At 35.1% G+C, this 247888-nt stretch overlaps 2 protein-coding genes and 2 long non-coding RNA genes across 5 annotated transcripts; 2 read left to right on the top strand and 2 right to left on the bottom strand.

The window, feature by feature from the left end:
* Positions 1-31376: 31376 nt before the first annotated feature.
* On the top strand, positions 31377-31844 carry LOC136040688 (low molecular weight phosphotyrosine protein phosphatase 1-like). The gene has a single exon (XM_065724987.1). The coding sequence runs from the start codon at positions 31377-31379 to the stop codon at positions 31842-31844; it is 468 nt and encodes a 155-aa protein (XP_065581059.1).
* Positions 31842-96156, top strand: LOC136040999 (uncharacterized). 2 transcript variants are annotated; one of them, XR_010620931.1, is made up of 3 exons: positions 31842-33836; positions 34725-34892; positions 95734-96156. It is a non-coding gene; the product is annotated as an uncharacterized LOC136040999 (long non-coding RNA). The 2 variants fall into 2 exon arrangements; XR_010620932.1 differs by lacking the exons at positions 31842-33836; positions 34725-34892 and adding an exon at positions 35089-35261.
* LOC136041000 (uncharacterized) lies at positions 95555-101759 on the bottom strand. The gene is made up of 3 exons (XR_010620933.1): positions 101695-101759; positions 98518-98642; positions 95555-95832 (listed from the first exon to the last, which is right to left on the bottom strand). It is a non-coding gene; the product is annotated as an uncharacterized LOC136041000 (long non-coding RNA).
* A 2885-nt stretch (positions 101760-104644) lies between these two features.
* LOC136040801 (early growth response protein 1-B-like) lies at positions 104645-196410 on the bottom strand. Its single transcript, XM_065725130.1, has 3 exons — positions 196141-196410; positions 145721-146831; positions 104645-112886 (listed from the first exon to the last, which is right to left on the bottom strand). Exons 1-3 carry the CDS (start codon positions 196168-196170, stop codon positions 112705-112707), a joined length of 1323 nt encoding a protein of 440 aa, XP_065581202.1. The 5' UTR covers positions 196171-196410; the 3' UTR covers positions 104645-112704.
* Between the last annotated feature and the right edge of the window lie 51478 nt (positions 196411-247888).

The following is a 247888-nucleotide window of genomic DNA, read 5'->3' as shown; positions in this document are numbered from 1 at the left end:
ATTAGCAGGCCTAAGTACTCACAGTCGCAATTAGCCATAGTCAAAAGTAATCATGGCTGCAAGTTACGACGGTTGCATATAATCTTAGGCGCAAGCAGTCACAGTTGCAATCGCAAATAGTCTTAGTCACAAGTTATCTCATTTGCAAGCGTTTGCAGTCAAAAGCAGTTGCAGTCACACATTCAGTAGACAGAGTCATTTCAGACTTACAAGCAGCCAAAGGTAGTGATAGTCGCAGTAGCAGTAGCGGTCCTGGAAATTTAAAGTTATTACCCTTAGCCTCGAAACACATAGTGCCTTTTATTTAGTATAACACCTTCCTCAGCATTCACAGAAAGTAGTGACAAGTAGTCGATCCTTCTAAGGCTCTTAAGCTGAAATACGGCGACAACCTTTATGGTTCTGGCTGATGCACGCCATTTCTCAGCTCCGTAAAGCATCACGGAACTGATGAGGGCACTGAAAATTCACAGTTTAGTTGAACGACTGATATTCAGTTTTCGCCAGTTCAACCTATTCAATCTGAGGTTGCATTAACCCTGAGAAGAGTGTTTAGCTAGGGGGGGCATATACAGAGGCATGCATTCAGCAGACAGAGTCAGTCTAGACTCTGTCTGTCGACAGTGGAAAATTCTTAATATTATTAAGCAATCTAAAAAAGGTAAAAAAGGATGCTGTGATAGTCCCAAGAATTTGTTAATGTAGATAAGTTAACAACCTCAACGTTGTGAGACAAATATATCGTTATTTTAAGATGTTCTAAGCAGTGTTTGTATGTCACATGGCAAGAGTTTATCAACTCAGGTTTTTATTTTTTGCAGAGGTCCTCATTGGTTGACATGACTGATGAGATTTTTACTATCTGCCCATCTTGCGGTGCTTGCTTTGTCGATAGTTCAAATTACAATTGATTCACATTCTTCTTACGAAATCTGGAAACGTCCGGTTGTCAAAAATATTCATAATAAACTCAAAAGTAGAACTTAATGTAGTGTATATTAAGTTATGAGTTTAGGACTTTTTTTTCGACAAATGTACAACATTCGTTTGCAACTTTGTCTGAGTTATAAAAATATAAATTGATTAAACCATATACTATTTTAATGTAAATAATAATGTAAATAAATAATATTATTACATAAATAAATAATAAATAATAATATATTACATAAATAAATAATGTAAATAATAATGTAACTAAATGTAAATAGTCATATGTAAATAAATTTAAAACTATTTTTTACCTCCCACTTAATGGTGTTTCTTGAAACTTGATTCTTCTCAAAAAAAATTATAGCGATATTTGTTGAAAGTATGCTGAAAGTATGCATAAATTATGATTAGAATATCGATAGTGCATCTGGTACGTAGATCACGAATATACACTTTGTTTTCGTTTTGAACGCTTAAGTTTAGTTCCCCCCCCCCCCATCCCGCCTTAAAATCAAGCGTCGATGTAGGTCTGAGGACAACATTACGCAAAGTTGAATCCATAAAGAAAAAATTTGGACAGCTAGTACACCGAAAAAGTCGTGCACGTCAATTTATCCCCCTCCCCCACACTCAACCCTAAACGTGATCACCATAAATTCTTAGAATCCAAAAAGGAACTTCTCACAACTAGGTAAATCATTGATTTTAATTTGATCAAAATATCAAAGGTAATTTGAAATTGTATAGGGGAAGCAGCTTCTTCCTTTGCAAGATTTACAAACAATGATGCATTCGATGCTATTTCAATTACAGCTGCACCGGTCACTATCACAGGATCCCTTACAACCATACTTCATGACCGTAAGCATTTTCTTTGGTGCCACTGGAAGATCCGTAAGAATTGGGCACAACATGCCATTCTGGGGTTTACATCCCCAATTCTGAGGATCAAGGGCAGTGCTCTGAAGCCCGGTCCAATCTTGTACTCGAAAATAGGTTTAGAAACAGTGAAATTTAGCTGTTGCTGAAGCAGGAGGTAGATCTTGGGGATGAACGAGAGTTGTAGACGTTGCTACTTTCTTCTGAAAGACTTGGTCCCGGTAACTGTCAAGATGGTCAGTATATTTTCTACCGTACAATATAGAATATGGAACCTCTCCCGCTGCTTTAATCTCTTCTTTCGATGCACCAATTCTAGAAAACTTTGAAGCATTTACCCTAAGCTATTCGTTGTCTCTCAGCCGTTTAAGCTCAATACCTTTGCCTAGTCCATGTAGACGACAAGTACTGTTGCAGCCAGGAATTGGGTGAGCAAAAGGAAGTAGTTTAGTCATTTCCCTAGCATTCTGTCAAGAATCTTCTTCCTGACGTCCATTGCTTTGTTGGGGTTCCCGTTTTCTGAAGCTGTCATGCCAGTAGCAAGGCTTCGAAGCGATAGTAGATCGCCCTCGAAAGAAGACGACTGTTTAGCCAAGTGAAAATCTCAGTCTTTGCAGTCCCTCTGCTGCCTTGAAAGACCAGACTTTGTGCTGGTCGCTTGTGTAATACGAAATATCCGTCAGTTCTTGCATCAGAAGATTAACTTCAGCAGATGCTGTACGTTCCTTTACCGAGTGAAGTCTCTGTACTTACGTTGTTCCTCTAACTCTTGTCAATCCGGTTGCTGTTTTCAGACTTCTCATCGATTCTTGTTCTATGACCAAATTTGTAGATAAATCGGCCCAAAATTTGTCAAATCTTCTCACAACATGAAAGCTTTTTTCGAAAGACTGGAAAAGTGTTGGAATTGTATAATCAAGTCAGTTCATTTGCTGCAGGTGCAGCCTCACCGACTTCGTGTAGTTGTTGTGACCAGCTGCTGCGAGGTAAGCGAGCATGTCGGAAATTGTTTGCAAATGAAGTTTCCATTAACCTTTCTGTTCATCTTTGAGGAAATTTAAAAGAATGGCAACCATGTCCATGTATTGGATCCATCGAGTCTTGTGACTTCGCTCTGATTTAAGAGCCAAGAGAAAAGCTTTGACCTTCATGAGAATTGAATACTAAAAGAAATGATCAAGAGAAGCTTGTTCATCCAATATTTTCTCATATAGGTCTTCGATTTCACTAAGCTAAACCATGTTTAATACAAGTTCTGTATTCAATTCAAGTTCAAAATCTGAATCCTCTAAAATGGCGTTTCTAGTGGTAAAAAAAAATAAATCAAATTTCTAGGTGATATAATAAAGTTTTTACAGGGATTTAAGTGTCAACATCGTGAGAAGATGGCAAAGTACTTAACATACCCATCGTGTCCTTTTATTATTTGGCTATGCTCTGATTTCAGCGTAGCAAAACCTCCCTTGGATCTTGAATGTAAATAAAAAGTTAACTAGAAGGCGACATTAATCACCAGGCGTACTACTTACTCGTTCTTTCGAACTTGAATGTCGACAAAATGAGTCAGCTTGCTCTTGCGCATCACTGCATCTATTGAATAATTTCTCATCAAGAGCGTTGAAAGTCATTGTAGATCTTGAATGTAAATAAAAAGTTAAATAGAAGCCAACATTGATCACTAAGCGTACTGCTTACACATTCTTTCAAACTCGAATGTCAACAAAATGAGTCAGCTTGTTCTTGCGCATCACCACATCTTTTGTATAATTTCGCACCAAGAGCGTTGAAGGTCATTGTAAATTCCGGTGAATTTTGAAATGTGTGCAAAACCATTTATTTGATTGGGTGTAGTACGTTAAGGGGGGGGGGAGGGAGCAAAATATGCAAGATACTAGGACACGACTTTTTCTTGGCATTTCGGCATAGGAAGTATAAATTTTTTCTACGTGGATCGGACTTCGTGTAATATCCAACGCATATTAATTCAAACTTTATGTTACGCGTGTGTGTTTGTGTGTGTGTGTGGGGGGGGGGGACGGCTCAAAGAAGATCAAAACACAGAACTAAGTCCATGTTCGTGATCTATGTACCAGAAATTCCTATCACTTACTTTTTAAAAGAGCATAATTCTATTCGTTTTGAGTTTTAAGGTAGCTCCTAACCTGTAGTTGAAAAAATTTGTATTTTCATATTTAATTTGCTAAGATGCAGCCATTCCACATTGTGTAAACATTACACCAGTGGAGATAAAATGACATCAGTTTTGAAAAAAGACATCATAGCAGTACAAATATTGTGACGACATTTTCACTATATAAGAGAACTGCCCAAGCAATATTAATTAGTTAAAAAATTAATCTTACGAATAAAATGTCCAATAAAAACGTTGTTATCACTTTGACTGAATCAATCAGTCAGCTTGGGAGGCAAATAGAAGAGGTCCACGAAGAAGTAGAAAAGAATCAGAAGAAGCTTGAGGCTTCAAAGAACAGACAAATTAATTTTTTGGGTTCAAATTTGTCATGTAGTATTTGTCTTGAGGTATTTGTTAAGCCGATTAAACTGCCATGCCTACATACTTTCTGCAAAACCTGCATCCTTAAACAGGACCAGAAACAACTGGATTGTCCCCAGTGCAAGGCTGAAAGATTGCGTAAAGACACTCTTCTAGAAAGGTGCATTGATAATTTTACTAAATGTATCCTAAATACCCTTTGCAAGGCAAGGGGGTGGCGGGAAGATAATCTTCTAGAAAGCTGTATTGACATTCTTGTAGAATCTACTTATACCCAAGATGAAAAAACAAAAAGGGCTGAACTTTTAGCAGAACGTACATATTTGGAAAATCAGATTCTTCCTCCAAGGAGAAAGAGAAGAAGGCACTAAAAAAAAAGACAATGGAGGTGAGGCGCAGGTGGTTGCAAAATTTGATGCAAACCTCACAGACGTCGGTTTTGAAACGTCTAGCGTTTGAATTTATATTGACACTGTAAACAAGCATTCGAAAAAGGGTGGGGTGGGGGCTAAGTGCTTTCAAGTCCACACTTCAAGCACACGATTTTAAACATAGTGTTATTACTATCTCTCTGGATTTGTTCGTCAAAATTTTAATGAGAAATTTGCAGCTTCGTTTGAAGCTTCAGTTATCATTTGTTATTTGATCTATGAGCATCGATTTAATTTTTAAGCAGGATTCACATCAGAATAAATTACATTTGGAATACAGTGACTGTCAGTGATTAAAGAAGTTTCACAATAAGTAAAATATCGGATTGTTAGTTATATATTATGCTATTAAGACGAATATAGAGAGAGGAGGGCTTAGAAATCGCGGAGTGACTTTTTCTGTTTGCAAATGATTGTGAAATTCTAGACCAGATTTGTTGGATGTCAGAGTACAGTGAGAAATAAGCCAGGCAGGTCCCATCAAGCCACTGACAACAAAGCGATTACCACTGCTTGTGTTGGCCTGACCCTATTTTAGATAAGTAAATTTCAATTAATGTCAAATATCGAATTTTTCTGATGAACAAGAAAAAAATCTGGATATTCTACAGGGTTTGTAAAATATAAGAAAAAACAGCTTGGGGGCCTTTCTAAGCTCGCGTCGATAGCAGAAGAACTGCAGACTATATCCTCCGAAATGAAGCAAAATGAAGCGTCGCAATTGAAAACCATGGAGAACATACAGAAAAAAAGGATAGACGAATCGCAGTGGTTAGAAAAAGAAGTAAAACAGTTGACCCTGACTTTTTAAAACTTAAAATCCCCAAACAAACTTAGAGGATCACTTGTGGAGGAAATCGATGAGGTTATATCCGGCTGTTTGCCACAGATTGAGATCAGGAGCTGGCATATAAATGATGCATTCCGCTTGAACACTAAAAAACAGGGAGAAATCCGTCCAGTTTTAGTGAAGTTCACAACAAATATTTGCAAGCTTTGACTTTGGGAAACTTGTTTCACTTTCAGAGTTGGGGAATCTCTCTAGTTCCTATATTAAATAGAATATTTTTGATCATATTTAGGGCATGACTAGCAGTATTTTTATTTAGAGATTTTATTTTTTATGTTGTTTGAACATTTGAGGCTGATTAATCCAAGCTCCTTTTGTACGTATCTTACCTTATCTTTCTTTCATTTGCATTGTTTCAAGATAATGTATCTCTACTGCCAAGCTAAATTTTTTTCCATGTTCTACATAGCCTAGCAACTACATCTTAACTTTGACAGTGAAAAACATGAGCTTTACAGCATATTAGTTCAGATTAGTTTCATATTAGTTCTTTCAAATCGTAGTTTTGGTCAATTTGTGATGCATGTTTTTGTGAAATAATAACGTCATAGGTCCTAGTTCAGTGGTTGACTACCCCCCACACACACAAACCCCGAAAAAATATTATAAAATAGGGAAAATTACTTTAGAAATTCTAAGATACTTACTTTTATCAATCTTAAAAGCTCTTCATTTTCCTTTATTCGTCTCTCCCCCCCCCCCCCCATTGTACAAATATACAACCCAAGATCGCGGTAAGTATGAAATTTTCTGAAACAAGCTACGAGTAGCACTAGGTAGTACCATATGATTCCTCATTAAATTTAGTTTTCTTCCACTGCTGTCCAGTTTTTCAGATCATTCCAAATAATATGAATATTAAATTTTTTATTCTCACTCAAAAAAGCTAATTTATTTTGCAATCAAATCGGCAAAATTCTGTTAGACCGAGATATGGTGAGGTATTACAAGATTAAATGAGGAGATAAATATTAAAAGAGCCACATCTAAGATCTTCATCAAGGAGGATGGGGTTCTTTGTTAGAACAACAACTATAATGTTTGGAAATAGCATAAAATAAGAAATCTATTAATACTATTTCCATTTTGTTAGCGTGCTCTAGAAAATTCTTGGAGAATATATAATTTGGGCAACATATTTCCACATTAGGAGCGGGAGGGTTAAGTAAGGTTAAATGCTTCCATGAATGATAGAATAATTATTTTAATTTTTTTAAGTAGCTTTCATAATTTTACAGTGTTTTCTTCAGAGGAGGCCACCCAAAATAATAGAACCCCATTTTGTCCTCCATTCAGCAATTTCTAAGGATAATGGTCACTACCAAAACTATCATGTCCTAGCCCCCTTCCTTGCTGAGACTGATATAGCCTTAGGCTATGTAGATATTTTGCAGATTCTATTTTAATTGTCATTAGAAACAAACTTCTTTTCCGGCAAAGCCGTTACACATAGTAATAAAAATCACCAGAATAAAGAAATGTGTGTATATTACTTAGGATCATATCAGGTCACAGTATGGGTAAAGACGGGATAGGGATGCATTCATCACAGAAAAAATCATCATATTTACAAAGTGTTGAACATGGAATCAAACAGTACTGCTCCTGTGTAATTAGAGAGTTAAGTTCAGAAGAGACAAAATAAAATAATGTTATTTTGATTTGCTTAGTAATTACCATTTTTTGCGGCATTCAAGATGAAGGGCTTTTTGCTATACATTAAAACAGTTTTAGAAGCAAAATGAACTTCCCTATTCTGAATGCTCAGAAAACTGTAAAGAACACATATTTTTTCATAGCTATCTTTACGTTAGAAATTATTTTTCTGTAATTAGCTTTGTGCCCTAGGATTTGAAAACATAATTTCAATGATTTGAGAAGGATTTTCAGCCATATTAGGTTTTTTTTAATTTAAGATAAATATTTTCTAAATTCTGTAAAAACTTGCAAATGAAGATTTAGCAAGGCTTCAAAGCTGAAAATACTCTCTTTGTGCCTCAAATCTACATCCGATAGAAAATGATATAACCATTGTGAAGTATTTGGAATCAGACTTTTCCAATAAATCTCAGCTAAACAACCTGTCACGTGGATATTTCTTTGGCCGAATCTGATAACGTATGTTTTGAGTTTCAGGACTAGAGTCGGGATAGAAAACATTTTTCGGGTCAATCAGAGTCTCCCGACTATATTGTTGAATATTTTGCATGTTATGAACCCTCTAACAGTCTGAAACAATAGTAGTTCCGGGATGGATCCAATCACATGTCATACTTAAAAGTGATTCCGGTGACCGTTCTGGCGCAGGAACAATAAAAAACGCCTTGATTCTCTTTCTAGACCCCCGAAAACCCCTCTGTTCATCAGTAATTTTTCCTCTATAATACATCATTTTACCAACTTTTGTCTCATTAATTTCAAACCCTTTTCCCAGTCCTCCTAGTGGCTGACTATTTCTCTTGACAGTGTTCAGATAGACCTCTCTGCAATAATTAAACCAGTTTTTAGCAATATGTGTAGCTATTCTTAGCTCATCCATCAAAAACTGGATTCAATCATGAAATATAATTATTTCCACAATTTCTTTGATTGGAAGAATACACCAACTCCATTTCCGAACAGATTGGAAAAAACACTTGTTTTCTATTACTTTTTATACTCTTGTGTTATTTTGTTTCTTGGACATTGAAAACAATTTCCTGGTTCATCAAAATAGCCCTCATTATTTACAAGTTGGACAGTAAACTAAATCTTCATCTTTTTTAACCAAAAGGTAATATCTTGCTAGGTTCTTTCATGTCTTAAATTTTATCATTTTTATTATATACTATATATCTTATTTCTTATTCATTCTTATTATATATCATTTTATCAATAAATTTAATATTAAATATACCTTTATCTGAACTATACTGTCAGAACTTTTCTTGACTGTGAATAGGCGAATCAACTTGGCTACTTAAGGGGATGAACAGTGGCGTAATTTCGTCAAGATCCAGAGGGGGAGGGGGAGCAAGTTGGAGCCTGTTTTCCCAAATCAAATAAAAACGAAAAATGAGCCATATAATAAAATAAAGGCAAAGATATACTAAACAAAACTAGTTTGCCTCTCTGAATGTTTGAATTATGCAGGGTTATCTTAGTTTTGACTAGATTTTTGAAGAAAATAAATGGCATCTGGGAGGCGAACTGGGGTTTGGATGGGACCAGGGGCGTCACTATGGGGGGAGAGAGGGGATATACGGATTTTTCAGCACATACCGCCACTAACAAACACAGAATGAACCTAATTCTGTCAAGTTTCATCGGGGAAGCATATAACAAAACATAAATAGTGCCACATTATAAGTACCAACAAACACATAATTAAAGTTAGGTGAATCTCGGTAGCTATCTCTGTTTATAAGTAAAAAAGCAGCTGACCAGATATTGCAGCCATTCGGAATGTCATAAATACATCATCGGGGATGAAACCGATGCAGCCGAAGATCTCGAGGTAAATAACACGTTAAGTATATCCGTTCTTATTCTAAATTCGGAAGAGAATATTTTCCGATCCATACATAGCCTTTAGCAAATTCTCGATGTTGATTCGAAATACAGAAAATACTATTTCGCTAGGAAATCAAACCGGTTTATTGTGAACGAGGGAAGCTCAAATTAGGCCGCCAGCTGTATCAAGTTCCAAAATGTCAAAGTAAGTGTGATTTTGAATTAGTGTGACATTGGATCTAGAACCAGAAGATACGAAAGTTTGGTGTATTGTATTGTGTCGCGCTTCGATAAGGGAACATGTTCGGAGGACAAGGAAAAAGAGCCAGAGCTAGGACGAAGCTTGTTTGTAAAGTGTGCAAGGAAAAAAAAAAGGATGAAAGATATTTTGAATTCGACTCAGATTATCGAGCTACCCACTTGCAAATGCATCATTCCGAAAAACGGAACTGAAGTGAAGATTAAGCCAAAGAAAGTGGAAAAGACGACCCTGTTTGAAATTTTGAAGTGGCTTCGGCCAGGTGGCTCGCAGAAAACCCCAGAAGAATCTGTGGTTGGCGAAAGTGATCTTGAACACCAAGATGCAAGCTCAAGTCAATTTAGCGCAGCAAAAAGTATTGAATCAGTCTTTAGCAGTTTCTCTTGTTTTAGTACTTCAGAGCCACAGCCTCTTCGTGTCCTCGTTGTAAGTGCGATTATACACGTAATATTTAGGGAGGTAAACCTCCCGAAATTGAAACACTAAACGCCTAAACTAGCTGTCACATACTTTCCGATTAAATAATTGTGGGTAAATTTTATCGTCAAACAGAGCTGTGAAATATATTGATCCCCAAAGATGTAGCTATCGTCTTCCGAGACACTTTTAGTTGTACGTAATTTAGGCGAATTAAACACTAAAATTAAGGTTTATTCAGATTTCCAGGTAGGGAGAATGAATAATAATTTGATGTAGAACTGGAATTCCTAGTGAAAGGGAAAACGGACAAAATTAGTATACATTTACTTTTAATTTGCAATTAAGAAATAATGAGCGATTCATTTAGCTAAGAGTTGCCGGTTGTTCGGTTACAAAAGATAGTCCTGAGTACGAGGCAGCGATCGTTCTGTTCCAAATATTGAGCGTGCTTGTATAGAATAATTTTTTTGTACAAGAAGCTAGATATGGAATATGTACAAGCTATACTAATATTTCTTGTAGCCCCTTTTTAGAATTAACTTGGGAAGTTGGAATAGGAATTTACTGCAGAAACAGGCGATGCTAGAGACAGGCTATACAGAAGCACACGCAAATTTATTTTAAATCGTGTAGCAGTTTTCTTAGACTATTTTCACGTGAAAGCTTCTGCTTAACGTGGATGAAGCATTTCAAATAAGCTGCATAGAGGGATTACGGTATGGTGCTTTTAATGTGGTTCTTTAGCGCAATTTTCAGATGTGTATGGAAAAGACACATATTTTAGGCATTATTTATTTTGGACAATAAGCTGCTGCCAATAGAAGATGTCTTTTTCTGTTTACATATGGCTTCTATTCACACAATGTGTTCGTTGATATCGGTCTGAACTGTTTCGCGGTTATTTCTTTCTTGTTTTTAACGTACGAAACAGCGTTTATAAAATTGTCTACAGCCTTTGAAAGAAACGTCTAATAAAAGTGATGTCGTTTATTGCCAGATTCCGGAAGTCTCGGTGCTTTGGTCCATGATCGTGAAACGATTATGTTGATCGTGGCACTATTTATGTTTTGTTATATGCTTTCCCGATGAAAATTGACAAAATTAGGTTCATTCTGTGTTTGCTAGTAGCGGTATGTGCTGAAAAATCCGTATATCCCCTCTCTCCCCCCATAGTGACGCCCCTGGTCCCATCCAAACCCCAGTTCGCCTCCCAGATGCCATTTATTTTCTTCAAAATTCTAGTCAAAACCAAGATAACCCTGCATAATTCAAACATTCAGAGAGGCAAACTAGTTTTGTTTAGTATATCTTTGCCTTTATTTTATTATATGGCTCATTTTTCATTTTTATTTGATTTGGGAAAACAGGCTCCAACTTGCTCCCCCTCCCCCTCCCCCTCTGGATCTTGACGAAATTACGCCACTGTTCATCCCCTTAAGTAGCCAAGTTGATTCACCTATTCACAGTCAAGAAAAGTTCTGACAGTATAGTTCAGATAAAGGTATATTTAATATTAAATTTATTGATAAAATGATATATAATAAGAATGAATAAGAAATAAGATATATAGTATATAATAAGAATGATAAAATTTAAGACATGAAAGCACCTAGCAAGATATTACCTTTTGGTTAAAAAAGATGAAGATTTAGTTTACTGTCCAACTTGTAAATAATGAGGGCTATTTTGATGAACCAGGAAATTGTTTTCAATGTCCAAGAAACAAAATAACACAAGAGTATAAAGTAATAGAAAACAAGTGTTTTTTCCAATCTGTTCGGAAATGGAGTTGGTGTATTCTTCCAATCAAAGAAATTGCGGAAATAATTATATTTCATGATTGAATCCAGTTTTTGATGGACGAGCAAAGAATAGCAACACATATTGCTAAAAACTGGTTTAATTATTGCAGAGAGGTCTATCTGAACACTGTCAAGAGAAATAGTCAGCCACTAGGAGGACTGGGAAAAGGGTTTGAAATTAATGAGACAAAAGTTGGTAAAATGATGTATTATAGAGGAAAAATTACTGATGAACAGAGGGGTTTTCGGGGGTCTAGAAAGAGAATCAAGGCGTTTTTTATTGTTCCTGCGCCAGAACGGTCACCGGAATCACTTTTAAGTATGACATGTGATTGGATCCATCCCGGAACTACTATTGTTTCAGACTGTTAGAGGGTTCATAACATGCAAAATATTCAACAATATAGTCGGGAGACTCTGATTGACCCGAAAAATTTTTCTATCCCGACTCTAGTCCTGAAACTCAAAACATACGTTATCAGATTCGGCCAAAGAAATATCCACGTGACAGGTTGTTTAGCTGAGATTTATTGGAAAAGTCTGATTCCAAATACTTCACAATGGTTATATCATTTTCTATCGGATGTAGATTTGAGGCACAAAGAGAGTATTTTCAGCTTTGAAGCCTTGCTAAATCTTCATTTGCAAGTTTTTACAGAATTTAGAAAATATTTATCTTAAATTAAAAAAAACCTAATATGGCTGAAAATCCTTCTCAAATCATTGAAATTATGTTTTCAAATCCTAGGGCACAAAAAGTAGACTCGGATGCTAATTACAGAAAAATAATTTCTAACGTAAAGATAGCTATGAAAAAATATGTGTTCTTTACAGTTTTCTGAGCATTCAGAATAGGGAAGAAAAGAAAGCACAAGACACCTTCCTTAAACACAAATTGGACTCACAAACACAAACATTGAAAGTTTCATTTTGCTTCTAAAACTGTTTTAATGTATAGCAAAAAGCCCTTCATCTTGAATGCCGCAAAAAATGGTAATTACTAAGCAAATCAAAATAACATTATTTTATTTTGTCTCTTCTGAACTTAACTCTCTAATTACACAGGAGCAGTACTGTTTGATTCCATGTTCAACACTTTGTAAATATGATGATTTTTTCTGTGATGAATGCATCCCTATCCCGTCTTTACCCATACTGTGACCTGATATGATCCTAAGTAATATACACACATTTCTTTATTCTGGTGATTTTTATTACTATGTGTAACGGCTTTGCCGGAAAAGAAGTTTTTTTCTAATGACAATTAAAATAGAATCAGCAAAATATCTACATAGCCTAAGGCTATATCAGTCTCAGCAAGGAAGGGGGCTAGGACATGATAGTTTTGGTAGTGACCATTATCCTTAGAAATTGCTGAATGGAGGACAAAATGGGGTTCTATTATTTTGGGTGGCCTCCTCTGAAGAAAACACTGTAAAATTATGAAAGCTACTTAAAAAAATTAAAATAATTATTCTATCATTCATGGAAGCATTTAACCTTACTTAACCCTCCCGCTCCTAATGTGGAAATATGTTGCCCAAATTATATATTCTCCAAGAATTTTCTAGAGCACGCTAACAAAATGGAAATAGTATTAATAGATTCCTTATTTTATGCTATTTCCAAACATTATAGGTTTTGTTCTAACAAAGAACCCCATCCTCCTTGATGAAGATTTCAGATGTGGCTCTTTTAATATTTATCTCCTCATTTAATTTTGTAATACCTCACCATATCTCGGTCTAACAGAATTTTGCCGATTTGATTGCAAAATAAATATAGCTTTTTTGAGTGAGAATAAAAAATTTAATATTCATATTATTTGGAATGATCTGAAAAACTGGACAGCAGTGGAAGAAAACTAAATTTAATGAGGAATCATATGGTACTACCTAGTGCTACTCGTAGCTTGTTTCAGAAAATTTCATACTTACCGCGATCTTGGGTTGTATATTTGTACAATGGGGGGGGGGGGGGAGAGAAGAATAAAGGAAAATGAAGAGCTTTTAAGATTGATAAAAGTAAGTATCTTAGAATTTCTAAAGTAATTTTCCCTATTTTATAATATTTTTTCGGGGTTTGTGTGTGTGGGGGGTAGTCAACCACTGAACTAGGACCTATGACGTTATTATTTCACAAAAACATGCATCACAAATTGACCAAAACTACGATTTGAAAGAACTAATATGAAACTAATCTGAACTAATATGCTGTAAAGCTCATGTTTTTCACTGTCAAAGTTAAGATGTAGTTGCTAGGCTATGTAGAACATGGAAAAAAATTTAGCTTGGCAGTAGAGATACATTATCTTGAAACAATGCAAATGAAAGAAAGATAAGGTAAGATATGTACAAAAGGAGCTTGGATTAATCAGCCTCAAATGTTCAAACAACATAAAAAATAAAATCTCTAAATAAAAATACTGCTAGTCATCCCCTAAATATGATCAAAAATATTCTATTTAATATAGGAACTAGAGAGATTCCCCAACTCTGAAAGTGAAACAAGTTTCCCAAAGTCAAAGCTTGCAAATATTTGTTGTGAACTTCACTAAAACTGGACGGATTTCTCCCTGTTTTTTAGTGTTCAAGCGGAATGCATCATTTATATGCCAGCTCCTGATCTCAATCTGTGGCAAACAGCCGGATATAACCTCATCGATTTCCTCCACAAGTGATCCTCTAAGTTTGTTTGGGGATTTGAAGTTTTAAAAAGTCAGGGTCAACTGTTTTACTTCTTTTTCTAACCACTGCGATTCATCTATCCTTTTTTTCTGTATGTTCTCCATGGTTTTCAATTGCGACGCTTCATTTTGCTTCATTTCGGAGGATATAGTCTGCAGTTCTTCTGCTATCGACGCGAGCTTAGAAAGGCCCCCAAGCTGTTTTTTTTATATTTTACAAACCCTGTAGAATATCCAGATTTTCTTCTTGTTCATCAGAAAAATTCGATATTTGACATTAATTGAAATTTACTTACCTAAAATAGGGTCAGGCCAACACAAGCAGTGGCAATCGCTTTGTTGTCAGTGGCTTGATGGGACCTGCCTGGCTTATTTCTCACTGTACTCTGACATCCAACAAATCTGGTCTAGAATTTCACAATCATTTGCAAATAGAAAAAGTCACTCCGCGATTTCTAAGCCCTCCTCTCTCTATATTCGTCTTAATAGCATAATATATAACTAACAATCCGATATTTTACTTATTGTGAAACTTCTTTAATCACTGACAGTCACTGTATTCCAAATGTAATTTATTCTGATGTGAATCCTGCTTAAAAATTAAATCGATGCTCATAGATCAAATAACAAATGATAACTGAAGCTTCAAACGAAGCTGCAAATTTCTCATTAAAATTTTGACGAACAAATCCAGAGAGATAGTAATAACACTATGTTTAAAATCGTGTGCTTGAAGTGTGGACTTGAAAGCACTTACCCCCACCCCACCCTTTTTCGAATGCTTGTTTACAGTGTCAATATAAATTCAAACGCTAGACGTTTCAAAACCGACGTCTGTGAGGTTTGCATCAAATTTCGCAACCACCTGCGCCTCACCTCCATTGTCTTTTTTTTTAAGTGCCTTCTTGCCTTCTTCTCTTTCTCCTTGGAGGAAGAATCTGATTTTCCAAATATGTACGTTCTGCTAAAAGTTCAGCCCTTTTTGTTTTTTCATCTTGGGTATAAGTAGATTCTACAAGAATGTCAATACAGCTTTCTAGAAGATTATCTTCCCGCCACCCCCTTGCCTTGCAAAGGGTATTTAGGATACATTTAGTAAAATTATCAATGCACCTTTCTAGAAGAGTGTCTTTACGCAATCTTTCAGCCTTGCACTGGGGACAATCCAGTTGTTTCTGGTCCTGTTTAAGGATGCAGGTTTTGCAGAAAGTATGTAGGCATGGCAGTTTAATCGGCTTAACAAATACCTCAAGACAAATACTACATGACAAATTTGAACCCAAAAAATCAATTTGTCTGTTCTTTGAAGCCTCAAGCTTCTTCTGATTCTTTTCTACTTCTTCGTGGACCTCTTCTATTTGCCTCCCAAGCTGACTGATTGATTCAGTCAAAGTGATAACAACGTTTTTATTGGACATTTTATTCGTAAGATTAATTTTTTAACTAATTAATATTGCTTGGGCAGTTCTCTTATATAGTGAAAATGTCGTCACAATATTTGTACTGCTATGATGTCTTTTTTTAAAACTGATGTCATTTTATCTCCACTGGTGTAATGTTTACACAATGTGGAATGGCTGCATCTTAGCAAATTAAATATGAAAATACAAATTTTTTCAACTACAGGTTAGGAGCTACCTTAAAACTCAAAACGAATAGAATTATGCTCTTTTAAAAAGTAAGTGATAGGAATTTCTGGTACATAGATCACGAACATGGACTTAGTTCTGTGTTTTGATCTTCCTTGAGCCGTCCCCCCCCCCACACACACACAAAAACACACGCGTAACATAAAGTTTGAATTAATATGCGTTGGATATTACACGAAGTCCGATCCACGCAGAAAAAATTTATACTTCCTATGCCGAAATGCCAAGAAAAAGTTGTGTCCTGGTATCTTGCATATTTTGCTCCCTCCCCCCCCTTAACGTACTACACCCAATCAAATAAATGGTTTTGCAGATATCTCAAAATTGTCCGGCATCTACAATGACATTAAACGCTCTTGGTGCGAAATTATACAAAAGATGTGGTGATTCGCAAAAACAAGCTGACTCATTTTGTTGACATTCGAGTATGAAAGAATGTGTAAGCAGTACACTTACTCATCAATTTTGGCTTCTATTTAACTTTTTATTTACATTCAAGATCTACAATGACTTTCAACGCTCTTGATGAGAAATTATTCAATAGATGCAGTGATGCGCAAGAGCAAGCTGACTCATTTTGTCGACATTCAAGTTCGAAAGAACGAGTAAGTAGTACGCCTAGTGATTAATGTCGCCTTCTAGTTAACTTTTTATTTACATTCAAGATCCAAGGGAGGTTTTGCTACGCTGAAATCAGAGCATAGCCAAATAATAAAAGGACACGATGGGTATGTTAAGTACTTTGCCATCTTCTCACGATGTCGACACTTAAATCCCTGTAAAAACTTTATTATATCACCTAGAAATTTGATTTATTTTTTTTTACCACTAGAAACGCCATTTTAGAGGATTCAGATTTTGAACTTGAATTGAATACAGAACTTGTATTAAACATGGTTTAGCTTAGTGAAATCGAAGACCTATATGAGAAAATATTGGATGAACAAGCTTCTCTTGATCATTTCTTTTAGTATTCAATTCTCATGAAGGTCAAAACTTTTCTCTTGGCTCTTAAATCAGAGCGAAGTCACAAGACTCGATGGATCCAATACATGGACATGGTTGCCATTCTTTTAAATTTCCTCTAAGATGAACAGAAAGGTTAATGGAAACTTCATTTGCAAACAATTTCCGACATGTTCGCTTACCTCGCAGCAGCTGGTCACAACAACTACACGAAGTCGGTGAGGCTGCACCTGCAGCAAATGAACTGACTTGATTATACAATTCCAACACTTTTCCAGTCTTTCGAAAAAAGCTTTCATGTTGTGAGAAGATTTGACAGATTTTGGGCCGATTTATCTACAAATTTGGTCATAGAACAAGAATCGATGAGAAGTCTGAAAACAGCAACCGGATTGACAAGAGTTAGAGGAACAACGTAAGTACAGAGACTTCACTCGGTAAAGGAACATACAGCATCTGCTGAAGTTAATCTTCTGATGCAAGAACTGACGGATATTTCGTATTACACAAGCGACCAGCACAAAGTCTGGTCTTTCAAGGCAGCAGAGGGACTGCAAAGACTGAAATTTTCACTTGGTTAAGCAGTCATCTTCTTTCGAGGGCGATCTACTATCGCTTCGAAGCCTTGCTACTGGCATGACAGCTTCAGAAAACGGGAACCCCAACAAAGCAATGGACGTCAGGAAGAAGATTCTTGACAGAATGCTAGGGAAATGACTAAACTACTTCCTTTTGCTCACCCAATTCCTGGCTGCAACAGTACTTGTCGTCTACATGGACTAGGCAAAGGTATTGCGCTTAAACGGCTGAGAGACAACGAATAGCTTAGGGTAAATGCTTCAAAGTTTTCTAGAATTGGTGCATCGAAAGAAGAGATTAAAGCAGCGGGAGAGGTTCCATATTCTATATTGTACGGTAGAAAATATACTGACCATCTTGACAGTTACCGGGACCAAGTCTTTCAGAAGAAAGTAGCAACGTCTACAACTCTCGTTCAACCCCAAGATCTACCTCCTGCTTCAGCAGTAGCTAAATGTCACTGTTTCTAACCCTATTTTCGAGTACAAGATTGGACCGGGCTTCAGAGCACTGCCCTTGATCCTCAGAATTGGGGATGTAAACCCCAGAATGGCATGTTGTGCCCAATTCTTACGGATCTTCCAGTGGCACCAAAGAAAATGCTTACGGTCATGAAGTGTGGTTGTAAGGGATCCTGTGATAGTGACCGGTGCAGCTGTAATTGAAATGGCATCGAATGCATCATTGTTTGTAAATCTTGCAAAGGAAGAAGCTGCTTTAATGCTCAGGTCTAAATCGAAGATGATTTTTGATTAATCTAACAAATGCGATGAATCTCTAACCCCTATTCAAATTACCTTTGATATTTTGATCAAATTAAAATCAATGATTTACCTAGTTGTGAGAAGTTCCTTTTTGGATTCTAAGAATTTATGGTGATCACGTTTAGGGTTGAGTGTGGGGGAGGGGGATAAATTGACGTGCACGACTTTTTCGGTGTACTAGCTGTCCAAATTTTTTCTTTATGGATTCAACTTTGCGTAATGTTGTCCTCAGACCTACATCGACGCTTGATTTTAAGGCGGGATGGGGGGGGGGGAACTAAACTTAAGCGTTCAAAACGAAAACAAAGTGTATATTCGTGATCTACGTACCAGATGCACTATCGATATTCTAATCATAATTTATGCATACTTTCAGCATACTTTCAACAAATATCGCTATAATTTTTTTTGAGAAGAATCAAGTTTCAAGAAACACCATTAAGTGGGTGATAAAAAATACTTTTAAATTTATTTACATATGACTCTTGCATTAAAATAGTATATGGTTTAATCAATTTATATTTTTATAACTCAGACAAAGTTGCAAACGAATGTTGTACATTTGTCGAAAAAAAAGTCCTAAACTCATAACTTAATATACACTACATTAAGTTCTACTTTTGAGTTTATTATGAATATTTTTGACAACCGGACGTTTCCAGATTTCGTAAGAAGAATGTGAATCAATTGTAATTTGAACTATCGACAAAGCAAGCACCGCAAGATGGGCAGATAGTAAAAATCTCATCAGTCATGTCAACCAATGAGGACCTCTGCAAAAAATACAAACCTGAGTTGATAAACTCTTGCCATGTGGCATACAAACACTGCTTAGAACATCTTAAAATAACGATATATTTGTCTCACAACGTTGAGGTTGTTAACTTATCTACATTAAAAAATTCTTGGGACTATCACAGCATCCTTTTTTACCTTTTTTAGATTGCTTAATAATATTAAGAATTTTCCACTGTCGACAGACAGAGTCTAGACTGACTCTGTCTGCTGAATGCATGCCTCTGTATATGCCCCCCCTAGCTAAACACTCTTCTCAGGGTTAATGCAACCTCAGATTGAATAGGTTGAACTGGCGAAAACTGAATATCAGTCGTTCAACTAAACTGTGAATTTTCAATGCCCTCATCAGTTCCGTGATGCTTTACGGAGCTGAGAAATGGCGTGCATCAGCCAGAACCATAAAGGTTGTCGCCGTATTTCAGTTTAAGAGCCTTAGAAGGATCGACTACTTGTCACTACTTTCTGTGAATGCTGAGGAAGGTGTTATACTAAATAAAAGGCACTATGTGTTTCGAGGCTAAGGGTAATAACTTTAAATTTCCAGGACCACTACTGCTACTGCGACTATCACTACCTTTGGCTGCTTGTAAGTCTGAAATGACTCTGTCTACTGAATGTGTGACTGCAACTACTTTTGACTGCAAACGCTTGCAAATGAGATAACTTGTGACTAAGACTATTTGCGATTGCAACTGTGACTGCTTGCGCCTAAGATTATATGCAACCGTCGTAACTTGCAGCCATGATTACTTTTGACTATGGCTAATTGCGACTGTGAGTACTTAGGCCTACTAATACTTGTAACTGAGACTTTTTGTGATCCTGACAACTTGAAACTATATGCAAATACAACTCGGCTGTTCCAGCAGCCACATTTCACTCGGCTGTGATTACCTGCAACTGCGAATGTAACTACTTAAAAATTCTGCGAATGTAAAATTTTGTCAACCTGCTTGAGACTCTTGGCGGTCATGCATCTCCAAAAGCTAACACAATAGTATTTGTCGAATTTGAGAGTCACAGCTACTCCCGCCGTTTGCCCATGTCGTTTTCCCAAAAACTTCGAAAACTATAAGTCTCACAATTCACCTGCGAGTCTACGAGACTTGTCAGTCATGTGTCGGTCTTAAAACTCATTAGTCTGCCTGAGATTCTAAGCAGGCAATCCTAATAGGCTCAAGTCACTTGTTTACATGTGAGTTCAAGCAAATTCACTCCCTTCACCCCTTTTTAGTATAAAGTCCAGTCGACATTGTTCATCATCCTGAAACTCAAAACGTGCGTTCTCGGATTTGACCAAAGGAATCCCCAAGGTGTAAGCTGTTTAGCTGAGGTTAATTGGAAAAGTCGGTATCCAAATGTCGTGGTTATTCGTTTTCTTTTGAACGTAGCAGAGGCACAAAGAGTGTTTTTAGCCTTTTAGCCTTCCTAAATCCTCATTTGTAAGGCTTTTAAAGAATTTAGAAAACATTTCTCTTAAATTAAAAAAAAATTCTAATATGGCTTAAAATCCGTCTCAAATCATTGGAATTATATTTTCAAAACCTAGGGCAAAGAGCTTGGGAAATTACAAGAGTGGAAACTTCGGCGCATTAACTTTGAAAGATAGGAGTTGAAAACTACCAGTGCAAGACGCAGCGTAGTGGCTCATAAAATCATTAAAATGTTTTTAAACAAATAGAAAAAATTCAAGTTAAACTGTATAATTGGTAAAGGCTTAACCAAATAGTATTGAAAACTCATAGTTTCCCATGCTCTTTGGGCCTGCTCTGTATATTTATATCACTTAAAGGTGAAGGCTCTGTGTAAGTCTTAAAAATCAAATAGGCCCTATTTGGCTGTTTAGGGTAGGCTAGCCTACTGTTTAAAAGACATATATAAGGCCTAGCCTATTTGTCTATGATGACAAAGGGTTATGCCTAATTGCCTTGTTAACATAATTAGGCGTAGTACTTATTAATAGGCCTAATTATTAGTAGACCTAAGTTTGATGAGAGCAAATCATGGCTAATTAACTAGGCTTAAGAAAATGCCAAATTCCTTCAGATGCTAGATTGCGTTGGTGATTTGGTAAAATTCTAGTTAATTTGATTTCTTACTATCTCAGAAAGGGTTTAAGTTAGGAAAATGAAATTTTCAGGGATGAATCTGCAGACTAAAGTATATCATGGGAAGGTATTTTGAAGCCACTACCTCTGCTCCCTCTCCCTCTAGAGGGCCCTGACCTTCGATGGCCTTTAAAGATATGTGTGTTATAAAAGTGAAACCTTGCAAAATAGATCTTCTGCTTAATTGAAGTACAACAAAATTGTTTTCAGCTTCATAACTTTGCTTAATTCCATTTTATAAATTTATAAAGATATGCAAATACATTTCCTAAATTTTGATAAAAAAAACTTGATATGGCTCAAAATTCTACTCAAATAACAAGAATTATATTTTCAGAACTAAAGGCAGAGAAAAAGCAACTGGTAACAAAAAATTAAGGTAAAATGTTGTTTTGTCAAAATTTCAATAGGTATAGACCTGTCATGTAGGCAAATTTCAGGGCCCTCTAGAGGGAAAAGGAGTGGAGGTGGGTACTTTAAATTACCTTTCCGGGACATACTTTAGTCTTTAGACCCATCCCTGAAAGTTTCATTTTCCTAACTTGAACCCTTTCCAAGATAGCAAGAAGTCAATTAACTAGAATTTTACCAGTGATTTTTTTACACTAGTGCCAGTTTCCACTCTTATGAGTTACCAATACTCTTTGCCCTAGGGTACAAAATAAGTAGATTCAGACAATAACCGCAGAAAACATTTTTTCTAGCAAGGATAGGCATAGAAAAATATGTATTCTTTATAGTTTTCTGAGTCTTCAGCATAGGGAAGGAAAGAAAGCACAAAACACCTTCCTTGAACACAAATTGAATGCTACATAAGCCCTGAAAGTTCTATTCTGGTAATGAATCTATTTTAATATAGAGCAAAAAGCTCCTCATCTTAAATGCTGGAAAAAATGGTAAATACCAAGAAAATAAAAATAACATTATTTTGCTTTGTCTCTCTTGAACTTAACTCTCTAATTACACTGGAGCAGAACTGTTTGATTCCATATTCAACACTTTGCAAATATGACATTTTTTTTGTGAAGACTGCACCCCTATCCTATCCTTTCCCATAATATGACCTCATATATTCCTAAGGTATATACACAAATTTCTTTATTCTGGTGGTTTGTATTATTATGTGTAACAACTTTTCTGGAAAAGTAGTTTGTTTTTAATCACAATTAGAATCAGCAAAATTTTGTACATAGCCTAGGGCTATATCTGGATCCACTAGGAGAGGAGGTTGAACATGATTGTCTTGACAGTGACAATTATCTTTAGAATTTGCTGAATAGAGAACAAAATGTGGTTCTATTATTGTGGCTAGCCCCCTCTGAAGGAAGCACTTTAAAGTAATGAAAGCTACTTTTAAAAATTCTAAAATAACTACTCACATCATTCATAGAAGCACATAACCTTACTTCATCCTCCCCCTCCCAATGTGGAGATATGTAGCCCAAATTACGTATTCTCCATGAAGTTTATAGAGCATGCTAACAAATAAATTGATTGCAAAATAAGTTTGCTTTTCTGAGTGAGAATAAAAATTTAATATACATATTATTTGGAAGGATTTTAATAACTGGACAGCAGTGGAAGAAAATAACATTTAATTAGAAACCTTATGGTACTACTTGGTACAACCTGTAGCTTGTTTCAGAAAATCCACATTTAACACAATTTTAGGCTGAATATTTACACAATGGGGGAGAGGAGTAAAGTAAGATGAAGCACTTTTAGGATTGATATAAGTAAGTGTCTTAAAATTTCTAAAGTAATCTTCACAATTTTATAATATTTTTTTTTGGGTGTGTGTGTGAGAAGGGGGGGGTCAACCACTAAACTAGGACCTAAAAGGGTACTACTCTTTTTAATAGACTCTAGTGATATTATTTCACAAAAACATACACCACAAAAGTACCTAGGGATTGACCAAAACTGAAATCTCTTCATAAAAATACTGCATAAACTATATTCATAAACTATATTTTGTATTTAATATAGGACTATATCTAGACACCAGAGGGAGGGAGAGGGGTTGACATGATGTCAACAATTAACCTTACTTCATCCTCCCCCTCCCAATGTGGAAATATGTTGCTCAAATTACATATTCTCCATGAAGTTTCTGGAGCATGCTAACAAAATAAAAATAGTATTATTAGATTCCTTATTTTATGTTATTTTCAAACATCTTAGTTGTTGTTCTGACAATGCACCCCATTCTCCTTAATGATGGTCTCTGATTTGGCTCTTATAATATGTTTCTCCTTACTAAATCTTGTAATGCTCCATCATATCTTGATATGATGCACAAAAGGAGTGTGGATTGATCAGCCTCAAATGTTCAATCAACATAAAAAATGAAGTCTCTTCATAAACATACTGCTAGTCAACCCTAAATATGATCAGAAATCTTGTATTTAATATAGGACTATATCTAGACACCAGACGGAGGGAGAGGGGCAGACATGATTGCAACAGGAAACATCATATTTAGAAAAAGCAATTTTATACTAATAGTATATATGTTAATCAATAGCAATAGTATGTCAATCTTTCTGCTAGGTCATTCATTGAAAATCTGTCAAATTTACTGATTTGTTTACTGCTAACATAAAGTCTAATTCATATGTAAAATGCATCTTTGTCAAATAAATTAAAATGGGTAACAAATTGTATTTTGAACACAGCCACATTTTGGATAGAAGTGCAATCACTTACTAAAAATGATCCAATATTCCTTAAAGTTTTGCTATGTCTGAAACTGGAACTTTCTTTCACTTTGAAGCATATAGGTAAATTGGAATTGAAAGACATTATACCTTCCCAGTCTAGCTAAATAGTAGGGTATATCTGTTATGTCTTAGGAATAGCTTAGGGGACAAGTTGAAATATTTAGAGAGTTTTTGGGGAGGACGTTGGCCAAGAGTACCTGAAGTCTTGTATTTCAGGGAGGAGTCAGAAGGGGAAAAGCATTCTTTTCTCTTAAATAAACTAAAATTTGGCCCAGAAAATGTTCGAAATTTTTGCCGGACAGCCTGAATGTTATTTCTGCTAGTTCTAGAGTCAAAAGTACCATTCTGTACAGTAAAAACATGGAAAACACTTTTTTCACCCAAAGCTGGACTTTGAAAGTTTTTTTTATCTCTCAGACCAAAAGATTAATGAAGCACAAAAGCAGGATTTTTAATGTTGTTTCTTCAATGGATTTACTATTACATTGGTAAGTTCTTGGGTCAGGTGGACCCCTTTGCAGAAAATAACAAATTGAAGCTGTTTTTGTCATGCCACAAAAACAAAAGGAATATAAAGAAAGTAGAGGAAGCATTAAAATATGAACTAAGGAGTTGCAAAGTGGAGGACATGGATAAAATGACACTTTCTAGACTGAGAGGTGATATGGATAGAGTTTTAAGAGAAGAACAGTGTGATTTTAGAAAAGGTAGAGGATGTTTTGACCAAATTTTCACTCTTAGGTTAATAATTCAGAAGTGACTGAGTTGTCAAACACCCTTGGCTTTCAGTTTTGTAGATTTTGAGCAAGCTTCCGATTTTGTTGATAGAATAGCTTTAGAAAGGTCTTATCCTTGTATGGTATACCAGACAAATACATCAAAGTTATTACTTCTATAGGCCCTACACAAGAATAACACTGATGCAGTTAAAATAGGAAATGAGGTTTGCAGCTTGTTTTGTATTAAATCAGGAATTAAGAAGGGCTGTGCTCTCTTCTCTCCCTCTTTACATGAATCATTTTCATGGACTTCGTCTAAAGGAGCACAGAAAAGGCAAAGGGAGACCACAGAATCAAATGAGGAGGACTCTCCTAGACTTAGATTATGCTGATGACTTAAGCTTCCTAGATGAAAGTGTGAGCAAAATCCCTTCGTTTTTTTTTTGTTTCACAGTTAAAAAAAAGTTTGGAAGAATTGGAAGATGAGTTTGTAAACCAAGATTAGAATATTGGAAGTTGCAGTAATAACAGTGGTCAAATGTGGCTCTGAAGCATGGGCGCTCCAAAAAGTGGATGAAGATTTGCTAGATGTTTTTCAGAGAAATTTCCTACTGATTGTTCTGGGTACCTGGCTGACTGACCGTATTTCAAACAGTATGTGGTAAGAAAAATGTGATTCAGTCCCACTCTCTAGGGCTATAATGAAAGAAAGGTTAAGATGACTAGGGCACGTTCTGAAGATGAAGGATGACAGATTGCCAAAGATGGTCCTTTTCGGCCAACCGTCTAGGGCTAAATGGAAAGCATGTCGTTCTCGTCTGGGGTGGGAGGATGTTATGAAGAAAGATTTAAAGGAATTGGGAACTTCTTGGAAGGATATCAAATTCACTTCGTTTAAAAAACATGCAATGGACAGAGCGGATTATTAGTTTTTATTGTCATGCACACACAAAAATCATTGACAAGTTCATGGTCTTATGGATTACAAAGACTACAATCTGCATAATTTTTGCTGTGGTGAGTTTTTAGTAGTAGTACATGTGTACAATATGGCTTTGGCCAAATGGAAGACCAAAAATTATGCAGATTTTAGTCTTAAAAATCCATAAGACCTATCCCCATCCACCTTAAATTTCAAAACGAAGTTATTATCCAAAAATTGTTGCCAAAACTGATGATCAAACATTTTGACTGGCTGTTCAAATGTTACCTAAAATTTAATCTAGGCTTTAACAATTTAGTTTTTGAGCAGAAAAACTTAAGAAAAAGCTTTACAAATATTCTTACAAATAGCAAATAATAAAGCAATAATAAATACTACCATAGATGAAACCTGAAACAATGCGGAATTTAAATGAATAATCAAGTCAAACTGAAAACGAACAGAAACTACCACTTACAGGGGTAGGGGAGCCTTCTCAGAAACTCTCTAAAGGTCAGTTTGTCATTTGTGTTTTACTTAAAATGAAATATATTTAAAACAGTGAGGTTTATGTGTCCTAATATCAAACAACCACACAACAAATAAAGTAACTTCTAAAGGCTGATCAAGTTTAAAAAAAAGAATGGTGCTGGTTCCCTCCTTATCAAACCCTGTAAACTGTCCTGCTCCACGTAAATTAACGGTCCTCTGTCAATTCTAAATTCTTGGTTCAACCTGCCTAAGACCGTAGGTAGGCGTGCCTTGTTTACCTCTAATTCCAGTGATCTAATGGTCCTATATCACATTTTAAATTCTTGGTACAAACTGCCTGAGACCATAGGTAGGCCTGCCTTGTTTACCTTTAATCCCAGGTGATCTAATGGTCCTATATCACATTTTAAATTCTTGGTACAACCTGCCTGAGACTCTAGGCAGGCGTGACTTGCTAAAAGATAACAAACAAGTATTGGTCCAATAAGAGAGGCACACTTACTCCCACCGTTTAACCGTGTCATTTTAAGTTCTTAACTATAAGTTCTATGACTATCTATCTTAGTTCTACTGCCCTAGGAATGACGCATGGACGAATAAACATGGACAATCTAGGTGTTGGGCTCTGTTTTATTTTCCCCTCCCCCATGGAAAATTCCCCTCCACCTGTGGAATATTCCTTCCAGGCAATTCCTTTCGAGGAAAATTCTCTGCTAACGGAAAATTTAGTAGCCAAAGAGAAAATATCATAAATAAAAAGAGTGAAGAAAAGAAATAACTCTGGAATGTTCTACCTATATTCCAGGTATATATAGAATATATAGAGTAGAATCAAAGAGTTTGTGGTAATGAACTGTCGGTAAGGTTTAACCCGGGCTGGTATCAAGCAAAACCCTAAAACTATTAATTTTGATTACAATTAACACTTCAAAGAAATTGGCTTTTTATGCCAAAGATATGAAGCTCATCAAGTTTAATGTTGCACATCAAACGTTACGAACCTGAAAAACTTTGCCTGATTTTGTAAAAAAGAGGGGGGGGGGAAATCCAAAAAAAACAAAACAAATGATCTTAATAAAAATCACACTATCGAATTCAACATATTAGACAACCCTATTGTGGAGGTGTCAAGCCATTTTGCGTTTTCCCCAAAAGAAAGATTGTTTGTATATATTTGTTTTTACCCCAAGGGGTACTATATCAAACCCATAGTCCTAAGAGATCGGGAGAGGGATCGCTCAAACAGAAATTAAAAGTTCGATTGCCTTTTTAAATTGACCAATAAAACAGCGCCACAGTAAAGTGGTGTTTTGCAGTTTTTTGGCACCAAACTACGATTAATATCTCATCTCCCTTCATTTAGAGTAAGCCTGAAAATTGCTGCTGTGAGTGATACCTCCCTTCTCATTACCAAAAATGTTTTTGACATTTACTTTTTAGCTTCATTTAAATAAACCGATTTGCTTCACATATTATGCAATTATGTGCAAGAGCGTATCAGCTATTATGAAGAAGTAGCGACGATGAAGGGGGGGGGACAGATGCCTCAAAGAGTACATTTTATGCCCAAATATCCAAACTCTCATTGTTCCTTTAGATGAATATAGAAAGAGTTTTGGGTGAAGGTGGGTGGAGGTAGACATTAATGTTCAATTGCCCTTCATTACTGGGATTATTTTGGGTCTACATCTTTTTATTCTTGACGGGAGGGGGGATTAATAGTGCTCCTCCCATTGTAATAATCTTTCTTTCATGAAATATTACATTCGCATGCCTATTGGTGTAGATGTGGAAAATGCAAGGCAGGGCGCTATTAGCCACTAGATTCAGCTGGAAATTTATTGGGAGTGGGGGGGGGGCTGGCATGTTATTCCTTGAGCTTTTTGAGCTATTTTTGTAGGTCCTTAAAGGTACCTCCGGCTGAGAAATTTCTGATGCATGCCTAGTGACACTACCAAATGTTTTTTTTTTTTTTTTTTGTGAACACGGTATAATGATTTTTTTTTAAATTTTCTTTACTTAAACTATTGATTGCTTATTTGGAACGAGGAGTTCTGTCAATTTTTCATTTGCTTGGTTCTAACATTGAGTTTGACTCCATGCTATTTAAATTAAATTACAAAAAATATATCCCTTGAATAGGGCCATATCCAGGATTTTGTTCTGAGGGGATATTTTTGTTCAAGGGAGCTGCAAAAAATGAATTCTAAAACGCAGCACAGAATTTTCTTGGATGTGTTTTGTGACTTTTGTCCGAGTCGGACATTTTTGGGGGGAGAGGTGGGGCCCAACCATGTTACTCCCTGTATACGGCCCTGCCTTAAAAGCTACTTCAAAATAGGAAATCTTCTTATGTACGCCTAGTGGACGATGCCTTATACTTTTTTGTAAACAGGGTTTAATGACTTTTAGTCATTAACTTTTCTTTGCTTAAAATATTGCTTGTTTTTTTTTCAAATAAGTAGTAATATTTCAAATAAGGAGTAGTAATCAAATAAGGAGTAATTTTATATCTGGAATAAGGATCAATTTTAAATTGGCTTAGTTGTGGCTTGCAGTTTGACTGCAAGGGAAAACCTGCTTTACTACTAGTAGGCACATATCCGATTGCAAGGGGTGAACTGGTATTATATACTGTGATTGTTGGTACCAGACTGCAATTCCATCACTGGATAGCCCTTCTATAGTTGTCGCTAATTTTACGTTTTGAAATAATTTTCTTTAACATTTATTTCACCGTGATAAGATAACCCAACTCCCCAAAACAAAAATAAAATAAAAGAAAAAAAATGTATGAACAAATACTATGGGTACTCTTTATAATATATTCTGCCTATGTTATTGGAATATAGGTTGAAAATTCAAAAATTGTGACTGCTCAATCTTAAATGTGCGGAGAGTTTTCTGGTGTGGAATTGTCTTCAGGGGTATGGCCGGGGGGAATGCTCTGAGGGAGGGGGAATACGCATAGCAAGAAGTCATCTGTGTTGTTTGAAAACAGTTTGTGTTTTGGGCAGAGTGGTTTTGTTTGTCGAAACAACAACAACCTCAAAAAAAATCGTCATAATAATCAAAATTACTAGAGAGAACTGATAGACTTAGAATATATTTTAGTATGAATTCCTGGGAGTATCACGATTTTTCATTTTTGAATGTTGTAAGTATTAAAGAGGATATGCTTAAAACGTATTTTGTTTTCAGTAAAGCGCAAATGGCGATCTGGCCTTTATATGGTTTAGTAGGCGTTAGCCCAATTCATTTTGCGTTAATCTCTGTTCGTTTTAGGGTGGACTTGCTCATTCATTTGAATTCCTGTGTGGTTTCGAATTCGTTTTTTCATCTATAAAATCTGTCTAATCTCAAAATGCATTTTAGGTTTGAGGCGAATATTCATTTTAATTACTGCTTGTTTTAGGTTTTGTGTATTCATTGATAATGATCTCTGTTTGTTTTGACTTTGAATTACTGTTTGACTTCCTCTCTGCTCATCTCAGGTTTTAGCATGGCTGTTTACTTTTATTTGAAAAATTATGTTTTTGAAAATGTTTTCTAAATCAATTTCTTCTCGTTTTTAACTTACATAGTTTTATTTTTGGTTAATATTGGAAATATGTGTAATGTTTTTGTTGTGCTTCTACTTAAGAATTCTTAAGTACTGTTTCTTAAGAATTTCTTAAAGAATTCTTAAGTGGTTGGAAAATTCAGTCAACATTTTTTTATCAGCAGCAGTTTATACCATTAGCTTTTGAATAATTTTACATTAGAATCTCGAGTGAATGCTGGTTATTTTAATACGAATTTAAAATCTTTGTGATGTTCCGTTGTCCAAAGGATCTTCCATCCTAATATCCTGGAATGTACAGGTGTCTTAATCCATCATTGTATTAAAATAATCTCTCTCTTTATGTTATATTTTTTGGAATTGTTTGTTCCCCTGCCCTCCCCAAATACTCTCTAAAAGTTTAGCTCGACCCTCGGCTGTTTCCGGGGTATTAAAAATACTCTCTTTTGATAGTCTGGGTATGCTGTCTTTTGGTTTACCTAACTAATTCATAGTGATATAGATATAAAGTTTCAATGGGGCTAATAGTGCCAACGTTTTTAGGCGGATCGTATTCATACATTGGCTACCCAACTCAATCCTTCCTCTAAACATAAAATATGAAGTTCCTTGTCTCTTCCCTCAACACTCTAGCTAGATCCTCTATCTCCACATGTCATTCATGTAATGTTTCAAATGTGTCATTTTGATAACCTGGATGCACGCGATTTACCTTTACCTATCCTTTCATGTCAAATTGGGGTCAAGTTGGCCCCCAGACTCTCCTGGAAATTTAAACTGAATCTCCAAAGCTGTTCCTGAGATAATGTAGGCATGCCATTTTGATAACATGGGTAGACATTATTTCTTCCTATCTAAGTCATTACTTAATGAGGAATAGGTTCTTGTCAGATGGAGGCTCAATGTACCGAGAAAGCCAAATAGATCAGATAGGAGACCAAAAGCTTTAGACCTTTTCCCTCTCCCCCTTGCCCAGGGCAAAACTCGAAGTTCAATTGCCCCAGTCCTCCCTTAAACAATTCCTGAAAGCTTCAAACTGCTCTCCCGAGCTGTTCACAGGATATTGCAGGTGAACTGTCTTGGTTACCTGGCACCACAAAGTGTCATGTGATTTACCTTGAAATTCAAGCGTGAGTAGATTGGAGATCTCACAGGGGCTCTTTACGCAAAAATGTTTCAAGTAATTGGAGGAAAGATATTTTCAAGGGGAAAAAGGCCTTCTTGGGTTTTGAATTTTGTATATCTGTACGTAAGAATTGAAAAGAGAAAAAAAAAAGATGCCCATCCACCCTCTATAATTAAAAATTTGTTTTCTGGAACCTTCATTAAAAATTGAAAGAAGTCTTTTCTCCTCTCCCTAAATTGTCGTAAATTGGTGCCCCAGGTAGTTTGAAAAAGTACAGAGTTGTTCTTGGGTCTGTCTTTATTGTGTATCCTGGAAAATTGGCGCCAAGAAGCTTTCACACGTCTAACAACCACTGAGGTTGAGTAAGGAAGTACAATGGGTTTTTTTTTCTGTGCTTTATACAACTTTAGTTTTCAAAGAATTTTGGTATTTTCATAGAATATATGTGAGTCTGCTCTTGTAGGGATTTAGAATATCCTCCTTCCTCCCAATATTTTTGCGAAGAATTTACTCTTGAGAACTTGTGGAGAAATCCATTTAAGCACATAAAACCACCAATGCTTGGGCCTAAAAGAGTACTTTTTAAAACATTAAACTTACCACAAAAAATATCAAGATTTCCTCAAGGATGAGGTGTTTCCATATTTATTTATTTATACAAGTCGTAGAAGTATATTATACTGATTTATTCTTTTTAGGAAATGGTCGATAAAAAGAAGGTATTGTTCATCTGTCTTGGAAATATATGCCGATCGCCTATTGCTGAAGCCGTATTTGGTCACCTGGTGAAGGAAAAAGGACTGGATCAGAAATGGGAGGTAGACAGTGCTGCAATTGGTGACTGGCATGTTGGAAACAGACCTGATAAACGAGCGCTAAAAGCACTAGGAAGTTACAATCTTTCAACAAATCACAGAGCAAGACAAATCAAAACAGAAGATTTTAATAATTTTGATTATATATTTGGAATGGATGAAGAAAATATAGAAGACTTAGAAACCTTGGCTCCTCAAAGTCCAAAAGCAAAACTGTTATTGTTAGGGGAGTTTGATCCTGAAGGAGATAGGATTATACGAGATCCATATTACGATCGTGATGATAAAGGTTTTGAAAAATGTTATCAACAATGTATTAGGTGCTGTAGTGCTTTTATAGATAAATCCCTGTGATTTGCTAGATTTTAGAATTTTGACAATAGTGGATTGTTACTATTTTAAATTGAATCGAAGTTTATATTCTGCCAGTTGTCACTGCTCTTCATTATTGTATTAACATATACCCTGACATAAAAGATTTTGGAGCTTTATGTTGTCGAATAAATAGATAGATGCTTGTCTAATTTAAGAAGGAGTTTTTTCGGGGGGGGGGGGATTATCTTTCGAAGTTGCAAAGTTTTTATGAAACTACCAGGGTACCTCCCTTTTTCAAGGGACAGATTGTTACTATTAGGAATCCAATTAGGTCAAATTTTATGTATTTGGCCATCACTAAATTTTCTTTGTGTATATCTTGGGAACTTCTAATGGTATTAAGGTGGAACTTTCAGGTAATGGCAATGATGATGATGACTGAATTTAAAGACACCGTGTGCATCAAGGTCGGCAAAAACCTGCATTTGCCATATCTCAGGAACGGCTAAGGGTATTAAATTGAAATTTTCAGGTAATGCTAAGGGGAATATTGGACCAAGTCAATAAACAGTAAGTACACCATGGTCGTCAAAATGTCACATATTGTCACATATTGCTCTTTAGAAGTCTTATGGGACGGTAGCCCTACAACTGTTTGTGGTAATATCTGCTAGTTTTAGGTTTGACCTGATAGATAGTTTTAATGTCTATTCCTTTTGGGCTTATTTATTCATCTATGGTAGTATCTGCTATTTTTGTATTTGATATGATTATTCATTTTAGTTTTTGTTAGTTTTGAGTTTCATTTCTTCATTTATAATACTTCTGGTCTTTTTAAGCATGAATTGTTATATGACTTTATTTCTGCTCTTCTTAGGTTTGAATATGACTAATAATTTTTCTTCTTAAAAAGTTTTTTTCACATTAATCTGAATAAAAGAATAGTTGAGATTACCACTAACTTTAAGCCAACGATGACAAATTAAAACATATCTATATATAGTATATAAATGTATTTTGGAGGCTCTTATCTATTTAAATTCTCTTTTCCCTTTTTCATTAATTAATTAATTTTTTTCATTAATTAATTAATTAATTTTTCATTAATTCACTAATCAAAATTACAACAGTTGATATGATCAATCTTTCATTAAAATTTGAAAGAGATACTTGGTTTGAGTAGTGGCAAATTGTGAAATACTTTAAATGAAAAGGGGATTTTCCCTTGTAGAAAACCCACCTAGTGTTCTTACTACAGTTTTAATAACTCAAATGAATAGGGTCTAAGAAATGATGAAAGTTTTGTATACGTTGTATACAGTTTATAAATAAATAACGGATAATCTTATACGAGAAGATTTTTTCATCAGACTATTACCAACAAGATTGTTTTCTGTTGCTCAATCAGTGCTGGAAGTTATTTCATATAGGTAAATATGTAATACATAGGTAAAATGTATTAATAATACATAGGTAAATATACATGCGAAATCATTTTCAGTTTTTTTATACTTTCAGCTGGAATTATTAGAATGATCGTTTAATGCTTCCTAGATTTTCCACTTAAGAAATTAGAGCTTAGTGCATAGAAGAAAATTAAATATTTCTCGATTTTGACGAATTATGAGTTAATGCGAGTGTGCATTGAACATGGGGCGTCTGTGTGGGATCTCTTTGGAAGATGAGATTTTATTAATAATTATAGAAGATGAAGAAAAACCATGGTGCGGGACAAAAGAGTGAAGAAAGCAAAATAGTTGTATAATCCTGGATAATCTAGGATAATCTTGTATGAGAAGATTTTTTCATCAGACTATTACCAGCAAATTTGTTTTCTGTTGCTCAATCAGTGCTGGAAGTTATTTCATATAGGTAAATATACATTGAGATGCGAATCCATTTTCGGTTTTCTTATACTTTCAGCTGGGCAAATTGAAGTAAAAGTGAACAAAAAAGGGTGATACATCGATAGTTAGATGTAAAGATCAAGAAGGTGCGCCATTCAATATATCCGTTCTTTATCTCTAGCGGGTGAGTCCAAAATCTTTTATTTCATTCACATAATCAAAAAAGCGTCTTCAAAGCAATTGAATAAGGAAAAGTCGACAATATGGACTTAAAAGGAACAGAAATAATAGGGAAGGTAAAAGAGCAACATAAAGGTATGCAAAGACAAGTAAAAAAACTGATTAAAAAAAAAATGTAGTAGAATCACTTCTGTCTAATCGAGGAGGCAGCCAAAATAACGCAAAGATCAGTGTATAATTGAGTTACTGCTATCAAACCTAGAAATATAAAAACGCCATCTAAGCTCTAGATTTAACCAAAGTAACTCGATTTCACATGTTATGCTCCATTTTAATGTTTCTAGTAGTTAGTGGTAGAGTAGAACCGACAAGCATTAAAAAAATTGTGCCGCACAAAAATAGATGATAAAGTAACTTCCCAAGCAACGGGGGCTCTTTTTCTGACACATCAGGGAAACCTACTCATGAGAGCCGGCAGGGGGGAGGGAGGATGGCCCCCCCGGAAATTTGGGACTGTAAAGTAATTATAAGGAAACCAAAGGAAAAATAGCAGAATAGGGAAAAAGCATGGAAAAAATGTGTGTAGCCTCATTGTTGGCTGCCTGCCAATAGGTTTTGACCACTAATAAGGAAAATAAATGTTCTAATTTGTGACTGAGTATCCCTTTTCGAGTTTCCCACAAAATTTTTCGATATGATTTGCTTGGAGCAATAAAAAATTTTAATTTTTCATATTAGTGAATGAGAAGTAAATAGCGATCCTTGACAATAACGAGAGTATAAGAACCTAACTGTTGATAACATTTCATCAAAGAATCAGCTTTTTATGGTGATCCTAAATATGTGTTTGTTTATTAGTAATTAGTGCAAAAGAAAGCTCTTATAATTGCAGAAACACAAGGAAAACAACATAATAAGGGACAATTTAGGTAAAAATATGCCGTCAGCGTTTGCTTGCATTGCAACAGTACCCATGAGCTGATACATGAAGATACTATAATCAGAAATGTTTCCCTGAACGGAATGCTGGGAATTTCTGTATTTCTCCCTGATCGGACAGGTAATTGCTGTTTTATTATCATTTTTTTTTCAGGAGTGACTCTATTTATCTAGTTGTCACTTTGAAAAAGATAAAATTTCTTGTAGTTTTGAAGTATAAAGGCGTCAAATATATTGGTTTTTGGTATTCGAAATTAAATTAAAAACATTGACGTACAAATTCTTATTTGATTTTCTTATCTTAGTTTTAATGCTTTACTTTGAACAAACTAATTTAATAATATGCAATTTTTTATAAACACTGAGTCTAAAGGCATTATATATTTTCTGGTGTTTGATAACCATGTTCAAAACTGTCGATATTGTTCAAAAATTATGCTTCAGTATTGCTCAACAGAACTGAATGCTAGGAGTTTATATCTAATTTTTTGTAAGTAGGCCATTGTTTTGTGTATTTTTTGTAATTACTTACTTTTTTCGCTTTTGTGTACTTTTACTTTAATTAGCATACTTTTTCCATTGCCTTTAGAAAAATGTTGGTCTCTAAGCTTCATGAAATAAAGAAAAAAAAATTCTACTGAAAATAAGGAGCAACATTAAAACTTAAAACGAACAGAAAAAATTAAGTACACGATGGGTGGTTGTCCCCTCCTTACCACTCTTCGCGCTACAGTTTTCGGCACATTAAAAAAATGTACTTATTATTCTAATTAAACGACCCTTCTGTTTCAGGAGTAATTTTTAAAGAATTCGGAGAAAATTTAAACTTTAGTGTAAAGAACAAGGTGTTGAGGAGGGGGCAACCCCCCTCATATACGTAATAATTTCTGTTCGTTTTAAGTTTAATGTTACTCCTTACTTTCTGTTGAAAAAACTCGTTTTTTGTTTAATTTCGTTTTTAAATAGCACCAGGATACCTGGTTCCACCTCCACGGAAAACCCCCTCCCTATAGAAATATCCTCTGGACAATTCAATTCTGGTGAAAATTTACTCCGGGCAAGTACCTTTAACATTTCCACACGTAAAATTGAATCAGTATAGAGAAAGCAAGGCACATAAAAAAAAAATTCTTATAGGAATTCGGGCAAATTCACCCAGTGTAAAATTTCCCCTGAAAAATTCACCCCCTGGAAACTTCCCTCTCCATTAAAAATTCTCCCCTCCCACCCAAAAAATATATGTATACTTTCCAAAAAATAAAATAATGGGCGCATTTTATAACTTGAAAACCTTTCTCAAGTGGCTTTAGAGGGGCTATTTTATGTCCAAAGACATAGTTATTGTGCCTTTCAACTATGCTGAAAAAAGCTTTCTTAAAACTCTGATCGAACGATTTTGAAAAAAAAGCGGCGTGTGAGGGGCTATAGTTTCCCTCCAATTTTTGTGGTCACTTAAAAAGGGCACTAGATCTAGAATGAACCATTTTTGACGTTCTAGGTCACTGGATCGATACGATCACTCCCGAAAAAAGACATAAAAATGAATACGCATCTTTAATCTTTCTTGCGGCAAAAATTGCAAAATTCCACACTTTTGCAGATATGAGCTTGAAACTTCTACAGTAGGGTTCTTTGATACGCTGAATCTGACGATGTGTTTTTTATTAAAATTATATGACTCCTAGGAGGTCTCTCTCACTCTTTTCCAAAATCAGACACATTTTCTCAGGCTCGTAGCTTTTGATGGGTAAAATTAAACTTAATGAAACTTATATATTGGGAATCATCATAATAAGCCGATTCTGTTCCACGACTTTTGCTTTAGTAGTTTAGATTTATGCACCACCTCATTTAATTTCTTTATACGTTATAGATAACAAATACATCTTTTCTAGTTTCTACCCACAAATCACTGATCAAAATTTTGTCTACAATTCAATGTGATTCTCATTGTCGTTTGTTCCATGTCTTTTTCTTTAGCTGTTGTGATTGTCACTTTGACTAGTTTTCTAATCACATTTATCCGTGCTTCATTTTCATCAGTCAGCCCCTTGCACATTTTAAATGATTTTAAATTAGAATTAGTGCTTTTGTAAAAAACAATTTGTTATTGGACCTTTAACTTTTGCCTTGGCTTGTCTTTATGAAAAACAAAACGCCTAACCTTCGTTTTTTAACAGAGGGTGATACAGAATTAAGTTCTTGGCTAACGTCCTTATAAACTCTGATGTCGTGATTCATAGCTGTTTCATTGCTTGGAGCTTTTATAAAATTTTGAACGTTGACTTTTGCCCCTCCTTGTCCTTTGTCACTATGAAATACATATCGCCAAAACTTAATTTTTTTAATAAAGGCATGGTAAGCATTAATGACCTTATCCATGTCAAAATCCCAAACCCAATTATCATAACTATTATTTTCAATTTTGGCATGTTTTGACTCCGCTTATCTTCTAATTCCATTTCTTTCTTCTTCATTTTGGATTTTCATTACTTCAGACAATTTGTCAATGCCCTTTACTTTACCTGCCCTTATTGGTCTAGTTTTACATGACGGTTCAGACTATAGAAAATTGTTAATTGTTCAGGTCGCGGGACAATAACTTCTTTTGCTTCCAATAGAATTACCATTTATGATACTTGTAAATTTTCGTTTTTTGGTTCTTGTCTCTTTCGATAGTCCAGTTTGTTGATTTTCACTTGTTGTGAATTTAATTTGTTCGGAGAGTTCCCTTGGTCTTATCACGTTTGATATTTGAGGTAGTTCCAAAGAATTATCATTTTTGTTCTCATCGCAATCATATTTCAATTTTGACACGTTTTGATTCTTGCTGTCACTCATCATCTAACCCCATTTTTCTGTCTACTTCATTTTGGATTTTCATTACTTCGGACAATTTGTCAATCCCTTCGCTTTAGCTGCCCTTATTGGTCTTGTCTGACATGATGGTCCAGGTTGTCCAGGTTGGCTTATTTTTACTTTAATACTTGGATCTACTGATTTACGGGGCAAGGGCTGTAAGTCATGCAAGTTCCTTATTGTTACTTTGGTACTTCGTTTACTTTGGTGCTTTCTTTACTTTGAATCTTTGCTACTTTTATACTAATTTTAATGCTTCGATGAGGTTTTGATTTTGAAAAAAAAAAATTAATTTTCAAATAGGGAATTTTGAAAAATTTGAATCTTTGATAACCCAAAAGCTGAAAGAAATTAATTTAAAAAACTTTCCAAAAAATAAGTTTTCAGACAAAAGTAAAGGCTATATTAAGCTTAAGATCAGCAGAAATAAAAATCTATAATAATTCAATCTCAAAGCGATCAGAAATTACTATTTTAAAATAAATGAAACCCAAAACAAACAGAGATGAAATAAACAATCATAGCAAACAAACATACAACAGGTACTAATATGATGAATAAATAAATCTTAAAACGAGTAATTCCTTAATTTTGTATGTAGATCAAATACTACCAACAAGAGTTTGGCTACTGCCCTTTCCCTAACTCTAAAAGTATTTAGCCTAATGCTTCATTGTCGCTTTACTGAAAACTACAAACTACACGAAAACCTTGGAAAGAACTAATAAAATTGAATAACTGAATAGTTGATATATAAGGATATAAATTGCTGAAATCTTATCAGTTCAAGATTATTATTTCACTCCAATTTTCATTTGATTTGAAGTGTTGTAACAAAAACTAAAGAAAATATTTGTAATACAATTCGTTTTCAGTAAAGCACCAGTTATGCAACAGGCTCTATACTATTACAGTTAGGGAAGGGGCAGTAGCCCAAACTCTTGTTTGTAGTAATTTTTCTTCGTTTTAAGCTTGATTTTCATATTCAATCGAGTTTTACTCGTTTAAGGCATAGATATTTTTCTTTTGGATAATTTTGGCTATCTCAAAGCTTTGATCGGATCTTTTCGGGAAAAACAGAGTGCAGTGAGGGTGGGGCTGGTTGCCCAACTATCACTTTTGAATTTTAAAAAGGGCACTAGAACTTCTGATTTTCAATCGAATGACCACCTCTTCTATAAAAACCGTATATGCTAACAACAAGAAGCTTGCATAACTTATAGCCCTCGCCCTGGGGCTGAGGGATTGTCAAATCCATAATCTTAGTTATTTCTCCTTTGCACTATTTAAAAAAAAATAGCGATCTCAAAGTATTCATTGAATCATTAGGTGAAAAAGGACGTTGGGCGCTGGTCGCCCTCTGAGATCATTTTTGATATTCAAAAAAGGCACTAGAAATTCTTATTCCTAATTGAATTAGCCTCTTCCGAAGTTAACAGGACCATCCTTCCATAAAGACCTTTTATGTTAAAAGTGAGCAACTTACATAACTTATAACCTTTGCTCGGGGGCTGGGGAGGGGTTCAAACTTGGAAGCTCAGTTATTTGATTTTCAGACTATTTTTTGAACAAAATGTATGTCTCAAAATTTCGTCGGAAGCATTTTGGAAAAAAGGGCATGAAGGGTGGGCTGCCCTCCGATTACTTTTGCTGTTGAAAAGGGAGTTAAACTTTCAATTTCCAATGGAGTGAGCCTCCTCCAAAGTTTTTGTGACCACCCCTTAAATAAAAACAATGAATGTTAACAATGGACAGTTTGTATGACTTCAAAAACGAAATGTGTAAGTAAGGGTTTTCTTTCCACAAAAAGGTCTTCGTTTTTGGACACATCCACAAAAAAGGATTGTAATAGACTCGGTTTGTTTGAGAGAAGCAATGATCACAGAAAAATAAGACCTATTATAATCACTCTCTATCCTTATTACCATTCTTGAATCAGCTATAAATGGTAACCTTTTCTCACCACACAGTTTCTTCTGCAAACTCATTTTTAAATATTTGATTACTATGGGGAGAAGGTCGCTCTTTACTATTTGCAGCTTTCGCTGCAGCCATGTTTATCAATCAAACGACATTGTTTTCTTTTCTTGCTTACTCCTTTCTTTTCTTTTCAAAGAGCTTCTTTGCTTCTTGGAGGTATTACGATCGTGAGAATATACAGGCCCTTCCCTCCTCACTACAAATATATTTAGACTCAGGCTCGCAAATGGGATAGTTGGAACATTATTTCATAAATATCCCATTTGAATACTATTTATTTCTCATTAAACTTGCCTTGAGCTACAAACGAAGCCTTCTGACAGATGTCAAAAGAACAAGGAGATTAGAGTGCTCCTTCTTACTTTCCCTACCTTCTGAAATGAAAATTAGGGTTTTAAGTCCACAAAAGTGTGTTCTTAACAATAGACTTGACTTAGGTCTCCTGCTGAGTCTGCCTCCTCCATCCGCTTCGGTCCAATGCGAGCGTTTGCACTACGCTCGGTCTGATGTTTGCATTGCCAGGAACTCGGAAAGGCTGTTGGACCATCTGTTCTTTGGTTGGCCACAAGTTTCCTTCCAACTGGCTCTCATAGGGTCAAAGTCAAAAATCGTCTTTGCGGGTAATTTTAGGGGCATTCAAAGCAGGTGTCCAAACCATCGGAAGGTATGCTCGGCTGCTTGGATAGAAAACTGAGACTGCTCGGTGAGCTGCATGAGCTTCTAATTACTGATGAAATCAAAACACCTTAGACCTTCGATCCTTCTCACGCTCTTCATCTGGATACATCGGTGGCCTTTAGTGCTACGGTTGATTCGTGCCATATCTCAGCTCCATGAAGTAATACAGAACCGACAAAGGCGTCAAAAATCCGCAGTTAAGTTGAATGACTAATGTTTCTTTCGCAAAAGGTGGCGATTTAGCCTGACCGTGGCAGAATACTCTTTGGATATCCTTGCTTGCAGCTCGGAGAAAGCAAGCCATTTGAAGAAATTACGGAGCCCAGGCAGGTGAACCTTTGGACAACTTCAATGCTAGTTGTTGTATATAGGAAAACTGGAAAATTAACAGCAGGTAGAGACGGATCTATGGCCATAATTTTCATCTTATCTCAGTTTACCGGCAGCTCCATATTTGTGGCCTCTTCACATAAGATTTGAAGCGCTTCCAGCAACTGATCCTTGGACTTTGCTAGGATGGCCAAGTTGTCAGCAAAATTAGTATCTGAGATGACAGATCTCCAAACTTGAGCCCAAAACTGAGTCGTCATGTTGTCTTTGTCATAGCGCGGTCTATGATGGCATTGAAGAGCTCTGGGGCCACTGCACATCTTTGACAAGTCCATTTCCTGGTTTGGAAGAACGGACTGCCCCGGCCTTTGACTTGATCACGGCTTTGAAGAGTCCGTAGTATTTCTAAGCGAGACCGGTCGATTCTAGAATCTGCCAATGAGCTTTTTGGTCCACGAGTCCGTGTAACACGAAGTCAACGAAGGCAAAAAAGCTTTCGGTCAGAACTCCATGACTTTTTCTATTATTTGTTGAATTGTAAAAATCTATTTGATGGTTGAACAGTCTGACATAAGAGTATCTTGCTCTGGTAGCCGAATCCTGTAAATAATATTCCGACATCTAGCAGGACCATTAAGAAATGTTTTCTGGAGACTAACAGAAGAGTTGTTCCACGGTAATTCGAACAATCGCTTCTAGAGCCTTTTCTCTTCCATAAGTGGATTATTGATACTCTTTCGCCAATCTTTGGGGATTATCTCAGTTTGCCAGATTATGAAGAAGAGAGTGCGGAGGAACAAAAGCATTGTAGGGCCTGTATGTTTCAGCAGTTCCAAGCTTAAGTCACAGATATCAGGAGCTTTATTATTCTTGAGCCTTTTAACTGCATTTTTGATTTCTGCAGGGCTGAAGGGCTCCTTTGGAGGAACATGTGCTTCGACGTTTTTACTGTTAGACTGACAGAGACTATCATTTGGAGGGACAGACTGGCTGGTATTGTTTAGGAGCGACTAGAAGTGGTCATTCCTCTGTTCAAGGCAAGAGTCTTCATGAAAAAGAAGTGTTCCATCCCTGGATAGAACAGGTCCCAAAGTGGGAATTTTACTTTCTGCGAGATCTCAGAGATTCTTGAACAGGCTACCCTACTTCAATTTCATCGGCTTTCCTTGCTACGAACTGATTTTTGTCCCGGTGAATGATTCAGCTCCGCACTCCATTGTGCCTTTGTGAAGTGGTCATGTCCCAAAGGTGTCTTACCCTCCGTCTTTGCTCTATGACCTACATCATTTCATTAGTTAGCCTCAATTTCTTTGCATAACGTTTCTTGCCAAGCACCAGTCGTGCCCCTTCACTCATCTGCGATTTAAAATACTTCCAGGTGCCTTCACTGCTGCTAAGTGTGCTAAGGAGCTCAAATCAATTTGATACCTCAATACTATGTTTCAGGCAAGTATCTGGCTCATCAAGTTTCCCAATATCTGGAGCGACTGGTCTTCTTTCTGATGATTGTGCTTGGAGGCAAAGCTGGACTTCAGCACACACAAACCTGTGATCTGCATTTCCGGGCTCTGCTGATCTGTAAGTTCTGCAGTTCTTCAGTGATGATATCCAGCATGTAGAAATAACAGTACTTAGGGTTTCAAGACCAATTGTGGCCCGCCAAACACCCATATCATTACGCACTATGGCGTTAGAGGTTCCTGGGTGGGTTTCACCAGCCGTAAAGGTTGAAGTCACCCTGATTGGCGTGTTTGGTTACAAGGGACCCCATATCCAGAGACACATGGTCAGCAGACAAAGTCTGCATCATTCCAGTCGAACTCCATTCCCTTAACAAGAGCTCAAATAAAGAAAGTCGGAAAATGTTTGTTTTGATATAAGTTTTTCAAATGAAGTTTTGAAAATTCCATCCTCTATCCTTCGCTTCGTTTTGTATCTACGAGCATAATCAATTTATAAAATGAAATCATTTTTGTTTATTTTTCGTTTTTTCTAGGATTATTGATTTCATTCAGGAGTTTATCTTTAGCTACAAACCAAACATTCTGTGCGGAGAATTTCTCTTGGCGTATCATGATATTTTGTCAATAAATCTTGCTTATCCATCTATAAATCCTTAAATAAATTCTAATTAGTAATAAATAAGTAAATATCAATGATGAGAATTAAAAAAATAAATCACAAAAATGTACGATTATTTTCGATAAATAGCACTTAGCAAAAGTACTTGAAAAAGTAACTAAGTTACTTAAAACTAAATATTTTTTTAATTTTTTAAAAACTAAATAATTATATTATAATTTAATTTTAATTTAATTAAAATTAAATTAGTCATAAAACTAAATGTAGCGTTGTTTCAAGTGAGTGATTCAGTTTACATTAGTATCATTAAGGGTACACTAAGCAATGGAACAGGAACAAGGCGGAAAGATGGAATGTGGTTCGTCGAAGGAAGGAACAAGGGCCACTGTGCAGACTTGGTTAGATAGGAGGCTGGTGATGGAAATATACCCTTCTTCATTTGTGTGCTTCGTAAAATAATCAATTTTGGAATTTAGTATATATCCTAATTAAGAGGATAATCAGGTCTAGCTTAAGGGGGAATTGAAAACTTGCCACCGTTTGGGTCAGTTTTTTGATGAGAGTGACAAAAAGATAAAAATAGATACACATTTTTTTCTTCTTCTTTTAGGAACCAGCTGTTGGTACAAAGAAGATTTTTATAGACATCCAATATATTGGTCAGATTAGGTTCATTATCATAATCTTCAATTGTTAATCATTTTTGTCAGTAAGAAAATGGATTTTGCAAACTTGGAAAATTACAGCAACTTCTAAATATCCTGAGAAACAAATAAGATTGGTCTGATGAAATTGGATGGGTTGTATTGATTGAAACTTGCTAAGTTTAAGGTGTAGGGCTGTAAATGTGGATTATAAATGTCACATGCCAGGTTTCAACTAATCCCAGCCAAATGTTCTCTGGTTACCTTGTAATTCTATGGCGATGACGACTATTGCAGAGCAGCGTTCACATGTGTGTCTAGTTATACTTACGTGTCATGGCACATTTCTGTCAAGCTACCAATATCCAGGCCGTTCAGACTGACTTGTATTATTCAGTTGTAAAGTCTTGCTCTGGGATATCAATTTCTTTCAGTCTGTTACAGGGGCGTAATTTGTTATGGGGCAGGGGGACAACGGCCCCTTCCAAGCCGTAGTTCCCCCTAGACCACAGCTTGCCCCCCATCTGAAATTTAGTTTCTTCAAAAATCTTGCCAAAACTAAGATTAGCCAGTATAATTCAAGCATCCAGAGACACACGTCAATTTTCTTTGGTATATATTTGTCTTTAGTGTACTATTTGGCCCATTTTTTACTGTTATTTTCATTTGATTTGGGAAAATTGACTCCAACTTTGTGCCCCCCCTGGGTTTTGACAGAACTACGCCACACTGTCAGGAAGCTCTGTGTCAATATATGCATCATCTTCGCTTGAGTGTTGCCTTCTCAACACCCGTTCGCCATTTTCCTTGTAATTTGTGGGGTTGTTTTATCGTTTCAAACTTCAAGGACAAGTTTGAAAATACCTTGCAACAAAATGAATGCCGGAATTTAAATACAGGAAATACATGGGTCAAATAATAAGCCCTCTGTTTTATCCTTTGTAAAGCCGAGCCTAATAGTGTCAAGAAGTGGTATTAAATATTATTATTAATGCCACTTTCTTAGTAATGAGATGCGTCGTCGGTAAAGTGTAAAAATGAGTGGCTAATAACTTAATTATTTAATTCGTGACAGAGATTTAAAATATTTGGAGATAAAATTGATGTGTGACAGCTTTTGTGTGGGAAATATATGTACGTCGGTTTTACTGGGTTTGTTAATACTAAATGACTAATATATAATTTCGTGGGCGGTGAGTTGGAATTCTCCCTTGGTAACACTGGCAGCGATGTGGTAAGCTACAGTTTTTGCGCTCAAGGCCCATCGCGTTGGCTGTGATTTTGACTATTTCCAAGTTTTGAAATGTAACATCAACAGCATTTTTTCCTCTGAAAATGTTTTTGTGCAATCCATATTAATACAGTCGTTTTCAAATAATCCAATCCTCCTTCTCAATATACAAAAAAAAATAAATTAATTGAAAGCCAGGATGCCGACAGCCATTTAGGAATTTGTTTGAGGCGACGGGCAATTTTTTGAAAAAGATGAAGGCAGGGAATTTAAAGGAAAATAAAAGGAGATATTCGTGAAAACCATAAAATTTACAGGCGTCTGGAAAGGATGGATACAACCCCCTAACCCCTTTTTGGGTACAATGAAGCTTGACACTTGGCTCCTATAAAAATTCTGCTTTCTGTTATTATTGTAAAGATTACCACCAGTCCATATTCAGATCAGCAACAGTGGTACCACTTTAACCACACGCTATTCAAAACTTCATCCCATACTGCTTATAGTTTCTAGTTTGACTGCCTCGCAAACAATCCAACTTAATTTAGGGTGACCACATGGGTATCCGTAATGTGTTAACGTAGCGGGAATGTGCAATAAACAGGAAGACACTGATCCAAATGTGCGTAAATGATGGAGGGGGAAAAGTTTTTTTTTTGCTTAAACATTGCAAAATTTGTTTTCAATTCTACAACTGTATTTTGGTTCTTAAGGTAAAAAAAATGTCCAGTTTTCCAATTTAAAGTTCCCCCGAGGGTGGCCGGTCGTTCAATTAGAATGTTGTAAACTGTTGTGAAAATAATTCTAAGATTATTCCAAGACTTATCATCCCGAAAGATGTTATCCATCCTGATTCTAGGACTGAATCCTGATTTTAGAGGAGCAATTTCTGTTGAATTTTAGATCCTAGAGTCTTTCTTCACTCTTGTTTTGAAGAAAAAGTCCTCCGAGATTAATTTTGCCTTGTTCTCAATTTATGTTCGGTTGGAAAGTTGGAATAGACGAATTAAAAGGAAAACAAGAGCTTAGAGCTCATATGGCACTTGTGGCGAGGTCGGAAGAGCCAAGAGCTAATATGGTATGAGCTCTAGCAAAATTCTAAGAATCAATAGATTGCCTTAAAAAGAAAATCAGAGGCTTAATGCTGGTCGGGATTTCGGGATTTAAAATATGAGCTCCGAGTCACGAGATCCTTGTAAATATGAAAATTCATTAAGATCCGCTCACCCCCTCGTAATTTAAAAGTACCTCAATTTTTTACTTTTTCCTCTCCCTTCAGCCCCCCAGATGGTCGAATCGGGGAAACGACTTTATCAAGTCAGTTTGTACAGCTCCCTGAGTTGCCTACCAATTTTCATCGTCCTAGCACGTCCAGAAGCACCGAACTCACCAAAGCGCTGGACCTCACTACCCAACTCCCCCAAAGAGAGCGGATCCAGTCCGGTTACGTCAATCACGTATCTACGACATTTGTAAGCGTTTTTCAAGATTTCTGGTTTCCCCCTCCAACTCCCCCCAATGTCAACAGATCTGGTCGAGATTTGAAATAAGAGCTCTGAGACATGAGTTTCTTTTAAATATTAAATTTCATTAAGATCCAGTCACCAGATCTTAAGTTAAAAATACCTCAATTTTTCTAATTTTTCCAAATAAACAGCCCCCAGCTCCCCCAAACAAAACGGACCCTACCAATTATGTCAATCTCGTATCTATAACTTGTGCTTATTCTTCCCATCAAGTTTCGTCCCGATCTCTCCAATCTAAGCGTTTCCAAGATTTCCAGTTTCCAAGATTTCTGTTTCCCCCCTCCAACCCTCTGTAAACCCAGATCCGATTCGAATTGAAAATGGACATCTGAAACATAAGATTCTTCTATATATCAAGTTTCATTAAGATCCGATCACCCATTCGTATGATACCTCGATTTTCATGTTTTCCAAGAATTCCGGTTTCCCCCTCCAACTCCCTTCAACGTCACTGGATGTGGTCGGGATTTAAAATGAGAGTTCTAAAGCACAAGATCCTTCTAAATCACCCGATCCTAAGTTACAAATACCTCATTTTTTCTAATTTTTCCAAATTACTCCCCCCCCCCAAACTCCACCAAAGAGAGTGGATCCGGTCCGGATATGTCATTCACTTATCTTGGACTTGTGCTTATTCTTTCACCAAGTTTTATCCTGATCTCTCCGCTTTAAGCGTTTTCCAAGATTCCCCCACCCCCCCCTACTGACACTGGATCCGGTCGGGATTTAAAATAAGAGATCTGAGTCTCGAGGTCCTTCTAAATATGAAATTTCATTAAGATACGATCACTGTTTCGTAAGTTAAAAATACCTCATTTTTCTAATTTTTCAGAATTAACCCTCTTCCCCCCAACTCCCCCAAAGAGAGCGGATCCGTTCCGGTTATGTCAATCACGTATCTAGACCTCCCCTAACGGGGTAGGGGAAGTAAAACCCCCACCCCGAGATGTCCTTGTTAGTACTATTGGAGTATATGTCCTTGTGCTTCAATAGTGCTGAAAAAGCCGAAAGCAAAATTATACATATCAGGATTTCAAGTCTTTTTTAAAATTCCTGAACATGACTTTCCCTATTTGCTTTTAGGATAAATATAAAATGTCTTTATCATTATTTCTAAAGGTACTAGGCATTTACCAAAATACAACAGTTCAAAATTGGGATGAAACCTTTTAATTGACAGTGAAACAAAAATAAAAAATTTTAACTGTCCATTAAAAGGTTTCATCCCTATTTAGAACTGATATATTTTAGTCATGGAAAGGCAGAGTGGTCTTAAAAGTTATCTTTATTTTTCCTCCCGGAAAATGACTCCACGGAAAATAACCCTCTCCCCATGGAAAACAGGATCTTTCAAATTTGAGAATTTTATTTATTTATTTTTTTAGTTTAGTTGAGAAATCTCATTTTCCCTCCCGGAAAATGACTCCACGGAAAATAACCCTCTCCCCATGGAAAACAGGATCTTTCAAATTTGAGAATTTTATTTATTTATTTTTTTAGTTTAGTTGAGAAGTGCTAAGGAAAGTGAAAAAAAAGGAACTTATACCATAAGTATCTTAAAATTTAGAAAAAAACGCAATTAAAACTTTTTACACAATTTCATCAATCATAACCTGAATCAAATTGGTCACTACTAGGACACTACTACTCCTTCCCACCTCAGCACCATGAATAAAGGTGTTCACTAAAAATATATGTGGGAGGGAAGAAGAATTAGACAACAAGTGCCAAACAATCATTTAGTTTCATCTGAAGGCTCAGTGAGGCTTAGAAATTAGGCCATTGAAACATACCGCCTTGGGTATCTTAACCCCCATCCCTACACAAAATTTACCACCTCTCCTTAATAATTGACCACTTTATTATAAGGCTAATCATTTCAGTTGAATAAATGATTAAAATAAATCTAGAAACATTTTTGTGCAATAAGAAGGGAAGTGTCACCTTGTAGCATCCTTGTGGACATAATCCACATTTTCCATGGGAAATACTTGCCGGGCAATTTGATCCCTTCTGAAAGGACATTATTCCAAAAAATTTTCTCCCCGCTTAAAATTCACCTGGACTCTCACTCCCCCCTTGCTGAAAACTCCCGCTAAAATGCCCGTATGTTTCCCAATGATAAATACTATTCATAAGCAACGGACAAATTACAAAACTTAAAAAGGTACATAAACTTCTACAATGGGGATCTATGGCTGTTTTGTAGTTGGAGAGGGAGGGAGATGCCTCAAAGTGTGCATTTTAATGCCGAAACATCCCAGCTCGCATTGAGCCATCGGGTAAATACATAATTAGTTCTAAAGGAGAGACGAGGGGAGGGTGAGGTAAAAATTAATGAATAATCCCTAGGGCCGTAATCAGGATTTTAGTTGGGGAGATTTTTTTTTTGGGGGGGGGGGGAAAGAAACTTTAAGAAACGCATTAAAATTGTGAAACTGTTTCTGCTCCCTTGTGATTTCTGGGAATATTTCTGGTCTCCGCTGTTATTATGAAACTAAAAAGTAAAATTAAACCCCAAAATGAGTAGAATGTATTCCGTATAGGAGGGGAATGTCCTTTCCTCGTCCACATCTCCACCTCACGGTCACGGAAACTTTGGAGTGTGCTCATTAGATCAGAAGTTGAGAGTTCTAGTTTTTTTTTGTTTTAAGTCCAAGGTGAGTGAAGACCAACCAGACGCGTGAGAGTGGTATTTTCTGGAGGGGCTCCCGAGGGGGTATTTTCCGTGGAGGGGGTATTTTAGGGTGATGTTTTCCGCAGGGAGTATTTTCTGGGTGGGGGGCATTTTTCATGGGGGTTATTTCTCGGGACTATCTTCAATGGGGGTATTTTCCGGGGAGTAAACACCGGCTAACATTCCTGAACGAGCGCTGTTCAATTCGATGGAAAACGATTTTCAGAGGGAAAAGCAGCTTTTTTCAAAATAGTATTTTTCTTGCACTAAGCTGACTGGGAACAGACCATTCAAGAGGGGATTTTAAATATCTGTTTAGGAGTTTCTGGCCACGGAGATTTTGAGGGTACACTGTATATGCTTCCAAGCCAATTCACACAAGAAATAACACAAAAGTAATATATTTGGTGCCATGTGCCAACTTCCGATGGCGTTGTCAAGGCAAATTTATACTAAGCATAGAGATGTAAGCACTATCTATCAAATAAACTCTTGGAAAATTTTTTAGAATGTTTTGGTGCCCCTCTAGTGCCAGAGAAATAAAAAAGTAAAAAAGAGACACATAAGCGCTTCAAATCGAAATTTCCGGAAAATTTGATTTCGTAATTAGCTTTCGCAGTTAAAATAAACGCGAATAACAACTATTATTCCAAAATAAAATTAAAAATATTTTTTTATATATATTTTTTTCAAAACGTGTTTGTTTGAGTTTTCACTAACTAAGTGGGCTGGTGGGGGGAGATTTTTCAAAAGGGAAGCTGTAAACTCCTCAGTAAGGATTTTCTACCATTGAAATTACAGTAGTAGTCTTCTGTACTTCCCGGACTATGAATTCCAGAAATGGCAACAGAAAGTGCCATTTTTGGTACCATATGGAATTTTACAACGGTGTTATCAAGTCGAATTTGCAAAGCCATGTAGGTATAGTCAAGAGCTTTGAAATGGACAATTAACCATCTCTCTAAGATGCTGCAATAGATGGCAGGCCCTGATAGTCAGCACATGATTTATGAATAAACACAGAACTCACTGCAGCATTCGTGCCAACCTTATTTTTTGCCTCATATCCACGTTTTCAAGATGAGTTGTTAGTTGTTTGGAGAAACCTCCACACAACGTTTTTCGAGCATGGAGATTTTAATGCCACTCTTTTTGTGCTTCCCTGTCTTTCAAATCCAAAAATGCCATTAAAAAGCGTCATTTATGGTGCCATGAGGTAATTTACGAAGGCGTCTTCAAGACGAATTAAAAAAAGGATGTAGTATGATTACCAGTTTTTAACATCTCTCCAGTGACTTTCTTGTTTTCTTGTCAACTGAAGATGCATGAAACTTACTAAAGGGGCTGGAAGGGGAGTATACAAAGGACAAGAAGGTAAACATTATTTATAGAATTCTAGGCAGTGGAGAATATAATGGTACCCTTTTTATTCTTTCAAGTCTTTTCACTGGAGAAGTGGCATCTAAAAGTGCTATTTTAGGTGCCAGTTTTGGTGACTATGGCCCGTGATTCGCTCTTTGCTAGGATGCAAGCTGAACAACCTTAAGTTAAAAAAAAAAAACTTAAAATTGTATAGATCCCTAAACAATAGCTAGCTCCTATGAGCCTCGGATAAATTCAGTTTATATGTTATATATTGTAACATATATGTTATTTTGTTGCATACCATGCTACCATGGTTGCATACCATGCATCCAAAATTTGTCATATCTTCTTTTACCAACAACTTTTGACGGGTAACTTTAAACTTAGTTGAATACATATATTTAGAATAAACACAAAAATTTATTTGAATTATTAGCTGCTTTTAAAATTCTAAGTGTATTTTTTCTATGCTTTCAATTTTATAGTTGTTGTTACTATTGAAAAGGTTGCTCTTCATTTACCATTCAATGCCCTGAACGGTTTGAAGGTTTTATCTTTTGTGTTACTCGGGGTGTAACGAACTGTCAGTAATGAGCGACACAGCTCAATAGTAACCAAAACTCTAAAAAAACGAAACTGTTATATCAATAGATCTATTAAAACAAATTGGTTTATTATGCTGGTTCCCAATATATAAGATTCATTAAGCTTAGCGTTACCCATAAAAGGCTACGACCCTGAGAAAATTTGTCTGATTTTCGAAAAAGGGGAGAAACATCCCCTAAAAGTCAAGAAGCTAATGAAAATCGTACCATTAGATTTAGCGTAACGGAGTACTCTACTGTAGAGGTTTCAAGCTCTTTTCTGCAAAATCGTGGAATTTTATATTTTTTGTCAGAAGAAAGATCACGGATGTGTGTTAATTCATTTTTTTTCTTTCTTGTCCCCAGGTGAGATCTTAACGAAACAATGGTCCTAGGACATCGGGAGAGGGTCATTTGAACGAAAATTAAAAATTCTAGTGCCCCTCTTAAGTGACCAAAAAGATGGAGGACAACTTTCCCCCCTCCCACGACTCTTTTCCTTTGAAAGTTTCTTATTGTGCTAACCACCTTCATTGAAATCCATGCCAACACAGAATGCATAGTCTCTATGCTGCATGTACATTGAATAGACTGTGTTTGCTTAACAATTAGTACCAGATTATACTTATTTTTTTAATGAGCCTCTTGTTAGCTTTTCAAACTGTTGACACATTTAAGATCCTCCATCAATTTTACCGAAATTCTTTTGGATCTTAACTATGGTATTGGAAAATTTTGCTAATGCGTCCTTTGTCTTTGAAACTGTCAACTGACTCTGAAGCTCGCATGATGTTTATGGTACCGAATCCCCTTAATGTGTTTAGTTAGAAATAACTCAGGTTATTTGCTCCGCACAGTAAAACTTTACGTTGAAACGGGTTGAAAGGCAGTTGGTAATAAACACTGGTTGTTCCCGATGAACTATGTTCGTTGCATCTGATATGTTTTCTTATATAATAAATACATGAACAATAATATAATATTAATAATAATACTATAACTACATATAATAATATAATAGAATAATAATATAGTATATAATAAAGTTATATATAATAATATATAAATAATATAATAAAAAATAATATAGTAAATATAAAAAAAAATACAAAAATAAAAAATAATTTAAGTACCCAGTTTCAATGAACATTCTCTCTAATTTTTGTATAATCCCTATTGAAGTCAATATTTGTCAATATCCCTATTGAAGAAATAGATATAGTTTTTTTTTATGAAAATTAATTTTTAATTCTCTAAGTAATTTCTTAGTACCTCTTAGTACTTCTTAGTCTCTTAGTACCTTCCTGTGTACTAAGGAAAATACACAGGAAGGTTTTTGAACCCGTCCTTTTTGCGAAATTAAAAAATTTTTACCTTTTATGCAGTTTCCTGTATTTATCAAATATTTCCCTGTTATTTGCGAATCGTGGAATATTAGACAAACAGCTAAAAAGTCCCCAATAATGTCTATTGTAATGTTTCATTTTATTTAAGAATTGAGTGACAGCATTTTGGCCTTCATCCGGATGGATTGTTCACTTTTGTTTTCCTAACTATGACGCGAAAAATTGCAATTTAAAATTGCTGCGGTTTAAGTAATTTAAGACAATTGGCATAGTATAAATTCCAAACGTTTCCGTTTAAGATAGCCTTGCTTCGTGATTCTGAAGGAAGCCAAATCAATTCAAATAAAGATTTGGTGTTTACTAAAATTTGCTTATGGCGTCAGTTTTTTCACGCCAGAACTTCTGTACTTCTTGTGATTAAAGGTACATGAAACAAGTGTCACGTAAGCATAATAAAAGGCACACGCAGGAAAAAGTGGTCTTCAAGCCCATACCCTCACAGAATTCTAAGATTTTCCCTTCTATTTCTCATGCTTTCCATACAAAACGCTTGTTCCTAGCATTTCTTGTTGCAATTATACCCCTCCAGCTCCTCACGAATCAATATGGTCAGCATGGCAACTCCATATTAGCATGGACCTTGCATTTATGGAAGGTTATATTTCATTCGTAATTTTTTTTTTCAGTATGAAACAACTGGTTTGAATTTGAAAGGTTAAACTTGATGTAACGAACGTTACCCCCTTAGTATTGAAATTATACCCTTACCTTTACATAACCGTTATACCGATAACCGAAGATAACCGTTAGCCTTAGTATTGAAAATTACGTACGTAGTATGAAAGCTGTTTGAGAGGTCAGCAAGATATTTTTGTTGAGCGGTATTCCCAAAAATTTCACGCATCACGAAAAATTTGAGCAGTTTCCCTAAAGGGGGTTTCATTTTCTAGGGGATGTTTCCATGGGGCTAAGTGAATGAGATGGCACCAAACATTTCTTTTTGCTGATACATTGGTAAAGGTGCAGATTAGTTACTCAACGGAAACATTTCACTGGACAACGAAGATCTTACCTTATACACTCATTAGCCAAACTCTATTTAATGATACTAGGGAAGCGCTTTGAATTTGATTTAAGATTTCATTGCTTTTGGTCAAATTGCTCTGAATTCTCATATTTTTTCATCTACTTTTCCACGTCCTCTGCCGTTTTCAAGTAAAAAAAAAAATGCTTTACATGGTAGCCTAAATTTTTAAAAAGTTGGAATGAATTTAAATTAAATTTTGCACAAATAAAAGAAATAAAACAATTAAATTAAATATGCACAAAATTAAATTTGTGCAATGAACATTTAGTGAATATTCTCCCAAGTCAGACTTATGATTAATAGTAATATTTCCTTAAATGGGAACTTGGGAGAATATTCTCTAAATGCTCTGTCCACAAATTTAATTAAAAATGACCTTATGAAATATCATAAAAAAATAAATATTAACACAGATCCTGTCACAAATAGACCTATGAGATCAGCAGCCAAATTTGCAAGGTTGGCATTAAAAAAGTGTTTTTAAATCATTGTCTTTCATTTCAAGGAATTGCCTCGTTTCATCACTATTTATTTATCAGTCCTGGTTGAACTTCGTTGAGGTAAGGATGCTCGGACTATTTTGAAATTTTTTTCATTTTAGTTTTATTGATTTTATCCTGTTGTAAGTTTTTTCTTCTTATATATTTATGTGTTGGCCGATAGGCTCTTGGACATAGAGCGGAAATATTCATTCTAATTTGTTTCCCATTGTCTTGAGAAATTCCTTATTGTTCTTCTTGTTTTTGGTGTTTGAGATTCCTTCAAAATAGAGCTTTAGTCACTTATTATAGTTCTAAGACATTCAAGGGTATACTATGGTAAAAAAAGTTTATGAATCAGCTATAAGGTGGAAATAAGTAGCCTCATATAAATTACAGAACGCTTTTTAGATAATTTGATTATTTTATTTTTGTTTAAAAAATCCGGTAGCAATCTAAAAAATTTATTTTTGAATCGGTTTTTTAAGAAGAGACTCTTTATTTGGTATTTATTTTTGTTTTAACCCCTATGTAACGGGCTATGGAGCCTTGTAGGGGTAGAGAGTTATTGTTGTCTATTTATTTTGATGTTAATAAACTGAACTGAACTGAATGAAAATAATAGTACTATTTTGCTACTATAAAGACACAATTAATTTTTTTTTGTATTTACTTAGTCAAAAGTACAAATTGAATTGCTTTGCTAAGCATGAATAACAAAAGCGAAGAGACTGGGCTATTGCACCGATATTAATAGGTCTACCTTTAAAAAGAAACCTGTTCTAGGTATAAATTTTTTTATTAAATAAGTAGTTTATTAGAACTTATACTCTGAAAAAAGTACATTTTAATTATTTAAGTTAGTTACTAGCACAACAAAAAATAGATGAAAAAATCACCAAATGTATATATATATATATATATATATATATATATATATATATATATATATATATATATATATATATATATATATATATATATATATATATATATATATATATTTGGATTCCTTTGACTCGCAGTAGTTTTATTTTTACGTTTGCACTGAATGTTCCAATTTCAAATGACGTTCCAAAATTCTTTTTTCTCCTAAGTCAACATTTTGGCTCCATGCTAACATTGTAAATACCTTTCTTAGCCCTATTAGTGACTGTGCAAAAGAAAAATAAAAGCTTAATTTGAATAAAAGAGTTGTAAAGCTCATCATTCTGATTAGATGGAGATGGTTGACCCGCATCTATGTTTTACACGATACGACGTAAATACCGCAAAGAAGAAACTCAGGAACGTGCAATGTCATTACGTGAAAAGTAGTGTTAGGCATCTAATGATAAGGCTTATTTGATGTAATTTGTAATTGATTTTTATGTTACAATGAGATGAAAGCTGCTTCTTTAGTTGACTAAACAAAACCCTCGTAGTGGTGTTTAAGCTTTCGGAAGAATGCATAGTCATGAAGTGGTCGTAGAATGAAACGCAGGTTTTACATTTAGTTTCTGTATTCAACTGGGATACCACTCACATCGGAGGTGTAATTTGCTATGGGACGGGGGTGCAACTGTCCCTCAAAGACCTTAGTCCCCCCCCTCATACGCCAGTTTGCGCCCTAGCTGAAATTTAGTTTCTTCAAAATTCTGGTCAAAACTGAGATAAGCCTGCATAATTCAAGCATCCATAGAGAGGGTTCTGTTTTCTTAGTATATGTTTGCCTTTATGGGATTATATGGCTCATCTTTCAGTTTTCACTGTCATTTTCACCTGGTTTGGGAAGTCTGGCTCCAACTTTGCCACACACCCCCCCCCCCGACACATAGGATTTTGAAGAAATTATGCCCCTAAATCACATTCTTTACTTTGCTGAGATTGCATCGTGAATTGTCGGAGCATTTTTTGGCAGTATCATTACAGCTCTTAACCTAAATTCACTTGAGCATTATATATAAGCCAATGTGCTAATTTAGGGCTCCTTTCTTTGGATATTCCAAATCAATGGCTTAAATTAGGGGGGATTGGGGAAATATTCCCCCTAATTTTCTTGGTCAATGTTTGTACTACCGGAACAATTTTTTGGGATCATGAAACTATTGTTAATAGATGCATTTTGACTTTTTGAACATCTTTTCTCTCTTGCAAAACTACCGCAAAGTCACCGTTATGGAGTTATTCTGCCCCAAATATTCTTGTATTTATACATATAGAATTGCAATCATTTCCGTTTTCGTTGATCGAAATTTGAAATCGGACATTTGCGGCCAGCCAAGAGAATACACAAGGACTGCTTTATGGTAAGCAAGTTATTTTTATTCAAAGTTAGCCCTTTTTTCTTGTTCGTGCATTATTTGATGATAATATGCACAATAGAAAATAGACATTAGATAGAGGTTAGGTTAAGTACGTTCCAAAGGCGAATTATTTTAGGCCGATTCTTTCATAAATAATCATCTCTAAAAACATCCAAAATTTACGCAAATTGTCTCTAAAAGCCACAGGGCCATTTTCGATCTTAAAACGTTAGTGATTTTAAATTTCCGATCAACGAAAACGAAAATGATTGCAATTCTATATGTATAAAAACAAGAATATTTGGGCCGGAATAACTCCATAACGGTGAGTTTGCGGTACTTTTGCAAGAGAGAAAAGATGTTCAAAAAGTCAAAATGCATTTATTAACAATAGTTTTATGACCCAAAAAATTGTTCCGGTAATACTAACATTTACCGTTTTCTTTCCTCGCTTTAGATTCGGAAAAATATTTTTATTTGATATATTCATTGAAAAATGCCTTTTTTGCATTTTCGTTTTTTAGATGGAAAAAAGACTGGATAAAATCTGGTTTGATTATAAAATAGTAAAAGCAGCCTTTGTAACATTAGTGCTATTAGTAACATAATTCGTGGTAGTAATAGTTGAGGTAGTAGTAGTAGCAGTATTAATGTTACTAGCTCTGTTAACTTTTGTCGAAAGTTATTATAATATAGTAACTACTGACAACAGTAAAACTAGAAATAATACTTTTTTTTCTAATGTGGTTACAGAAAAAAAACGCATTGCTAAATTTTAACAGGTTATAATGTCAATGAAACATTCGACAATTAGCATTTCTTCGATTATGGTCTCATAAAAATTTCAGGTATTCAACAGAAGTAATTCAAGGTTAATGCTTCGAGGAAACATTCTAGCAGTCGCGGTAGTATAGTGCCATTAAGTAAAATCCGTGGTTACGCCGATTTTTGCAGTAAAACCTGAAGCCTAAAGGATAAAACATTAAATGCGACGCTTCAATACAAAGATGCACTTCTGCTTGTCAAAATATGATGAAATGTGAAATAAAATAACAAAATTTGATGTTAAGAACTGCAATTTTGTGGTAGCGACAAACAAAATATCAAAAATCATGTAAAGATACTATTTGGAATTTATCCTTGAATTAGATTCAGTTCTATTTTAGTATTTAATAGCTTGATTAGTTCCGCGCTATGTTCCAGTATAGGATCTCTATGGCTGAAATAGCATCTCTATATTTATTTTTTATTGGTTTCTGCAAGCCAAATTTCTTTTGGCATGTCATTAACCGAAGGTAATCGTTAAGATTGTTGTAAAAAGAGAAAATGCAACAAACAGTGAATTTATCCCATCAATGAAGCTATGCAAAGAAACGATATTTGGGGAGAGCCTGATGAAAACTCAAAATGATTCGAACTATCTTATTTCATTATTGTCATAAGAGGAGATACTTTTTTTTTTTATCAAAAAGGAATGTCTGCTTAAATTTGGGTAAATTACGGAACTAAGAAACGCCAGAATTAAGAACTTACATTACTAAAAATTACTGTTCATATTAACTTGAATATAAAATTATCCTTTAAGAATTAGTTTTTTGGTGAAAAATACTCCCTAACAGAGAGTTTTTTTCAAAATTATATTCTAAAATAATAATCTCCTCTCAAATTTGTGGTAACTATGGAACTAAGAAACGCCAGAATTAAGAACTTACATTACTAAAAATTACTGTTCATATTAACTTGAATATAAAATTATCCTTTAAGAATTAGTTTTTTGGTGAAAAATACTCCCTAACAGAGAGTTTTTTTCAAAATTATATTCTAAAATAATAATCTCCTCTCAAATTTGTGGTAACTATGGAACTAAGAAACGCCAGAATTAAGAACTTACATTACTAAAAATTACTGTTCATATTAACTTGAATATAAAATTATCCTTTAAGAATTAGTTTTTTGGTGAAAAATACTCCCTAACAGAGAGTTTTTTTCAAAATTATATTCTAAAATAATAATCTCCTCTCAAATTTGTGGTAACTATGGAACTAAGAAATGACAGAATAAAGAATTTCCCTAGTTACAAATTGCTTTTCAGTAGAATATAAACTATCATTTCAGGTTATTTTGTGTTACGAATTTTTATTTTGTATTTTATATTTTGAAGTTTCTTTATGTTTCTTTTTTCCTAATACTCCACTTGTCGTTTGTTGCTTTTAGCGGGTTAAAAATAAATTATTATTATTATTTCTCACGAGACAGTTCGTTTAAAAGCTTATAGTCTACCAGCCAGTGTTTACTGGATTATTACCAAGTTACTGTACTTCCTCATTGTTCTTGACGGAACTGACCCTCCTAAAAAAAGACAAAAATTTTTTCGTCTTGGATATATTTGTTTAGGTTATATATGCTTACAAATTAATGTCATTTAGGAAAATTAACCAAACTGGGTTCTTATCGCCTCATACGGTTATCTAACGAATGGTAACACATGGTATTTAAAAAACAGTGGATCTTATATCCTATTACATAAAAAAACTAGTTTTCTTAACTGAAAGTAAGGAGCGACATTAAAACTTAAAACGAACAGAAATTACTCCGTGTATGAAATGGGTTGCCCCTCCGCAATCCCTTGCTCTTTACGCTAAAGCTTTTAATTGTTTTAAAAAGCAGAATTGTGGCAAAGAGTCACACTTTAGCGTAAAGAGTGAGGGATTGCGGAGGGGCAACCCATTTCATATACGGAGTAATTTCTGTTCGTTTTAAGTTTTAATGTCACTCCTTACTTTCAGTTAAAAAAACTAGTTTTTTTATGTAATTTCTGAACGTTTTTGAATTAATGCATGTTTGATTTTGGCTCTCCACACATAAATTATTAAAATGAAATGTGTATATTAATTCCCTTTTTGGCTAAATGGCTTTCTCTTAGTTTTGATCAGACGATTTTGAGAAATATGGGATGGGGAAGGAGGCCTAGTTGCCATGCAATTTTTTTCGGTTACATAAAAAGGCAACTATAAATCTTAATTTTTAACGAATTTTCTTATTAGTAAAAAATATACGTAACTTAAGAATTAACATACGTAACAAACTTTTATATTCTTTAATTTTTATTATGTATATGAGGTTTGTACCCTCGTTAATACCTCGTTCTTTACACTAAATCGTAAGTTTTGTCCCAATTCTTTAAGAATGACCCCTGAATCAGAAAGGCCGTAGAATAAATAGTTGAAATTACTAAAAATACTATAGCATAAAGAGTGAGGTATTTATCTCCTCCTAAATAGCTCACTCTTTATGCTAAAGTATTTTTAGAACCCCTCATATGCGTAATAATCTCTGTTCGTTTTAAGTTTCAATGCTACTCTTTACTTTCAATTGAAAAAACTTTTCCATGTTTATTTTTTCATTGTTTTTTTTTATAGTAATTTTAGAAAATTCTGCGCCCTTTTCATTGAATTTCTGTTCCCTCATGACATATTTCTCCAAGGAAAGGTCCTCCCACAACCCCACCCCCAAAACCCCCCAAAAATCCCCTGAAAACGACTGTACACTTGCCAATAACCATTATTATATGTAAACACTGGTCGAAGTTTGTAACTTGCAGCCCCTCCCCCAGGGACTGTGGGAGATTAAGTCATTCCCAAAGACATAGTTATTATGGTTTTTGACTATGCGGAACAAAATGGCTATCTCAAAATTTTGATCTGTTGACTTTGGAGAAAAAATGAGCGATGGAGGGGGCGTAGGTGCCCTCCAATTTTTTCGGTCACTTAAAAAGGGCACTAGAACTTTTCATTTTCGTTAGAATGAGCCCTCTCGCGACATTCTAGGACAACTTGGTCGATACGATGACCCCTGGGAAAAAAACAAAACAAACAAATAAACACGCACCCGTGATTTGTCTTCTGGCAAAAAATATGAAATTCCACATTTTTGTAGATAGGAGCTTGAAAATTTTGCTTTAGGGTTCTCTGATACGCCGAATGCGATGGTGTGGTTTTTGTTAAGATTCTGTGACTTTTAGAGGGTGTTTTCCGCTATTTTCTAAAATAAGGCAAATTTTTCCGAACTTTTGATGACAAAGACTGAATTTGATGAAACTTATATGTTTAAAATCAGCATGAAAATCTGATTCTTTTGATGTATATTTTAGCATCAAAATTCCGTTTTTTAGAGTTTCGTTTACTATTGAGCCGGGTCGCTCCTTACTACAGTTCGTTACCACGAACTGTTTGATTACATTAAAAAACATAAGTTTATTCAACTGAAAGTAAGGAGCAACATTGAAATTTAAACGAACAGAAATTGTTACGTATTTGAGGGGGCTGCCGTCTCCTCAATACGTCCCTCTCTAAAGTTTGATCTTTTGCTTCAGTTAATTAAGAATGACTCCTGAATCACAAAGACTGTTTGATTAGAACATAAGCTCCTTTAAAAGTTAAAATAAAATAGGAAAAAAGCGAAGTATTTAGGAGAGGGCAACCCCCCTCACAGACGCAATAATTTCTGTCCGCTCTAAGTTTTACTGTTGCTCCTTACTTTCAGTTGAAAAAAATTGTTTTTTTATTTTATTTTTGATCATTTTTTAAACAATGCTGAGAAATACAGCTCCCGTCCATGGAAAAGTCTCTTCCCACACGAAAAATCCTCCATTGAAAGATCCTTCAACATAATCCCCCTCCACCAGACCATTCCCCCTTAAAAGCGTCTGTATACTTCCCGATAACCAATACCATATGTAAACCATGGGCAAAGTTCATAGCTTGCATTGCAGCCCTTCCTCTGGGACTGTGGGGGGGGGTCAAGTTATCCTCAAAGACATAGTTATTAGATTATTCAACTATGCTGAAAAATGGCTATCTAAAAATTTTGATTGGGCGACTTCGGGGAAGAAATGAGTGTGGGAAGGGACTAGCTGCCCTCCAGTATTTTTGGTCACTGAAAAAGGGCACTAGAACTTTTGATATCCGATCCAATGAGCCCTCTCCCGATCTTCTACGATCACTGATTCGGTACAGTCACCCCTGAAAAACAAAACAAAAGACATGTAAACACGCATGCGTGATCTTTCTTCCGGCAAAAAATGCAAAATTCCACATTTTGTACATAGGAGCTTGAAACCTCTATAGTAGGGCTCTCTGGTATGCTGAATCTAATAATCATTTTCATTAAGATCAACTAATGTTTTGGGGGTGTTTCCCCCATTTTCAAAAATAGTGCAATTTTTTCAGGCTCATAACCTTTGATAGGTAACATTAAATTTGATGAATTTTACATATTTTGAATAAGCATCAAAATTCGATTCTTTTGATGTATATAATGTGCTTGCTATTGAGCCGCATCGCTCCTTACTTACAGTTCGTTACAGCGAACTATTTGATTTAGATCGTTATTTGGACAGATATGTCAACATACCAGTTTTAATAAAAAAAAAACAACAACTATGTAACCGTAGCTAGTTGCAAGTTGCAATGCAGGCCCGGCACTCGGCAGGCTTACTGGACTTTTCAAAGCTTTTTTGACGTGATCATTAAGAAAAAATAGTCACTTTACAAGGGATAGTCAAAAATAAAAAGAAAACAGAAAACCAAATCAAAGACGAGACTATAGAACAAAAAAATACGCGGCTAGAAGAAATGCGACAAAAACAATCACAAGGGATAAAAAACGAAAGTAACACCACGTGACTTAAAAGTAAAGAATAATCTGATGATTAGACTAATACGTAACTAGAGAATCAAATATATACAACCCTGCCGTGAAAGTGAAGAACAAAGAAATATACGGTTACAAGACATTTTACAACGAGGATCAGAACAAATCGAAACAAAATTGAAGAACAATGAAATATATGGTTAGATCAGAACCTTAACGATGTGACCTTAATGAAAATCATACCATCAAATTTAGAATTTCAGAGAACCCAACTGTAAAGGTTTCAAGCTTCTATATACAAAAATGTTTAATTTTGCATCTTTTACAAGGAGAAAGAACACAGATGCGTGTTTATTAGTTTTTATGGCACTTGGTATTTACCAAGTGACATATAGCGATTGGAAATTCTGTCGGTCTGTCTGTCTGTCTGTCCAGGTCTTGCTAGATTAGGCACTTCAAGATAAGCTAGGACAATGAAATTTGGCAAGCGTATCAGTGACCAGACCAGATTAAATTTGAAATAGTCGTTTCCCCGATTCGATCATCTGGGGGGGGGGACGGTTAATTTAGAAAAATTAGAAAAAAACGAGATATTTTTAACTTACGAACGGGTGATCAGATCTTAATGAACTTTGCTATTTAGAAGGGCCTCGTGTCTCAGAGCTCTTATTGTAAATCTTTGGGGAGTTAGGGGGGATCCAGTGCTTTGGCGAGCTCGGTGCTTCTGGACGTGCTAGGACGATGAAAATTGGTAGGCGTGTCAGGGATCTGCACAAACTGACTTGATAAAGTCGCTTTCCCAAATTTGACCATCTGGGGGGCTGAAGAGAGAGGAAAAATTAAAAAAATGAGGTTTTATTAACTTACGAGTGGGTAATCGGATCTTAATGAATTTTGATATTTAGAATGACCTGGTGTCTTAGAGCTCTTATTTTAAATCCCGACCGGCATTAAGCCTCTGATTTTTCTTTTAAATCAATTGATTCTTAGAATTTTGCTAGAGCTCATACCATATGAGCATAATTTTGCAATATAAGCTCTTATGGGACTTTTAATCGAAATCTTTGTGGCAACGGTTTTGCATGGTTTTGTGGCAACGTAAATAAAACGACAATATGTGTTGCCAGTCATATGGCGTATCCGCAATAGCTCGAGAACCGCTTGGGTTATCGCGTTGAAACTTTCAATAAGTTTTGAGAGGGGGCTGTCACAGTTTACAATAATGAATTGTGCCTGCGATAAGGGGCCAGGGAGAGTTCTAGAAGAGTTTTTAATGCCTATGGAACCTAAAATCTATTCACAGCTATGTAGCCGAAATACATGATGTGTTGCCAGGCGATCAAAACAGCGTATCTGCTATACCTGGGGAACATCTTTGAGGTTAAACCTGAAACTTTTATAAAGTATTTGGGGAGAGCAGCCCTAAAGTCTTGACTTGTGGGTAGGGGACAGAAAGGAGGTTTCTAGGCATTTTCGTCTCTAATCTGTTTAAAATTATTGGTACTTTAAGCCTCTATTAGGATAAAGCCTTTTCCCAGTGAAATAGTGACGTATATCTAAAAAAAACCATGTGTATGTAGGTTATAAAAATATCATATCTACATTATATCAGGAAAAGCTTGGGAATGGAGTTGAAATGTTCAAGGGGTGCTGGGAGGGGTGCAAGTGGATCTTGAATTTTGGCTCGGGAAGAGAAACAGAGGTGAAAAGAAAGAAACCATGTATCCAGGTTATCAAAATGGCATATCTACAATGTCTCGGGAACAAATTGTAGGGATTGAATGGAAACATTTTGAACGCTGGGGGGGGGGCAATATAACTTTTTTTTTGTAATAAGAGAAAGGGGACATGGGGCAAACAATTGTTCGTCTCCGACCCACCTTAAAGTTTTGTCACTGTTAGCCCCAGTAGATCTTTGAATCCGTTTCCGGTTAAGTAGTGGGGTGAATAAGAATCAGAGTCGGCCTTACTGGTGCACAGGATATGATGCAGCCGCCACTTTGCGGGACTTGACGTCGTAGTCATAGTTTAGCCGGAGCAATAAAAATAGGAAGGTTGACAGTTTTGTGATTTTTGATAGTTTTAAAAACCGCTGGCCCAGCTCCACGTAAAGGGGGCCTCATATTTGGAAACTCCAACCGTAAATGCCATGGCTTTCACTGTGAGGCTCTTCGTGAAGTCCCAAAATCACTCAAGTAATTGAAATTCGTAACATATTTGGCCCCTGTTAGCGCGGAGTCCTGGTAGGCACGGGGCCCAGGGTGGTCACCCCACTTGCCACATCCAAAGACCGGTCCTGATAAGAGTGCCAAACATTTTGTCTCTTAAATATTTGTTCTTCTGAAAAAGTAAGGACATTTTTTTTTATTAAAAGTCTATCTTAAATTTTTTGCTAGGTTTGGATATGGCATTTCTTTGAAAAACTTCTTTGTTGGAATGGTTTTTTAAATAATGATGGAAAAGGCAATACTACCGTAAACCAGACGGAGCAAATCAACATTACTCCTTGTCCAAATATTGCGATGACGAATGCTAATGCCCTTGCAAAATAAACTTATTAAACAATTAAAAAAAAAATTCAGCTGAAAGTAAAGCAGAACATTGAAACTTAAAACGAATAGAGATTATTCCGTAAATGAGGTGACCTGTCCCTTCCTCAACTCTAGCTCTTTACGTTAAAGTCTTAAAGTTCTTTAAAGAAAAGTTATGTCATTCGAATTCAATGGGCCTTGTGTTCTAACACTCTTTTTTAAAGGATTGTGACATAAAGTCAAACTTTAGGATAAAGATTGAAGGTTGAGGATGGGGAGACCCCTCACCCCGTCATATACGGAATAGTTTCTGTTCGTTTCAATTTTAATGTCGCGCCTTACTTTCAGTTGAAAAACCCATTTTTTGTATTTAATTTCTGGCCATTTTTATATCATTTTTCAGCAAGAAACCCCCCTTCCCATAAAAAATTTCCTCTTGGAAATTCCCACCGGAAACTCTCCTGTCCATGGTAAATTCTAACCGTATACAGAATTTAACAAATGAAAATGTAATGAAAACGGGTATAATATTTTAAACAAAGCCATAGACAAAATATTATTCGAAATCTTGTACCCATTTTCACTATATTTTCATTTGTTAAATTTTGTGAATGGAAAGGCAGTATTTTAATAAATTACTCAAAGGTAGGCACAAAGGGACTGAGTGCCTGACCTATGAGCCATGTACAACTTTTTTTTACAATACCTGCCCTTCAATATGACTTTATTGGATTTATTTATTCTGATTGAGATCCGAAAACCAATTATTTCAATAATAAAAATTTTTATATGTTTTGGTTGCACAACTCTTATCAAAATGCAATTCGATGAGCATATCTCATAATTCAATTTAATAAGAAATACTAAAAGGAAGAATTAAAATAGAATAGAAATCGAAAATTATAGAGGAGCATCTACATTTTCATCGAAAAACAAGTTTTAAAGTATGTTACTTTTATCGATAAAAGAAGTACATGGAAACAAAGCAATCAGATTTCGTAAAAAAAAATATATCCCCCATATATTTAATATAAATTTGACAATCATCAATACATACATAGATTCACCAGATAACGATTTCAACTGGAGTTTCAATCACATTCAAATTTATTTACCCAAAAAAGAGCGAAAATAATATATTGTAAGTCCATTCCCACAACTACATATCAATTTGAACCATACAAAGATGATAACGAGGATTACTTCAACTTTAGATGAGTCAGTTACAGATTGATGTTCATGTTAAACTGCATCTCATCAATTTAAGGACAAAAACGTCTTGTCTGTGATTTCTCAAATTCAAGAGTGAAAACACTACGAAACTTGTGGAAAGTTTTCCCACCCCGTGGAGAGTTCTTCCAAGTGGAAAATCCACCCCAGAAATATCCCCTCACCGAAAATTATCACAGTGAAAAAATCCAAACAACGGAAACCCATACCCCCAGGCAATTCATTCCCTCCGTGAAATTCATCCCACGAAGAATTCCCCCGCAGACAATAACCATCCGGAAGTTTTCTCCCAGATTTAAAATTGAACAACCAAAGCTATGACAAATAAAAGAATGAAGAAAAGAATTTATTTTGGAAAATTCTACCTATATTCCAAAATATAGGCAGAATGTATTGTATTTTCTTGTTGTTTTTTGGGGGGAGAAGGGTCGAGTTACTTCAGACGAGATAAAGGTTAAAGAAAATAATTTGGAAATCTGAAATCAGTGACAACTGTAAAAAGGTTATCCTACTTTGAAAGTGCTTGTTGGCTAATAACTTCTAGTTGCGTTGAAAATCACGCTTTTTTGTATTAAAAAATTTGAAATGTTAAATGTGCCTGTTAACGCTTAAAACACTAATTGAACATTCAATGAGAATTGATTATTTCGTTTGGTTTAATTTTCAGCAAATATCCGGCTATTATTTTTTGAGTATATAAGGGAATTTGATTTAAGGTGGAGATCTCGCATTACTGAGATTAAGTATTTAAATACCACAAAAACCAGTAAATTGAAGGATATATTTAGGATATTATGGTGAAAATCATAACAATTCTAGATATTTAAGGGAACGGCGCTTACCCTGATCCCTCACCCTTTAACACGGGCCTAATATTCTCACATGGTAGTCTGGATGTACGAACTAGCTAAAAAGAAAAAAACACAAATAAAACATAATTTTTCAATCAAATACAGTGTATAGTTTTCATCCGCCACATTCTCCCTTCCCTTTAAGTCTATCTACATGCCTAATTGTCCGTGATTCTTTTAATAATCAATTTGGCCTTGACTGACCCATAGGAAATAAAATCAAAATTTCATGGAATATAGAAAGTTTCGACAAAGACGATTTTTCAAAGGAATGATTCATTCGGTTAATATATTCGCAATTTTTGGGGTGACAGGCTTATTATTAGATGCGGAAGACAAAAAATAGATTTATTTTAACTGGCCCGCCTGTAGCGCTTGTACATTGCAAAATAAATTAAGTTTCATGACTAGGATATTTTTTGGCGGACATGAAAACTCGCTAATACACCTATAATCCTTTTGATTCAACAACAAGTTTGTACGCTGTTATTTTTGAAAATTTTCGCTACTTCCATTGTACATTAGAATATTCTATATATTGAGACTTTTCCAGAAATCAAAATCAGCTGTTAATTTGTCTAGAAGGCAACTGCAGAGGATAAGTTTATTGTAACAGGTATCTAAACACAGAGGGAGGAATAATCAAATAGTTCGTGGTAATTAACTCTAAGTAAGGACTAAGAAACACTAAGAAACAGAGTCTTGATAGTAATAGATACATCAAAAAGGATGCAATTTTGATGCTTATTCAAAATATATAAAATTCATATATTTATTGTTATCCATAAAGAGTTACGAGCCTGATATAATTTGCCCAATTTTTGAAAAAATGGGGGAAACACCTCCAAAACATCAACTGATCTTAATGAAAATCACACTGTCCGATTCAACATATAAGAGAACCCCACTGTAGAGATTCCAAGCTCCTATAAAAAAATGTAGAATTTTGTATTTTTTTTTCGGAGGTGATCGTATCAAACATATGACCCTAGATGATCTGGAAAAATCATATATGATCGGAAATCCGATTTCTAGTGTTCTGTTTAAGTGACCGAAAATATTGGAGGGCAGCTAGCGCTCGTCCCACGCCCCTTTTTCCCCCAGAGTCGTCGTGATCCTTTTTCCCAAAAAATTTGAGATAGCCGTTTTGTTCAGCAGAGTCGAAATGCCTAATAAATGTGTCTTTGAGGGTAGCTTGACCACTCACTGGGAAGGAAGGACCACTCCAATCACTGGAGGAAGGGCTGCAAGCAATGAACTTTGCCCATCTTTACATATATTATTAGTTATTGGGAAGTAGATGCACCAATAGATTAAATAAAAAAAAATTCAACTGAAAGTAATGAGCAACATTAAAGCTTGAAATGAACAGTAATTATTACGTATATGAATGGGGTTGCCCCCCTCTGCAACAACTTGCTCTTTACGCTAAAGTCTCATAGTACTTTTAAACAAGCTTCTTATTGTTCTAATTAACCGAACCTTGTGTTCCGGGAGTCTTTATTTAAGAATTGGGACAAGATTCAAACTTAAGCTTAAAGACCGAGGTTTTAGGAGGGGGCAACCCCCTTCATATACTTTAACTCCGTTCGTTTTAAGTTTTAACGTTGCTCTTGCATTCATTTGAAAAAACTTGTTTGTTTATTTAATTTCTGATCGTTTTTAAAATAGTTGCCCCAAAATATGGCCCCACCTCCACAGATAAATCCCCCTCCCCGTGGATGTATCTTCTAGACAATTGAATACCGGTAAAATTTACCCAGGTCAATTACCCTTCTCCATGCGTAAAACTGAGACGGAAAAGAGAAAGTGCGACATATAAAAAGAATTATGTATGGGAATTCTGGCAAATTTACCCAGCGTAGAATTTCCTATGGCAATTTCATCCCCTGGAAACTTCCCTCCCCATAGAAAACATGGAAAATTCCTCCTTAGAAAAACCCACCAGCAGAAAATTTATCCCCCACCCACCCAAAAATCTATGCATACTTCCCAATAACAAATACTATGCGTAAAAAGTGGAGAAATTTTATAAATTAAAGACCTTTCCCCTGGGGATGTGGAGAATCAAGTTATATTCAAATGCATAGTTATTGGGCCTTCCAACTATGATGAACAAAATGGCTACCTAAAAATTTTGATCGGACGATTTTAGGAAAAAGGTCCCTTCCAATCTTTTTGGTCACTTTAAAAGGGCACTAGAACTTTTATTTTTCGTTCGAATGAGCCATCTCCTGATATTCTAGGACCACTGGTTTGATACGATCCCCCCCCCCAAAAAAAAACGAACAAGCATCCATGATCTTACTTCCTGCAAAATATAGAAAATTGCACAGTTTTGCAGATAAGAGGCTGAATGCTCTAGAACACTGGAACAAGGTTCCCTGATACGCAGACTCTGATGATGCGGTTTTCATTAAGATTCTTCGACTTTTAGGGGGTGTTTTCTCCTTTTTTGAAAAATTAGGCCAATATTGTCAGGCTCATAGCATTTGACGTGTACCACCAAATTTAATAAGACTCAAATATTCGGAATCAGCACAATAAGCCAAATCTTTTGATATATCTATCAGTGTCGAAATTGTATTTGATAGAGTTTCGATTGCAATTGAGCCTCTTACTTACAGCTTGTTTCCATAAACTTTTTGATACATCAAAAGAATTGGTTTTTTATGCTGATTCCAAATACATAAGATTCATTAAGTTTAGCATTGCCTATCAAAAGCTACGAGCCAAAGAAAAATTGAATGATTTTTGGAAAAGGGTAGAAACACCCACTAATAGTCAAGGAACCTTGATGAGAATTGCACCATCATATTGAGCGTATCAGCAAGCCCTAGGCTACTGTAAAGGTTTCAAGCTCCTATCGGTAAAAATGTGGAATTTTGTATTTTTTTGCCAGAAAGAAGACCACAGATGTATGTTTATTTGTTGTTTTTTTTGTCATAGGGGGTCGTATCGAACCATTGTCCTAGATTGGAAAAAGATTGGGGTGCAACCAGTCCCCCTCCCATACCCATTTTCCCCCAAAGTCGTCCGATCCAAATTTTGAGTTAGTCCTTTGTTCAGAATAGTTAAGCGATCCAATAACCATGTCTTTTGGGGTACTTACTATTTGGAAGAACACAGACATTTTTGCGGACAGGGGGGATTTCTGTTTAGATTGGGTTTCTGTAGGGAAAATTTTCTGTGGGAAAAGGAAGTTAGGTTCCAGGAGTGAACCTTCGATGGGAAATTTTATATCGGGGAATTTCCACAGATTTTTTATAGAAAATTCTTTTATTTGTCTTGCTTTATCTTTGCCGACTCAAATTTGCATGTAAAGATATTCCAGGGGAATTATCCATGGATTGTCCGGAGGATTTTTCCATAGTTGGAGGGATTTTCAGCGGGAACAATTCTCCATGGGGGATTTCCTGCGCGAGGAATTCTCTATAGGGAATATTCCCCGGGAGCAACTCCCCACCGGGGGGAGGGGGATTATCGGGGAAAACGGAAGGTGTAATTTCCGGCAGTCTTTCAAACAGTTCGTGGTAACGAACTGTAGTAAGGAGCGACCCGGCTCAGAAGTAACCAAAACTGTAAAAAACGGAATTTTTTCTGATATTATGAGAAATAGAAACGTTCAGATCGAAATAAAGATTTTTAATTTTATGAATCGCTTAAGAATATCAACTGGAAACTTTCAGGACATGATGAGGGGGATGTACAACTGACGAATTTATATGAAATTACTCCATATATGAAAGGGGCTTTTCCTCTTCAACGCCCCACTCTTTACGCTGAAGTTTGACTCTTTCTCTTAACTCTACCTCTTAAAAAAGTAAAAACCTTTAGCGTAAAGGAAGTATATAAGGAAGTATGCGCATATTGCCTTTTCGTCAGTTGTACATCCCCCTCATCATGCCCTGAAAGTTTCCACTTAATACTCTTAAGCCATTCATAAAATTAAAAGTCTTTATTTCGATGTGAATGTTTCTATTTCTCATAATATCAGAACAAAAACGTTATAACCGAGATTACCGAAAAAAAAATGAATTTAATTCAAAGAAGATGCCTGCAGCATACTGATATGCTGCAGTATTGAACTAGCTCTCAAAGGGATTACACCTGTTTGAACTTCTGAATTGTTTGAACTTGATTCCTTAGCCATGAATTGATTCAGTGACTACAGAAATTGTGCAATCTGATACTTGAATTTATCAAACAATCAGATTTTTGGCGTTTTGAATTGAGAAAATTAGATACGATAGCCAAGTGTGGTGTGTAGAGAAAATTGGATATAATGTGCCTGCCCGTTAATTACACTTTTTAGTGTTGAGAAGGATTAGCAGTTGGGCCGACCTCACACAGTTTGGACTGATCGTTCACTTGGATACATTAGTGAGGCTCGGCCCTCACGGAAAGATAAGTTTCTTTCACTTTATAATCTTTCATTTACTAGGCATGAATCCTGCGAACATTAAAATCGGTGATTTATTAATAGCCAAATTTGCGGGATATCCCCTCTGGCCAATTCGAATCCTAGAGGTAATGACGACGAATACCGGAGACTGCCAATTTGCTGTTTTTTGCTACGGCAAAAAAGGGGCTGTTCCCTCTTCAACACCCTGCTCTTTGCGCTAAAGTTTGACTCTTTCTCACAACTCTAATTTTTAAAACAGTAAAAACTGTAGCGTAAAGAGCAGGGCGTTGAAGAGGGAACCGCCCCATTTCATATACGGGGTAATTTCTGTTCGTTTTAAGTTTTAATGTTGCTCCTTACTTTCAGTTAAAAAAAAACTTGTTTTTTTATTTAATTTCTAAAGAAAGTATGCTAAGGAGAATATTTTGGGTGGAATAATTCGCAAGAAATTCTATGGGTGGGATTTTCAGTAAGGATGGAATTGTCCGGAGGGAATTTCCCTTGGGAGGGGGGTGTTTTAAGTGGGAGAAACTTTCCACGGAGAAGTTTCCCGTGACATGAGGGAACACAATTTTTCTTGGAGAGGGAGCCAGATCTCCCGGCATTATTTGAAAAATGATCAGATATTAGATTAAAAAAAAAATCTTTTTCAATTGAAATTAAGGAACAACATTAAAACTTAAAACGAACAGAAATTATTCTGCTTCAGGAATCGTCTTAAAGATTTGGGACGAAGAGTAAAACTTTAGCGCAAAGAGCTAATTTAGAAAAAAGTGACAAAGTATTGAGGAGTGGGGACACCTCCCCGTATACTGAATACTTCCTGCTCGTTTTTAAATTTTAGTGGTGCTCCTTAAGAAAACTTGGTTTTTGTATTTAATAATTTTAAAGAGATATATGGCTTGCGACAGTTTTCCAAATTACTGTATTTTTCTCTCTCTTATAAATGTCTGTTTTAAAATGTCATTTTACCTGTCAGAGCAGCTCCTAGATTTCTGAATTGCCGTAAATGATTTTTGAAAGTGGGTGAACATTCTCACTCTGTATTGCCCGTTTGGGCTATTTTCTGCCGATTGGGCTATTAAATTTTCAGTGCGAGAGAAGTGACTAACAACCCTTGTGGCAAGTTTCTGGGCTACGATGCTTCAGATTCTGCTACTTTAGACTTGAATTTTCTTGAAACAAAAAAAAATCTGATCTTTAGATTTGTCTGGTCATTTACCTTCTTTGGTGTCTTGGGCTATAATGGTATAATGTGTCTTGGACTGTGGGTACCCCCTTCTTTTTTGCGAACCTGGCTGATAGATACCGAAACGAGCCTGAACTTTAAACAAAATTAGAATAATAGTTGATCAATCACAAAAAACACACAACCTAAATTTCGCTACCGGGGCCCTGTGCAATGTTGCAGCAGCTGTGACCCAGGGTCACAGTTGAAAAGCAACACATGCAACTATATCACACGAGTAATAAATCTCTGTAACTCACGTCTCACATGTGCAGATGCATTATGACCGTAAGTTATTATTCGTAAGGTCAAAACATAATTAGAGAACATGCCCAATTGACAACTTTAGAACTTACTTTTTACTGTATAATTCATTAGTAGAGTGCATGTCTCCTTGCTTACTTTTCACGACATTAAACATCTAGAATATAATAAATATCACAATCGAAATTTTTGGTAAAAATCAAGAAAATTGGAGTTTCTATTACAAAATCTAGGATTTCAGATATTTTAAGGGAATGTTCAATCTAGATTTGTCTAAGTTTGACGTAAATTTTGTGGTCAAAACCATAAATTGTATGCGTTATTGAGCTTGGAATCCTTGACATTAAAAGCCCTGGGATGCATCTTGTTTTTATTATTTTGGGATGGTTATTGCTTCATTTTATGAAATCATGGCTGTAGAGATGTCTCAAAGATTTGGTTAAATCAGCTAAATTGGATTATTATCGAAAATGGAATTTATGCTTTGCCAACAAATCCTACATTGTATAAATTATTTTAACTTGGGATAATTATATTTATTACTTTGGGATGATTATTGCGCTATTTTATGAAATCATGGCTGTAAAGATTTTACACAGATTTGGATTAATCATGCGAAAATGTTATCGGAAATGGTATTTATGTCTTGCAAACAAATTATACTTGGTATAAATTATTATAGGTTGGCATGGTCCTAGGATGTATTTTCTTCTTGTTACTTTGGGATGGTTATCACACTATTTTATGAAATCATGGCTGTAGAGATGTTTCAAAGATTTGCTGGATCCGCTAAATTGGGATCAGCTAATTATTAAAAATTGCTTTAATGTTTTGCAGGGAAGTGATACTTTGTATAAATCATTATAGATTGGTATGTTCGTACAAAAAGCCCTGGGATTGTTGCAATCGACGAATCCATAAACAAGAGAATGTCACTGTGCTATCGTTTTTTAGCCTTATTGGTCCAAGGATCTAGGCCTACTGTCTAATTTTGCCAATGTGTTTCTATATTTAAAGCTATCATATGAATATTTTGTAATTTAAAATTCAAAATTATTTTTATCCGTCCCTCTTCCATTTATCAACTGCGTCTATCCGCAGGGCTTATTCCCCGTTCTCGCTTCTAGGTATGTGTAAAAGAATCAACTGAAATAATGAACTCAGGGCTAAGCGCATAGAAACGTGTTCTTCAGCTAAATTTTTTTCAGGCCTCAAAGAAGAATTATACTACATTCAAATATGTCGATTTACTTTCACTACCGCATAGTTAATTTTCCGAGCCATTTTGCAACGCACGTCAAAACGGATTATCTCCCCCCCTTCCTCAATTACCATCGCTGAATACAACCAAAAAACAACATAGTGTTGGATTATTCACGAGATCATTTATGACCCCCAACCCTGCTTTATTTTAGAAAATATCTTCTTTTGTATTTCATTGAAAATGGTGTTTTTTGGTATTTTCGTTGAAAAACAATAAAAAATTGCCCCCCTAAATTTTGTAAAACACAATCGCCCCTCCCTATATCTGCGTGGACTGAAGCCACTTGGTATAACCAGAAAGTATTTTTTGGTTTTGAGGCACCTCTTTCAAATGGAAAAAAAAACTTATAAAAGTAAAGTATTCTGTCGATGTATAACAGAAGCATGGCTGCTGTCCAACTTTACCAGAACACTGTTACTACGAGGAATGCTTGACCTCCAGCCACGAAGAGGCTGACCAACACCTTATGACACATGTCAAGTACACTAGCCGCTACGCTTGTAGCATCGTAGCATCGTTGTGCATGCCAACGACACAGACGTGGCAGTAGCATGTGTTCATTTTTTTGAAGAGCTTCAAGCCGAAGGACTGAGCGAACTTTTCTTGAAGTTCCCGACTAACATTATCCCAGTACACGAGCCGGTGGATGGAGTCCACTTGTCCAAAGAGGAGCAGATTATGTTACCGTTTGTGCACTGTCTTCCAGGTTGTGACACAACGATTTTTTTCTTCGGTGCCGAGAAAGTTTCTTTCTTAAACACCGCGGTGTCCCCAACTTTTGCCTCAAAAATTATGTCTGTGACGGAGCAGATCAAGGATGCAGAAGGGAAGCTTTCAGTCGACGCGTTTAGAGAATTTTATGACCTATCAAAATTCCTGGTCGTAAACAATGCGGTAAACAGGCCGGATTCAATTCACTGGCCAGTGTAAGGGCTTACATTCGGTGCCAGAAACAAGATGTGAAAAGACTTCCACCTTCTGATAACACCTTCGAGCCATGCATAAGAAGAGCCATATTCGCTACATGGATAATCTTGTCGTCAGTACAGGCTCGGCCGAGCATTCCAGATCCACTTCTCCTTGGATGGAAGATGGCTGAAGAGGGAGTAGATGCGGTCGTCTCAAACTGTAAAGAAGCATCAAGCCTGGAATCTTACTGCAGATGCAAAAGTGGAAGATGCAGGAAAGACTGCAGCTGCTCAAAAATGAAAAGATGCTGCAGCTTATGCTCCTGCCGCGGAACGAGGAGGCCATGCAGGCCGTGTGACCTTGCCCCATCTGAATTCTCGGAAGAAGAAAATGAGGAAAATTTGTGAAAATTCAGTCAGTTACTATTACCCAATTTTACGGGCAGGCCGAGTAAGACAACTCCAATGCGCCGACTGAATCCATCTGTGAAGCAGAATTCTTTTATGTAGTAAATAGCTCAGTCGTATTACTGGCAAATTACAGGTCCCAAAAAGATAATTGCAGGCGCCTTAGTACACCAGAAAACATATTCGTCCATTCTAAAAAAAAAAAAAAAAAAAAAAAAAAAAAAAAAAAAAAAAACTTTTTTAGTCAACATTTTTTTAAACCTTTTTTTATTTTTAAGTAAAAGTTAAAAACTTTAAACAGTTAGGAAGTTTGAAGAAAGAAAAAATATTAGCCTATGTCCCTTTTCACAATACGGCTAGTGATCATTTCAGTGACACTACAAAAAAAAATCGCAGACCTTTTAAAAATAAAAATAGTTCATATGTTTTTGGCTCAAATTGTACAAAATTGAATGCACTTTTTTTCGAATATGCAAAAAAAATTTGTTACCTTGAAGAAATTTCGAGTTTTTAGCTTTTCTTTGAGATATTTGTTGAATTTTACAGCACTTATTTGAAACTGCAGTAAATAGAGAAAATAATAGTGTTTTTTTTTCAATTTAAAAATCATATTCTTGTAGATCTAGATCTCTTCTTTCGATTGATATAATATTACGCCAGATTCCTCATCCCAATAAGTCACAAAAAAATCCTGAATCGTCACACTTAGTTATAGGCTAAATTTGGCGTTTTTGGCCTATATCTCAGAAACACCCCAACGATGAACATGCGCCCTACGATATTCGTTTTCGGCATGGTCTACTGTCCTAGGATACGTCTTCAGTATTTTTGTACCTTCCAGCATGGGTGGGTGCACGATACAGAATCTGGCGCTCAGACTATTATCAAGACTCTGTTTCTTACAGTTTTGGTTACCATTGAGCTGCATTGCTCCGTGCTTACATCCGTGCTCCGTGTTATCACGAATCGTTTGATTGCTTCGAGGAATCTCCTACAACCAACTCTCATATAGAACTCGTCGACGATGTCTTTGTAGCACATTACTAAAAACGCGTCTAAGCCCAGGGCTGATTGACGTCCATGCTGAACTTCGTTAAAGTAATGATTCTAGGATTGTTTTGATTTTAAGGACCGGCTGTTTTATTTTAAGGCATATTGTATATTTTTGCTTGTTCTTTGCCGAGTATGGCCCTTGAATACAGAGCCGAAACATTCCTTTAAAGATGAAAATTATCACTGTCTTTGATTAATTCCTCACTATTTTACCTGTTATTGTTTGTATAATGGAAAGGCAATGTGGTGTTCGTCGTTATTCAAGTAAAGTAAACTCCTTTTAGTAGGTGTTTCTTTTATATTAATAATACTACTAGTAGCAACCCATTGCAGTATCAAGCCACATAAGGTCATCACTGCTGCTCATCTCCTTCTGTACCTAAATTTACTCAAACATCACTCTTCACCTTCTCCCATGAAGTTCAAATCTTATTAATGTTTTTTTTTCTATGGCCTCTTCCTGTTCCACACTTACTTTTATACCGTTCTTATAAAGGGGTTTTTCCAGCTTCCAAAATTCACTGGGTACTTCCCCTGTTTTAAAATCATCCATAATCTTCAGCAGCTTAATTTTGCTACCACCAAGCTCCAATGACTCATTTATGACGTTACCTGCAGCTTGTTATTTTATGGCTATTTATATTGTAAATTAGATTTCGAAAAAAAAAGGTTTTTTTCAACTGAAAGTTACGAGGAACAAAAAACTTAAAAAAATGAAAATTATTCCGTAAATGAGGGGGTTGTACCCTCCTCAATACCTCGTTCTTCGCGCTGAAGTTTCTTAAAACATTTAAAAACGCTTCCTAGTTTAATTAAATGGTCCTTATGTTTCAGAAGCCGGGGATAAATAATTCGGGGAAAAAGTCAGACTAAAATTTAACCATAGTCAAAGTAGAAAATTCATTTCCTCCACGGAAAATTTCTCCGAGTAAAATTTCTCCAACATAAAATACCCTCAGACAATCCCATCCTCGCTGATTATCCCTCAAAAAATTTCTCACGGACGATTCTGCTTGAAAAATCCTCCTTAGTATACTTTCATTTGAAAAGACTTTAATTTTTGATTGATTTTCAAGTTATGCTGAAACTCTCCCCCCTCCTGAGGAAAACTTTTCCTGGAAATCCCACCACCCCCAGTAAAAAGTTGCTTCCATGTAAAATTCTCCCGTGGAGAATTTTTTTCAGGGAATTCCACCAAGAAGAATTCTTCCCACGGAAAATATCCCCCCGTAGAATTTTTCTTCCATTCTAACCACGCTAAAATTTCTCCGGGACATCCCCACATGTAAAATTAAGTCGGCAAAGTAAAAGTAAGAAAAAATTAAAAAAAATCGTAGAGCAATTCTGGCGAATTCCCTCAGCATAAAATTTGCTCTAGAAAATTCATCCCACGGAAACTTCCTTCCCCCTTTAAAATCTCACCATGGAAAATCACTCCAAGCAGACAATCCCCCCCCCCAAAAAAAAAAATCTACATCCTTCCTAATAACAAATATTACATGTAAACAATAGGCGAATTTTGTAACTCACAGCCCTTTCCTCAAGGACTGTAGGGGTCTTGTTATCCATAATGACACAGTTATTGGACCTTTCAACTATGTTGAACGTCATGTGGTTATCACAAAGATCAAACGACTTTTGTAAAAATAAGACATTTTATCAAACGACTTTTGTAGAAATAAGACATGAGAGTCCTCCAATCTTTTGGTTAAAAGGGAAATTGTCAAAAATTTGACAATTTTTTTCAGGCTCATAACTTTTGATGGGTAACATTAAACTTAATAAACATTACATATTTGAAATCAGTATAAGAATTAAATTCTTTTGATGTTTCTATTGTTATCAAAGCTCTGTTTTTAGAGTTTTGGTTACTATTAAGCTGCATCGCTCCTTACTTGCAGTTTGTTACTATGAAATGTTTGATGACCTATGTATTACAAATATTGCAGTATTAACTACCCGGCTTATTAACAGGCACAAACACAGGAGAGGAGGGGGGTCTGCGGCATCCCTTGGTATATCATTACTTTTACAATTCGCCATCTTAGCTCCTATTATATCCATAAAACTTCTTTTTTTTATTACTTTTCCCCTTTTTTGGCTGATTTGACTATATTAGGTGTCCATAAATTTGTCCCTCTTCAAAGTTAGACCTACATGTTAGACCCATATACCATCAAGGTAGCCTGAGGCAAGAAACGTTGAAGGCGTTCTACTGTTTTTTCTTCTTAGCGATTCGCAAAGTTTGACAAACGAAATAATTAGGCTATAACGGATAATGAGTTAGACAAGTCATAAAGTTAAAAAAAAATCACGAATTTACAGAAAAAGATCGTTACTTCCTAAATTCTCCTCCTGATTTACAAGTGCTCATTTTTGTTCAAGTGAAAAAATTACTTGCAGTTAACCATTGAGGTGTTTTAAACTCAACCTTCACGTTTAGTTCCAGGCAAGAGCAGGAACACAAAGAATAAGAACAGACAATGAGATAAGACAATGAAAAAGTACATACCGGAAAAAATGTTTAACACCAAGACAGTATTTGAAGGCCAAAATATTCTACAATTAATGTTCTTAATATTTATTCATGATTGAACTCAGGAATTTTTATTTATTTTTTGCTGTTTCTTTTTTTACAAGATATGGTAAATATACATAGAATTGCTTGGACTAACTCTTAGACTCTTAGTATCAAACAGTTCGTGGTAACGAACTGTAGTAAGGAGCAACCCGGCTCAATAGTAACCAAAACTCTAAAAAAGGGAATTTTGATACCAATAGCTACATCAAAAGAATCAATTTTAATGCTTATTTTAAATATATAAGTTTCATCAAGTTTAGTCTTACCCATCAAAAGTTACCAGCCTGAGGAAATTTGCCTTATTTTAGAAAATAGGGGGAATATTCCCTAAAAGTCATAGAATCTTAACGAAAATCACACCATCAGCTTCAGCGTATCAGAGAACCCTATTGTAGGAGTTTCAAGCTCCTATCTACAAAAATGTGGAATTTTGTATTTTTTGCGAGAAGGCAGATCACGGATGCGTGTTTATTTGTTGGGGTTGTTTTTTGTTTTTTTCCCAGGGATGATCGTATCGACCCAGTGGCCCTAGAATGTTGCGAGAGGGCTCATTCTAACGGAAATGAAAGGCTATAGTGCCCTTTCTAAGTGACCGAAAATTAGAGGGCACCTAGGCCCTCTCCCACGCTAATTATTTTCCCAAAGTCAACGGATCAAAATTCTGAGATAGCCATTTTATTCAGCGTAGTCGAGAAACCTTATAACTATGTCTTTGGGGATGACTTACTCCCCCACAGTCCCCGTGGGAGGGGCTTCAAGTTACAAACTTTGACCAGTGCTTACATATAGTAATGGTTATTGGGAAGTGTACAGACGTTTTCAGGGGGATTTTTCGGTTGGGGGGAGGGGTTGAGAAGAGGGGGATATGTTAGGGGAACTTTCCATCGAGGAATTTGTCATGGGGGAAGAAAATTTCCATGAAGGGAGCGCAGGATTTTCTAGCATTATTTAAAAAAAAACAATAAAAAAATAAATATGAAATAGTTTTTTTCAGCTGGAAGTAAGGAGCAGCATTAAAACTTAAAACGAACAGAAATTATTACGCATATGAGGGGCTCATCTCCTCCTAATAACTCTCTCTTTACGCTAAAGTATTTTTAGTAATTTCAACTATTTAATCTATGGTTTTTGTGATTCAGGGGTCATTCTTAATGAATTGGGACAAAATTTAAGCTTTAGTATAAAGAGCGAGGTACTAACGAGGGGGCAGCCCCTTTCATATACGAAGTAATTTCTGTTCGTTTCAAGTTTTAATGTCGCTCCTTACTTTCAGTTAAAAAACCTTGTTTTTTTATTTAATTCCTATAAAGAATCGATTGACACAATTAAGTTTATGAATTATTTAGCAAGGTGATCACTGTCAATAAGTGTCAACAAGCTTGAAACTAACAGAATTACCACAAACAGGAGAAATAATGACGTCTTCTAAGCATTCTAAAACCAGAATGTCATTTGCACTTTATGCTAATTTGTTTTGAGGTTGAGATTGTGCAACATTTGTTGTCATTTATAGCCGGTGGATGCTGCCTCTTGTTAAGAGTATGTGTTGCTCCAAATATGATCCGAGCTTAAAGATCATGCTGAGGAGATGGCACACTGGACTTACAATCATGTGTCCATCGGGACACAGGTTCGAGCTCTGGTGGCGCCAATTTCAAGTCCTGGCTTGGATGGGTGTGACTCTGGAACCGCAGTAATCTGGGGTTTGGAGGCAACGGTATTTTATGCCTTGATCGGGCTGGGCCCTGCCTGCCACAAATTGGATACATATGATAGCCAAAGCGTGAGCGAAAACTAGATCTGTCGTCCGATTTCAATTGGATTAGTTGTTTCTGTCACATCAATCGCCACATCTTTCAAGCAAAACACATTCTCCCTAAGGCATAAGTCAGACCAGGAAGACAAATAGCCTCTATTCTTGTCTGTTGTTGTGTTTATCTGTTGTTGCCAGTGACAGATCCAAGTAGGGGGCGTGGGGGTACTCCCCTAACGTAGTGGAGGATTTGGGGTTGGGGCTGCTTGCTCTTGTTGGTGTTGGGACGAAAGTTTTTTTTTGTAATTGGTTTTTAATAGTTCAGTTATTAATAAGTTTTTAATTGTTAAGGTCTTTTGGCAAACAAGTTCGAAATAAAGGTTCTGTTACTTTGTGTGGTCTCTGTTAGATTTTACAGATGACGCATACTGCCTAAAAGTATTTAATTCAATTTAGGTTTATCAAGGGAGTCTGTCCGTATTACCACAAAGGCCAACTGGGACACAAAAATCTTCATTTCCTAATAACAAGGAGGGGAAATTTAAAATCCTAACTTCTTTAAGCTATCAACATGATATTACAAGATTGTCCTGTCATCACGAGGCTGAAAAAACTCAATGTTGAAATTCCTTTTATCTGTCAAAAATTTGTTTTCGAGTCTTTCTATGGCACAGAGGCGAAAAAATCGATATCATTACTTGTTCGGCTGTCATGGAATTTGGGTTTGCTTTTTTTGTGAAGCTGGGTGGTTTTTACAACATTTGTGTCTTTTAGGGGATTTTTCTAATAGAAAGTAATTGTATGAGCAGTGCAAAGATATTATTAATTTACATTTTGGATTTCGGTGAGCAAATGGTGGCCACTTTACTGCCTATTTTCATCTAATTAAAGCTCTGCGTTATATGACATATAACCTCCTCTGTTCATCCTAAAACATTAAAATAAAGGCACAATTTCTTAAAAATATTTGAACATTAATGAAGGTTCGCATAAGTATATTCTTAAAACTCAGTATATGAGCCGAAATACTAATTCAAACGTCAGAAAAATCATTTACGATAAATAAATTTTCGAAAAATTTTTAATAAAAGAAGGCCAACAATTATGTTTTTTTTTTTTTTTTTTTTCATCTAGACAGCATAGATGGGTCTCTGAATTCTCAGTTTGAATGAGTAGAATAGCTTCAATTTCTTTTTTAAACATTTACTAATGAAACGTTGAAAAAAGTGGAAATTCACACCACTTGAGTTAACCACGGAAACGGGGTGCAACTATAATATTACTTTAGAATTTCTCACCTTGTCACAACCAGTCACAAAATATAGTTATGTTTTATATACGGATTGCATATGTTTATCCATAAAATTGTATAAGCTGCTATATATACCGCTCAGTATTTTTTTACATATTTTTGCACATGTCATCCAATCGTGTTTCCATGATTAGTTATCTATAAATCAAAATTTTTACAGGACAATTCTCTCACTTAATGTTAAATGCTAAATGAATTTCTAATGAAAGAATATCTTTCTAAAAGAATTTATGGTACTTGTCTATTATATAAAACACTCGAGAAGTGAAGTTTGTTTAATGCTTATGAAAAAAGCAAAATATGATGAAGATAGAATACTTTATTAACAAAATTGTGGGAACTACAAATTGTAGCCTATATATATATATATATATATATATATATATATATATATATATATATATATATATATATATATATATATATATATATATATATATATATATATATATATATATATGTATATGCTCCCATAACGCAGTGTTACACATCCAAAAATGTTGCTTTTCGTATGAGTAAAAAGTCATGGTGTGTCCATCGATGCAGTGTTTTTTTTGGGCAACAGCCCCTTATCCTGGAAAAATATAATTGCCTGTTCTTCGATCTTTGGCAAACCCCAAATGTTCAAATTAATTTGAACATCCATGGCAAGACACTATATTCTATGACTATATTAGTCAAAGCAAACAAACCGGTGTCCTCAAGAATCGCGTTAATAATGAACTAAAATAAACTAGGTCAAGAATCGTGTTAAGAATGAACTTTTCTTTGTCTTTGAGACGGTCAGCTGACGCCAAAGCTCCCAATTTAATAATTCACAAATGACCTTCACAATTTTGCTAATAAAGTATTCTATTTTCATCATATTATATTGTCACCAAACTTCACTTCTCGAGTGTGTTTTATGTAATAGACAAGTACCAAATTTCTTAATGCTTAATGCTAAAAGAATTTCGAATTTTTATTTTTGTGCTCAACAGACATATCGAGATTTAAACGTTTAAATTGAATACATGAAAATCTCAAGATTAAAAAAAAAAGAAATCTACCACAGCTTGAAACCCTGAGAATTTAAATCACCAATCTATACCTATCAAATACAAAAATAACAAACACATAATTATTTGTTTTTAAGGAGAATTCTGACCCATATACTTAATTTGTAGCACATACCTACATGCATCTTTATTAGAGTTCAAATTTTTCTGACGATTTTGCTCTTTATTCGAATATTTTAGGACGAATAGAAGAGGAAATACTAACGAAGAACTCTAAACTGACAGGAATAGCCATTATAAACCGTTCACCAAAATATTGAAGTAAATACCTACCGTGTAACAAATAGATATGGCGGGAGTAAAAATGAAGATATAGACTTTTTCTTATAAAATTTTCTTATAAAATCTTATAAAAATTTAGATTAGTAAATTTGTCTTTGTTCTATGATCCTTATTGCACCCCTAAACGAACTAGTATTTAATGTTTAAGACATCTTTTACGAATATACAAGTTGTATCTTAATCCTCATTTCCTACTCTTCATTACTATCATAATTACTAAGTGATGCCATAAACTTAGACGACATGCTAAATAGTTTAACCAATAAAAATAGTCACAATGAATACATGACCCCAAAAGATGGTTCAAGACCATTTTTTTCATTTTTTGGCAATACAAAGCTTAAGTCATTTTTTATAGTGGTCAGAAGTGTTAAGGCGAAAAATTATGCAGAAAATATCAAATGTCTTTTTTCTTATAGATGATGAACAACGGGGTTGATTATATAACTTTTTTTGTATCAATATTTGTACATCATTTTAATTTCATCCGAGGTATTAGAACTTTAACCCTCACAAGATTTTAGATTAAATTTATGACCATTTCCACCACCTACCTACGACGCATAACTTCAAGGTTCTTTAAATTGCTGGTATTTCTTTGTTTGCGAGTTTATCGAGGCACCCTGTTATGTGCCCCCGCTAAGAAAAATCTTGGACCCGCCCCCGGTTGTTGGTGGGTCAAATTTCGAGCCACATAAAAGTCACAAAAAGTAGTTAAAGCCATGGTCTGGTCTTTAAGGTGCAAGAAAAAAGAACGAACAGTTTTTTAGTCTGGTCACAATATTTTTTGCGTGTAAACTATCTGATTCTCTTTGATTAAATGGTCATATTTTGAGACAGAAAAACTGGAATGCAGCCAGTAGCTCTCTCTTTGGTGGGGGAATCAACAATGAGGCTACTAGGGGGACCACAGCTACTGTTATCTCAAAACTCAGATATTTTGTAAATGTTTTTTACTAAGTTCTGGAGAAGTCTTGGCCTCCAGACTGGAATGCAGTCAGTAATTCTTTTCTGTGGTGGGGGAATCAGCGATGAGGCTATTAAGGAGACAATCTTAATATAGCTACTGTTATCTCAAAAAGCAGATATTTTTTTATACATTTTTTGGACCTATGGAGAAGCTTGAGCCTTCCAGATTCCTCTATCTACGTAACTGCAGTAAATTGAAAAAAAATACGTATATATATTCTAGGACAGGCACTTACGAAGAAAGCTTTCTGAACCCCCGCCTCTTCATTTTCCAATTATCTAAGTTTTCATAAATCTATACAATCAAACATTTTTCCATACAATTTGGGTAATTTTGGTATTTGTTTAGATTTACCCCCGCCCTCTGAACGGAAACAAGTTCCTGTGTGGCAATGAGGCTTCAAGATTGGAAATCAGAATGTAAATTAAACTCAAAAGGTGCATTCACATACCTGAATTTTACTTTATAAGGTATTCAAATAATAGACTATAAGAAAAAACGAATTGGATTGTTGTTGAAAATCTGGAATGCCATCGGTAATATTCTATAGAGGTGTGTCGTCAATTTTGATCAATTATACCATTGGATGCAAAAAGGAATATAATATAATAAGTAATCTTTTTTATAATTAAGGGGTTTGGTACCATGTCTTTTGTACACCCTCAGATTCAAATTTCGGATTTCAGACGTGAAAAAGCTTGAGTTAGTGTGCAGTGTATTATTTATTTTCCAAGGGCAAAACAACAGTTTCTGACAGTTCATGGTAACGAACTGTAAGTAAGGAGCGACTCGGCCGAACAGTAATTGAAACTCTAAAAAAAGACAGAATCTTTAAAACAATTAACATATCAAGAGAATTGTCTTTCTATGCGGATTTCAAATACATCAAACTTATTTAGTTCAATATTACCCCTCAAAAGCCACGAACCGGAGAAAGTTTGCCTGATTTTAGAAAAACGAGGGAAACATCCCCAAAAAGTCAAGGGATCTTAATAAAAATCTTACCGTGCGATTCAGTATATCAGAAGACGCTGCTTTCAGTATTTATGCTCCTATCTACAAAAATGAGGAATTTTATGTTTTTTGCAAGAGGAAAGATCCTGAATATTTGTTGTTTTTTCCCAGGGATGATTTTATTGAACCAATGGTCCTTGAACAGGGCTCATTGAAACGGAAATTGAAAGTTCCTTTGGCCTTTCAGGTGACCATAAAGATTGGATGGCAACTAGCCCCCCCTCCCACGCCCCTTTTTTCATAGACAATCAATCAAAGTTCTGAGGTTAAGTTTGATTTGTCATAGCTGAAAAGTCCAATAGCTATCAAACAGTTCGTGGTAACGAACTGTAGTAAGGAGCAACCAGGCTCAATAGTAAACGAAACTCTAAAAAACGGAATTTTGATGCTAAAAGATACATCAAAAGAATTAAATTTTCATGCTGATTTTAAATATATAAGTTTCATCAAATTTTTTCTTTGTCATCAAAAGTTACGAGCCTGAGAAAATTTGCCTTGTTTCGGAAAATAGGGAGAAACACCCCCTAAAAGTCACAGACTCTTAACTAAAATCAGACCATCGCATTCAGCGTATCAGAGAACCCTATAGCAAAAATTTCAAGCTCCTATCTACAAAAATGTGGAATATCGTATTTTTTGCCAGAAGACAGATCACGGGTGCGTGTTTATTTGTTGTTGTTTTTTGTGTTTTTTTCAAGGGGTCATTTTATCGACCAAGTGGTCCTAGAATGTCGCAAGAGGACTCATTCTAACGGAAATGAAAAGTTCTAGTGCCCTTTTTAAGTGACCAAAAAAATTGGAGGGCACCTAGGCCCCCTCCCACGCTCATTTTTTCCCAAAGTCAACGGATCAAAATTTTGAGATAGCCATTTTGTTCCACATAGTCGAAAACCATAATAACTATGTCTTTGGGGATGACTTACTCCCCCACAGTCCCTGCGGGAGGGGCTACAAGCTACAAACCTTGACCAGTGTTTGCATACAGCAATGGTTATTGGGAAGTGTACAGACGTTTTCAGGGGATTTTTTTTTGGTTTGGGGAGGGGTTGAGGGGAGGGGGCTATATGAGAGGATCTTTCCTTGGAAGAATATGTCATGGGGGATGAGAAATTCAATGAAAAGGGCACGGGATTTTCTAGCATTGCTATAAAAAAAAACAATGAAAAAATAAACATGAAAAAGTTTTTTCAATTGAAAGTAAGGAGTAGCATTGAAACTTAAAACGAACAGAGATTATTACTTATATGAAGGGTTCTAAAATACTATAGCATAAAGAGCGAGGTATTTAGGAGGAGATAAATACCTCGCTCTTTATGCTAAAGTATGTTTAGTAATTTCAACTATTTATTCTACGGCCTTTCTGATTCAGGGGTCATTCTTAAAGAATTGGGACAAAACTTTAGATTAACGAGGGGATAAACCCCCTCATATACATAATAAAAAAATAAGAATATAAAAGTTTGTTACGTAAGTTAATTCTTAAGTTACGTATATTTTTTACTAATAAAAACGTTCGTTAAAAATTAAAAGCTCTAGTTGCCTTTTTAAGTAACCGAAAAATTGGAGGGCAACTAGGCCTCCTTCCCCACCCCTTATTTCTCAAAATCGTCTGATCAAAACTAAGAGAAAGCCATTTAGCCAAAAAAAGAATTAATGCACAAATTTCATTTTAATAATTTATGTGCGGAGAGCCAAAATCAAACATGCATTAATTCAAAAACGCTCAGAAGTTAAGTAAAAAAACTAGTTTTTTTTTAACCGAAAGTAAGGAGCGACATTAAAAATTAAAACGAACAGAAATTACTCCGTATATGAAATGGGTTGTCCCCTCCGCAATCCCTCGCTCTTTACGCTAAAATTTGACTCTTTGCCACAATTCTACTTTTTAAAACAATTAAAAACTTTAGCGTAAAGAGCGAGGTGTTGAGGAGGGGACAACCCCTTTCATATGCGGAATAAATTATGTTCGTTTTAAGTTTTAATGTGGCTCCTTACTTGCAGTTAAAAACTTGTTTTTTATTTAATTTCTGAACGTTTTTTAATTAAGGCAAGTTTTGATTTTGGCTCACCGCACATGAACAATTAAAACAAAACATTAAAATTAAAACATTTGCATATTATTTTTTTTGGCTAAATGGCTTTCTCCTAGTTTTTATCGGACGATTTTGATAAGAAAAGGGATGGGATAGGAGGCCTAGTTGTACTCCAATTTTTGGTTACTTAAAAAGGCAACTAGAACTTTTTATTTTTTTACGAATGTTTTTATTAGTAATTAATATACGTAACTTATGAACTAACTTACGTAACGAAAATTTATATTTGTATACTCTTATTACGTATATGAGAGGGTCCTCCCCCTCGTCAATGCATCGCTCTTTACAGTAAAGCTTCACTTTGGTCCCAATTCTTTGAGAATGACCCCTGAATCACAAAGGCCGTACAACAAATAGTTGAAACTACTAAAAATACTTTAGCATAAAGAGTGAGGTATTATGGAGGAGGCAAACCCCCTTATATACGTAATCATTTCTGTTCGTTTTAGGTTCTAATGTTGCTCCTTACTTCCACTTGAAAAATGTTTTTGTTTTTTTTTAGTTATTTTCTCATTGTTTTTTTTTTAATGATGCTAGAAAATCCCACGGCTACTTCATGGAAATTTTCTTCCGTCATGATAAATTCCTCCATGGAAAGATCCTCCCACGTAACCCCCTCCTTCCGACCCCCCTTTAACGTGAAAAAGTCCCCCTGACAACGTTTGTACACATCCCAATAACCATTGCTATATGTAAACAATGGTCAAAGTTTGAAACTTGCAGTCCCTCCCCCAAGGACTATAGAGGATTATGTCGTCCTGAAAGACATTATTATTAAGCTTTTCGACTACGTTGAACAAAATGGCTATATCAAAATTTTGATCCAGTGACTTTGGGGAAAAATGAGCGTGGGTGGGGGCCTAGGTGCCCTCCAATGTGTTTGGTGACTTAAAGAGGGTACTAGAACTTTTAATTTCCGTTAGAATGAGCCCTCTTGCGACATTGTAGGACCACTGGGTCGATACGAATACCCTAGGGAAAACAAAACAAAAACAAATAAACACGCACCCGTAATCTTTCTTCTGGCAAAAAAAAATACAAAATTTCACATTTTTACAGATAGGAGCTTGAAGCTTCTACAGTAGGATTTTCTGATACGCTAAATCTGATGGTGTGACTTTCATTAAGATTCTTTGACTTTTAGGGGGTGTTCCCCCCTAATTTCTAAAATAAGATTTCTTTTGAAAGATTTCCTAATTTCTAAAATTTCTTTTGATGGGTAAAACTCAACTTGATGAAATTTATATATTTAGAATCAGCGTAAAAGTGCGATTCTTTTGATGTAACTATTGGTATAAAAATTCCATTTTTTAGAGTTTCGGTTACTATTGAGCCTTTCGCTCCTATTACAGTTCGTTACCACGAACTGCTTGATATAACTCATTTTTTCCATTTTCACTGTCATTTTACTTAATTTTAGGAAATTGGCTACAAATTTGACCCCCCTCCTTAGGATTTTGATGAAATTACGCCACTGAAGTCAGCAAGCTGATTTTTTATGTTCTTTTTTTGTGAATAAGTTATTGGAAAACAATAAAAATTACTGTGGGTGTTTCTTAAGTTTTGTCCTCCAAAAATGAAAAAAAAATAAAGGTAAAATGTTTAAATTTTGTAAATGGGTCTCAAGTATAAGATTGGACAATGCTATAAAATTAAGACAACTTTTATAATTTACTGGTTGATTCAAAGACTCTATATTTTTCAAATTTAATCCTTCGTGGAGATTTTTTTTTACTTTTATGTATCTTGTTGTGCTCGGATGAACGCTACAGAGTCAAATTTTAACTTATATATCTTTTTCTTATGTTGGTGCATTGCGAACTTTAAAACTCTTTAATTTGATATGGCAACATGAATTCTGCTGTATTGGATTCCCGAAGTAGTTTGGAAATAGTAGGAAATAGGATACAGTTTGTAAATTTCACTATCGTGTGAAAATCTTGAAATCTGGCTACCTAGTTTTCTTTAATTCTGTACAATGATTGAAACTCCTTTGCAAGAATTCAAGAAAATTGCGCCATAATCCTCACTATTTTTTTGACAACGCTTTTTTTTTATTGTTGAACCTCATTTGGACAAAAACATAAAGAATTTATATACGTATTTTCATTAAACAGTTCGTGGTAACGAATTGTAAGTAAAGAGTGACTCGGCCAAATAGTAACTGGATAAAAAACGAAACTTCGATGTATTTTCATTTTAAACTAAAATATTGCCTGACAAATTCAGACGGTTTGAACTGGATTTATTAGGAGTTTCAGAAACTCATATCCCAGGGGCAGGAAGCATGAAATTAGGTGACATAGAATTTGTTCACTCAGACAGGAAGGATGGGGTACATACACAGGGAGTAGGGCACATGATGAATAAGGAAGCTGCTAAGTCTTGTTTAGGCTGGGAAGGTATTAATAATAGAATACTAATTGCTCATTTTATGACTAAAAAGTTCAGGGTATCAGTTATAGTAGTATATGCCCCTGTTGAACCAACTGATGGAGATACTAGTGACTCGGATGAATTTTAATTACAGTTACAGGAGCAAATAGACAGGGTACCAGGTAGAAATATGGTGTTTTTACTTGGAGATTTTAATACCCAGGTTGGTAGAACTAGGGATAGATGGTATCCTAGTCTAGGTAAATTTGATGTAGGAAAAGAAAACAGTAATGGCTATAGACTTCTGCAATTTTGTAGGTATAACAACCTAGTTATAACCAATACGGTGTTTGGTCAAAAAATGGTCCATAATTAGACATGGTATTCACGTGATGATAAGACAGAAAACCTTATTGATTATGTTATTGTAAACAGAAGACTAGCAGGATCAATACAAGATACTAGGATGTATAGGAGTGCTGTTATTGATGTTAAAAGTAAAGATCACCATCTAGTAGTGTCTAAGGTTAATTTAAAGCTGAAATTTCGGAAGTGTAACTACCTCCCGGAAAGTTATGATGTTGGTAGACTCCAGGATGAAAATTTGAGAAAAAATTCCAGGAACAGTTGAATACTAAACTTGAGAATTTAAAATTTGACAATGTGGAAGATGGATGGAATAATATCAGAAAAACAATTTCTGAAGTTGCTGATGGTGTCTTAGGGAAAGGTGCTAAGACTGCAACTAGGAATGTTAGTGGAAACGCTTTAGGTTTAATAGAGAGTAGAAGGGGTTTGTACAAGAATTATCCGAGTGTTAGGTCGTTTGAAAACAAAAGTAATGTAAAGTAAGTGGAGAAAGCATTAAAATATGAACTAAGGAGATGTGAAGTGGAGGCCATGGATCTGGAATTGCTGAGGATCTGGAAGATGCGACTAGACGGCATAATAGTAAAATATTATTCTGGCATGTTAATAAATTGAAAGGGAGTAGCCAATCCGGACTAGTCCCAGTTAAAGATAGAAATGGGGCCACAAATAGTGATAAGGAAAAAGTTAAAGAAAGATGGGTGGAACATTTTGAGAATGTGCTAAACTGAGATACAGTTGCAGGAAAAGATATAGATTAAAATGAAAAAGGTTGTGATACCTTGGATGTGAAGGAAGATTCGTTTAGTGAGGAAGAATTAGCGAGAGTTCTAAAAGGATTAAAAAATAATAAGGCTCCTGGTTCTGATAGTGTGACTAATGAGTTTCTTAAATACGGTGGCTCTGAGGTTAGGAATAAGCTACTGAAGATTATGGACATGATTTTTGAAAAAGGGGAAGTGCCCAATGATTTTAGGAAAGCCTTAATTAAACCACTGTATAAGAAAGGTGACAAGAGTGAGTGTTGTAATTATCGAGGCATTAGTCTGGTCTCTGTAGGTATCAAATTACTGAGTAATATGATAATTTTTAGACTGAGAGATGCTGTAGACAATGTTTTAAGGGAAGAACAATGCGGTTTTAGAAAAGGTAGAGGATGTTTCGACCAAGTTTTCACTCTTAGGTTAATAATTGAGAAGTCCCTTCATTGTCAAACACCTTTGGTCCTCAGTTTTATCGATTATGAGCAAGCTTTCGATTCTGTTGATAGAAGAGCGTTAGCAAAGGTCTTATCCATATATGGTATACTAGAAAAATACATTAAAGTTATTTGTGCTATGTATGAGAATAATACTGCTGCGGTTAAGGTAGGAAATGAGGTTAGCAACTAGTTTTGTATTAAATAAGAAGTTAAGCAGGGTTGTGTTCTATCCCCCCTTTAAATGGATCATTTTGATGGACTTCGTCTTAAGGAGCACAGAAAAGGCAATTGGAGACCACGGAATCAAATGGGGAGGAAAAACGCTCCTGGACTTAGATTATGCTGATGATTTAAGCATATTAGATGAAAGTGTGAGCAAAATGAATGAATCTTTAGAGGTTTTGCGAGTTCAGGGTGCTAAAATAGGCTTGAAAATTAATGTGAAGAAGACTAAGTCACTAAGGCTAGGAATAAGTGAAGATGAAAAGGCGACATTGGGTAAGCGAAAAGATTGATCAGGTTGGGAGCTTCACTTACCTTGGTAGTATTATTAGTAAAGATGGTGGGAGCAGTGAAGACGTTAAAAGCAGAATAGCTAAGGCTCAGGGTGTTTTTTCACAGTTAAAAAAAAGTTTGGAAGAATAGAAAGATAAGTCTGAAAACTAAAATTAGAATATTGGAAGCTACAGTGATGACCGTCGTCAAATATGGCTCTGAAGCATGGGCGCTCCGAAAAGCAGATGAAAATTTACTAGATGTTCTCCAGAGAAATTGCCTACGGATTGTTCTGGGTACCTGGCTGACAGACCGTATTTCAAACAGTAGATTGTACGAAAAATGTGGTTCAATCCCGCTTTCTAGGGCTATAATGAAAGAAAGGTTGAGATGGCTAGGCCACGTTCTGCGGATGAAGGATGATAGATTACCGAAGATTGTCCTTTTTGGCCAACCGTCTGGGGCTACACGGAAAGCAGGTCGTCCTTGTCTGGGGTGGGAGGATGTCATAAATAAAAATTTAAAGGAAATGGGAACTTCCTGGGAGGGTGTAGAGAGGGAGACTTTGAATAGATTAGGTTGGAGGAGGAGTGTGTGTAGCTGTGTTGGCCTCAGGCGGCTTAGTGCAGTGAGTTATTAGTAGTAGTAGTAGTAGTAGTAGTAGTATTTTTAGTAGAAAAATGCAGCTTTCGGTGCATTTTCAATTTTAGGCGGCACAACTTTAGATCAAGGAGCTGGCAACACTGCTTTGTGTTTAAATTATTATGTGGAATCTTTTGGTTTCAGTTCTTGAAGTCTATACCACAAAATTTTAAATCTTTTCCAACTTGAAACAGATTTTGAAATCCCGAAGAATGTAAATCCCATATTGCCCCGAATAGAAAAACATTTTCTTTTGGAATAACATTTTTTTTTAATATGAACTATAAATCCTAGAATGTGAAACACTTTATTTAAATCATGTAAGCTGAATAATTATTCGCTCTAGCGAATGCATTTCGAATTGTCTATAACAAGGTTTTAACATTAGTTGAGGTACTTGTAAAATTCATTATATAAATGGTTTTTGCGAATGGAAATTATAAATCATACTAAGCAATCCAAATTGTTGGCAGTTATTTAGCAAAAAACTTCTTATGAATTCAAATGGCATGCTAAATTGATCCCAACTGAACCAATGAAACAATTATCACATAAATAAATCATATAAAATCAACAAAAAATATCGTAAGTTATAGATTATATATTTTAGCTTTCTCAAGACTATTATTTATTGATATTCTATTATCAAGAATTGTATTGCATTGTTTACCATATTGCTTACCATTTTCTACATCTAGGATCACTAGAATTATCATATTAAAAAGAAGAACCTAAATTATTTGTTTTATCTACAGAGTTTTCACCTCACCTATTAAAAATAAATTGGGTCTAAAATAAGCGTCAGGTATATTTTTGTTATTCCCTGAAAAAAATAATTTCAGCAAAGGATAATGCCGGACTCAAAAAATAAAATTCACGCATCTTCTCGGTCCACAAAACTAACATGAACCAAAAATCTCAAGGCATCTGAACTTAGTCTAAGTTTTGTTTCGTGACCTCGTTTGTCGCAAAAGCTGGAACCTATTAAAAGTTTACCATGGCCCAGAATGACTGAAAACTGACAAAGTGGTGTAAAAAAAGCTGTCTAATAATACCGTGCACTAATATGCGGCGAAAACTTGAAGGCATTTGAACCTTGAATCTAAGTTTTTTTTCATGATCACGATTTCCACAATAGATACACAGTAACACAGCAACCGAGTTGGAGTGATAAATAATCCCTAATTGTTACTGATTTGAAAACTGTCTGTTTTGGTTATATTCGGGAGAAAAGTAGCTTTTTATGATGAAAACAACATTTCAAAAATTTATGAAAAGGATCCAAAACTCATCAACCCTCATATCAAATCAAAATAAATAAAGCATGATTAAAATCACCATTCGCAAAAACCTTGAACGGGAGGCTTACAGTCACCTTGTATATAACTGTAGAGGCTACAGTTGTACTTATTTTACTTGTATTTGTTGTTTTTTTTCCCCAGGGGTGATTGTATTAAACTAGTAATCCTACAAGATTGAGAGAGGGCTCATTTTATCGGAAATCAGAAGTTCTAGTGCCCTGTTTCAGGGGCCAAAAATATCGGATAGTAATTAGTCCCTAATCCCACGCTTTTTTCACCAAAGACATCTGATAGAAATTTTGAGAGAGTCATTTGATTCAGCATATTTGAAATGTCCAGTAACTGTGCCTTTGTGGATGACATGACCCTTCATAGTCCCCAGGGAAAGAGCTGTAAGTTATGCAATTTGCCCATTTTGCACACATATAATATTTGTTATTGGGACGTGTAAGTTGATTAGGAAGTATTGGAAAGAAGTTTTTTGGTTTTTTCGGGGGCGGGAGGGGAGTGATTTTGAACACATACCTATCTCAAAACATTTAGAGAATGTCTTTGATGCGAAAGATACTTTTGAAATTTGACTTTTGAATTACTTTTGACTCTTAGAAAGAATTCTAGAACTTTCCATTTCACATTCCAACTGCCCATTCAGCTTTAATATATTGTAGTATGACATTTTGATAGCCTGGATGCTCATAGTGCGGTTTGATTTAGCTCTACCCCTTCCAAAAGTCTTACTTCAACGTCCCATTGTCCCCCCCTCTACTATACTTGAAAGTTTCGACTTAATAGCCATAGCTTTTCCTGAAATATCGCAGATGCTTCATTTGACAACGTGACTGCCCACGATGTATTTTGATTTTTTTTTTTCTCTCTTAACCATGCGTAAATTATAAGTTCTTCAGGGGTCGTATTGTGATAAAACGCTACTTTTGTCAAAAATGGGATTAGAGACAAGAATTATTTAGCCCCTTCCTCCCCCTCCTAATTCTGAACATTAGTTTCCCATGCCCAACTCTTCTTCCTTTTCTTTACCCAAGACTGGACACAGTTTCAACTACGTCCCCAATGCCATCCTAAGATATTGTAGACATGATATTTTGACAAAGTGGATAAATCATGTCTATCAAGTCACCTTTGGCCCTCTCCCTAAGTAGGAAATTTAAGGTCCCCTGAACCCTTAATGCCTCTTCTCAAATAATCCTTCAAAATCTAAACCCATTCACTTAAGCCTTTCCCGAGATATTGCAATTAAATTGAAAAATCATTTAACACAGCATCATTTGATTTACTCAGGTACGTGATCAGCGTTAACTCTTAGGAGACACTAAGAATCCTGGCATAGCGAACGATCCATAATTGTTCGCTTGAAATACAACTAATCATGTCCAAAACATATTCGACCCATTTCCAGCCTCCCCCTCCTCTATCACCAACAACGAAGTGTTTGATCCTTCTGACCCAGGGAAAGATCTCTAGAATTTTGAGTTAATCAGACACCCAGAATCGCCTTAATGCCCTTTTCCATTAAAAAACCTATGTTGAAAAAATGGGCATCTTGCATATTTCTACGACCGGCCTTATCCAGGAGGGGTGAGGTTTTTGAACCCCCCCTCCAAGATGTGTGTACTTACCGTAAAACGTAAAAAAATGCATATAAACAAATTTTTGATGCGTTTAAAAAATTGTGTAAACCCCTCCCCAAACAAAATCCTGGGTACAACCCTTACCCAAGGGGTGCTGGGGCTATGTTATCCCTGGAGATATATTTATTGCACCTGTTGACCATTCTGGACAAAATAGCTATCTCAAAATTTTGGTCCGATGTCTTTGGGTTCTAAACAGGACCAGCCAGCATAAAAGGACGCGGAAGGGGGCTGGTTGTCTTCCCATCACCCCCAATTCTTAAAAAGGGAACTGGAACTTTCAATTTCCAATCCAATGAGCCCCTTCTTTTCTAAAACAACTTCTTCCATACAAAACGGCACCTATAAAGATAGTGCGTGGGTGCCACTTCGATCTCTACTTAGGCAGTGCTAACATGCTGCCTATAGAAGGTTTATTGGCAAGCCCAAAGATGAGGAAAAATACCCGTTTGTAAAAACACGAACGGACACGCCGAAACCGCAAATTACAAAGGATTTTAAATTGGAAAAGACAAAATACAAAGCAAAATTAGTGTGTCTGAATCTGTTTCAACATTTTGAAATGGTTTATAGATCCTAATCAAATACGATTTCATTTTCTAAGTCACTTTAATAAAATTTGTCTAAATAACGACAATGCCTATGTAACCTTTTGCTGTCTAAAGGCCTATATATATGAAATCATATGTGTGTTTATCTGTCTATCATTCTAGTGAAATTACCACTAAACTGTTCCAGTTGGAAGCTTAAAATTGATGCAAAATGGCTTTGGAACCATGAGAATCCAAATTCGACTATGATTTTAGATAGAACCCACTATACTGTACTATACTTCTATTCAAAACTCGCATCTGAATAAACCAAAAGAATCAAAAACACTAAGTTCATTCAAACTTGACAATTGATTTGCTTTTTTTTTCAGAAGTCGGTAGTTTTTGACAATGTTACTTCACATCATCAACTGGGACATCGCTAAGGAAAAGACCAGGGTCTATAGTGCTTTGGGATTCAAGTGGACCTCCTGAAACAAAATAGAATAGTTTTACCAAGTTGTCCCTTCTATGGAAAGATTTTTGACTCCCTTTGATCCCTGGTGGAAAATCGAATTTGTAGCTCTGTTCATGAAAATCAAGAAGTGTTGGATTGTTTGGCCAGCGTTTATGTACTATCTACCTTGACCAAGAAGGGATTTTTTTTCTGAGATATCTTTGTGGTTGTTTAACTTGGCATTATTAATTAAATACAGTGTCAAGGCTCACTAAACATTAAGAAAGTGATCAAGGTCGTATTATAATATTTTAAATATTTTATCATGATTTACTTTTCAATATATCTTGCTTTGGAGCATGGTTGGTTACTATACTTTTGCTCTTTCTTTTACTGCAAATAAGGGTTGAACGCAGACAACTATGGTTAGTGCCGTGTATATCATGAATGATATTATTTTTTATGAAATAGGGATTATCCACCCCCCACCCCCCTCATTTTTTATACCCCAAAATAGTTTTTTCTATCGGCATAAATATTTTATTATACAGTCTTCTGGAGCTGTTTGTAATACAGCCCTGTAGAGATTTAAATACCCCTTAGTCTATTACTCCTCCCAATGACACATTTCGATAGTGAAAAAAAGTACTAATATATGCAATATATTATATTATAATATATAATAAAAATATTATATTATAATATATAATATAATATAAATATATGCAAAAACGCCATCAGAAAATATAAAGAGAATAAAACACATAAAGGAATAAAAATATAAAGGAGAATAAAACAGGATGAAGAACCGAAACTCTATTTAAAAACTTCTGATTCAAAGTTTGAAACGAGAAAGACATAACAAAAATATTAAAAAGTATTCAGGCTTATATCAAAACGTGCTTGCTTTTTCTAATCTAGGCCCTAAATTAATTCTTTCTAACTTATCTATGAGTTTTAATTAATTGCTAGAAATTTCAAAAGTCTTCAATCAAAGATCAAAATGTTATAACAAAGAGGAAAAAGAAAAAAAGAAACATTAGTAAATTCACATTTCAGCCACGGAAGAAAATATTCACACTTTCTGAACCTAAACGGCTTATTTCCAATGGTTTTCTGTTTAATTTTCGAAATATGTCAAAAGACGCTCGGCTACAGAGTGTTATCTCTCAAATCGGGAAGCCAAAGTAACTAAACAATTACATGCTTCTCAGGGGGGGGGGAATTTCCAGTGAGGAATGTTCTTCAAAACTAAATGCAGCTTAATTATAAAAAGTTTACATGGTTGAAAACTTTAATCTTATTCCACGAAATATGCATGTATTAAGATCAGTGTCCCAAAACTGCTTCCTTACTTGTACTTGTGGCGGGAACCAGGTGTCTCCATCTTGTTCAACATCAAGATCAGTGTTCAAAACTACTTCCTTACTTGTACTTGTGGCGGGAATCAGGTGTCTCCTTATCGTCCAACATCAAGATCAGTGTTCCAAAACGCCTTTCTTACGTATACTTGTGGAAGGAACCAGGTGTCTCCATTTCATCCAACATCAAGATCAGTGTTCTAAAACTGCTTCCTTACTTGTACTTGTGGCAGGAACCAGGTGTCTCTATCTGGTCCGAAATCGAGGCCAGTGTTCCAAAAGCGCTTCCTTACTTGTACTTGTAAAGTGAATCAGGTGTCTCTGTCTCGTCCAACATCGCCGATCCCCAAGACATGTTTTGATCAGGCTCAGTGATTTGCTGTTAGTTGCTCCGCAAATACGATCCATTGGGCTGAAGATCAATAGCAAAACTTTCTGGATGCACCACTCGCCTTAAAATCTGATTTTACTGGGTTTCTTTTAATTTTTGCTTTTTTCCTCTGATTTTTTTTTTTTTTTAGTTGAGAGTCTTAGCTAAAAGAAATCGGGGAGAAATCGGCGCTTGAATGGCTTTCAACACGGACCAGACACTTTATCAAACGTCTACGATTGTGAGAACGACAACTCTTTTCCATATTTGTGGCATTTCCATTTGGGATAAGCAGCTGATCAAATGTGTTACGAGAATCTTTTATAGATAATTATGTTCTAAAACATCTGTAAGTTTTCGTGGTTTGGTGTCCGTGAGAGAGATTGGTTCGCACCAATACACAGAAATCTGAATTTTTGCAGCAATGCTAATTTAGCGGTGGTAACGGAGTTATTTACTAAGAAACAAAAAGGTGCGGGTACTTTCTTTATCTTCTACCAGAAATTAGCACCTAAAAATTAATAACTAAAGTAGTGGAAATGAAGTTAGTAAAACTGTCAATCTACTCCAGTTTTGCTAGATTACAGCTAGCAAAAAAGGAGTTGGGTGGTTAATTGCCGTAGGACTTTGGCTGGTTTTGGGTTGGATAGGGCGCCAAAATCACCAGCATAGTCAAGGTCGGTGAGCAGAAGATTTTGTCTAAATTTATACTCCTGGATGGGAAGTCTTAAGCACCCAACATGCACAGTAGTTGAACAGCGTCAAATAAAAATGCAGCCTGCTTTCCCTCTAGCGCAAACAATCATTCTATCTTTCCGCCACAAAATAATTCTATCTCTTCGCTATAAACTCCCACTTGACTCACTAAGTGATCATAGTATGCCTTAGTAAAATAAAAAAAACTTGCGTGGTATTCCATCATTATATAGAATTTTCTATATTTTCTGGTGAAGGGTGGAGTTGAAGATTGGATCAAAGTAAGTTATACCTTTCAAATTGTGGATGGTTCCTTCCTAAGATCCACATGTTTTGTATATATGAGTTGCTATCTTTTCCGGCTACATGAACTATCTGACTACGTTTGCATTGTGAATTTTATGTTTGAATAGCAATCTGAAAAGAGAAGAACTAGACTTCTTCATTATTCTCGTTTCTAGTTTCCTGTAAAGTCTCTTGTATGTAACGTAGTCTCTTATAGCGTATTGTTTTAAGAAGGTATAAAGGGACTTCTGACTTATATCCTATCACTCAAAATAAAGAATATATCTTCTAAATTATAACAAGAGCAAGTTATGGTTTTATAGCAAGCTTCTCTGAGCTTTAAGAAGCGTAGATCATACCCCAATTTCAGCATAGCAATAAATCAAACAAAGTACAAAAATATGTGTGGAAAGTATTTTAATTTCAAAGATACAAAGAGAAAGTAAATTATGATTATTATGTGATTCTCTAAATCAGACACATCATAGCCAATAGAAAAAAGTCTCTGTTTGATAATAGGTGTCTTATTATGTGAATTTAGTGGTTTTTAATATGTGATTTTCAAGTTCAGTTGATTACGTTTTCGTTACATGATATTTTTGCCACCTGAGTCGTTATTAAACAGTATGAGGTTTTTATTCATTCTTTTCAGTTACATTAGATGCGTAACCGTTGCCTGCCAAGGAGGGAAGTCGTTTTAAATGTATTCAAAGAGTTTCAAGGGTTTTATTTGGTAATTTAAATGGAGAGACTAATCAGGTTTAAAAATCATCTGAAATATACAAATTAAGTCAAGATAGGTGCTTTTTGAAATTGTTTAATGACTACATAAACATCTATTGATTAGCAAAATTGCACTCCCCGAAAAGTTTTTATTAAGCTTGTCCTTTATTTCAGGGAAGAATCAAAATAAAAGGATGATATTTTAAATTAAAACTAATGTGGCTGGCTCTGGTCTGTTACATGAGGAATGGCAACCCTCATGCACAGATTGAGGGTCATTGATTCCATCTAGTAGTTACTATTCAATTTGCTAAGATTAGCCAGGTAAATCATGGCATGTTAAATGTTGCAAAGTAAAAAGCAGGAGAGGCTTATAGCAGTATTTTCCGAAATAGTATTTTCCAAGGCAGTCTCATCATTTCTGTAAGTATTGGATTTTATCTTGGCTTCATTTACTTTAAGACTCCTAGTTCTGCACATTTGGCCGATATTACAACAGGCAAAACTCTACTTTTAGCAGCAGATACGCCAATCTGAAGAAGCAGTGTTTCCAAACGCTTTATGCTGTCGACAAACGTTCAGGACCCATAAGTCAGGTTGGTTAAATTCCAAATATGCCAATATTTGTCCAGCAGTAGATAGACACATTGCAGCTTTAGACTTAGACACATAATATGTTTTCTTTTTGTTTTACAGTAGCGTGGCTTGTAGCGGATGAAATTCTTCAAAAGGTCTTCAAAAGTTATTTATCAAAATCTATCCTACATCCGTTTCAGAGACAAGTATGGATGGCTCATGTAATATTAATTTACTATATAAGGAATGCCAAAATTAATAAAAAAAAGGACACCTGTGAGGAAGCGAGGTTGAATTTTGACGTCCGGATTCTAAATGTTGGACTGTTTATGTCTCCATTTGTAATATCATTTTTTTTCAAAAAACTTCATAAGAAATTAAAGTAATATTAAGACCTAAAACAGGTAGATAAGAAATTACAATGAAATTAAACTTAAAAAAAGAAATACCATAAGTGGATAAACAAAACTTAAAGTGAAAAAAGATAAAAATGTAGTCCTGTTGAAAAGAAACCAAAATAGCTATGAATGAATAAATGCTAAAGCTTATGTTAAATAAAGTCTCATCAACTGATCAGGTCAAGTTCAAAATGAATAAGAATTAACATGTTATTAAGTCAAACTTCAGACGAGTAGAAATTAAAATGAATAAGAGTGTGGAAAACACCCTTGTAACTCTCTAACGCTAGAGTTTCGTTTGCACATTACTGAAAACAATTTGCTATACACGTTAGATCAATGAAGGTGACTTAATTATTTTGATTAATCAATTAATTACTGATGAATTATTAATATTAATTGAAATGGTTAATCAATAAGACTAATTGATACTAATTAATGTTTATCATCCCTGTTTCGATTCCCCATGTAAAATTTCTGGAAGCTTGTATTTCTTTGTACTTCACCGCAAGATTAAGATAGAGATGCCATTCGATAGCGAAGACTGTGTTCTTGAAAATGTCTATTTTTTTCATCATTTCTTATAACCTTGCGAAAACCCTGTAAGTACTTTGAAAAAGTAGGGTCTCATTAAAAATCTTGCATTTCTTTATTTTCAATCAAAATATATAAAAAATATATACACCGTTGCATTCATCACTTTCTGATCTATTTACTTACGAGGTTAAAATTACACTATTGCTTAAATTTGTCTTTAAAAAAGCAGTTTCAAGTTCTATAAAAAACAAAAAATCAAGAATATTGATCGTTAACATTAATGATTAATGCTATTAATATTGATTAGTGAATTAGCTAATTAAGTTTTGAATTAATTATTTCAAATATTCTGAAGTATACAAAAATTCTCAGATATCTGAGCAGTATTTAATTATTGGTGTTTTAATGAAAATTAAAATTGTCAAAAAAAAAAAATCAGTAAAGCACAGATGACACTCCCAAACTGGCCTTTCCACTATTTTTTGTTGAAATTTCTGTTATCTTTTTGTTTGACTTGGTTATTCATTTGGATTCACTTTTATATATTGTCATCCCATCTCCTTTCTTGTATCTGATTTGGTTTTTGGACGTTTTTCGTTTTGTCTTTTACCAGGATTTGTTGTATCTCCTTTTTTAATACCCAATAATTAAAAACTGGAGGTTTTGATATCATAATCATTTGTTTTGTCTTAGAGGATAAATAAAAACCTTCCTAATACAAAGACCTGTTGATTATTAATAAACCAGTTTTTTTTTGTCTTTTTTCTACTCTTGTGGTGTTACCTCTAAGTTAAGTCTTAAAATAATAAAATTAACTTTGTTACATTTATTCAATCCTTCTTATTATTATTTTTTGTTGTCATCGTTTCGTAACTGCCCTCAAAAGCTTAGCTTTTGGTTGCTGATTATTTTGTGTTTTTATTTATAATTAATTACTGTAAAACTACTACCGTAAATGTGGAAACTATAGACTGGAAAAGCTCCAGATACTAACTACTAGACTAGACAGAGACACTGGGTACACCACTGTTTATCTACTTCGGAAAAATATTTGTTTGTTAGTAATGCTATCTAGCGGGAGTAATTGCTAGGCGACAGATTCGTTTTTACTAAATTGGTCATTTTCTAAATTCCAGTTTTTCAAAAAAATTGGCGGGAAATCCAAGAAGAAATAGGAAGCTATGAAATTATACAAATAAAGTGTGTATTAGTCGGTCTTTCTATTTGGTAAGCACTGAAGAATGTTTTTTTTCTTTTTAATAATCTTAGACACTATGCAGATACTAAAAAAATCATTGGAAAAAATAAACTTGGAATTATTTTAAATGACGTCATGATTGCATCATACCAGAGTTCGAGGTCCAAGCTGCTGATCGTAATAAGCAGAGGAAAGCGAGAGGTATAAGTCCAGCTGCTCATCTAAGAGGATGAATGAGCAAAAGGAAGCAACAGAAAGCTTGCTAAAAGGTCAAGGGACTTTTTGCTAGAAAAAGGATGAGCGAAGTTTTTTGCTCATCTAATGTGAAATTATGGAAAATTTTGGCCTGGGGGAATCTTTATATTCAATGAAAATTGTTAGGGAAAGCAATCTTACAAAAAATATATGATCCACCAATAAGTAATTTTGTTGCACTTCACTAATAAGTAATTTTGTCGGACTTCACTAATAAATAATTTTGTTGGAATTCACTAGGATCTTTTATTTTTTCCGTCTAAAATGGTAATCAGTGAATTGAACTGTTATTAGGCTAACGCCTGGAAGAACCATGGAAATTTGCTATTGTATTCCATGTGACCCAAAGCACAATTGTTATTGTAATTGTATGTCAAAGCACAATTGCTCACAAGTTGTCTGAACAGATAACTTGTTTGGTTTTGCCCGGCCAACTATTTCCGTCCTCTACAAAGTTCATTATTTATTCTCGGGCAGATATACGTTCTTATCGGAAAGCTTTCTCGAACGATTAGTTGTGAGGTTGATTCAAAGTTTCTGACTCAGTAGGGCATGAAGTTTAAAAGACGGAGAGAGTGGCGTAAATAATCCTATGCAAAACCTTACATATTATTCTCATCTGACCATGTCACATATTTCTAACTGTTTAAAGTATATCATCTAAATCGTGTATAATCCTGGATTCTTAAAATATGTACGCTATTCTATATTCTTTTACTACGTCTATGCGTAATAAACGTTCTACGTATGTTAGTTCTGGTCAAGTGAAATGAAAAATACATTTATAAATATTAGCTATTTCATTTACGTTGGAACTAACACTTATCTACTTGTCATATTTTATCATACTTTCAAGCTTTAATTACAAGGTTTAATCATATTCATTTTTCTTGGCTGCGAACACAAGACATTTAGAACCTTTAAACAAATAATGAAGTCAAAGATAAAAACACAATGTTTTAATAATTTATATGTCAACAAGCTGGTAGCATTATTAAAAAAAGCACAGTGACTTATATAGTTGGAATGAAAACAAACAAATGCTTTGATCAATTACTTACGCGCCTGTTTAGTCAAAGGTATCGCAAAAGGAGTTTAAGGTGTTGTTTTAGGAAGGTATTCCTTTGTAAAATCAGTATTTTTTTTATTAAAGAAAATCCGTTTTTAAATATAATGAGCTTTTTGAGATTAAGACGAGCAAATAGGTGCCGTGTAAAGTTCCAAGTGCAAACAGTGTGACACCATGGCGGAAAGATTGGAAATAGTTGCTCTAATATCTTGGCAGACAGCCAAAGGTAAAAGATTACCAAAGATCGTCCTAGTCAGCCAAACGTCTAGGGCCAAGGAAAAAACAGGCCGTCTCCGAACGGGAGGGGATCTTGTGGAAAGATTTAAGAGAAATTTAAACTTCTTCGCGGGAGAGCGTAAGGAAGGAATCTTATAATAGATTGGGATGGAGGCGTCCGTAGCTGTGTTGACCTCAGATGGCTTGGTGCTGCCCTGAGTTGTTAGTAGAAGTCAATTTGAGGCTCAGTTTTTAGAACAGATCAATTCCAGATGAGTAAGTTTGAGGTATTAAGTCCTAACTTGGAGACTATAGTTAGTTCAGTCTTTACGAGCTTATATATTTCTAATCGAACACAAACATCAAATTTAATTCGGGTTCTCGTACAACGTTGGCTGTTGAGTAATATTATTTTAACTCATTGATGACCAGTAAATCGTTTATGTATTTAGTTATACCATATAAAAGTCATTTATCCCAAGTTATCAGATTTTCAGCTGGCTGAATAAATTTGGAGTTACATCTTAGGCTCTACTGGAGCTGCTGGAACGTATTTATCCTTAAAATCTTTTTTTTACCTTGCTTCTTTAAGTTTCTGCTATGAAGCTACATATCTTGGAACATGTCTTGGCTCTTTTGTATTTTCTTTATCACTTAATATTTGATGAAAATACATCTTGTGCAAAAAATTGTGCACGCACTATTCAGTCGACATTTAAGCTTTAACAAATCTCAGTTCAATGTTGATATAAAGGATGTCTCGTGAAACTCGAAAAAGTGATGTAATTTTATGACAAGGTCATTCCTTTTTTAAAGAGGATGTTCTCCTATTCCAAAAATTATCCGAATTTCATTATGTTAATAACTTTTGATGGGTTTACTTAAACTTAATGGGAATCGCGTACTTTGAATCAGCCTTGAAAACATATTCTTTTGAAGGGATATGTCTTACAATCAACCGTTTCTTAGCGTTTTGGTTTCAATTGCTCCTGAATTACCACCCATTAGTATGAATGATTTGGTTCTGATTTCACTATGGTTATGTGCTATTATATGTTTATATATAGCTTTTGAGTATCCAATTAACAGGAGTTTTACTATTCCTTAACCCTACTCTTCAAGCCACTTACCCCTCTATCCTAACTATGGAAGAAGAATAAGCTAAAACATCAACTTTTATTTAATCATTCAGTAAATATACAACATATAAGCGCGGTAAATAAGACAGAAGAACTGTCTTAAGCAACAATATAAGCCAATAAAACACACGAAAAATGCAAAGCTAAAACTGAATGCGCATAAAAAATATTTACGAAAATAAAATTTTGCTTTATACACCGTTAATAAAACAAATCACTTAGGCAATTGACTAATTAATACGTTATATTAGGTCAGACTTTCAAAAATGGAGATATATAGAAAATGTGACAAATCGGGACGATAATAGCAATTTTTAATCAAATTAATAACGGCTTTTAAAATGCAGAAAATTCCTAAACACACATCTTAATGCAGTCAGACACATTTGGATGGTATGGCAAATAAGGGCATTATAGCAAGGGAATGCAATGACAGTTTTATATTCCTACATAGTTTCCCCTTTTTCGAAAAGAAAAAATTTCAAGTATTAAGCGTATTTCAAGGTATTAACGTGTTATGGGTAAGCCCAGTCTTGCAGTACAATATGACTATTTTTTTTACTTTTTCCAGTGCCCCAGTGCTAATATGCTATTGGACCAAATTAATTTAGTCCAATTATTTGGTCCATATTTATTTGGTCCAAATCCAATTGATATGGTCCAAATTATACTATAAAATTTGGACCATAGCAAAGACACTTATAACTGAAACAAATGAAGTCGCCATTCATTGATCGTTTTTTATGTCTTCTTGTTACCGCGTGTCTTATCCTATAGGCAAGGGCATATCCAGAATTTTTGTTCGGGTAGGAGGGGGGGGTAAAAAATAAAAAATGCATCGAAAATTTGTTTATTTGCGTTTCTGTTTTGTTTTTACTAGTCTTGGAGTTTTGTTTTTACTAGTTCCCCCTCTCGGAGACAGGGGGTCAAACCCGGTAACCACCCTCACGGGATGCGTCCTTGCCTATAGGACACTTTTTAAAGAATAAGGTGTCAAATCGATGTGGGTTGGTAGAGCCTTTTACTTGACCGTGTGAAAAGCATTCAGACATACAATTTTATTTTTTCTTTCGTATAAGGAGAAAAAGGAAAATATTTCACTAGGGAACAGTAAGATATGGACCCTATTTTTGCACCATTTGGTTTATCAAAATCTTTTTTTGACAATATATCCTCGCCTCTAAAAGGAAGTGGGTCTCCTCATAATAGTAGCTTTACCTCATCCCTGTCTTATGGTACTGCTAAGAAAAAAAAAACAAAACAAAAAACAGAAGCCTTAAAAATCCTACTGGTACTGTGAAAATAGTTTTTACATATTATCTTGATACAAACTATCAGAATCGATAGAGCATTTTTTTTTGTCTTCTGTCAACCTTGATATACTGAATAGACTTAGTTTCCACCTTATTTAAATAATCAACTCGTTTCTGAATTTTCATATATTGTACACACACACACACATATATATATGTATATATATATATATATATATATATATATATATATATATATATATATATATATATATATATGACAAATTCTATTGGAGTGACAAACACAATTGTCTTTATAGGCAGGTACTAAGAAAAACAGTACTAATACCGACATTATGATGATTACTCTATTAAAGCGATTAAAAGGAAGATCCTGTCGATGCTTAAAGCAAAACAGCTTGAATTGGAGTTAATGTACTTGCTTGAAGGTTTTTTTTTTTAATAGTACCTTTCATTTTCTGTACCTTGTTAATTGCGGAAACTTAAAGAATTAAAATTTTTAGCAAAAACAGTTTCCGTGATTTCTACCACCATTTACTGTCAGTCGACAAGTCAATTACCATCTTTTAGCTTAAGTAAATTTTTTGGCTTGAAAACTTATTTTTCAAGTTGAGTTGTTTTCTTTTTTACATTGCTGGCTCTATGTTTCACTTAACTTTGAAATTTGGTTTTAATTTAAAATTGAAACAATTTAAATTCGTCAGCAATTCTGCTAGAGGATCAGTCTGTCACATAGGGACTGATGGCCATACCCACAGAGTTCGATTGTAGTAGATGTCAGAAGGAACCAGCTTCAATCTGAGTTCCCAACGCCTTTTTTGAGAATTTCCCTAGACTGAACTGCACAGCGCTGGTTTAATTTTGTACACAACAGTTTTTTTTAGGGGGGGGGGAGTTCATAGGAGGCTCCAGAATTTTTGGATAAGCATCCTATAATAATGCAAATTGTAGGCAATTCTTTGTGAACCGCATTGAAAAACACCAAAAAGCTTAGCTATACTAATTTTTTTTTTCAAAAGGCTGGCGGCATTTCTTTTTAAATTCGCTAGCCAATTTATAGGATTGATGCCTACAGTGGCAAAAGCAAAAAAGATTTTGTCACAATAATCACGATAATCATTTGAAATAATTGGAAAATAACCAATGGATTTCATGTTTTTTTAAATAAAACTCTCGTTTTTCTCTTTCTTTATATATATATATATATATATATATATATATATATATATATATATATATATATATATATATATATATATATATATATATATATGGGCATTTCGAATAAAAGGCTTTGCTCTAAGGCATTTCTATAAGCTAAAAATAAGATTTTTTGTAAGTTTTTAAAGGGTAGTTTTTTTTTAATATATCAAAGAAAACTAGAAGTATTCTTACAAACAAATTAACAACTGGGACAGTGAAGGAACAAATAGGTCTATATTTGTTCTATATTTTATAGAACATATTTAATAAGGAACAAATCGGTCTATATATAGGTCAATCTTTTTCCTTTCACGAGTGGGTGATAAAATATTAATTCGATATTAAAGAAAAAAGTCACATGTCATGCTCTTATCCACAACGACCCGATGACCTGTATGGGCCCGACAACTGATGCCCGATTAGAATGTTTTATGCTCGATTCACATTTAAAAAAATATCACTAAAATGTCATTGGCCATTTAAAAAGTGAATTAATAAATATTTTGCAGCGTCTTGTTATCTGTTTTCCATGTAAATATTTGAATTTACTACACTAAAGCCATACCGTCTTCAATCTAATTAAAACTAATTAATCAACATTCTAACCTTTGCAATATTATAAACAAATCGCAATTACAACAGTTTCATTTTCACAATATTGGATTTGCTAAGAAATCCACAAAATTCACAAAATCCATCTCTTCACAACCAAACAAAGGAGATATCACTAAACACATTAAAAAACTGCTTATCGCAAAAAAAAAGAAGAAAGAATTTGGCTTTTATTAAGTAAGTGAAACCTAATCTACATAATACAGAAATTAAAATATTGCACAAGTTTCCGGAAGTAAGGGAACCCCCCTCATTTCATTAGTACAAATGGATATTTCACATTTCCCAGCCATGGAATGAAGGTTCAACATTGAATTCCCAGTGGTGTTTTTTCCACATTGTTGACAGAGTCTATTATTTCCTAACAAATTGTTAGAACAGATAAGCAACCGCTCTACCTTTTTATTTCATATCATCCCCTCTTCCCTAAAGGGAATCACTTAGGAATATGAAAAAGAACAGCTTACGCTAGAAACAGTTTTCTGGAGGGTTCTGGGAAAACACATTAAATGGCTTGGAAAAATATCCTTTTCCCAAAAAAACGTAATTTAAGTCGACATTGTGGTTTTAAGATCTTAAAACACATTAAGCATAAAACTGCTAAAAAAGAAACTATTTTGAGTTACTAGATTTAATAGGAAATCATATAAACGTTTTTTTTTCGTGCATACCAATTAAAACCAGCCAATCGGCCAGCCAATTAAGCCAGACCAATTAAACCAATCGATAAAGCAGGGCTGATGGCAAGGATAAATGCAACAAAAGGGAGGAGTGGCATAGGTTATAAACCCAAACGAGCAGGTATTCTGTGGGAAAAAAAGATTTTTAAATTCTTGGAATTTCAGAAAGAGGGCATCGGCTCGAGCCTCCTCTACGAACGTGCCTGCTTTTCAATATCCAGCAAGGCGATTCTTAAGAGTTGATTTTCAGGTTGAGAGGTTCAGTTATACAATAAGGACGAAGTAAGTATTTTATTTTAAAGTTTCAGTGTTTTAACACTAAAAATTTCATTTAGTGCCACCTTTGTGTTTGATTAACATATAAATCATTTGACATTTTTGCTAGTTTGTATTACAATAGTACATCTTAGAGTCCAGTGATCAGCAAACAAAGCTTTGTATCTAATTTTTGTTGAAAAAAAATATTATTTAATAAAAATGTTGAAATAAAATACATTACATTTAGGAATTGTTAGCGATTATACTGGTAGAAAACCAGAGCTTCAGATTGTTCTCTTGTGCCCTCCCGGCACCCCTTCAGTACTAGCAAAATCTAGCTAGTAGTGAATATATGAAAATTAAATATTCAGGGGTGGCAATTGGAGGGGGAGTTATTGCCCGCTTAATTTTTAGAAATAGATTTTTTTATCTTCATTTAAGAATATTGCCCCTAGATTTAAATATACCTTTTTGAATCTTCATTAAAAGTTATACAATTGTTGTCCTTCTTCTCACCCTACATTTACATGTTTTGGCACCGCCGGATATATCGCGTGTCTGAAGATAGCCAACAAAACCATCAATAAACATGTATATCCAGTGCGAGCTGAAAAGTTTGCACTTTACAACTTCGAAGAACATACACTATGGATGACCTGAAGGAACTAAAATAAAATTTAAGTTAAGGGAAAGATGTTTTTTCAAAAACAGAAAAAAGAGGGGCTTTTATTAATATGTTGACAAACCAAGTTTAAGAGGGGGAAGTTATTAATTTGTAATAGCTGTGCCAAGCGATTATTCATCGTAGACTGATAGCCAAGGGTGTATTCAAGATTTTTGCTTGGGGCTGGGTTATTTTTTTCAAGGGGATGGTCTACAAAAATTTCCTAGAAACGTATTGAAAATTTTTAAACCCAGTAACACCCCCCTCCCTTGGATACAACCTTGTTGATAGTTGTTTATTTGTCTAATTCGATTTGATAAATCTTTAAATATCTTCCATCTTGCCTAAGAGCAAAGAGTATTTCGAAATTTTCTAAGCTCTGTTGGTAAGAAAAGTTTTGGAGCTTCCCAGAGAAACAATTCTTCCTTTGAGGTTTGAAACGAGAAGAATTTTAAAAAAGCACAATTTTAAAAAATGTTTAGCTGGATTATGGGGTTTTAATTTGGCATGTATCACATAAAAATTATAGTTGGTATTCTACTAGCTAGTAATGAAATATTTTTTGTCCCACTCATGGCTGGTGTTCCCAAATGCTATGATATAACTTGAGAAGGCAAGAAGTTTCTCTAGCTGGTTCTTATCCCCTGAGGGCCATCAGGGTTAAGAACCTTTCTGCGAAAGCTTTCTCACTTTCTGATCCATTTAGAAAAAAAAGTACGAGTACATCCTTTCTTTTTTAGCAAGAAAATTTCTTATCTTTTGTAAAAAAAAACAGTTGTGTGTAAAACTTCTCAATGATTGCAATAATCTGTTCGCATGATTTATATAATTTTTGAACATAAAAAATGACGAATTTAGTGTGTTCATTTAATGTGCAACATATGATTGTGGTCTTATCAACAAATTCTGAGGGTCATACTGTATTGAATTCTGTCTAATAGTCTGCATTGAAAGATTTTGAAACGCAAGTTCTGTGTATATAATAAAACAATACTTCGAAGTTTAAAATGAATAATTTTCTGAACAACCTTTTTTTTTTTTGTAAAAAAAATGGAGAATACTATGAGGTTCAAACCCGGCACAATAAAAGACTCATAAAATCTAAACACTATTGAATAGAGTATAAAGCAGCTGAGTATTAAATATACATATATATATATATATATATATATATATATATATATATATATATATATATATATATATATATATATATATATATATATATATATATATATATATATATATGTATATATATATATATATATCAGGCACGTACGCAGGAATTTTTCTTCGGGGGGGGGGCAAAACCTTAAAAACAGCAGATATAAAGTAGCACTTTTTTATTTAGTAGCCTAATGCAAAAGCAGGTATATCGGAAAATGCAGATTAACTTTAATCTGTAGTATTGTAGCGGATGGGGGGGGAGAAGAATGGAGCCTCAAAAGTATGTTTTAGGCTCATGTTATGTTCATAGCGATTTAGAACCAGTGATTAATCTATTATATCCCACTGAAAGGGAAGTTTTAGGGTTAACAGTGCAATATGGATTCTGTGGGGGGTAGTTCTTTTATTGCAAAAACGTAGATTTTAATGAAAAATGATAGTTTCCAAAATTGATCCATTGAAAGCTGTACTTTATCCTGAAAGGGGGGGGATAAACGCCCTAATATCAAGGATAATTCTATTTTGCTGTGGAAAGCAAACTCTCTTTACAAAAAAAAAAAAAAAATAACAGCACAATTGCTAATTACTTCAAAGAGGGTAAAAAGTTAGACAGAAAATGGGTTAATAATTGGGTAGTGACTTGACCGGATAATGGCATGCTGTAAAATCCCCCAAAAAAGGCTTCACACATGTATCTAGATTCTTAATAAATGTCCTACTTTTGCCAGAAATCCCAAGAAACCATGGGGAAATTAAACATTTCACAAAGTTTCGGGGGGCGGGCCCAAAGGCCCCCCCCCTGCGTACGTGCCGGATATATATATATATATATATATATATATATATATATATATATATATATATATATATATATATATATATATATATATATATATATATATATATATATGAGAATAATTCGAATAACCCTTTCAATGAGAATAACTTCGGGTAAGTTTTCACTGGTTTGTCAGCATTGAGCCAGTTTTCACTGGTCCAATGCTGTTTACTTTGAAGTTTAATCCCTATGTTTACTAGAGTCATTAAAAGAGAAGTATCTGAGAAATAATTATTCATTCATTATTGCAACTTCGTCCAAATGTCTACTTTTTACCTAATGTACAACTTTGGAAAACGAGGAAAATTTCTACCCTAGGACTGGACTAGGTAAAACGAAGAAAAGAGTTTAAAACCGGGAAAAGCTAAATTTGATACATTTTTTCTGAGTTTGTAAGCAATAAATCGGTATTTCGTACGAATAATATGCGCTATTCAGAAGGTCAATTGATGAATTTCACTTCTTCAATATCTTGAGATTGAAGTGTCAAAGTACTTCATATCTTTAATTTTGAACATTCTTAAGGACTTCTCCTAATGATTAGGGTAAAAAACAGACAATTTTATTTTTGAGCACTAAAACACTTTTGTTAAATGATCTACCAAATAGTTTATATCTCGGACTCGGATGTTCACATTCCTTATGCTCAAAAACACGAGGAAAATTCAAAACATCCCGGATTTTTTTTTAAGCCAGATCATTCAAGTCAAAATCAGTGAATTTATCTTCTTTTACTGGCATTCGTTGTTAGTTGGTATAGACTTGGTCAAACCAGCTTCTGAGCGGCTAATATATGTTAATGTTGACAGTGATGTATTTAAGGACAAAGTTATAACCTAGATGCCGATTTCTATATTTCCAGGAAAGAGTTTACTTTTGCTCAATGCTCCGACACCCTTAAACTTTCTTCTATAACAGGCTGTTTTACAAACCAATAAATTCAAATGATTTTTTAACCATGTGGTAAAATGAGGAGTAGCGGAACCTAGGGTCCTTGTGTAAAGGCGTATCCAGGATTTTGTTCGGTGGGGGGGATTACAGAAAAAGCTTTTCAAAAGGTATCAAAATTTGTATATATACATTTTTGTTTAGTTTTTACGAGTTGGACAAAAGTTTTGGAGTGAGTTCAAACCCCGTATTCCCCCTCATTTTTTGGATGCATCCATGCCCTTAGGTATGGCAATTTCGACATCTCTTTCTGTTGGATTAGGAGAAAATGAAGAAGGTGAAATATACAAACGGCTTAAGTACTATAACTAGATTAAGAAAACATTCTAAAGTTTTAGTCATTTGGCAAAAATCACTGGGACAATATATGAGGAAAAAAATATCCGATAGGTTTAATGATCCGAAGTGAGGGACAACTCCCAGATAGTTTGTACCGTCACTACACCGAGATGTGTCGTTTCATATGTAATGCTAGGTGGTCAGATCTGGAAAAGGCTCGCTCACACATCTGGCATTGGAAAGGCCGATCACCAGTATGTTTACGGTAATGTCGGGTCAGCTCGTCCGATCTGGCAAATTTCCAACCGCAGTCTTTCCATGCGCATTGATATGGCTTTTCTCCTGGAATGAATTTTTTTTAACGGTAAGTCAAAAAATTATTATTAAATGTTTCTACAGAGTATAGAGATTTATATACTGAAAAAATGAAATATTAGAAAACGACTGGTAATTATATAAAACTGAGGGGGGGGGGGAAGTAGTATAATTGTGCTACCGTACAAGCAGAAAAGTGTCAGAAGAACTATTTTTCATATTTTAAGTAACACACCATTCCTGAAATGTAATACTAATAAAAAGACCTGAAATCAATATACTAGTAAAAAGCTCTAGTCTTCAATCTTTCCTAAATTTTACTAAATAAAAAAAAACAAATTTTGCAACTAACACCCTTTTAGGCGGGTGTTTCCTCCCCTTTTCTACAATTGGGCAACTTTTCTCAGGCTCGCAACTTTTGATGGGTAACATTAAACTTAATGAGCTTTATTCCTCGGTATAAAACTTCAATTCTTTTGATGTATCTATTGTTATCGAAACGCTGTTTTTAAAAGAGTTTCGGTTACTATTGGGCTGAGTCGCTTCTTAATTACAGTTCGTTACCAAGAACTGTTTGATTGCCACTTATTGAGGTATTACTGCCTCTTTTGCCATCACATGAAAATAATTTATTGCCAATTTTGGTGTTTATTATGGCTTTGAAAATAGGTTTAATTGCTCATTTATTTTCTAATCTAAAAAAAGGTTAGTACAAGTTGGATTCATATAAAATAAATTATTTCACAGCTAAACATGTAAAACTTCCTGTTTTGAAGGGAATCAGAAACGTACCAAGAGGGTGCTCTAAACTAAAACACCTGCGAAATATTAGAGTTACGATACGATATGCTGCAAATTTCTGTAATTCACTCATGTAAATTCACCTGGTCTTGTTTTTTTTTTACATCCTCAAAAAAAAGAACACCTATATATTCGTGCCACGGAGATCAATACTTGAGACCAACCTAGTCGGCAAGTCACAGTCTTTGCCAAAAATAAAAACAAAATTATTTCCAAAGTGGCAATCCAAGAGTCCAAACAGAATAAACATAATTGAAAGCATTTGCATTTGCTCATTTAATATGTAACCCGTGCCAATTAAAGAATCATGAACTTGTCACTGAATTTCACAAAAAGATTAAAAATATTAAAACATCAGAAATAATTTGGTAATTGGTAAAATACGTTCAAACATTAAAATATTAAAAATACTAAAACATTGGCAACACTTAGGTAATCAGTAGAATGAATTCAAAAATTAAGACATTAAAAATATTAAACATCAAAAACACTTTGGTAATCGACAGAAGAAGCAATTATCGATTTATTGAGTTAAACGTAAGGGGTATCATTTTAAGTGATTCTGGCACAACAGAGGTGTAAAGACGGATACTGGAAGCATTACCGAACATTTTATGCAGATTTAGAGGCAGTTCAGGCTGGGCTGGAGGGAAATCTAATGTAAGACTCGTGCACACCTACGAAACATAGTGTGCAATTCCTCGGATAAACGTTTAAAGTGATGATAGTTCAATTTAAAGTTAACTGATCCATTAAAAGAAAAAAGTACTTAACTTTACAATTGGTATCATTTTCTCAAATTTGCATGAATTTGCAAATTTATTTGAGTTCAAATTTATTTGAATTCTTGATCTTTACTGTGAGAAATGAGATATTTCGGTTGCAGAAATGCAAAATGCGATATATGGCATTTGTAAATTTGCAATCATCTCCCCCAGCCTAATTAAGCTCTTGACGTTTGGCGTTTTGTCCAATCTTAGTTGGTTCTCAAAATATTTATGTGTTTCTGTTTGTTTTTCAAAACCGAGAAGAATTTTATTTTATTTTTTACACACATGATTTCATGCAGCTTATGAAATCAAAATTATGTTTGCCCTACCTTAGACAACTGAAATTTTTATAGTATCCATTGTTAGCCCTTAATAGCATAAACACACGACGGTCCGTTTATCTTTTTTTTTCTATAAAATTTAGGTTATGTAACTTAAGTTCTTTTTGGTTACTACTGGCCAATATAGGGCTTAGAAACAATTAGTTTTATGTAAGAATATAACTTGCATATACGCTAGGGAGTGGAGGCTCCGAAACAGCCCTATGGGAATCCTAAATGCTCCCGAATTTTTTGGTACTTCTTTTTCAAATTATGATTTTTATTATTTTTAATGCCCCTCCTCAAAAAGAAAAAACTGTGTACGTGCCTGGAATGCGGCGTTAAGCGGAAAGCTATAACCCTCCTAGACTTGGATTACGCCTATGACTTGAGTTTCCTAGATAGAAACGTTAGCAAAATTAATAAACTTTTGAAGGCTTTTAGAATTTGGGGTGCAAGAATAGGTTTGAAACTTTACGTTAAAAAGTCTAAGTCACCTAGACTAGAAATAGACGAGGGTGAAGGGGTGATGTTAAGAACAATAATATCGATTAAGTTGACTAACTGGGTAGTATTATTAATAAACATGGGGGATGCAGTGAAAATGTAAAAAGCAGACTAGCCAGGCCGCGGGGTCCTTTTTTTGCAGTTTAACAAGTAGCTAATAGTTTGATTGACCATATGTGAAAAAAATAATATGTAAAAGAAATGGGTTTTGATCTCATTCTCTAGAGCCAAGACCGTATCCAGGGGGGGGGGGGTAGAGGGTTTAATCAATTTAGAAAAAAAGCAACTAGTAGCTACAGTAAATTATAAAGTAAAGGCAGACCAAAGATTAGAATAGACAAATATATGATTTAATTATGCAATTGAATTATTCTTGACATATCAATACCGTTGCGTTATGTTAGTAAGAGCACGTAAAGATACTTTTTTTTCTGGATATGTTCGTCCACCAAAGACTAATGTAGAAAAGGATTAATTCGGCAGAAAGTAAAAAATCACAAAAAACCGCACCAGGAAAAAATGTAGAAAGAGCAAATAGCCATTAATGCATGTCAAAAATAAGTAGCTAGTAGCAACTTTGCTTAAAGGAAGTGCTTTGAGAAAAAAAAAGGAAACAACATATCGTAAATAAATTCTAAAATGCAAACAAAATTAATTCCACGTCAAGGAACAACATTTTGCCTTATATTTCTGCCATATATTTCTTTTAATAAGGTGCATCGTAATATCTAGAATTTCGTTGAATTTCGGTAATTTTTCCTGGTGGTTCGTGGAAGAACCAACAATTGACTTACGACAATCTGCTGTATAAGACTTGAAAAGGCATAGGGTTAAGTAGAAAATATGGGTGGTGGAAGTTAAACCATACCATGTAAAGGTTCAAATTTGTAACTAAAAGAAGAAAAAAAAATTGTTGTAAAGCACGAAAGTTCAAGCACAAAAGTTCACAAGAGTTCAAAGAATCTATTAGATGGAAGTATAACAGTTCAAAATAACGATGAAACCTTTTAATCGAGAGTGAACAGACATAAAATTTTAACTGGATATTTCGAACACATATACAGTGTTCATCATCAGCAGTAAAACTCTCCAAAATTTGCTGCTGATGATGAACACTGTATACGTGTTCGGAATATCCAGTTAAAAATTTTATATCTGTTCACTGTCGATTAAAAGGTTTCATCCCAATTTTGAACTGTTATACTTTCGTCATGGAAAGCCAGTGTGGTCTTCGAAGTTATCTATTAGATGGAAAATTTTACAACTTTAAGTAATTCAAACTTTTAAGTTTCTTGCTGGAAATGCAATATCTGTCTGTAGACACATAAGATAAGAGATAAGATATTTATTTCAAAAAGATCACTATCACAAGCCCTCAAAGGGCCGAATTCGGACTTCGGAGTCGACTAACAAAGCAAACAAAGCAAAAAACACTAATAATAATGAATAATCAAATTATGATTAAAAAACAAAAAATCGGTCAAACTAAACTTGAACAAATACAAGTCAGAAAAAAAGGAAGGGGACAAAAAAATATAATAATACAGAAAAGAACAAGAAATAAACATATATATCTACAAATTAAAAGGGACACTAAAAAAAGTCCAAAAACTCACAAAAAGAAGAACGAAGCATAAAAGACACGAAAAACACATATGATTAAAAGGGAAACTAAACCAAAACAGCGGGGGGCAAGCAAATTAGTGCAACGACCTAAAGCACCTCATATGAAAAAAAGGGGGGGAGAAACTAGTTGGCTATTTTATTTACACATGTTGGCTTGTTGCTACTGGCTGTGAACCAACACCCATATGCTTACCATTTTTGATCTGATCTTCCTATTCCTTGTTGACGATATACGAGCAGGGTACTTAGCGGTTTCTTGCATTGCAATTAGCTTATAGGTTTACAAGCAAGAATGTTTCGCAACAGTGCTGTTGCAAAAGACGTTAACTTGATTTTATCAGTAATTTTAAAACTTTTTAAACTTAAAATTCTTGCAACAGACATATAATTTACAGTAGATAGATAGATAAGCGTATTTTAAAGCCGAATATACAGCCATGAACACAGTAAAATAACATAAACGAAAGACACAAATAACATGAACTTTGATCAGCGATCATAAAAAAAACACTTAAATGAAACACTGCATTAACCTAATACTAGTACTTAATACTTAAAAAAAAAGGTCCTTGAAAGGAACGCTTAACACTCGGAAAAATACATAAATAAAACATTACATTTACTTTATACTGAGATTTGTTTTTCATTTATTTATTTTTATTTTTTATTTAATAAAATTTCCAGATACCTTGTTACTCTGCAAATAAACTGAGGCGACGTACTTTTTAAGACACCTGGAAGTATTTACTCATTATTTCATATACCTTCCCTTATCGTAGAGAGCCCCTGGCGCCGACTTAAGCAATGCACTAAATAATCCTCTTTAACTCTGCATTGTAAGCCTAATTTCGCCATTTTCAAATGTATTTGACTGCTAAATGGGACAGAAATCCCATTTAGCAGTAAATGGGACTATATAAAGCGAGACACGTTCGTCCTGGTCTTTAATTGATAAAATGAGCCCTTAAATAGTTCCCTGCGATGCTCCAGTTTTTTTTTTCATGTTGAATCTGAAGATGCATTTTTTCTCGAAAATTGCGTTTTTTTATTAATTTTACTATAAAAAAGAATGGGATAACATCACGTAGATTTGAGCATTAACTTTCATTTGAATCCTTAAATGGCTCTCGACGACGCTTTAATGTCCCTCTAGCAGTACAGAAAAAATACTTCAGTGATTCCCATGCTAAAATGTGATTTGGCAGATTTTTAAAAAACGTTTGGGACAATGATGATTCCAACGGCACTCTTTTCATTTCGATCCAGCGTAATTTTAGGCTTCAAGCTCTTTTCTAAATTTCATAATTTTGTTTTTGCTGTAGACTTTTACTACTAAGATGAGCCGAAATAGCAGTTACCATTCATAAATCAACATCAAATGACATTTTTTTTTCAGCTGGACAGTTTTTTTTAACAAGTTTTTCAACTTCAGGTTACTCTGGGCCGTGGTTCAGTCTTTACCAGTTGCAACTATGATTCTAGAGCCATAATTGTTCCTAAGAAGTAGGGGGGGGGGGGTTAAATCTTTAATGTACTCTTGAAAGAAATAATTCAGTTTTGACTCAACCAGGGTGTTGCAGAAGTTGTGCACCATAACAAGTATCTAAACAGTGATGCATGTCGAAAAATAAAAGTAAACATGTATTTTGTTTGTATTCTTTTTAGTTGGTATTCATTGAGTATTAGGTTTCAATTATTCACAAAAATACCATCTAGTTGAGCCTGTCCTTGCTAGTTGAGCCTCTTTGCATTAGCTTTCTGGTTTCAAATGAAAATAAACTACATTTGAAACCATTCCCAGACAAAGAAAAAGTTTTCAAACGGAAACTTGTGAAAATTTTACTGGATTAAAAAAAAAAGCTGAACCGAGATACAGTGTTTAGAGATCTCTATTTTTAGGAATTAAGTATATATCCTAGTGATTCCACCCAATTTTTCAACCAGGTTTTTTTCCCGGGCCATGGCAAGTGTACTTTGGATTTTGGACGTTAATTTCATAGTCAAAAAGTCTGGCTGAATGTTACAGTAAGTGAAGTAATAAAATACAATAATTTTCGAGCACCATGTGCCATTTTTTGAGAGCACAGTATTGTGCTCTTTGATGCACCATATTTGTGCTCTTATGGTGCTCTTTGATGCACCATATTTAGTCAAAAAATCAAAAGCATTCTGAATATATGAAGTTTAGTTTCATTTCTTTTTACTGTATTCTTTTTTTCACAGTCTTATTTCCTTGATCTTTGCTAAAAATAAGTCAACTGAAAAGAATACGTTTTATAGACCGAATTAAGAAGTAAAATTCAAACTTGAATAAGGTGTTTTTCAGTATAGGCTATTAAATAAAATTTTTCATCATTATCACTGTCGAAGTCACCATCAGTTCAAGATGAAATAGAAGAGGCGTATTGCAACCAGCCTAGAATCATGGTCTTAAAGAATCAAAAAGGAAAGGGGATGCATTTAGAAGAGAAATAAAAAGAAAATAAAGTTCCTGGGTTTCAAAAATTTTCAGCTATAGCCTATTTAAAATTTGGTAAATGGAGCGCTATTTTTTTTTAGAAAGATGATAAAAGTGATGACAATTCATGAAATGAAATATTAAGCTTTAAGCTGACATATTTCACGTCTGGCTTGGTTAGTTTTGCAGGTGACTTCTTAGCTGAAGCGAATTAGACTACAGCTCCTATTTAGTAATAAATTTCTCACCAGAAAACATAGTTTCTTTCTATTTTTACATTAGATAACTAATTTCACAATATTGGTTATTTCATCTATCTGAAGCAAATTTCAAAAAACTCAGAGTATCTGAGCTTTATCTCCATCCGAAATCAAATTTACATTAGGCTGAATAACTTCCAGAAAACACGCCTTTGGATTAACGTTGTGATTACGCCACACGAGGACCAAAGTGAGGCAATTAAAAGCGAAAGCCGAAGTCCTTAACTGCCAAATATAGTTAGCAAACTTAGCTGTGGGCGGTAACAGAGATTCCGTTAAGGCTTTTTCACTTGTACAGATTTCTAGGGGCAGCAAGTGATGCGAAGCAATAAGCCCTAAAAAATTGGGCTTCCCTGCTCCTTAGCTTGATTATGCGGAGAAGCGCCATCCTTGCTGTTCGAACAAAACACGTTTTACTGCTCATCAAAAAAAGACAAAATTAATTTCTTAGTTTATTGGACTAATGCCAATACATGGTTTTAATAGATCATAACAGCAGAAGGAAAACATCACTCTTAATGGTACTAAAATGAAAACATTAGTGATGGCTGTTAGGGTAAAGTCAATTCTTGTGGGAATAAGCTAAGGCTAAATACACGGCAGGAGATCAGGAATGGTCACGAATCAGAGAAGAAAAAATATTGCAGTTCATCTGCAGACGCGGCATCTAACCCTATTAAAGATTTTTGTGTTTGATTACAGTTATTGTAGCTAAAAGTATTTGTGATCAAGCTTGATAATAAATTTGAGAGGGTTTTTAAATTTATTATTCCATATGGGGGTTCTTAGTATATAATAGCTAGTGTTATAAAATGAATTTATTGCAATATGAAATGAATCAAAGCTAATCTATTCTAATCTAATTTATTTCAGATTTGAATGCAGTAAAAGAATTTACTTTACTAAGAAAAACAATGAAATATCTGAATTTCGGGTTAAATACTTTTTAATTGCAGTTTTGCTCTCATATTCTTCTTTTTACCGCCATTGCAAGAATCGCGACCACCCGGGAGTAATTTTTGGAGTAAAATTTATTATTTTCAGTTGTCATTGCACAAAAAAGCCAAGAATATTGAAATAATTATAGCGGTTGTGATTTAATGGGGAAATCAAAAGAAATAACGTGGAAGTTCAGATGAGGTGATCTTTCCTCAGAAGGTAAAAGATATTTTTTAGTTTATGTTATATACAAGTCCTTGGCCATGCTTGAAATTTAGTGATTTTACAAATTCTGGAGGATTTGGGAACCCGGAGCTTTCAGCTACACAGCGAACATATTAGCGGCTTCAAAGAGTATATTTACTACCTGAATCAGAAAGAGGTTAGACGATGACAGGAATTTGATAACAGATTGTATGCGATGAATTGTCAGGTCATCATATAATGTGATGGGGCTAGACGAGGCGAGGGGGTGGGAACGAAGATTGGAAGTTGCTCTTCATGACTCCAGACAGTAACGTGACCCGGAAAAAATATTTTTATATTTAGATTTTTAAGTACTAATATTTGACTTTTTCTTCTTACTTTCTAAGACTAATAAGCCTCCTACCAAGCCATTCTCTTAGATATCCCAATGATCACATGTTTTCACATTTCGATATGAGTTGGCTCAGAGAAAGATTTTATTCATCTTATGCAATACTTACGATGTTTACGGGTTAATTTTCATACAAATTTACCATTATAAAAAAAATTATCGCATGGTAGATTTTCAGGGAGGATTTATAGTGATATAAATGTATATATGTATATGTATAGGTGACAGTTCGTGCTGCTAGACCTTCTCCTTGATCTGTTCATCCGTCCACTTTTAACATATTGCATTAAACCTGTTATTAAATATTATTGTCCTCTTTCTGCGAGTACTCCAATACTGTCGAGTACTTCAAAAACTGTTATCTCCAGTGGTACTTATGTATTATACGAGAAACCCACTCGAGACCTTGTATCGCGAACATGAGACATTACCCATTTTTCACGGTGTTGATACCAGACAATTAGCTTTGGCTTGGGTGGAAAAATACATTGTAGCTGTATTTTAATTAAATATTTAATTGGTATTTTGGTTTGGTTAAATTACGTATTTAATATAATTCACCCTGGGTGGCCCCTCTTCCTTATTTCTTTATTGTAGTTTTCACAGTCGAAGCTGATTGGCTGGTATTAACATTGTGAAAAACGGGTAATGTCTCATGTACGCGATCAAGTTCTCGAGTGTGTTCTCAAGTTCTCGATCAATCCTCTCCAGCACTTTCAAAACTGAGCAACAAGAGCAATAACTTAATATATGTAACCAATCTGTCTCCACCAGTACGGGAGCACCTTGAAACGCCGCTCACGCTAAAACTTCGAAAATACATACAGCATACTCAATCGATGAAAGTGGTCGGAGCTCCTACCTGCCAGAGCTAAACTGGTGAGGTCTACTCACAATAGTCTGGCTGATCAGGACAACCTGAGGCAGGAAACTCCGGGCCAGAAATACTTAGATAGAGCTTTCTTCGATGCATTGTCGTCGCGTGGAATGAATACCAGCAGAAATTATCATTTTTTTTAGCGTATATTATAACTATATCAGTGAAAAATATATGGGAATTATAATTTACAAGTGTTTCAAGAGAAGGGTTTATAAGGAAAGCAAAGAAGAAAACTATTATAAGTTATTGTAAATAAAGGAACAAGAACTTTTGGGAACATAAAAATTACGATAAACTATGAAATCAAACTTCAAACCAACATAAATTGCCACAGAAAAATATGGGGATTGTGACCTTTTCAACTCTCCCTTCCCACCCAAGGGCTTACAGAGTCACGGGAGTCAGTGGTGTGACTCTGTAAACTCAGCCAGAGTCGACCCAGCTCTAAATGGGTAACTGGAGAAATCTGGGGAAGGTAAACAGGAAGGGTGTGCGAAAGCACAAGATGGTTGGCCCCCAACCCCCCATTGCATTTCCTGGGTGAAGGACCAAGAAATGGAGATCAGCACCACTGGTAGGCACTGTCAAGTCTAATGCTGTATTCTTTACCTTTCTTTACCCAAAGGATTGAGCGTCAATTGTAATCCCGCAGGAAAATGAAAGTCTTTTGTTTTTAAATTTTCAGAAACTTTTAGAAAGTTTTTTTAAATAAACTTTCTAAAACATAAATTGTAAGTTCTATTTAGCCAAAGGGTTATCTATACATTTGTGGACTTCAAAGGAAAGAAATGGCGAAAGTCCGGGGTATACTAGATCGAGATTTAAATTGATTGTGAGAAATGTAGTGATACCAATACAAGAGTTCTCGTTAGTTCTAGCAGTAGGTCTGTATTTTATATAAAACTGTAAAATAACGAAAAAGAAAACTTATCCAGATTGGACTGGCTTTCACTAAGGCAATAATGACACTCTAGCCTTTCAGGGGGTTAAGATGAGCGAAGAATTGACAGATTGGATCGGGGTGAAGAAAGATCGATATATTTTTGTAGATCAGGAGGATACGTTTTTCAGCAAAATACCTAGACTATGTGTTTTTTTAACGTTAAATTTCTTCTTCTTCTTAGACAATATTCAGGGAAACTTCACTCTCTATTTGATCCTATGTGTAGATATCAGCAATGATATTATCCGTTCTGTGAATGAGAAGATCATATGCTCCGTGTAGCACGTATTTGGAATCATTCGGTCATAAAAATGGGTTAAAAAGACGGATTTTTTTTTTTTATATGGATCATCGTATACATTGGTCATCGCATATAACAGGGGAGAGCTTATTTGATCATTTTTTTTATATATATATTGGCCTTTAGTCCCCTGTCGAGGTAACAAAAGTGAACGGACCACTAAAAAGTGTCATCTTATGTCAAAAAAGTAGCTCTTGCCCTTACATGGTCAACCTGATCATCCAAAAATCCTAGAATAGCCAAAACTTTAAAGTGTAAAAAACTTTTATAGCCTTTAAAAAAGCCTTTCATTAAAAAGCCTTTTTAATTTTAAAAAGCCTTTTTAAAATTTAAAAAGCCTTTTTAATTTAACTTTTAAAAAGCCTTTCATTATCAGAAGTATGTTGTCACACGATAGTGCATACCAGAGGCTAGTATAAAATGCTACATAGCCATCCTGTTAGCTCTACAGGTATGGACCTGTACACAAAAAGAATAGGGAGGGGAAACTTGCTGGCTCCCAAAGACAGTCATTGAGGAATGAGAAATTATACTATTGAACCAGGAGTGGGAAGTCGGGGTGGGCTGAATTATTCATTTCACTATGCGTGGTTAATTGCGCTTCTCTCTGTGATTAAGTGATTGTTTATGTGATTATATGATTATGATTTGCATAGGAAAAGCTAAGTTTTGTTCAGTTCATTTATAGATGAGACCTCCATGGACCTACCACTTTAATAAAATTTTTGATAGTTTTCTGAGCCTATTTTTATTGCCCTGAGGAGGCTAATCTTCCCTTAAAATAAGTCTTTTTTTATTCGAATAGTTATTTTTCGTGCTAAAAACTTTCTATTTTAATTCACGCCATTTAATCACTTAAATGTTCAAAAATGCAACATCGCTTTAGCTTGTAGTAAAAATATGAAAGTGTATCGGACGAAGTCTCCTTTTTGATAATACAGTTCTTGGTAACGAACTGTAAATAAGGGGGAGCCGGCTCAATAGTAACCAAAACTTCAAAATGGAATTTTTATACCAATAGATACATCAGAAGAAATGTATTTTTATGCTGATTTTAAATATATAGGTTTCATCAAGTTTAGTCTTACTTATCAAAAGTTACGAGCCTGAGAAAATATACCTTATTCTCGAAAAAAGGGGGAAACACCCCCCAAAAGTTTATTTAATGTTTGAAAATGATCTCCAATTCAGGATTTTATTTTCACTGCCCTCCTGAAGGCGTCATACACCAGATTACGTTCTCTACACTGTGAGTATGGGAACAGCGTTAGAATGAACCCAAAAGTGAATGTCGGCTCAAAGATCTAGCAAGCTGGGTGTAAGAAAGGTAGAAACGAAGGCGCATGTCTGGGTACATCTAAGACAGGCTAATGTCTGACCCCTGGAAGATTGGCTTCCTTTGAAATTGCACTTAGCGTATCTATAGGGAAGTTAAGTTTCATCATGATCCATTTAAATCATGTCATTTTCATTTTCTCATTAGGATTCAAAAAAGGAAGATGAAAAGTTACATTAAATAGTCATGTAGCCTTATAAGAACCAAAGATTGTTCTGGGTGCTCCTTAATCGCTTTTTTTTATTTAGATTATCTTTCGGAACTTTACTTGCTTTTCAAGAATAAAAGGCGCAATTGAGGAAATTCAGTATATTCCTGTTGCCAGGGTATTAATGGAGCTTAACTTTGACTAACATAAAAGATCAAATTCATCTAAAAACCCGAGGAATGATTAAGGCGGTAAATGACCGCGGTAGTTTTGATACACCTGTTTTTGCTTTGTTTTTGTGAAGATAATTCCAAACATAAGAAAAAGGAGGGGAGTTGTTCCATATTCTTCTTTCTTTTATAACTTACTACCTGTGTGGTCTTGAGACAATCTGTAACGCTCCGCAAGATATTCCACATTTTGAACCTTTTTGTAAATGAATTCGTTGTATCGAATTTGTTAATGCATTTTTAAACCAACAAATAGAAGCCACATTCAAAAGAGCTTTTTATGTTATCGAAGCCATGCCTAATTTTAGTTACTTCGAAGCTACTTTCTTAGGTTGCTGGTTTACATATCATGATATAAATCATAATATATCATATATCATAAAATTATATCATAACATAATATTTAACTTTCGGCAGAAAATTTTCAAAATAGACACAAAATTGATCTCTAGTATCTCAACTAGCATCTCAAACAATAAGCTGTATGAAAAATGCGCTTCAACCCCGCTTTCTAGGGTATTAATGAGAGAAAGTTTGCGGTGGCTAGGCCACGCTCTGGGGATCAAGAATTACAGATGGCCAAAGATTGCTCTTCTCGGCCAACTGTCTAGGGCCAAACGAAGGGCAGGTCGTCCCCGAATAGGGTGGGAGGATGTAAACAGGGAGGCTTGGAAGAGATTGAGATGGAGTAGGAGCTTACGTATTTGTGTTGGCCTCAGGTGGTTTGACGTTGCAATGAGTTGTTAGCAGTAGTAGCAGATCTCTCAGCGTAATATGTAGCTGAAAATAATTTTAAATATATCTCCATATTCCTCGTATCTTAATTTCTTCACCTTAATGTTTATTCATAACAAATTAGACTTAATGCAACGTTGGACGAGGCATGAACATCCGATGTGGCACTGAATTGCCGAAATTGCTACATATTTGGACATTGAGAGGATAAGGGGAATCCCATTATCTTATTCAGAGAGGAAGAGTTCGAGGGGAGAATCGTTTCTTAGCCAAGTTGTGGCTATAACTATAACAGCCTTTGCTTACACTTGTTCCTTAAAAAAAAAACTTAAAACCTGACTTTTGGTTTTTGCCGTAGCAATTATTAGAGGATTTTCATCAGGACGTTCAAAAAACGGAAATTTGGATACCCTACATGCGTATATAATTATTTTAGATAAAAACAAGCTTTGATTAAGGCTTGTAAAATCTAAGAAACTTGCATCACACAGACAATTCTGCAGAGTCGACAAAACAGGAAAATATAGGAGGTATTAGTCTTTTTCATTTTTAAAATCACGATAAAAAAAACTGCTTTCCATTTCTAGCTGGGGTGGACAACTTTTTTTTATTCTTTCAATGAAAATACAAAGGATTTATTTTTCAAAATCTTCAGGGAACCCTCCTCCCTCCCCCCAATTGGCGTCCCTACAATTGCTGAATTTGTCATCCATGGTGTAGGAGCTACAGACTTCAATACATAGCTCTTTAAATATATTTTTCCAGAGAAAAGAAAGTTATGCAGCTAAAAAAAAGCACAAACAAATTTTGTCCCACAGATATACAATGGTATCACAGAATCTTGTACGATTTATGAAATAGTAAATTTGGTCAGATTAGAGAAATATTAGCTATTGTAAGTTACGATTTTCAGGCGGGTCCTGTTGATCAGATTTGTCATTTAAATATTATACAAAAAGATTTTAGATAATAATGTTACAACATTCAACTGAAGCTGAGAAAACCTCGAAATTGCATGTTAAAAGAGTACATGCTGCGACACATCATTGTTTATGAGTGTTACCGTATTTTTATTTTTAACGAAATTTAGTGCTTTTACACATTCAGGCAAATTTTTCGGCATTGACTATCTTTTCACAATTTACTGTGCAGTTTAATTCACAACTCATTGTGAAATAATTGACTCGCAACAATACCACAATTTATCACAAAATTACTTCACAAAATACGCTAAGATCGGTTTCTTTTTTTATCCTTGTCGTCAAACAGTCTCTTCAGCTAGAAACGTACAAAAAAATTAAAAATTTTAAAGACTAATTATGAAATCGCAATGAGGGGGAGGATCTTGACAGAGATTATGGTCCCTGAATACTTCTAAAGTATTCTAAAGTATATTGTGACTGCCATATACTTCCAAATTTGCTCTTAAAAGTATTTCTCTAAGTAGTACGAAAAAAACTTACTTATTAGTGCATTAGGCGATAAACGCGCTTTTTAAGGTTTTTTTCATTCCTTATAATCTTTGATATATCTTTCTCACTCCTTTGTTGTTGCTTTTTTCATAAATCATATTTTCGGCATAGGTCGAACAATTCTTGCTTGATAACAAACAGAAGTCGCTTGTAAAACTGTGCCACAGCGAAGCCTTCTTCCCCGTCAGTCAATAACCATAGCTACCTGTACGTGATGGATATTGGATTTCGTTTTTTATGGCATTTGGTATTAACCAAGTGACATATAGCAATCGCCAATTCTGTCGGTCTGTCGGTCTTTCTGTCTGTCTGTCGGTCCCGGTTTTGCTACTTTAGGCACTTCCAGGTAAGCTAGGACGATGAAATTTGGCAAGCGTATCAGGGACGGAATTAGCTTAAATTAGAAATAGTCGTTTTCCTAATTTGACCATCTGGGGGGGGGGGGGGGGGGCCGGTTAATTCGGAAAAATAGAAAAAATGAAGTATTTTAAACTTATGAATGGGTGATGGGATCTTAATGAAATTTGATGTTTGGAATGATATTGTGTCTCAGAGCTCTCATTTCAAATCCCGACGGATCTGATGACGTTGGGGGGGAGTTGGAGGGGGGAAACCTAAATCTTGGAAAACACTTAGAGTGGAGGGATCGGGATGAAACTTGATGGGAAAAATAAGCACAAGTCCCAGATACATGATTGACATAATCGAAACGGATCCGCTCTCTTTGGGCTAGTTAGGGGGGGGGGTAATTCTGAAAAATTAGAAAAAATGAGGTATTTTTAACTTACAAACGGGTGATCAGATCTCAATTTGAAATTTGATGTTTAGAAGGATATTGTGTCTTAGAGCTCTTATTTGAAATCCCGATTGGATCTGGTGACATTGGGGGGGGGGAGGATTTGGGAGAGGGAAACCTAAAACTTGGAAAACACTTAGAGTGGAGGAATCGGGATGAAACTTGGTGGGAAAAATAAACACAAGTGCTAGATACATGATTGACATAAACCGAACGGATCCGCTCTCTTTGGGGTAGTTAGGGGAGGGATTAGTTCTGAAAAATTAGAAAAAATGAGGTATTTTTAACTTACGAACGGGTTATCGGATTTCAATGAAATTCGATATTTAGAAGAATATCGTGTCTCAAAGCTCTTATTTTAAATCCTGACTGGATCTGGTGACGTTGGGGGAAGTTTGGGGTGGGGGAACCTAAAATCATGGAAAACGCTTATATTGGAGGGATCGGGATGAAAATTGGTGGAAAAAATAAGCAGAAGTCTTACATACATGATTTACATAATTGTAACGGGTCCGATCTATTGGGAGGGGGGGTTAATTCTGAAAATAAGAAAATATTTTTAACTTACGAAGGAGTGATCGAATCTTCATGAAACTTTATGTTTAGAAGGACCTCGTAACTCTGATCTCTTATTTTAAATCTCAACCGGATCAAGTGTAATTGGGGGGGGGGCAGTTGGGGGGTACCGAAATCTTAAAAAATACTTAAAGCGGTGAGATCAGGATGAAACTGGATGGGAAGAATAAAAACCTGTCTAAGATACGTGACTGACATAACCGGACCGGATCTGCTCTCTTTGGTGAAATTGGAGGGGGGGAGGTAATTTTGAAAATTGAGGTATTTGTAACTTACGAAGGGGTGACCAGATCTTAATGTAATTTGATATTTAGAAGGATCTTGTGCTTTAAAGTTCTTATTTTAACTTCCGACCAGATCCTGTGACGTTGGGGGGAGTTGGAGGATGAAACCGGATTTCTTGGAAAACGTGAAAATTGGGGTATTTTTATCTTACGAATAGATGATCGGATCTTAATGAAATTTGATTTTTAGAAAGAATTCATGTCTCAGAGCTCTTATTTCACATCCCGACCAGATCGTTTGACATTGGGGGGAGTTGGAGGGGGAACTCTTGGAAAAACACTTGGAGTGTAGGAATCGGGATGAAGCTTGGTGGATAGAATAAACAAATGTCCTTGATACGTGATTGACAGAATTGTACTGGATTCGCTCTCTTTGGGGGATTTGGGGGGAGGGGTTCAGTGATTTGGCGAGTTTGGTGCTTCTGGACGTGCTAGGACGATGAAAATTGATAGGCGTGTCAGGGAGCTGCACAATTTGATTTGATAAAGTCGTTTTCCCAGATTCGACCATCTGGGGGGCTAAAGGGAGAGGAAAAATTAGAAAAAATTAGGTATTTATAACTTACGAGTGGGTTATCGGATCTTAATGAATTTTGATATTTAGAAGGACATCGTGATTCAGAGCTCTTATTTTAAATCCTGACCGGCATTAAGCCTCTTATTTTCCTTTTTAAATCAATCTATTGATTCAATTTGTTAGAGCTCATACCATATGATCTCTTGGCTCTTAGCTCTTCTCGCCTCGTCACAAGCGCCATATGAGCTCTTAGCTCTTGTTTTTGAAGATTTTGTCTGTGAATTATCAAATCTTTGAATGTCTGATTGTATAAACCGATAAAACTAAATTTGTTTAAAAATGCTCTATTTTCAGTAAAACACGAAAATAAATTAACGGTAGACATTACAGTTAATTGTTACAGAGGTCTCTTTGCAGATCACTAGTTTGTCACTTATGTGGCCTGTTGAGCTCCCCGATCAACTTGCTATGGATTTAAGTTGTTTTATGCTGTTTATATAATTTTCAGAGCAATAAAAAAAAATGATTTAAAATAGAGATTTGCAACAAAAGCTTGATTTGCTAAGTGTGCCCCTTAACAATGAATCTTTGACTAATCAGATTTTGAGCTTTTCTAGAATTTTAGATTAAAATAATATCTTTCTTAGAAAGATACATTATCTTTCATAGTATTGAATATTTTCATAGTATATTCTATGTTCATAGTATGTTAATAGAGAAGTCCATAGTATATTTTTTTCTGTCGTATATAATTGCTTAATGCATATTTTATTCAACAAATATTTGAAAGGAATCGACTAGAAACTTGAGCTATCATTATGTGCTATCGACATATGATCTGATATGTAAAAAAAATAACTACAAATTTTGAGCATTTGGATATCTAAAGAAATTCTTAATTTTCATTTTTGCCGGTGTTTTTGAATGAGGGTACTAATTATAGACCGCAACATATAGTATTTCACTAAAATTTGAAAAAGGATTAAGTGGATTGTTTCTTTTTCGAATATTTTTATGCTTGTATTATCCATTATGTACTAATTGTAGAATATCATTGTTCACGTAAGTTGTAAGTTAAAGTTTGTGGATAGGTTAATTTTAAAGAAATTTTGAAATAGCCCATACACTATGCGGTATCTTTTTTTGGGGGGGGATTGGGTTATCTTCATTTTAGGGACAATAATTTGGCGAATCTAAGGGAAGATTTGTTTAACGGTGGAATTGACCAGCTACTACTGGGGATCCTTAAATCAACGACTCATAGATATATAGTGGCAATAGCCTTTTTTATTTTAAAAGGTTGAAGGCTCGAAAACAAGAAGTTTTTATTTATTTATATCTGTCTTTTTATTAATCTTATTTGCATAGAATTACCAGCTTAATATATATATATATATATATATATATATATATATATATTTATATATATATATATATATATATATATATATATATATATATATATATATATATATATATATATATATAATACAAAATACAACCATAATAGCTCATAGGAAAAGAAATTCCTGCTCTGAAACTAGTCAAAATCAGAAATTTCTGTAACGATATTGTTTTTCGTTTGCTTTATTTTTTATATATACAGATAAACATGTAGATATCTATTTGAGACATTTATCTATATGTACCTAAACGTACTTATTTGAGTAGATATCCCTTTTGTAAAAATTACTACGTTAAAATTACTACGTTAAAATTACAACGTTATTCACGAGCCTTACATCTGCCTTTTTCTTCTTTTCTTTAAAGAACGACCATCTGCTCAAAGGAATGTGAATAAGCGTTTTTGAATGTTCATTTCTTTGCGTTTACATTATTTTCCTTTTTTTCAGTCTCTATATTTTGTTTTAAATTAAAAGTAGGTAAACCTGTCAAGGATCGTTACACATATGGAAAAGCAACAGCTAAAGGCTGTTACTGTTCACCAACCACCAGGGCTAAGAACAGAACAACTGAAAATACTAGGCGAAAAATAAACACAGAACTGTCGACTTCTCATTTGAATATTCTCATTTATGACGAAGCTTTGAGCAGGACTAAATCCTTTAAATTGATCCCACGGAAGTGATGGATCCCTAAGACCGAAAATTATAGAATCCGATCATTTGGCCCGTTGCCAGAGAAGGCTACTGTCAAACTTTTATCTTAATTAGAGTGAAAACAAGCAAGCGTTTGGGGCCTCTTTAAAAAAAATAGTGTGACTTCTATCCCTCAGGGAGAGACACAAATTCAAAATCACAAAATTTTAAACATCACAAAATTTTACGAATCACAGAATTGTTGTTGGGCGGAGGGATTAGAAACAGGAAAGAAGCATTATTAACTACGATCCTTATAGTTTTGGTGGAGGAGTCTTAAAGAATAGTTTTACTGAAGGGGAGGGGGTATTCCAGCATTTCTCAAATGAGCAAGTATAAGCTCTGTCGATACTGCATCAATAATGAAAGAATCTTATGGCCAGGAATAGGTATGGCCATACGGCACCTATGGCACTTTATGGCCAGGAATATGCACATATTGCAAAAATGCTACTATAGAAATTCGTTAAGAATTTAGAGTATTGCGTTACATGTAAGAGCAGCCATTGACACAGGATAAAAGGCAGCACCAGAGGCACCCAGACTAGAACCAAAGGATCTGCGACAAACCGATTGCAATAATAGAATGATTTAGATGTAATTAATTTCACATTGTCAAACACACAGAATCTGTCAGCATATAAAAACTAGAGATAATTGTCAAATTTCGAGAGAAAGCATGCCAGTTGACCACCCGGAGAACATCACATAATCATTTGAGTCAATGTCAAATTGCTATGTTATTTTACAATGCTTATTTTATAAAATAGAGTGCTTGATCCCTTTTTGCGCTTTTCCGTGATTATAACTTTTTGTTTTGCGCGTCTTGTGCAAATTTCCAGAGTTTTAATTTCCAGAGTTTAAAATGCGCAAGCTAATGAAGTTATCACGAGAGAATTAAAAATTAAAATGGCCAAATTTAAAAAGATTTCAGAAACTTTATGATCTTTGAAATGTTGTTTAAACAGAGCTTAAAGATATTTAGCGAGGCAACAATGAAGGTTCATTGATGTTAAAACCCCAATTAGAATTTCCGTTTTAAATAAATAGATTTTTAACTGGAGAATATACATTTTAACCTTCAGACAATAGACATTAAAAGAATAATGGTCAATCACGCGGTTAAAAGGTTGAAGATATTCCAACCAAACCGCACATCGAAAAATTATGGCCTTAAAACACAATGAACCATTTCCATGTTTGCTACATTCCCCTCAGTACGATAATCTAATCCTCTCCCCCCTTCGATGGTCAAACCTGTATATATTTATGGTCCTGAAAAAAGCCATTGCTTTTTCGGTTCAGTTAAACATGGTTGTCAAAGATACGACCTGTTGGAATTAGGTAAGCCATTATATATTTAAAAAAACAAGCTTTTTCAGCCGACAGGAAGGAGCAACATTAAAACTAGACTGAGGGATTGACGAGGGGCCAGTCCTCCTCATATACGGAATAATTTTTATTCAATTTAAGTTTTAATGTTACTCCTTATTTTCGGTCGAATTTTTTCATTTAATTTATGATCGTTTTTCAGACCACACCGGAAAATACCCCTCCCCCTCCTTCGAAAATTTACCCAGGAAATTTCACGACAAAAAGTCCTTCCACGGAAATTCCCCCGGGGAATATTTCCCCGAATAATTTACTCCTCGCTGAAAATACCCCCTGGAAAATTTTTCTTACTGTCATTAAAAAAAATTGTATTTTCTACTTAATTTCTGATAGTTTTTCAAAATCCAGCTAGAAATCCCTCCTCCCTCCGTACAAAAAAATTCCCAATGAAAATTTTTCCCGCAAAAAATTCTCCTATGGATAATTCCGTCCGTGAAAAATCCCTCCCCCCAGTACAAAAAATACCCCCAGAAAATCTCCCCGGAATATTTTCTCCACTTGTAAAATTGAGAAGCCAAGGAGAAAGTGAGATAATAAAAAGAATTCTATGTATGAATTCCGAAAAATTCCCTCCGTGTAAAATTTCTCCTAGAACATTCTTCCTGGAAAACTTCCTCTCACAGAAAATTCTTCCCATGGAAAACGGGTCTCCCGGTAGGAAATCCCTCCGCCGAAAAATTTCCGCAAATTTACCAGTAACAAATACTACATGTAAACAGTTCGCAAATTGTATAACTTACAACTCTTTCCCCAGGGTCTGTGGGGGTAATGTCATCCCCAGAGGCATAGCTAATGGGTCTTTAAACTATGCTGAACCAAATAATTATCTAAAAATTTTGATCGGGCTTCTTTGGGGAAAAGGGGAGCATGGAGGAGAGGTTTGCTCGCATCCAATCTTTTTAGTCATTTAAAAAGGACACTAGGACATTTAATTAGCGTTTTCATGAGCCATCTCCCGATCTTGTAGGATTATTGGTTCGTCACTGTATCGAACTTGGGAAATATAAAAAAAAAGAAATTAAATCAATAAACTCACATCTGTGACCCTTCGTCTGGAAAAAAATACAAAATTCCACATTTTTGTAAATGGAAACTTGAAACCTCTACAGTAAAGCAGTAAAGTTATCTGCATAGCTGAATCTGAAGGTTAGGTTTTCATTAAGATCGCTTGCTGGTGCATCCCTCTTTTTTCAAAATTAGGCAAATTTTCTCAGGATCGTAGCTTTTGAATGGTAACTTAAATAATTTTCTATATTTGGAATCAGCATAAAAAACCAGTTCTTTTGATTATTAAAGTGTTAACACAGACCCTTATTTTAGAGTATCAGTTACAATTGGGCCGAGTCGCTCCTTACTTACAGTTCGTTACCATGAATTCTTTGATAGAGCACTTATATTTACTTGAAGACTTACAATACCAACATCTAGGCTTAATAATTTTCTCATACATAATAAACTATAAGACAAGAGCAGAAATTTATATCAGAGGAGCCGAACATTATTGGGAGACGGGTAATATATAAAAAAAATTACAAATAGAAAATATGCATAGTGTAATATGATATTACAAGGCAATTGGGAAAACTTCTAGATTTTCCGCTGGTACGTGGACGCCCTTGGGCCCTTGCTATGAATACATGCATGCTAGGAGACAATGCCACTTTAGCCAAATGAATAACAGAAAGGTTATTTCAACAGTAAATCAAGTTCAATTTAAGCTGTGCATATTACTTTTTGTATATACATTTTATTTTACTTGGATTTTTTTTTGTATTCTTCTTTTTCGTTTGCACCAAGGACACTTTATTTATTGTATAGCTGTGATCTTTGTGGTTACTTTAGGACGATAATTATTGTGAATTGTTTAATTCTTTTTAAACTTACTAGCCTAAAGTCTAATTTTTTAATTGCTTTTATTTTTCTATTTCCTTAGTTTCACCTACATGAGAACGAATCAGGTTTTATTTCTACTTGTGCTTGGGTTGTTTCTTTTCTTTTACATTATTGTTTTTCGCTTGCGCTAACGAAATTCTCCTGATTAAATAGCTATAATATTTGTGATTATAACGATAATTGTTGTTGTGACTTATGTTATTCTTTTTTGAGTTTTACTAGCCTAAAATCGTGTTTATTAATGTTTTTATTTTTCTATTTCCATAGTTTTACCTAAATGAGAGCGTTTCAGCTAGTATTTCAAACAGCTGGTTGTTAGAAACCAAAATTATTGGGTAAAGTAAAAAGACTACTCCAGACTCCCAGATACCTTTAGAAACAGATCAATACTAGAGCGATCCTGTTTTTGTCTAACATCGATGGCATAACTAAGTTCAAAAGCGGTATCAATTTCTATCTTAAGAGTTTTACGTTTTTTCCCTTAATTTTAAGTTTACGCCATCTACCTTTGATTTAATTCAAATATTTTTCTATTTAAGTTAGGGCTTAACTAAGTGCCGCCTAGGCCACGTTCTATTTTCTGAAACCAACGTCCTCGATAAACTTCAGTTTGACATTTTGATTTGAAACTTTAATTCATTGTGTTTGCTACGGCTTAAGTTTCTGGTAAGTTACCAAAATGAAAAAAGACCCAGACAAATAGTCAAGAAAATAAATATGTAATCAAAGTCAACGATTCTCTTTTGGGTATGACCGATGCCGCTTAGAAAGAACGATTTTTCATTTATAAGATCTCAAAGCGTTTCAAGTGAGTTTCAGAGTAAGCCACTAGGAGTCTTCAAAAACCAACTGTCGTTTCATTCCCTAATAAAGTTGAAACTTTAAACAAAACCTCCATAGGCCTACTACTGCCGCCGACACTAGTAGGCTCCCACCCATTCAAGCATTCTATTCTTCACAATCTCCGATTAATGGCAATGTCTACGAGTATTCCAATAATATCTGAGTGACTTTCATCTCTTTTTTTGACATTTCATTTTGACATTTGACGTTTTGTTTGTGACATTTGACATTTTATTTATAAATCATTGCTACGACAATATCTACGAGTTTTCCAATAATATCTGAGTGACTTTCATCTCTTTTTTGACATTTCATTTTGACATTTGATGTTTTTTTTATGATGTTTGACATTTTATTTATAAATCATTGCTACTACGCATAAGGGTCGTATTTGACGTTTCCAATTTCAGAAACTATTGCCAAAAGCTTGATCTACATTCAAAGGGAGATTCAGCAGGGAGATTCAATAGGTTTTATGTGAGAATAAGAGTATACATATGAGGAGTGGGAGAAAAGGGATAATGAACATGCAAGGACTCGAAATTTCAACGCTGAATATCAGCTTAAGTTGAATTCATTTTTCTTTTCTTAAATTTGAATGGCTGGGAAGCATTATCCACGGGGATACCTTCTGTGGAGAAAAAATTTTCCGGGGAAGTTTTGAACGGGGGTGAGTGAAATTTCCCGGTATGATTTGAAAAACGATCAGAAATTCGATAAAAAGGACAATTTTTTGCCTGTAAGTAAAGGGCAAAATTAAAACTTAAAACAAACATAAATTATTCCGTGTATGAGAGAGACAGCCCCTAGTCAATACCTCGCTCTTTACGCTAAAGTTTGACTTTTATTCCCATTTCTTGAAGAACGTATGTTCAATGATACTTCGATCGTCCTGATCTACGTTGTTCCGCTGCCTCCCTTTGACAACAGCTCAGTCAACAGTTTTAGTCAGAGACGTGTGAAAATGTCAGATACGAGCTTTAGGTGGAACAAAGACGAAATATTAAAGCTTTTCTGACATCGGTCTAAATTTTTAGCTAAGAAATGTATTAAAAATTCACAGGTGAATGTTGCCCAATCGAGTGGTCGATTTGTCGTTAACTAGGATAGTATGGACATTCCGGTCAGGGTTAAAACGTTAGTGTCGTACCAAATTATCCTCAGATTCAAAATAATTCTTCTTTGTTTTATTATTATAATTTTTTCTCAAAATTGCTTTGGTCTTCGACTGGTTCTCGTTTCAAGCTTAGTTCTCACCAAATTTGATGGAATGTAAAGCATGTGAACTTTTCACATATTAAACGTGGAATTAAGGAAATCTTTCAAAAGAAATAGGAATTGTGTATTTTGCAAATTGGCAAGTCGCCAAAGTTGAAAAAGTTCAATTTAGAACACTTACAAATTTTACAGTGTCTTTGATACAATTTTTAAAAAATGGTAGAATTTTAACAGCTCAGGGCAGAAATTTTATTTCAGTTACAAATTTTGTTTTTACTAAAAACCAAGCGTAAATGCAATGCATACACGAAATGTTTTACTTCCAATTAATCCATCCACTGCTGAATACCTTTAAAATATTAAAGCACCTAAAAATTTTAGCGTAAAGAGCAAAGTATTGAGGAGGGGATAACTTCCCTCATATACAAAAACACGAAATAAAAATTCATCCAAAGTAACTTCACGTTCACATTTCGCTTCAAAAATTACGCTGTGATTTTTTAAATCGATGGATCGGTGAGAACAGAGCTTCATTTGGAAAATCGTATGACTGAGAGGAAAATTAAGCCTACCTGAAGAGTCTTTAAAGCTTAGAACTAGTAGAAATCATCCTAACCAGTTAGGGAATGCAATAAAGGATTTGATTCTAACTAAATCTTGTAATTGGTACTATTTTCGCAATTTTTTATAATTTTCATCCCTACAAAAAATTCACTTCCCGTTCATGTGTAGCCTATAACACGCACGTACGCAAACAATTTTTCCGGGAGGTTCAATAATAAATAAAAAAAAAGGTACCCAGAAATTCTAGAAATTTTACTATCTTTGAGGAAGAGGACTCTGAGGCCCGCTATGCACATCCGTGGTGTCTGACAAGTAGCGAGCCACTTCTTCACTTTAAAGACGAAGTGCCTTTAACATTAGCCTTTTTTTTTGTCAACATACGGATATGTGGGGAAACAAATCTGTAGCCTTTGCTATACTATTATCGCAGTTTTTAACTTCTAATTTCAGCTTAGAGTTCCTGGTAACGAACTGTAAGTACTGAGTAACTCGGCCCAATAGTAACCGAAACCCTAAAATAACAATAAATACATCAAAAATATTGGCTTTTTATGCTCATTCTACATATATAAAATTCATCATTTCTAATATCACCTATAAGAAACTATGAGCCTGAGAAAATTTGCATGATTTTCACAAAAAGGGCCATGTTTATTTGTCTTTCGACAAGAAGATCGTATCGAAACAACGGTCCTATAAGATCAGGAAAGGGTTTATTGAAGTAGAAACTAAAAGTTCTAGTGCCGTTTTTAAGTGACCAAAAAGACAGAATCCCCTCTCTCACCCCCTTCTTTTCCCAAAGTCATCCGTTCAAAATTTTGAGATAGCCATTTCGTTCAGCATAGTTGAAAGGTTAAATCACGGCTCTGGAGATAAGCTGACCCCAACGGCCCCTTGGGAAAGGGCTGTAAGTTATGAAAGTTGCCTATTGCCTAAATATGCCATTCGTTATTGAGAAGTAACCCGACATTTTTTAGGAGAAGGAATTTTCTATGGGGGAGGGGTGTTTTCCACGGGGAGAATTTTCCGTGCAGAAGGGAGTTTCTGGGGAAGAACTTTTGAGGGGAAATTGTACACGAGGGAATTCGGCAGAATTCCTACACGTTTGTATCTATTATTATTTGTCTTAGGCTACTTCCTCTTTGCCGACTCAATTTTACATGTGGGGGTGCTCCAGGGAAATTGTACGGGGAAAATTTTCAAATAGGTTGAAATTCTCTCAAGGAATTTTTTGTGTGGTGTGAGCAGGGTCTGCAGGAGAAATTCACCGTCGGAGAGTTTCTTGTGGGAGAAATTCTTCATGGATGAAGAATTTCTGGAAAGTTCCACGGGAAAAACTTTCCTTTGGGGGAGGGTGTTGACCCCAGGAAAATTTTTCCACGGGGGGAGATATCCCACATGAATAGTAAAGTTATTAGGAATTAAATAAAAATCCGTTGTTTTTTATGAAAGTAGGCTAAAGAGAATTTTCCGAGTGGAATGGTCTTAAAGAAATTTTCCGGGGAATTCTCAGCGAGCATAGAATTATCCGGAGGAGACGGATTTTACGAGATAGGAGCTTTCCATAGAGGAATTTTCGAGGGAGGAACTTTCCATGGAATATGGAGGCGGATATCTTGGCCTTATTTGAAAAAGGATCATAAATCAAACAAAAACGTTTTCAACTGAAAGTAAGGAGCAATGTTAAAACTTAAAGCGAGGGTGAGGGGGATACTTCCTCGTCAATGCTTCGCTCTTTACGCTATAGTTGGACTTTTTGTCCCAATTCTTCAAGAACGACTCCTGAAACATAAGGACCGTTTAAATAGAAAAAGAACTTTTGTTAACATACTGAAAAACTTAAGCGTGAAGAGCAATGTATTGAGGAGGGGGCATTCCCCTTCATATACGAAACAATTTCTGTTCGTTTTAAACTTTAATGTTGCTCTTTACTTTCAGTTTTTAAAAAAAATTGCTATTTTTTATTTAATATACTTTAGAGCAAACCCAATTAACTATTTGTCAGTTGTCTTTCATCTGAATGACGTCGCTAACCCCAATAAAAGATTTTTGGGCTTCAATTTTGAAAGACTTTTATAATGCACGGATTAATTCAGTAAAGGATGATTTTAATTACAAAATGCCTGAAGGTAAGAGACAAGATTGTTGTTGTAATTAATAATAAGAAATGAGGATGAATAATTAAGCATAATCAAGCAATTACTCCTTTCACAACAAAAGATAGGAAACGTCATTACAGAAAAAAAGAAATAAATTCAAGGCTGATTTTGAACGACCTACAAAAACCACAAGAATAATTAAACCCTTTGGTGTTAAAACGGAAAGTTTTGCGCTGTATATTGTTTCAGTAACTTGGTTTTTGAGTATCCAACTACATTTTAATATTATACACCAGAAGAAATTACGGGTAATTCAATCTTTTGTCGAAGTATACGGAATATAAGATTATTTTTTAATGAGAATAATTTGCTACGATAGTGTCAAATTACGTATTTTATGTTTATTATACGACTATCCCGTAAAAATCCCTAAATTTGTGAGAGAGAATCAGAATTATTCTTGGAAAGACTGGGAACTTCAAACATATATTTAAATTTGAATTGGTCAGTCACATGATATTAAATCACCTTAGTTCTCTGTCTCTGTCAAAAGTTAGTTTTATTCGGATTTTATTTTCGATCGTTCCATCTTTTAAATGACATTCATTTATTTTAGTCGATTTCTTCTTCCGTTTGCTCTTTTAAATTACGTATATTTAAGCTTAACCATCAATAATTATTATATGGATAGGTTTAGCAGCACAAATTTTTACACCATCCTCACCTTGTTTGGGCTTTCAGTCCTAAAAAATATTACCTGAGGCCATCTCCCTCAGTTATCTATAGCTAACGGAGCTTAAAGCTTGCGCCTTTGCCCTAGCAAGCTTGTCATAATGAGGCCACATTTATTTTTTTATTTTTTTATTTGTATAGCCTATTCTGAAACTCTGTACCTACACATATACAAATTAAATATTGTAAACAATGAGGGCAGGGCCATATCCCGGGGGAGGCAGGGGGTCTGACCCCCACCCCTCAAATGTTTGTTCGACTCGTAAAAAACGTAAGAAAAAGAATATAAACAAATTTTTGATGCGTTTTTAAAGTTCTTTTTGTAAACCCCACCACCCAAAAAATTCCGGGGAGTTCTCAACCAGTAAAAAATTACCCGGAGGATACGGATTTAAGGAGGAAGGAACTTTATATGGAGGAATATTCGAAGGAGGATTGCTCTTTTTTTTATTTTTTTCCGTTTGCTCTTTTAAATTACATATCCATATTTATTATTTGGATGGATTTAGCAGCAGTTTTTTTTACACCTTCCTCCCCTTGTTTGGGCTTTCAGTCTTAAAAAATATTACCTGACGCCAGTTTCCTCAGTTATCTATAGCTAACTGAGCTTAAAGCTTGTCCCTTTGGCCCTAGCACGCTTGTCATAATGAGGTTACATTTATTTTTTTTTTATAATTTGTATAGCCTATTTCAAGATTATATACCTATACATAAATAAATTAAATATTTTAAGACAGGAGGGCGAGGCCGTAACCAAGGGGTTAGGGGGTTTGACCCCCCTTCCCAAATGTTTGTACAACTCATAAAAAACGAAATAAAAATGAATATAGAAAATTTTGATGCGTTTTTTAAAGTTCGTTTTGTAACTCCCCTCGAAAAAAGGCCCTTTCTGACTCTTGTGCCCCCTCTCCATAAAGAAAACTGGAAATGGCGTTTCTGGTTTAGACCATGTAATGTTTAAAAATTTGGATAATGAAATTCAATGGGAGGAAAACCATACCTTATAAAGATTGAATTACGAAACATGCAATTCCTATTTGCGCATGTATTAGCTTCTGTATCATACTACTTATCCGTCTTAAATAACTAGAATACATAAATAATATTTCAGAAGTATAAGTTTGGAGGTCTGAGCATATCTGTTGTTTCTAAGTTGTTTGTTATTCAAAACATATTCTAGGATGGGAATGGTCTTGAATCGAGAGGAACAAAGCTCAGATCCAAGTTCAATCCTTAGATGGTTTCAAGTCGTGACTTAAGGGGAAGCGCAACTCATTTTTGACTTAACTCTTAAATTGAGTGTAGGAGGGTTAGAACATTATCTCTGTTCTGAGATCATCCTGGTCGCTTAAGATAAAGTAGCAAGCAAGTGGGAGGAAATTTAAGCTGTTTATGCTCTTTAGTGTTGGATAAAAGGGATAAGGATTCTCCTGACTTTGTCCATTTTCGACCTCAGAACTTTCAAACAGTTCGTGGTAACGAACTGTAGTAAGGAGCGACCCGGCTCAATATTAAACGAAACTCTAAAAAACGGAATTTTGATGCTAAAAGATGCATCAAAAGAATCAGATTTTCATGCTGATTTTAAATATATAAGTTTCATCAAATTTAGTCTTTGTCATCAAAAGTTACAAGCCTGAGAAAATTTGCCTCATTTTGGAAAATAGGGGAAAACACCCCCTAAAAGTCATAGAATCTTAACGAAAATCACACATCGCATTCAGCGTATCAGAGAACCCTATACTAAAAATTTCAAGCTCCTATCTACAAAAATGTGGAATTTCGTATTTTTTGCCAGAAGACAGATCACGGGTGCGTGTTTATTTTTATTTTTTTTCCCCAGGGGTCATCGTATCGACCAAGTGGTCCTAGAATGTCGCAAGAGGGCTCATTCCAACGGAAATGAAAAGTTCTAGTGCCCTTTTTAAGTGACCAAAAAATTGGAGGGTACCTAGGCCCCCTCCCACGCTCATTTTTTCCCAAAGTCAACGGATCAAAATTTTGAGATAGCCATTTTGTTCCGCATAGTCAAAAACCATAGTAACCAAGTCTTTGGGGATGACTTACTCCCCCACAGTCCCTGGAGGGGGGGCTGCAAGTTACAAACTTTGACGAGTGTCTACATACAGTAATGGTTAATGGGAAGCGTACAGACGTTTTCAGTGGGATTTGTTTTGGTTTGAGGGTGGGGTTTAGGGGAGGGGGCTATGTGGGAGGATCTTTCCTTGGAGGAATATGTCATGAGGGAAGAGAAATTCAAAGAAAAGGGCGCGGTATTTTCTAGCATTACTATAAAAATAAACATGAAAAAGTTTTTTTTTTCAACTAAAAGTAAGGAGTAGCATTAAAACTTAAAACAAACAGAGATTATTACGCATATGAGGGGTTCTAAAAAATACTTTAGCATAAAGAGCGAGGTATTTAGGAGAAGATAGATACCTCGCTCTTTATGCTAAAGTATTTTTAGTAATTTAAACTATTTATTCTACGGCCTTTCTGATTCAGGGGCTATTCTTAAAGAATTGGGACAAAACTTACAGTTTAGTGTAAAGAGCGAGGTATTAACGAGGGTACAAACCCCCTCGTATACATAATAAAAATATAAGGTTATGAAAGTTTGTTACGTAAGTTAATTCTTAAGTTATGTATATTTTTTACTAAAAAAAACGTTCGTTAAAAATTAAAAGTTCTAGTTGCCTTTTTAAGTAACCGAGAAATTGGAGGGCAACTAGGCCTCCTTCTCCACCCCTTATTTCTCAATATCGTCTGATCAAAACTAAGAGAAAGTCATTTAGCCAAAAAAGAATTAATATACAAATTTCATTTTGATAATTTATGTGCGGAGAGCCAAAACCAAACATGCATTAAGTCAAAAACGTTCAGAAATTAAATAAAAAAAACTAATTTTTTTAGCTGAAAGTAAGGAGCGACATTAAAACTTAAAACGAACAGAAATTACTCCGTGTATGGAATGGGTTGTCCCCTCCGTAATCCCTCGCTCTTTACGCTAAAGTTTGACTCTTTGCCATAGTACTACTTTTTAAAACAATTAAAAACTTTAGCGTAAAGAGCGAGGGATTGCGGAGGGGACAACCCATTTCATATACTGAGTAATTTCTGTTCGTTTTAAGTTTTAATGTCGCTCCTTACTTTCAGTTAAAAAAAACTAGTTTTTTTTTATTTAATAAACAACAAGACTCTAAATGAGTTTTACTTTCCTTATTAAGATCAAATTAACAAGTCCGCACGTCTTCTGTGCGCATGTACTAGCTTCTCTATCATACTATTTATGTATTTGAAATCAATGAAATATCTAATTAAGATTTTTATAAGATTTGGTTATGAATTCTGAACATATGTGTTCATTTTTGAATTGCTGATTATTAAAAACATCTTTTAAAACCATCTCGTTCTCCCAAAAAGGAAAAACGCTGGTAGAGCGATACCTTATTTATTTTAATTTGTCTGTTTCTACCGACTTCAAAATTACTAAAAGTGATGAATATCTGTAATCATGTTCTTATCATATATCGGACAACAAGTTTCTTAAGGAAATAGATAATGATTAAGGTCCTATGTACTGAACACAATTTCAAGATGCTCGTTTCAACATGGTAATCAATCTAAATAACCATTTTTCTCCTTCCATTGAGTGTATTCTTTTCACTTCAACGCGTTAAAGATACTTTCGGTGAATAATTGTAATTTGAAGATCGGTTTACCATATTCCGTTTTTTTTTTTTACATGGATCTCATTCCTGGCTGCTTGACTTGGTTACCTCCTTGACTTGGGGAAGATTCACGCTATGTTCTATATATATATATATATATATATATATATATATATATATATATATATATATATATATATATATATATATATATATATATATACATATATATATATATATATATATATATATATATATATATATATATATATATATATATATATATATATATATATATATATGCCTTTGTGTAATACAGTATAGCCTAATCTGTCAAAAGCCGAACTTGCTCCAAACGGAAAGCGTGACACATATGGGAAAATATTTGGTCCCTCAAGAAGATCTTTAAATTTCTTCACGTAGTGCGAGATACCTGTCTAACGCGGAAACATAATGTCGGGAATACTAGACGAATGTTTATGGTCTGCGTAATGCGGGAAACTTTTTGATAAATCAAAAGTTGTGCTATATGTTTAGCTGCATTTGGAAAACCAAAAATAATCATAAATTCTTTTCTCGCTCTTGTTATTTGTCAGTATCATCTCAAGTGATTTCGCGGTCACGGTTGCCAGCTTGCACACTTTCATAGTTTTTATATCTTTTTTATCCCATGCGTCCTCTTCCTCCTAGGACGAGAATAGCACTCTTTTACAAACTTTTAGTCGAAATCTCTCTTTTTGCACTCTTATGAAATGATGATAGAAAAAGTGATCGGTCAAATTATCATCTCCGTTGTTCTCTAAATATCCAAACTCCACATACACCAACAATAAGATTCGATTTTAATCCTTTTGTTGCGTGCCATTTATCATGGAACACATTTCCCGATTCGGCTCGAGAATGTCAATCGTCTGGCACCTTCAAAAGTCTCGCAATTTTTTTCATTTTTTTTAAGTGATGAATTATTCCTTGACGTATATAGCGCTATCTGTTTATTATTATTATTATTACTATTATATTTATAGATGTTGTGATTCATTGCAGTTTGATAAATTTTATTTAATGAACTTTTGATTTTTTTTTCTCTCCATTCTATGAAGCAAAACATTTACAGGTTAAATGTTTAATGTTAAATTACAGGTTAAATGTTTAATTTAAGAGTTGTAAATGTTTAATGTTTATGTGATCTTTTCATAATCCCCCTCCTACAGGCCATGGAGCCTTTATAAGTATTTGTAGATTGTTGTGTAATTATTTTACTGTTATATGGAAAAAGTCTATCTATCTATCTATCCATCTGTATTTCTATTCGCTGCTTCAAAATTTCTCTTAACGAAAGATACATTTGGTAGATGTATCTGACACGAGGTAGATGTATCTGATGTAAATTGGTAGATGTAAGATGTAAATTTGGAATCAGTAGATTGAGTCAAGTGTTACCACGGCTACCTAGCTGACATCACAAGGTATTTTTACACTTTACAGTAGAGGTTGGTGACGGAGTGTCTACCCGGCTAAGATCGTGGTTTTGTGGAACAAAATGGCATGAATGAATATTTTGCTGTGACGTGATTTCTGTTGTCAGTTAAGAAAGCCACTAGAAGTTCAGACATTATAATGTCTGAACTTCCAAATGATACTCCTCCTGATATTCTGTGACCACTGGTCCAATATGCTTACCTTTAGTGAAAAAAAAAAAAAAAAACAACTAAAACACCCATGCCACTAACCTTCAATATCATGAATAATTTAAATTACTGCACTAATCAACCTTAAAAATAAATTTAGATCTAAATACAAAACTTATTTCCAACCAATCAAAATTTTGATTGACAGTAGGAGCTAAAATTTACCTGTATGCGTCCTTAAGTGAGCCTTTAGGTGAGAAGATTTTGTATAGGTTTTGGCACATCCCACATGAGAGCATGCATGCGTGGACAGCCTTTTCTTTCCCCATATTCTTTTCCGCTTAGGTTTCTCTTCTGCCGCTAAACTCCGTGCTTGAACCGTAAGAGCAGGATGACAATCATCAACAACTGTGTGATCGTCTGACTCTTCTGAATGTCTGGTAACCCCTATTAAGTCATCCAGATCAGGTGATGATGGTGGTGTTATAATTCTAGGGGTTGAACTTTGTTGTGGTTGTATCTGCAAAACCCCAAGATCAATTATTGTGCAAAGTTGGCCATTATGATCTTTAGTTATTATTGCTTGCATCTGCTGATCAGGGCTTGCTGGTGGAGACATCTGGTTTTGTACACCATTTATTATGTACACTTGGTTTTGATTTGGGGCTTCTACAGGCAGGGATAGCGTATTTGTTGCATGACTTTCTAATCGGGCATAAAGCCCCTCAGAGTCTTGACTTGGTGGGTTGTTATCTAATCTGGCAAAAAGTCCTTCAAGGGTTTCAGATTTAATACGTCGCTGATTCTTTGAAAATCGTGAATTCTGACTAAGATATGAATAAAGTAATGTGTCTTGATCACGCACTTCTTCTTCAGTATTGCACGGAGTTTCTAACTGCATAACAGACGGAGAATCGACAGCGTACTTTTCTGTCGTTTCAACCAGAAGAGAATCAAGATCAACAAATTCATCATCGTAAATAAGAGTATTTGTGTATCGATTCACATCAGGCCTGGTTGGCAGACGAGGACTTAAATTCACCGCAGAATAGGATTCAATTTTACTTTCATCCTCTCCATTGTACACTTCCGCTGATTCCCCAAACATATCATCCACAATCGATAAAGGTTCCTGTTCTGTGCCGTGAGCTACGCCTAGAATAAGGAGGTTCTCTGATTGGTTGGCAGTGGGAATTGTCTCTCTTTCATTGGTTTCTTGGCGTATTGTCTCGTTTTGGATAGAGTTCTCTGGAATGGAAACAGGATGGGCTCGAGGTGCCTGAGGACCAATGGTGTCGGTTCCAGAACAAATATCGTCAAGCCATAATTGCTGGAACTGAAAAAAAAGTAAGTTACACAAAATACAACAAAAATAGGTTTAAATAAAGTTATAAAGCAGTAGCAATCTGTATGTTTTCTCTTCTGCACTTGTTGTTGTTTTTTATTTTTTTTTTCCCTTACCTATTACAACGACTAAATGATCTGCGTAAGGGCTCTTATAAGGATGTGAAAAAGGTTGTCATGCTACAAACAAATATTACTGTTTTTGTCCAGAAATAGTTAATTGTCCAACTATATCTACCCTATTAATGTTTTAGCAGTCGCTATCAAGCTTGTGGATGGATTATCTCCTTTTTTAACCTGTTTCGACCCCCCCCCCCCCTCCTAAAAAAAGAAAAATTGCCCGACTTGTAAAAACGTGACAAAAGTGCATACAAACAATTTTTTTTGCTTTTTTATTATACACCCCCCCCCTTCGAACAAAAAAATCCTGGATACGCCATTGTATTTAGCACATCGTATATGTTTTTGTTTCGTTATTTTAGTTGAATGCATGGAAACAAAGGTATTAAATTCTACAACTAGGAATACAAGTAAAACTAAAGATTGAGTTTAACATAGTGAACAAAGGAAGTAGTGTGCAATCTTCGGAGTGGAGGCAATATGCAATACACAAAACTGTTGTCTTCAAACTTTTGTCAAGCTCGACTAACCAATATCCTGTGCTATATTTAAAGAAACCATAATGAATATATACAGTTAACATTGCGCCTGTCTTTATTATGTCAGTCTAAGGTTTCCAGATCTATCCATTCACCAAGACTGAGTTATGGTATTACTTCGATTACTCTTAAAGAAGGATTTAAACTTTTAAAAAAGAGGATAGTTTTTCTTTTCTCATCGCTATCCGACCAGCTTTCCATGTATTTTCAATCTAGAAAAAATGTGAGACAAGGAAATTTCAAAAATATAATTCAGTAAATTGGTGAAACTGAATCGCAGCTATCGAATAAAAGCAGAGCTATCATCTGAGGTTGAAACATTTAAATTGTATGTCTTCTAACCTAACATGGCAAAGCCTTGCAGAGGGAATAGTAGAGTATAGTGTATTTGAAACACACAAAAAAAAACAGGAGCCACAAAAAAACATATAAATACAACTAAAAACATACAAATAAAATTAAAGGATTAAATAAAAACTTTTGATCAAAACATTTAAAGAACAGAGAACCCTTCAAAAACACTGATACAAACAAACAAACAAAGTCATCAAGTAACATCCTCACGATGAGTTATACCCACACGAATGAACTGTGCCAGATATTTAGTATTAATAAGACACCCATTTTCCAACAAGTTTTCCACCCAAAGCTCATCCCCTTCATACACTCCAAAAATTCTCTTCCTCAAGACTCCCTAATTTCAGCCGAATTTTGAAGAAGTACACCTGACATTATTTAATCATGCAGTAATACTAGCACCACAATCAAAATGGTGCTTTCTAGTGGTGTTTTGTGAATTTTTTAAAGCGAAAATTCCATAGAACAAACAATTCTGATTGGGTGACAATATTAGAACCTTTGGCTGTCGCTAGTTGTCAGTTATTCCTAGAACAAATGAAGCCCCATTGCAAAACTAGAAAAATAACAAAGGGAACAAATGTAGTAAATGTCACTGGCGTCAATTTACGGATTTATGGGGGAGGGTGCAAAATGTACTTTTTTGATGTCAAGAGGGCGACAAATTTGTTGTTTTTATCAATTTCATTGATAAAAATACAAAGAAAGTATTTTCAATGAATATATCCAAAAACAGTTATTTTTGAAAGAATAGGGGTCATAGCCCCTCCCCCGCATTTGACGCTAATGTTAAAGGGGTATACTCAACACCCAAAATTTGGCTATAAGAATCTGCTCCATATTTCAACTGATTGAGTTTTTTTTCTTCTAAAATTACACAACTCAATAGATGGATACTTTCCAAAGATTGTAATAGTGATGCATTAGTGGCTTGGCATATGATATGTGAATATCCTCGCTATTTAACATAAGGAATGGCAAGGACATTCCTAGCTGAGAAGACAAATGCAAATCCAATTCTTAACATTAATACGTTAAAATTCTTTGAATGTACAATGAAGGATCCAAAATACATAATGAAACGTCAAAAAATTATATTGTTCGAAATATATTATATCGACAACAGATCACTAGTTTCCTGAGGATCCAACAAGCAGTGTTTTATTTACTACTCCTTGCCCCCCCCCTTCTCTCTTTTTAGTTTCTGCAAGGATAAATAGTCAAAAGAACGCTGTATTAGAGCGTCAGAAACTGGTGACTCAGAAAACAATTTTTTATTCTTCATGAGGCCCGAGTCCCTGAGACCCACCTCTCTGATTCCCGAAGACTAATGGTGGTTAAACAAATATAAGACAAAATCATTTTTAGATTTTCGTACTTCGGGTAACTCCTTTATTTTCGTCATAGATATGAATTTGACTGGACCAGAATTCTTTTCTGTTTGCAGGTAAAATTACGCCTTTGGGTTTAAATTTTTTCTAATTCATAGAATTGCAAGTAGCCCCTTTTTCACAAGTTTCCAAATATAAAATTTTAACTAGCCACAGAATTCAGGCAATTTTGGAAACCTTAGTTTTGCCACACTAAGGTCACACAATTAAAGTTCACGTGAACATCTCTACCGTGTTGCCAATTTTCAAGGCTGCGACGCCAAAAGGCATAGAATTAGCAGCATTCCAATTAGATGGCCAAGACCTAATCAATGGCGTTTCTGCCGTACATTAAGATACCTCAATCCTTTTCAGGATTGCATAAAAATGATGCATTTTCACTTGTTGATAAATAGTCTATCATCCATCCATTCATCCCAGGGCAGAACTAAGGTAAATAGTCATAGAACTAAGGGATGATTGAGATTTTTAAGTTGACTCATGACGGACAATGTTCCAGTGACAAAAAAAAATCTTGCGAGCATTGGAAAAATTATATTCAAAAGCGTTAAAGCGTTGCCATTGGGTGGTAAGATTATGATGGCTAGGTTACGTTTACGGATGATGATTTGCCAAAACCTTTTTGACCATACATCTAGGGCAGAATGATAAAAAGGTCGCTCCTGAAATGTGAAGGCAGAGCTCAAAAAGGAAATTAGATTTCATGGGAAAGAGTTGAGAGTGAAGCTTTGAGCCTTATTGGAGTGGAGCAGCAGTGTATACAGTCGTGTTGGGCTCGAGGGAAGGCCTTGTGTGGGGAGGAATTCTTAGAAAAAGTAGCAGTAGCAGCAGATCACCCCTTTCTTGAATGATCTAAGTAGCACAATTCTGAAAACTACAGAACTGAAAGTATCTTTCAAATATAGCGTGTCTCCAAAATTTGATGTCAACAAAGTTTATAAGAATCATCGAAAGTCTATTGCTCGACAAGGTCAAACTTTCAAATTATTTTATTTTCAGTAGCTTTAGCTATGTTGAAAGATAATGACTTTTAGATACCTCAAATTTGAAATTCGTGAATTTCGTGAAATTCGTGCACTGAAGTGCATAAATATCACCATATATGTGAAATAAATGTTTGCAAATGTTTGCAAGTAATCCAAGCAGAATTTTTCAACTTGTATGCATGATCATCACCGAATCTGGTGAAAATTTGCTTACAAATCTTACAAAATTTAGTATTTAGTCCAGCTGGAGTGAAATTTATAGAAAATTTATACTCGACCACGATGAAAGTCGGAAAAAAAAATCCAAGGACGAAATTGTATGAATATCCAGAATTCTGATAGCCAAATTCTACAAAAATGGAGCCATTTTCGCAGCTGAATGGAAGATCACATTAAAATTGCAAATTTCACGTTTGCTGAAAAGCAACCATTATCAAAATGGGCTTACCATATAAGAAACCTTTGTTACCTTCAAATGCCACTCAGATTTGAATCCTAGAATTATAAAATCGGACAGATGACCAATTGTTATTTTTCTTTTCGTTTTTTCCCTCTCTGATCAAGGCTTCCGGATATAAAACCAATAAATTCTAACTTTAATTATTAGCAGTATAATTTTTTATTGTCTAATTAAAAAATCTTGCCCTCTAAGAATTATGATTATATAACTGGTCCTAATGGAATAATTAATATTGCTGCCACATTGTGTATTGTACTTTTGAATCCTTCTTCTACTGTCCTTTTATGCGACTAACCTTAAAGAAACAATAACCTTAAAAATGATCAAGCGAATATGCAAGGTCTTAGTACAGAGGGGAGGAATCGGAAAAGATCATTAAAATGTGGGAATTCTGTAAAAAATACCAGAAATTATAGAAAATATATAGTCTTCAAGGTTTATTAGACGGAGTAAAGACCAAGAGGCCCCTCTCTGCTTATGTGCCTGCACATATTGTTTTTTGATTGATGAATTATGACTAAGCACTAGAGAATCCATTTATTTCCTTACTTAACGCGTATTTTTTTTATGTCTTATTAACGTTTTCCTATTACTCTAAGCTATTAAATAGCATTTCATTTGTGTCCCTTAGGCTTTACGTTAATTTTTTCATATGAAGGCAATTTACAATCGGACTTATTCAAATGTTAAGTATTAAACAGGAGGCTCTATTATTTTGTAATAAAATGATTTGAACTTGATAGCTTCTATAATTCTCTCTAATTTGCACCTTCATTTGCGCTGAAAATTTCCAGAAATTTACCCTGTACATCGAACAAATGTGTCCCTGTACTTTTGAAAGAAGTTTGTCATGAAGAAATTTGATTTGATAATAATACGAAATTACAGGGAGATTGTTAGTCAAACAGTGTGATTTTCAGTTTAAGTATAACTTAAACTGAAACTAGTACAATTTTAAGTGAAAGTATAGCAATAAATAAAATAGTAATTTAAAGATTATGCAAAATTGTGCGCGAAGAAAGTAAGCATTAAAGTCCAGCTAGAATAAAGGTTAATTATTAGGTTAATTATCTTCACAAGTCTTTTTAATGAAACTTCATCCTATTCATAAGTTTTGAAAAAACATAGGCTTATTAGGCATATTCCCAGTAGTGGTTTCAGGACTCATTATCTGGCGGGGGAGGGGCAAAGTTTACCACAGGTATACCTTTTATTTAAAACAAAAGGTATTTAGAGTCAAATATAGGTCTGCCCGGGCCTAGAAGCGCCACTGCATATGCCTAAAAACCCACAAGACATACGAACAAACGTACATCCTTTAGAGTGAAGGATAAAAAAATGCCTGTGGAGGTACTCTGATGCCTTAAGATACACGTTTTGGCCCCCTCCTGTTTTTCTGCAACATGAGACTATAAGAGAAATATTTAGCGTCAACACAGAATTTACATTCAGGTTTGCGTATTTTTCCACATTTCTCTGAAAACTCCGTGAAATTTTGATTTTTAATGTTTTGTTAAAATAGGGTATTATTAAAAACATCTCCCGCTTTCATTTAAGTGCAAATGATACTCGACTAAATAGGGGATTTGCGGGTGTGACACTTCCCATCTAATTTGACAATTATGCTTGCTATATATTTAATTTCTTCATTCACGTTCATGTATGTTCATTTTGTAACTTCCTATGAAATATTTTCTGTATTTTTATTTTCAAATTCTAAGTTCCGTTGAAAATGCATTTTTTTTTTCAACAGTATACTTAAAACCGTTTCAATCAATTTTTCTTCAGTACACAGTATATTACGAAGATATTGTTTGATTGAACACCAGAAAGAAAAGTGGCGGTAAGGCATTAAATTGAGACGGGATTGATTGTCTTAGATTTTAAGACATTTTTTAAGTTGACGAAATACGTCACTCAAAATTTTAATTTGGCAGTTTCAGTCTGTATTACCCACGGATGTGGACAACTTCTTTTTTTAAAAAGGAAGTGGCGTGTGCGAGATAAAACGGTGTATAAATGGCACAATAGACAAGGAAAAGTTCAAATTAAAACATGGATGATCTTCAATAAAAGCCCGCATAGTTTAAACGCTGGGCCTTTTCTTTATTTTCTTGTGCTACTTTTCGGAGTACACTTTAGGAATTTCTTTTTCTTCTTGTTGTGTTCTATTGTTAGACAGCTGGACCTGGAGCCTGGACATGATTAACGCTTATCCATTTCTTCCATTAGTTTACCCGTAGTAGAGGCAATTGTAAGCAAATAGTGTTTCCTACTTTATATTATTCACTATATTTTTTCTAATTTCCTCTTTTTAGCTCTCCCTCTCTCCTTCTTCCTATTTTTTAAACTTTAGATTTTCCTTTTCTGGACGTTTTCTTGAATTTATTCGTACCTTATTTATCTAACGTAATAAAACTCTACTACAGTCCGTGCGTTATCACTGAAGCATGTTAACGGTATTTTGTACAGCACTGATGTTGATAATAAATAAGTTTACCCCATGTATTTGGTGCGCACATAGCCCTTAATTCCCACCCGTGTGTCAAAGAGAGACAAAAACTTTACCTATTTCACAAAAATACTTTGTATTTAAATATTATTCATGGTTCCATGCACTAATCTCAAGTTGGATGTTTTTAACTTTCATCTACGATTTCTGCAAAAGCAACAGGAAATTCTGAAACCTTTGAGCAGCAAAAATTATTTTTCAATCAAAGTGAGGGCGAATAGGGATAGTCACCCTCTCTGTTACAAGCAAGTATCTACAGAAGGTGGGGGCTTTTGAGCCCATGCTTCCTCCTACAAGCTGAGATTCTTACATCTTCTGTTATCTATGCAATCTATTTATTTTTGCGCTTTCTTTCAAATTTTAGGCCACTGTTTTAAAATTTCGGCCTTCTTTAAATTAAATTCTTTCGTACAAGGTTTTTTTGAAGACCAAGTTGTGTTTTGAGCTGAATACTTTAAGATATTGTAAATATTTGCAGATATATCTTAAGATATTGCAGATAACCCCTTTTTGACAACTTGGATGTGCATAGTATTTTTTGATTTGCTTCTAACCCCTTCAATATTCCCTGACAGTTTAAAAGTTTGCCCTTCTCGAGATATTGTAAGTAAAGTAATTTTTTCAAGGGTATGGGGTCATTTCTGGGTAAAATAAAAACAGACAAATTATGCAAAAACATAGGCTATTTAGATAACTTCGAAGACCACACTGCCTTTCTATGACGAAAGTAAAACAGTTCAAAATAGGGATGAAACATTTTTATTGACAGTGAACAGATATAAAATTTCTTAACTGGATATTTCAAACACATATACAGTGTTCATCATCAGCAGTAAAACTATGCTGATGATGAACACTGTATATGTGTTCGAAATATCCAGTTAAATAATTTTATATCTATTCTCTGTCAATAAAAAGGTATCATCCCTATTTTGAACTGTTTTACTTTCGACATAGGCTATTGAGAGGATAATCGTGGAAAACTGTTTTTTGGGGGGAGGGGGCCGCATATTTGAAAACTAACCTGTGCACATGGCTGCTTAGCAGCTTCAGATTGATGATTTCCTTTCTAAGTGCATCATTCTGCCATGCATTTGGAGTGCATGATATGACCAAAGAATTTAGAACAAAAACTTTTTTTTTTCAAATTAGGAAATAAATCTTTGAGAGAATTGAGTTACTTGGATTACTAGGGAAACCACCCCTTGAGCTACTGTACAGGACTCAAGGGCGTATCCGGTATTTTGTTCGGAAGGGGTATTTTTTCAGGAGCAAGGGTTAAAAGAGATGTTCAAAAATTTCGTCAGAATTTTGCATTTTGCTACGTTTTTACGAGCCGGACAAAAATTTGGGGGAGGGGTTCAAACCCGACAGCCCCCTTCCTTTGACACGACCCTGACACCATCCATACTCTTAATACAGATAGAGTGAATTCAATTTCTCCTGTTAACTAGGAAGTATTCAGGATTTTTGTTCGGTGGAGAGGTTTGCAAAAAAAAAACATTAAAAAACATATCAAAAATTTTATGATATCAATTTTCGTTATAATTTTACGAGTTAGAAAAAAATATGGGGTGGTGGTTACAGCGTCGGAACAAACTATGGAAACTAACTAGGGAAACTATGCTGCGAAGCAGCATGGATTCCAGTTTAGACAGCTTGTGACGTTTAAGTTTTATTATTATTAAATACAAGACAATACAAAATACAATTCAAAATTAAATTACAATACACTTATTACAATACACTTTAACGAAACTAAACGTTTACCAATTTCTGTCTAAATAACAGAAGATTCAATTATAGCTTAGGAAAAAAAAAATGCAATTCCCAGAAGGGTAAGCATCCTGATGAAGGGAATGGCTAAAGACAGCTAGCATACGACTTGTCAATCATTGACACAAGGCGTTCATTACTGTCCGAATTGAAATTAGATATTGTAACTAGGGATAAACGTACCATGGATTAGGGAGTAATGAGGTGTGTTTGTAGTATTATATTAATATGTTGCGGTGTTTAACATTCCTCGTACGAGCAATTATTTATCAGGCACCCACCCTAATATATTATCAATGAATATTTTCAGCCAGACCAATAACAAAAGCGTGTAAATTCGAATATCCAGGGTTTAAAAGATAACCTCCACCTCCCTGAAGACCAGAAATAATACTACTTAAAAGGCAGTGTTTTTGGTAAACAACAACTTTTGTTACCTAAAAGTAACGTATTCTTACAGGCAGGGGCGTAGCTCCAATATTTTTATTGGGAGGCAAAAAGGGTCCACATCCGGAGAGTCAAGGGGCATGGGCTAGATAATGTCCCCCCCCCAAATCCTTGGGTGCCCTCCCCCCAATGGCGCCACTGCTCATGGGGTATTATACAACAGTTACTCAACAGCTATTGGGGGAAGACTTTAATTCCAACTAAAACGTTACCTTTTAGAGCGTAGCTTTTTAAGTACACATATACACGGTTAAACCCATAGATGCACAAATGAACACACATTTCATACAGGTAATTGCTCACAGAGCCTTACATTTACGGATATGTTTCATATAGGCAATTTTGATGACAAAAGTTAAAAACTTTAAAAAACAAGAATGTAAATTTCTATATTCAAGAATGCTCTTCAAAATGAATTACCGCTTTACGAAATTGAAACTATAAATAGCTTTTTTAGCAATTTGGAAACCTAATTTTAATCGTAAGTTTTTACTTCTTCAGAATATAAATAATTAGTAGCTGTAATTTAACCAATGCAGGAATGCTCCCTGCAGTTAAAATACATTAATAGTGGTACTTATGTGAAAACTTGGTTTTGGATCATTTCAAGGCAATGACTATTGCCAAATTATCTAGCACAGTTTTTTTTTTTTCGTCAGCATGAATCCTCCGAAGGCGATTCCGTTTTCGCCAATAAGAATCGCCAACATTTTTCATCAAAATTCAACATTTGAATTTGCCGGTCACCAAGTAAATTGCCAGGTGTGTAGCTTACGGTGAAAAACATCATATGCCGGAAAACAAAACTTAGTCACAGATCTAAAAGTGAAGTCGCGGTAAAAAAAAAAGGCAGAACTATCTTGACTTCAAACGGTCTGCTTCAGCCTTACCGAAAAAAGAACTAAGAAGCCTGAAATGAATTCTGGCAAAAAACATGCTATATATTTTAGTACATACTTTACAATTGTAAACACTCGTTTTGTTTTAAAAGTTTTGCAATCCTAATCTACTAGAAGTATAAACAGTTTGAATAACAGTCTGTACTTTGCTGTCAATAGCAATGTCATAAACAACGTCAGAAAATACTAATTATCAAGAGATAACTGCAAATGAGTTTTACTTTATAAGAGTATGAATAAACGATCTGTTTTCTTACTCATATAATTTTCATGAATACCACCATTAAAGATGATCCTAAGGTGTGATAGAATAATTTAACCTCACTTAAGTTGGTATATATATATATATATAACCTTCGCTATGTTATTTCCCCTGCTTAATTATTTTCCGAACAAAAGAATAATGCATGTATGGGCTATTTCAGTCTTGAGGTTATGTACAAAACTGAGGAGAAGCTATAATGGAAATTATAGCCAGGGCCGGATCAACTAGGTGCGGGGTCCGATTGGAAGTTTTTTTGAGGGGTCCTCTCTATGTTTTACATTTTAAGAAAAAATCAGATTCGGTATATACATATATGTGTGTATAGTACAGGGAGACCAACAGCTGCGGGATAGGGTTTTATCTATTTTTTTTCTCATTGTAACTTGTCTTTTATCCAAGCCTATTGCCCCAGTGAAGTAACAGGTTGCTTTAAACAATCCTCCACTGGTTGCATTTTCATATAACTTTGAGCATAATTGTTTGTGTATCGCAATATTTCTTCCAAGAGATCCACTGGATTACGAAAGCTCCCATAGTTTAAAGGATAACAGCTTAATCGTGGTCTAAAAAGCGCATTTGACCATATGAATGTGGGTCAAAACCGTCTTCAAGGGTCTCTCATGGATGTGCAGCTAATTTGTTTTAGTGATATATTTGTCCAGCTACTTTGAAGCTGCAGACATTACGACTATTGACCGTCCGATCACGTTGAATAAAGCTAAAGCAAAACATGAGTTCAAGTTTTGTATTTGTGAGATTCTTTAGAGAGCAAGTGATATTCTATAACAGGCCAAGCCAATTTATTTGGAAATTGTGGATGTGGCAATCCAATTCGACCAAGCAGCCAGCAACCTTCAAATAAATCACTTTTGTTGCCTACTTTTCAAGGAAAAAAGTACACAGTGAATACAAGGCCGTTGAAGGGTCCAATGACTTGCAATTAACACTTGCGTAGTTGAAGGCATCTTTGTAGGTTTTTACTGGGTTTTGCACCACAGTTTGCTGGTGTCGAAGATTGTGATGGTGTTGATCTTCTAGCGTGACATTTCTTTCTTCTTCACTTTCATTTTTGACTCGTTCTTATTCTCACTGTCGCTTGTCTTCTAAAAGCACATTTCTATGTTCTTCACTGCCATTTTTGACACTCTCTGATACTCGCTGTCACGTTTCTGCTAACCCTACGGTTCTTTGTTCTTCACTTTCATTTTTGACATGTTCTGATCCCCGATGTTGCTTGTAACTCTCGATGCCACTTATGTTTTAACTGTATATTTCTTTGTTCTCGCTGTCGTATACCTTCTAACAACATATTTTTTAAAATTCTCTTTAATCTTTGGACTATATTTCGTGAAAGAAGATTTGCTTTGTGAGGTAGACTTAGCGACATGGTATTTTTTAGACTGAGAAATGCTGTAGACAAACTTATAAGAGAAGAACAGGGCGGTTTTAGTAAGGGTAGAAGATTTGTCGACCAAAATTTCACTCTTAGCATGTACATTAGCAAAACTACTGGAACAAGATAGCTCTTCCCTTAGCATTTTTCAGAAAATTCTCGGCGACATGGTTAACACAGACTGTTGGATTGGATACACCATAATTACGCATGATATAGGAGTTACTCTTCCACGGTGGAAGTCTCAGAAGGAACTTCGCGAATAAAAAAAAGAGAATTCTTACTTTTGAACGTTGAGCGGATGACACGTATTTCCGAAAAGCTGCTATATACAGTACACGTCGAAGGGCAATGAAATTATGCAGCGACGCAAGATGCGTACCGCAGAATCGATGTCGGTTACCAATAATTGACCCGTTCGCAATCCGGATTTTCACTTTTTTGTGGCGCACAAGCAGCGTCCCGGTGAAGTTGAGGTTTCAACCGATTGGTTGACATTGTAAGTAATACTCTCAGATGGTTTCACAACTAAATCGCCTAAAGAGATTTCTTCTTCGCAGTGCTTCACATTGAAAAAGAAGACGGCAGATTTTGACACATTAAACGAGAAATCTACATTATTGTATTCCCTATTCAACACATCACAGTTCTTTGATAGTCAATCAGCGGACCTGTTCAAATTAAGCAAGTCTACAGCATACGTCATCAACGAAACATCTTTCCCTTTTGAAACACAAGACGTAACTAAGTGGGCTTGCGCCGGCAGAACACTATTGTTGTACAAACTCGGAGAAACAACCGAACCTTGCCTGACTCCTTTACGGACCGGTACAACAGCGAATTCAACCAGATTTGAGGGTATTTTGATTTGCTCTCCAAGGTTGTTGTACACATAATATAACACTCTGACAGTACACAAATTTAGCCTTCTAGAAGGATCTGCACGAGCACTGACGAGTCAAAAGCCCGGCTCACACCAAAAGAGCCAATAACTGGTGGATCACCCATTGCCTCAGAATCAGAAAAAATAGCAGCAAGGGCGAACAGAGCATCAGCGCAACCGAGCCCTACCGTAAAACCAAACTGGTGGTTTGGCATTTGGCAGCAGTGTCTAACATTTGACCATATAAGCATTTTTAGAATCTTGGATAAAACTGGCGACACTGTAATTGGAACATGCCAGGAGCATATGTTAGCTGGCTTCCCTTTTTTCAGGATGGGCTTAAGTTGCCTTGTAGAGAAAACATCGGATACAAAACGAACTACGAATATGATCTGGTACAATAATGTTAGCATGTCGTACAAAAGATGAGTACCGTTCACAAGGTGAAGTGCACACAAACCGTCAACTCCGCACGATTTTTCTTTTTCAGCCTAAAGGCATTTGCAGTTATATCTGAAACAGATACGGTGCAGTCCAGAAAACTCGAGTTTGATAGCACAGATTTAAGTTGTTCGGTATATAGTCTAGCTATACTGGGATTCAGGGCACTAAATTCTCTCGTAAAGTAAGATCACCAGTCATTTGGATCACTAAGCGTGGACTTAAGCGTGTTTGGGTCAACAGAGACTATTCAACACACCGGATTTAGGATAACCTCTTTCCCTTCACACTGTCAACCAGAACTTAGCATCTTGACATGCTTTCACTAGCTCTTGATTCTTTGAGAAACCAGAGATTTCAGTACATTTATGAATTTTCCCAGCGGGAATAGCAGCCTTTTCTGTGGTTAGTAGTGCGTGGGTAATTTCAGCAGAGAAGGCATTAAGTTGTATTTTAGTTTCCTGGATATTTTTTTCCAAGATGGCTTGTAGTAGAATAAATGGTACGCTGATCTTCTGAAGCGTCGCGTCAAACACGTCCGAAGTGCCGGAGTTATCAAACACCTTAGGTCCTCAGTTTTGTAGGTTATGAGCAAGCATTCGATTCTGTTGATAGGGGAGCTTTAGCGAAGGTCTTATCCTTGTGTGGTATACCAGACAAATTCATTAAAATGATTAGTTATTTGTACGAGAATAACACTGCTGAGGTTACGGTAGAAAATGAGGATAGCAGCTGGTTTCGTATTAAGTCAGGAGCTACGCAGGGTTGAATTATATCCCCCTTTATGTTGATCATTTTGATGGACTTTGTCTTAAGGAGCACAGGGAAGGCAAAGGAAGAACACGGAATCAAATGGTGAAGAAAAAATATCCTGGACTTATATTATGCTGATGATTTATGCTTCCCAGATGAAAATGTGAGCAAAATGAATGAATTTTTAGAGGTTTTGCGAGTTCAGGGTGCTAAGATATGTTCGAAAATTGATATTAGTAAGACTAAGTCACTAAGGCTAGGAATAAGTGAAGATGAAAAGGTGACATTGGGTGAAAGTTTTTTTTTAATTTGTGAAAAGCTTATAATTCGAATTAAACCGTCCTTGTGCATCAGGATTCATTTTTAAATAATTGGAACAGAAAGTCAAACTTCAGCGTAAAGAACGAGGTACTGAGGAGGGGGCGACCTTCTCATATACGTGATAATTTGTGTTCGTTTTAAGTTTTAATGTAGCTCTTTACTTTCAGTTGAAAAACTTGTTTTTTATGTAATTATTAGTAAAGAAGGTTGGAGCAGTGAAAATGCTAAAAGTAGAATAGACAAAGCTCATCGTGTTTTTCTCAGTTTAAACAAGTTTGGAAAAATGGGAAGATAAGTCTGCAAACCAAGATTAGAATATTGAGAGCTACGGCGATACCTTGCTTCGTCAAATGTGGGTAATATCATACCTCTTCAAATATAGTTATAAATAATTGTCACTCCGAAAAGCGGAGGAAGATTTGCTAGATGTTCTCCATAGAAATTGCCAGCGGACTGTTTTGGGTACCGGACTGAATGACGTATTTCAAACAGTAGGCTGTACGAAAAGTGTGGTTCAATCCCACTTTCTAGGGGTATAATGAGAAAAAGGTTGAGATGGCTAGGGCGCGTTCTGCGGAAGAAGGATAACAGATTCCAGAAGATTGTCCTTTTCGGACAACAGTCTAGGGCTCAACGGAAAGCAGGTCGTCGGCGGTTGGGGTGGGAGGAAATCATAAAGGAAGATTTAAGGGAAATGGGAAATTCCAGGGAGGGCGTAAAGAGGGAAGCTATGAATAGATTGGGATGGAGGAAGAGTATGCATAGCAGTGTTGGTCTCAGGCTGCTTGGTGCTGCGATGAATTGTTAATAGTAGTAGCAGTAGTAGATATTACGAATCTCCTGAAAATGCCTCTGAAATTTACATAACCGATTATGAATGCATGAATTAACATATTTTTAAGTTTTTTTCTATAAATTCTTCCAAAATTGATTGAAAATCCAATTTCCTTGAGTCTGCACTTTCAATGGATATAATTGCTCAACCAATCAATCTATCCTGATCTAGTGTCGATATCAGATAGTTCCTTATTGGTTTTAGCCTGGAAAATGATCTCTCTCCAAAAGCAGCACTTACATGAATGTTCTATAACAGGCTATTTCACAATATCTAAAAAAAACTTGTTTATTTTGATGCCAGTGTGGAGTCCTTTCAAACAGGGGGTCCGATTGGGCCCAATCGTCCCAATCAACCTTTATCCGGCCCTGATTATAGCCCCAAGAAGGCTATCTAAAAAGTCGTTTTTTGTGTGTTTTAGCGGTTTTTGCTTCTTTGACGAACTCGTGTGAGCCCTCTAATCAGCAGATTGCAGATAAATTAATTTCATAATTAATGCATTCATGCTGCAAAAGGAATTAATTTCTTTAAAATTTGTTTGCTCTAGAAAAAAAATGTTAGTAGTTGTCAAGTTATCTAGTGGAATATTGGCTGAAACCCCAGGTTGAACATTTGTATTTCAGTGCCAGAAACGATTTGCTCCAAAAACGGAAGCATGACAAATTGGAGATTATAGTTTAAACATAAGCACCAAAATATTAAGACAAGATTTGTATCTACCATAAATGGTTTGTGATTGAATACGGAAAAGATGAAATGAGGAGGGACATTTACGTTTTACACTTTTTTTGAAATTAATCAAAGGCGCCCACGTGTGTCCAAAGGTGCTACAGAGATAAATGGTGCCCGTAGAAAAGTGGCTAAACGGGAAACAAATTTTAATTAGCTGAGCAAAGGGTTGCGATTTTTTCACAAAATTGTCATATATTTCGAAAATATAAGATTTTGCCAGTTTCATTTCATTTTTTTTTTGTCTTCCATGAAACATGGGGGAGAGCCTGGATCATCCCAATGAACTGATATAATGTTAGGGGCAAAATTAAAATACCTTGCATATTGTGAATATTTTGAAGATGGGGAAAGAACAAAACATTTGGAGAACATAGTAACTTCTATTGCGGTAGGTGGTCACTAAGTGACCCTGGCTATAGTTTACATTCTTTTGACAAGTCTACAAACCTTTTACAAGATAAAAATTAATGTTCATATTTTCGCTTCAAGAGTGAAAATAATTTACCATGGTTGTGTAAATAGCTGCAAACTAGTAAAGAGGTAAACACGGTTCATAGTTACTGAAAACTCAAAATATTTTCCAGTCCATAGCAACAGAAAGTTTAAAAGCCCTTTGTTTTGTTGATGTTGTTGCTTTTTTTGGTTTTTGACTGGTCAGTGGGAAAATTTTTTGATTTAGAAGTGACTAAAAATGATAATTATCCAATGAGTTTATTTTAATTGGAAACGTTTATTGTGAAAATAAACTGTCGGGAGTTTTAAAAAAGAGCTTGAAACTCTTCAAAAATGGCGAAAATTGCAACATTGGAACATCTGGAACCACCATGGTCAAAAACCCTTAACTGAGGTTTTGAATTCCCAATCATGAAAAACAAGGAAAATCGCTTTTCTGCATGGGTAGCAGTGATGTTTCCTTTTTCTTAATCGAAAGGGCTACCAGGCTGCCGCAAGATGGCAGAGAGGTGTTTTGGCTCATTTAAAATCTAATGACCATATCCACATGTTTTTATAAATTTGTTTGGTAATTTTGTATTATCCCGTACACACTCATGAAGTTTGCTTTGTTTCATCTAAGAAAAACCGGTTTGTCTGTTTGCAGTCAGTTACAATTAGGTTAGTCTGAGTGAGAAAAACTGGGATGCAGGTATATTTTAATCAATTATTTAATAGATAGAGGGTGGTTAGGGTAGGTTAGGTATTGAACATAATGCGTTCTGTGTGGCCTGTTTTCCATAATTTTTTTTGTAGTTTCCATGATTTTTTCCTAAAGTCTTATATAAACATCTTGTTTTGGAATATTTCATTATAATTAACCTAACTTCACTTCTTGAGTGTGTTTGGGATAGCACACAAGTACCATTTATTTTGAAAGGACTTGAGTTAACTGAAACTTTTCGCCAAATTTAATCATATAAATTTAGTCTAAAAGAGTAGTAAAAAAAACAGATGATTATAATCCAAGCAGAACCCGTGTTGACAACTGACAATGTTCCTACCCAAGCAACATTTTCTCATTCCCAAAAGAGTTCCCCATTTGAGACTGCTGCATTTAAGAAACGAGTTCACGTAGGCGACACTTAAGAGAGGATTCTCTTTAACCATGAATAACCTTTCAATCAAGATGGAATAAATAGGAAACCAATAAGGATTGAAGCATAAAATCTGCACTGAAACAAAACGAAACTAAAAAACTTGAATTATTGTTTTATAAAGAGTTAGAACACGTTTTTCAAGTATTTGAGCTTAAGTCCCTATAATCACTTTAACCGGCCTGTTTTACGTTTGTTGTTAGGCTAATATCTTAGCTTGAATCTTCTTCCTTTTAAAAAAAAAAAAATTGACGAACAAGTTTGAAAATGACATATTTAAATCATTTCTAAATTAAAGAATTTTCCGACCCTTCCCGTTCAAAAAGATCAGCATTACTTTATTCCTCATCATATATTTCGACCAGTTTGGTTCGTCATTTGGACCAAAGTCTCTCGACGCTCATTGATGGAAGCATGGCTGACTGTCCATGATTATTTACACCTTTATTAGGTACTTATGTCTTATAGCCACCACACTCAAGTTCTTCGTCTGAGTAGAACCGGTTTCTTTCCGTATTCTAGTATGTACTCGGTGATAATAATCAGCTTAGCGTGGGACATAAACTGCAATGTAGGCATCTTTTCATTAAATATTTTATATATAGAATTGGTATTTTGGTATTAGAAATAATTTAATATAATGCGAACCGGATGGCCTGATTTCCATAAGTCTCGGTTATAGTTCCCATAATTTATCACTAAAGTATTATATTTTCATCGTTTTAGGTATACTTCATTAGGATTAACCTAACTTCACTTCTTGAGTGTGATGGCTATAGGACATAAATGTCATTTATTGATTGGTGTGTTTTGTAATAAAAGAATTCAATCCTAAACAGTTTTAATTAAAAATACTACTTGAGGATTTTAATAACCATCATGCCTCCAGCCCGTCTCGAGTCAAGTTCAGCGCAAGATCAAAGGTTAGTTTATACCCGGTCCCGATATTTTACTTTCATTCAACTTTTCGCGGTCGGATAATTTCCCACGTCTGATGCGGTGATTACTTCTACGCCAGACGGAACGGCATTTTCAGCCGCAATAAGAAAATTATAAATTGCAGTCACGGCCAACTATTGAACGCCAAACGTCAACAAAAAATCTCACTTTCACTAACCAAGCGATTGGAACGATTCTACTGCCTATTGAACTAAATTATCCTTTGCGCTAATTATTAAACAAGAAACTAAAAATCACGATTTTGGGCCGCCTAATTGATAATAATGCCGTAAGGGATAACCATTGTAATTTAGAATTTTAACAAAACATATAAAATTATCAAACTAGATAGACGTCCCAACAATACAGCTAATACAATACCAGGAAAGTGTGCAAGGGAGGGGGCAAACCATTTAAAATAAAAATAGGTAAAATGTTTGAATATTAAAAAAAAAGATATAAGAATCCTGAGATTTTGGGATGCAGGCACCTGGAGGAAAGAATTTCAACTAAGGTCGAAAGTTAATACGGATAAAAATTTAAGGAGGAGGAGTCAGACAAGTGAATTTTCTTGAAGCTGAATCATACGAGATGTTAGTTTAAAATTCATGATTTGACAGTAATTGTCCTGAAACGTGCAAAGGGTAGGGGGGGGGAGGCGGTGGCGGTTCTGGCCTCCCTGCCGCCCAGGGTAAAATCTGGATAAGAGCCCCCCAGTTTGCCGAAGTTTTCAGGCCAATTTTAAGAAAGTTTTTAATTATTAAAAAAAGATTCCATTTATTTAAATAATACTTTTATTGCTTCGGCCCCTACAAAATTGTTAATTATCTTGTCCCAATTGTATTGCTTCTAATTCTTAGCGTTTTGAAATTTAATTAAATTTGGTGTAGGCTACTTGCTTTTATTTCAAAGAAAGGTGATGAATATATGAAAAACTGAAAATTTTGGATTCAATTTGTTTATACTTACTGTCAACAGCACCCTCTACTTTGTTCTAATAAAAATAAAATTTCCAAAATTACAAAATAATTATAGCCGTTTGACCATTTATTTGAAATTTCGTGTGGCTAAAATTTCTCCGCCCGGGACAAGTGCCCCTCTCTCCCACGCCTAAAGCCACCTCTGGAAGGAAGGGCTCTGTTCCCCAAGTTCTTGTGTTTCTTAAAGTTTTCCCATACACTGTGGCTTTTTGAAATATTCGGTGTAGTTCAGTTTGTGAATAACAGTGTAGAAAGAATACATGTTAGATTAATTTGACGACCTTCTTCAGAGATGGACCAAATATAGTCCTAATAATGGAAAGCAAATTATTGCTACTACTACTAACAACTCATCACAGCACCAAGCCGCACGAAGCCAACACGGCTACGCTCACTCCTCCTCCTTCCCAATTTATTCAAAGTCTCTCTCTTTACACCCTCCCGGGAAGTTCACATTTCCACTAAATCTTTTTTTACGACATCCTCCCATCCCAACCGTTGACGGCCTCTTTCCATTTAGCCCTAGAAGATTGGCCGAAAAGGACAATCTTTGGCAATCTGTCATCCTTCATCCGCAGAACGTGCCCTAGCCATCTCAACCTTTTTCTCATTATACGCCTAGAAAGCGGGATTGAACCACATTTTTTCGTATAGTCTACTATTTGAAATACAGAAAGCCAATCGAACTTTAAAAATCAAATTAGATGGACAGTAATAGTTGTGCAGTCATAATCTGGGTGAAAATAAGATCAAGGCACAAATTGGGCCTATGCCCTTTCGTCCTTCTCCCCTCTCGCCAGCAGATTTTCAACGATAATTTAGGCCTTATATACCCTGTTTGAACTAAAATCAAGCAAGTATATGGATCTGTATGATTGAAGAATCAAGGTGAAATACTAGGTAAAGTATTGCGGAAGAAATCTTGCATTGCGTAAAGGGTGTGAGGAGTCAATTCACAAAAATTTCATGCGGTGAGGGGAGGGGGTGAATTTTTTTCAAAATCTAGGGGGGGAGAAAATTTGCCGTTTCTTCAAATTGTCTTCAATGAAAATACTAAAAAAGCATTATTCAATAGAAATATCCTAAAAAATGTATCTATCAAAATAAAAGGGGGAAACATCTAGGAGGAAATTCCCGCTCCCTAGTTTACGCTACTTTATTGGTAACATCTGAAACTATTTGCTATATTTTACCTTTAGTTGTATTTCCTGTAGAATTTTTTAGCTCCTTTAAATTTGAAAAAAAAAAATATTAATGGTCAATCAGGCAACCAATGCAACTCACACTCTCCAAACCATCCCTAATTACGGCAATAACTCACAAAACGTTTTGAGTTTTATATTTTCCAAAGGTAGTCTTATTTTCACCGCTGCTCTTATCTCGGGGTCAGCTTACCGATAACCGATAACCGAAGCTTGATAGCACCAGCTATTGGTTGCCAGACCTTACTTTTAGTTTAAGTTTTAAAGCCACTTTAGTCTTATTACAGCATCAATACAATACCATAACAAATCAGGAAAACAAGCTAGTTCAGACGCACAAATAAAGGCCATTGAACCAGGTTCTCGATGAATGCCACCCTGACAATTTAAATTAAATAGAGGGAAAACAATAAAAAGACATTGCTCTTTTCCCATTCTTCTGCTGGTATTTAGCCAGCCTTAAAACAATTAGAGATACTCCAAGCGAGACATATTGAAGGTTAACTTTTTGCTACTTAATATCAATCAAAACTGTTTTTGCGTTGACTTGCCTTGATTTGCAATTTTTCAAACAACACAAAAAGTACGGAAGAGCAGTTTTTCATCTTTTTTTTCTCAATGGATGCCATTCATATGTTCTGGTTCAAACTTGTCACAGCCCTAAGTGACCTGATACCAACATACTGGAAATCACTTCTCATCCATCCCACCCTTTCTCCGCCTTCAAAACTCCCTTAGGACCGTAGGTCTTTTTCCCGACCAAATCTAAGGCGTCTGGTCGAGCAATATCACAAACCCATGTGCTTGGAAGGAGGGGCCTAACTATTTTTACCAAATGGCTAATCATTTTTATTCCCAAAATTGAATTTTGGCAAAATATTTTCAAAATCGATGTGATTGTAGTTTCGCGTCGCAATTTCACCATATGGCTGGTGATTTCTAACTATCAAGGTCAAAATGTCGGCAGAAATTGCGTGAATATTTGTGTAATTTCAGTGCTTTGATTAACTATTTCATGCTTAATAGTTTTATAGACTGCCAAAATATGAAGAGGAATAGGTGCACCCCCTCCCTTCCGAACCCAAATGTGGGAAACCTCCAGTCCAGTTCATCTCTTACGCTCTAAAACAGTATATTAAAACTTAAAGTCGTTTTCCAAAACATGGGTTTACCATGAAAACTGTTTGACTGTCGTAGCTTTTTTTTACCGTATTCTGAATGGAGCTTTTCAAATTTGTGTCGTCAACTGTGCATTATTAGAAGAAATCCTGGGTTGATGGAGGGTTTTTTTAGGAGAGATACTAGTGACTAGGTATTACGCCATCAACTGAATGCTTATCTCCCATTTTGTATCTACCATTGAGCACGGAGTTGCCAATAAATGTCTGTAGTAATTTCCAGTTTTGGCACTAATATTAAAAAAAAACACCCTCGAACATGCAAAATTAAGTCTTTGCCAATTAAGAATTGTAAAATTGGATTTGGTTTGGCTTCTGGGAAGCTCATATACTTCTTTTTTCCCTCGCTTATAATGCTTAATTTCTGCTTAACACCAACACGGGTTAATATACACAAAAAGGAGAAAAAAATGTTACTCGCCAAAATCAATCGGTGTTGGGTTCAGCGAATTTCTGACATTCGATCTCCCAAGATTCAGACTTGACCTTCAAATTTTAAAAATAGCCCTTGTTAAAACAATACAAGTATGAAATCAAGCGTTCGCCTGGGCTATTTGCGAAAACGTGAGCAAGAAAATTATAATTTTATTACAAGCCCAATTGGGTGGAATTAGCCCTTGCTGGCCGCAGTGTCAAAAAATTAACATTCGTATCTAAAAATATCATTTTGACAAGAATACTGGCCAGGTGGCCACTCAAACAGAGCAGCTAGTATTAAAATGTTATAATGAAAAACTCGGTGAATTATAATTACAAAGAAAATCTTATACAGAAGCGAAGATGGAGCAGTTCTTGTTGGTATATAATGGATCTGGACATTACAGTAATCAGACATGGGAAACAATTGCAAAAAAACCCTAACAATTTCAAGTGAAACTGGTGTCTTCTGCATCATGCTATTTCGTGCGAAGATTCCCAAATATGACTTAGTTTTCAGTTAGGGGTTGGTCACTAGAGCCAGTTTTCGTTCATATGGGAAAATGTTTAAATTTCAACTCAGCCGCGGTGTAGGTTGTGACGGTTCAATAAATAAATTTATGAGGAATGTATTTGATTATTTGAATATTGATATTGGCTAAGAAATCTTTTTTATCAATTAACTTAAAACTTATTTTGTTGGGAAGGGGGTGAGTATTAATACGTATGTAGAATTCCAAAATCTAACATAAAGTTAGTCCTTGTTTCCGTATCGCTTTTGCGTAAAGGCGCGTTCACGGTATGTAGATTGCATCTGGAGTGTAGATACTCTCTAGCCTAGATTTTAGGCTATTCCACAAATACATAGATGGACCGTTTGGATTATGAAACATAATTGAAATTATTTTTGATCTCTTGACTCATTTAGAATCTAGCAAAGTTCCGTTCAGACTTCGAGAGGGGAGCTGCTCAAGTATTAACAACTGAAATCAGGACACATTTTACATCGAAGCGACTAAGAACACAGAAGTCGCATTCAGTGAGATAACTAAACTGAATTCGAGAGAAAAATCAAACAGTTTGTGGTAACGAACAGCAATTAAGGAGTGACCCGGCTCAATAGTATCCAAAACTCGAAAAAAAAAGAATTGTGATACCAATAGATACATAAAAAGAATCAAATTTTTATGCTAATTTTAAATATATAAGCTTTGTCAAGTTTAGCCTTGCCCATCAAAGGTTACGAGCCTGAGGAAATTTGCCTTATTTTAGAAAAAGGGTAGAAACACCCCCTAAAAGTCATACAATCATAATAAAAATCACACCATCAGATTGAGCGTATCAGAGAACCCCACTTTTCAGGTTTCAAACTTCTATCTGCAAAAATAACGAATTTTGTATTTTTTGCCAGAAGAAAGATCAAGGATGCGTGTTCATTTGTGTTTTCGCTTTTTTTTTCAGGGGTGATCGTATCGACCCCCAGGTCCTAGAATGCTGGGAAAGGGCTCATTCGAAAGGAAATTAAAACTTCTAATGCATTCTTTAAGTGACCATTACGTGGGAGAATCTTTTCATGGAGGAATTATAATGGGGGAAGATAATTTTCCATGAAGAGAGCAACAGCTTTTCCAGCATTTTTTTTTTTTAAGGATCAGAAATTAAATTAAAAAAAACACATTTTTTCACCTGAGAGTAAGGAGCAACATTAAAACTTGAAACGAATAGAATTTATTACGTATATGAGGGGGTTCCCCCCTTCTTCAATGCCTCGCTCTTTACGCCAAAGTATTTTTAGTACTTTCAAAAGAGCTATTTATTCTAATTAGACGGCCTTTGTGATTCAGGGGTCATTCTTAAAAAATTGGAACAAAATTTGAACTTTAGCGTTAAGAGAGAAGCATTGACGAGGGTGCAAACCCCTCATATACGCAATATTTTCTATTCGTTTTAATGTTTCTCTTTACTTTCAAATGCAAAGAACTTGCTTGTTTTATTTAATCCACATATAGGACCAAAGTCATTGGCTAAGACACTTTAAAAAATGTTTATCTGGTAATATGATTATTTGTAATTATGAAATAAAAGCAAAATAGATATCAGTAACCACTTAGTAGGGACTCGCTTAGTTAGACAAAGCTCACCGATGAATAACACTGGATATTAGAAAGAGTGATTTTTCATAAAGCATTCAATGCATGATAAATAAAACTAAAAATGAAATGCTACATATTTTAACTTCATGGATGGTATGAGCTTTCATTTAAGGTTGGCAGAAGTTTTTGTTTACGTAAGTCAAGTGCAAAGGAATTATGCTTTGATTAAAAATTTAGTGCATTAATATATTAGGCTTTCTAAAAATATATGTTGTCAACGGTAGATTAACGCAATATGTAGATCCTTTCAACGCCTTGTGTGGCAGCAAAAACTCAGGAGGATTTTTATTGTTTTTTTATCCAACGGTAAATTGGTTTTAGATATATCTAGAAGCAATTCAATATTCTCCTGGAATTCTGGAATAAAAGGAGCAACTGCCTCTCTCTGCTTCCTCTGTGCAAGCCTTTGGACATATTTGGTTTGTGGGTACTTGCGTATTATGCCGAACACACTCATGAAGTTTGCTTTGTTTGATCTGAGTAAACCAGTTTTTCTGTCGCGTTCGGTCATAATTAACTTATTCGTAAAATAAACTACTATGCAGGTTTATTTTAATTAAATATTTTATATATAGAGTTGGTTAAGTTAAGTTAGGTATTTAATGTAATGCGTTCTGGTCAGCCAGCTTTCCATAAATGTCTGTTGTAATTTTCATAATTTTGTTACTAAAATATTACGCTTTTATAATATTTTGGTTTATTTCATTATGATCAACCTACCTTCACTTCTTGAGTGTGTTCGGGATAATGCACAAACACCGATTTGTGTTTGAATGTGGCCAAAACTTTTCTATGTGTATCATCAGCCCCTTGCGTGAAGAATCCTTCTTTCCCCCCTCCCTGTAGATAAGTATTAATTTTTGGCAAAAACTTTGTTCGTACTCCAAGAAATATTGTTGAGCCGACGTACTTCGAAGGATAAATAAGGAATAAACTGGTCTGTTCTACGCAAAATTAAGTTGAGTAAAAGTTTCTAAATGAATTTTCAAGAATACAATAAATCATAAGTATTTCTTCAGTTTTGGTATACATGTTGTCTTGACAATATTCAGTATTCGCAGCGTTAAGAAAAAGTAATATGCATCTTAAAAGGCTAATATAAGAAGCATTAAACATAGACCTCGCCAGTTTTTATACGTTCTTTGGTCACTTGTTTGTATATGAAAAGCATACCTATGAAATCAGCACAAATACGTCATATCCATATGAATGACAATCGTTCGATCACACAGACTCCAATGGAGCGTGAGAAAAAAGAAGAACAAAAATGTTTACAATCAAAAAAAACACATTTTTAAGGTCAGGCACAGAATACACAATGTTCAGGTTCGCTGTTGGAAGGGAGTCCTTGAAAGTAAACAGTTAAATAAATAAAAAACAGAGAAATTTGGGTGATCCATTACTTAGCGTATCTACGTAGTTTGACGGAAAGGAGAGAGTGAAAGGGGTGGAGAAAATTGTGAAGAGAGGAGGGTTGTTGATTATGTGTTCGTGTTTGTGATACGTACGAACGTCAGGGTCTAGGAGTTGACAAAGTGCCTTTTTAAGTGGGAATGCCTAGACATTTACATATTTGTTGCTGTTCTATCATAATTTGTCAACAGAAAGGGGCAAGGACTTGGATCTCCTACTGTGAACCTTGAAAGCAATAAATGGAATGTGCTTTCTAAAATCTGATATAACAAATTCCGGAAAAACAGAAACGTATGACACAACGTCCAGCTATTAGTGGTTTCATATTCTTCTAAAACCATACTCTCTATATTCATATTTCATATACTCCTTCGCTTAAAATAAATTCCAAAACCTATTTTACACTGCAAATTAGTGTAAAAGGAGTAAAGCCCTTATTTTATGTCGTGTTTATTAAAAACAATATATTAGGAGGTTAAAAGAGCTGTCTTAAATTGGTATCAAAATGGTGATAATATGGCTATGTGGCTTCTCAAAAGGGAAGCTCCAACTGTATTACTTCAATTGAGTTCTCAGGAATGGATCTTGGCCTCCCATTCTCAGGAACGGGAGGTTGTTTTCACAACCCTACATTCTTATTCCTACTTATAAGGCTAGAAATATCTGGATACGTTAGTACATTTTTTAGCTAAATAGAAAATAGATAAATTAAAATTTAGTAAAACCTTGCTTACGCCAGATCATAGACTTGGCAATATGGTCCTCATAATTCAATATTCAAAAAAAAAAATAAAGAGTATGAAGCTTAATATACCTCCGAAGGCCCTATCTTGGAGTATATATTCGTTCCTAGAAACCTCACTGACATAAGAAACTGATTTTTGATATACATTTAAAATCACTTTAATATAAATTAACAAAATATATCACTCTCCAACATGACAGTATAGATCTAGATTGTCAGCTCTAATGTTTTTCATATAATATTTTATTTGTCTCTACTTTTTTTGGCTTATGCTTTTTTACGCTTTCCACATATCCATATAGTTACTAACGGACGTTTACAGCATGATTTACAAGTGGGATACATTGACATGTTGATTTTTTCCTTTTTCGGAAAACTCTAATGAACCCATACCCTCCCCTCTCTAAGGATAAGTTAGTAGCGCGTCTAAATAAGATTATTATGCTTTCTCTCCTTTATGCGGTACAAAAGCAAAAGGAGCTTTTCACTTGTATTCCACTGAAATATAAGTATTATGACAGAACAAACATTAATTTCAGCACTAATTGTTAAAACATTTCACCATCTCATTTGTTTGATTAACATGTATTGTCCCTAGTGCATACATTTCTGACAAAAAAGAAATTTATTAACCAAGTCAACAATGGGATGATACCTAAAGCAATTTTCAGTAAGGTAAACATTCTGCAGGGGGCTTGACAAGGGAAATAATGGGTTAGTTAACTCTGCTCATGCAATGGTTTAAAATAGAATTCCATCGGTTTTCAGAGCTAGTTGTAAATCATTAGATGTGGAGTTTGGTGTCAGGAAGTTCGTGTTGAAACAGTGGCATTTACAAGATTGAAAACCAGCTGGGATACCCTTCTAAATTAAAACAGCCTTGGCTGCAATTTAAGATGGAGCAATTATACATCAAATATAGTTTTTGGATATCGAAAAGATAGCTTCTTCAAGATGGTGTAAACACCATTTTACTTAATTCTATCATACATTAATGAATATTCAATTAATTAATATTAATTCATTAATGAATATGCAGATAAGATAGCCGTGCTGATTTTAGTTTAAAAAAATTTGGCCCTTAGCAGCGATTGGCTAGAAATATCTCAACTCAGTAATAGGACCTTTTAAGTTTGAAAGTTTTGTTAAATTTTGTACAAAACGAGATATTAGTTTTGCTTTATTTGTCATGTACGTTTGTCCTGAAATAATTACATTTGAATCTTGGTATCATTAGTAAGCTAACTTAAACCCATATCAAACATATAACACGTTCGTTCACCTCTAATTATATCTCACCATTAATGTAGATTTCACTTAGATTCCAGGCTTACAGCAATTTCCGTAGGCAGCGCAATAGCGCCGCGTCAGTAAACAGCGATGTGGGTACAACGTACTATTTTTTTTCTTTTAAACCAGGACACTTTGTATCGAAGGAGTTGTGGAAACTTCAAAGAGCGCTCATTTGATTGGAAATCTGAATGACTTTTGCCCTTTTTAATAGTCAAAAGTGATTGGAGGAAAACTAATACCCCTCCCACGCCCACCATTTCCCAAACACACCCAATCAAAATTTTGATATACCCATTTCGTTCAGCGTAGTTAAAAAGTCCAGAAATTACGTCTTTGAGGAAGACAACCCCCCCAGAGGCCTCAGGGCAAGGGCTGTAAGTTATGCCCTGGGGACAAATAAAGTTTGCATAAAAAGGGTGGTCGCAGAAACCTCGGAGGGGGCTAATTGAATTAGTAATCAAAAGTTCTAGCACCCAAGATTATAAGTGGCCGGAGGTCAGATACCCCCCCAACTCGTATTTTCCTGAAAAATTTTTAAATAACCATTTTCAGTCGTTAAAAACTTCTAATAAGATTCATTTGATTGTAAATTGACAGGGCTACTGCCCATTTTAATAGTCGAAAGTGATAATAGGGCAACTAGCCCTCTCCCACGCCCACCATTTCCCCAAACACATCAAATCAAATTTTTCGATAGCCATTTTGTTCAACGTAGTTGAAAAGTTCGAAAATTATGTATTTGAGGATGACAACCCCCCACTAAAGCCTCCAGAGAAAGGTTGCAAGTTGTAACCTGGGGGCAAATAAGGCTTATACCGAAAGGGTCATCGTATAAACTTCTGAGGGGGCTTTTGGGCTTCTAATCAGAAGTTGTAGTGCCATTTTTGAGATTCAGAGTGCTGGGAGGATGGAAACCCCTCACCTCGTACTTTCCCTAAATGCATCTGATAGAAATTTTGATATGGTTACTTGTTATCGTAAAAACTTCGAAAAAGCCTCATTCGATTTAAAGTTGAAAGCACTAGTGCCCTCTTCAATAGTCGAAAGTGATTGGATGGCAACTAACCCTCTCCCACGTCCAGCATTTCCCCAAACACATTCAATAGAAAGTTTGAGTTAGCCATTTTTTCAGCGTAATTTGAAGGTCTGGAGATTGTCTTTAAGGATGGCAACCCCTCCTCCCCCAAAAGCCCTCAGGGCAAGAATTGTAAGTTATGCCCTGAGGGCATATAAGGTATAGAAAGAGTAATCGTATAAACTTCGGAGGAGGTGCATTGGATTGGTGAGAAGGTAGATCCCCCTCCACACCTTGTACTTTCCTGAAATGTAACTGATAGAAATTCTGAGATGACCATTTGTTGCCGCAACAACTTCAAAAAGAGCTTGTTCGACTGAAAACTGAAAGGGTTATTGCCCTTTTTAATATTCGAAAGTGTTTGGAGGGCAACTAACCTAACCCACTCCCACGCCTACCATTTCCCCAAACACATCGAATGCAAATTTTGAGATAGTCATTTTCTTCGTAGTAATTGAAAGGTCCATAAATTATGTCTTTGTGGATGACAACCATCCTCCCCCCAAACAGCCTTCAAAGCAAGGGCTGTAAGGGCACATAAGGTTTATATAAAAATGTGTTCTTAAAAACTTCGGACGGGAGCTCATTCGATTTGTAATCGGAAGTTCTGGCATCCTTTTTAAGACTGATAGTGATCGAAGGGTAGAAACCCTCCTCCCCCACATCCTCGTATTTTCCCAAAATTTTTAAATGGCCATTTGTTGTAGTAGAAACTTCAAAAAAGGTTCATTTGAATGGAAATTGAAAGGGCTAGTGCTTTTTTATTTGTCAGAAAAGATTGGAGGGCAACAAGCCCCCCCCAAGCCCACCAATTCCCAAAACACATCTAATTAAAATTTTGAGATAGCCAGTTTGTTCGGCGTAGTTGAAAGGTCTGGAAATTGTGTTTTTGACGATCCCCATAACTTCTCAAGACCGGAACATAATTTGCACTTTACTGAAAAAAAAAAAAATGGCTGTGGAACGTCAGTTTAGTATACATTTACTGATATATATTCCTTAAAGTTTTAATATTTTTTATTTATTAATGTTAACAAAGTTAAAACATTTTAAATGTATTTTGTTTATTTAAATCATTCGATAAATAAACGTATTTTGAACTTTTTTAAACGTATTTTGTCGTTTAATGTCGTAGGATAAAAGGAATAGAATGGCTTTTTGAGTCTTCAATGGGAAAGTGAACGCAAAACATGTTTTTTTCTAAAATATGAGTAATAACTGATAATCATAGGCAGCGCAATAGCACTGACTAAGTAAAGAGCAATGTGGGCACAATGTATTATTTATCTTTTGTTCGTTTTTTTTTTTAGACCATGAACTTCGTATCGAAGGAGTTGTCGTAAAAGCTTCAAAAAGGGCTCATTCCATTGGAAATTGAAAGGGCTATGGCCCTCTTAATAGTTGAAACCATTTCCTCGAACACATTCAAACAAAATTTTGAGACAGCCATTTTGCACGACATGGTTGCATTATCCGGAAATTGTGTCTTTAAGGAAGACAACCCCCTGCCCCACAGCCCTCAGGTCAAGGGTTGTAAGTTATGCCCTGGGGGCATTTAAGGTTTATATAGAAAGGGTGATCGTATAAACTTCGGTAGGGGCTCATTGGATTGGTAATCCAAAGTTCTAGTGCCCTTTTTAAGATTCAGTGTGATTGGAGGGTGGAAAACCCCTGCCCACACCTAAAGTTTATATAGAAAGGGTGGTCGTAGAGACTTCGTAAGGGGCTCATTAGATTACTTATCAGAATTTCTAGTAGCCAATATTAAAAGTGATTGGAGATCAGATACTCCCCCCTCCCACACGTTTTTTGAGATCGCCATTTGTAGAAACTTCTAAAAAGGCTCATTTGATTGTAAATTGAAAGGGCTAGTGTCCATTTGGATAGTCAAAAGTCTTAAGAGGGTAACTAACCCCCTCCCACGCCTCCCATTTCCCCAAACACATCCAATCAAAATCTTGAGATAGCAATTTTGTTCAGTGTAGTTGAAAGGTCCGAAAATTATGTCTTTGAGGATGAAAACCCCCCTACAGTCCTCAGGGCAAGGGTTGTAAGTTATGCCCTGGGGGCTAATACGGCTTATATGGAAAGGGAAACCCTATAAACTTCGAAGGGGACGTATGGGATGCTAATCAGAAGTCGTGGTGTTCTTTTTGAGATTCAGAGCGATGAAAGGATGGATAGCCCTCACCCCCTATATAATTTTCTATATTTTCTATCATTTTCTATACAAGTATTAAACTATCCGTTCACAGCTTTTTTGGAAATCATTTGACAAATCGTCATCCGTCTTCCAAAGTACCCACGTTTCAGAACCATACTTAACCAATGTCATCACTGTAGCTTCCAACATCCACCATGTTCACTAATAATGCTACCCAGAAACTGAAAACTGAAGCTATCCTCTCGATCGATATTCTCTAGTTTAACATCTTCAGTATTCCTTAAGTGTGACTTTAATTAGCAATTTGTTTTTCATTTATTCATTAAAACTCAAATACGTCTGCAATTTTATTTAGTCGGGGTTATTTATTGAAATTTTGCCATCTGGTAGGCTATTTGTTGACAATATTAGGTCTATTAGTGCGACCGATTGATCTGTTTAATCCATTTTCCAGTATATCATTTAATTGCTTTTCCGGAGGGAGGGGGAGGGAAATAATAAAATGTTTTTTTTGGGGGGGATAATGACGAGAGCATAATTTATTTGACAATTTAAATAAGAAATGCCCAGGAATAAAGAAACGGATTTTAGGAAAGACCTTGGCCATGAACCCTCCCTGCTGCTTATCCTACGTCCTGACTAGGAGGTGTTAAATTTCCAAACAGAGTTGTGTTCTCTTTTCTAACATTATCTCATTTAATTCTTAAAGAACATTATCGTAAGTAGGAATCTTTTTGGGGGGAGGAGGGGCAGTAATAAAAGAAATTGGTGGCAAGCGGTGGAGGAAAAAACGACAAAACTAAATTTATTCATTAATTTGAATGAGAAGCGTCCAAAAATTCAAAATAAAAAAAAATCGAAAAGGCTCGGACCCTGAGCCCTCCCCCTCTTGCGTACATCCCTGACCGAAATACCGAAGTCTCTGATACAAAGTTGTATGCGCGTTGTCTTGAAAGCTTCACAAATCCTTATTGCCACCCTCATAGTCAGGTGTCATTTCCAAATTTAGCATCTTTTTTATCTTCTCTCAGTCAAATATTCGTCTAAACCAATTACAAAACTGTTAAAACAAAGAGAAGATCAGAAATATAATGCTATGTTCACATGGTATAAACCTTCAATCATTGCTGATTAACCAAGTAAATACTATCATTACAGAATATATTACCATGTTAGTATATAATATACAAAAATTGGCAAAACTTAATGTATTTGAGAAAATAGCACCTTAGCAGTGCGATATCTAAAAGTAACATTCAAAATAGCATTAAAAACAAGATTCATCTGACTGAATGAGCATTACATCATTAAAATGCAAGACCTCACTGAAAACGCTTATCAAATCACAATAAAATATCAGATCACTGGGTAAGTAGTTTTTGGTAAACATATACTACTGGGCACCTGCCTCATACTTTGAAGAGGACCTTGGAATAAATTCCAAGGTGTTACTAACTAACTTTAAATGTCTATACGACCTTGTCTCACTGACCGTTTCAACATCCTGGCCTGCTGCACTCCCGATGGTACCTATACAGAAATTTATTTCAAGAAGCGAGAGGCTAGAATTCGGGAGCCTAGGGTGAAATACCCCCTGCATTATGGCTAACCATCAGATGCGTACAGGACCTTGTCTCAATAACAGTCGCAACAGCCCGGCCTACTGCATTCCCGATGGCACCTTTACAGAAATTTATGTCGAGAAGGGGTAGGTTGAAATTCGGGAGTAAAGGGTGAAATAACCCCTGGATAATTGCTAACCATCAAATGTGTACATGACCCTGTCTCACCGACCGCGTCAACAGCCCGGCCTACTATGTTCCCAATGGCACGTATACAGAAGTTTGTTTCGAGAAGAGGGAGGCTCAAATTCGGTGGTGGTTTCACCTCCGACTCTCCTTCAGTCCTACCTTGGACTGGTTTGATACCCGCATACCAAAATCTATCTAGAAACAAATCTCGTAATATAAATTGCATTAATAAAACTAACATTCTAGCAAATATTGTGCAGCTCCATGTTGATGTTGATGAAGACCATATTTGCTGTAATTAATTTTGAATGTTAAAAGAATGCTAAACTTCAATGTTAACACATTTCAGAAGTATTTGGAGTAGACATTGCGAATGCATTAAAATCAAAAACGATAATGAATTTTCTTTTTGAATTATATCCACTCATCAAATCGGTTCAAACCCTAATTAATTTGTCTAATTAATTTGTCGAGAAAGCCATTAAAGTACTAATTTAACACAACAGGAGCTTAAAGTCCTTCTTTAAAGGTCTCTCATAGCTACTCCATAGTTGTGTTTTCTACTTGTTTCCCCTCTAGTAACATGCAAAGTTGAATAAATTTTCTTGATTCAAATTTGACAAGGCTGAGGAGTGTAATGTAATGAAAAACAATTATCTAACTCTAAATAAGGAATGGGAGTAAAGCAAAAGCACGGACTCTTTTGCCCTGTAAATTGTTCAACTCCATCTTCAATTAAATTATACAATTCCATTTAGCGGGCATTATTACTTGTATTAGTTACGGTCGCAACCAATTTTTCAAAACAAAGGAGTTTCGAAATCGATAGTACAATATCCATGTAGGTTTCTGACCTTGAAGTCTTCTGACCTTGAAAAGGAGACCTCGTTTCCACCAGAGCCGACTTTTGATCTAAATGAATTTCTCACTTAATTCTCCCCAAGATCTCATTCAAATTTACCCTTTTATGTAAAGTTATATTTATCTAAAACCTAACCTGTAAGTCTTAAAATAATGTTTCACAATGGATATACTCCCTAGTAAATACATTGAAGAGTTTTTCCAAGAAGAAAGAAATGAAAATCACTTCAAAGTGCACTCTCTAGCTAAATTTTTCAAGAGTCAATCCTATCTTGTGATATTATTTCGGGTTCCCCCCACCCGCCACCCAGTACATAGGCATGTACAGATGATGGCTTTAGAATTTTAATCAATATAGATTATGGTTTTCCAACTGGTAGTTTTCAATTGTCCTTTTTGGCTGATTCCCCCCAATTGTGTTCTTTTGATCGAGTAGGGACCTTGATTATTTTTCAATAACTCTTAAACACAAACCGGTACAATGCGCATACAGAAGAAATACTTTTGATCCATAAATCAAATTAGTTCAAAAACCATATTATTTTCTTTTATTTCAATAATTTAAGATTTAAGCACAATTTTATGAGTAATGACCACAGTATATTAGTCGTATCAGCTTTAAATTGTCGATTCTTCTGGGAGTTTTCATTGCCACACCTTGTAATTTATACATCTAAATATGCTTTCATGGTACAAGAACAGTATTGGTTCAATTTATATAACCCATTGTTCATTCTAAGTAGCTCTAACCCCTTGGCAAATTAAGAGGGAATGACATTCTTAAATTTAAAAGATTTTAGTGTGATTCACATATGATTTATGAGGAACAGCCAATAATTACAGGAATCGGCTTATGAGTGAAAAATCTTAAAAAATAATAAAGGTGGATCTAGGGCAAAATCTTTGGGGGGGGGAATATGACTAGGGCGCCAATAATTGACCAAGTTGACAAGTTTATTTTAAAAAAAGTGAAAAAAGAAAAAAACAAGGAATGACGGCCCCAGAAAAAATCCCCTGCCCTCTCCCCTCGTCGATCCACCAGTGAAATATAGGATCATTCGGCAAAATGAGGGCAAGAGGGTCAAGTACTGGACCAATTTATTAGCCTTTTATTTTCTTCCATGCTATAATTTGATTAGTTTAATTTTTTATATCTAAATCAATCATAACACAGTTGTTACAACAATGTAGCCTGCATTAAACTTAAACATCTGAAGAACACTTAAGCAACGCAACACTTTAACTTCTAAAACTTTCTAATTTTTTTTTCTAACTTCACATCCCCTTTGACAAGACGATTTCTCCCTTACTTAGTTGGTTTTTCAGACGCCGGATTCGAAGCGTCGACAAAAATCGTTTTCAGGGTATCCGTGTCCAACCCAGCAAAACATGAAAACGTTTTCATCTTACGGGTTCCAAGCGTGTTGGACACGGGTTCCTCAAAATTGTAACTTGCCAGAATAACACGGTTAAACACGGGTTCTGGGAAGACGTTTGCCCATGCTGAACATAGCACTAAAAATGATAATCTGCACAACCCGTTTCGAACTCCGTGTTGGATGTGGGTAGCCTGAAAACAAGGCTCTTTATTGGGGTATCGAGGCGATAGGCCTTTCAAGCCTGAGGCTCGACTCCACTGTGTGAGTCACCCCACAGTAATACTAAGTTTTTGATGCTTATAAATGCCCTTTGGATATCTAAGTTCATTCTATGTTGGGCTCAAATAAGGATTAAGTGAAATCTTTAAAAATTATACGGAAGTACACGACAAGTGAATAAAAGCAGTTAAAGGTCTGACCTTGGTCAACAAAAGCTCACAATAAACCAAAAAAATTGCATGACACTTTTTAGCCGTCTTGAGGAAATTCTAAGAAAATTAGCTGCAACTGTTGAAAATTATTAGTTTTACTTTTGAAACTAAACTAGAATACACCAATAGCATCACATTTGGCTAGAGGAGGTACACGGTACACAATCTGTTCAATTCTCTCTTCATTATCTCAAGTCAATGGAAGCTAAAGTGCAGTCTTTTAGTAAGAGCTTGAACGACTCAAATAACGCTAAGCACCTAACTCAACGAGAACAATCTTAACCGCTCGGAGTTTCGCGAGTCAATCTTTTTTTGGTACTTAAGTGTTGTAGCGACCACACCGAAGAAGTAAAGTTAGATTAGTCGAAATGAAACATACCAAAATCCAGGTCAACAAAAGCTCACAATAAAACGAAAAAATTGCATGACACTTTTTAGCCGTCTTGAGGAAATTCTAAGAAAATTAGCTGCAACTGTTGCAAATTATTAGTTTTACTTTTGAAACTAAACTAGAATACACCAATAGCATCACATTTGGCTAGAGGAGGTACACGGTACACAATCTGTTCAATTCTCTCTTCATTATCTCAAGTCAATGGAAGCTAAAGTGCAGTCTTTCAGTAAGGGCTTGAACGACTCAAATAACGCTAAGCACCTAAATCAACGAAAACAATCTTAACCGCTCGGAGTTTCGCGAGTCAATCTTTTTTTGGTACTTAAGTGTTATAGCGACCACACCGAAGAAGTAAAGTTAGATTAGTCAAAATGAAACATACCAAAATAATATGAAAATATAATAGTTTAGTGACAAAATTACGGAAACTATGGAAAGACGGCTGCTCAGAACGAACTATATTAAATACCGAACCACTTCTATATATTACTTAATGAAAATATACCTGCATATATACCGTTTAAATCGCTCAGGCTAAGCTAATTATCTCCGAGTGGACACAGAAAACCGGTTTCATTCCAGATCATGAACAAAGTGTGGTTGTAATAACACGTAAGTATCCTTTTTTGCAATTTATTCCCAACAAGAAAAGTAATAAAACATTCAAAACGATCAGATCGAAAATCCTCTCAAGAGTATGAGCAGATAAAACCAGTAAATATTTGCAAAATAATTCCGTTTTGCTTTACTTAATAAATACAAGAGAGTAGAAGCGTAGTAACACAAAATACAAGTACTCGTCTTCTGGGTACCGGACTGACTGACCGTATTTCAAACAGTAAGCTGCATGAAAAATGTGGTTCAGCCCTACTTTCTAGGGCTATAATGAAAGAAAAGTTAAGACAGTTAGTACACGTTCAACAGATGAAGGATGACAGAATACCAAAGATCGTCCTAGTCGGCCCAACGAAAAGTAGGTCGTCCAAAATGGGATGGAAGAATGTCTTCAGTAAAAATCTAAGGAAAATTAAAGCTTCTTGGGAGGGTAAATAACGACGAAGACCACACTGCCTTTCCATCACAAACACTAAAAACAAGAAGAACAGTAGGGAATTTCTCAAGACAGTGGGAAACAAATTAGAATGAATATTTCGGCCGTATGTCCAAGGACCGTCCTCAGCTATACAAATAAGAAAAAACAACTTACAAGAGGATAAAATCATAAAAACTAAAATGAACAGCTTTTCAAAACAGTCCCAGCATCCTTACCTCAGCGAAGTCCAACCAGGACTGCTGAGGACGGTCCTTGGACATAGGGCCGAAATATTCATTCTAACTTGTTTCCCACTGTCTTGAGAAATTCCCTATTGTTCTTCTTGTTTTAGTGTTTCCTGGGAGGATGTAAACGGCGAGGCTTGAAATATAGTGGGATGGAGGAAGAGCGTGCGCTGTGTTGGCCTCAGGTGGTTTGGTGCTGCAGTGAGTTGTTAGCAGTTATGGTAGTATTTAATAATTATAGAAGCTGAAATATTCTACTTACATTAATTTTAATTTTTACCTTTTTGTTTTTGCCCGAGGCAAGAATTCCGCTATCTAGTGATTTTTTTCTGAATACATTATCATCTAATGTCAACAATAGCTCAACACAAGTTCAAGTGAAGATTCATTGTCGTTATTACAGAGACCTGGATATTTGTAGGCCTCCTCACCAACTGCTGAAAATCTCGACAATCGAACAAGTCAAGACTTAGCTCATGATAGCATAAAAAACATTGAATTACAGCTGTGTTGAGGTATAACTATTTCCTTCAGCCAGGATTAAATAAACAACCTGTATAAATTTATTATTTAAAGCTAAAAAACAAAAAGACGAATTACTAATTATTAGTTTTTGTTAAGCTGAAAGCAAAGACCTTCAGGTAAATTTGACGTAATATCAATAATTTGGCTCATATTTGTGGTTGTTTTGTGAAGTCGATGGTAGTGAAATTGGCCTGCATGTCATGTGGCCAGACTTTGGTTCTGTATCCAAGCGAAAATTCGAATTTTATTTTTTTCTCTTGGGCTCTGAACCATTCATAGATTTTTATTATATTCACTAATAACTATTTAAATGCATTCATTGTCCGATTCAGAAGTTAAGAGCTCGTTTGGGAGAGTTCATAAATACACCTGACTTTGTAGACTTGTAGTTCGCAATATTCTGCCCCTAGCAAAAAAAATTGTATTTTTAAAATAAAAAATCAAGAAACAACATCTATCGATCCCACGGAAGGTTCAGGGGTGTAAGTAAAGGGGGAAACCCCGGGAACTTGTCCTATCCCCCAAATTTCTAGATTTTAGGAAGTTCTGAGCACTTCTTATTAAAATTAATATTTTTTTGTCCTCCTCCCCAAAAAAAAAAGAAAAAATCTTGCGCAGCTGCCTATGGTTTTTACCTTTTTAAAATGTGCTTAAAGGATTATAGTGATTAAGGCACTTTAAATCTTCTTAAGTAGACTATATAGTCATTTAAAATTTAATTAAAAAAACACAACTATACACAGAAAAACAACAATTTTACTCTTCTGATTTTCTAAACAGTCACCTTGATTTCTAAATAATTGCTCATACACGCTTTCTTTCTGTTCGGAATCTTTAGAAAAAAGCAAAAAAAAGATAACAGCTATTGATAAGGATTTGATCGGTATTTGACAGATTTTGTTGATTTTTGCACTCAACTTTTGATTTAAAAATCTTATGTCACAAATTAAGATTATTAAACAATTTTCAGCTATTATTTTAAAATGCACGTTTCATTATCATTTTTCTGATATTATTATTATTTAGCAGTTTTATTATTATTAGGCTGATTTTAATGATGTTACCAAACTTAATAAAGAGAATGTATTTATGATGCGCTAGCAAAAAGAAAAAATAAGCAAAGAAACAAAAACAGCTTCTTCAAAAGTTTGAATTTCAGAAACCACTCAGATCAGAAACTAAGATTATTCAAGAATGTTTCAATTAGTATTTGTAAATATCACCGAACATCGTCAATTTTCCTGTTATTTTAAATTTACACTCAAAAGCAACATGTTTTAAAGGTTGAAGAACAATTTACGGTTTCAATTGCTATACATTTCTGCTTTTGTATTAGGGTACTTCAAAGGCTCACAAAAAGTATTGTGAATCTCTCAGTAGCGTCAAATCAAGAAAATTAGAGAGGGCGGGGGCAAAATTTATTTTTCGATATCTAGGAAGGATTTGTTTCTTTTCATTTTATTGAGAGACAAACCGAAAAAAAAATATCAATGGAAGTACCCGACGTAGATCGATGATGAACACTGTATATGTGTTCGAAATATCCAGTTAAATAATTTTATATCTATTCACTGTCAATAAAAGGGTATCATCCCTATTTTGAACTGTTTTACTTTCGTAATGGAAGTACCAGAAGGAAAGGTATTTTTCCAAGTCAAGGAAATACAGACCCCTCAACCCCGAAATTACCGCTACTTGGATCTCTATATAGGGGGGGGGGATGTAAGTAGAAATACTTTTGCCAGAAAAAAAGTTTGCAGAGCTGACATTTTTGTTTAGTATGCACATTGTCAATATTAATATACCAAATATTAAATTATGGGAGATGCCAAGAAGGTATCGGAGTTATCCAAGGTCACGAAAAAGAGAAATCAAATTTTAAACTTTTATCTTCAAAATTTTTCAACGGTTTTGCGCCAGTTTTCAAAACTGGCGTTAGTTTTCAAAAATGTCTAAAATTATAGTTATTTTCATCAATCTCAGCTAGCACAGCTACTACTAAAACCCGGTGCGTAGGTAAGGTTTATTATGCCAGCAATACTCTCGAAGACTCCTCCATTCCACCAATACTTGTTGGTCTTAGGCACAAAAGAAAGATAAATATTAAAATGACAAAATTGTTGACTGGTAGATGAAACAATACAATGAGAATGGCAGTGTCGAAGAGAAGAAATCTTCTTACGTCCAAGATTGTCAGCAGAAGAAGAAGCAGAACGGATGAGGCGAACCAGCTCTAGAAGCCCATGGAAATCTTAACATTTTAGCCAAAAGAATATAGATAATTTACAAAAATGGAGACTGGTACTAGCGTAGAAAAAAATCCCCAGCGCGATCTTGCGTTTGGAATTTTCTGACATTTTTCTGTGTAATAATGGTGAAATTATGGAAATCACTGTAATTGCCAGAATTAGTGTAGTAATACGTGTCTGATTTCATTTTCTGAAAAAAGAACACGGTTATGACAATTTACTAAAATACCAAAGAATACCAAACGTTAGATAGCACACATAGTACTTGATTTTAGCCAGAGTTTGGAAAACTGACGCCATACGAATATCTGACACTCAACATGGGCTTATTGAAAACTAAAAAAACTAGCTCCCATTTGTATTGCAAGATTATCCGGCAAATTGGAAAAATTCGAAACAAGTTTAGTTTCAATTTATTATTATTTAGGCTCTAAAGATCTCCAATTTATTAGGATCCAACTTGAATTTTTTGAATGTTGACAGATTGTTTTGCTGACAAAGTATTTGTTATTGGCTACGTAATATTTTAAATTTAAGCTATTCTTTTTAATTGGTGCGCACATATGTCTGCGATTGGTGCGCATTTAATTCGGCGATAGTGGTTCTATTACCTCAAAATCAATGTAAAATAAAATCAAAATAAGACATAAAAATTGAGCTGAAATTCATTCAGGATTTGTAAATAATTTAACAATTTCGCAGTGTTATAATAGATGGCGTCGTTTGTGTGACCTTAGACACAAACTAGGCATTTTTTGAACTATAGAAGTATCTTAATAGTCTTTGAGCTTACTATAAAGATTCGAAAACAAACATTTAAAGTAATTTTGAAACTTTAGGTCTAAGTGTAAAATTTTTCGACGTTGAGAAAAACGTGTGAAATTTGCCATTTTTATTGTCTACAGAGTCAATGACGCTGAAACTTTCCTAAAGTAATTACTCTAAAGACGAAATAACTCCATATGAATGCTTGCTCCAATGAGCATAACAGTCAAACTTGTTTTTTAAAATTCCGAGCTACACTGTAAAAAAAAATTGATTTCAAAGAAAGAGTTTTACTGGACTTCAAACATGTAAAAAAAATCCATGTTTTCTTCTGATATTGTGGTTTGCTGTTTGAACTCCAACAAGTCATTGAAATTATCAAAATTTATGTAATTTTCAGTAAAAAAAAAATTATTTTGAATTTAAATAGGTTATATTTATCAATACGGTTTAGACTTCAACAGTAGTTTGAAGTTTCTTAAATATCATTTTGATTTTGACTATAGGACATTGAAAGTAATATGTTCAGTACAAACTCAATTCAAATATTCGAATTCTAGCAGAAAAGGGGGGATGTTAATTGAATTTGGGTATAAAATAGTAATATAAAAATACGGAAATATATTTTTACTTTGAAATGAGTTGAACTTACTTTTCTGCAAAATGAACACGCAGAAATTTATGCACAGGAATTATCTTTTAACTTTAACAATCGCTTTTTTAAACACATTTTTTTGTGAGTTTCTGTAGGTAGAAATTTTTTTAAGATGCTACCCTAATCTTAACAGCACTAGCGGTGAAAACATATTGCTTTCTAAGTTGAATTTTTTCTAATTAATAACGAAAATACTTTTGCGGGAACAACTTTTGTTTTTACGATGAACGTCATTTTTGTAATAAGACCCAAAAAGTGTTCCAAAAAAATCCTCCCTGGATTTGCCATAAATTTGCTACTTATGCTGAATTACCAAGTAAGCAAATATATCAAAGAAAAGAAGACGCCTGAAAGGGTATTTCAGTCCTTTACGTGAAATAAAGCCCAATAGGTTTTTTGGGCTAAGAGTGCGGATAATAATCTGGAGGCTTTACCATTCGTAGAAAAGACATCTTTTCGACGCCACTCCATAAATACGCTCGTGTCAGTCATAAATACAAGATTTTAACAAGTTACAAATAAAGAAAGGTGATTGGTCAGGCATTTATTCTTCTATACTATTTTGATTCATGCATAATTTTTGGAAGATTATCCCAGGAGAGTTCTTATGAGTATGTTGTCTAAAAATTTGTTTTTTAATCAGAAGCTTAGCTTAGAAACCGTTATGAACATCGATTTCAAATTGAGCCAACTTTATACAAATTTATTTAATACAATCAACGCTCAGACCACCTTTTGCCTGGTAAGAATTGAAATGAGAATCAAACAGATTAATCAAAATATGTGCTAACTAAAAGCCCCATAAACCTTCAAAAGGCGTCTTTTCTGCATTGCTGAAACCAAATATATTCAAAATATTTTTTTTTCATTCTTATAATATTGAAATAATTCTTGTGTTGGCGCAGTGGGATTGGTCTCAGCTCCATAATGCGGTACCCAGAGTTCAAAACCAATTGTAGCAAAAAATTGCAGGACTGACACAAGGACGTTCGTAGTAAAAAAACATCAATCCGTTAAAATAAAATATTAAAATACAAAAAAAAAATCTACGAAATTAGATTTTGAGTTACTGAGATTTCCAGGAAGTAATTACTCGTACATTAAACCCTCGGTTTTCGTGAGTTTTTCCAGTCATCTTGATTTTTATAGAGATTTAATTTAATTTAATTGGCAGTAAATTAAGTCTTGTGCGTATTGATTTCCAGTTCGTTCTAAGTTTGAGTCGAATCTTGGTTTGAATCAGATATGATGAGTAAGTCAAAGATATTCAGAAAAGGCAAGATTCGTGGCATTATTATTGCAACCGTTCAGCTCTGGATATAGATAGCACGGGGGAAGCATTTCTTTTATTTGTGCCTTGATTTGATTTCATCTTCATTTCAGGTCCATGTGTCACTGATTTCCTGATCAGAAGATATTTCTTACTCAAGTTTCTTCTTCGGCATGCGAACCGTTGCACTACACCGTTGCACTATTGATTTACACCACGAAAAAGTCCAGCCGTTTGGAGGTATCACACTATCTGGGATAATTTTGTTGTAATTTTCTGTTCTTGTAAATTAAATTATATTTATTGATGCTTGACAAAGAAGAAAAGAAAAATTGATCATGAGAACTAGATATTAGACTTTATGCCAAGGAAACTGAACAACGCTAGTGATGAAAATTCAATAAAAGAACGTGAAATCCAGCGAACAAGATGGAAATCCAATAAGATTCTGAAAATCCAACATGTTGTTTTGTCAACAAATTGAAAATTCAATTTGGATATGGGAATCCAACATTTATGTTTCTCAACAAATTGGAAATTCAATAATGATGAGGGATTGAAGATTGAATTGGAAATTCAATCTTTAATATTCAATTTGACAATTTTCAGGCGTAGAAATTCCAATTTTGTTGTTGGTAAACATTACAAATAATTTTTGTTGAATCTCCAACAATTTTTTTAACAGTTTAAGATGGCATCCGAAATTCGTACTGGGCTAAATTAAAATATTATAAATTAAAATATTAGCTCATTTAATTATAGTATGCAATATTCAAAATTTTTATAGGAATCCCTTTTTTAGATTCATCTTTCTGAACAAAATTTTCAAGAATTTTTACTCCTACCGAGATATTTTTAAACCATACTAAATTGATTCTTGTAAAGGTAATGAATTACGGCGACTCCATCCATAGATTAGATTTTTAGCCAAAATTGCACCAACTCAAGCTAAAAATCGTCTGTCAGCAAAAAAAAAGTCTAGAAACTAAAACCTAAACTGAAAAACTAAAATAAAAAATTATAAATAATAATAAAACAATAAAATAAATAAAATAATGATAAAATAAAATAAAATAATAAAATAAATAAAATGAAAAACTAAAATAAAAAAAATAAAAAACTAAAATGAAAACTGAAACGGTGACTGCAATAATTTATCCATCACATGAAAAAAAATGCGTACTTCTATAAGCCCTAAATTACAATTAAACATGAAAAAATGTCAAATAATCGCACTTTCTAATTTTTGAGATTGTGTAGGCTACTCATCCAAACATTAGAAATATGTTTTTCGAGCAATTAGTTTGTATTAAGTTTGTGATTTGAGGGTCTTTAGGCCCACATCCTACCCCAAGTTTTGAAATTATGTGTAATTTGTCTTCTAAATCTTAGAAAATTCACCGAATTGTAACATTTTTTACATTTGCGTCTCATCCAAATCTTCACCCCCCTAAAAAAACAAGTTCCGGTGCACACGCCCAGCGGCCAATGTCTTTCAAAACCTGATAATTAAAGCCCACTTAGCTATACAGAATATTGATGGATTGACTTCCAATTACTCACAGGTTGCAATTATTTTATTAGTTTGAGAAGCGACTGTTAATAATCAGCTCATAAAATTTATGACTTGGTTATTCGTCTAATTTAGAACTCATCTAACTAACCATGCCTATTTTTATACGCTTATTTCCCATCTAAATTGCTTGTAATTACATTGCCATAGAAAGTTTCAGTCGCAGATGAAAAACCTGCCTAAAGATAGGCTTCATACAATTCTCAAAAATAATTATCTATTTTAGCTGATAATAATATTTAAAAATACTTTTGCTGCGGAAAAGTTTTGTGATTTCAATCAGGGACGTGCCCAAGGGAGGTTAGGGCTTTTAGTCCGTGTCCATCTCCATCAAGTACAGAGCTTTTGCAATTTTCCCTGTTACTTCTATTGTTTTCTACGTAAGTTTTAATAGTTCCAAGTAGCTTATTTTTGGTAATTTTCACTCTTCACTTTTTTGGTAATTTGGCAATTTTTTAAGACAAAACTGCTGTGTATTTGCTTGTTCTTAAGACTATTTTTAAAAGGACTTTGGAGAACCCTTGATAAAAAAGAAAACAGATAATCAAGAAACCAAGAAACGAGGGTCCCCCTGCTTTCGTTCCAGCGAGGGTGATTTTCGACCAGTTGAAAAGGCGAAAGCGAAAAGACAACGCAGATATTTTGGGAGACTAGGGCTTTGAGTCCGTGCCCCTTTTCATTAAGCGTAGATCTTTTAAGCCAAAAACAAGGGTAATTTTAAGTCAGTTGAAAAAGTGAAAGCGAAAAGACACAACAGATATTTTGGCAAGGACATCCCCCAAGCTCTCCTCTATGCTCGACACAGAAAAAAAAACACGCTATCCTTATGAAGTGAACTGTTGCTTTTTTCAACTGGCTAAAATTCACCCTCGCTTCATGATTCCTTACTTATTATTATAACTTTTTTTTATCGAACGTCCTGTTGTCTTAGAACGCACTTACGGCCTGCAGGCCACATGCAACGCACCCGCGACTACACTGCATCCTGTGAGCCTTTGTGTAAAGAGGCACAATTGGGCCGTCTGAAATCATCATCTAACAAACTAGCTTGAGGAATTATAATTTGAAGTTCCGTGGCAGCATGAAAAACTGTAGCACGTTTTGTATTCAGACCTGGATAAGTGGAAAAATAAGCGTTTATTGATTTTTCTGGTTTCATCAATCGATACAGTTGGTGGGATAATTATTCGCAGGGAATTTAACTCATAACCAATTTTTAGATAGGAATTTTTTAGACTTATGAGGACCGAAAATTTTGGCAAACAGAAAAATCATATTTGTCCCTTTTAGCTACGGAGATTTATTGATAGGATAACATTGAAAGAACTATCGTGTGAGTTATATCTCCTACCTAAGCTGGAGATGGGGATACTTCGATTCAAGGTTCCCAAAACTGTCCAATTTTTAACATTGTTTGCATGTTTTCTTATCTTTTTATGTAGCTGTTTGTGTTAGTTTTGAGAAATTTACTCCCCTTCCCCCTCCTTGAAGAAGACTTTGAGGCCCTCCTGAGATAACTCAGTACATGTGCAACTAGAGAATAATGTCACTTTTCAGACAAGATCATATTCAGACATAACACATATTGTATGCAAAACTCTCACGATATGTTGACGTCATTTGCAAATGACGTCATTTGCAAATGTAAAAAGCCTCAAGTGAAGGCTCAAATAATTACAAAACTCCCAACAATACAAAAGAAAATCCTCCAAAAATCATAAGATAATCCAGAGTCGTGGCAGGAAAATCATACAAAAATTGTAAAATTATAAAAAGGGGAGGATATACTACATGCTCCTCAACACACCTTGACGACTTCATTTTAGAGACATTTAAGTACAAAATACTCTCTTTTCGCCACCGTAAGCGAGAAGTCTAATTCTTTCAAATCCTAAAAATTGTTGCAAGACACATAATTTTAGGTGGAAGCCTAAAAATAATAAGGATCCCAGAATCCCATGGATACTTCAACCATGGGGTTGATCGCTCGTTTCTAGGATTAAAGGAACTAACGCATATTATTGTTTCCCAAATTGCATCTTTCCCCTCCAGCGCTGTACCCTGCATCTCCAAGTAGTTCTCGTGTGGCAGCAACTCCGAGTGTATTCTAACGTCAGCACCTCCAGTACATTCGGAGCGAGTTCGACCAAAACCGATTTCCTCAATAAAATCCAATGATACGTATTTATCAAATGAATATAATTGCTTAAGAATTGATTTCGGTCAAAGTCTTATGGCCCATAAAAATCGAGATGAACCACCAAATTTTCATTTTGGTTGCACATAAAAATTCCAAAAATTAAAGTTGCAAAAAAGTGATCTGAACACCGTCTCCAGGGTATTTTCAGAGAAAGAAGAAAAATAAAAAGTATTAGATGAAAGAGTATTAGATAAAGCAAGATGATGAAAAATAAAAGAAAAAAGTTTTAAATAAATAAAGGATAGCAGGACAACATAATTATTTGATTCTAAAAGATATCCTAGCGCAATTCCAAACTTTTTCTACCGATAGGCCAATAGTTTTACCTAAATACAAAACAAATCTCTATAAAATCGAAAAAAGTAGAGACAATAATTATACTGAATGAAACCAAACGCAAAGAAATAAATTATAATTATTCATAATATCAAGAATTGTTTGTTTCCTATGAAAGTATATTCTAACTGACCCCAAGTTAATTTATTTTTCTGCGATAAAAAAACTGAAAGGCCAATGTATAAAAATCGTCGTATACCCCTTTTCTCAACTAAGGCTCTTTGAACTTTCAGGTTTCCATTAAAGTTCTCTAAAAATCCACGAGAAGCTGCGATGAAGCAGTTTATTATGATGAAAAATTATAAAAGAAACATAAAATGTACAAGATACAAGGGTTATTTAAAAAGGTTATTTATTAAAGGGTTTTGCAAGAGTAGGAAGATGGAAAACCGCTGGTCTATGGCACTGTTTTTGTCGTTTTTTTTCTACTCGTAATAATCACTGGTTGTTTGAAACAATGAGGTCTTTCAAGGCAATGAAGATTCGAAAAAGACAATTTTGAAACCAAAAGGTTCCAGAATTCAGGAAACAAAAACTGGAAACAAAAAAAAGAATTTTGTAACCAAAAATCCTCGACTTCCCGATTTTGTATATACCTGAGCAAGGTTATTTAGATTGTTTGACAAAGATAGGGATCCTAATAGGGCGTCATCAACAGAAAACTTTGGAAAAGGTAGGTCAGTCCTTACGTTTCGCTACGTACTTTGTGTACTTTTTTTCAGTTTTTAGGTCATTAAAGTGGCTGCTGCTCCCGCTAAAGGATACCTTAGCAAAATCTTTGAAAAGACTAAATAACACCTGCTCTTACCCTAATATCAGATGCAAGGTCTGTGGGCATTTTTCAGTCTAATCTAACATAGCAGCGTTTCAACGCCACCGCGGTTTTAAGCCACCATGTTTCCCGCCACCTTTTGAATCATGTAGGTCAGGATAGATATAGACATAGACCAAACTAACCTAACCTGTCTATTCTGACCCACCTAATCCTCTTGATGATGCAAGATTTTCTGGGTGGCGGAAAACATACGGTGGTGTTAAAACACCCACACCAAATTTATGGTTGCTTACCTAAACTAAAACTACGAGCAATTAAGCTGGAATATACATGTCAGAGCATATATCGGTTAAAATATTCCTAGGATACCTTTCATTAGAAAAATACCTTAATTAGAAACCTTAAAGGTAGTTTATCTTACTACTATTTTGTAGGGAATATTTTATGAGGTGAGAGAGCCAAAGTATATAGCGTTAAAAAAAGGCTAGTAAACATCTGTGGCGGTTCTAGGTCTGGGCAAGGGGAGGGACAGCTGTCCCTCAGTTTTTTCACATCTTACATTAAATTCCTTTTATTTTAGATTTGTACACTCCTATGGTATACCTTGCCCTCCCCCCCCCACAGATTTTGAGGCATAAAACTGCTACTGCTAACCAAGTATAAATTGTGTGCGTTTAAATAAAAAAAATGTAAATTGTATTTTTTCTCAAATTTATAAAATGAGACTAAATCGCACTATTTGAGGAATATTAATGAAAATGAGGACTAATGGGGGGCAATAATGAAAAATAGAAAAGTAAAAGGAACGAAACATGTACAAGCTATGGACACTTTCCTTTTTAGCAAAAAAAAAATAATATTATAGAATTGTTTATGTTCCTTCCCTTAAAAATTTAAATGTGGTGAACTTTGAAATTTCATGACATTTGGGGAAATATCAGAATTTTCCGGCAAAAATAAAACTTTTCAAATCTGAAAATTTTGCGCTAGCTTGTCACCCCTTTTTTGTAAGAAATTGTGAGTGCATTTTGATACTATAAGGAAAATTTAAAAACCTAAAACTCGAAGGGGAAAAGGACGATAGAAACGATCGTCGTCTAGCGCCCGCACGTCTACAAGCCCCGGTTTTGATAACCCGAATATACAAGAAAACTAGACAGTGTTCTCTGCCATTTAGTTGAGAGAATTCTTACTGAGTGTACGATATCTAAGGAAGCTGCAATTTTATAAATTAATGTTTATTTGAATACGGGCTTCCTAAAATCAAAACGCAAGTTTTGAGTAGTGGTATATAGTTGGCTGTAAATGTCACATACTACTTATTGCGTTTTGAATCGAGGGAGATCAAAGCAGAAACAATTAACTGCGCCACACACGTATTTATAGGTTTAAAAAAAAAAATATGTGAATATTATAGAATTGTTTATGTTCCTTCTCTTAAAAATTTAAATGTGGCGAACTTTGAAATTTCATAACATTTGGGGAAATACCAGAATTTTCCGGCAAAAATAAAACTTTTCAAATCTGAAAATTTTGCGCTAGCTTGTCACCCCTCCTTTGTAAGAAATTGTGAGTGCATTTTGATACTATAAGGAAAATTTAAAAACCTAAAACTCGAAGGGGAAAAGGACGATAGAAACGATCGTCGTCTAGCGCCCGCACGTCTACAAGCCCCGGTTTTGATAACCCGAATATACAAGAAAACTAGACAGTGTTCTCTGCCATTTAGTTGAGAGCATTCTTACTGAGTGTACGATATCTAAGGAAGCTGCAATTTTATTAATTGATGTTTATTTGAATACGGGCTTCCTAGAATCAAAACGCAAGTTTTGAGTAGTGGTATATAGTTGGCTGTAAATGTCAAATACTACTTATTGCGTTTTGAATCGAGGGAGATCAAAGCAGAAACAATTAACTGCGCCACACACGTATTTATAGGTTCGCCCCCTTTCAAATATCTTGGTTTTTACGGTTTTTTTTCCTACCATTTTGTAATCAATGCATGTCCACCTCTGTATTTACCCAACTTTTATCTCCTCTTAAGGTGAAAACTGTCGGCTTCGTCTAAACTTTCAATTGATAATTTTTTTTTCGATGAGGAGATTTTCGCTATCTTAGAAAGTTGTTGAATTAGGTGAACAAAATTTTTAGGAATAGGTATTTACGGCCAGAATTGGGATCGGAAAAGGTATTTCCGAATCACAGTCCCTGCCCCTACCTCCTTCTAGGGCACTGACTTCTCGTGAACAAACATAGCGAAAGCCTGTATCTAAAGTTTATCAATTTTTTTTTCAGATATAGTCTATACAAATCTGTAGGACTAAACTTCGTTTGAATAGATTTGGAGGTTTTTGCTTGTGAAAATAATAATTTAATTATTATTAAAGCAATCAGCTTTTTGTCTTCTGGATCCCAACTATTCAAGTTTTTGCGAGATCAAATTTTTTTCGTGTTTCCCCTATCTAAATCTGTAGAGGTGTACAATTCCCCACTTTCTGTAATTAGTCTTCTCTCAAATTTGAGCCTCCACCCCTATCAAATAAATTCCAGCAAATGTCCCGGTTCCTGAACACATCTTGTCGTATAATGCAAATGACCTACCTCTTGATAATACATATTTACAATCGACATGTCGAACAATATCCTTTATGATTAATCCGTATTTAAAGAAACACAAGCGCACAACATTCAGTTATACGACATACGGAATCATGTGAAGTCTTCAACACAATATAGTTTTAACAAACTTCTTATCATTCTTGTGCGTGGATTTTCGACACCATCTTAATCATATCCCTTTGCTAGTTAAAACGAAACTGAATCGATTCGACCACACCTATGTCTTCTGCCTCAGCTACCTTTACTTTCAGCAATGAGAAATAGCTTGTGGCAACCCTGTGTATGAATTGCTCTAGTTTTGACAATCATTATTACTCCTGCATCATTTGGTTGTATTACCCGGAGGTTACAAAAGCGTGGGTGCGCAAGGACCAGAAACAAAATTATAGGACCTCCCTCTTTTGTAAATGTATATTAACCGCTTCTTGTATTGGTCATCTCTGGAAATTAAGAGGTATGATGGAATAAGAGGCTAGTTTTCCTCCTAAGAAGATTCATTCCCCTCTTAATCCTTAGTTATTCACTATTGCGTTTCTTTTTGATTATAAATAAAAAAAAGTTTTTTTTTTAACCGAAAGAAAGGAGCAACATTAAAACTTAAAACGAACAGAAATTACCCCGTATATGAAAGGGACTGTTCCCTCTTCAATACCCTGCTCTTTACGCTAAAGTTTTACCTGTTTTAAAAATTAGAGTTGAGAGAAAGAGTCAAACTTTAGCGCAAAGAGCAGGGCGTTGAAGAGGGAACAGCCCCTTTTTTTGCCATTACCTCTAGGATTCGAATTGGCCAGAGGGGATAGCCCGCAAATATGGCTAGGAATAAATCAACGATTTTAATGTTCGCAGGATTCATGCTTAGTAAATGAAAGATTATAAAGTGAAAGAAACTTATTTTTCCATGAGGGCCAAGCCTCACTAATGTATCCAAGTGAACAATCAGTCCAAACTGTGCGATGTCGGCCCAACTGCTAATCCTTCTCAACACTAAAAAGTGTAATTAACGCGCAGGCAAATTATATCCAATTTTCTCTACACACCACACTTGGCTATCGTATCTAATTTTCTCAATTCAAAACGCCAAACATCTGATTGTGTGATAAATTCAAGTATCAGATTACACAATTTCTGTAGTCACTGAATTAATTCATGGCTAAGGAATCAAGTTCAAAAAAATTCAAAAGTTCAAACAGGTATAATCCCTTTGAGAGCTAGTTCAATACTGCAGCATATCAGTATACTGCAGGCATCTTCTTTGAATTAAATTTAATTCAAAAACATGAATGTAATCCCCTAAATATCCCCTCTGGCCAATTCGAATCCTAGAGGTAGTGACGACGAATACCGGAGACTGCAAATTTGCTGTTTTTTGCTACGGCAAAAAAATGGGATGTTCCCTCTTCAACGCCCTGCTCTTTGCGCTGAAGTTTGACTCTTTCTCTCAACTCTAATTTTTAAAACAGTAAAAACTTTAGCGTAAAGAGCAGGACGTAGAAGAGGGAACAGCCCCTTTCATATAGGGGGTAATTTCTCTTCGTTTTAAGTTTTAATTTTGCTCCTTACTTTCAGTTAAAAAAACTTGTTTTTTATTCAATTTCTGAACGTTTTTTAGTTAATCCATGTTTTGATTTCGCCTCTCCGCAGATGAATAATTAAAGCGAAATTTGCATATTTATTTATTTGGCTAAATGGCTTTCCCATAGTTTTGATCGAATGATTTTGAGAAAAAAGGAGGGGGAGGAGGCCCAGTTGCCCTCCAATTTTTTGGGTACTTAAAAAGGCAACTAGAAATTTTAGTTTTTACGAACGTTTTCATTAGTGCTGGATTCGGGATCCCTTGTCTGAGAGGACGCGGGTTCGAATCCCAGTGTACCCGATTCTTCAGTTTGGGATGGGGTCAGTGGCGTGACTCTGTAAGCTTAGCCAGAGTCGACCCAGCTCTAAATGGGTACCTGGAGAAATCTGGGGAAGGTAAACAGGAAGGGTGTGCGAAAGCACAGGATGGCTGGCCCCCAACCCCCCATTGCACTTCCTGGCTGAAGGGCCAAGAAACGGAGATCAGCACCGCCAGTACGGACTGTAAAGTCTAATGCCGTATCCTTTACCTTTTCATTAGTAAAAGATATATGTAACTTACGAATTAGCTTACGTAACAAACTTCTATATTCGTACGTTTTTATTATGTATATGAGAGGGTTCACCCACTCGTCAATACCTCACTCTTTACACTAAAGCTTAAATTTTGTCCACTGAATCACAAAGGCCGTAGAATAAATAGTTGAAATTACTAAAAATGCTTTAGCGTAAAGACTGAGGTATTGGGAGGAGGAGAACCCCTTACATGCGTAACATTTTCTGTTTGTTTTAATTTTTAATGCTACTCCTTACTTTCAGTTGAAAAAACTTTTGCATATTTATTTTTTCATTTTTTTTAAATAATGCTAGAAAATGCTGCGCCCCCTTTATGGAAATCTTCTTCCCCCATGAAAAATTCCTCAATGGAAAGTATCCCCCACATAACCCCCTCTTCTCAACCCCCCTCCCAACCAAAAAATCCCCCTGAAAACGTCTGTACACTCCCCAAAAACCATTACTATTTGCAAACACTTGTCAAAATTTGTAACTTGCAGCCCCTTCCACGGGGACTCTGGGGGAGTAAGTCGTCCCCAAAGACATAGTTATAAGGTTTTTCGACTATGCTGAATAAAATGGCTATCTCAGAATTTTGATCTGACGATTTTGGGAAAAAATGAGCGTGGGAGGGGGCCTAGGTGCCCTCCAATTTTTTGGTCACTTAAAAAGGGCACTAGAACTTTTCATTACCGTTCTAATGAGCCCTCTCGCAAAATTCTAGGACCACTGGGTCGATACGATCACCCCTGGAAAAACAAACAAAAACAAACAAACAAATAAACACGCATCCGTGATTTGTCTTCTGGCAAGAAATACAAAATTCCACATTTTTGTAGATAGGAGCTTGGAACTTGTACAGTAGGGTTCTCTGATACGCTGAATCTGATGGTATGATTTTTGTTAAGATTCTATGACTTTTAGGGGGTTTTTTCCCCTATTTACTAAAATAGTGCAAATTTTCTCAGGCTCGTACCTTCTGATGGGTAGGACTAAACTTGATGAAACTTATATATTTGAAATCAGCATTAAAATGCAATTCTTTTGATGTAACTATTGGCATCAAAATTCTGTATTTTAGAATTTTGGTTACTATTAGCTGGGTCGCTCCTTATTACAGTTCGTTACCACAAACTGTTTGACATAGAAGCTAGATTCCCACAAATATTGACGTGTGTTAACACAAAAAAGCGCCTAAAAAATATATATGACAACCACATTATCTGGGTCAGCTGCGCTTGGTTTGGCAACTCTGCCTGTAGAGTCGGTTCTAATGTAGTTGTTTACAATTATCTGGGGTTGGCAATCCTGACTGAGGGCATAATTTCGTCAGGTGTCGTTGAGCATTGGCTCAAGGTTCTTTGAGCGTTCCTCATCTTATGAATACAACGTATCTCTTTACATATGTAATGCTTTCCCGAGCTATCCATTCGGCAATGGTTGTTTTACCCATTAAATGCCCTTGTGGGTGTTATCCCATCAAAACATTTGTCGAACCCTTGTAGTATAGGTTCTACAAGCAAATAAACCATTGAGATTAAATTGGATGAATAACTTGTAGTATGTCGAGTATTTAATTTGTCTCGTATTGTGAAAGATGTTACGAAACAGAAAAAGCTGTAAAGAAAAAAAAAATTGTAAATTTGATTGAATGGGTGCCGTGAAGAGATCGATTCTTGTGTTTTGAATGGATGGATTAGGTATTAAAAAGAGGATATCGCCAAAACTTAACGAACTATCTGAGAATTTGTTATGTAAATTGGGTGGAAAAAAGCGCCTCAGTTTGACAAAAATGTTTGGTCTACACTGGAAAACTTTATTTTCCATTTTACCAGTCAAAAGCTTAATCGCTTTACCAACATTTTACCTTATTTGTTAGTTTTTTGTGGTTCTTCGTGAAGATTAAATAAAAGAACAAGTTTTTTAACTGAAAGTTACGAGCGACATTAAAACTTAAAACGAGCAGAAATTAATCCGTGTATGAAAGGGGCTGTTCCTTCCTCAACGCCCCGCTCTTTACGCTAACGTTTGGCTCTTTCTGTCAATTCTACATTATAAAACAGTAGATACCTTTTTAATGTCACTTATTAAAAGTTTTTATGTCGCTCCTTACTTTCAGTTAAAAAAAACTTGTTTTTTTTTATTTAATTTCTGGACGTTTTTGAATTAATGCATGTTTGATTTTAGCTCTCCGCAAATGAATAATTAAAACGAAATTTGTGTATTTTTTTTGCTAAATGGCTTTCTCTTAGTTTTGATCAGACGATTTTGAGAAAAAGGGTGGGAGAGGAGGCCTAGTCCCTCCAATTTTTCTGTTACTTAAAATGCAACAAAAATTTTTAATTTTTAACGAACGTTTTTATTAGTGAAAAATATACGTAACTTACAAATTAACTTACGTAACGAATTTCTATATTCGTATATTTTTATTATTTATATGAGGGGGTTTGCCCCCTCGTTAACACCTCGCTCTTTACACTAAAGTTTTGATTTTGTCCCAATTCTTTAAGATTGACCCCTGAATCACTAAGGTTGTAGAATAAATAGTTAAAATTACTAAAAATAGTTTAGCATAAAGAGCGAGGTAACATGTTCACTGTTTTTTTTTTAAACTAATGCTAGAAAAACCTAACCTAACCTAACCTAACAATTTTTTTGGTCACTTAATAAGGGCACTAGAACTTTTAATTTCCGTTAGAATGAGCCCTCTCGCGACATTCTAGGACCACTTAGTCGATATGATCACCCCCTGGGGAAAAAAAACAAGCAAACAACTAAAGACGCACCTGTGATCGGTCTTCTGGCAAAAAATACTAAGTTGCACATTTTTTTACATAAGAGCTTGAAAATTGGTGTGATTTTCGTTAAGATCGTATGACTTTTAGGGAGTGTTTCCCCCTATTTTCCAAAACAAGGCAAATTTTCTCAGGCTCATAACATTTGATGACTACGACTAAATTTGATGAACCTTATACATTTAAAATCCGCATAAAAATCTGATTCTTTTGATGCATCTATTAGTATCAAAATTCCGTTTTTTAGAGTTTGGAGCCGGGTCGCTCCTTACTACAGTTCGTTCCCACGAACTGTTTGATTAGTTTTGTTGTATCAGTTTTATTAAATTGCAAGATTAGTTCTACGAAATGTTAAAATACAATATTGGATTTTGCTTAAAACTTATACTATTTGCAAAATATTTGGTTAAATTCGTTGACTTTACAATCTTTGACCGCAAATAAATTTAATAAATCTATTAATCTTATTTTACGCATTTACTAAATTTGAAGTAATTTTTTAAACTAAGTTTAGAGTAAAATTAAACGTTGTTAGAAGGTTTACCAAAAAATTAGGGTATATAGTGACAAATTTTATATCTTGGAATTACAAGAAAACTTACACAGTGTGTCAAATCTTTACTATAGCCAGATGGCAGTGAATTACGAGCTATGCCTAACGGAAGTTAAGCTACAGAAGAGAATTTTTGAAGGGAGGTTGGTTTCAACTGCAGATTATAGCTCAGAGTTGTGGAGCAGTGAGAAGGAACTTAGGTTAGGAAGAATTTAGCTTATGTATTGTAAGAGATTGTTAGGCCTAAATGATGTGTTGAATATTCTAGAAATAACAAGAGATTTAAGCTTAGACGTTCTGGAAATAAAATCTTAAAGGAGAACACTTCCTCAGTAAAAAAAACATATTAGCGGTGCTTTGAGGCTCCACTAGCCAATATGTTTTTTGTTGTTTTTTTTTGGGGGGGGGGAGGGGACAGTGGATTTCATCGATAGCTGGTCTTTTTTGGCTGGTCCGGAGCATCTGTTTGGTTATATTTTTTTTTATTTTCAAACAGTTCCTGGTAACGGATTGTAAGGAGAAACTCGGCCGAATAATAACCGAGACCCTAAAAATCAGAATTATGAAAAAATAAATACACCGAAAAAATTATATATTTTATGCTAATTTTAAATATGTATATAAAAATTCATTAAGTTTAATACTTTGCATCAAAAGTACGAGCCTGATAAAATTTGCCGAAAAAGGGCGGGGTGGGAGATTCCTCAAAAGTCAAGGAATTCAAGATTAAGAATTCCACCATAAGATTCAGGGTATTAAAGAACCCTTCTGTAGAGTTTTCAAGCTCCCATCTTTACAAATGTCGAACTTGGTAATTTTTTTCCAGAATCTATATCACAGATGCGTGTTCTTTTTGTTTGTTTCTTCTTTTTCTTCCTAGGGGTGATCGTATCGAACCAATAGTCCAAGAATATTGAGACAGAACGCATTTGAACAGAAATTGAACGTTTTAGTGCCCCTGATAAATTCAAAAAACTGAAGGGCAATTATATAACACCCTTTTTTTCTCCAAAAATGTCATGTCATAATTTTGAGATAGCCATTTTGTTCAATATAGATGAACGTTCCTATGATTATGTCTTTGAAAATGACATGGCCCCCCAGAGCCCCTGAAGGAAGGGCTGCAAGTTAAAACATTCGCCCATTGTTTAGGTTAAGTATTTGTTATTGGGAAGTATACCGACATTTTTCAGGACAGTGGATCTTCTGTGGATGGATTTTCTACGGGGAGAATTTTCCCTTGGGATGGAGAATTTACACGGGGGAATTTGCCATAGTTCATATAGGAAATTCATTTTACTTGTCATACTCTGTCGTTGGCGACCGCATTTTACATGTGGAGATGCTCCGGGGGAATTTTCAGTGGAATTAGGATTCTCTGGGGAATTTTTACGGGGGGGAGTTCCCGCGGGAGAATTTCTCCATGTGGGAAGAATCGCTAGGAAAAATTCTCCATGGGGGAATTTTCCGAGGAAGAAACTTTCAGTTGTGGGGGATGGAAGGATTTCTGGGAAATATTTTTCACACAGGGGGGATTCCACCATGACCTGAAAGCGATCAGAGATAGAGAAAAACGAAAAAAGTCTTTCTTTGAACGGAAGTATGCAAAGGAGTATTAATTAGGCGCAACCGTAAGCAAGAAATTTTCGTAACCGTAAGCAAGAAATTTTCGTAACCGTAAGCAAGAACTTTTGTCGCATTTTTGGTAGCATACGAGGTACGGAAATAAAAGCAATGTGTATGTTACTGTGAATGTCCGAAATCGGATTAATGGTTAATTCACCGGTGATTGTTCGAAATTCTTTTTTCTCTGCTTGGATTCAATTATATTTGCGGATCAGTTTTTTCAGTCTTATGCAAACTTTCATGGTAAAACTTAAAGTTAGATTAGGCTGGGTTAGGTCAGATTAAATCCGGTTGTAATTCTCAGAAATGGATTAGAATTCTAACCTAACCCGTCACCATCAAACCTTGCATAAAGCTGAAAAAGCTGACCGGCAACTTGGACTAAATCCAAGGAGAAAAAAGGTATTTCGGACATATACCGGTGAATGTCGTTATCACCAACTTCGGACGACAGACATTCAGATTAACATCTTCTGCATTTGATAACTACCGACCATGGAAAACTGTTTTGGAACGAAATGGTTTAATCCTAACAGTGAATTTTTACTGTCAAAACACAAAATGGTCCAGTGTTTCATAGAGTACTTCGTTTTTGTTCAGGACTTCCAGCGTTTCTTTGAACCCCAGAAAATTTAGAAATAGTTGCTCTATTAGAACATTCCACGAGGTCCCAAATACGAACTTCTACCATGCGTCTGCTCTACCTTTTGCAAAGAGGACCTTTACAAAAATAGGTCTTCTACCAATTAGGCCTACAATTGCAGTCTTTGTCAGTGTCAACTAACCATTATTGTGCACTTAGAAAACACAATATAAGGCACTAATTAAGACCGTAATTTTCGTGTGATGCCATGCATCGGTTATCTAAAGCTAGCCTGCCCAACGCGTTTTTTGTTTGTTTAATTACACATCATTTTTTTTTCATTGAGATATACAATGAATATTTTAGAAATATCAGAATTTTTTTTGTTGCTATAATAAGAATAATTAAGGAATGTTTGATTTTATCACTTCGACAAATTTGTAGAATCTTAGAATATACGTTTTTTTTCCTTTTTTCGGTTAAGTAGTTTAGAAGATGCAGGTTAAAACCGATTGACGGGTCAAAAACTGTGTAAAGTTGAAACAAACTCCGAAAATTAAAAGTTTAAAAGTAGAAAATTGTTCACATCGTATTATCCTTTTCACAGGGACTGAGCACGTCATGTTATCGTTGAAGACATTTTGTTTTGTGTTTCATTTTTGAATATTAAACGAATTAACACCAAATTGTGATGATCTAGTTGGATTTTTTTTCCAGTGTATAAACAGCAGCTGTTCAAAGGCCTTTCAAAAGACTCATTCTACTACTACTATTACTAATAACTCACTCCTACACCAAGCCGCTTCCCATTTGGATAACGGTTGTTGGTACTACCGTGCAATCCAAAACACACTCGAGGAGTGAAGTTATGTTAATCATAATGAAATATACCAAAATATGATGAAAATATAATATTTAAGTAACAAAATTGTGTAAACTACAACAACAAATTACGGAAGGGGGGGGGGGCCTTGAACGCATTATATTAAATACCTAGCCTAACCAAAATACCGAATATAAATTGAATATTTAATTGAAAAATAACCACAAAGTAGCTTTTCCCTTGAGCCTAGGCTAATTGTCTCCGAGTACAGACAGCTATAAACCGGTTATCTCAGATTCAACTGAGCAAACTTCTCGAGTGATTTCTGGATTGTACGGTAGTACCAGGGCCGTATCCAGGATTTATTTCGTAGGGGATTTTTTTATTTTTTTTACGTGTCGGGCAAACTTTTCGGGGAGGGGGGTTCAAACCCCATGCCCCCCTGGATATGGCCTTGGGTAGTACCCAGTTGTTGTTGTTGTTGTTTTTTTTCAATCACAATAAGTGTGATGATTTTCATGCTGCTATTTTTTACAGTATAATTGTTTATACTTTAAATCTAACAAAATCTTTATTTTTCAATCAGTTACTTAAAATACCACTCAGGTTTGGTAAACAGTATATTTTATTACCTAGCTACCCTAAATCAGAAGGAAAATCTTACTTTTTGTCGAAATTGAGAATTTCTAGGTTCTAGGTAAATGAGATCTCTATCGACTTGTGCTGTCAGAAATGTGATTGATTTATTTTTGTATATTGTTAGTTTTGAATTACAATTCGATTTTGTTATTAGTCATTGGTTTATAATAAATTAATCTGTATTTTGATTAAAGACTATTTAATTAAGAAATAATCTCAAGTTTTTTATTGGTGACCTGCTGATTCAAGTTTTTGATATGATGTAATATGTGATGTTCACCACTAGTCCCACGTGGGCCATGATTACAAAAAAAAAGAAAACAAAACGAAAAAAAAGAAAACAGCTTCCCGTCCTCACTTTAAATATACTTATTTTCATCAAGATCATCTGTCCTTACGTCGTTGATCTTTAGTTCTCGAAAAAAAAATCGCTCTATGATGCATCGCCACATGCACACACTTCTTCACATTCATAATATAAAGTCGATACTTACTCATAAGAAATCCAACATCAATTGTTCCCCCTCCCCACCGATCAGTAGAATCATCCAACTCATCATGTCTGCAGAGCTCCATATTCTCATTATCTTCATGCATAAACATGCACTTGTCTGTGGTCCAAACTTCCCGTCGTTCTCCAGGTGACATAAATTATCCCTTGTTAAAACAACCCACCTGATACACTCCCCGTGAAACCTCGCACGAAACTGCCTGCTTGACTTTAATGTAAACACTGACAGACACCACCGTTGTCTAGCCCCTCTGCCACAGATATATTTACTGCTCCTTCAGCACTATCTGTACTTCCGGAGCCACCGAGCCTACATCTCCTTCTATTCTTCCCCCACCCTATTCCAAATTCCTGACATGCCACAATTATCCAATATTTCCTTTTAATGTTCATTTTAATGGGTTTTAATGTACAAGATAAGATTGATTGTATGGAATTTAAATTGTATGTGTACTGTGTCACCGGTAGGCCTACTTGTCTGTTAAACGGAACAGACAGCACGATCAAGAATTATACTGTCAAAGATCGGAAATGAAAAGTTTTGCCTCTCTGGAATTGGTTATGACTTTTTTTTATTTTGAGGGAGAAAACTACGATGTAGGCATACTTTAATTAAATATTTATATTTTGAGGGGATTAAGGGTCAGGTTAAGTAAGCATTTCATATAATGCGTTCTGCGCGGTCTGCTTTTCGTTATTTCTTGTCGTAGTTTCCATAATTTTGTTTCTAAAGTATATAGTATCTTCATGTTTTTGTATATTTCACTGGATTTAACCTAACTTCACTCCTTGGGTGTGTTCCGTTTAACAGACATGTAGGCCTACCATGTCATCAATAAAATGTTGTTACGTGGAATCTTAGAGTTTTCTTGGACAATGTTGTAAAAATTAGGATTTACATAAAGATACATTAATGAAAATTAAACAATTAAATAAATATACAATGAATAAATATATTCTTTAGAGAAGTAAAATAACCATAATATGATATCTATAATAGGTTGGTTCACCGGAAGGCACCGAAAGCCATTCTTAACCCGGGTGCTGACAGCTCTAGATCCGTCCTTGGCGCAAGCAACTCCGTAATCATTTCCCAAAACTTGGTAGGTTTTCCTACCAATAAAATAAAAAAACTCCGTAATCATTTCCAAAAAAAAACAAATTGGTAGGTGCCCACCAACTTTTGTGGTCACTTAATAAGGGCACTAGAACTTTTAATTTCTGTTAGAATGAACCCTCTCGCGACATTCTAGGACCACTTGGTCGATACGATCACCCCCTGGGGGAAAAAAAACAAGCAAACAACTAAACACGCACCTGTGATCGGTCTTCTGGCAAAAAATACTAAGTTGCACATTTTTTTTACATAAGAGCTTGAAAATTGGTGTGATTTTCGTTAAGATCGTATGAATTTTAGGGGTTGTTTCCCCTATTTTCCAAAACAAGGTAAATATTCTCAGGCTCGTAACATTTGATGACTGTGACTAAATTTGATGAACCTTATACATTTAAAATCAGCATAAAAATCTGATTCTTTTGATGCTTCTATTAGTATCAAAATTCCGTTTTTTAGAGTTTTGAGCCGGGTCGCTCCTTACTATAGTTCATTACCACGAACTGTTTGATTAGTTTTGTTGTATCAGTTTTATTAAATTGCAAGATTAGTTCTACGGAAATGTTAAAATACTATATTGGATTTTGCTTAAAACTTATACTATTAGCAAAATATTTGATTAAATTCGTTGACTTTACAATCTTTGACCGCAAATAAATTTAATAAATCTATTAATCTTATTTTACGCATTTACTAAATTTGAAGTAAATTTTTAAACTAAGTTTAGAGTAAAATTAAACGTTGTTAGAAGGTTTACCAAAAAATTAGGGTATATAGTGACAAATTTTATATCTTGGAATTACAATAAAACTTGCATAGTGTGTCAAATCTTTACTATAGCCAGATGGCAGTGAATTACGAGCTAGGCCTAACGGAAGTTAAGCTGCAGAAGAGAATTTTTGAAGGGAGGTTGGTTTCACCTAAAGATTACAGCTCAGAGTTGTGGAGCAGTGAGAAGGAACTTGGGTTAGGAAGAATTTAGCTTATGTATTGTAAGAGATTGTTAGGTCTAAATGATGTGTTGAATATTCTAGAAATAACAAGAGATTTAGGCTTAGACGTTCTTGAAATAAAATCTTAAAGGAGAACACTTCCTCAGTAAAAAAAAAACATATTAGCGGTGCTTTGAGGCTCCACTAGCCAATATGTTTTTTGTTTTTTGGGAGGGTAGGGGACATTGGATTTCATCAATAGCTGGTCTTTTTTGGCTGGTCCGGAGCATCTGTTTGGTTATATATTTTTTTTTTTTTTTGAAACAGTTCCTGGTAACGGACTGTAAGGAGAAATTCGGGCGGATAATAACCGAAACCCTAAAAATCAGAATTATGAAAAAATAAATACACCGAAAAAATTATATATTTTATGCTAATTCTAAATATGTACATAAAAATTCATTAAGTTTAATACTTTGCATCAAAAGTTACGAGCCAGATAAAATTTGCCGAAAAGGGGGGGGGGAGATTCCTCAAAAGTCAAGGAATTCAAGATTAAGAATTCCACCATAAGATTCAGGCTATTAAAGAACCCTTCTGTAGAGTTTTCAAGCTCCCATCTTTACAAATGTGGAACTTGGTATTTTTTTTCCAGAATCTATATCACAGATGCGTGTTCTTTTTGTTTGTTTCTTCTTTTTCTTCCTAGGGGTGATCGTATCGAACCAATAGTCCAAGAATATTGAGACAGAACGCATTTGAACGGAAATTGAACGTTTTAGTGCCCCTGATAAATTCAAAAAAACTGAAGGGCAATAATATAACACCCTTTTTTCTCCAAAAATGTCATGTCATAATTTTGAGATAGCCATTTTGTTCAATATAGATGAACGTTCATTACCACGAACGTTATGATTATTACGTTATGATTAACATTATGATTATGTCTTTGAAAATGACATGGCCCCCCAGAGCCCCTGAAGGAAGGGCTGCAAGTTAAAACATTCGCCCATTGTTTAGGTTAAGTATTTGTTATTGGGAAGTATACCGACATTTTTCAGGACAGTGGATCTTGTGTGGATGGATTTTCTACGGTCAGAATTTTCCCTTGGGATGGAGAATTTACACGGGGGAATTTGCCATAGTTCCTATAGGAAATTCATTTTATTTGTCATACTCTGTCGTTGGCGACCGCATTTTACATGTGGAGATGCTCCGGGGGAATTTTCAGTGCAATTAGGATTCTCTGGGGGAATTTTCCGAGGAAGAAACTTTCAGTTGTGGGGGATGGAAGGATTTCTGGGAAATATTTTTCACACAGGGGGGATTCCACCATGACCTGAAAGCGATCAGAGATAGAGAAAAACGAAAAAAGTCTTTCTTTGAACGGAAGTATGCAAAGGAGTATTAATTAGGCGCAACCGTAAGCAAGAAATTTTCGTAACCGTAAGCAAGAACTTTTGTCGCATTTTTGGTAGCATACGAGGTACGGAAATAAAAGCAATGTGTATGTTACTGTGAATGTCCGAAATCGGATTAATGGTTAATTCACCGGTGAATGTTCGAAATTCCTTTTTCTCTGCTTGGATTCAATTATATTTGCGGATCAGTTTTTTCAGTCTTATGCAAACTTTCATGGTAAAACTTAAAGTTAGATTAGGCTGGGTTAGGTCAGATTAAATCCGGTTGTAATTCTCAGAAATGGATTAGAATTCTAACCTAACCTGTCACCATCAAACCTTGCATAAAGCTGAAAAAGCTGACTGGCAACTTGGACTAAATCCAAGGAGAAAAAAGGTATTTCGGACATATACCGGTGAATGTCGTTATCACCAACTTCGGACGACAGACATTCAGATTAACATCTTCTGCATTTGACAACTACCGACCATGGAAAACTGTTTTGGAACGAAATGGTTTAATCCTAATAGTGAATTTTTACTGTCAAACACAAAATGGTCCAGTGTTTCATAGAGTACTTCGTTTTTGTTCAGGACTTCTAGCGTTTCTTTGAACCCCAGAAAATTTAGAAATAGTTGCTCTATTAGAACATTCCACGAGATCCCAAATACGAACTTCTACCATGCGTCTGCTCTACCTTTTGCAAAGAGGACCTTTACAAAAATAGGTCTTCTACCAATTAGGCCTACAAATGCAGTCTTTGTCAGTGTCTACTAACCATTATTGTGCACTTAGAAAACACAATATAAGGCACTAATTAAGACCGTAATTTTCGTGTGATGCCATGCATCGGTTATCTAAAGCTAGCCTGCCCAACGAGTTTTTTGTTTGTTTAATTACACACCATTTTTTTTTCATTGAGATATACAATGAATATTTTAGAAATATCAGAATTTTTTTGTTGTTGCTATAATAAGAATAATTAAGTAATGTTTGATTTTATCACTTCGACAAATTTGTAGAATCTTAGAACATACTTTTCTTTTTTCCTTTTTTCAGCTAAGTAGTTTAGAAGATGCAGGTTAAAACCGATTGACGGGTCAAAAATTGTGAAAAGTTGAAACAAACTCCGAAAATTATAAGTTTAAAAGTAGAAAATTGTTCACATCGTATTGTCCTTTTCACAGGGACTGAGCACGTCATGTTATCTTTGAAGACATTTTGTTTTGTGTTTCATTTTTGAATATTAAACGAATTAACACCAAATTGTGATGATCTAGTTGGATTTTTTTTTCCAGTGTATAAACAGCAGCTGTTCAAAGGCCTTTCAAAAGACTCATTCTACTACTACTATTACTAATAACTCACTCCTACACCAAGCCGCTTCCCATTTGGATAACGGTTGTTGGTACTACCGTGCAATCCAAAACACACTCGAGGAGTGAAGTTATGTTAATCATAATGAAATATACCAAAATATGATGAAAATATAATATTTAAGTAACAAAATTGTGTAAACTAGAACAACGAATTATGGAAGGGGGGCGACCTGGAACCGCACTATATTAAATACTTAGCCTAACCAAAATACCGACTCTATAAATTAAATATTTAATTGAAAAAATAACCACAAAGTAGTTTTTCCCTTAGGCCTAGGCTAATTGTCTCCGAGTACAGACAGGTATAAACCGGTTATCTGAGATTCAACTGAGCAAACTTCTCGAGTGATTTCTGGCTTGTACGGTAGTACCAGGGCCGTATCCAGGATTTATTCGAAGGGGGATTTTTTTTGTTTTTTACGTGTCGGGCAAACTTTTCGGGGAGGGGGGTTCAAATCCCATGCCCCCCTGGATACGGCCTTGGGTAGTACCCAGTTGTTGTTGTTGTGTTTTTTTCAATCACACTAAGTGTGATGATTTTCATGCTGCTATTTTTTACAGTATAATTGTTTATACTTCAAATCTAACAAAATCTTTATTTTTCAATCAGTTACTTAAAATACCACTCAGGTTTGGTAAACAGTATATTTTATTACCTAGCTACCCTAAATCAGAAGGAAAATCTTACTTTTTGTCGAAATTGAGAATTTCTAGGTTCTAGGTAAATGAGATCTCTATCGACTTCTGCTGTCAGAAATGTGATTAATTTATTTTTGTATATTGTTAGTTTTGAATTACAATTCGATTTTGTTATTAGTCATTGGTTTATAATAAATTAATCTGTATTTTGATTAATGACTATTTTAATTAAAAAATAATCTCAAATTTTTTATTGGTGACCTGCTGATTCAAGTTTTTGATATGATGTGATGTATGATGTTCACCACTAGTCCCACGTGGGCCATGATTACAAAAAAAAAGAAAACAACACGAAAAAGTAACATTCACCAAAAAAAATAAAACAGCTTCTGGCCCTCACTTTAAATATACTTATTTTCTTCAAGATCATCTTTTCTTACGTCGTTGATCTTTAGTTCTCGAAAAAAAAATCGCTCTATGATATATCGCCACATGTACGCACTTCTTCACATTCATAATATAAAATCGATACTTACTCATAAGAAATCCAACATCAATTGCTCCCCTTCCCCACCGATCAGTAGAATCATCCAACTCATCATGTCTGCAGAGCTCCATAATCTCATTATCTTCATGCAACAGAAATAAACATGCACTTTTCTGTGGTCCAAACTTCCCATCGTTCTCCAGATGACATAAACTATCCCTTGTTAAAACAAGCCACCTGATACACTCCCCGTGAAACCTCGCACGAAACTGTCTGCCTGACTTTAATGTAGACACTGAGAGACGCCACCGTTTTCTAGCCCCTCTGCCACAGATATATTTACTGCTCCTTCAGCACTACCTATACTTCCTGAGTCACTGAGCCTACATCTCCTCCTATTCTTCCCCCACCTTATTCCAAATTCCTGACATGCCACAATTATCCAATATTTCCTTTTAACGTTCATTTTAATGGGTTTTAATGTACAAGATAAGATTGATTGTATGGAATTTAAGTTGTATGTGTGCTGTGTCACCGGTAGGCCTACTTGTCTGTTTAATGGAACAGACAGCACGATCAAGAATTATGCTGTCAAAGATCGGAAAAAAAAAGGTTTGCCTCTCTGGAATTGGTTATGATTTTTTTTTTTTTTTTTTTTTTTTTTTTTTTTTTTTTTTTTTTAAGGGAGAAATTTACGATGCAGGCATACTTTAATTAAATATTTATATTTTGAGGGGATAAAGGGCCAGGTTAAATAAGTAGCAAACAGTTCGTGGTAACGAACTGTAGTAAGGAGCGACCCGGCTCAATAGTAACCGAAACTCTAAAAAATGGAATTTTGATACCAATAGTTACTTCAAAAGAATCGCATTTTAATTTTGATTTTAAATATGTAAGTTTCATCAAGATCAGTTATACCCATCAAAAGTTACGATCCTGAGAAAATTTACCTCATTTTAGAAAATAGGAGGAAACACCCCCTAAAAGTCATACAATCTTAACAAAATCACACCATCAGATTCAGTGTATTAGAGAACCTTATTGTAGAAGTTTCAAGCTCCAATCTACAAAAATGTGGAATTTCGCATTTTTTGCCAGAAGACAGATCACGGATGCGTGTTTATTTGTTCGTCTTTTTGTTTTTTTTTCCCCAGGGGTGATCGTATCGACTGAGTGGTCCTAGAATGTTGCAAGAGGGCTCATTCTGACGGAAATTAAAAGTCCTAGTGCTCTTTTTGAGTGACCAAAAAAATTGGAGGGCACCTAGGCCCCCTCCCAGGCTCATTTTTTTCCCAAAGTCACCAGATCAAAATTCTGAGATAGCCATTTTATTCATCATAGTCGAAAAACCTATTAACTATGTCTTTGGGGATGACTTACTCCCCCGCAGTCCCCGTGGGAGGGGCTGCAAGTTACAAACTTTGACCTGTGTTTACATATAGTAATGGTTACTGGGAAGTGTACAGACGTTTTCAGGGGGATTTTTTTGGTTTAGTGGGGATATTTGGGGGGGGGGGGAGGGGTTACTTGGGAAGATATATCCATGAAGAAACTTCTCATGGGGGAAGAGAGTTTCAATGAAGGGGGAAGTTTCATATTGTTTTAAAAATAGAGTTAAGAGAAAGAGTCAAACTTTAGCGTAAAGAGCGAGGCGTTGAGGAGGAAAAGCCCCTTTCATATACCGAGTAATTTCTGTTTGTTTTAAGTTTTAATGTTGCTCCTTACTTTCATTTAAAAAAACTTGTTTTTTTTATATATAATTTCACAGAATGCGTTCTGCGCGGTCTGCTTTTCGTAATTCCTTGTCGTAGTTTCCATAATTTTGTTTCTAAAGTATATATTATCTTCATGTTTTTGTGTATTTCACTGGAATTAACCTAACTTTACTTCTTGGGTGCTTTTCGTTTAACAGACATGTAGGCATACCGTGTCACCAATAAAATGTTGTTACATGGAATCTTAGAGTTTTCTTGGACCATGTTGTACATATTAGGATTTACATAAAGATAAATTAATGAAAATAAAACAATTAAATAAATATATAATGAACAGATATATTCTTTAGAGAAGTAAAATAACCATAATATGATATCTATAATGGTTGGTTCACCGGAAGGCACCGAAAGCCATTCTTAACCCGGGTGCTGACAGCTCTAGATCCGTCCTTGGCGCAAGCAACTCCGTAATCATTTCCCAAAACTTCCCCAATTTGTGGCACCAATTTGTAAAATGAAAGCCAGAATCTTAAGTTTGACATTGTTAAACCAAAATAAAACTCACAAATTGAATTGATTTCAGATTAACCATCAGTGTTCAACATCTAGATAAACCGTGCACAACATGAAGCCTGCTGGTTTCACATGGCTCCAAGGGTGCCCATAAGCTGAATTTTAGGGGGTGGGGGATGTTTATCTGGTATAATCAGCACTTCCAATACTGTATAATAGAAATCTCTGAAACAAAAATATAAAAACACAAGGCAGTTTTATTCATCCAGGGGGACTGGCGCCCCCTACCCCCTCCCTTATGGGCACCCGAGCATGGCCCCCTAATATCCAGGATGCAGTTGTGCCAATCCTGATTGGCTTAAATTAGATGTGTATTAGTATTAGTGTTTCGTTGTGTATGGGACATTAAGTGGATAGGAAGAAAATTTATGTAAAGAGGCAGTATATCGCTGTAAATGCAAAATAATAGAGAGATCTTAGAAAAGATGTGCACTTCAAGTACATATTATTAACGTGAATACAAAACATGCCTTGTTTCAGAAACTGATTGGAATATAACTCATTTTTGGCATTAAATAAATTTTGCTATAAATCTATTGAAATAAAATGAAGTGTGACCCTAGTAGCTACGGAATATATTGTCTTTTAAAGAGCTAATCATTTTGTCGTAAATAATGATAATGTTTTGCAAATAAGGCATATTTGATTTTTCATAGAAGCAATGAGGAGTTCCTCTCTCTAAAAAATCATGTACACCAGGTTGGGTGTGCCGAGCGCGGCAGAACTATGCCTAGCGTCTTGGGGAGTGTGCCAAGCGTCTTGCGGACTGTGCCAAGCGTGGCGAGATTGTGTGACAAACTAAGTTTTCCAAGATGTACACCAAGTGGCAGAAAGTCAGCTTCCCCTGAACGATAGAAAATATTGATCACATTGAGATCACCAGACTAAATGAAGTTTCGCTGCTGTATCAGATATCGCAATGATGCTATAGTACAATGAGATGGGATGTGAATGACATACCAAACATCACGCAATCAGTGTTTTATTTGAACAGTCTCTTCATTAAAATTAATGAGCTATGGATATATATATATATATATATATATATATATACATATGTATATATATATATATATATATATATATATATATATATATATATATATATATATATATATATATATATATATATATATATCATGAAAAGAGAAATCACCAATGCAACAGCACAAACACAAAAAAAAGAGAGACAGAAGGAGAAAAGGAAGACTGTTTTCCTAAATTAGTGATTAATATAGACCAGCACTTGAATGAGGCCTTAACCCTACTCATCCATACAATCACATAGGTCAAACAGCATAGCCACACACAATCAACCATAAAGAATAATCCATGGACAGGCAGTCATGTCGTCAATAAGTATAAGTCGTCATTTACCAAACAATAGAAAAAATAATATAGACAAATAATTCAGAGGCAACACCCAACATAAGGGCTCATCAGGAGAATACACTGGCCTATATAGGGTTTTGCCACTCTAATATATATATATATATATATATATATATATATATATATATATATATATATATATATGTACGCTTTCCTTTCTTTAGCCCTTTAGTTTGCTTTTAGCTGGTCCTGTTTTGACAATTCTTTTCCCAGTTTTTACAGTAGTCAGGTGAGTAAATCCGGAGTACTTCTCCCTATCCCCTTTTTCCCCCTTTCCCCCGCATAATTCCCAATATATTCACAACTCTCAAAAAAGTTTCCACATTTCTTTACCAAATTCACCTATTTTCTACGTTTTTATCCCCCCCCTCCCTTTCAAAACCCTAAATTCCATCCCCTTTTAAAACTGAATCTCAGTGTACTTGTTCGGGATGAACAATATAAAGTATTTATTGGTTGTTTTGCTTAGTGTTTTAAAATTTCTTAGTGGCCTCTCAGCTTCAAACACGTAATGCGAATTTTCACGCTTTAAATTAGACTTAAGCATTTATCGAAATCTCCATTTTAAAGATTTTCGGGTTGAATCGATCAAAAATTAAGCGTAATATAGAACCAGAGTTCTTGTTACAAAAAGGGCTTCATTTTAACACTGAGTTCTCGATATCGCTTTGAATTCACCAAAGCTTAGTTTTTGCTTATTTGCATATTTCGAAATAAATTATTGTTTCATTCTACTTAGTAGAGGTTTTCTTTGAGCATACAGCAAACAATTCTTTTAGTATTTCAATAAGAAGTTCAGATGCAGCAATTTTGGACTAATCCGTTGAACTTCATGTGGCCAGAAATGTCACGAAAAATATACCAAGCGTGATAATTCACAACGTGTTATTGTTTTTTTTTAGGAAACGGAGAATGGTTGCTAACCATTGATTGCTAACCCCTAAATTTGGACAAATTCGGACATAAGGACAAATGGGGAGAGGTGGCTGGGCCTGTTCCGTCCAGATATTTTAATATTTTCAAGATCTTCCTAGTAATTTCCGGCTCAAAGTTGTGTTCTCTTGAAATGTTGCAGCAATACGAAGTAGATTCCTGCGTCCGTCCGATCACACGAAAATGCTACATAGAGTTAATCTAATCGGTTTTTGCTTCTCAAGTTTTTGGGAAATAAATGCTTTCTACCGATAGAAAGTATATATTTCATCCAGTACGCTTTCTGTTGCACTTATTAAAAAAAAAGCCCTTCTAGCCTTAGCATTAATCAGAGTCAATTATTAGAGTTGAATTGATCAAGAGTAATAGTGTATTTTTTTTCCAAACTTTCATTTAGAACTGATGGTCGTGGAAATTTTGAGGAGGGCGTACGGTTTGATGACATATTCGGATTTATATCGCCGTCTTGTGTCAAAATCAATCAGAGGTCATCGTAACACCCTTCAGTACTATGTGTCACCGTAGCCTCAGTTGGCATAGGGTCAGAATTTCAAGATAGTCACTTCAGGACAGTAGAAAGGTCCAAATATCTATCTCCCACATGATATGTGGGAGCCAAATTGTGTAAATAGCTAATATAAAGCTGAGGCATCATATCCACATTTTAAAAAGGGTGGATAGTGGCACCGATTAAGGGGCATTGTCCCCTGCATTACTCCCGTCTCCCAAACTTACAAAGACACTTTTTTGGGGTTTTTTTCATGAAAATATCTGTTTTTGCTAATTGGCACCCTTAAAGATGGACTTCTAGACCTTATTGGAATCTTTCTCCTTTTGTTGTCACACTGAATCGTACTACTAAAAGACAACAAGTGAAACTTTTTTGTCAAACAGATGGTGGTAACGAACTGTAAGTAAAGAGCGACCCGGCTCAATAGTAATTGGAACTCTAAAAATCGGGAACTTTCTGATACCAATAGATATATCAAAAGAATAGGATTATTATGCTGATTCCAAATATACAAGTTTCATTAAGTTTAGTCTTGCCTATCAAAGGCTACGAGCCTGATGAAAGTTTCACGATTTTCGGAAAAAGGCAAAAAAACCCTCTAGTCATAGAATGTTAATGAAAATCACACCTTAAGATTCAGCGAACCAGAAAACCCTACTATAGAGGTTTCAAGCTTGTATCTGCAAAAATGTGGATTGTTTTTTGACAGAAGAAAGATCCGCGGAGGTGGAGCCAGATTTCCTGGCATTGTTTAAAAAACAATCAGAAATTAAATAGAAAAACAAGTTTTTTCAACTTAAAGTAAGCAGCGGCATTAAAACTTAAAATGAACAACTTATATGACGGGGCTTTCCCTCTCCTCATTACTTCCCTCTTTACGCTAAAGTTCGAATTTTGTCCCAATTCTTTAAGAAGCACTCTTGAAACACAGGGTTCGTCTATTTGGAATGATAAGAAGCTTTTTTAAAAGTACTAAAAAACTTTAGCATAAAGAGCGAGGTGTTAAGGAGGGGGCAACCCTCATATAATTAATAATTTTTTTCGATTTAAATTTTAATGCTGCTCCTTACTATCAATTGAAGAAAACTTATTTTTTTTCTTTTAATTTACCAAAAAGCCCTTTCCAACGGTTGTAATATCCACTTTGTCAGTATCTGATAGTTGAACAGTAGAAAAATCAGTAGGGTGGTAGAGTCATTATGTTCAAAAGGGCTATTGAACAAATCCAGGCTAGTGGGAATATAAAAAAAAAAATGAGTAATTAAAGTGATTATTTTGAATCAGAATAAAATAAAGATTCAATTAATAGGTCAACAGTCAAGTACAGGCATAGATATGTCAGAATAGGATAGCCTAATTCGTCTTTCTAAAAATATTCTTTTGCGGGTACGTTTTCGTTTTAATTATTTCTCTGCGGAGAGCCAAAATCAAAACATGCATTGATTCAAAAACGTTCAGAAATTAAATAAAAAAAAAAACAAGTTTTTTCAACTGAAAGTAAGGAGCGACATTAAAACTTAAAACGAACAGAAATTACTTCGTATATAAAAGGGGCTGCTTCCTCATCAACGCCCCGCTCTTTACGCTAAAGTTTGACTCTTTCTCTCAACTCTTCTTTTTAAAACAGTAAAAAACTTTAGCGTAAAGAGCGGGGCGTTGATGAGGAAGCAGCCCCTTTTATATACGAAGTAATTTCTGTTCGTTTTAAGTTTTAATGTCGCTCCTTACTTTCAGTTGAAAAAACTTGTTTTTTTTTTAATTTAATTTCTGAACGTTTTTGAATCAATGCATGTTTTGATTTTGGCTCTCCGCAGAGAAATAATTAAAACGAAATTTGCATTTTTTTTTTTTTTTTTTGGCTAAATGGCTTTCTCATAATTTTGATCGAATGATTTTGAGAAAAAAAAAGCGGGGGAGGAAGCCTAGTTGCCCTCCAATTTTTTAATTAATAAAAAAGGCAACTAGAACTTTTAATTTTTTACGAATCTTTTTATTAGTAAAAGATATACGTAACTTATAAACTAGCTTACGTAAAGAATTTTTTATTCTCATGTTTTTATTACACACATGAGAGGGTTCGCCCCTTCGTCAGTACCTCTCTCTTTACACTAAATCTTAAATTTTGGCCCAATTCATTAAGAATGACCCCTGAATCACAAAAGCCGTAGAATAAATAGTTGACATTACTAAAAATACTTTAGCGTAACGAGCGAGGTATTAGGAGGAGGTGAGCCCCTCATATGGGTAATAATTTCTGTTCGTTTTAAGTTTTAATGCTGCTCCTTACTTTCAGCTGAAAAAACTTTTTCATATTTATTTTTTCATTGTTTTTTTTTTAATAATGCTAGTAAATCCTGCGCTCCCTTCATGGAAATTTTTTCCCCATGACAAATTCCTCGATGGAAGGTTCCCCCAGTATATCCCCCTCTTTTCAACCCCTACCCCCAACCAAAAAATCCTCCTGAAAACACCTGTACGCTTCCCAATAACCATTACTATATTTAAGCACTGGTCAAAGTTTGTAACTTGTAGCCCCTCCCACGGGGACTGTGGAGGAGTAAGTCGTCCCCAAAGACATAGTTATAAGGTTTTTCGACTACGCTGAATAAAATGGCCATCTCAGAATTTTGATCTGTTGACTTTGGGAAAATAACTAGCGTGCCCTCCAATTTTTTTGGTCACTTAAAAAGGGCACTAGAACTTTTCATTTCCGTTAGAATGAGCCTTCTCGCAACATTCTAGGACAACTGGGTCGATACGATCACCCTGGGAAAAAGAAAAAAAAATAAATAAAATAAAAAATAAACACGCATCCGTGATCTACCTTCTGGCAAAAATTACAAAATTCCACATTTTTGTAGATAGGAGCTTGAAACTTCTACAATAGGGTTCTCTGATACGCTGAATCTGATGGTGTAATTTTCGTTAAGATTCTATGACTTTTAGGGGGTGTTTCCCCCTATTTTCTAAAATAACACAAATTTTCTCAGGCTCGTAACTTTTGGTGCGTAAGACTAAACTTGATGAAACTTATATATTTAAAATCAGCATTAAAATACGATTCTTTTGATGTAGCTATTGGTATCAAAATTCCATTTTTTAGAGTTTTGGTTTCTATTGAGCCGGGTCGCTCCTTACTACAGTTCGTTACCACGAACTGTTTGATATTTTGAAGTGTTTAATCTTGATTAAGTTTAATAACACCAATATCAATGCATCACTTAGATTCATGGCAGCGTTTCTCTTTAGCTATATCAGTCATGAAAGTTACAGTTTCTAGACCTACTAAACTACTACTACTAACAACTCACCACAGCACCAAGCCGTCTGAAGTGCTCACAGCTGCATGCACTCGACCTCCATCCTAATGTATTTAAAGCCTCCCTCTTTACACCCTGTCTAGAAGTTCCGATTTCCCTCAAATCCTTTCTTACGACCTCCTCCCAGCCGATTCGGGGATCCACCTGCTTTTCCTTTGGACCTAGATTGTTGGCTGAAAACGGCAATCTCTGGCAATCTGTCACCCTTCATCACTGTAAAGAAATATAAACAGTGCGATTATCTCCTATTTTTTCAACCATTAGACAAAGCCGGACAGGGATGCTGCCCCTCCGGAGATCATATAAACCAAGATAAACATAAGCGACATTAGATTTTTTCATGGGCAGGCACGCGTGTGGCATCAGTATTCACACCCTAGAGAATAGGAAAAGAAATGAGACGAATCGAGTGTCTAGGGGATAAGGAAAAATTCAATACGTTGAAAAGATAAAAAGAAAAAGGAAAATAGTTGGTCTGGCTATAAAAATGCAAAAGGTAAGGGTAACACTGGTTTGAGAATGGAAAGAAAAACAAAGAATGAACTTATAAGCATAATTAAGGTAAGAATCAGTTTGGCGGGAATTAGGAAACTTGGCGCTCCATATTGATATTCCAGTTCCATACTTTTATCGTTTTTTTTTCTCAAAGGGAAATTATGTGGTTGGCATGAATGCAGACTCGCAGCGAAATAAAATTTAGTAACTGCCTTTCTTCACGTATGTTTATTGACATTGATTTGGTTTTTATTGTCTGTACTACTGAGGAGCTCATTAAGGAGATTATCAAATACTAGTTTAAAAAAAAAATCGCCTCTTGGCTTAAAAAAGGAGATAATCAAATATTTAAACTACTAAAACTAAAATAATTACTTTCTAGATGATTTTCCTTGGTTTGGATTTATGTTGATTTCAAGATCAATACGCGTTTTCGAAATACGCACATGTGCGCAAAAAATTCGAATAAATTGTTCAAAGAGAAAGTCCTCGCAGCCAACTTTCCAGTTCCTAGTACTGTTTCCAACTTCCAACTTCCTAACTTAGTTAGTTCCCAACTTCCCAGTACTGAATTTAAAGAGTCCAAAGAAAAATACACAACCCCCTCTCTTTCTCCAAAACCGAAAATCCTAGCAATGGGCAAGATCAAAATCATTTATTTTGGTATCTGTAAAAGTCTTTTGTTATGTTATGTTAAAGCTTAATAATTAAGCAACATCAGATTATTCAAGGAAGGCGACTGGTGGATCTAGTGAGGGGCCAAAACCCCTCATTTTGGCACCAAAAATGCCCTGGACAAAATAAAGTTTGATCAGTAACTGACAATGAACTTGGTAAATAGAATGATTAAATAATTTTAAATAACCTTAAGACAATTCTGAAACATTTTAAGTTTTATACCAAACTTGCACTTAACCCTAAATTGGAAAGATAATGAAAAGAATCGTGAGGGTTAACTTAATCAATCATAAAATCACGCTTTCTGATGAGAAGTTTTACGTAATTTGCAATCTTGTGGCAAAATTTGTGCAACAATAATAACAACAAGCATTACTTTATATTCTTCTTATAATGCAAATACAATTCTTTTGGAGTCCTTCAATTTTCTGAAAACGCACTAAGAATTTCACGACAAAACAGTTCTTAACAGACGCTTGGTATTTTCTTGGATAGGGCTATTCCACCAGCTATTAGAAGAGAAACAAAAGTCCTACATCAATTTTTAAATGATATTTTTATGACCAAAAAAGAATATAAAACAGGAGACATTCAAGGGAATATTTTTCCTTACCAATAAGAAAAAAGTTTTGACACCCGTGACGCAATATTACTATCTAAAATTACAGACTATGTGAAGCCTAATAGATAATCTGTGCTAAAACTATATTTTTGGTAAATTTTAGATAGTCCTGCCACTTCGTGGATCCCTCTCCCGCTATTTATAAAATTTCGGCTATTTCGCTGGAGCAGTGTTGATCGGAAGTTAGCATTGGAGATTTTCGTATTTGGTAAAATATTATCTCTCCCCGTTCAGAAATCCTCCACGCTCCGCTCAGTCAAGTCACAAGTCATACCCACGAGATGGGACAGGAGCGAACAACTTCGTCGGCTCACCCCCTTTGTTTCTGCTTTGGCAATCTCAAATAATACAGGTTCGCACCATTGTCCAAAGTTGATCGAGGAACTGAGAAATATACAATGGATAGCTTAAACAAAGGAAATGGGAGGAGTTTTTATACGTACCGAGACTGTAGTAGGCAGGTATTTTTTAGGATGATCACACTGTTTACATTTCTCTACGGTGCCCCTCATCCTCGGAATGTGTCCTAGCCATCTCAACTTTTCTCTTAATATAGCTCTAAAGAGAAAGATAGAACTGCGTTTTTCGTACAACCTACTGTTTGAAATACGATGAGACAGGCGGATACCCAAAAATAATTCGTACACAATTCCTACGGAAAATATCTAATAATCTACCCCTGTCTTCGGGAGAGTCCAGGTTTTAGAACCACACTTTAATGCTGTTATCACTGTAGCTTCCAATGTTCTAATCTTGGTTCGCAGGCTTATCTTCCTATTCTTCTAAACATTTTTTTAACTGTGAAGAAAAACCCACGGCCCTGGCTATTCTACTTTTAATTGCATGCACTACATCCAGCATCTTTACTAATAATTCCACCTAAGTGAAGCCATTCACTTGATCATCTTCTCACTACCCAATGTCTCCTCTTCGCCTTCATTCCTTCCCGGTCTATGTGACTTGGTCTTCTTAGCGTTTATTTTCATGCTTGCTCTTGCACCCCGAGCTCTCGAAGCCAAAAATTTTCCATTTTGACAACATTTTCATCTAAGACACTCATATCATCAGCATTATCTAAGTCAAGGAGTTTTCACTTTCGCGTTTGATTCCAGGCTCTCTCGCAGCCTCTTTCGTGTTCCTCAGGATAAAGTTCATCAAAATAATTCTTATATATGGGAATAGATCAATAGAACGCCAACCTACTTAACTCCTGAATTCTAGATTCTTGAATTCCATGATAGTACATTTTTTCGCTCTTTTTCTGCCGATTTTTCATACACGTTCCTTATTTTCAAACTTGGCGCCCGCTAAGCGTAAAACTACATGCTTGCATTTAGACATCTTTTTCATTAGAAATTGAGTTCTTGGGCTTTCCAAATTATTAAAAGCGTACATGGTTGTGTAAGTTTCATCTTAACCAATTTAAAGAATCAGATTCCATTATTAGTGTCCTTGGTGCTATAAGTATTTTTTAGTTTTATTCACCAGAAGAATAAGGCTTTAATAGCGGTGTGACCGAAAACTGGGACTAGTGCTGCTCCCCATACTAATATTTTGATGATCCATTATCCCAAGAGCTTGCTTAAATAGCCCTGAAAACCAGGATATTTTGCTTTATTTCACAAAATAATCCAAATATCCTATAGATTACTTGAAACCATATAATAGTTAATTTTCACCCTATTTACGCCTTTGAAGTCATTTGGTGCAATTGTATTCTGGTCATTGCTACTATTTTCAAAACACAAAAGGTTTGATCAACTTAAAACCTCAATGCTTTCAATACCATCAATTAAAGCTAAACAACCACAGGCTGGCATGCTGATATGCTTAGACATGAATAGATATTTCCGCAATCCAGCTAGGGGTTTAAAAAGACGTAATATTTCAAGTCCTTTATATCTGCCAAAATTTGGTCTCATGCGTAGTACGCAAATTCTTACTTTAGCCCAACTGTACACGCTAATTTAAACTGTTAACCGATAATCTCATAGGAAAGGGAAGCAGGGCCTTCCGCCTAGAATTCACAAATCATACCATATGTGACGAAATGCATGGGATTTTTCTATCAAAAGAAAACCAATATTTCCTTTAATCCTTAGCCCTCACTGGGTTTTTAAAGTTGACGTTAAGAAGACATAAATCTGTGGTACCCCTCATCAACTGGTACCCAATCAACGTTCCTGTTGGTTTTCTCTTTCACTCTCCTTATGTTCGCAACCACGGTTGCTACCACGGTCAGTTCCTAAAGTGCCACAATTGCCCGAATTTACGTGCCACACAGCGATTTTTGGTGCTATAGTAAACAAAATTGACTGCAACAGTACTAAAATAGCACTTTCGTGCTATTTTAGCACTACTTTAGGGGCCCCGAACACGCACTACAGTGCTACATAGAATAAATAGTGGTCAAATAGCACTTTCGCACTACACGTGGCAACTCTGTTCGTAACTATATTGTCAACGTGCGTTATATTTTTAAGAGTAAGTTACGACTGCGCATTGATAGTGACTGACCTTGTGAATAAAGAGCAGGAACGATCTTAATAATTCAAGCTATTACTAATAAATTGCTTTCAAGATGACGATACTGGGTACTGGCTGCCATGTATAACATAATATCATTGCTCTGCAAGTCATTCAGTAATAAGATAAGATAAGATTTATGCAAGACTCAGTCTTGGGCTGTTCCTGAATCAGGCATGACTATCGGTAGCAGTTTTGTAACGTCTAAAAAAGAACTAACAAGGAAATGGGAAATTTGGCCTTCGTTTTTTAGAAAGAGAGCTAATTGTATTTAAAGTATTTGATATCTACCATGGTAAATACGGTACTTCCTGATAGTGAGGTCGTTTTATTTAATATATCCACCTTTAAGTCTGCTAATCGGCCAATCGCCAGTATAGCTTACCTAACCACACAGAAAGACAGAGAAGCTATCCAAGTTTTCAACTTTGGGGGGACTTAGAAATCAACTTGTGAAACAAAAATTAATTTTTGTAAACTTTTTAATTTTTGTAAACTTTTTATAATGGAATAGTGTTTTATTTTTTTGCTGAGAAGGAATTTAATTTATGTAATGTACTAACACTACTACTCCTAGGACTGACGACTCATCGCAGCACAAAGTCACCTGACGCCAAGAAAGCTACGTACGCACCTTCTCCACACTACTCTGTCCAGAGCTTCATTTTTCATTCCCTTTTATAGAGTCCCTTTAAAAATCTTTCTATTTGACTCTTTCTCTTTCGTAATTTTTTCACCACCGCTAGATTAGCAAAAAGCGCAATTTTTTGCAACCTACCATCTTTTGTCCGTAAAACGTGTATCTAATCATCTTACTCTTTTCTTAATCAAGGGTGCTAGAAAGCAGGACAGAGCCACACTTTTCAAACTTTCGAAGAGTTTTTCCCCCAAACTTTCGAAGAGTTTTCCACATACAAGTTCAAGTTCAATACAAGTTCATTTTTTTTTAAATATAATTTCAAATGGTGATACTTATACAATTGCAATTGTATTCTTGTATCCAACATACCCCCCCCCCAAACTTTCGAAGAGTTTTCCATATACAAGTTAGAGTTCAATACAAGTTCATTTTTTTTAATATAATTTCAAATGGTGATGCTTATACAATTGCAATTATTTGGATTCTAGATTCATGATCAAACGTATTTCGTCTAAATCTACTTTTTCAAGAGCTTGAAGGCAGCAACAAGCTAAGATGGGGTAACCTAGGTCAGTACCAACTGTTAAAATAGAATACTATTCACAAATTAAATAGATTATATAAACTGTACGGACTTTTTTAAAAATAAAAAATATGCATTTAGTTTATAACTGATGAGTTTGTGCATTAACCTGGGAGATTTAGTTAAGGGTGGTAAACATGCGGTTTTCTGACCTTTTTTCTTGTTCAAGTAAATATAGTCTTCACTTTTAATAGATCCCCATTTATCAGCTGAATGTTGAAAGGAGAATGATTTCACTATTCATGATAATGAATGTTTTCATTGATTTTCATGATTTCATGTTTCATGATTTCAATGTTTTCATGATTTCACTATGAAAACATTGTTTTCACTATTCAGCTCTGGTTTTATTCTTATGTAGTAACATAAGTGCGAGCAGTTTGTTTTTAATTTAAGTCATTTTTTTCGTGTGTTTAGTTGTGTTTTTTGTGTTATTTTTATAAACAAGTGTTCTTTTTTCTTACTTGATTTTTTTTTCGCTTTTTTTCCGTTGAGAAAGGCTTCCGGACGCGTGGGCGAAATATTCGGATTGGTTTTAATATTAAAATGTTGTTTTGTTTTTATTTTTTGTTCACTGCTTAGTTGAAATGAAAACACATTTTTTTTTCGCTTAATTTCCTGTAGGCATAGGGGACAACTAGAAAAGTAAACTAAAAAGAGCCTAGTGCCCTCTCCATTAGGCTCTTAACCTCAAAGTTGGGTTTTTTATTTATTCGGATTGTACATGGAAAAAGAAGAACACCTTATCAAAAAATTCAAGTAAAAACTTACAAGCTTTTTGCAATCGATGCTTCAAAGATGACAGAATACCTAAAAAGGTAATTTAGAGATTTTAATAAATAGAAACTTTCGCTCCCTTTTTGACTCTTCAATAACATAGGGACAATTTTCTTAGCATTTAAATAGCCGTTTTACCATGTTATTAGTCTAGGCAAGAATGCAACCTATTCGTAAAAAAAAAAAACAAAAAAAAAAACTTTTGTCCCCTAAAAGGAAAAACAATTAAAATGATTTTTGGAAAATTTGTGCTAATTTTAGAGTTTTTTTTTCTAGTCTTTAGACATTACTATTTGATTTGCTGTGAGTTTTTAGGTAGAACACAAAATACAGTCCGAATCTAGCTACGATCAAAGTTTTTGGATTTTTTGGGTCATGCTGGTATACTTACTTGGATACTTTATACCTGTTAAATCATTTACTGGATTAATAATAAAACTTCGAGAAAACACCTTCAATCAGATTCTTCATAAAATGCACTTTTAGGCCCAACTCAGGGTAGTGAACGTGATCCACATGTATTATGGTGGTTTCAAAAATAAAACACTCACTTATCGTTATTTTGGACCGCTTTGCTTGTACACTGTCGATACGCATGCGTATGTTTCGCGGGTAATAGGAGTTGTACCATAAGTTCCAAATTCGAACCACAAGGATCGTCAAAAGATTTTTGGTGGGATGAATATGATTGCATGGCATTATCTTCAACTAGCCAGAGGTGTTATTCATTGACAATCCTACGAAAGTAAAGTGGGTAAAGCTATTATGGGGAAAGAGGTATTTTATGCCTTTACCGACAGCGCGTCACTAACAGCCAATGAAAACCATTCTTTGTTGAGTAAAATCAAAATTTTACACTCCTTATTCTTTGAATTTGGCACATATGACAAAGTTGCCAATATCCGCCATGCATGCGCATGCGCATTGGCACTGTGCAAACGCGCTGTTCAGAAATAGTTATGCTTAGGTGTTACGCAAATAAGTCTTGTTTAACTCAGTTTCTACCCTATCACTGTTTCAAAATTCTGGAGGAAAACATGCTATACATTCCTTTACGTAAGTGTGCCCACACAGATTGTAACTTCTAACTGTCTTGTGCATTTCATCATTTTTTCAAAAGGAAAGAGAGTTCGAGAAAACATCCATTACAGGCAACAAATTAGCATTGTTTTTTTCTTTTTTGCAGCTTAATGTTCGGCGAAAAGTGATAAAGTGTGCTTTGTATGATTTGCTATGTACAAAAATGGCGCCCAATGTGCCTTTTTGCTATGCTTTAAGGAGGAGAAACTAGGGAAAGAGCAGTCAAAGGCAGTCCTGCTCTCCGTTGGTGACAAGTTGGGCTTGCGCGAAGTTAAAAGGAAAGAGGAACCACAAAAGTATAGGACGTGTTCCAGGAAACAATTAATATCAATGGCCATCAACTATTTGTTACTATTTTTTTGTTATATTCGGCCTACAAATGGCTGATTATAACAACTTTAGCCACTAAATTGCTTATATTAGATAAAAGAAACTAAAGTTGTATTTTTTCCACACTTAAAGCAATTTAAATGCCTGTAATTTCTTATTGCCCGTTGTCCTGGAACAAAAATAATGACACATAATTGATTATCAATAATGATGATGGAGTTCTTGAGTATATCCTTAGCAGCTGAACTCAGATTTATACTCCATTGAGCAGACCCAGCTTTTCAGACATCCATGGAACTGGAACTTATATATGTAATATATGTAATAAATCATATATGTAATATATGTAATAAAATGTTGAGAATACATAAAATGTATGTAATAAAATGAGAATGCATAAAATGTTGAGAATACCCCTCATATATGTAATAAAAACATGAGAATACAAAAGTTCTTTACGTAAGCTAATTTATAAGTTACGTAAATCTTTTACCAATAAAAATATTCGTAAAAAATTAAAACTTCTAGTTGCTTTTTTAATTAACCAAAAAATCGGAGGGTAACTAGGCTTCGTCCCCCGCTCTTTTTTTCTCAAAATCATTCGATCAAAATTACGAGATAGCTATTTAGCAAAAAAAAAAAAAAAAAATGCAAATTTCGTTTTGATTATTCCTCTTCGGAGAGCCAAAATCAAAACATGCATTGATTCAAAAACGTTCAGAAATTTAAAAAAAAAGACAAGTTTTTTTAACTGGAAGTAAGGAGCGACATTAAAACTTAAAACGAACAGAAATTACTTCGAATATGAAAGAGGCTGCTACCTCATTAACGCCCCGCTCTTTACGCTAAAATTTTTTACTGTTTTAAAAAGAAGAATTGAGAGAAAGAGTCAAACTTTAGCGTAAAGAACGGGGTGTTGATGAGGTAGCAGCCTCTTTCATATACGAAGTAATTTCTGTGCGTTTTAAGTTTTAATGTCGCTCCTTACTTCCAGTTAAAAAAACTTGTTTTTTTTTATTTTTTGACTAGAGTGAATGATGTGTAGGTAAGACATTTTTTTATTATGATTTTGACATAGATCATTATTTAAATTTCAGATGAAGTTTAAAAGTTTTCTGATAAAGATTTCATATTTGGATACTTTTGATTAGGTTGAAGATAGAATAAAAAATGGTATTCGCTTTCTTTTGCACTTCCACTGAATGTAAAATGAGAGGTAATTTGAGTGATGGAAAGCATGATTTAATTATAATCGGAATACTGCATAAGGAAAAAATGGCAACCCAATTTGATTCACTAGATAGTAGAAGTGCGCATCACTAAAAAATTTAGTTTTGAAGAAAATAGAACAAAAAACGCAGCTTAGAAGTTTTTGGTGCACTCATTTTTTGGTGCACTTTCCGCTTCAAAATACTTAATTGAGCCGTACGCTAAAATGTCCCCTAAAATTGAGAACTATATCATAAAAAAAAAAAACGGCGCATAATATTTTGACAACGAGGTATTAAATTGTATCTGAGAGGTGAATTTGGCTAAAGCAATACTTTTGCTTTAGTTTTGCAATAGTATTGTAAATTTAGTTTTTGCAATAGTTTTAGCAATACTTTTGCTAAAACTTCGAAGTCTTTTGTATCTGGCTGAAATAGCAACAAAAAGGGACACTTGTTCAGTGGCTTTGTCAGAGATCACTGTTGACGGGAAGGGGAGAGGGAGCTTATGATTACAGGAGGGAGGAAGGTTGAATTTCGGGTCATTAGATATACTTGTATATCGAAATGGTACAACTCTGCTCCCTGACAATAATCTGCGCATCACTTGTAAAATTTGGTAAATTTCTGGATTTGAAAGAAACATTTATTGGAACCAGAGACGGATACCAAATTGAAGGTTGGAGAGGGGGGACGGACGAAGCTTGGGTCCATCCACTGGCATTTTCTGTCCTTTTATACCTGTAATTGAGAAAACTTTGGACCTCATGAGGAAGGTGCGCCTGCGCTTCTCATCCCTGGATTCACTCCTCATGGGAACAAAAAATTCAACTAGTTATCAAACTCTAACTAGAAAATAGCCGTTAAACTGCAAGGTTAATGCCACACCCGGGAATGGATCTATTACCCATATTAAGTCCAAGGAAGGTAACTAACCTAAATCCAAACAATTTTTTTTTACGCTGCGTTCAAATATTTGTTGTTTTTCTCATTTTTTCCTCCTTTTTTTGTGTTACAGTGCATTGTACACTAGGTCACAACTAAATTTTATCTGTAAAATCTATAAGTTTAAAAGTTACCCGGAAGAAACTTTGTTTGTATTTTAGAGTCGTTTTACTTATTTGTCCTGTCATTCACTGGGTAATTGATCAAATAACTGTTTTTGCATTTTTGCTGTAACATATACAACATATATTATTTTTCTATTTATTTTTTCTTTTTGTTATCTATATGCCTAGCTCTCGAGTATAATTAAGTCGCATTAGGCAGAAAACTTTTTTATATACCAGAAACCCCTTTGAAAACCTAAAGTAGTGACACCACAAGGCTTTTAAAGGGACCCATAGCCACTACCCTTTTCTTCCTTTAATTATTTAAGCTGGCAAAGAAGGTTTAACGGCAACCACCTCATGGCAAGACACAGGTTCACTTTGCATCATAGGGAATGTTTTATAAAAAGAAGTAGGTGTTAATTACGTAATAGGGAGGGTTTACTTTGGCTGTTATGTAATATAGTTTGGTTGCTACATCTAGGGTTTGGTTGTTACATTTAGGTTAAAAAACCTAGTACATCTACGTAATAGGGAATGTTTTATAATAGAAGCAGGTATTTGTTACATAATAGAGAGTGTTTTTTATTGGTTGTTACACAATAGCTTTTGTTTACTTTTGGTTGCTATGTAACATGACTTGTTAAAGTCCAGTTGTCAAGGGAGAAAGTCTCGGTTGTAACTATGGGAGAGACACTTTCATTTTCTTCCATGACCTTTTTTTAGGGAAACTTTTGTAATCTAAAGATTTTTTTGTCGCCATTAGGATTCGAAATAACCTCCCCCTCAATGGAATAGAGTGCTAGACATATGGACTATGAAAACATTCCCAATATCATTATTTGAGGAATATTTTCTACGTAATAAATTATTGCACAAAAGGAGAATCCCCTGATCGCGCATACTAGAAAGATCAAATGGATTGTGTGTTCCCATATTACTGCAATAACTGACATACACAGTGGAAAATCGATTAATAGAAATTGATTACATTTGATGAATACCTGCTTATTAAGCTTTACAGGGTGTTATTAAATAAAATTGAGTCTTGTTAATAACATATTTTTACGAGTCTTTTGCTCTATTGGAACTTGAATATGCTATCAGAGATGAAATAAAAGCGAGTACATCATTATGGTTAGAATATTGAGAACCTTCATATATTTTCAAAAGTCTTTCTTGTCCTCTTCTCTACACAGAATTTAGAACTTATATTAGAGGAACCTTAAACAAGTATATCAATGTACATAGACTACAAGATGCTTGAATCGCATAAAGGATTATGTATTGAAGTTTTATCCTGGAAAAAGACTAAGAATGAATAATAACTAAAGAATGAAGGCTCTTGTACATACAAATTTTACTAATAAAAATATATTTGAAAGTATTATTAAAATATAGAAAATGCAGTTAAAGTTCAACAACCAAAAAAAAGGTGAAAAAAACTTATGAAGCATAAAATATAAGCAAAAAGAACTATGAATTAAAGAAAGCGAGTGAAGAGTGAGGCGTTGAGGAGGCGATAACCCCTTTCATATACGGAATAATTTCTGTTCGTTTTAAGCTTTAATGTCCCCCCTTACTTGCAATTAAAAGAAAATATTTTTTATATTTAATTTCTGAACGTTCATGAATTAATGCATGTTTTGATTTTGGCTCACTGCACATGATTAATTAAAACGAAATGTGCATATTAATTTGTTTGGCTAAATGGCTTTTTCACAGTTTTGATCAGACGATTTTGATCAAAAAGGGGTGAGGGAGGATACCTTGTGCCCTCCAACTGTATGTTACTTAAAAAGGCAACTAGAAGTTTGATTTTTCTTATGAACGTTTTTATTAGTAATAAATATACGTACTTTACGAATTAACTTAAGTAATGAACTTCAATGTTTGTATATTTTTATATTGTATATAAGGGTGTTCGTCCCCTCGTCAATACCTCGCTCTTTATAATAAAGCTTGAATTTGGTCCCAAATCTTTAAGAATGACCCTGAATCACAGTTCCACGAACAAAATTAGTTTCACGAGGGGCAAAATTAATGTAGAAATTTAATAAAGAGATAAATCAACACGCAAAAGGTTCAATGAAGAAGATATAAAATATGGCAAGTTTTTCGAAGACACAAATCAAGATAGATTAAGTTTCTTGAAGAAATAATTCACATGTAACAAACTTCACGAGCCAAAATCAGCATGCATCACGTTTCAGGAAGAAAAACCAACATGTAACAAGTTGCACGGAAAAAATAATATCATGGTAAATTAAGTCTCACGAAAGAATAAATCATAATACAATAAGTGTCACGAAGAAAATATAAATATAAGTTAAGTTTCACGAATAAAAATCCGCACGCAAGAAGTTCCACTAATAAAACCAGTTTGACGAAGAAAAAAAGTACAAGTTTAACGGAAAAAATCAACGTGCAACAATTCTCAAGAAGATAAATGAAAGTATAACAAGTTTCTCGAAGTCATAAATTAAAGTACCACAAGTTTCTTGAAGAATTGATCCACAACTCAAATTTTAACACGAACAAAATTCAATATAAATCAGCTTTCACGAATAAAAAAATATGCTGAAAAAAATTTCAAATAAACAGCATATAACAAGTTTCATGAACAAAGAGAGAAAACCAACATGCAACATGTTTCACAAAGTAAAATCTTAAAATAAGTTTCATGAGAGAAAAAGTCAACGTACATCAAGTTTTATGAAGAAAAAATCAATCTGCAACAGGTTTCACGAAGAAAAAACCCAACAAAAAATATTCCATAAAAAACACATGCAACTAGTTTGACGAAGTTAAAAAAGATAAGACAGAGGAAGTCTCACGAGGAAAAACAAATCAAATTATAGCATGTTTTACAAAGGAAAAATCAACATAAAATAGTTTTCATGAATATAAAATAAAATACCACAAGTTTCATGAAGAAACAGTTAACGTATAATAGGCTTCAGGCTGAAAAAATCGACAACATTGGCTTTGTTTGAAAGTTCAGAGATAGTCAATTGATTCGAAAAACCATAAACACTTGGAGTCTCCAAACTCAGAGGCAGTAATGCTGTACGCTGGAACATTTGTCTTTAAAGGCGGAGATAGTCCTACAAAATAAACGGTTAACATAGATATTTATTATAAACAAAAAGACTCTCCCACAGAAAAGTGGCGTTTTCAGCCATTTTGTGGTGCAATACGAAAATTATAGTAAAAAAGGCCAACAAGTAATTTTTTGAAAATTATGAGATTGTCAGTTGATTTAAAATTATCAAAAAACTATACGTATATTGAGACTCGACTTTCAGATGCAGTAATGCTGTACCTTAGCGCATTCGTTTCTAAAGCTAGAGGTAGTCCTACAAATATAATGGTTAAAACAGACATATATATTAGCCTAAAAGACTGTCCCACAGAAAGCGGCGTTTTCACCCATTTTGTGGTGCAAAACAACCATTCTAGCAAATGCTATTGTTTGAAATTTCTCAAATAATCAATAGATTTAGAAATATTGAAAAACGACACGCATATTGAGCCTTGAGTTTCTGCAGCGGTAATGCCTTACAGTACCGCATTCGTTTCCAAAAGTACAGGTAGACCTACAAAATAATTGTTAATATACAAATTTATTTTCGCCAAAAAGACTGTCTCACAGCACACACATACGTGGTCTTTCTTCTAGCAAAGTAATACAAAATTCCTTATTTTTGCTTATAGGAGCTTTGTAAAACGTGATAAACTGTCTTTGTAAACTGTCTCACAGCAAAGCTATTTTTCAACCATTTTGTGGTTTAAAACAACAGTTCTAGCCAATACAAGTCCAAAAAGCTATTGCGTGAGAATTCTGAGATATTTAATTGATTTTGAATAATCAAAGATCCATGCGCATATTGAGCCTTAAGTGTCTGAGACAGTAATATCGTAGAGTGGTGCTTTCGTTTTTCAAAGTGCAAGTAGCCCTACTAAATAAAAGGTTAAAATAGACATTTATTTTAGCCACAAAGACTGTTCCACAACAAAGCGACGTTTTCAGGAATTTTGTGGTGTAAAACAATAATTCTAGCCAAAAGAAATCTAAAATGTTATTGTTTGAAAGTTCCGAGATTGGCAATTGTTTGAATTAACGAAAATCTATGCGCAAATTGTGCCTCGATTTCATGTTGCAAAATAACCATTCTAGCCAAAAGAATTCCAAAATCCTACTGTTTGAAAATTCTGAGATAATCAGTTGATTTAGAATGATTGAAAAACGATACACATATGGTGCCTTGAGTTTCTGCAGTGGTAATGCCGTAAGGTACCGCATAAGTTTCTATAGTTGCAGATGGTCCTACAAAATAACTGTTAACACAGAAATTTATTTCAACCAAAAAGACTGTCTCTCAGCAGACCCGTCCGTGATCCTTCTTCTAGCAAAGTAATACAAAATTCTTTTTTTTGCTTATAGGAGCTTTATAAAGCGTGATAAACTGTCTTTATAAACTGACTCACAGCAAAGCTATTTCTCAGCCATTTTGCGGTGTAAAACGACCGTTCTTGCCAATACAAGTCGAAAAAGCTATTGCTTGAGAATTCTGAAATATATAATTGATTCAGAATAATCCAAAATCTATATGCTTATTAAGCCAGGAGTTTCAGATAGTAATGCCGTAGAGGGGTGCATTCATTTTTAAAGTGCAAGCAGTCCTACAAAATACAAGGTTAAAATACACATTTATTTTAGCTACAAAGACTGTTCCACAGCAAAGCGGCGTTTTCAGGTATTTTGTTGTGTAAAACAAGAATTTTGGCCAAAAGAAGTACAAAATGCTATTGTGTGAAAATTCCGAGATAGTCAATTGATTTAGAATTATCGAGAATCTATGCGTAAATTGTGCCTCGAATTTCAGAGGCTGTAGTGCCGTACGGGAGTGCCGTAGCACATTTGCTTTTTAAAGGTGTAGGTAGTTCTAAAAATAACGGTTAACATAGACAAATATTTTAACCAAAAAAAAAACTGTCCCAAATTACACACGCATCCGTGATCTTTCTTCTACCAAAAAAGGCAAATTATTTTTGCTTATAGGAGCCTTGTAAAACGTGAGCTAAAGTGTAAATAAAACTTTTCCGTGAATAACAACTCCACTCTTCGAGAATTACTTGTTAGGGTGGGCTAGCAACCTATTGTAGGAGTGTTGCTAAATATGCATATTCTTGGCTAAAAAACTTGGCATTTTCATTAAAACCTCTCAGAAATAACTGAATACAAAAAATGTGTCCCTTTTTTCGCAGGTGCGTCTAATAGAGCAACAGAAACGATACATTTTCGTTAAGGCCTCTCAGAAATATCTTTAATATGGCTTAATGTATCTCTAATATTAGCCCTCTCCTCTTGAACTGATTGCTAGGGTTCCCACTTTTGTTTAATTCATGTTTTTTGCTTATATTTTATCCTTTATAAGCTTTTATCACATTTTGTTTTTTCGTTTGTTGTGTTTTAACTGTTTTTCGGTGTTTTAAAAATTCTTGTAAATACATTTTTAGTAATAAAATTTGTATTAAAACAACCTTATTTCCTAAGGTTTCTTGTTCCAGGTTAAAACTTCAATACATAATCATTCAAGCAGTTTAAGTATCTTGTAGTCTATATACATTAGTATATTCGTTCAAGACTGCCTCTAATAGAAGTACTGAATTCTGTATAGTGAAAAGGAAAAGAAAGACTTTTGATCATATATGAAGGAGCACCATTTTCCAACCATAATAGTTAGAATATAGTACGCCATATTTTTACCTTTATTTCATCTCTGATAGTACATTCAAGTGCCAATAGAGTAAAACACTCTTTTAGTAAAAAAATGTTATGAACATGTTCCAATATTATCTGATAACACCCTCTAAAGCATCACTTAATAAGCAGGTGCTCATTAAATGTAAGCAATTCCTAGTAATCGATTTTCAGCCCTGCATGTCAATTATTGCAGCCATTTGGGAAGACACAACCTATTTAGTCATTGTAGTATATTCGAGCTGGGGATTCTTCTTGAGCACAATAGGTTATAACGTAGGAAAATTCCTCAAAAACTATATTGAAAGGGCTTTCATAGTCCACCTGTCTAGCGCTCTATTCTATTGAGGGGAACCCGTTTAAAATGCTAATGCAGACAAAAGAAATATTTAGATTACGAAGGTCCCCAGAAAAAACGGCATGAAAGGAAATAAAATATCTTAAAGTAATATGTAATACCCGTTTGTCCCCCTCAGTTACAACCAGGACTTCATCGCTTGAATATTGGACTCTATCAAGTCCTATTATGTAACAGCCAAAAGTAAACAAAAGCTATCACGTAACAATCATAGAAAAAACACTCTCTATTATGTAATAAGCATCTTCATCTCCTAGATAACATTCTTTATTGCGCGAGTGTACTAGGTTTTTTGACACTCAAAGAAACTATGATGCAACAACCAAACACTGTTACGTAACCACCAAGGTGAGCCCTCCCTATTACGTATAACACTTGCATCTCATAATTAACATTCCCTGTGACGCAACTTGCATATGCGTCCTACCCCGAGCTGTCGTCGTTAAACCTTCTTTGTCATCTTAAATCATTAAATGAAGAAAAGAGTAGTGGTTGTGCGTCCGTTTAAAAGCCCTATGGCGTCACTACTATTCGAACTATCCTTCTTCGGTTTTGAGGGTCTTAAACGCCTGCAGGCCCACAAAACCTAAAAATATTATTAGCGACAGATAATTATTCTAAGAATTCGCTGTCTCTGAAAGAGGAATTAAAGCGCACTAAGCTCTGAAGCACAATAAGCAAATAATTAATTGCAACAGGTTTCAAAGCACTTTTTAAATGCATTCCCCTACTGAAGATCAATAACTAAAAAAATCAATTGTAATAAGATTACTGCAGGATGGTCTAGTATAGCCCCCCCCCCCCAAAAAAATACAGAATTGGTCCAACAACCACCCCAAGAAACAAAACCTTGTCCGAGATGTTGGTAAATTACCTATAATACTGCACTAAAAACATGGTGACCAAATAGATTACATTTTTCTTCATTGCTCTTAACCTTACAAGATCACGTTGATGCATTATAATAATAGCCTCAGAGTTTTTCCTCCCCCTCCAACGGGAAAAAATACTGAAAAGAACAATTCAGATTAAAGAATCATACTTATTACAAAAATTTCTAAATTACTTTCTTAATTGAAGAAAGCATCAGTATTTTTAATTTCGGTATTTGCGTGTTATCCCGACCACACTCAAGAACTGAAGCTAAGTTAATCATAATGAAATATAGCAAAATCTGTTGAAAATATAATACTTTAGTAACAAAGTTATGGAAATTACAACAAAGAATTACGGAAAGCAGGCCACCCAAGACGCAGTATATTAAACGCCTACCCTAACCTAACTCTGTATTGATTTATTTAAATATATTTATATAATTGATATAAATATACCTGCTTAGTAGTTTATCTCGCTCGTGTTAAGCTAATCATCTCTGAATACAGACGGAGAAACCGGTTTTATTTAGATAAAGAACTTGAGTGTGGTTAGGATAACACATAAGTACCTTAACTTCTGATCAAGATAGTTTTAGTTTTTGATACCTCTTTCGCTTCTATTTTACTTAATTTTTTATGTTTTTTTGTTGTTTTCCTGACATAATCCTACTGTTCCTTCAATTTGGTGCAATGGAAGGACTATGACCTACATGCACTGGAAGTGGGTTCAGAGAGGTACACCTGCGATAGGCAATTCACAACACTTTAATAGAAACATAGCTATTATTTATAAATTCAGATTATATTTCAAACCATTCACGCAAAACTTATAATTACTAACTTGAAGACAGGATGGATGGTTGGAAATTGCAATAAACGGTAATAGCGGAAGTCAAACTAAATCGCAATTTAACTTTATGCACAAATGCCCAATGTGCATAATAAAATTGAAGAATTTGAAGGTTTGTGGTGAGTTTGAGAAGTTGAATCTGTGTGAGAAACAGCTAACTATTGTCTAAATGTATATTGTTATCTAATGATATGTGATAAGCATGTTGATACGGAAATGAATGAATTGTGTAGCCAGATGCCTAATAAGCTAAAATGGCTTATTACTTTGGTTGATTTTCAGCTTTTATGTAATTTATATATATATGTCATAATATCATAGGCGCCAAATTTGTCGGGCTAGGGGCTATAACCACTCTCTTAGTGGACGAGTCTCCCTGCAAAGCTAATAAAGTGTTTGACTTCGGTTATCAAAGTTATCTAGTTAATTTTAATTTTTCTACTCATCGGTTATATAGTAAACACTCGGGAAGTGAAGTTTAATTAATGCTAATGAAATAAAACAAAATATGATGAAAATACAATAGTTTATTAGCAAATTTGGGCTATCTATTTGAACATTAAGGGGGGGGGGTAAAGCATAGCATACATTATACTAACCTAACCTAACCAAACCAAAATACCAATAAATACTTAGAATAGAATAGGAATAGAATAGGTTTTATTTGCACAATCTTTCGTAGTCATAAAACTAAATGGCGCTTGTGCTTACAAAAAAGAAAAAAGGATTAAATCAAACGACAAAAAAAAAAATCAGAAGGCAAATAGTTTAAAATCAACAATTGTTATACTTTGATACAAAGAAAGGGATGAATGAGTTGGAAAAACGATTTGTGCGTGAAGGAGGTGCTGCTAATCTGTCAAATTTCTTCAACCTAGTACTTCGATGTTTCACTAAAACTGGTGGTAGTATCGATCTGTATTTATCACTTCTGAGAAGATATTGGCCAAATTCAAGGATCAAACTGAGACGACGCTCTTGAAGAGAGGGAATTTGTAAAGTGGATAATGCTAACTTATATTCGGTAAAAGCATCGCACAATACTACTTTGACTGCTCTTTTTTGTATTGACTCAAGCTGGTCACTTAGGTAAATAGTGTTATTGACTTGTGGGCCCCATACGGGACATGCATACTCTAAAATTGGTCGAATGTAAGTAAGATAGGCTATCCTTAGTAGTGTCACTGAAAAACCAAATCGACGCATTAGTATAAGTGTCCGCATCGCACTATTTGCCTTTTTGATGATTGTATCGACATGGAGGCTGAAAGAGCAGTCGATGCTAAACTTGACACCAAGCACTACTGCCGAAGATTCACTAGGATAAGGAGGAGGAGGGCACACAAAGTCTCTCTTCAGGGGATTAAAGCGAAGGATTTTAGTCTTTCCTTCGTTGATTTGGAGGCTGTTCGCAGTACATTCATCTTTGAAGTTTTTGATTATTTCGTTACAGAATTGGGGGACAGCCTCAGACTTCTCAACAATGTACTTCAGTAGGACTGACAAGTCGTCTACATACTTAAATCTTTCTTCATAGCCGGAAAGGATGAAATTTATCACTGCCAAAAACAGTAGACTAGCGAGCTTAGTACCTTGTGGGGCTCCGCATGTAAGCTCGACCCATTCGGAGTCGGTATCTCCTGGGAAAAGACTGTAAACGCACTGATAGCGGGCTTGTAAAAAATTGATCACTAAAAGGAGAATATGTTTTTGCGCACCCATGGTGCGTAGATTTGTGATAGCAACGGAATGGCGAATAAGATCAAAAGCCTTTCGGTAGTCTACGAGGAGAAGGTCGACTATAGCACTTCCTCGGTCGAGCCAGTCGACAATGAGATAGTACATCCGTACTAAATAAACAGTTGTGCTGCTGCCTCTTAAGCATCCATACTGATACGAGTCTAGATGTGCAGAGACCTGTGACATAAGTTTGCGGTAAATAAACGTTTCTGCAACTTTAGAAAGGTTCGGAGTTATTGATATAGGCCGGAGTTGATCACAAGATTTTGGACACGTTACTTTTGGAATAACGCGGACATATGCTCTTTTCAAGCACTAGGGAATACTTGCTGAAGGAAACATTGGTTGATTATAGAAGAGAGTGGCTTAGCAAGAAAAATGGCGAATTCACGTAACAGCTTTACTGGAAGCTCACCTGGGTAGGACGCACTGTTCGCTTTCAATCTTAGGAGTTCCTTATAAACAGTGAATTCAGAGACCTCACATACGTCCTCAATCTCTGCACCAGCAATGATAGTATCAATTTCTGATTTGGTGATTGATGGAAATGAGGTACAAATGTCAGCAAAAAAAGAATTGACTTCATTAGCTGAGGTTAAGGTACCGTCCTCTTTGAGGAGCCTTAGATCTCTGAGTGTTGTCTTACCGGTAAGTCTTTTTACTGAGGAATGCCATTTGTGGGGGTCTATTGTGAGTAAGGGAGTAATTTTATCCCTCACATACTGCCTCTTGGCACGCTTGTTCAGTTTAACAATATGATTACGCAACTTGGCTGAAGCTACGGTATCACCAGCGATATGAAGGCGACAACGGGTTTTTATTAAATTCTTTAGATCATTGGTTATCCACGGTTTATCAGTGTCATATAGCTACAATTTATTTTCAAACCAAGCCAAAGCTAATTGTGTGGTATAAAGAGGTTGCTTGACCAGTTTCTTGTGTCATGCTCGCATCATCCACGTTCGAAATTATATAGTGTTTATTGTACAACCGATAAGTATGTTAATTTCTTCCCAATTGTCTGCCAATGGTCGGGAGTGCTATGCGTGTTTGGGGATAAATCATTTAACGCTTCCCGCATTTTCCCCGTAGATTTCTTTAGGTATTCATTCGGAGCTGGGTCGACTCTGGCTGAACTTACAGTCACACCATTGCCTCCCCGACCAAAACAAAATAATCAGCTACGCTAGGAATCGAATACCTGCTCTTAAAGAAATGTCATGACTAGTGTACCAGCTACTCGGGTAGGACGGCTCTTCTAAAGGTTACATTTAACGTTGAGGCAATTATCTACTCACCTCTTTCTAAAAGATTTTTTCCGTTATTTCACTGTTTCCTAAGCTGCAAGTTAAAACACGTAGACTAATTGGAAAGCAAAAAAGTAGACTGAATAAAAACATGAACATTGATAGGTTACTCTGGTTACCTATGGTCACGTTAAAATGCTTGGAAAGCTCACCTAGGAAAATTTTTGTATACCAATAAAAACCCTTATGAGAAATTTTACCATTAAAAGCCTTCTATGAATTGCTCCAAGTGAAAATAAAGCAAGTGTATAAGACCGGGGAAACTAGGCAAATAACAATTGGCCTACCGGCCACTCTCAACACACTAGAATAACGAAAACTGTGTACTGAGAAGAATAGTAAATTGGGGCGGGCTTAGGAAAGAATGCTGAAGTCTCATGATTTTTTATTTAGTTCATGATTTTCATCCGATTAGATCTGTTTACAATTTTGGAGCATATTCTCCCATCATTTCTGCTACGAACATCAGTTCCTAAGTATGTGCAAGACCCTATTAAATCCAAAATGACCAATCCCAGCCCGTTTATAAAAATGAAAACTTGGCACCAAGATTGGTGCGGACTATTTGTTTTTTCGACATGTAAGCAAAAAATAGAAGCAGACGATAACAAAAAAAAGAAGGTAAGATTTGGTACCAGAAGGGGTTGATGCATTTCAGTTACTATACTGGCAAATCTACTGGAAAATATCGACAAACCCACAGTTATATGTAACATGTACATTCTCCAAATTTCTCGGATGTTCATTTTTCCTTCTGTTCCAGAGTTAGACAACTTGGTAAGGGAACAGCTAACACTCATAAAAATAACTTCTTGATATTTTTAAACATAAATATTACCTTTATACTAATAACAAAAACCGCTATTATAGGGGTTTCACCAAGCCATTCCTTAGCATAAGCTACTTCTCATAAGAATTTAAATACTTTTGATTGGTCGTTTAATAGTAATACAACAATCAGAAACGAGGTTACGTTCTCATAAAGGCTTCATACTACTATTCCACAACATAACCTACTTAAGGTAAAAGTGTAAAAATTATCCACCAATCAGAAGAAAGTTTATGCTCTTACCGACTTTGTGGAAACCCACTTGCCTGTCTAGCTAAATTCCCATTCCAGCTCTATGGCATTCCAGTTCTATTTTGGCACTAACATATTGTGAACACCTTTACATTTCCAAAAACTCGTAAAAAAAGAACCTTTGTGAGGCACAGCAAAAAACTATTTTATTGTATAGCGTTTTTGAGAAGAAGGTGATAGCATTAGAACACCAAAGACTTTATTCCGCAATCCAGCTTTTAACTAACAATTTTCTTTTAGCTCGTAAAAAAAAGAAAAGAAAAAAAAAAGAAACTGTTCGAATAGTTCTTGATAACGAAATGTAAGTAAGGAGCGACGTGGCTCAATAGTAACCAAAAGTTTAAGAGACAGAGCTATGATAACAACAGAGCTATCAAAAGAATCGATTTTTATGCTTATCCAAAATATGTAAAACTCATCAAATCTAATGGTACCCATCATTTAATGATAGCCTAAGAGAACTTGCCCAATTTTTGAAAAGCAGGGAAACAACCCAAAACATCAAGTGTTCTTAATGAAAATGACTCCATCAGATTCAGCATAACAGAGAATCCTACTGTAGAGGTTTCAAACTCCTATGTAAAAAATGAGGAATTTTGCATTTTTTACCAGAAGAAAGATACGGATGCGCGTTTATTTATTTTTTTTTTCCAGGGGTGTCCATATTGAACCAGTGATCGTAGAAGGGAATTGGGCCGAAAATTTGAACTTTAGCGTAAACAGCGAGGCATTGACGTGGTGTTTCCCTCATATACGTAATAATTTTTGCTTGATTTAAATTTTAATGTTCTTCCTTAGGCTACTTTTAGTTAAAAAAAACATGTTTTTTCATTTAATCACTAAGAACGATGGTCAGTAAAGATTGTTGGAAACGTGTGAACTTAGCGAAGAATTCAAACATCGTTGCAGTGATAGCTGTAGCCTGGTACAGAGCTAACGACGGGCCAGGCTACAGCTAACGTTTAAACCAAACGTTAAGAACCAAACGTTTAAAAATGTCCACGGCACTTCACGTCACCGTTACAGTATGTGACTACCCCTGTTAGAACCCTAAGATGTGCATTATCATTTCTAAGACATTTTCCAGATATTTTCTTAACAGAATTATACTTAAAGTTCATTGATTCGTGTTTTTGCAAGCCAACCCTCAACGTGACGTCTATCACGGCAATGCATGCCCCCATGCCAAAACGTCGCTGCCTCGTGGCGTCCCTATGATACATATTATCATTCCTAAGACAGTTTCCAAATATTTCCTTGTTAAAAATCATGCATTAAATTTAATGTTTCGTGTTTTCTCAACCAAACCCTCCATGATATACCACATCGTCTCGCGCCATTATGTCACACTATGCCTGACCCTCTGGTACCCCATCATCATTCCTAAGACATTTTCTAAAATATTTTTGTTTTTTGAATAAAGTGATATCCAATTCCTCTTCCCCCGCTTCCGACCCTCAGTTACAACAGCTCTACCTTTGATTCTGCTGGTTTCTACCCCGGTTCCTCTGATTCCAAATCTGGCTCAGAATGCATCAATTCCGGTCCCCCCACTTTTGTCTCAAATTCCACAATTCCGATTAGGCCAATTCGGCTCCAAGTTTCATCAATTCCGAGATTTTTACACGACTACCTCTGTGGTAGTCTATGGCTGGTCATTGACAATAGTTAGTTCATTATACGTTTTCGATCAGTATCTTTTTTACATTAGCATTAGAAGGATAAACAGCTTCACGAGGAGAAAAATCAATGCATAAGTTTCACAAATAGAAAAATCACTATGCAACAAGTTTCACGAACGAAGATCAGCTCGCAATTAGTTCCACGAATAAAAATAAGCACGCAACTTTGTCCACAAACTTAATCAGTTTCACAAGGTGAAAAATCAATGTACAAGTTCCACGTGAGACTTTATCCTTCCAAGAAATGATACTGATCGAAAATATATAATAAATTAGCTACTGTTAATGACCAGCCACATATTACCACGGAAGCAATTGTGTAAAAATCTTGGAAATGATGGAACTTGGAGCGGAATTGGCGGAATCGGAATTGTGGAATTGGGGATGCAAGTTGGAGGGGGAGGCAGAACTGACGCAACACGAGCCAGACTTGGAATCCCTAAATTGGGGTGGGAAGCAGTAGAATCAGAGGTAAAACTGTTGTAACTGAGGGTCGCAAGCGGAGGAAGTGGCATTGGATGTTATCTTATTTAAAAATGATGTCTTAGGAATGATGATGGGGTGACAGAGGGTCTAAGTCATTGTGTGGCATGATGGTGTGAAATGACATGGTATATCACGGAGGGTTGGCTTACGAAAAAATGAACCAATGGATTTAAGGCATAATTTTTAACAAAAAAATATTCGGAGAATGTCTAATGAATGATAATATGCATCATAGGGATACCAGGATACCATGAACCAGCCGCGTATTGGCATGAGGGCGTGAATTGCCATAGAGAGCAACACATTGAGGGGTGGCTTGCAAAAACACGAATCAATGAACTTTAACCATAACTTTATTATGAGAATATCTTGAAAATGTCTTAGAAATGATAAATCATATCATAGGGTATGTCACGGGTGAAGTCAATTATTGTCGCGACAACATGATTTGCCGTGGAGGCCATCACGTTGAAGGGTAGCGGAGGGTGCCGTGTCTTTTTCACGGTGGGACATGGTGATGTGAATTGCTTGGACTAACACGTTTTACAGCTTAAATTTAAGGTGGGAGGTGTTAAAAGAATTGCTCTGCAGTGGGGGGGGGGACTGAAATATAATATTCAGTCAATGAAATATGGCATTTTCACTAAGACCTCTCGAAATGTCTCTTAACATGGTTTAAATTTTTTCTAATAATAACTCCCTCCCCTATGGAATTGCTTGCTAGGGTAGGCTAACCACATATTGTCACGTTGACATGAATATGCATATTCTTGGTTCAAAGAAACGTAGTATTTCCATTAAAACCTTTCAGAAATAACCCTTAATTTGGTTTAAATTTATGTCTAATAGCAAAACTTCTCTCACAAATTATTTGCAAGGGGCTCCCCGTTAGAGTAGGATATTATGGGTCTCACTGGAATTGCTTGCTAAGGTCCCATTGGAATTATTTTCTATGCCCCGTGTTGAATTGGGTGTTATGGAACTCTGCTGGAATCGCTCCTAGGGGTTGGGTGAAATTTGTTCACGCCCTTTCACGATGGCATGAAATATGCATAGCCTTGGCTCAATGAAACGTATTATTTCTGTTAACACTTCTCAGAAATGACTGTAAATATGGCGTAAATTTACCTCTTAAGACAACCCTCCCCCTCTGGAATCGCTTGCTAGGACCCCGACCTTTCTTTAATTCACGCTTGTTTTTGCTTATATTTTATCCTATATCAGGTTTTTTTACGTTTTGTTTTTCCATTTGTTGAGTTTTAACTGTTTTTTTCTGAGATTTCATGGCTGTTTTTGCTTATATTTTATCCAATATCGGGTTTTTCACATTTTTTGTTTGTTTGTTTAGTTTTAACCGCTGGTTCTGTGATTTCATGATTTAAAATGCTTTTCTATTATTAAAACTTTTCTTTTCAATAGAAAGTCTGTGTCTTTTTAGATTACTTGTTCCAGGACGAATCTTCAATGCGTAATCATTTATGTAGTGAAACATTTAAAACCAATGCTCTGTAACATCTGCTATGTAACTCAACCTGTCTAGATCATATTAGATAATTAATAACATTTTAATAGGCAAGTGCATCTAATGGAGCAAAAACCAATAGTATTGGGATGCTTTTTTGCTCTCATATGGAAAGGGTTGGAAGCATGCGATCAATTAATCATTCTATTAAGCGGAACATGGGAATTCTACGCGTGTGGAATTGCTTATTTTGTAGAATTTACTTGCCAAATCAAAATATTAGAAAGAGTTACATAGTCCAACTGGTTAGCGCTCCATTCCATTGAGGGGGAATTTATTTCGAATCTTAATGTGGACATAAAATCTTTGAAATATAAAGGTTCCCTGAGAAAAATGTCTTGAAAGAAACTGAATTCTCTTAAAGTATTATGTAACATCCCATGCGTGTCCCATCATTGCGTAACATCCCATGTGTGCACCGTCATCACGTAACATCCCACATGCCCGCTTTGCTCAGCTATAAGCGGGGATCCCTTTTGGGACCTGAAGAAACAAGTCATGTTAGAATGTGTCATCCTTAATATAAGTAACCATTCTCTATTACTTAAGTACTAAAGAAATCTTGAAGAAAACAAATGTCTTGAAGAAAAAAATCTTAAAAATGTAAATGTCTTAAAATTGTCTTGAAATGTCTTGAAACGTCTTGAAAACATCTTGAAAAAAATGTCTGAAACGTCTTTAAAAATGTCTTGAAGAAAAATGTCTTAATAAAAGACCCAGGGCTCTGGCTAGTCGACTCTAACATTCCCTATTATATAACAGCCAAAAGTAAACAAACCCTGTTATGTAACAGCTTTTCTAATATGCAAACTTTATTACGTAGCACCTAAACTCTATTAGTTAATAATCACGGTAATCCTGGAGCAAGGAAGTCCCTGAATATTTTTTAATTTAAATAAACTATTATGTATCACCCAAAGAAATAATGATTTGGCGGGGCACTCAAGGTTTTTTCCTGGTCCTCACAGGTTTTGAAGTAATTGCACATGTATAGCTTAGAAAATATTCTTTATTGTGCAATTACCATCTTCAGCTCTTAGAGAACATTCCCTATTATGTAGTAACACCCGCATCTTGAAGAAGCTTAAAAAAGTATCAGGATTGGGATTCGAAGGGGGTACTGTACGGTGGAAAGCCTTGGGCTGTCATTACTGCTGCTCGAGTTAAATCGATGGTCAAAAATATTTTCGCGAAATTTACAGGAGGTTAGGCAAATATTAGTACAGGTGTTCACTGCTAGGCTGGTGTCCGATGGGGGGGGGGCTATTTTATCATCAAATTTATTCTTTGAAGCAAATAATTAAAACAATTACTCAGTCAGTCTTTATGATTAGGGTTTCCTTGTGAACGTAAAAGCTAACCCAGAGCCCATACTATAAAAAAAGATACTCAAATCGAATGATATGACACTATGTTAAAACACTCCAAAGGAGACTAAATTGGAATAGGGTTACTGGCCCCATCAAAGCCCACTTGTTCTGACTTTTTTCAGTAATTTCATATCATGTTTTAAGATTACTATTATAGCATGCATTTTGGAAGCATGTTTTATTCTTCCTTGTCACCTGCTAGTTAGTGGACAGCGATATTCTCAAACAAAAAAGCTAGTTTAAGCGAACTAATAGTGTAATAATAGCACCAGTATAATAAAAACGACAATTGTACTTTGAGTGAAGTAATGATAATAGCTGTCGTGAGGTAATAAGCAAATTATAAACTGATCCAAAAATAGCAATCTTCGAAACAAGCACAGATTCAGAACTGATTTGGAAGGGGAGGTTTTTCGGAAGAAAAAAGACTAGAAATTTAAACAAAGTAGCTTGCTCGTCCGGTGATATAGTTATTAATTTGTTATAAGATTTTAAATCTATATTATTTTCTTCATACAAATATGTCGTAATAATATATAATACCAAGAAATTGAACGTTTTAATTTTATTCATGTGTATGAAGGCTGTTAGTGGCGATTCCTATGTTAGTTCTTTTATGGCACAGCCAAAGTGAGCTAGCATAAAACTTTT

The sequence above is a fragment of the Artemia franciscana genome, chromosome 21, assembly GCF_032884065.1.
Source record: "Artemia franciscana chromosome 21, ASM3288406v1, whole genome shotgun sequence".
In the NCBI taxonomy this organism is placed as follows: Eukaryota; Metazoa; Arthropoda; class Branchiopoda; order Anostraca; family Artemiidae; genus Artemia; species Artemia franciscana.
Note: the sequence above shows the minus strand (reverse complement) of the source record. Positions and strands in the feature narration are given on the sequence as shown.

Bases quoted from the DNA above. Each gene is read 5' to 3' on its own strand.
- LOC136040801 (XM_065725130.1), bottom strand. From the start codon at position 196,170: ATGTCGATTGTAAATATGTATTATCAAGAG. The intron at 146,832-196,140 runs GTAGGTCATTTG...CTTTTTTTTCAG, and splicing joins TAAATATGTATTATCAAGAG to TTCCAGCAATTATGGCTTGA. The intron at 112,887-145,720 runs GTAAATTTTAGC...AATTCATTCCAG, and splicing joins TCACTTAAGGACGCATACAG to GAGAAAAGCCATATCAATGC.
- LOC136040688 (XM_065724987.1), top strand. From the start codon at position 31,377: ATGGTCGATAAAAAGAAGGTATTGTTCATCTGTCTTGGAAATATATGC.